Source organism: Halichoeres trimaculatus, unplaced genomic scaffold (assembly GCF_033239565.1).
Source record: "Halichoeres trimaculatus isolate MK-OKI-2021-1 unplaced genomic scaffold, fHalTri1.1 fHalTri1_scaffold_15, whole genome shotgun sequence".
Taxonomy (NCBI): domain Eukaryota; kingdom Metazoa; phylum Chordata; class Actinopteri; order Labriformes; family Labridae; genus Halichoeres; species Halichoeres trimaculatus.
Genome location: NW_027437193.1, coordinates 9253099 through 9469589, shown reverse-complemented (window position 1 = coordinate 9469589; position 216491 = coordinate 9253099). Strand labels below are relative to the sequence as shown.

The 216491-nt window shown below is 40.4% G+C and overlaps 4 protein-coding genes across 5 annotated transcripts; all 4 read right to left on the bottom strand.

Annotated features, from left to right (window-relative positions):
• Positions 1-3392: 3392 nt before the first annotated feature.
• Positions 3393-69071, bottom strand: atp1a2a (ATPase Na+/K+ transporting subunit alpha 2a). The gene is made up of 25 exons (XM_074687763.1): positions 68888-69071; positions 66986-67194; positions 63723-63797; positions 61042-61101; positions 60047-60250; positions 56189-56302; positions 55580-55714; positions 53248-53365; positions 49325-49593; positions 45902-46100; positions 44803-44912; positions 39358-39492; positions 34059-34138; positions 31953-32062; positions 27962-28137; positions 22455-22591; positions 19766-19916; positions 18847-19015; positions 16472-16626; positions 14199-14322; positions 9770-9915; positions 9548-9678; positions 9352-9453; positions 9024-9115; positions 3393-3743 (listed from the first exon to the last, which is right to left on the bottom strand). Exons 2-25 carry the CDS (start codon positions 66995-66997, stop codon positions 3715-3717), a joined length of 3033 nt encoding a protein of 1010 aa, XP_074543864.1. The 5' UTR covers positions 66998-67194; positions 68888-69071; the 3' UTR covers positions 3393-3714.
• A 4800-nt stretch (positions 69072-73871) lies between these two features.
• On the bottom strand, positions 73872-96382 carry mpz (myelin protein zero). 2 transcript variants are annotated; one of them, XM_074687915.1, is made up of 7 exons: positions 96164-96382; positions 94528-94694; positions 89034-89247; positions 88131-88260; positions 84928-84970; positions 77399-77428; positions 73872-76378 (listed from the first exon to the last, which is right to left on the bottom strand). In XM_074687915.1, exons 1-7 carry the CDS (start codon positions 96207-96209, stop codon positions 76367-76369), a joined length of 642 nt encoding a protein of 213 aa, XP_074544016.1. In that variant the 5' UTR covers positions 96210-96382; the 3' UTR covers positions 73872-76366. The 2 variants fall into 2 exon arrangements, with proteins under 2 accessions (XP_074544016.1, XP_074544017.1); XM_074687916.1 differs by lacking the exon at positions 77399-77428 and having other exon boundaries at positions 96164-96381.
• A 13139-nt stretch (positions 96383-109521) lies between these two features.
• lig1 (ligase I, DNA, ATP-dependent) lies at positions 109522-192934 on the bottom strand. The gene is made up of 27 exons (XM_074689357.1): positions 192772-192934; positions 192141-192203; positions 191086-191260; positions 188043-188208; positions 186507-186638; positions 176803-177195; positions 176543-176651; positions 172649-172735; positions 169967-170023; positions 169163-169221; positions 166547-166660; positions 166193-166359; positions 165739-165815; positions 165444-165535; positions 161389-161488; positions 161061-161146; positions 160030-160145; positions 153627-153722; positions 144076-144186; positions 140237-140308; positions 136008-136152; positions 135411-135493; positions 132869-133021; positions 124119-124172; positions 116892-117035; positions 113391-113483; positions 109522-109695 (listed from the first exon to the last, which is right to left on the bottom strand). Exons 1-27 carry the CDS (start codon positions 192786-192788, stop codon positions 109621-109623), a joined length of 3036 nt encoding a protein of 1011 aa, XP_074545458.1. The 5' UTR covers positions 192789-192934; the 3' UTR covers positions 109522-109620.
• A 1184-nt stretch (positions 192935-194118) lies between these two features.
• Positions 194119-209267, bottom strand: LOC141804725 (transcriptional regulator ERG). Its single transcript, XM_074689332.1, has 6 exons — positions 209190-209267; positions 207901-207958; positions 201259-201490; positions 199327-199459; positions 198327-198417; positions 194119-194575 (listed from the first exon to the last, which is right to left on the bottom strand). Exons 2-6 carry the CDS (start codon positions 207956-207958, stop codon positions 194271-194273), a joined length of 819 nt encoding a protein of 272 aa, XP_074545433.1. The 5' UTR covers positions 209190-209267; the 3' UTR covers positions 194119-194270.
• Between the last annotated feature and the right edge of the window lie 7224 nt (positions 209268-216491).

The window sequence follows — 216491 nt, the reverse complement described above, 5'->3', positions numbered from 1 at the left end:
TTCTATCTGGTCTTTCCAAGTAATTTATTTTTTAATGTAGCCTGTGGAGCAGTGACTAATACATATGTAGACATTTTTAGCTTTAATATGAGGAAAAAGAAGTGACTGAAAGGTTTGAAATGTGAATGAATCATGAATAATCAGTGGTAAAAATGTCTGGTTTCTTCAATATTCTATTGCTGTGGTGTCCACTCATAAAGATGCAGAAGTTCTCCACCCATGGTCGTGCGCTTTTGTTAATGAGCATTTTACAGAAGACCCATTCCTTGTACATGTGTACAGCCTATTTGTTGAACATGTGCGTGAGACAGTTCTCAAACTTTTTTACACCATGAATTCCTTTCAGGTTGGACATTTTTCTAAGGAACCCCTCATTATCGTAACGATTAGCATAACATTAACCCTCTTCAATAATGTATTTTCCAACAATAGAATACATCTACATGTATACTTTCCACATAATTTATTCTGTAAACTTTGAGAAAATGTTTACACCAGGGCAGTGGTGTGCACAGAGGGGGAGCAGAGGAGGTGACCACCCCTCTCGTGGCCCAACTGTTTAAAACACGCGCTAAAGTGCCCTCTTTGGAGTCAAAACATGTATTGAAGTGCCCTCTTGGGAGCAAAAACACACGCTAAAGTGACCTCTCTGGAGCCAAAAGTGGAGTCAAAGTGCCTCCTGGTTGACAAAACACACTTAGCTGCCTTTTGGGTGGTTAAGATATCATCAACTGCTCTCTTGGGTGACACAAATGTACGTTGTGTGTGGGTTTTTGTATTTCTTCTTTTCACTCCTCCTGTTTAAAAGGTCTATGCGGGCCACTGTATTAAAATGTTTTTTGGTTTGAGGTTTTCTTTTTTTTCTTGTGTAGAGAACTATGAACTGATAGACCTGTCACAGTCATGTGAAAATTAATCTCATGGCACATAACTTAATTGCGTGAGAGTCTTCAAAAAAAAGCTAAGTTCAATGGTTTTTCAATGATAAAATAAACTTTTGGATTTTTTTTTTCATTTTCTGCGGACCCCCAAGCTATGGTTCGTGGAACCCTGGGGTCCAAGAACCCCACTTTGAGAAACACTGGTTTGAGCAACATGTCCTTCAGGTTGGTGCCACACTGTGCATCTGCAGCAGTTGAAAAAGTTTGGTGCACGGCAGAGAGTACACAATTAGCTCATAAAGAAAAAAGCACTCATTGTTTTGGTTGCAGACCTCTTCACGAAGCTGTGACTAAGTAGTGCTCCTTTTGGTGACTTTGTCCATTAATTGTGTTTTTAGCACTCGATCCAGTCATATACACATGCAGGTTAGGATTTGTCTGTTTGAAACTTAGTGTTAAATTTTAAATTGTGTATTACCAACAGGAAAATATATATAAGTGAAACTATTCCAAGATCAGTCTTTTAGTCCTCACAGTGCCTTTAAGTACCAACAACTGGTTTATGTTGCTTCCCTTTCCTCACAAACTGGGTCATAACAGGCCAAAAGAATGAGATCTCAGATACAAAAGGCTGTAATGAGTTTCTCCCAAAGGGTAGCATTAGAGGCTGGGTGAGGAGCTCAGACATCCAGACGGTGCGTGGAGTAGAGCCGCTACTCCTCTGCATCTAAAGGAGACAGTTCAGGGAGTTTGGGCATCTGCTGCCTCCTGGTAGGTGTGTGATACATATCATCCAAGATAAGAATTTAATTGTAGCTCTAACAATGTGTAAAATAACAATATAACAAAAAAAACAATCAAAACATGCCTCCAGGGTCTACGCACAGACTACTTTGCATGTGAGAACATATCCAATGTTCACATTAGAACCCTCTATGCTTGAGTAATGGAAAAAAAAAACATTAACAGCCTGGTTCAAAAAATGATTTGATCTGAATTGCTCATTTCTCCTTCAAAAGATTGAGCAGGGGGGGGTTGTAACTCATATGTGCTGAAGACATAAAGGTTTCAAGATTTCCATAACTGGGGGCAAGGCTGACTGACATGACACACCAAGAGAAGGTTCAAGGCCAACTTCAACTCTGCCTCTTTGTCTCTTGTTTAGTCGATCAACAGTTTGGTTGAGGCTTTATCAAGGTTGAGAGTCCTTGGTTCACACATTACCACAAGCTCAGCTAAGCTAACAAGCCTCCTGTTTTATTGGATTTAAGTAACGTTTATTTGTATAGCACTTTTTACTGAGAAAGCTCACAAAGTGCTTTACAGAAATTAAAATAAAAATTAAAACAACAGGCAAAATAATGTGCAACAAACCAGAAAAACACATGCAAGCATATTTTCATAAAGTGAACATTTGCATCAAGTTGGTCAAACAGGGTCAAAGGACGCCTGCTTGAACATGTAGGTTTCAAGTTGCTTTTAAAAATCAGCGATAGATGTAGTTGCCCTCAGTGTCTGGGGGAGAGCGTTCATAGTCTTGGCGCAGCTGACTCAAAAAGATACTTAGGTGCCTGACCCTGTAGGGCTCTGTAAGTTAAAACAAGCACTTTAAACTGGATCCTGTTTACCTGCAGCCAGTGAAGGGATGTCAGGACCGGGTGATATGACAGTGTTTAGATGTTTCAGTTAGAAGCCTAGCAGCGGTATTCTGAACAAGTTGCAGCCGATTTAAGAGGTTTTGGTGAGACACAGAAAAAGTGAGTCCCAATAACCCCGCTGTGATGACACAAAGGCATGAATAATCACTTCTAGTTCTGAATGAGCTACAGTAGAAATCAGTTTTGAGATGTTCCTGAGATGGAAAAAGCGAGAAGGGGTCAAGGCCAGGATGTGTTTATCGAAGTGCATGTCCCGGTCAAAGATAACTCCAAAAACTTATCAGGCTAGAGCAAATGTTTGGTTTCAGTGACCATGAAATAAACAAGCAAAGACCAACTAAACCATGGCACAGATTATGAGGTAAGGCTTGAGAAGTCTGCAGTTGACTAACCCTAACCCTAACCCCCTTACCAGCTAAGGAAATGGCCAACCAAAAACACGCTTAGCTAGCTTTAGCAGGGTCAATATCACACGCCCCTAATTCCTTGACGCCTTCTTTCAGAGTTTTTCAGGGCACATGTGGCTTGGAGGAGACCCTGGGGTAGACCTAGATCTTTCTAGAGAGATTATATTCTCCATCTGACCTGGGAGGGCCTCGATATTCCCCAGAAAGAACTGGGAAATGTCATCTAGGACAGGGAAGTCTGGGTTGTTTTGCTCAGCTTGCTGCCTGACTGCAGATAAAATGGGTGTATGGATGGATGGGTGGATGAAGTTGCAACACAGACCCTTCAGTTTTAGGCCCAAAGAGCCATCAACAATAGAGAATTATAGTGAAATGATGCTGATGTGGCCACAAAATCAATTAAATAGCAGTCAAGGATATTTTGGAAGACATTTTATTTGGTACATTTCACATTTGGCATTAATTTACAGCCAAACAGGCCGGGTTACATCACTCAGGTAACAGTTTACATAAGGCACATGGGAGTACAATACCACTGTTCTGCTGGAAATGTTTTCAGAAGAAAACAAAAAGGAAAAACTCAAAGCACAATCAAAAGCCTATTTTCAGCAGTACTTTTATGATAATCAGATTTGTGAACTGATCCATGCAATATTACAACTGACAGACACGCACACACAGTTTCACCCTCGCAGGCACACGCAGAAACATGCACACATCCACACACACAACCACAGACCCACAATTCAAACTGACATTTTCTGAATGTTAATAATATGTCTCCTGCTCCACCCAACCTGGAAGAGAAGAGGAGAGAAAGAGGCAGAAAGAGGGGAAAGTGTCAGAAAATGAAATGACAGGCGAGCAGATTTCATAAAATCCTTTTGTTTCAGTCTATTTGTATTCATCTCATTGCTTTTGTCTTTGTACATTTCCAAACGAATCCTCCTAATAACTCTAAGACTTTGATCAGCCACCCGTGTCACACAGATTAACAGAAATGATTAACTGTCATGATAAATTGTATTTGTCTCGCCGTGTCTTGCCCCTCTCAGCTGAAACGTTATGGCAGCGAGCAGATTCTGAGCTATTGTAGTGTATCCAAATCATGCGTTAGATCTCTGGGGTGTATCTCCAGACTCTTCATCAGCCCTGGTTTCATTTCCTTTCTCATCATTCGCTACTATTTCTCTTGTTATTGGACAGGTACAATCTATTTCCTGGAGCAAATGTTACACATGTTTTCTGATCTGTCAGAGGCTATAAAGATTGATGGGAGCATGTTAGACATTTCAGGTGTTGTAGATCTCATCTTCAAGATGAGAGAGGAATCATTAGATGCTTTTTTTTTACAAGAATCTATTAGAGGTGAGCTATGTTTACATGACAGGTCCGATTAATTATTCTCACTGCTCATGACTGGCTCACATGAAATAAAAAGTTACTGCTTTTGTGGACAGAAAGAAAAGATTTTTTTGTCTGAGACTTCAAAGAAATATGGGCAACAGTTAAAATGACTAAATAATTAATGAAACACAGATTCCAAAGAAACAAATGTAAGAAAAAAGGAGACTGACATCTCCTTCACAGCGAGGGGCATGCAGAAACGGTCCTGTTTCTTATTTTAACTCTCTATAAGAACACCATGTACAATCACTCAGTGACAGCAGTGTTTATTAACACTTCTTCTGTTATTCTGGATCTTTAAACTGGCAGGAATGTCAAAATGGTTTAACTATGATTAAACATGTGACGCATGTACCTGTATGTCTCAATCAGATCATTGTCTGAGTGTCCATGTGAACAGTGGAGTTGGCATTTATAATTAGAATGATCATAATCAGGATGGAGAAAAATGTAGATATGTAGATAAAACTGATGTATCAAGAAAAGGAGAGTTTTCCTCATCAGCTAAACAAATTCTACTTCAAATACAAAGACCCAAACCTCCTGATCTCAAAACAGTCAAGGTAAATTCAATTAAAATTTTACAATTATGCTTTGGTTTGAAAGTGGTTTGTAATGGTTTTTTTAAATATATTTTTGAAGTGACTCAATACCTGTTTTACTGATTAACACAGGATGGAACTGACTTGATCTCCAACTTGTTTGACCTATGAAACTATGATCAACCAACAAAGGTTAAGCCACTCAGACCCAAACTCTTCACAACATTAAAGGTCCCATATTATGTAAAAATCACTTTATTAAGTCTTTTAGTGAAATTTGTGGGTCTTTGGCTTTCCTCCTAGCCCACAAAATGTGATATTTAATGACAAAACCTGTACTTAGTAGTGCTTGTGAATGTAAAATCCTGACCTAAAACAAGCTGTTTGAATTTTGCGGATTTGCCGACGTCAGTGATTCCCCTTTTTTGACCAATCAGGAGCAAGTCTGACCTGATTGGTCCACCGGAGCAGATACCCCCGAACCCCCTCCCTGCCAAAGTTGAAGAGCCATCACTGCTTTGTTTTTGGCTGTAAACAGCCAAATAGTTCCATGCACAAGCTTCCCATCTCCGAAGAAGACAAGACTAAGTGATTAGAGTTCATTTATCGAGGAAATGTGCCAGCTACACTCAGTAAAACTGTGCATGTGTGTGCTAGTCACTTCACGGCCGACTGCTTTTCCAACTCTGGACAGTACAACAGAGAGCTAGTGAATAGACTGGTCCTGAATCCAGGTGCATTACCAACCATCCGCCAACAAACCTCGGACCCTGGAAATGTGAGTATTTTAAATACTGTGTGCTGTGGAGCAGATGTAAGAGCTTTTCCTCAGTGATCTCTGTGTTAGCTTCAGGATGCTAACTTTAGCAGCAGTTAGCCTGTTTTAGCCTGTAATGTTGTGTTACACGAGCTTCGCTGTTTTCTAAACATTGTGCACTCAGAGCTCAAGGCACCGCTCTCAGTGATGTGGAAGAGCTGGGCGGTATCAGCCGTGGCTCATTTACATATGAAGGTCACTAAATCAGACCGTTCTGAACAGAGGGGCTATGAGAGCCTGGAAACAATGCTGCTGTGCTTGATTTATTGGCTTTTTGGACCAAAACATGTTACTACCATTTCATGAAGACATCAATGATCCATATTAGACTGCAGAAAATGAGCATAATATGGGACCTTAAAGCCAGAACTTCAATTCCAGGTTCATTTTTCAGAATTAAACTCTTCTCTGATCCTGCCTGAACATGTTTGTAGTATCCGTCACAGAAAAATCTCACCCCAGTCATTTTTACATAGCTAATGCACCGCTCATTCATGAACTGTGCTGGGAAAATGTAAACAAAGGCTTCGCCTGTCTGTGTGTGGTTAACTGCTTCAATGGAATAACACCCAGTGGCAGCTGTGACAGGCTAATGGTCGGCTGTGCTTTTTAAGGTCATACGGCGCCATCATTTGCAAATTTATAGGATCTTATGACCGACAAAAAAACGTCAGAGTGTGTTTTACAAGAGCTGAATAAATGGAACACAATGTCTGAAAAGCAGTCAAAGTGGTGTGCTCTAAAGAAGCTCATTCGTCTCACTGAAATAATTTTATTCTGCTTCGTATATGAAGGATGGGTTGTTTTATGTCACATGACTGGTTACAACAGGGAGATTTATACACAATCTGAGATTTTGGGAAACATTTTTTTTCTTAAATATAAGATACATCCACAAAGGACTCCGGTTGACATCTAGCCCAGTTGCAGCTCTCTTGGCCCAAAAAATCACATCAGACTAGCTTCCACTGGTGATGCGTGTTTGTCACCATTTTATGCTCCATTTATCAAAGAGAATTACCAAGCAAACCGCCAGACAGCAGGACATTTACATGATATTAGTCAGAAATCAAACCTGGAAGACAAGCAGTAATCAGTCAAGTGTTGCAAAAGGCTGCAGCTTTGAACACATGAGAATTGTTCAGCATTAAGTGGATTGTTGGATGCCTGAGAGTTTGCAGCTGCACTGCAATAGATGAGGCTTTCAGCTCTTTCATGGTTAAAGCAAGAGTTAGTCATGACGTTCAGATTTGCAAAGTAAGGAGTCTCAGCTTTATTAGGAGTTAACAGCATGCACAAAAATTGTTGATGTGTAAGATATGAAATGTGCATTATTAATCATTTTAGGTCCTGTTAGAACATGATTTTTTCTTTTAGCTTTTAAATTAAGAAAAACATAATAATAGAAAGAGAAAGTCACAAATGTCCCCTATGGTGTAATGTCATAACATATAATGCTGTGCTGTATCATACCCATGATTTCCTGTCATATCTTGCTTTTTTGTGACGTTATACCACAACAGACTGTATGGTAATGTAAAGTATTGTATTGCATAAGATATCAAATTCTATCATATGAGACCCTTTGATATCAGATGCTACGATGTATCCCGCATCTTATCATACTGTGGATTGTATTATATCCTGTGTTATTATATAGTGTGTATCATATCATTTCATATTGTAACGTATTGTGTCTTATTCTATCCTACAGTGCCCTATCGAATTGTAATGTATCTTATCATGTTTTGTCTTATTCTTGTTTCAAATCACATTGTATCATACCATAACATATTGTATCATATCATAATGTGACGTATCTTGTTATGTTGTATCATATCATTTTGTGCCAAATCTTATAATTTTATATTGTGTTGTATCTTGTCACGCTGTACAAGTTCATATCATATATTGTATCATATCGTATCATATCATATTATGTCAAATCATATCATATCATATCATATCATATCATATCATATCATATCATATCATATCATATCATATCATATCATATCATATCAAATTGCCTCATATTGTATAGTATCATGTCACACATCATAATGTGTTGTATCTTATCATATTGTGTCATATCATATCGTGTTATATCATGTCATATCGTGTCATGCTGTACAAGATCATAACATATTGTGTTGTATCATATTGTTTCATGTGTCAGACTATCATTTCATATTGTGTCATACCAAATAGTGTTGGATCATATCATGTCATATTCTACTGTATGTCTTATCACATTGTACTGCACTGTATTTCAAATAATACATTATGTATTATCCTACTATAACAAGTCACAACTTAACAAACCCTATCATATCACATGATATCATTCTGTATCATATCATATTGTTACTTCCGGTCACTCTACATAAAGCACTGTATTTTACTATATCCTGCTGTACCATACTGTATTGTATCGTACTGTATTAGATAATATAATATTGTACGACATAATAAATAAATATAACATAATATAATGTAGCACCGTTTGGTGTCAAATTGATTCATATTATATTGTATCTTGTTGTATCTTATCATATTGTATGATTCCCGATTTTACCACACTGTATTAGTATGCTGTATAAGCATATATATGTATGCTATATGTATAAGCAAGTATAAGGATTGATAGAGTATTTCTGATTCTGATATCCAGTGTTCCTATTTTCATGTATTGTATTGTACCATATTATGTCATTTAGTATCATAGCTCATTATAACGTACCAGGCTGCAATCATTCATACTGTACTGTTTTTTTGGGTTATATGTTGTTCCATATAGTATTATATTACCCAGAACCATTATATTCTGTGTCATATAATATTGTATTGTATCATGCTGTGCTGTGTAATTGTGTACCCTAAGGTCACACATGACACTTAAACCCAGTTACTTAAAGATCTGAATTGTATTTTGATCCTTTTGTATCTTTTTGTATCTTTATTTTTATTTTTTGTGAACTGACAGTGAGCATGACTTTTCTTTCATGTCTCTGTCAAACGGCAGCAGAGATCCTTGAGGTCACATCAGGAGAGCTGAGCTGTGACAACAGAGTGATCAGTGTGTCCTCACCAGAGTGGACAGTCAATTTTTTTCAATTTTTTTCTAACCAGGACAGAAACAAGGCTGAGAGAGGAGCAGGGGGTGGTAGAAAAGGTCTGGTACATGAGGTTCCAGAGATAGGCATGTCAATCACTAAACCATCACTTGGCATTTTTTTTTCTTTCAGCTTATTAACAAGACAAAGAGGGTTGAAACCTTTTAATCTGAGCTTCTCTTAATAACTGCTTACCTCCAGGGCTCCTCCTCAGAATGAATTTACGGACCTCATCATAAATGAAGATGAGAAGACTGTATGGGAAGGCACAGAACCACCACAGGGTCCTGAGAGAAAGAGAGGAAGAGGAGAAGAGAGGTGGGGATGGATAGAGTAGCAGTGTGAGTCACAGGCAAATTGTTAAATTCATTGCAGCCATTTTTGAATATTAAGGATAACAGGGTGGTGTTTAAGAAGATCACAGACTTCATTTAAAGTCGAGAGTGACAGGCTAATGGCAGCCTATTAGGTCCTTAAGAGGTTATTTTACGGTTCAGTGGAGATATGCATATGCAGAGCTTACTTCAGGGGGTACATGCGCAAAGCGACGTCCATTCCAGGGCAGTAGGAGAGGAAGGCAGCCAAAGCTGTCTCAACAAACAAGCCAAAAATCAGGATCCTGTTCCTGTGGGTCGGAAAATAAAAAATAAGAAGTTTAGACAATTTAGATTCAAACTAAAATGAAAAAGATACACACGGCAGCCTGCTTAACATCTTACTTCATGCCCTGCTGAAAGAGGGAGTTCCTCCTGGTCTTGCAGATGATGAGATCGGCCCACTGCACAACCACAATGCTGACAAAGAAGGAGGTGTGGCAGGTGAACTCGATGATCTTCCTCTGCTCGTAGGTCTGCAAGGTTGAGACACAAACATCATGCATTGTTGCAGGAGTATTCAGAGAGTGTGTGGGTATCATTTTTTTAAATGTCTTCGCTTCTTACCCACTGCTGCCCATAGCTATCCTCCAGGTCGTTGAGATCACGGTCGTCCCAGTTGATACGGATGCCCACCAAGAAGCCGGGGAGGAAGCCGTTCTCGGCCAAGATCACAAAATAAGTGAAGAAACCACCAAGAGCCTGAATCATGCCTGGAGAAGAAGAATAGAAGTGATAGAAAACAAAACATTTTTTCAGCAGTGATGAGGAGTGAATGAAAATCACAAAAACAAAACAACATGAAGCTCCTCTGTGTTTAATCTATTGTTCTGATTTAAAGTTATTAAACTGATCGAGCAGCTAAACCCTGAAATGCTCCTGAAGTCTTAGCCATTAGGGTGTGAATGGAATTACAACTTACTGATAGAAATTTTGCATATTATCCTCTGTCATTACTGAGTAAATGTGTGTAAAAACACTTTAAGTGGTCTTAGTCTGGAAAAGTGCAATATAAATGCAGTCTGTTTACGATTTCAAGTGCATATTCATTTATTCTCCACATAAATGTTTAACTGTCTGCTTGTTCATAGAAAACTACTCTTATGTGCAATTTTATCTGACCTGCCACACAATAACTAAAAGGATTTTAATCACCACATTTAAAGAGCACCATTCGTACACTTTCAAACACACACTGTACTTTCCAGGAAACTATTATCAGGAAATCATACACCTGCAGAACACTGTGACCCCTTTTTTGTTTGTTTTGAAGACACTCATGTCAGGTAAGCTATTTTCAAATAACTTCAGGGACTTGAATATGAATTATCAGAAACATAAAGCGAATACATCTTCAGTAATGGATGTGTGTTTACAAGTCTGTTGTGCAAACTGTGTACCACTGTTAGATTTTACACAGTGTAGCAGCAGGGACAATGTTTTGACAGAACAAGTAGAAAAATAACAGGAATTATAGATAATGGGTGTCTTTGCACAAGAGCTCTTCTGACAAGCAGCAGCAGTTATAACACTGATGCTCCAATATTTTTCTATCACTGATTTTTAGGAATTACACCAAAACAAGACAAATAGATAAAGCGTTTTGGGGCATTTTTGTCACTTAATTAAAAAAAAGAAAGAACACAGGTGATTATATCTTCTCCTGTCTGCCCTCTGTAATGTTGTTGCTGTTTTCCAAGTAAATGGCTCCAGACAGCTGAGGACGGCAATAACAGCCTGTAGTGAGTTTTAATTCCATGTTGCAGAATTTGTTTTGTCAGGGTGGGCGGAACGTTCTCGGCATGATGGACATCTTATTTGTGAGCTTTAGTCTTTGCATTTGGCAAACCTCCACGAGCACTGAACCAGGATTTGAGAGGATTCTTATTAATCTGCTAATCTACAGCAAATTAAAAACCTGCACCTGGTGATTCTGAAGGGTGTTAACCCTCTAAACTCAGCGAAATAGTCCTCATCATTCTCTATTTCTGCTCTTTCTGAAGCTATCTCTTGGTGCCTTTTGGAATCAATAAAATGAAAAACATTATCAGGCATTTTTCATCCTTTTATTTTGTCTTCATTTTTTCTTTCAAATAAGTACAAAAACTATTGATCCAAAACAACTCTGACTTGAGGAAATTAAAGAAAAATATATCTTTTTTGAGTGTAAATTGATTTCATCTCTCTATAACAGAAATAAGCCTGAGCATTGATATGTTTGCTTGTTGTAAGGTAACTTCCTGTTGCATCTTCAGATGCTTGATGATCTCATTCTCTGCACAGCCTTATTATTATTCAAGTTTTGCAAGTTCAGGCTAAGATTGTAAAATATTTGGGCCCCTATCTTGCCCATATGAAATGCATGGTCTGAAGTGCATGGCATACAGCCATTAATGGCGTATTTGATCACACTTAGAGAGGAGTATCTGCTCTATAACTGCTACATATTTTATGTAGTAGAAAGCCCTAAAACTGTCTGTAATAGGGCTGGGCGATTAATCAAAAAATAATCAAAACCAACAATTAGAGTTTCTAATCAACATAAAACTGCCGTGTTGATTATTTAGATTATTCCCTCCTTGTTATTCTCTCTCTAAGTTTGATTTCTTTTATTCACAAAACATTTCTGTTCTAGCTGATGTGTGTTTTCAATTCCATTGCTACAATAAATAATCCTTAATTGTTCATGTGTGAATGTTCATTTCAGTGACTTGTTCCAAAATTACAGAATAAACTGAGTTGAGAGTGGGATAATTGTGGATAAACCTAAACCGAGGTAGAAAGTTTCACTAATCGTAATCTTAATCTTCGCCATAATCGCCCAGCCCTAGTCTTTAAACTGATCGATATGGTCTGTTCTGAAAATAGACTGGACTTGCTGAGAAGACTTGCTGAAAGAGGTCATCATGTAAGGATCTTCTCACTGGTTCATGATAGGTTGGAGAGGCGGGACTCAAACACTAAGGTATGCACACAGCTTTGGCCCAACAGGCCTCCAGAGGGCTGGCCAATCAGAGGGAAGGGGGCTTGTGGACTGGGGAGTCTTAAAGAGACAGTAACTGAAATGAAGAGTTTCAGGAAGGATTTTCTAAAAAGCCAGTGTGACAGAGAGAATAATCCTGGTATCTCCTTAAAAGCAGCTCAAACAGTCAAACTGAAGACTTTTTAAAGAACAAATTTTAAGACTGTAAATGCTATAAGCATAGGCGATGGTTGTGGGATCCTGCTTATTGCAGTCCAAACAGACATCATCCAGCCAAAGCTCAATAAATTTGCACTTACTAATAGTCTCAGATTGGCTAGCTTGCATGCAACTAATTTGTTTCACAGGGATTAAAGCCAAAAACGACAAAGTTGCATTTCTAAAGTCAGAAAACAACAGAGGTGTTTTCTATTTTAGGGCAGACAGATATGAGCTTATCTCAATTTTAACAAGTTTGACCTATGGTGAATTAAGTTTCATTGCTATAAAAAGTAACAGAAACAACAGGTGTTTGATATAAACATCTGAATAATATGATGACTGCTCAATGACTGTCTGATAAAACTTTAATGGTAAACTCTGTCATGTCACAGATTGTTATTCTCTGGTATTTCTTTATATGGTCGGGTAAATGAATTGCACACCAGAACCCAAAGTATAAGTCCGGACATGACAGGGACTGCGAGCTGATGCCCGCCACCAGAATAAAAGCCCCGAACGCAGAGCGGAGTTCAGGAAGCAGATAAAAGTTATACTGCCGCCTACATTAAAAAAAATACACAAAATCGACCAGTCCTGCCCTGAAAAAAAAACTTAAGACCTCTGAGTAATGGATTCAAGATATTTTTAGGCCTTAATTAAAATAAAAACATGAATTTAAGACTTTTTAAGACTTTTCAAGGATGCGTGGACACCATGTTAAATATCAGAAAAATATCATGAAATTAAGATTTAAGGCTTTAATTAAGACTTTAGAACAGGTAGTCTGTTGGTCTTAGGTGTGTACTCTTCATTGTGTACTCAAAGTAGCAGCACACCACCTTAATGCCTGACCACACCTCATGTCAAGATCAACACACTCATGGATGCAAATATAGGCACAATTCATTTGCAATTTACACAAAGCAGGCTCTGGGTGTGGAAATCAGAAGGCAGCTGCTGGAAAATAATGATGACACCTGCACACACTAGCTTTTTTGGTGTATGATAGAGTCCTTGATCTAAGATCTGTTGAAATAGTATCATGTGAAAAAAATCATCATCTCTTAAAGCAGAAAAAATTGTTTCCATCCTTTGTTTTATTATTGATACTGTTATTTTCACCATCTTCTCCACTGCTTGCTGTTGGAAAAATCATTCTCCTGTGTGAATAATTTCTTGTCACTCTAAATCAGACCATCGACTGAATCTTCTTAGCAGACGCTTCAGAACTTGGAGCTAATGAGGCAGAACAGTGCTCTGTAAATGTGACATGACGTGACCTGTAAAAGTTTTGACCCGCTGTTTCTCATGTTGGAAGAATTATAGAAATCGATGTGAGCTGTTCTGAGTGTGTTCAGCTTTAAACTGTGTGTCATCCGATGGAGCCCTGTCACATTCTGACCTATTTAACAGCTTATAAAATTGGGCCAGCCTTTGATTTTCACTATTCCCCAACCATATAAAACCAGAGATAAAAAGCATGCATTCAAGTGAGGTTCCAACAAGTGAACATGACCAAGATTAAGTAGGAAATAGTTGCACCCTCCGCTCTCAATTTGCTGTAAATGTCACGACAATTAGACGAAAATTCAAGGTCTCACTCCTGACTTTCTACTCACCTCTGGATCTATTTTTCTTACCTGACCATACCTAAACATTTGCTAAGGCAGCAGGAAATGTCAGATCTTCTGATAAATGTCAATACTTCATGTTTTCATGCCTGGGATATTTATTACAGCTATAACTTCCCTCCTAGAGGCCTGTCATGGAGAGCAGAGGTAAAAAGTGGTTATGAGCCACCAGAGGACAAACCTATCTGTCCGTAGGCCATGCTGATGAGGCGTTCATTGACCAGCTTGTCTGTTTTCGGGTTCCTCGGCTGGCGCTTCATGATGTCGCTCTCAGCTGTCTCGTAAGCCAGTGAGATGGCAGGAACCTGAGGGTGAATGGGAAGAAAGTACAGGATCAGCTCTCTTTGTGCACCCTCTGTAATAATAAATGTGCAGGAATTTGTCTTAGTGGCAATGGAACAAAGACGTGGTGACAGTGCCAGACACGGGTTACTGCAGACATATCACTATTAATGTCATTCAGCATTCAATCACTGCTTGGAAGGAGAAAGGAGAGGAAAAAAGGGCGAGGAGAGTGAGAAAAGGAGCAGTGACAGTGACAGAGGGAGAGGAGGAAGGCTGATTTCAAGACGCTCATAAAATAGGAGGGTAGAGAGGTCCCTGTAATAAAGATCTTATATTGGCTGGTTTTACCAGGTAAGCAACTGAGCAATATGTGTGACTTAGGGCGGGATTTCCACATGACTTAGGTGGGATTTAAGATGGAGACTCTGCACTGTGTGAGTCTGAACACAAGCTTTGTGGTGTACAAATCCAGCGTGTTTGTGGTGTTATTTCCCTCCGACCCCCAGCAGGGGAGAGAAGAAGAGGACATGCCTTCGCCTGGAATTGTTTTTTTTACACCTCTCAATGTGAGATTGTGCGCAATATCCAAATTCCAGTCTTGAGACAGTCTTAAGTGTGCCACATCTCGCTTTGATAAACATATTCTGCAGCCATCCTTTTTCCACATGGCACGCTTGCTAAAAATAATCTCAGCAGACTCCAAGTGCTGCTTGTCACGGCTAAGTCTCAGCAGAGCCCTGGAGCCTGTTGCCTCAAGTTGAACTAAGCTGTTAACAAGCTGTTAACAACCTCCCCAGCACGACATGGGAAATTTTGTGGTTTTTTACTTGTGTAGTGTACTATAAACACTTTCAGGTAGTTTTTTGAATGTTTTAATTTCTTCATTTCAGGGTGCTTCCCTTCAAAGCAGGTATCCAGCTGTTCGCTCCACCAGCGGTTACTGAAGACGTGCAGACATGTCACTTTTGAAGGGAAGGTTTTTATATGCAAAGCAGGTGCAAAAATTAGAAGCTTTTCAACTTCAATCACCTCGACTTTAAAGAGATATCCAGCCAATAAAGAGAGCACTATCCCTCTGATCTCAGACGGCAGAGGAAATATTTGTCAACATGAACAAATCTGTCCTGCTGCTGGAAAACCAAAAAAGTTCACTTTTGATGTCACCTCAGTAGAATAAACTCCTCTTCTCTGCTTTAATTTAACCCATGAAGAGTTTGAATGCTTCCTGGCAGTTGTATATGAGTCCATATACCTCATTAATTGTAAAACTGAGCTTTTGGCTAGTTGGGATGTCTGAGAGCCTGATTCAGCTGCACACTGGTGGCACGGTGCAGGAAAAAATTAAAGTTCAAATAATGAGCACAAGTCCTTTTGAATATATTTATCTCATGCTTCCTTTCTTTTGCAATGATGGATTACGCCCCTCAGGCAAGCAGCGTGCCAGCAACTCTTTTTGTTGCTGCTGGAAATACAATGGTGAGACTGGCATCTGGAAATGGCAGAGCTGTGAAATGTAAATCTGTGTGTGAGCGTCACCCCGGTCTTTGTTCTGCTTGAACAAATGGTCGTCGGCACTCAGCCAAAAGTGAATTTCTCCTACTGACAGAAAGAACAAATTAAACCAAACGTTTTTGTTTCGTTTTACCTCCAGGCTTTCATATTTGACACCGGCATCAAAGCTACTTTCCTTATTGTCACCTCTGGCTTGCCTGTAGCTATGCAACAATTAGCATCCGCTTCATCGAGGAGAATCATAAAAAAAAGATGCTTAAAATCATCTCTGAGCGATGAGAGAGCTTTGAAGCATATGCTGATAAATCTCAAACTTTGGTTGACATCACCTGTTGTGAAACTCCCATGGATTGAATTTGTGGAGAAAAAGGGAGAAAGATGTCTTTAAAAGTTTCATTCTTCAAACACAAACACTGCAAACCAACATCCAAAAGGGCCGGGGAGCAAACTGATGTCTTTAACGATTAATTCATCACACACTTAAAATCCACTGCCGGCTCGGCATCAGTCGATGCATCTATGAAGCTGTCGTTTCTCAGGGATGCAGTCAAAGTATTGGTTGAGATAATAAAGGAAAACCATTGTTAGCATGTCCATCAAAGGGACTGCTGGAGTGAACTCATCGAGTTAAGCGTCATTCCCCCCTGCTTTCCTCACCATGTCAGTGCCCAGGTCGATGCAGAGGATGGTGACGGTTCCAAGGGGCAGAGGAACGCTCGCAATAATGAAGAGGAGGAAGGGCGAGATCTCTGGGATGTTGCTGGTGAGTGTGTATGCGATGGATTTCTTCAGGTTATCAAAGATGAGACGACCTATAGTGATAAGAAAGATGAGGAAAATAAAGTGCAGCTTCAGTTTACATTACTCCACCACACACTGAATGAGATCCTGCTTACATAACAGCACAGCAAAGCTTGAATTTTGTCTCTTTCTGATGTTAAAGCCTTTCTTATGTTGGAGGGACTTTTCCAGACTTGCTGAAATGAAAAATGATGACTCTCACTGCTTTGTCAGCATATCCACATTACTAATGGCTTTTCCCAGACTGTATTAGAAGCCCTACTTTAGATTAAATTCTTCCCTCTTGTGGAAAACCTCAAGCCTGTTCTCGAGTTTGTTAAAGTAATTTTCAAATCAGGCCGTTCAAGATAACTGACAATTTACAAGTCAGAGTGAAAGAAGCTGCATGTTAGTAATCCTGGTGTTACAAATCATGTACTATAAATACACAACATGCTGCTCAATGTGACATCATACTCACAGTGTGAATAGTACACAGGCTCTGATTCAGATAAGGAAAATAATCCTCTAAAATAAAGTCAGATTCTCACTTGTTGTTTGTCTGCAGAGCAGCTTAGCTCCTCACCTTGATCCCCTATAGAGTCCAGTGGTTGGTTGTAGTGTAAAGCTAGATATCATGTGTGAATAGTGTGAGCAACAACTCACCAGCCACTTTATTAGGTCCACCTTGCTAGTACTAGGTTGGACCCCCTTTTGCCTTCAGAACTGCCTGAACCCTTATTGGCATGGATTCAACAAGATACTGGAAACATTCCTCAGAGAGTTTGGTTCATATTGACATGATAGCATCACACAGTTGCTGCAGATTTGTCGGCTGAACATCCATGATGAGAATCTCCCGTTCCACCACATCCCAAAGGTGCTCTATTGGATTGAGATCTGGGGACTGTGGAGGACATTTGAGTACAGGAAACTCATTGTCATGTTGAAGAAAGCAGTCTGAGATGATTCCAGCTTTATGACATGGAGCATTATCCTGCTGGAAGTAGCAATCAGAAGATGGGTACACTGTGCTCATAAAGGGATGGACATGGTCAGCAACAATACTCAGGTAGGCTGTGGACTTTAAACCATGCTCAGTTGGTACTAAGGGGCTCAAAGTGTGCCAAGAAAATATCCCCCACGCCATCACACCACCAGCAGCAGCCTGAACCGTTGAAACAAGGCAGGATGGATCCATGCTTTCATGTTGTTGACGCCAAATTCTGACCCTACCATCTGAATGTGGAGCAGAAATCCAGACTCATCAGACCAGGCAACGTTGTTCCAATCTTCTATTGTCCAGTTTTGGTGTTGCTGTGTGAATTGTAGCCTCAGTTTCCTGTTCTTAGCTGGCAGGAGGGTCACCGGGTGTGGTCTTCTGCTGCTGTAGCCCATCTGCCTCAAGGTTGGACGTGTTGTGTGTTCAGAGATGCTCTTCTGCAGACCTCAGTTGTGATTATTTAAGTTACAGTTACCTTTTTATCAGCTCCAACCAGTCTGTCCATTCTCCTCTGACCTCTGGCATCAACAGAACTGCTGCTCACTGGATATTTTCTCTTTTTGGGACCATTCTCTGTAAACCCTAGAGATGGTTGTGGGTGAAAATCCCAGTAGATCAGCAGTTTCTGAATTACTCAGACCAGCCCGTCTGGCACCAACAACCATGCCACGTTCAAAGTCCCTTAAATCTCTTTTCTTCCCCATTGTGATGCTCGGTTTGAACTGCAGCAGATCGTTTTGACCATGTCAACCATTGCTGCCATGTGATTGGCTGATTAGAAATTTGTGTTATTGAGCAGATGGACAGGTGTGCCTAATACAGTGGCCAGTGAGTGTAGGTGTGTAAAACGCGTGCATACATGTTTGTGTGCTCATGTGGTGGATTTGACTCACACAAAGTGAGGTATGTGAGAGGAGGGCTTTGTTTGACAAATTCTGGCATTTATTTTGACTTTTTGAGAAACATCCTCTTCTTTTAATACGCTGATGTCCTGATTTAAGTGACTCCTTAAGAATCAAGTCTGAAGCTGTGTTTATTACTGTGTGAAATCAACCAGAATAAAGCTCATATCACATTTTTAAACTCAGCTCATTTGGAGGTAATCTTGTGTCTCTAGTGGTCCATGACAGAAAGCTTGCAGATGGTGTTTGAAATCTGAATGTTGTTGTTTTTTCAGTTTCACGGCAATGACCTCTCTGTCTATCTTTTATTCTTCCACTCTTTTTTTCCGCCCCCTCCCCACACTCACCCTCCTCTACCCCGGTGACGATGGAAGCAAAGTTGTCGTCCAACAGGATCATGTCAGCCGCCTGCTTGGACACATCAGAGCCTGCGATCCCCATAGCAACGCCAATGTCGGCCTTCTTCAGGGCTGGAGAGTCATTCACGCCGTCACCCGTCACAGCCACGATCGCTCCCTGCACCCGCGAGGAAGCAGCGAACAAAAAGTGTCAAAAAAGAGAAAGATAAGTACCATGATTTAAGCTTTTCTCCCCTCGTCTGCCTCCTCTCCCCCTCCCCCTTCTGTCTTAATAATGTCTTTTCAAAGCAGCTCTGGGGAGATTAAATGAAAAATGGAATTGAGTTGCAATCATTCAGTCACACGGAGAAAGAGTGAGGGAGTTGGGGTGAATTGTAGCATGACCTCAATATACGGGGATGTGTGCAAGTGAGTGCACACATTTATTTTCAACACTTTGCACAAAACAGCTGAGTGTGTTTTTTAAAGCATCAGAATATAGTTTAATATATAAGTTTGCTATAGCCTTAAAATATAAACTCCTCGGATACACACTTGTGTTCAGCAAATACTCATAAAAGGACCTGCATCGCACACACGTGCAAACATACACACACGTGCACACAAACCCTGCATTCATCTTTTCAACCACCTGCACTTACAATTGGCTCAAACACACACAGATGCAAACACACGCACACACAGTTACACACACAGTAAACAACATTCAGCCTTAAAATGGCAGAGACACACACATGCACACACACCTGTATTCAACTAAACCTCCACACTTAGACATAAACAGACCCATTCAGGCATCCATCCAGACTTTATCACAAACACACACACAAGACTTCAACACATTGGTATTCAGTTGTATTCTTTCAAAAAGACCCCAACACACACACACAGTGTCCGAGCCATTGACCTGTCTCTGGCAGCCCTCCACTATGATGAGCTTCTGCTGCGGAGAGGTGCGAGCGAACACTATCTCAGTGTGGTTCCTCAGCAGGTCGTCCAGGTACTCGGAGCTCATGTCCTTTAGGTCCGAGCCGTGCACCACGCAAGCTTTGGCGTCTCTGGGAAACACACACAAATGTACACACACATTCATGCACAAACACAGTCAGGAGTCTGTGATACCGGGGGGCACTTATGCAAAAGGGAGTGTTGACATTTTCCGTCTTTCTCCCCAAGTTTGTCTTTCAGTTTCCTCTCCACACACAAACAGGTGCACGCACCTCATTGGCAGGAAACATTCACTCCTTCATGCGTTCTGTCTTTTAGGAGCCGTTTGACATTTGGAAAAATATGCTTATTCACTTCTTTCGCAGAGAAGATCAATAGACTCTCAGGTCCGTCTGTTATAAATGAAACTGGTGCCTGCCATCGGATAGTTTAGCTTAGCATAGAGATTAAAGGAAGGGGAAACAGCTTGTCTGGCTTTGTCAAGAAGAATCAAGATCCAAAGATTCTAACGCTGAGTAATTTATGTGCTGTTTAAGGTTTAATCTGGGGGGAAAAAGGATAGTATGGGATGTTCTTAATTTGTGCTCTAAGACGAATGGGAGACTTGTGCAGCAGGTTGAGAATCGTATTATTCAATGTAAACAAATACATTATGTATGGCTTACAGTCCCTTGGATTAAAAGATGCATGCATTTTACCTCTTCCTATGTGGATAAAATCAGAGTTAAAGGTAGAGTCTGCAGGAATTTTCTTTTCTTGTTAGTAATCAAAACATTCAAGTAGGGCTCGTTCTCCTTGGCTCAGTGCCAGGGGCAGCGCACACCCACAGCCTCAGACAGTGACTACTTACACACCATGGACTTGTGGATGTCATAAAGCTTGTCTCAAAGTGAGGTTGACACAAAAACTGCTCCCCTGGTGGCTGGCTGTAGTATGGGTCAAAAAATCCCACTTGCCAGTCATTCCAGATGGACTGTGGTCAAACTTAAAAAAATCAACACACCTCGTAGAAATGTTTCTCACGTCCGATTGTTGTGGTGATTTGAAGATATAATTTGGCTGCCTTGTATTCAAGTCCTCCTTTTTTCTGGAAAGTTTTGTTTTTATTAGCAGTTGACAGCTGCCGTTATTGTGTATTTTTGGGGGGGATTGTAAAATATGTCAGGCGGTAGAGTCAAGAAGTGATTAGACTCTTAAAAGAAAAAACAAATTATCATTTTTGTCACCTGGCTTCCACTTGGATTCTCCAATAGTCCCTCCCTTTACTGCGCAGACCCTGGCTGCACAATTGCTACCAATGTCTGCGCCTGTGACGGGGGTATTTTGGCTTCAAAACTGTACAATGGTAAATGGCAAAGCCACGCTGTCCACTCTATATACAGTCTTTGTGTGGGAGAGACTTGAGGTTCATGCATCTGGCTTGTCGTGTTAGCACAAGCTAATCACGGCCAACTAATGTCGCTCGTTGTCCCATGCTACTCTCCAAGTGCCCAAAAGCGTGTAAAAGTCAAGCCAAGCTCCACCCTCGTTTAGGAAAAAGCTTTAGCTGTTTGGTGTTTCATTTCACTTTGGTTGTGTCTTTCTTCTTCTGTGCTACGTCCACTATCATAGCTGCTCTAATTAGCTTCTTCTAGGTAGAGGAGGCGGTTGAGGATGACACAGACACTGACACACATGCATATAGGCCTGTAGGAGACGATTCAGCTGGGCATTTTATTGCTTTAGAAAATCCTGCAGACCCTACCTTTAATTATCCTCAACACATTTGAGTTAACTTGGCACAAAGACTGAGTAAAGTTGCATTCTGTAGATTATTTTGAGTACAATGGAAAGTCTGTTTATTTCCCCTTTGAATGGTGCCACATTTGTAAGAAGCCTTCAGCAAATGAGCAGCAAAGGTGAGTTTGTGGGATGTGTATAGGAAAAATTTGCAGAAACTTCTCTGCCAATGCCAAACAGCTTACTGGTACAACTACACAATATTCTTCCCAATACAAATTTTATTCTAGACACTTCAAACAAGCTGGTTGGCAGCTGTTGTAACCCCCAGATAAATCCTGGCTGCCCTCTGTCTCCTGTTTTCAGTCTTAACACTAATCTAAGCTGACAAGCAAAGTAAGGGTGTGATCACACACAGTGTAGTCACGCCAGTTGCAAACCTGAGGAAATCGTTCCTCTGTCTTAAGGATTAATGTTTTGATTCCACAGCTGACCTGATGATACAGAGCCGGCCTTTCCTTCGAGGAAACTCAAGGTTACAGACACGTAACATTAAATTTCATCACACATTCCTCACTAATACAACTTTTTTCCTATAACATTTGCTCTTAAGTGACCTGAGAACAATCAGCGTGGCAGAGCATGACTCCAGTAAGCACAGTTTGTGGCTTAGTGATCAAATATCATAAAGACTCTTCCTCAAACTTTAGTCTCCTATATGATTATCTTGCTCAGACACGTATTGTGTCTCTGTATGCAGTGAGCATATTCAGTGTATGCTTGTCTTCTCCTTTCAAATTTATTCTTCCCAGATCTAATAAAAACTCTTGCAAAAGACATCTGGCCCTCCTGAAACTTCAATCACGGCTCCAGATTTGCATCACACACATCCGTATTTTCATTAGAGTGGAATAATTTTTGGAACACACCTGGGGTTAACTTGACTCAGAGGGACGTTGAGTCTCTCAGCAATGTCCTCCACCGTCTCGTTGCCCTCGGAGATGATGCCCACACCTTTAGCAATGGCTTTAGCTGTGATTGGGTGGTCTCCGGTCACCATGATCACCTGACCACACAAAGAAAGACTCATAAATGAACTCATTAACATTAAACTTGACTGTGTTAGAACTGTGTGTCATATGTCATAGACACAAAATGGGCTTGTTGGATCTGCAAAGAATGCTGTAATTAGAGGTCGAGGGTTCAAATCTGGCAGTGGACTCAAACATAATGTGCCAAGAGACTCATAACTCGACCAGTCTCTATTAGAATCAGAAAGACAATTTTGTTCCTGATGAGAAAGTGAAGATCACAGACTACTCACTGCCAATCATCAACCCCCCCTGAAGGATGACATTTTCATGTGACTGGTTTAAAGGAGAAGATTTTTCACCTCACTTCTTCTCAGAGTTAAGTGCTTTGTTATTGTGCACTAAAATGTTTGCAAATCACAAAATAAGTCAGTATTTTCCACACTTTGAGCTTGTTACTCAAAAATAACAGTAGCAAAAACCAAGGACTCCCATGATTAAACGCTAGCTACAGCTGCATGCAAGATCTTATGAGTAGGTTAATCCAACAATATTAACTTAATTAATTTTTGCTTTTTTTTCCAAACAAATGGAAGAAAGAAGTTTGACAGTTGTGGCCAAAAGTTTTGAAAATGGCACAAATTTGTGTTTTTCCCAGAGTTTTTCTGCCTCAGTTTTTATGTTGGTAATTTGTAAAAACTTGAGATTGTGAAAAGTGATCAGATGAATTGCAATTAACTGCAAAGCCATTCCCCACCATAAATAATGACCTTTGTAAAAAACAAAATTTGTGCCAAATTTGATCTTAAAACTTTTGGCTGCGACTGCAGATGCTGGAGAATTAAACCTGAGTGAACTGGTCTCTCTGAGTGTTTGTGAAGGTAGAACTGAGGTGTTCGAGGAAGATGCATCATTTTCTGGAAGCTTTGACAGATGATTATCTTTTGAGTAGGGCTGTCAAAATTGACGCAATAATAACTTGATACCTCTCATTTTTCTAAAAGCCACTAATTTATTCAATGCGCAATTCACCTTCTGTGTTCTGTGTCTGACCCTCGGCCCTCCCCCGTAGGTTGGGAAATCAGGAAGCCATACAGCACTGATACAACATTGTGGTTGATAAGTAGAAATGGGTGAAGACGGTGTTTTGAATGGGCAATCCAGCTCCAAAGCACTGCCAGATGGAACACTGGCCATCCAGACCGTGGCGTGCTCAAGCACGATTGCCCCTGCAGCGCCATTCCCCCACTGGAGAGTACAGCCAGCGGTCACACTACTCAAATATGGACCATTAACAGGTATCACACACAGGCATGGATAGCCTACGTTGATCTCATCAAAGTCAACACAATGGGACACAGAGAGCACTGCTACAACTTAAAGGATAAGTTCGGTTTATACAGCTTTTACATTGTTTATAGAATGAAGTAGAACAAAATACTCACCCAGAAGGCTTTCCTGATCCAAGCAGTGCTTCGGGAGATATTTAGATCCAAAATTGTGCAGCGGACGTCCGTATAATGGGATCCATCGGGGCATAGACAGCGCCGCTCCTAAAACTGCATTAATCGTCCAAAAACTCATGTTTTTTACCAATATTGACGAAGACTTTGTTCACGTTTGCCCCTCAAAGAAAGGAGTCAGCTCTCCAGAAAGTACTGCTCATGCGCGGAGGGGCAAACCTGAACAAAGTCTTTGTCAGTTCAGAGGTCATTACAGCCACACAGCGCTGTCTGGAGTGACACAGACTGCAGCAGAGGACTAACCCGGAGCGGACCATGATGGAATATTGGCGAAAAACATGAGCTTTTGGACGATTAATGCAGTTTTAGGAACGGCGCTGCCTATGCCCCGATGGATCCCATTATACGGACGCCCGCTGCACGATTTTGGATCTAAATATCTCCCCAAGCACTGGATCAGGAAAGCCTTCTGGGTGAGTATTTCGTTCTACTTCATTCTATAAACAATGTAAAAGCTGTATAAACCGAACTTATCCTTTAAGAGACTTTTTGGCTCATGTTACGTCGTTTTCCTCAGACACAGCCCTTTAACACCACGCTACAGCTCAAAATGATTGTCGAGAGGTGCGCTTGCTGTGATCATACATCATGGATCATACGCGCTGTCCGCGTGCTTGTGCTCGTGCATGAAGTGAACCACTGAAGCCCACTTCTTCAAAACATGCTGAAGCAGAGAAGTGAATCATTCTTAAGCACGATGGACACACTTGTGGTCACAAACAAGCTGGGCTTTAGGGTTGAAGCGTGCTAAAGCACAATACGGTTTGCCAGTGTGACCATGTCTTCAGATACCACTTGCTGGCCAAGCATGCAGGGGCTGCAGAGAGACACATTGTGCAAGATAATTTTTTTAAGTGTGAAGTGTCCAGGGAATAATCTTTTTTTTTTTTTCCCACCAAAAGTTCTTGTTGGACAATGCATCTGCTGTTGTGCTGCATGAGCTCTATCAGTTTCTGTTGAGCTACCTAAAAAAAGGCTGTTTAGTTTAAAAACTTGAAAATCATCCCCTTAAGGTACATTTTGGAAAAATGTGCAATCAATTTGAGATTAATTGCGAGTGAACTGTTAACAATCATTTGATTAATTAATTGACAGCCCTACTTTGAGACAAGAACAGGAGCAGAATTCTAGTAATCTTCATGTTCAGCTTGTAGCAGTGGGTGGATATACAATAAAAGCAGACGTGATGTCTGTGTATGTCTGTGTGTGTTTATGTGTTTCACACCAGCTTTAAACCCGACATGCTTCATTTAGCTGATCTGCTGTGTTTCCTGTGCTGCAGCAAATTAACCTGCTGTAACTGAGACTGTCCTTAATCTGTTGTAATCCCCTTAGGGGTCAAAGAAAAGGAGAAAATGTGTGACTTGTTCTATATTTGCATGGTTTAATGTATACATTACCAACAATTGTTCCATCTACTTTTACATTCATAGATAAAATACGCAAACATTATTACTGTTTTTGTTTTAACTCTATCCGCTCTAGTTATTAATCGGATGTTCATGAATACATTTTTTCAATGTAGCATGTTAGTCTTTCTGGAAGTTCTGTTATGACGCAAAGCTTGAAGAGAAATATGGCTTTCAGGTGGGGTTTAGTTAACAAGAGTAAGTAAGATTCATGCACAGATTCAAAGGAAAATGTAAGTGATGAGGAATTTTGACCTGAATGACATTGATTTTTCATGTTCCATGTAAGTGTAGATAAAACTGTACTTGAATATTGTACCAAACAGCTTTCAAGTGCACTCTCGAAATCCCCAACGTCATCAGTAACAACAGGAGAATGTGTACCTATAGGGAAAGAGTTCTGAATGTAGTTCAGTGTAAAGCACACGAAGACCTCTAGACGAAGGTTATAGATTGCACAGAAACATCAGAAGTACATCCATAAAAATATGGATTAAAGCAACAGACCATGGGCTCTGGTTTCATCCTGGGCTCAGCAACGAGAAAATATAAAAGATTTGCATCAGTGTTTTTATGTAAGGAAAAAATTGTAGAATTTTAGCTCAAGAAGACAAAGTACATTTTGAGCAAGTGGCAAACTAGGGGGTGGAAAACTGAAGTTGATCCAGCAATGCAAAAAAAATGAACACCTTTGATCACATTGATTGCACTGACTGAGGCTATGAGTTATACATGGTTAGGGGCGCGGCTTATTTAACTACTTTTATTGTATTCGAGTTCAGGCCTTGGACTTAAGCCAACCCTAGTCATGGTTTCAGGACTTGTGACTCGTGTTGAACTCATGGAATGAGGATTTGAACTGAGGATAGCTGTCCTGACACTATTTTTCAGTCCTGTGTTAATTTAATTAATCACAAAAATACATCAATATCATCTGCATAGAGTTGATTAAAAACAAACATTTGAACCAGGGGTGCACTGATCACAATTTCCTGGCTGATCACTGATCACCGATCTTTAAAAAGCCTGACCTGACAATTTGGGCCGATACTGATTTTTACTTTTTACTTTTTATGACTGACAGCATATACCTTCAATGTTCCAATTTTATCTTATTGGAAACTATTGAACAATACCTGTGAAACAATAAACCTTTATGTTTGAACTTAAACGACCAATAAAGTGTCCTGAGTTTTAGGTCTCAGAGCAAAAGGAAACAATGGCTGGCTGTCAGACCTTCCCGGAGGTATATATGTTCAGTTTCATATGTAAGGATGGGCTGATCACTGATGCCCCAAAATTTAGGAAATCTAATCCTAACCATCTGAAATCCAACTCCTGTATGTTTTTTTTAAATACATTTTATAATAATAGAAGTCATATTTATGTTCCTCATCTGCTCTCGGTGCCACACTCTCTACATATCTTGGCTTTTGATAAGCTTCCTTTAAAGATAGTCAAACACAATATAAATGTTACGCATTGATCGTTAGTGGTAATGAAAATGTTGCACATAACACACGTAGATTTACCACAAGCTAAATGGAACAAAGAATTCTGGATCAGTCTGATGTTTGTTAAGAGAAGTTGAAGCAGATTTCTGATTTTAAACTGCAAATTTACTCTCATCCTATCAGACATCCCATCAGTATGGCAGCCTCCTCAGCATTAACTCCTCAACCATTTTATTCACTTAAACCGCAATAAAATCTCTCCTCACTGCTCACTCCTTTTTGTTCCTAAGCCAATTACACTTTGTCTTTCAAAAATTCAATATCAAAGGAAGTGTGATAACTACTGTACCTGAAACTAAATGTGCAGAAATCTCATTTCCACATTAGCAATACTTTCCCCCCAAACGAGAACGATTCATTCCGCTCCTTATCCATTTCAATCTCGGCAGGAAGTTGTTTAACTTTCCTGCAGCTAGACTTATTACTTTTCTTGCAAAACATCTGCTTCATGTCTGTTTGTAGCTCATTATCACATGATGAAAATTCATAATAAATGTCCTAAATCTGCATTTATCAAATTAATTTTTACTCGGTTACTAAGGGAATGTGCAGAATCTGTTTCCGGCAAGTGTCAATGCTTTTCATGTCACCTTTGATTATTGTTTTTTTCTGTTCTTATAAATTTTTACACTTCTAAAAGCATGTTTTCCAATTATGGATGATTTCATAGCCTCTGACTAAATACTAGAATTGTTTGTAATGCATCCTTTACTTTGAAAGGTTTTTTTCAATGTTTACATAGAGAACACAATCAGGAGATCCTTTTAGGCAACAGAAATTAATTCATCCATTAGTCATTTATCCAATTATCACCTATCAGGCTCTTAAATCACTCATTATTTGGGCTTTGAAAAGATATCTGACATGCAAATCCCACCGTGAAAAAGCCTGACACATGAAGCCCTCGGAAAAAGCTTTTCATGAACTACAATGAAGGTTGAATCTGTGGAACCAATTACCTTGATACCAGCAGAGCGGCATTTACCCACTGCATCAGGCACAGCAGCACGCGGCGGATCAATCATGGAGATGAGACCCAGGAAGCAGAGCTGCTCTGTGGGGAAGTTTGTGTCATCGGCGTCGAAGGTGAATCCTCTGGGGAACTGCGATGGAGACAGATTTAAGTGGCAGAAGCCTGTAAAAGAAGAGGGATCAGTGAGGTTATTGTTCATAAGAGACGGAAATGTAGTGTCTCAGAGTGCGCTGACATTTTTCATGACTTGATGTCAACTGACAATTTATCTGATGCTTCAAAGGTAGACCAGTTCTTCATGAATTCCAGTCTGAAACTTGAGTTATCATAGAAATAAAAATGAAAAGTTAAATGGCAGAGTGTAACTTTTACTATTGTTCAAAGTAAAAAGAGACAAAGAGATAACATCAAGAGAGGTCTGAAGGCTCTCAAATACAGTCATTACCAAAATAAGGTAGGAGTGGTACGCAGGAGTCTTGGTGAAAGCCAAAAAAAACTGAATCGCAAGTAGCTTGACTAAACACAAAGTAAGGGTTATTAAATTAAATCTGTCAGCGACAAATTTCCCTTTTTGTTGCGCTTATCACACTTCAATGATATCAGTTTCTTCTTATTAAATTATTTAAACACTGCTGAAAAGAAATCTTGTGTTATGCATAGGGTTAAAGGAATATTTCAGGTTTTTGAAGTGGGGTTGTATGATTTACAAGCTTCTATTAACTGCTCTGGGAACAAAGGATTCGAGTCAGCTCAGCAACTGCAATGAGAAACATCACACCAACTTGGCTCAAGTCTACTGCAGACTTTTTCAGTCCCTTCTTCAACCATCAGAAAGCCTGTTCCACTTGTGGTGCACTGCAGGCTTCAGAGACACAAGAATACAACCAATCTAAATAATGAGTGATGCTAACAATACCTTCATGAGCTGCGGTTTACAGAGACCTCATGCACCCAAGGAAAAAGACAAAGAAACATGCATGCAATTTGGAGAGCAGGAAAAATCTCATATCCACATATGGCTCAATAACTAGAGCAGGGGTCTGCAACCTTTACCAAAGGAGCCATTGTGCCCCATCTCACCTGGATTAAAATCACCCTAGAGCCACAAACTCACTTTACCTTCACAGTAAGACAATACTGGGTATAAAAATTGATACATAGTTGAAATATATTGGATAATTATCCAAAAAAGAATTATTTCAAATCATAAAATTGTAAAACTACCAAAAAACAAACAAACAAACAAACAAAAAAACTTAAATTTGGTGACTTGTATTGATAATGTTGCTCAACTCATCGTTTTTTTGTTGTTTGCTAGTGTTTGCCACTTACCAATCATTAATATTAAGCTAGCACTTTGGCAGTCAAATGAATCTGTCCACATGGAATTAAAATCTGTATTTTCCTCCAGATTTGTCTTTTTGTTGATTTAGTTATCGTACCAGTGGTGGAAAACTTGAAGTTAGCTAAGAAGAAGAAGAGCGATGTCAGGCTTTATTGCAAGATGTGATGCATATTTCGTTCAACGAAATGTTGGTGATTTTATTTAGTGGCAGTGTAAGAAAAGAGAAAATTCTTTATTTTAATTTTTTAAGCTACAGGGAGCTACTGCAAAGGAGTCAAAGAGCTGTATGAGACTTCAGAGCTGAAGGTTGCAGACCCTGAACTAGGGATGGTAATTGATAAGAGTTTGTCAATACCAATGCCCTTCTTGATTCTGCTTATCGATCTGAATCTTTTTCGATTCCCTTATCAATTCCTGTTGTGAATTTTCTTGGTACAAAAAGTAGCTTTACAGGTTTTCTGTGTCAACAACATTTAATTGAGTTTATACTGTGAGTGAATAAAATCTAATTGGTCCCTGAGTCTAGATATTTATGGGCATGATTAAACAGAAACAGGTAAAAATTGCACACAATGTGATGTTAATGTACTGTGTTGTAATACATTAATAATTCAAGTAGGCCATCTAGTGTCTCAAAGTGGTTATAGCAATGGTTTAAGTTGTTAGGAAGCTGTTCATAGTTATGAAGTCAGCCATGAGCCTTTCAATTTCCTGTTAGCTTTTGATATTTTAAATTCTCAGTATTTTTTACAAAGAGTTGATGTGATATGTTTCTGTGATGAAAGTTGAAATTATATTCTGAAGCCGAAGTTATACTGATGTATGCTAACGTCTAGCATATTAATGCAGTTTCCTATATAGGTTAGCATCAAGCTTGCGCTATTTTAAAACTTCAAGCTGAAGATCCTGAATGGATAAGGGAATTGATAAGGGAATCTTTAAGCACAAAGGCTAACGATATCGATGGATTGAAACATTTTATCGATTCTCAACAGGAACTGGTTTTCGCTTCCCATCCCTACCCTGAACTAGAATCTCTCCAACATTCAGGAGTTGAATAGCGAAACCAGAGAAGCTGAAGTCAAGTGCTTCTTCAAAGCAGGTTAGATCACTATTTGTTGGCACAATTCAACAGATTAAAACAAAGAAACTCTACTGACATTGTTATGTCTGTTGGATAATCTTAGGCTTCACTTAATGCCAAACTGTTAAGAGTCACAGTATATCAGTGTCAGGCACATCTTAGATCCGGATAACTGAGCAGTGCACTGCAGGCAGATGAGCATGTCTAATATGCGCTTGCAAGTAGAGGAAAATCAAACAGGCTTTCTGATGGTAAAGTAAAGTGCATAAAAAGTTCTCAGTAGACTCAGGCTGAGATGAGTGCTTGGGTCAGAATCTATAAAAATGATTTGAATTGAGAAGAACCTATCAGTATCAAATCATGAGGATTATTTGTTTGGCTACAAGTTGCAACTTTTATTGTAAGTGTGATTACATATACCATTGCTGGTATTACCAAAGGTGTTAGAGGTCTCAGAAGTAGTTTTGTATCATTTCTGTCTTTATTGTTATTCACTTGTCATTACAGGTGTCATCACTGCTGTTGTTGCTGCTGTTTTCACTAGTGTCACTATGATTTTTTCACTGTTAATGTTATTCATGTAAGCAATGTGACACGGTGGTGGCATTAAAGCCACAGAACCTCTGTTTTAAAACAATTCACTGAACTGCATTGTTTACTACCTGCAATGATCTTTGCCTTACAGAATGCACTCAAATCATTTTTTAATATAAGGCATAAATTTTTGTCACTGCAGGTCTGGAAAACAAGTTTCATTCTCTACTTTTATTAATGTATGATCCACAGCTCTTGAAATATGTAAGTCTTGAATCCCTGTGGAGCCAAGCAAAACAAAATGCTTCTGAGGAAATGCCAGGCTCAGCCTAAAAGCAGAGAAACCTCTCTTTGTCACGAAACACCCGACACACCATCCTCATCACCCAAGGCATAAGTGAGGTTTAATAATTTACATGATTTCCGGAGCTTCACTCCAGAAAAGAAAATGGCACTACTCCAGGTTTTGCTACTAAAAAAGTGACACACACTCTAACAAAATGATGATAGCACATAATTATTACCTATGGCACTTTCTAAAAGATGCCAGGTAACTTTTTTCCCCCTGGTTGTCAAAATGATGACATTTACAAAGTGTGAATGCTAAACACTTCAGAGATATTGAAAGTTGAACTTCAGCTAATGATTTCCTTTTTACCCAAAAAACGGTCTTTCAATGGCACGGAAAAGTCATTTCCTGCACAAATATCCTGAAACTTTGGAGCAGATTCTGACCTTAAACATAATTTTTATCGGCTCATAACGTGTACATTATGTACAAGCTTTTCACTGCAGAAAACCCATACTGAAAACATTTTGTGTTGAAATTTTAATTTAGCTTCGGGTGCAGTGCAATTCTGGTTAAAACTGCAGTGCCAGAACCTGCAATAAGTGCAGTTTTATGGGGACATTTGGCTCAACAAGCCTGTTTAGAGAGGAGATAATAAAGGTGAGGGCTGTGTTGAACTGCTCCTCTTTTTCAAACAGGCTGTTTTAAGCTGGCATCAAACATACCCAGCACTCTCTCCCCCAGTCCTCCCAGCTCCATGTAGGCATTTTGGAAAGCATCCCTCCAGTTTTCATCAAGTGGCTGCTCCTGGCCGTGCATCATGATGGTACTGCACCTGTAAAGCGTTAATTAGATTGAAAAAATCAATTAGTGAAATTGGCTTAAAGCTCCCTGTGAGGAGTTTTAAGCTGATAATGAAACAGACTGAAATCCACACCAGTGTGGCTTCATGATCTCCAGATTAAAGCAAGAACAACAGGGACGACGCGGACAGCTTGAATACACAATTATCTTGAAAACCTTGAACTGCTGCTAGCGGGTAGGTGTCAGACGAGATGGTCACACAAACTGCTTGTGTGTTGGTTTTCCAAAGAAAGCAGGATGATAGTGTTGGCTAAAATGGGATGGGCAATGATTTTTGAATAATCAAAGAGCCATTATCATAAAAAAATGGAATAGTTTATGTGACGATTCCTCTGTCCTGTCTGCGGCTGATCATAGTTTCATGCAGGATGCCGGAGTTGGCACGTGTTAATTTCACAAAAAGCAGGTCGAGCGGGACAGGAAGTTGGGCACGGAAACCATCTAAAATGCACAGTGACTTTTAAAATAAAACAAACATTGTCCAAACCAGATCGTATTTAACTTGTACATGGAAACAAACTGAAATAATTAACAGAGCCACTAGAAGTAAATTGGCTGGTGGATTGATAGCCAAAACAAGAAGGAGGAGACGTTCAAATATGGATTAGGAAGTGAGGGAACTCCTACAGAAAAAACGATCTTGATTATCTTTGATTAATTTCCAAATAGTTATGAGTGAATATCGAAAAACTCTTTTGCTTGAAATGCACATACCTAGCTAAAACAGTTATTCTACATTAACGGGAAAATGTCATTGAGGAAATAAAAAAGAAGTATAGCTTTGGCCAAAGGAGGGCAACAAAATTGACTTAAACCAGAAGAACCTTACAGGAGCTTAAAGCCCTTTGCACACCAGAAGCGTATTTTGTGTGCGAATATTTCGCACGTTGTCAATTTTTTTCCCGAACCTACTGCTTTTCAAAGCAAGCTTTCCCACCAGCAATTTTCTTTCCCTGAGCGAATTTTTTCCGGACTAAGGCTGGTTTTACCAAAGTTTAACTTGCGACGAATACACATCCAACCAATCAAAACACTCATTGTGGACAAGTCACTTACCAACACATTCAACATTGATTGTGTTCGTGTTCCAGAACCTAGTTCTTTATGACAAAAGACATAAAAACTACTAAGACCATGATTACAAAGATATCGTCTGGAGGAGAATAGCTGCGGAGATTAAATATGACGCCCAAATTTTGTGCTATATCGTGCCGATTATTCGTGTCACCGTTGTTGTACAAAGACCTTTAAGTGGAGCTAAAACAAGGTGATCAAACTATGAAGTCCAGTAAAAAAAGCACCTCCTTTCAGAAGAACAACTTTTATACCACACATTTCATTAGTTTATTATCAATGTATGCTTTAATGATGCTCATAAACTTGCCTTTAAGTCTGTTTATCATCATCTTGGACCCCTGTGAACGGTGAAAACAAACCCCTCCTCTGCCCATCACTCTCAAACTCAAGCCCATTAGTTCTCCAAACAGCTACAGCCTTGTAGTTTTCTGCAAACATTGCTCCAACAGGAGTTAGCTGTGACTTCTTTGGGAATCATTTCCACGGGCAGATTAGTTAATCATATTTGGAGCTCCTGTGAGTAATAAAAGGCAGCGGGAGGGCGAATATGGGGTTGACTGAAATAAACGACAGCGTGTGTTTGTGTCATAGAGATGAAAGAGTGCGTCAAGAGTGCAACACTTGGCTCATTGATATCTAAAATAGTTCAGATACACAGAGAAGAGCTGAGTCAAGGATCCATTCAAGCATGTCAGAGCCATGATATGAGATTTGGTACTAATGAAATGAACAAATGTAATATCACCAGCTCCTAACGAGGTGCAGTTTGTTTTAGTTCTTTTTCTTATTGGATCCCAGTGAGAAAATGAATAGTTAAATGAAAAACAAGAAAACATGTTGTGCAGCCTTACTTGTGAGACACATAATCGATCCATTATTGATTCACCAACCTGTCCAAGATTCTCTCTGGTGCTCCCTTCATGACCAGAATATGACCAGAGGGATTGTCCTCTACTTCGTGGATGGAGAGCTTGAGAAAGAAAAGGGCAGAAAAGAAAGAAGGTGAAGATATAGCACAGAGGGATTGATTCTTTAAGAAGAGTTTCTGTTTCTAGTTTCTGTTAGCAAGAGAAAGCAAATCCTGCTTAGTATCACTCAACGATGAATTTCCAGTCAAAGCCAGCAATCATTTCTTGGGCGTAAACCGTGTCATTTTTTAAACACCATGGAAAAATCTTGACACTAACATGACTGAGAGCACCATCTAAGTCATATGTATTACTCATGCTGAAGGAGCATTCATTCATGCTCACAGGTATTCCTGTGGTGTTACATCTCAGCAACACCCCCTCCCCCACACAAAGCCACACACACATATATGAGTGCACACATGCCACCCAGGTAATTTGTATCTGAGTCACAGCATATCTAATCTCAGAAACCAGAACAAAATTGCTTTTTTTCCCCTCCCTCTCAACACAGACATTCCTATTTTAAGTCGGGGAACAGGTGCTACAAAACACATGCAGGAACTCCTTTGTTTGCTTCGACATAACTGCTGGCTTATTCATTCGCCGCTTCAGTTGTCCAGACAGAGTGGGACTGACTGGGTGTGGAAATCAGAAACACTCCTTTCAGCATTAATTGCTGGAGTGCCCTTGAAGAAGGTGTTACACCTCGATGTGTTCACTCCGTCATGGTTTCATAATAAATTTTCATTTTCTGCTGTGTAGCTGTTGACTTCTATAGCATGTAACAAAGCTTAACACAAGACGTTGCAGAAAAGCCTTTAGTGAACTACAGTGTACTGTGGGATCAACTGTAATCTGTTGGATTATACATGCTTTGTTGATGTCTTGGTGTTTATGATTTCCTTTCTAAAGGTATAAAAATGAGGTTGACGGTTATGGCCATATTTTCTCCAAAAACTAAAAAAAAAAAAAAAATCTGGAGCTTTAACTTTCCATTAAGTTGAAATACACACTTTAGAAATCTTGGACAGTGGCATGTGTTGCATGACTTTGTCTTTGAACATCACTGTAAATATTTGGCAGCAATGGGGAGAATTCTGTTTAAATCTGAACTGAGATAAAATTTAAGCCGCTCAAAAGTTCTGGACTCTTTAACATCTATTTATCATAAAATATGTTGCATGATATGCAAAATATTTAAGTTAGTTTTAGCTTGTATTTGTGGATGCAACAACTAAGTCTGGTCACTGGAAACAGTTTTGGAAGCAAGCCCATGTGGTGACTTCCACTTCAGAGCTATGCCTGTTATTAATGGATCTGTATTGACTCTGTTAAAGAAATAAAAAGGCTTGACTCTGGACTTAAAAGAACTCTCAGTGTTTACTGAAACTTTCATGTTAACCGCTCTCAACATCAACAGCATCTCCTGTGTCCAACCTCCTCGCCATGTTACAGAAATGCACCCTGGGCAATGAAGTCCTAACTTAAAGGTTGTGCAGTTTCTAACACTCTCTATCCATTAGAGTTACAATAAATGCATTAGTGCCTCAGGACCCAAAGATCATGGCCATCCAGTTTAAAGTTTTGGCCTTAATCATTTTTCATAAGGATTTATTGAGATACCCTAAATCTTTTGATAAAATTATGTACTTTAGTTTATTAAACCCACTGAATTCTTTGTAATATGTGCTCAAATACATAAGATTATTCTCAAACTGTTGACTAAACTGTTTACTCACACAGTCTCTTACAGAGGGCTAATCCTTTTCCTAGCTCTCCTTGTCTCTCATTCATGCCCAGTAACATAACTAACCTGTTTCAAATTAACATTTTCAGTGGGGTGACATGCCTCCAAATATTTCTATTTTTTAGCATTAGGCCACATTTTCACGGTTTTGTTGCCCTTTGACTAACTTTTTGACCAAATTTTTGAGCATTTAAGACCGGCATAACTTTTCCCATAAATTAAAAATTAAAAAAAGAGCTCAAATAACTTGCAAACCATCAAATCTCTCACACAGCCTCCTAACTTTTTTGGACTCAGTGGCTCCCCTGCATAAGTCAGTGCCTCAGTTTGGCCACCCCAGTCTAGAAAGTCTGAGTGAGCCTCTGATCCCTGTTTATCACAGAGAAATCTAATGCTTTGACTTTCTTATTCATGCCTTCTTTAAAGTATTTAAAGCCACTTCATCAAACATTAGCTGCTCTTTCCTAACTCCACCCAAGCTTTTCAGCACTATCCATGTCTCATCATGGTGCAGCGTGAAGTCCAGAAAAAAAGGTTTCACTATTACTGTATATCTCCACTTCTGCTATAAACTTCACCAACAAAGAGATTTTTGTCTCTCAGCAGAGCATCGTTCGAGCGGTGAAATGAACAGTTTTTAGATTGTGCGTCCCCGCTATCATAAATAACACACATTGTCACACCGCAACTGCTTCCTGACAGTGTTGTGTTTGTGTCCTGTTGGGCAGAATCCAAGTCGAATGTGTGCAGCAGCATGAATGTAAAGCAGGCGCTGTTGTTGAAGAGCGTGCATGTTCAAACTGCCTCCTCTGGATGAAAAGGTTAAAAATGAATATGCATGATTCATGCACAGCATGTAGAAAGAACAAAAAAAGAAATACTGTCCAAGTCCTGGAAATGCTTTCTTAAAGGCAACAGAAAAAAAGTTTAAAGAGTAAAAACTGAACTTCGAGAGAAACTTTGAAAAAGGCATCACAGGTACCACTTTTTCTGGGAGAAAAACAATAAAAAGAAAAATAATAATACCTATAATAATACCTCACAGGCTTAATGCTGGTCCATCCAACATATGTGGTGGACTTTATGTGCAGATACTTTCTCCTCTGCATTGATTCCCTTTTTGCCTCATTGATTTCACAATTTTCTAGACATCTTTTTGGAATTAACTTAGGGGAGGAGGGGTATCCCCAAAGACAGTTTGTAAAGTAGGTCTCAGAAAAGCTTTTCTACTGAGAATCAGTAAAAAGCAACTGGAAACAGCTTTGGACACAGTTGATTTCTTTATTCTTCTAAAAGTTTCTTTGAAGCCAAAAGTTCAACCTAATCATCCCGATCAAGCTTCAGTGTCCTGGGGCCAAAATAAAAAGAAACTAGCATTTCCTTTAACCCCATTTCCAGCTCTGCGTCTCTGATGCTGAGGGAAATGACTCAGTATGTAGATGTTTAAAGGGCTGTTATAAGAATAGTTTGAATGCTTGGATGGGAATGCTCTTGAAAAAAGGACTCCACTGATTAACTAATGTCTCTTTCACAGTGTAAGCAGATTGAAAGAAGCCTCTTTGGGCCACTCTGCTTAACTGGACAGCCTGGTAGTTGTTGATATTTTCTTTAGCTTCTATATTTGTATGCAGAAGTGGGGTCGGTTTTTGCAGCACTTAAAAGTAGAGTTGCTCGTCTTTCTGTCCAAACGTTGGTGGTTTGATCCCTAGTGTGCTGCAGTTAATGGGCAAGACACTGGATGTAAAACTGCACTTGGTGGCAGCGTGTAAATGCCTGTGAAAAGTATTAGTTCACAATGATGGTCACTTTTCCTCTGCCTCTGCCACTAGAGTGTGAATGTGTGAGTGACGGGTTGAACAGAACATGTAGCATAAAAACAGTGATTGGAAAAGTGCTTTAACAGCACAGTCATTGCACTCTCAAGTGGGAACTGAAAAAGCTTTTAAAATGAGAGGTAAGATGTCTCAAAGAACTTCAGTTAGTTGCCTTTCTGTGATGAACTTTGAATTGTTGGCTTCGAACCAAATGCACTTTGTGTGGGTTTCAGTGTTATTATGTTCCCAAAAGAGGCCCAGCAGGCAGAATGATGCGATACTTTGCTGAATTTACACAAAATTCAGCACCCACTTGATCATGCAAAGCTGTGGGTGTGTTAATTTGTATTATAAAATGCAACTGTGATGAAAAAATATAAACCAAAGTTTGGTTTTTCAAACACCTTTCTTCTTTTTCTCTCTGTCTTTCATGACTGAGACTGCATGAGCCAGTAGGAGGCACAACAACAAGGCCTAGTCTCTGAACCTCCAACTAAGTTTGATGACAAAAATTAGGGAAGAATTAATAAAAATGGGTAAAAATATATCACATTTTAGCTAAAGATATCTAGTCCAATGTAACAAATAAAAATATTGGTATAATGGATGGATGGATGGATGGATGGATGGATGGATGGATGGATGGATGGATGGATGGATGGATGGATGGATGAGAGGATTCAAAGGATAGATAGATAAATTGATTGATGGTTGGATAAAACAATGGAAGGGTATGAGACTGATGGTTGTAAAGATAGATAGATAGATAGATAGATAGATAGATAGATAGATAGATAGATAGATAGATAGATAGATAGATAGATAGATAGATAGATAGATAGATAGATAGATAGATAGATAGATAGATGGGTGATGGATTGATATGAGTTTGAAGGATGGATGGAGGGATGAAAGGATGGATGAATGGATGGAAGAAACAATGGATGGATATTTCATTGATTGTTATAAGGATGGATAGATGGATGGGAGGCAGTATGGATGCATTCATTGATGGTTGGATGAAACATTTGATGGATATGAGAAGGATGGATGGATGGATGGATGGATGGATGGATGGATGGATGGATGGATGGATGGATGGATGGATGGATGGATGGATGGATGGATGGATAAGAGGATTCAGAGAATCGATGGATAAATCGATTAATGGTTGGACAAAACAATGGAAGGGTATGAGATTGATGGTTGTAAGGACAGATTTATAGAAAGATTGATGGATGGATGTATGAATGGATGGATGGGTGGTTGACCTTAAGATTTTGGGTCCTATCATACATCTACCCCAAGCTTTTTTGGCAGTGCCTTTAATTCAAGCAGATACATGCCAAAGCCCCATGCATAAGAAAATATCTGCATTTTTTGTGAATCTGCTTCACGTCAGACTTGCATGAGCCAAAACTTTAGCCCCAAGACAGACATTAAGCCCTCCACCAGGCATGCTCTCTTGGATGAGACGTCTCTCAAATACAGGCAGAAGCAGACACACACTCACACACAGCTAAGGTTTTCTCTTTACAGCCCTAAAACACAAGACCCCCCACAGTCAACTGCAGTCACAGGTATCCATAAAGACAGAGGAGTTGTTGAAAACATTGTGGAGAATACACAGTGACTTTGAAATAATCCAGGACTGGGATGCTAATAGGTGTTTCAGTGTGATTTGCATCAACAGAAATGATACAACCTTGAACCCTACCTGGTACTTGTTGGTGGAGTTGAAGGGGATCTCAACCACTTTGGGGTTCCTGGCTCTGATCTCACGAACACTCCCGCAGCACAGCTCGATACACTTCAACAAAGCTGACTCTGATGCATCCCCTGCTGTCTCCCTCTGGGGGAACACATACACAGATTCACATTAGCTCAGTTGCTCCATATATTTTATATATAAATCAAGAAATGAGTGTTGTGTGTCCCAGTGCTTGTGTTTATCACACGGCTGTACAAAGCTGCCCCTGAGAGGACTGTCTTTATATCTACTACATCAATAACAGAGGTAACTGATCATCACAAGCGCTTGAAGTCTGGCCACAACAATGTTTTTAAAGCAATGCAACAACTTAATGTAAAAGTAATGGCATGGTTTTCTCTTTAGGTTTGGATGATGAAGAATTGGTTTAAAAAGCTTTTTTTCTTCTTGAAAAATGCTGCCTGTTTGAATGCTTGCAATCTTTTTTCAACTGTTTTTCAATGCAATAATGAAATAAAACACCCCGTGCTCAAAGAGTTTGAACAGTTTTAGAATTAATTTATTGGAGAAACGCCTTTTCCATTGATGCTCAATGGCAAACTAGTTGCTTAAGCTGTGCCTGAAATGAATGCTTGCATATCAAAGCTTACAGGTATCATAATTTGTCATTTCCAGATTCTTGTGCAGAGTGTTTTTTAATAAAGATGAGGCAACAAAACAGATATTTTTAGATTGCTTTGCAAAAGAATAAAAACATGTTAAGCTTACTCCTGGTATGTTTTCATTGCGCATATATTTTAACCTACATATTTCAATGTTCACAAAAGCTTCATAACTCTGAGCATATGTTGAGTACCAGAACACAGGGACATCTTCACACTGATCTACAGAAAACACAGATGGTATGGAGGCTTATGTATAAGGCTGAAGATTGTATTATCTTATGTTCAGATGCACAATGCTTGATTTTTGTGTATGTGGTTCTTGTGGCTCTCTCTGTCTGCTTCAGCCTGTGTCAGAGCTACTTGTTTGGTGCTTGAATCATTCAGGAGAAAATTCTCCTCTAATAACCTGTAAAATCTTCCCTTGATAAGAATCCCAGAATAATCACAGCGATTTCTTTCAGTCCTGGAGCCAATTTATTAAACCCGTGCTGAACTGATTGACCTGGCGCCAAATATACCAACGGGGGCCGAACCAAGACAAGAGATTTCTCTTTGTTCCTGTTTATTCATTCATGAACAGCCGCAAAACAAGGACAAGCGCTCCGCAAGATTTGTCCTTGTTTGTGCCTTTTTCATGAATGAGTAAATAGACCAAGGAAATTCCATTTCTCTGTTTTTCCGGGTGCAGATGGGGACTTGTTGGTGTATTGGTTGTGGAGCGAAGGCCTTGACTGTTGTGTTTGAGTGCTGTCAGGAGATAGGGCTGTTACTTATAGGCAGGGAGGAAGCCCTGGCAGCTGGAGGGGCGGAAAGGCAGAGGCCGCTCTCACCAGAGTCAAGGAGCCGTAATCCCTGTCGCTGAGCGCGGCACAGAGAATTTTCTCCAGGTCAGTGTAGCACAGGTTGGGGGCTGGCGGTTTGTAGAACACTGGAATATTATTGACTTACAGGCCCAGCAGTGTGTGTTTGTGGAGCAGTGTGGGGGAGTTATATCCAGGGGTGCATTGGATTATCCTCAACGTGCGTGTGTTTATGTGTGAGAGGGAGGCTAAGCGTGTAAGCCAGTATGAGTGTCAAGAGGTATTGACAAATTATTTTTGTGGGTTGGTTTTTTCCCTGTAGGTGCCACGTGGGTGATGCTCGGCGGGCCACAGAAACAAAAACAAGTATGTTTACTCAACAGGTGCTTGAACTTCAGCGTACCTGAGTTATGACACATTTTATACTGTAGTTTTACTTTGTATGGCATTTGACAGCTACAGTTTTTAGCAGCAGGAAAAACATTAGATCATGACAGAAAGTGTAAACTCACTTTTCAAACTGTATCAGTCAGAAAACAAGGCACTTTTTGTTTCCCCTGAACTTCTTAGCTTGCCACAGAGTTTACATATGGTCGAAACCTGAAACAATTAGCCCGATGATCAATAAAGTGCAAGTTATTTACTTTTTTTTTGTGTATAGTAATTTCACTCTGAAAGTTTTTAAAAACACATTGAGCAGAATTTCTTCTCATTAGGAGATGCTTTTGCCTGAATCTTTTAAAGTATGTTTCATATTAATGAAATCTGTACTGAAAGTTTTCCGACCACAGCACTGTGAAATGTAATACTCTGGGAATATCTGATCACTGGAGCAGGACCATTTCGATAACATCAGAATATGAGATTTGGAACACCACCCATGTCACATTTATGGTGACAAGTCAGTATTTTCATGCTTCAATCATTGATAGTGATAATATGCATACATTTGATAATACTCTAGTCAAACATTTGTAAAGTGTCTTGAAATAACATTTGTTATGATTTGGCGCTATATAAATAAAAGATTGAAACATGTCTCATGATATAGCATGGGGGCATGTCAGGAATGTTTATAAAATCTGGACATAAAACTTTTTTACATGTGTCCTAATGTAAAACATATTAAAAAAACTTAATGACTGCTGTTAATATTGTCCAGATTCAATGCGTTTGTTATCATTTCTATCAAATAATATTGTTCTCTTCATAAAAAATGTTGATTTTTTTTCTTCAAAAATTAAAATTCATAAATTTAATCCTGAAAAAAAGCATTTTCTGTGTCTGAGGGGTTGAATATAATATTGGATATATACAATATTAGAAACAAATAAAACCTACACAGTGTTTTTCGTACTATAGCGTAATATGAGACTCAAGAGGATTTTATCCATAGAAGTAAAGGAGCTACACAACTTCCATATCTTATCTGCTTCCTGCCACATACTCAAGGTAAATATTGCATTTCCAATGACAGAAAAACTGATTACAAAAACTATTTGAGACACAGATCTCAGAATAAGATGTTTCATCATCAGTTTATGAGGCAAGATATATAATTAGACATCGAACAGCCCTGTGGCATTTGAAGATGTTGAAATAAGCTCTTCCTGCATCAAAATGTTATTAAATTACAATATATACCTCAAGTTATGATTTTTTTTATTCTTAGCGTTTCCATATTTTTCTGTTTTTCTGAGAAAAATCCATAAAACCAGGTCTGATTCATACATGTAAGTGATTCATCCCTGAGTCACTTTTATAAAGATAGCAGATCGTTTTTTCTCTAGCCATAATAAACAAATCGTGATGGCACAAAGTCAAAACTTAACTCATTAACTATTCATCCCTTACAGTGATTAACAGTAAGATTTACAGATGAACGCTGTTATAGACTGTTCATGCATGACCCTTACTTTACACGTCATAAATTTACTAATACATTGCAGTGCTCATTTGAATGTTGTGAGTAGCCTCTGCTAATGAGACCCAGTCTCATGTTAACACGCCTGTACACTCTCTCTCTGCTCTGATGCTCATACATTTTGTGTTTCTGTGCTGATTTATTGAACTTGTTTATTTAGCCATTAGGCCTTGTTACGGATTAGATGTGCTGAAGCAAAGTACATTCATACTGTGAGTTGTATATTAAAAGGCGCTGTGAGGATTATCTTTTTGGCACCTTTGACCTTTGACTTGACTGTTGCGTTGACTCAGTTTCCCATGAGCACTATCATCCACTATTGTAAGGATGTGACTCTTAACAAGAAGTGCATTTGTTTTTTGAAGTTTTTCGATCTTCTTTTTGACACTACTTTTCTTTGATCAAGACTACTTTTCCCAGCATGCAAGGCGATAAGGTAATGCGTTTATTAATAATTACATAGAGCTATGTTTAAAACGTGACAATGCCTCAGAGCGTGTCTTCTCAGACAGCTGGGCCACATTTGCTCTGAAGGAGGTGGCAGCTGAAACCCTCAGTATGGCTTGAAGATGGAAACCTGTTCTTTCATTTGCCTCCTTTCTTGCTCCCTGGAATACTTTTTTTTTTTGCGCTGACAGCTCGTTGTGTCCACTCATCTCCTTGGTACTTTGCCTACTGCTCCATGTTTAGTCAAATAACGTCATGTGAGGTGATATTTCCTAAGAATGGCAACTTTCTTTTTGCATATGAGACAGGTGTAATTCTCCCACTTCACCTGAAACCCTCTGTGCTCCACATCAGGCTGTCTTTGGTCTTTAAATAGGACATCTTGTTTGAACAACGTATGAGGATGTAGGCAGCGTGCCAAATATTAACCTCGACTGTATGAAACAGTTTCGCAGTGTGCGCTGTGAGTTTGAGACCCCTGCTTTAAGCAGATGCAAGTGTTCACAGATCGTGAAGCCAAAATACTCAGAGCTCCCCCTTCTGGCTGCAGCAAAGGCTTCAAATCCTGTTTAAACTATCTGATTTTTCGGTGGTTAAATTATTAGATGTGTATTGTTTAGTGCAAAGCGTGTGATGTCAGTCCCACGGCTCCACCAGCCAGATGGCTTCCACACATGCCTTGGCTCACCAGAGTTATATGTCAGCACCTGTCAAAGCAGTAATCACATCTTAAAATAGGAGGGTGTGGTGTCTGTGTAATGTAAAGTCAGTACTTGGAGTACATTAGACTAAAAATATGTCTGTGCTTTCACTTCAGCAAAATGTTGTTTCTATGTAATATAACTTATACAGTGTTAGTAATTACTTCCTCCACCACTTCATGAGTTATGGAGTCATTACAGTTAGCTTCATTTTAAAGTATTTCTATATTTTTCTCATTAATTGAAACATAATTCACTTAAAGTGCAAATCTGCAGCAGGTATACTCTGAAAGGAAAAAGCTGGCATTGTTCTCATCATTTCACAGTTTTATTACAATAAGACTAAACCCGACAGAGATTAAAAAACCTGCTCAGCTTGTTGCATTGAAAGGTTATATCACCCAGGTGGTGAGGTATAACTCCTCAGTGTTTAAATTAGAATAAGGTTGCAGCGAAATTAGTTTTCGTTGGACTGTGACTTCAAAGACAATGCTAATTAGAAGGATAATGCGATGGTCTTTAGTAGAATTAAGTATTATCCACCTCTTAATAATGATGGGAGTAATTTCTCATTGAAACGAAGCCTTACTTATTAATACAGGCTGAATTCTTCCTCCACCTCTGCCTCTTTTCTGAGTGACAGCTGGACTGACACTGCCCAGATGCTGTTAACTTCACCCTACTGGCAAAGCATGTAGGCAGAATCATGTCTTATGAATAATGTGCATGCATTATTTGATCCTAATGTAAAGCGGCCTGCTTGTAACGTCCTTGAATTAAACTAAACCTGTTATACCCCACCGCCTGAGAGGGTCCGGATAATTCATGAGGCTGAAGCACCAGTGCATCCCGTGTTGTGGTGAAGACTTGTGTGTGTGAGTGAACGTGTCTGCATGTGTGATGGAGGATTTTACCATCAGGATGGGGAAGTTCTCCTGTCCGGCTTTGAAATCAGCTCTGTTGCACAGACCGGCAACCCGAGACAGAGCAGACCAAGTAGCAGAGCTCTTGTCAAAACCCGAACCTTGGAGAATAGCAGAGGGAGCTGTGTTAGACTGTTTTTATTTTAAAGTAGGCCTCATGCAGTATTTATGTCTCTGACTTCACTCCCCATTCACAGAGTAGCTCTGAATATTGTTGCTAAACAACAGGGGTCAGTCAAGGTGAGCAATCACTGTCTTTCTATCACCAAAGTGATTTTTCAGCTTTCAGTCTGAAAAAAAATCACCTAAAACAAGTCTGTTAAGAAATCTCCTGCGTCAAAATGTCTTCTTTCCTACTCCTGATCATCCTGAAAATGACCCTCACTCCTCTGCAGCCGCCTGCATTCATTTTTTATTATTTTCCCAGACTCTCCAGAGAAGCCTCTGTCCCTGTTATTGTGAAAACAGAATATGGAAGCGCCAAGCAACACTGAGTACACAGCAGTAAACTGTGGTTGCAGTTGTTGAACCTGACAAAGCGAGGTGCAAAAAGCTGAAAAACCTGCTAAAGCTGCAAAAAATAGTCTGTATGCCTAAGAAATGAACACACTGTGCTTCCTCAAGCACTTGCACTGTTTCAGCAGCACAGCCCTTTTCAGCACTATTGGCTATTCATTGTATGACTGCACAATCGTCTGACTCAACTCTCATTGGTATGCATACAACACCTGTTATTTTGCCTTCCAAACCTTTCTATTACTGCTAACAGCTTCTTTGAAATTTGGCTCCATTTGTGGAGGTTTGGAATGACACATGGATCCGATTGGTTCTGCTGCAGCTCTGGAGGAACTTTGGGAAAAGACATGTTTGTAGCTGAGGGTTGTTCCGCCCTCACATGCCGCTGCTCAATTAATCCGAGCGCTAGTGCGAACAGCAATGTCAGTTGGCGGCGTGAACATTGGACAGATGAATTTCAGCAGGTGGTCACACTCCCACTTCTGCGTTCCCACACTCTCCCTATCTCTCCTTCCTATCTCTTTATCTTTTTTCTTCCTCCTTCCCTCTCTTTTCATCTCTTTCTCTCTCTCACCAGTCTGGTCTTCGGTGGTGTCAGCCTCGTGGATCTGGTTGTCGAACCACATGTGGGCTACGGTCATGCGGTTCTGGGTCAGCGTGCCCGTCTTGTCAGAGCAGATGGTGGAGGTGGAGCCGAGAGTCTCTACGGCCTCCAGGTTCTTCACCAGGCAGTTCTTCTTGGCCATTCGCTTGGCAGTGAGAGTCAGACACACCTGGGAGAACGGTGGGAGGTGGAGGGGGAATAGAGGAAGGAGTGAAGAAAAAGAGGAGAGGATAAGAGAGGGAGGCGAGGATGAATGATTGTTAGTCAATGTGGAGTGGGAGCATGTGTACGCACCGGTGCGTTCAAGTGTTTGTGCATGTGAAGCCATGCATGGTCCAGATGCCTTAAGCATTTGTGAGAGTGTTGTTGTTGTGTGTGCTTGTGAGAGCGTATTTTGGTTGGCTGGTTAACAGCAGGTGCACCACCACATAAAAACATGATGAAGAAACACATTCCGTATGTTAAAGAAGACACATCGCCGCACATTATCTCACATTGACCAGATTTCTCACATAACATCAGCCGCAGCACAAACATTCCCACACACTACTTGTGGTGTGCTGAAATCCAAAGCAGCTGAAGAAAGCCGCCAGTGGAAGTCAATTTATTTTTAGGGACCAGTGAAATGTCGACTGATGGCATTTCAAATGCCAACTGGCATCCTCCTCGGCTCACACTTTGTTTATTGTTGCAGAAAAAGTTAGATTCACTTCCACTTCAACAGCGAGCAATAAATCACCTGCTTAGCCGTGCTCCGTAGCATCATTAGCACTAAAGCTAAAACAGTCAGTGAAGGTAAATTAGAGTTAGGAAAAGCACAGGTGTAACTAATAACATTGACAATGGCTCTGTTCCATTTAGGTGTGCCAGTAAGCCATGACAGCGAGCCAGCAGGCACTTTATCAGGGACTCAACCACTGGATGCTAAAAGCTGCACTAATCAATACTTTTAATGTTAACAAAGGATGAAATTACCGCTTATAATGAGAAAACAGCTGCTCGAAAGAGAAATCTTCAAGAATAAAAACCAATGTCTGTGTATCCACAAAGTTTTGAAGAGATTGTAAGCCTCTTGTAGCTCATTATGTTGGTTTGCAGGCTCTTACAGTCTGCTTAGCACCAAAGCTGAAAAAACATGCTAACAGCTCCTACACAGCAGCAAACAGCAGAAAAACAAAGTTACTGAGTGTTTAGTGAGGAGACTGGAGAATCTGCAGTACAAAGCACGAGATATTACTAATAAAGAATCTGTGGAGATCAAAGAAGGTAAAGGAGACTACCTACTGGGTGTGTCAGTGTGAGATCTGATTGGGAGCTTGTCAAGGCCAATTATTTGTCTAAACAATCCTCAGATGTTTTTTTGACTATCTTACTCCTCCTGACCACTGCAGAGCCTCCCTGTGACTCGGGACTGTAAATGTCAAACATGTTTGATCTTCAATAATCCAGATCTGACTGACTGCAATAAAATACCTGCAAAAGCTTGAGAGAGGAGAAGAGCGGGAAGCATCACCAAATGATGTTCCGTACTTCTACAATTTACGAACATGGCAGTGAAGAAAACATAATTATACATCAAGCCAAGGCAATATCAAAAAAGAAGACCAGGTTGTGAAATCATTCACTTCTTTTGTTGTGGTCTTTTATATTCTGAATTCATGTGTGTTTTGGTGAAACCTTGTGTCTGTGCCAGCAGGGGTGAGAATCAATAAGATTTTGTCAATACCAATGCCCTTATCCATTCTGCTTATCGATCTGATTCTTTATAAATTCCCTTATCAATTCTTGTGGTGAATTTTCTTGGTACAAAAAGTAGCTTTACAGATTTTCTGCATCAACAACATTTAATTGAGTTTATACTGTAAGTAAATAAAATGTAATTGGTCCCAGAGTCTGGATATTTCTGAGCATAATTTTACAGAAACAGGTAAAAATTGCACACAATGTGACGTTGATGTACTGTGGTTGTAATATAATAATAATTCAAGTAGGCCATCTAGTGTCTCAAAGTGGTTATAGCAATAGTTTAAGTTGTTTGGAAGCTTTCCGTAGTTATGAAGTCAGCCTTGAGCCTTTCATTAGCCTGTTAGCTTTTGACATTTGAAATTCTCTGCATTTTTTACAAAGAGTTGATGTGAAATGTGTCTGTGATAAAAGTTGAAATTCTATTCTGAAGCTGAAGTTATTCTGATGTATGCTAACTGCCAGCATTTCAAAGCAGTTTCCCATATACGTTAGCATCAAGCTTGCGCTATTTTGTTATTTTGGTAAATAAGGTGATTTATACCATTTGGAATGTACTGAATATGAATCTCCTGAGAGAGAGTAATGTACATTTCTTTTTGAAGTCAATTCTTCAGTAAAACTTAGAGCTTAAAATCCTGAATCAGAGTTTTCTAGGGAAACATCATCTAACTGCTAAGCTAAGATAGATGCAGCAGACAAGTCGACGTAAGGCTAGGTGGCTCTGAAAATTGTTAAGCACAAAGGCTAAGGATATCAATGGTTTGAAACATTTCTTCTCGATTCTCAACAGGAACCGGTTTTCGATTCCGATCTCTATGTGCCAGTGGTTCCTAAAGTTGGAAACTCTGATAGGGGGCGCATTTTCTTTTATTTTTGCAAAATATAAAAAAATACAGAGGTTTTTTAAAAAATGAAAAAATACATATGCAAACAGAAAGTATCTTATCTGTTTTCCACTTTTTTTCTGTTGCTTCAAGCTCCCTGAGGTGGCTGAACCAGGATAACAATGGTATCAGTGGTGGCTGGTTAATTTGGGAGCAACAAGTGCATAAAAATAGTCTGATTTTGACTTTTGTGATCAGTCCTGTTTGTAAATTCCCATAGCAGGGGGGTTGCCGGTGACTGGCACAGCTGTTTCGGGATTTTAATCTGTAAAAGTCATCCAGTGGTCTTGTGTTTAGCCTTGCCAGGTGGTGGAAAAATAGATGACATATTTTAGCTCTCATCGGCCGGCAAATCTCCACACTGTTGTTAAAATCATGTTAAGTGCATCTACTTCCAGGTGCTGAAAATTACGAGTTGAAATTACAATTTAAAGAATTAAATGTCAGTTTTTAACTACTTTTCATTTCTTTTCCTGCAGAGCAGTAAAGTTTAAGGCCTTTTTCATATTACTGTTTATCTCAGAAGAGTAATACAAGCTGTCTGATAATCAGGCAGCTTACTTGTTGATATTTAAAGTGTAAATTTTTGTCTTTGTGCAGAGGAGTTAAAAGTAGGTGGGCTTGGGCATGAAATTAAATCAAAAAGTGTAAAAATCTGTTCCTCTAAAGGGATCCACTTCTCCCCTGTTCAAATCAATAAGTACTTAAAAGATCTGCCTCTGACTCCAAACCTAAAACAAAAACATGCTCACACAGCACTCACAGTGACAGTAGCCAGCAGTCCCTCTGGCACATTCGCCACGATGATGCCAATGAGGAAGATGACAGCTTCCAGCCAGGTGTAGCCCAGGATGAGTGATAGGATGAAGAAGCTCACGCCCAGGAAGACGGCCACGCCCGTGATGATGTGGATGAAATGTTCGATTTCGATGTTGATGGGTGTTCGGCGGACTTCCAGCTCTGAAGCCAGCGTGGCGATGCGGCCCATCACAGTTCGGTCACCGGTGGCGATGACGATGCCGTGGGCTGTGCCTGAGGTGGAGAGAGGAGCAGACAATGACTCTCTTTAATAACCACACTGTGCATTTTTGACCCCTAAGTTTTTCCACAGTGGTTTGTCAAGAAGATTTAAACCTTCTCTAAACGTGTTTGTCTCGATGTGAAGTTTACACAAAGAGACAAATGACTGTTAACAGGCTGTAAGACACTGCTAGAGCTGAGTGCTGTATTTAGTAAACAGGAGGGTGGGTTGATGGGGTGGTGACGGCTGGACGAAGAGTGGTGATGGATGGAGGTGAATTACAGGTGTTTGGGAGTGATTGATGGTTGGGTGGACTGAACAGATGCCTGAGTGGAAGACTGAGGAAGGAAGAAGGGAATCTCAATCGGTTCAATTACAAATAATGTCATCCCCAGACCCTAATATCTCAGGGTCTATTCAATATTTGTAGGAGAATCTACACTAAAAGAGACATTTTGTCTGAGGGGAAAATGTTGCTGCTGAATATTTAAAAAGTAATATTTCATTTTACTGAGAGCACAACAAACACAATTTAATTTACCTCCACTGTATCTGGATGGAATACATAATCTCAGGGACAGATATTTAGACGTATAAAACTACAAGCTTTGCCTGAATTAAATTAATATCTTCCAAGGATACCTGCCTTTTTGTTACTATTTCTCATAAATACTCTGAACCCACACAAGAAGTAGGAAAGGAATGGGAGAGCAAGTTAAGGACAAATCATATGCAGTACATATGAAGTTACAGTGGGCAGATCCCACCCACTGAGTGGCAGAAAGCACTTAGCATCAAAAACACAGTTAAGCAGTTTCAGCGTTCACCCAGAAAGGACTTCTAAAGAGAACTGGAAAGTGTAGTATAAAGTCAGATCAAAGGAAAAATCATGTCTGTTAATATTGACGCCAGACTTTTCACTGTCATAAAGATGATGCCTTTAAATCTGGGAACATCAGCAAGCTGTCTGAGCAAAGCCAATCTGATTAGGTTCAACTTATGTTCAGTTTTTCAGATATAAATATCCTAAGAAGTGCCATAAATCCAGTAAACATGACATGAGAATAGTCTCTGAGAAGTTTAGATCCTGAGCTAAAATAATCTGTAAAGAGAAGCATTTGAAAATCTGTTTTCACCATAATAAAGACACAGAATGATGCTCTGCATTTACTGCACATATCACATCACAGAGCCTCTGTACTAGTTAAAGTTTCCAGTCAATACGTAATAATTTGATTTTTTTTTTTCAATCATGAGTGCTCCTGGTTATCAATACTGTACTGAACTAATGTACTAATGTACTAATGAAATGTCTGTATTTTTGATGAATTGATAAGAAATAACCAATCTGAGAAAATATATTCAGTAAAACACTGTGAGAGCTTAACTTTTCCAAATTTAACATATTTTACTAGTAAGATTCCTGTATCTGGAGATGCTTCAGGTATGAAGAACTGTGGGACTGACATTTGCTTGTCCTGATGTTGCAGTATTATTGCTCTCTAGCCGCATGCTGTTGCATGTCCGACAGGCGACCATGTAGCACAGAAAGCACTCAGCGACAGACTTTTCCATGTCCTTTGAAACCCTTTCACCCACACTCACGTCTGTGTTTCTGCATCCTTTGCTTTTTAATGGGGCCAGGGGGTGGAGTACCAGATGCAGCCACAGCCACAGACTGTTTACTTCTGATTTCCTGCGACTTTCTCTCACCCAGTAAACGATGAGCACGATTGAAACCAACCAATCAAGTGCCGTTTCTAGTGGGCGGACGCGAACGCATATTAAATTCAGGCAGAGTGGTGCTGCGTTCAAGGCAGACTAGAAATACGGGAATCAGGTATCAGGTGAACTACAGCGGTAAAGCTGTTAGCTACCTTAGCTTTAAACAATGGCTCCCACTCTTTAAATGGTGAGTTTGAACTTCTTCCTTACAGATGGATGTTCACAAAAACAGCTTTGTTCCTGCTGCTATTACTGAGCTGATCAAATTGTTGTAATATTTTTGCATACTTATTTATTGATATCATTTGTTAAGTTTAATTACTGCTTTAATCTTTGTTTTAATTCTGTGGTTTCATATAATCTATTAGACCTTTTTTAATCGTGCATTTCGTTTCAAAATATTCTCTAAATTAACCCTTACACACTGTTTGGTTCAAATTTGACCCATTTTGATGTTTTAAAGCAGTAACAGTACCCTTAAAGTTTTTCTTTGGATGACTTTTCCATAAGTGACCCAAAATATTCAATTTTAAACTTTGTTCAGGTGCTACAACTTTTTGTACACCTGTGCTGTTTCAGGTCAAATTAAGATAGATTGTAGATCCACTGGTGTTGATCAAGCCATGTTTGTGTGCATTTTTTAAAGCATTTATGTTTTTGTGTCTTGTGTAAAAACAGGACATGATACTGTGCAATAATAATAGATAATAGATATTTTTCTCTGCTTGCTGCTCTGTAAAACATTTTTAAAGGATTAATCACACATTTATTAAAGTGACATAGGATTTTCATAACTTCTAAATAGTTTTTAACATTCAGCATGGACACTTATGATGAGGGGTTTCTTGGTCCAGGTCAAAAATAACCTAACTTTACCTAAGGGTAAAAATAAAGTAACCTAACTTAACTTAAGTCTTTACATTTCAGCAGATCATCTGTTCAGTAGAAGCAGTTTTTAAGGACATTGGATCATCCAGCACAGTTAATTAGAGGCTTGTTTTATAGCAAAATATAAAACAGAAACATTAGCAAGAAAGTAAGAAAAGTGATTTAATAACGCCTCTACCTGGCCAATTATTACAATATGTCTGTGTATTTTTCATGAAGTGAAAATTTTAGACCTAATCTCAGTGCCTGCATGTGTTGCTGAAGTCTTGTGAGTCATTGTTTGAATATTAAGAGTTTCACTCTGTGTGGATGTAAAATTAAAAAGGGTCAAAATTCCAGCAGCACTAGTAGAAAAGGGAACAAATTTGTTTTAAACCAATTAAAATAAGGATTCTCTCTTTTCTACAAGTGTTGCTGGAGTTTTGACACTTTTTAATGTCTTTTTTCCTCTTTGTGCACCTTAGAAGTAGATTGTGCTGGAATCCTCTGTTTCTGTTGATGCAAAATTATAAGGAAACAAAAGTTTATACAATCATAAAATTAAAATATTAATTATCTTTGTTGAAAAAATGCCCACTGAGTCACTTGTTTGCAAACGGAGACATTTAAGTGCTGGATCCTCAATATACAGACAAAATTATGTGACTAATTCTTCCCAAATGAATAAACTGTTGTACTTTGGTGACACATTTTGATTTATATTTTACCTTCTGCAAAAATTAGTGACGGAAATTAATTAAACTGCAGAACCTCGCAAGAATTGAAATGCTTGCTTCATCCCCAATGGATGGCTCAAAGCAGCTGTAATAATATCTCAAATTCCCATCAGTTGAATTTTAAAATGAAGTACTTGTTCATAATCGTATTGCATCTAAATTTAACAAGTAAACACTTTACTGCAGGATGCAGAGATGGCTTTTCTGGTAAATCCTGCACCTAAATCCACTCAAGGCTGGGTGGTAAAGTCAAACTACGTTGATCTCCAGATGGCTCTACAAAAAAGACATTTAGAAGCGATAAGACACAATCTTGTCCAGATGTGGCCTACCGACCCTCGACACAGTTGGTGGAAAAGAAGCAGATGTTCCGGGTCTCGAGAGGATTGTCGTGTGTGAACTCTGGGGAGCGGGTCTGGGGCTCAGATTCTCCTGTCAGAGAGGAGTTGTCCACCTTCACAGGGACATAGAGAGAAGAGGAGAAAGCAGTGTTACAGCAGGAGTCTGGGGGATAGACACAGAAGAGGCAGGCGGGTTTGAAATGAAAGAAACAGCTTTTATCAGCAACAGGAGCGAAGATGTAACTCCTGTTCTGTCAGAACTGTCTTCAGGTCTGAGTTATCTTTCCAATGTTTCTCTACAGATGAAGAAATCCATAACAAGTGAATACCACGGTCTTATTGCAGTGGTTTAAATTCCAGTTGGACTGGCTGAAAAAAATGCTGTTTGAGCTAAAAGGCTGACATTTTAGAGAAATGTTCACCCTGCAGCTACAGAAAGTTTACAGAAAGAAATAACAGATTGACATCAGACCTAAATATCGACATCTCACCTCTTTCTTTCAGGCTTCAATATCCTCACAAACACTGCATGAACTGACATCAAGGTTTTACAGATAACTGTGTGGATTAAGCCAAGCATGATTAGTGAGGCCTGTTATTTACTTGTGCTAGAATTTTAAGATTTAACTCAGTAAGTTCCCTTCAGTCCAAGGCAAAAGTCAATAGATTTTCATGATTTCCAGAGGATATCGGGTCTGTTAGGCCTGGGACGATGGTTAATAAACCGAACAGTAAATGAAATGAACTCAACAATTTTGCCGGCCTCAATATATTGCCATGTGTATGCATGTGTTTCTCCTCCAAACAGGCTGGATGTCAAGAGGGTTCACTCTGTGCATCATTTTCAGCACCTGGAGGCATTTGTTCAGTAGCAGAATGAATAGAGTTAACCATCTCATCAGTCATACAAAATCTTTGTCGTGGACTCGCAGGTCAACATTGTAGAAATTAGGAGGAAAAAAGATGATTGTAAAGTGAAACGCCACAGCCCCATTGTAGAAACATTTCAGCTTCAAACTGAATGAGAGAAATGAATTGATGCCAGACAGGCTGGTCTGAGTATTTCAGAAACTGCTGATCTACTGGGATTTTCAAACACAACCATCTCTAGGGTTTACAGAGAATGTCCCAAAAAAGAGAAAATATCCAGTGAGCAGCAGTTCTGTTGGCCAAAATACCTTTTTGCTGCCAGAGGTCAGAGGTGAATGGACAGACTGGTTGGAGCTGATAGAAAGGCAACAGTAACTCAAATAACCACTGGTTACAACCGAGGTCTGCAGAAGAGCATCTCTGAACACACAACACATCCAACCTTGAGTCAGATGGGCTACAGCAGCAGAAGACCACACCCGGTGACCCTCCTGCCGGTGACCCTCCTGCCAGCTAAGAACAGGAAACTGAGGCTACAATTCACACAGCAACACCAAAACTGGACAATAGAAGATTGGAAAAACGTTGCCTGGTCTGATTAGCCTGGATTTCTGCTGCGACATTCGGATGGTAGGGTCAGAATTTGGCGTCAACAACATGAAAGCATGGATCCATCCTGCCTTGTTTCAACGGTTCAGGCTGCTGCTGGTGGTGTGATGGCGTGGGGGATATTTTCTTGGCACACTTTGGCCCCTCAGTACCAACTGAGCATGGTTTAAAGTCCACAGCCTACCAGGAGTATTGTTGCTGACCATGTCCATCCCTTTATGAACAGTGTACCCATCTTCTGATGGCTACTTCCAGTAGGATAACGCTCCATGTCATAAAGCTGGAATCATCTCAGACTGCTTTCTTCAACATGACAATGAGTTTACTATACTCAAATGGCCTCCACAGTCCCCAGATCTCAATCCAATAGAGCACCTTTGGTATGTGGTGGAACGGGAGATTCTCATCATGGATGTTCAGCCGACAAATCTGGAGCAACTGCGTGATGCTGTCATGTCAATATGGACCAAACTCTCTGAGGAATGTTTCCAGTACCTTGTTGAATCTATGCCATGAAGGATTAGGGCAGTTCTGAAGGCAAAAGGGGGTCCAACCCAGTACAAACAAGGTGTACCAAAGAAAGTGGCTGGTGAGTGTATATTATCATTCCATTAGTGGTTAATTTGGTCTCAAAATAAAATTGTCAATAATATCATGTATTATCAATAATTATGGGACAGTATATCATCCAGCAAAATTTGTTATCAGCCCAGTCCTAGGGGTCTGTATTTTTTATGAAGAAGATTGACTGGTGAATCTTCTTCGCCAATCCTCTAGAAAAGAAGTAAAGAGATGGTTGAGTAGAGTTACTGTAGACTCTCCAGGGCGAGCCCTGCCTCCCTCCCTACCTTGCATCCGCTGGAGGAGATCACTCGAAGGTCAGCTGGGACGCGGTCTCCCCCTTTGATCTCCACCAGATCTCCCTGCACCACAAGCTCAGCATTGATCTGCATCTTCTCCCCCTCCCGGATCACCATGGCTTGCTGGCATGGAGAAAAAAGGATGGAAGAGATGAGTCGGGAGAGGGAGACGGAGGAAGAAGAAGAGAGGGAGTTTGGGGAACAGAGAGAGGATTTAGTCGGAGGAAAAAGGGGAAGAGATAAAAAAAATAAAAGTGGGAGCCAGCGGGTGTGGAGGTATGGGAAAGGAAGCGATAGGGAGAGAAAAAAAGGGAAGCAGAGAGAATGAAAAGACAGGTATGGATAAAAGAGACAAGGAGGGAGTGAAAACAGCCTAAATAGATTAAAGAATTAGGAAATCGAAGCGCTAGAGGTGGATAACACGAGAGGAGTTTTTATGCAAACACACACAATCCGAAGTTGGCTCAAACATTTATTCTCTCTTTGTGCAAGCTTATTAGGTTTCCACTCAAGTGGGAGTGTAAGCCCTACTTGAGGGACGGCTTATTGATTCCAAAAGCTCTGAGACTACACCAAACACAGAACGCATCTACTTACCTGTGGCACCATTTTCTTGAAGGAGTCCATGATTCGGGAGCTTTTGGCCTCTTGGAAATAGGAGAAACAGCCGGTGATGATCACCACAGCTGCCAGCACCACGCCCAAATACAACTGAGAGAGGAGAAAACCGCAGGGGGGGACTCAGTGTCATTACAGACTTATCTTGGTTCATGTTCAGTGTGTTTAAGTAAAGGGAAAACAGATTTACAGACCTCTTAATGGGCTTAAAACAGCGAAAGCGTAAAAGCAGAGGGCAGAAGAGGAGTTGAGAGCGAGAAAACCTCAAGAAGCTCTCAGTCTTAGAGGAGGATTTAAAAGGAGAGGCCGTCATCGAGCTGAAGTTTTGTATACTATTCCTGTCATCTTGGATGGTTCGTTCAAAGTGAACATCTGTCTCCCAAACCCAGAAAACCAAGAACTGACACTCTGATCTGTGAGGCCACCAAGACACACTCTCTGAACCGGTGCCAGCCTTTGCAGACGCGGGGAACATTTATTCTGATGTATTTTATATCTGAATATTTTCACAAGTGAAAAAGCGGTTACGTGTTGCACTCCCACTGATGCAAACAAGACAGCCAGGCACTTTGGATGAAAGCATCTGCCAGCTGGTGTGCTGCATGTCCTGTTCTCCTGGAAAACTAAATTCCTAAAGCCTGAAAAGTTTTTTGGAAGATGCCGCTTTCATTTGACAGCAACAACAGAATGTTTTGCTCTTTTCCGCTCGGATGCCTTTTTTTTTTTCTTACGGTAGCATTGCAAAATCCTCTGAACCAGGAAACACAATGTATCCTCAGAAAGTCACTTGTCAGTGTTAGAAACAGTTTGCAGCCCCTAGTTTTTGTCAATACACGGTTTTGTGGATTTAAGCTAAGCACTTTTGGCTCTTCGGGCTTTGGGAAACATTTGTTCTTGCTCTCTTGCTGTGAAGGATTGTGTGAGGAAGGAGAGGACACATTTCAACCTGTACATTAGAAAAAAAAAAAAGATCTTTCTTTGTTTAAAAACATCTGAAAATTTGGACACAAGCACAGCAACACATTTAGAAGCCTAGGGTCTAAATGTAGAGTGACAATGTGATCTTTCAGCTGGATAATCCCATAAAAATAATTAAAAATAAGTTATAAATCAGCAACAGCAACATGTAAAGTTCTGTTAAGGTGGATTTTCATCTTACACACCCACATGTGCATTATTCAAAACCTCAAAGTAGTGAAGCTGCAGGCAGTCGCAGCTTTGAAGAGGCTCATTGGAGCATCCAGCTGTACGCTCAGCACTGAATGCAGAGATTAAACAGTTGAGAGATTAAAGTTATCATGTGTGTGCATGTGCGTGTGTCTATCGGCTGTATGTAACTGTATATTATGCAAGGCTTTAGCGCTGTCTGGGGTTTTGGTGCAGGCTGAATGATGATTGCATAACAGCTCACAGCCATAAAGTGTGGTATGGATGGCTGCTCGGCTCCAGTTGATCAGCGGTTGGTCCGAGTATTTATCCGTGCTAATGCCAGGAACCATGCCAGGGTCAGCGGGTTGTTCTGACGTCACTCCAGCAGAGGGGGAGGGGATCTGAGTCAGTATGAGCGTCTTATTTTACACTTCAGACTCAGGTTTTTGAACAATGATTTTGTCATTTGTGTCTTTTCTATCATAACACCCTCCCTCCTCTTTCTGGCCATCCTTGATCTGTTCTGGTTAACGTCTGCTCTGAGCTGGGTCACGTGATCAGTCGTGCTGCCAGTTTGGCTGTGCCTCTCGAAAAGCAGATTTAGATGTCAAAAGGCTGTGATGGTCAAGACGAGGTCATACACAAGGGTAAAAATAGATTCAAGTGAAGGTTTTGTGAGAGTGTGTGTGTGTGTGGTGGGGGGAGGATTAATCAGGGATTTGGTTTGAATCTAGAGCGATACAGTATGTGGACAGTAAGCAGGTCTTTTAGAGCCTGATTTTATAGGTCTATACAACCATCTTGTTTTTCTGTCAAATTGTGAAACATATAAAAATGAGTCATAATCGATATGAGTCATCAGAGAGTTTGTGCCATCTTTTAAAAAAAACTGTTTCCTTACTGCTGAGGCTGCATCAGTAACCCCCTTACAAAGGAAAGGATTTTTTACAGTAAGTGATGGATGAAAAGATCTCTCTGATGCGACATCATGTGGAGGTTTAAGGCCCTAAGTCCATAAAAAAATACCAAAAACTCCAAAACTGGGCTTTAGTTTGGCTTAGCTGTTCAGGTTGTGCTCCACATTAACAGGTGGCCTGAATTCAAACCCATCCTGCAGCTGCTTTCCTGCATGTCACTCCCCACTCTCGCCCTGTTTCCTGTCCTCTCTGACAAAGGGATAAAAAGCCTCAAAAATAACTTTAAAAAAAAGAAACAACAAACCCTTCTGAATTATTGTCAGACACAGGGAGAAATCTTTTTCAGGTATTTTTATAGACTGTTCCCACAGACTGAAGAGTTTGGAAACTGCACTGACCCCTTACATTGTCAAGAAATGAACTAGATCTACAAACCAAAGGAGCCCACGGGTTTTGATACGGACTGAACCCACTCAGTTTGGTGTCGTTAATAACATGGAGCACAACTGGTTATTTAAAAAATGAAGTTATTTCCAAATTCAAAGACATTACCTTCAAATCCAAAAGTACAATGCTACAGCATTTATCTTAACTTTAAAATATCTGGCTCTTTTTGTTATTTAATTTATTTACTCATCATATTAAGTCTGTTTTATTTTTTCATATGTTGTCTTGTTTTTTTTCCCATGTTTTGCTTTTAGATTTTTGTCCTTGTTTATTTCATGAATTAAAGTTCTGTTTTCTTTTACCATTTTTTCCTTCACTCAATAGTTTTCAAGGGCTTATCATTTTCCTCTCCTATCCTTCACCTCATAACTGTTTAAAGTTTCATGATTTAATTTTCTTTTCTGGATTGTTCTTTCAGTTTCTTATTATGTTACATATTACTTTAAGTTTTTTTCATTTCCTATCCTGAAGTTTCACTTTTCTTTCACTCTTTCTTTTACCCTTTTATTCTTTTCATTTTCTTTATTCAGATCTTAAGATTACAGTTTACTTTTGTTTTATTGACTCTGATAATTATGACTCTAACTGATCAACTGTTCTTTTTTTTTCATTAAATCCTTTTCCACAACGCACTGCTTTTCAGTTTAAAAACCAAAGCTTGATGTACATTTACCTTTTAAAATACAGTTCTGTTACAGTTAAGAAATCTACAAACATTAAATCCCTAAAGGTACCATATTTAGGTACCTAAATGCATCCTTGTGACTGTGAGGGAGTGAAAGAGTAGGTGATTTTCCATACTGGACATGAACACAGCATTGCAAGGCTATATGCTGAAGAATCAATCTTGTTAAATTGAAAAATATATATATTTGATTATGAAACAAATTGATATTTTTTACCACATAAACGCAAAAAAGTACATGAAATTGGTACCATGGAGTACCAGCACAGATTGCCAGGTACCAATTTCATTCAAACGTGAAAGGTACCCATCCCTACCCTGTGTATGATCATAACTCAATCAAACCTTAGAAGAAGCTGAATTCTGCTTCCTGACGATGTATGGTTGAAGTCTGTTTATTTTCTTTTGCTATCATGAATCTATTTGTATGACTCTCCAGCTTTAAAATGCAGATAACTACACATGGACATATGCAGGTGGAATTCTGTGTCTGTGCATTGATTTGTTCTTGTGTGTGTTCGATTTGTATCCACTGCACCTGAAGCTGCCTTTGCATACCTGCATCTGTCCCTGTGCGTGATTAATATGTGTGGTGTGTGCTCGAACACACACGTGCATGTTTTACAAGCAGTTTCTCACATTGTCATTGGGCGCCTCGTCCTCTGTGGCCACCTGGATGCTGTAGGCCAGGAAGCAGAGGATGGCACCGATCCAGAGCAGAATGGAGAAGCCGCCGAACAGCTGACGGCAGAACTTGACCCACTCAGGAGTGGTGGGGGGAGGCGTGAGGGCGTTTGGACCGTCGCGGGCCAGAACCTCTGCAGCTCTAGCTATGGTCAGTCCCTGAGGAAGAGACATTTTTAGGTAAGATGAAATCTTTATAAAGTGTGCGTCGAATCTTATCCTAACCCAACGGCCTCGTTTTCTACAGGGCTTAAAAAGCAGTTTTTACTGCACAGCTGCAGAACATCAAGTATACTCGCCTGGCCTATTTAACTCTACAAGTAAAATAAACTCTCCGTGCCTGTCCTCAGCTAAGAGTTCTGCTGTAATCCTGTTGGAATCAAAAGTATACAACATTTTTATCCTGATTTCACGTGTGATAGTTTCAAGGTCTTGAAGCACTTCAAATGATGTGACTGAAAAAACACACAAATTAACTCTCCATCTGACACATTTTAACATCCAAAACACCTGTGGTATTTTGAGAGCATTTGAGCTCATATTTTTTAAACCTCCAATCTCAAAAAGATCAAATCACTTTCACTACAGCTGCAATGTCAAACTTCAGGTAAGCAGAAAATGTGCCTACAGCTTAGAGACTTTGGTGGAGTGTTTGTATCTGCCTGTTTATGGGATTGTACAAGTTGTTGCATCAAAGTCTATATGTTTGTGTGTGAGTGTGTGTGGTCTGTGCGCGTGTGTGTATGAGGGATTAAAGCATGAATGCAGCTCAAGGTGAGCCAGGGAAGCTGCAGTGGATCTAACTCCTCTAAAGTAATGCCTGCTCTCAGTTCTGATGCTGCTTTCTCGTTCAGGCAAACAGAGATTACATCTTAATTTAAGATATCACAGACGTTCTTTGTTGTTGTGTGTTTGTGTGCAGGCCGGATTGTGTGTTTGTGTGTTGTTACCCGTGTAAGGTCCACTCCGTAGCGTTTCCCCAGATCGTCAAGAGCGATTTTGTGGTCATCCTGCAGAGATAAGAAAAGTTTCCTCTTTTATATTTGTGCCTCAGTGGAATAGAAACAGGATCAGAGATGTTTAATTGGCCCGTTTAATCATTTCAAAGGGGTTTTGTCTTGGAAACATCATGAAGTAGAATCTACATTTTTACAGTACTTCATTAAAAATGCTACCATGTGAATTGAAGCGGTAAGGCTGCAGCTGTAAAGAGGTTTTAATAACTGACCGGGCTGATTGTAAAACAGAGCGTGAGAGTGTAACTACGCTGCAGAGCAACCCTTCATCTCTTAGAGAAACTACTTTCTTTCCGTGGCTCTGTCATGAATCCACAGGCTTTATTTATGATTCATTTGTTGTGACAGATAAAAGAGGTCAAAGAGTGATGCCAACTTGGCCTTCATCTCAAAGCTGTGCTGAGCAAACACTCTCCAGGAGTCAGACTGTGACCCACTGAAAGATGGAGTTTGGCTGCACAGAGACAGAAAAGCTCTTAATGTTTATGTTTCAGGGTTAGTTTGGATGTTCGGTGGCATCTTCATATATTTACTTTACAGACTGGAAACTCTTGCAGGCAAAAACAGTTTTTTTTACTCACTTGCTGTCCTGTGGAGTTAGTTTCCTAAATTAGAAAGTGAATTTTATAGAACGAGCAGATTCAAAACTGCTGTAAGGAGCGGAGCAGAAATGGTTGGGATGAACCACCAGCAGATACAGCGTTGTTTTTCTTTCCCATTAAAAAGTTGATCGTCTTATTTTCTTCTCTCTTGAGCTATAAGAGTAGATTCCTATTCATAATAATTTGTAACATACAGTCTTATAAACCCTAGGATTAAAGGTCACCTTACATGTTTGGGGTTTTAATTTGACAACCATCCTTGACAATTCCTGAGAAAGAGTAAATCACATCATACTAGACTGAACCTACCATATGTCATATTTACATGCATTTTTTGCTGCTGACTTTGCTTGGCACAATGGAAATCATCATCTCAGGGATAGTTTCATATTTTTTTAAGCTCTGTCAGAAACCCCCCCAAAAAACAGACGCCATCTCATAACCTGGTGTGACTGTCACTTATATTCTGGGTTCTGCGGTATTTAATCAATCAATCAATTATTCCCTTGCAGGAGAGCATTTTGAAACGTTTTCAGAGTTTGGCACTGGAGCAACAGGAACGTCAGCTGTCGGCAGGCTGTCAGTCACACAGTTTGATGAGTTAGTTCTTCTTAAAACGGAAAGAAATCCGTCCAAGTCTTCTCCAAGTGCCTCGAAACTACTGCTAGAAAATGTGAAAGGAAGTGATTTGGTCTCCATCAAGAACAAGCCTCAGCCTAACGTAACATTTTACTAATTAAGCTTTCTTTAAAAAACTCAAAATAGGCAAAATAGCCAATTCATCAAACCTCAGCTTAGTCTGATGATCAAAGTATCACAATTTGTAGCATTAGCAGGCCTTATACTCAAGTTAGCTCCAATAAATATGGACTGACCTGTTAAAATCTAAGGGAAACAGCTAATTAAGAGGTTAATAAAAGTGCAAAGCACTGGATCCTTTTGCTGACACCCTATAACATGTTAAACCCTGCAAAACAGCTGCAGGATGACTGGGTTTGGCCATCAAAGGTACTCAGAAGGCCTTCAGGGTACGGTCTTAATTAGTACTGTCATGCATGAGTGTAAACCAACCAATGCATGTTGCATAACTTTCTAACCCAGTGATGTAAATGATATAATTAGAGTTCATTATGCAACATAAAAGGAGAGGTCATCCCCTTCTGAGAAGTAAACATGGTTCAGGAATCTAACCCTGCTCTCATGAGTAAAAGTCCTGTTAGTTTGATCCACCCACCACGCCAAACCTCCACCTCAGCACTCTGTGCACCACTTCCCCTGACTCTAACATCGTATCAGAACAACAAGCCTGAGAATGGCCAGAGGAAAAGAAGCTGTTACATCTGCTCCTCCACATTTTGACATGTTGAGCCTCCACGTTTGACAGCACGAGTCTGAAAACAGCTCATGCTTGTGGTTTGCCTCAAGAGTTTCTGGGTCAAAATGTAGGATATCACTTACTGAAGAAGTACATGAAGCAGATGGTGAGACTTATATACAAACACTTAATCACAAAACTAGTCCTGTAGTGCTGACAGCATCAAGGGAATTCTCCCCTTTAATCAGTCACAGGCCAACTTGATAAGTGACAAGCGCGGCTTTATCAGAGATGCTGCGTGCAGCCAAACTTACCCCAGTTTTCTCGGGCACCGCTTGGCTGCGTCTTGACAGCACCTCAAAGAGCTACAGCTCCGCTCAAGACAAAAACTCTGCAGTACACTGCTGGTGGCCCACAAATTATTCAGTATCTCTCTGAGCACAAAGAGGAGCAGCCAGAGGGTGGAGGAGGAGATAGGAGAGGACGGGCTGGCTTACCGCTCATCTACAGCCGACTACACTAAGCAGGTTGGATTGCCATTTTTGTTTACAGGCCACTGTTTTCATTTATAGCCTTGTTAAATAACCTGGCGTCTACGGCATTACGCTATTTGGGGATCTCTTGGGAGCAGCAGCGATGGAATCAATCACAGAGTGGAGTGAGTGTGGGTTGCAGCTCTGACAGCTTGTTTTTCTTACCAAGGCCACTTCCTTCTTCAGCTCATCCAAATCCCTGTCCTTCTTCTTCCTCTTCCCTCCATTCTCAGCACCACACTGCAGGGGAGGAGACAGGTTAGCATTATAAGTGGAAAATAAAGAAGCACAAATACTTTAAAGTATGAGGAGTACTAAGTATGAGGAGTACTGATGTGGTTACAGAAAAAAATGTTGCCTACCAAAACAAATCACAAATACTTCTAATACATATTCAGGAAAAGGTGGGTGTATAGGTAAGACATACCACTTGGATATGAGCGGCAAAAATCAGCTGAGATAAAGTATCTTGACTTTATCTTCCTGAAAACTCAATGTTTTTTCTCCCTTGCATCGCCCCTGTGAGGATCCTTAGGTTTGTGTTAAATTTGGGCAAAAGGATCCAAACCTCACCCTGCATGTCAGTGTGCAATTGAACTTAAAGGAACATGGCACCTACTCATGTTTCCCCATCCTTTCTTGTGATGTTCTGACTCTCAGATGAACACCACTTTGGGGAAAACTGTCTAAATACAATAATGACATCATAACATTTAAAAACCTCCTGTAAGTTTAGTTTTCTGACAGAAAATCTGATCCTCCTGCCTCTTAACAGTCACATGTGTCACTTTTCATGACTATTTCATGTTTAAAGATAATCAAAAAAGATGTTTTGTCACAGTGCTGACTAAATCTTCTTGCCTGACACCTTCCAGACGGCAGCATTTACATATATTAAAAAATAATCTGTCCTTTTTCTAATTTTTCCCCCCATTTTCAGATCACATCAAGGCATGAGTTTAAATCTAAGTCTGTTTCATAACTACCTAGAACAATTCCTCTCAGGAATAGAAACTTTTTAAGCTCCCTGAATTTGGAACGGGCTGGTTTTTACTGCCTGATGAATGGTTATTTTCATTTTCCATCACTGTGCAACACCTTCACAACATATGGCAAGTCTCATTCAAAATGAATGAGACTAAATTATGGTGTTGAAGCCTGTACATTACAGATATACAACTGGGAACAAATGCTCACATGTACAATCCTTTCTTTGAGCTAATGTTTGTTTTGAAGTTTCTCAAAGGAGGGTACCAGGTGCACATATATCTTCATCTCTTCCTGCTGCTGTTATCTTCTTACACTCCATGTATAGTAGGGCTGGGACAATGTGTTTTTCTCCCAATTTGATTATTATTATTATTATTTTTTTACGATTTTTGGGTTGCTGATTCAATTTAAATTGCGATTCTTCAATATTTCTCATTTTTGCGTTTTATGAGTTTACTTTTTCAACCCCTGATCATGTGAAAAAGTTGAATGATGATGATGTCCATTAAGCCATATTTTCCCCCTAAAAATGAACATCACATGTAAGTCAGTTTTTAGGATCTATGCAGGGGATCTGACATCTTAACTTTTTACAATCCAAAAAATATATATATTTTACTTGAGTGGGTGGTATGATACGGTGGCTGATAGGTGTCAGCTGATTTGCAAAAGCAACATGAATGTAAAAGTCACAACACAAGTTAAGAGGACAGTTATCCTAAAGGACACAGAAAAGTTGTAAAAGTAAATAAATGATTGTTTTATTTATTTTTTTACCTTCAGCTATGATCAATACAGCTTTAATGCTAACATTATATATTTTATAAAGCTAAATTAGCTAAATAAAAAATATAAGTATTATGAAGGATATTACAAGGTGACCCCTACAAAGCTTTATTTATCATAGATGAAGTTAAAAAAGATAATCATTTACTCACTTTGGCAAATTTTCTGTGTTCGTAGGGATAAATAACCTTTTTAACTTCTGTTGTGGCTGTACTTTTGTTGTGTTGTGGCTTTTGCATTCATGTTTTTTGCTCTTGCATTTGTGTTGTGGCTTTTGCAAATCGTCTGACACCCATTGTAATATGAGCTTTTTTAAAGGTATGCATTGCAGTTGTGTTAATTTTTAATAATATATTTAACTATAATAATTTGCCTTAGCTCTTATATGCAGGTCGCTGCTGTTCGATTAAAGTTGGAGCAAATGGTAGAATCAACGTCAGATTTCTCTTACACTGGTTTAATAGATGGCTCTCAGTCATGACAGCATTGTTTTTCTTTTACCAACAAAATGCAGAGATGGTCCAATTACAGGTACAAGGATTTGGTTTCAAAGCCCCAGAGAAAAATGAGGGGTCAAGTTAGTTCAGCACCAAAGCAGCTGATAGTAATGTCCTCTGGTCAGATTTGTTTCAACTATAAGAACATTTTAGAATCTGTATTTCACTGTTTTTAAAAAAGATGAAGTTGAGTGAGTACTTTTACTTTTAGCAGTGATTTTACTTATGAAAGTATCTGTACCAGCAGTCTGTTGATGAATTCTTGTATTTTTATTTCACCAGGCCCAGAAGCTTCTACCCAAACCCTCCTCGGAAAGTACGAGGCAAGAAGTCACATGTCCCACATTGTGCCGAGACATTTACATTCATAGCCATGTATTACAACATCAGTGTGAGCACAATGGACTTTGTGTACACTGGTTCATTTCAATCTCCTGGCACTATTGGCAAACCTTTCACTGAATATGGAGGAGAAAATATTTCCCCCTCATAGCGCGAGTTCCTCATTTGTGCGAGCGAGAGAGAGTGTGTGTGTCATGAACAGTTGGAAGAATGGTGCATCATGGAAATCATCTGCTGCTGTCAGTCTCCTCTTAGCAGCACGTGTGCATGTCAGCGAGTGTGGGATACGAGTGAGAGAATGAGAGGGAGAGCGTGAGCGAGTGACACAGTGAAAAAAGTAATCAAAAAAAGCCAAAGAGGGAGCGCAGAGCCGGTGGAGGGCCTGAAATGTGTCTGGCATAGCAATTTCTTTCCCACTGTGTGTGAGGAAGATTACCAGCCTGTCCTCCCATAAAGCTAAATGGAATGGGCCTGATGGAGAGAATAAAAACTAAATTACGTAATTACGCAAGTAAACAGCAAGCCAGGAACAAAACTTATTGAGGGGAAAAGCTATCATCCCGAGATGTTTCTGTCTCTAGAAAAAAGAAGCAGCATTGTGATGCTAAGAGAAATCAAGCCCTGAAGGCAGTGATTTTCCATGATGCATGTCTGGCCCATATGCTGTTACTGTACATGTGTCAGGCAGATATGTAGAGTTACAAACATGTCCGATCATTTAAAACATGAAACAAGGGCTTGATTTGAGGAAAGAAAAAGGACATGTGAGAAAATTCTGTCATGTTTTAATTCATAAAAAAACAGAGTACTCACCCCTTTCCCCATGTTGGACGTCCAGACGTCGTCAGGTTATAATGTGAAGGACAGCAACTCGGGGCCCTGCCACAGCTGAGACCTCCCGCCCCCACGTGAGGAAGACACTAGTGGCTGTTTTTGGGCCTGACCCCCCCACCACACCAAACATCCAGTTCCCTCTCCTCCTGCTCCCTCCTGGCATGGTAACCTGAGCCATACATCCCCCTCTCCACCAACACACACACACCCACAGACACAGAGGGTTTTTTTAAATGTGTGTTTACCTGCACCTGCTCAAAACATCCCCACCCCCTTCCACAACACACACACACACACACACACACACACACACACACACACACACACACACACAGACACACACACACACACACACACACACATACATAGCTCCATGTAGAACAACAGGCCATCAATCACAGCTGTCAACAACACAAATGAAACCTTGCTCTCGACATAACGTGGTATTTTAAACAACAATGTGATAATGAGAGGCTGATATTGGCTGGAAATGAGGGATATTCAGCTGTTTGGATTCAGAGCACAGATTCAATCCCCGGGTCTGTTCTGCAAATTAATCCGCTGATAAACTGTTTCATTATTTGATAATTGATCCTAAAAGAAGAAGTGTTATTTTAGTGCTTTGCTCTGAAGCCTGAATCTGAAGATGCTGTTTGCACAATGCTGCAGTGAGCGTTAAGCCCAGCATATTTTCTCCATAAGGCAGGTCACCACCACTGCACCCACACAGCAGATGCAACCCATGCTCCTGTGTCATATACCACCAAATGTTTTCTCACTTGTTGCCAGTTTGGATCCCTGCTGCACTGCTTCCAGGCCTGCATGAGCTGTAGACTTTGATGTATGTTAAGTGCTCACTCTCAAGCTTTCTTTCAATTTCACTCCCACTAAATGGCTTTTCAAGGGCATGCTAGCTTGTTTGTTTGTCCTCCTTTGCGCAAAAAGTTAAGCATTTGTGTTCAGATTAAAAAAAAGGAAAGGAAACTGGATGAAGTTGCTTATCAAATTGATGATCAATTTTGCCAAATACCACACTTGTAGAAGAAGTCTTAAAAAGATGAAACACCTCCATGGGTTTAAAAGAAGGCATTCACAAGCTATTATTCATGTAAAGTTAGTATTCATATCTAAAACAACAGAACGACATGATGTCGTTTTTAAAACAAGTTATGCAATAACTGCATTAGAAAAAATGTAAAATGCATCAGCTACATCACTTTAATTTGAAAGTCAAAAACACATTTGGACTGAGCAGAAGCCAAAAGAAGTAGATACTCTAATAAATAAAATGAATAAGCTCAGCTGGCATGTTGCCCTTTGACTGATTCATAATAATGCTTTTGTTTAACTATATTTGAGCTACAATAATATATAGTGTTAGAAGAGCAGCAGACTGTACACAAGTGGAGAACATGGTTCATTTTGTGAAGTTGAACCCAACAGCTCAGGACAAACAGTGACTGCTGACCATTATCAGTCTGCCCTTCTCCATGACACACTGAGTTTCTTGTGCAATCAATCCTGATCCTTATAAAAGTGTAGAGCTGATGTCCTGCAAGACTAAGCCGCCAGTAATTTATGAAACTAATATTAAAGTTTAACTTTACAAGATGCTGCACATTTCTTATTTCAGAGCAGGTAGCTGCAGGCTGCTCTTCTGACCACCTGTCCTTTCCTCATAAATTCACAACTTTATCTTCCCAATATAACATCTTCAACTTCAATATTTATGTCTTCATTTTCCAAAAAAAATGTGCAACGTTTCCCCCACAGATTTATTACAAACTCTATCTAGAGAGAGCATATTTACCGCCATAATTTCTTCATTATTCAACTGTCATTAAATTACAGAGTGGTGTGCATAAAACGTTATCTTCTGACCTGATGTTTGAAGCAGACCTTTCAAGCTCCAGTGTTGGTATTTCTGTGTAAATTAGATCCCGTTTTGATTGGTGGTCCAGGTTTGAGAAATTTATTGTACTTTCTTCCATGTTTGGCTTTCATTAGAGGCAAAACGTTAGAAACAAAGGAGAGTAACTGCGCGCTTGGTTTTGCTAGCTACAGCTATACGTAGATCTACGTACGTACGTACTACTTACGCTGAGAGCGATGTGCTCACGTGCGAGCCCTTCAGTGAGGCAGAGTATTTTCTGTTTCACCTCTTTTTTTGTAATCTGCGGTTTTATCCGATTTGCAGAACCGAATATGTGACGCACATATATTGAATACATTAGCCTGACCTCGGAAAACCAGAGTGTATACTAAAAGTGTTTAAAGACGTTATACTAAAGACGTGAAGAGAGACAGAAACCAGCACGTACCAGGTGTGTTTTCACGTTGCGTCATCAACTCGGAAGCGGCCATGACAACGGAATTGAACCACAGGTAAAGATGTATAAAATGGTTACTTGTTACTGCGTTTTTTTTTAACTACACTGATAATTTGGACTGAGAAAACATCTTTTTGACTATGTAACCTGAAAACATTCATCTGCACGCTAATGCTGAGCATTTCCCTTGTCTATAACCAAAGTGCCTTAAAGGGACAGTTCAGTTTTTTTGAAGTGGGGTTGTATGAGCTCTATGTGACCACTAAAGACATAAGATACAGTAGAGAGTTGTCTCCTCTCCCTCAGTAAGACACAGACTGTAATCGCTGGTGACGAGGAAATAGGCGCTAACAGGGAAATACCGTACCAGATTCAAAGGCTATTTTCTCCGCCTACAAGAACTAAAATCAAAAAGTAATACCACAGTTTAAGAGTACGCTACATAAAATAATTTTTAAGTGCATTAAGTCTTCAGAAATATAAACATTTATCAGGACCTGCTGCCCCCAGCAGCCCTTCAGCATCTCCGTGTTTGCAGCCTACATTTTTCGGAGGATACGATACTTGATCAAACTTACAAAAGGCTACAACCGGCGCCCGAAGCATAGCTTGTTTACATTCCCTACAGCTGAAAGGAGGAGGGGGGACGGAGCGCACTAGCGCTGCGTGGAAGGATACATGACCAGTTAGTTAGGTCCTGATAAATGTTTATATTTCCGAAGACTTGATGCACTTAAAAATTATTTTGTTTAGCTTACTATTAAACTGTGGTATTACTTTTTGATTTTAGTTCTTGTGGGCAGAGAAAATAGCCTTTGAATCCAGTACAGTATTTCCCTGTTAGCGCCTATTTACTCGTCACCAGCGATTACAGTCTGTGTCTTACTGAGGGAGAGGAGACAACTTTCTACTGTATCTAATGTCCTTAGTGGTCACATAGAGCTCATACAACCCACTTCAAAAAAACTGAACCGTCCCTTTAATGGATAATGATGAGAAAGTGTTTTTTTTTCAATGGGCTGCCAACATACCAAATATAATCAGCACTCATACCTCAGTTCATACCTTCCCGTTAAAAAGTCACTCAGTGCATTCCAGGCACACATGCTGACATTGATGCGACTGCGGCTAAGTGTTTAGCATCCTTCCTGTCTTATGCATTCAAAGGCTTAACAGCTCCTGCTTCTAGGGTTTTCTGAAATGTCACCAATGACATGTTTATTCAAATGAAACCACTTGTTATGTGTCTAAGAAGTGAAGAGTTGCTAAAAAGACCATGTCAGTGCAACTCAGAACATTTTGGGAAGAAATGTGGTGTCATTATTGATTGCCTGAACATGTTGCCATAAATTGATGCTAACTCATCTCTCTCATCTATTAGCTGTAGTTCATCACTATTTCTCTCGTTGTCTTGCTAGCCAAGTCCCCTCCATAAGTTTTAGTGTGCTCTATGTGTTTTTCAACATTTGTTCACGGATGAGACATTTTAAAATCATATTCGACCATGTACTTATATATCTCTGTCCATTCAATGTTTTTGTTAATCTACCTCCAATATGGCTGCACATTAAGCTAACTACCCAAATCGTATTGTACTGCAAACTCTCTTTTACAAGCCTCAAATCAGTTTGTGAAAGTTTGCACCATCCAAAGTGCTTCCTGCCGCACTTTGTGTCTTCTCCATGTACTTGTATAGGAAATACACAAAATCAGCAGTTTTGACTAGGAAGTAATGACACTATTGGAATCAAAAAAGAAAATCAATTCAAAGCACATACCAGAGAACTAGAGTTGAAAATATTTTTATTCAATCGTTGTTGTTTTTTACTTTTCCTGAAGTGGGTGTTTTACATTAGTGTGTACAACCAGTGTCTCCAGCGGGATGGGGGTCAGCAGGGGTTAGAGACCTTGTTGATCAGCCTGATGGGAAGAAACTGTTTCTGTGGGGTGAGATGGACTGCAGCCTTCTACCAGAGGGGAGTGTTTGAAAGAGGTTGTGTCCAAGCTTAGAGGGGTCAACTACAATCTTCCCTGCTCGCCTCAGGGTCCTGGGGGTGTACTACAGGTCCAGGAGGGGTGGCAGGCTGCAGCCAATCACCTTCTCCGCCAAGCGAATGATACGCTGCAGCCTACCCTCGTCCTCATGGATGGACTTGTAATAAAGGTGTGGAAGTGCACCATCATAGACTTTAGCTGGTTGAGCTTCCTCACTGCTGCTGAATGCACTTCCCCAGGGCTTCATCTTTCCTAAAGTCCACCACCATCTTCACTGTCTTTACAGCATCCAGCTCTACGCTGTTTTGACTGCATCAGGTCACCAGATGGTCAGTTTCCCACCTGTAGACGGACTCACCGCTCCCCGGAGATGAGTCCAATGAGAGTGGTGTAATCTGGTGACAGACTAATGACTGGAGGTGCAGCTGTTTGTGTAGTCAGGGAAAAGAGCAGAAGAGGAAGGACACAGCCTTAGGGCAAACTGGTAAGCTAAAGTTTACCCCATTTAGCTTAACTTCCATGCTAATGCTAGCATTGCAGTATCTTTTAGCTTGCTTAGGATGGACATTTTGTTGGTTTGATTGCAAATCAAACCAAAAAAATTATCTTTAATCCGTCATTGCTAATCACAGCTATACAACAAACCCTTGGCATAGTAGTTTTTTCCTGTAGCCCTTAAAGGGGACATATCATGCTTGTTTCTCCTTTTCACTATGCCAGACTAGGATGCCTGTAAAGCATTTCTGCCCTCAGTACAAGTCATTTAGTTCCTTCATTGCCCCACAATAGTGTTCTCAATATCCTCATTTTAGGCTATTCTGAAGATCTCGTTGAAACGCTCCGTTTGGAGAATGACCGCCAGTAACCTCGCAACGTCACAGCCCTTTGTGCTCTGATTGGTCAGTTCTATCAGAGGAGCGGAGGGGGTAGAGCCAGGGGGCGGTTTTTGCAGCATAGCAGTATTTACAAAATCACCATATTGGATGAGGCAGACCGAGCGAGTTTGCTGTTTGCCAAAACTTCACCGCAAGGCATTGATAGCACTAATAAAATGGCAAAGTGTGGGATACGTCCTTTTGTATTGGACCCCGAGTCAGACCCGGACGGTTCTGCAGCTCAGGAGGAAAAAAATCCACCTCGACACAGATCATCTTAGGACGCTTCAGTGTGGTGAGTCAAACCAAAATCCTCATGTCGTCACGACGGTCGAAATCCCGCGGCCAACTGGCAATGACCTATTTTCAGAGGCATCAAATCTTGTTCTGGGATATAAAAAAAAATACAATATCTCATTTTTTGAAAATTCAGGGGGTGTAAGGTCTTGTTTTCAAATTTATTATATTATATGTAAGTATTAAATCAGGGATCAGCATGATATGTCCCCTTTAAAGGACAGACAGCTGATGATTGTCTAAAAACCCAGAGAGTAACACAGAGGTGTGCCTTTATGTTACCGTATCACATCGTTTTTCTGAGAACAAAAACTTTACAACATGAGAGTTTGAAAAAAATCCATTTATCAAGTTATTCATATCTTCCATGACAGAATATTGTAAAAAAAATAAAAATAAAAAAATCAATATTACTCCTTTCTGTTTTTGTTCTTTAAAAGCAGTGCACCAAAATTCCTCCAAACACAGGTGCCTTTTTAAGCTATTCTCACAACACAACCTTGTATCTTCTCACCTAGTTCTTGACAAAAAAAACAAATAGCCTCACCTGTGCTAACTAAGATTTTTTATTACCTCTTTATGAGCTGCTTTCATCTTTCAGTCCACATAATGCACCTTAAAAAGCTTGGTGTAAAATCCATTCAGAGTTTCTGGTTTAATTAGTTCAGAATAGTAGCAACAAAACAGAAACTCAGGCAGACTGTAATTCATGCCTTTAACCAGGTATCCAGGTGCTGTAGCTGAGGTCAGTGTGGGCATCAGTTAAAGACTGAGATTGTATTGTGTGTAACTGTCCGAATATGAAGCAGAGCATTTCTGAAAAGGTTACGTACGTATGCTCACTGAGCTCAGCCTGCAAGCTGAGTCAGAAAAATTAAGCCTCTCTGAAAATCACACATCATTTTGTCCCTCAGTGAAATGTAAAAAGGTTGAAAATGGTTCCAGAGCATTTATTTTCAGTTCATTATCTTTACTTCTAGGTAGCTGGGTAACAAAAGGGCCTGTTCAGGTGAAGCAATTTCAGTCCTCACCTGCTGACATCCAACTGAAGTATGAAGCTTAATTCCAGGACTAAATTCATTTTGATTGAAAAGTAAAGATCACCTGGTGGTCATTGTTCAGAATGTAAAAACCTTCAGATGAGGTCCTTCAGAATGTTCTTGTTGTGAATGCAATTGCCTTCACATAACCAAAAAAGAGTTATGCTTTCATGCCAGCCGTCAGTGTTCAAATACTTCAAACAGGCATCTCATGTGAGACCGGCTTTCTTCTTTTGAAAAGTTAATAAAAGTTTATCACTGCAGAGGAAAACTGTGACAAATTCGCACAATACATGACACGTGGTAGTGAAAGAAAGACGACTGCAGACATTGTCAGCTGGGTTTACTTTACTGTCTTCTGTTGACAACAGCTGCGCTTGGGGCTTTTTATTCATGATCTCTTTACAACATATTATACAGAGTCATCAAAAGTTGTTAGTGCTCTAGATTTATCACAAGCATTAAAAGAAATGTAAAAAAAACAGTAAGAAGCTCCAGTCATTTGAAATAAATGAAGATTATTGAGCGACTATGACTAAGACAATTCATAATACATATAAAACACATTTTAAAAGACATTTTAGTGCTGTTTGTCTCATGTCAGGTGTCTGTGTGGCTTTGCAGGAAAACAAGAAAACATTCAAACTGATCCATCTGACTGGATAGTTAAACAGCGTCTAGTGAAAAAGATCTCCAGTTATAAACGTGGATTTTTAGCACCTCCATTCCTGTTATGAATTTTAAAGGAACATTCAAGTCTACACTTTCCACCCTGCATATCAAGCACGCAGATCACAATCCATCTTTGGCTCAGGGTTGGAGAAGGAGCACCTCTAAAAGAAAGCTCAGGGGGAAGAGCCGGCTCTATCTGTCGTGATACATATGGATTTTTGGCTTGGCTTAACACGTCAGATAGATCTCTTCCACCAAAGCTTTCTCCCTCGGCTAGCGCCTTCCCCCCACTTTTTGACTCCCCAGCCACGTTGCGCTTAATCTGAAGCTAACCCAACCTTTATTCACCCCTCATCTTCTCTCTAATACCACACAACAGCCTCGATTTACCTTCATCTGGGAACTAACAACAGCCACACAGTACCTTCCATAACACACAAGGTCAGAAGTACAATGACATGTTCCACTGAATGCCATTACATTTCCCACCTGCCTTAAAAAACATGTTCTCCATTTGTTTCCTCGTGTAAAACGTCTCAGAAAACATTATTTGCTTTACTTAGGGTGACACAGTTTTTGCTTTATATCAAATTTTTAACACTCTTGACTTAACACACATATACATAAAACACACGTCGTATTTGCAACCGGAAGAGAGCTAGCTGGATTATGAGTTTCCGTTTGGCGTCTCCAGTAAGAACTAAAGGCGGATTTCTGCCCATGTGTTTGCCTTCCTTTGCCAGAAGGGGGCAGAGGAGAGCATTTTCGGCATTTGAACCAGCAGAAACAAGACAGTAAAGGGGTCAGGGGATGGAGGGACGAGGGCGGGCCGACATGGGACGTGCCTTCTGGGAGGAGGTGGAAGTTTGAAGGGCAAGTGAGAGGGCGTTCATTGATCACTGAGCAATATGGAGGAAGGGGAGGCAGAAGTCCGTCACCGAGTTTGAAAAATTGAAGAGGGAGAAGAAGGACAAGGAAGGACTGGAGAGAGGAAAGAGGAGCAGAGCATTGAGCTGTAGGCCTGGCAGTCAGATAAGGAGAGGCTTAAAGAGTGGAGTGGATTGTGTAGAGGCCTTTTCTGTGGGGGAATAATGCAGTGCAGAGTCACCAGAAGACAGGAAGAGGAAGAGATAAAAGGAGGCAAAGACGTAAGGACAGAGATAATGAAAGAGGGCGTTTGGAAGGAGGAGATGAATCCAGAGATGAGAGAGTGAATACAAGAGGAGGGAGGAGAGCAGAGGAGGCAAGGAGAGTGAAAGAGTGAGGAAGATGTAGAGAGAGATATATCCCGTTACCAGCACGTGCTAAAATAATTAGCCTTGGGTTGGCGAAGAGAAACGTGCGGGCGGATTAGCTGGACCTAAAATAACTCCTCGAGCACAGAAGCTGCACCTCTTCCTGGTAAGCCCTTTTGTCAGACTCCTGAGCGTGTCCGCCCGCCCTCTGGGGCCGTGACGTCATTCCAGGTTGTCAGTCGCCGGCCGTGGAGTCAACAGCGGACAGCCTCATGCGCTCACAGCAGGCAACTCTTTCCCTCTCCCCCTCCCTCTCTGACGGCTGAAAAATGTGCAGCTGTTACAGTAAGCCCGTACACTCTTATAGGGCCAGAAATAGCCCCCTTTAGCCAGGGCAGGGGCACGGCGACAACCTCCATTAGCTCAAATGTGAGAGGATTGAATCACCCCAAGCTCCAGGGCTTGAACCTCTATCTATGCAGGGCTGAGAGCAGGAATCATATTTCCCTCCCTACTATCACTCTCCTCTGCTTCTCTGTCTCTCTTTTTCTCTATCTGAAGTCCAGAGTGCGCTCGCAGCTCCGCTCAGTGTGTGTGATTGAGTCGTAAACATTAAAGCGGGAGATTCAGGGGACTCTAAACACAGAGGGATGGTCTTTCCAGGTTCCTCTTAAGGATGTTATGTGCATAGTTAAGGCCTTAAAACAGTTTTACAGGCTGCCCAATGAGTGCATATAGGGTCTCAGATGAGATGTTGTAAAAATTATTTGACGCCAACGCCACTGATATAGTAGGGCTATTCTTACAGCCAGTGCTGTCTTGAAAGAGTAGAGATAATAGGAAATAATGGGGGTAGCATCAGGCTGGGCAGAAAAGGAGGGAGCAGACTAGAGGAGTGGAGGCAGTCATGGAGAAGTCAGACCTTTATCTATAGGAAAGAGAAAAGAAAGAGAAAAGAGGGAGGGGAATTGAGAGAAGAAGAGAAACAGGATAGAGCAGTTAGCATATAAATCACTTCTGTAATTTGAATTATCAAGAAAAGCAGGAAAAATCACAGTGAAAGAGGAAGAAACGGGATAGGAGAGGACAGAGAATGGAGATCAGCGTGAGGGGAGAAAGTTAGAGTTTGACACGGCGCCTCCATAAAAAAAAAAGGCAAATTGGTTTGTCCCCGCAGCTTGGGATTGGTGATGCGTATCGGACGCACTTGGCGAGAGCTTTCTTGGTGGATAGGATCACAATGAAAGGAACCAGAAAGGCAAAACCCGGGGAGCGGCTTTTTAGATTCTGTTATCAAACCCTCACCGTCTTAGGGTCTCGCTTCAAATGGCATATCTTATGACCTGACAAAAGTAGTCGGGGTGCGGGTGCTGTAAGAGATTATCACGGCATCTTAGATCTGGGCTCATATAGCTGCGTGTACAGTCCTCAGCCTGTGACAAGAGCTGATATGACTTGACTCATTTATTCAGGGACTCAGGTCACTGTCGTGGTGGGTGTAAAGTAGGCTTGTGATTTGAGAGTCCTGCTGTCTCCACAGTGGACTTCCCACTCTCTTATCCTTGACCGTTCCCTCCCCCTTTAGCCGCCCCTGCTTCCTTCAGGTGTATTATTTAAAGGTGAGCTGGTTGGCGAGGCGGGAGAGGAGGCCAAGAGACTTTGACCTCCCTATCCCTCCCTCACCTACAGATCCCTCCTCCCCCTCTTTGCGGGTCAGCTCCAGCTCGATGGTCATCAGCACCCTGCCCGAGCCTTCCTCCCCTCCTCCCCCCACCTTCTCTGTCTTTCTGACTACGGTTTGCTGCTTCTGCTCGTGCTTCTGCTTCGCCACCGCCTGGCGCACGGGCTGGAGCAGCCGGCTGGCGAGCCCGCCCCAGCCCTTCCCCGTATCCTATTTCTTATCCTTGCGTGACTCCTGCTTCTTCTTTTCCGAGGCGGCCGCCTTCACCTTGGAGGGGTCGGCGGGAGGCGCGGGGCCCTGTGGGGGAGGAGGGAGAGGGGGTCGGGGGGAGAACAGGGGAGGAGAGTCACTTCAGGAGGAAAGGAGTGTGAGGGAGACAGAGAAAGAGAGTGTGAGGGGGACAGGGCTGGGAAGGGTGAGATGGGAGCGTTAAAGATGAGAGGATGAGAGGATGAGAGGTGGGGTTAGCAGGACAAGTGGAGCTATGTGAAGAGGAGAGAAACCACCTTTAGGAGGAGAGGAGGTGAGAGGGAGACATACAGAGAGACAGGGGTGAGGAGGTAGAGACAGTCCTTTTAGGGGAGGGGGTAGCAAGTCAGAGGGGGCGGAGTCCAGAGCTGTAAGGGGGTGACAAAACAGGTAACCATGCGTTAGGATGGGACACAGTGGCAGGCAGGCTCCATACACCTGTGACAAAAGATCAAGAACACACACACACACTCACACACACACACACACACACTCAATGAATCATTCCAGTTTTAGGTTCTTATTAACTCGACGCTTTTTGGTACACGGCGCTGACATTTAACAACTTTATGTTTTAGAGGAAAAGTCGCTGTTTTTTTCTCTCTGTCACATTTTTCAGTCTCCAGTGAGTATTAATTGAGCAATTAGTGGATAAAAATCTGAGCATAAGTAACTTTTAAAAGACATCTAAACTTTTCTTTGACTTTTGTTTGAACATCAGTCAAACAGTCGAGGGGTGCACAACAATAGAATAAAGCCTTTAAAGGCTCTTTGAAACACTGGTTTTATGTAGCTGAAAGAGAAAAAATGACACTGAGCATGAAATCTGAAAACTCATCAGAGTTATTCAAATCTAACCTTTTTCACATTCACACAGATTATTGTTTTTCTACATTATCATCTTATTCAAATTTTGATTCTTCTTTTTCCTATAGTCTATTCTTTATGTTTAGGTTTTTGCACAAACGTTTAATGCATTAATCAAAAAACAGATGATTTCAGGGTCAATGCACATTTTCTAAGCCCAAATCAAGACTTTTAAGCCAAGTGATGTCATAAATGTAGAAATAAAGACCAACAAGTTGTAAAATACTTTGAATGTTTTGCCAGTTATCATATTTGCCCCTGCAGACTCATTCTGTCTTTTACTCTTTGACACCAAATATTAGTAATTTTGCATTTTCTCATCTTCATTTCCTTCTATATCAATTTCATTTTGTAGATTTTTTTGGAATAAGCTTCTCTTTATGCTGCACTTTCCCCATGAACAAGCCAACCTGCTTAAAGTGATACTCCGGGATGGAACAAGTTGGGTCCTATCACAACTAGAGCATTATTTAGCGGTGTTTTTGTGTGAAAGTAACGCGCTGAAAATTCTCTAAATAAAGCGCGAATGCAGACCGATATCAGATTTTTTCAGTGGGAGTCCGTTTATTTGTGTTTTTAGTCAAGTAAAAAATGGCCCCGTCTGAGTGCAGAGGAAACAGGCAGAGGAGCAGGGAGGGAGTGTTTGGTGTGTGCGCTCTGGGCTTCTGCTGCACAAAAACACTGCTGTAGGGGTAATTTCTGCCCTAAACCTTGTGATAGGACCCAACTTGTTCCATCCCAGAGTATCACTTTAAATCTGTCAAAAAAAACAAACATTAATGCTAACTATACAATGTAGATGTATTAAAAACTGTCTAACCGAAGATGTAAGACCTCTCTTAAATTAATTTGAAACTTTTTGGAACTTTTAAATTTTCAAAAATTAAACTTAAGACTTTCAAAAACTTTTCAGATGCATCCTGGAGGGTGATTTTGAAGCAAAGAAACTCCACTACATTTTGTCCAGGCTCTTGTCTCTTCCTCTAAGCAATCTCTTTGTTCATTTTAACTTCAGAGCTACGCTTAAAGGAGGATCAGGAGTTAAACTGTGATTGTTTAAAGGCTCTCTGCACTTTACAGCACAATATCCCATCTCATTTATGAAGGGCCAGTACCTGGAAATTGAATAGTGCTGGACAAATTATATCATAGGGCTATTAAATGATTATCGGAAGCATGAATAAATTGATGTAGATTTTACCGTAGCTGTGGTCAGAGATAGAGCTGCGCGGCTCTGTCTCTCTGATATTTTTACATGAAAAGCCCAGATCAGCTTTAAATATTCAACTGTAACTTACATAATTCACCCATTCACTCCCACTCATTCTGCATATTGTCTGTGCAGTGTCTAAAAAAACATCTCTGAGGTGAAATCTATAAAAGGAAGAGGAGGGAGGAAGGAAAGAGGAAGTAAAGAGAGGCTTCACTTAAGCACAACAAGTCTATGAGGAAGAAGTGGACGGAGTGGAGATAAGGTCAAGGTAACACTTAACTTTACAAAGCTGGTGCATTAACCTATGAGTTCACCTCCTGAGAAGTGGCACAAGTGCAGGATAATGCTCTGATGGAGCTTAATGAAACCTCACTCATACAAGAGGTAATGCTTTCCACAGTACTGTGTACTCTTTGTACTCCTCCACCAGCTGACCTAAAGGCATATTCGCTGGTTTTAAGAGTTTCTAAGGAGAGGCAGAGGAAGTATTTCAGTCTTCAGCTTGAATTTCTTTTCAATATCAGGTTAGTAGACAGTGGAAAGCACACTGGAGGCTGCTGAAGCTCCGTCTAATAATACCCCACTGATTGCATTAGAAAATTTATCATCTTTAATTATGCGCTGTGCAGAAGCAGCACGCTCTCTGATAAGACAGCAATCGAGGCAGCTACCATCAGGCTCGATGGGGCAGCTGCACATCCCATCCGGTGTCATTACCTTCGATCATACTTACACTCCCTCATACATCATCGTATTGTTTACCATTATGCATCCCACGGTACGGCTCTGTTTGGGGTTCAATGTATTGCAAGGCTCCCACGCTAATGACAGACCTGCCTCGTAAACACAGAGGAGCCCACTGAGGCTGAGCGCAGAATCCCCCTCCTTGTTACAGGGGCTGCACACACTTCAAAGGAGATGTGGGTACAGTGGCCAGACAGGAGGGACCGGCGGGGAGGTAGATAGGTAGTTAAGTGGCTGCGTCCCCTGCTGCATGCTAAAAAGAGACGGTGACAGGTGAGGAGGGAGATTGAGAAGTGGATGAAGGGTGAGAGGTAGTGATTTTCTGTCCAGAACCGAAGCTGATCAGAACCCAGAAGACCTGAGGAGGGAGAGGAGAGAAACTGGAGAGAGGAGAGGAAGTTAAGGGAGGATCGACAGAGCGAAAGAGAGGAGGGGAGGATTACCGACAGATAGATGCCTCTGATGGTCAGCGAGGAAGTCAAAGAGGTGGGGAAGGAGAAGAGGAAGGAGGACGCGAATGGAGGGGGGGAGACAGGGGACCGGATAAAAGGAATGTGAATGAGCGAAGGAGGGAGGGAATGAGTGAGGGAAGGGAAGGAGGGGGAAGGAGAGAAGAATGGGTGGGTTGTGCGTTTGCGTGTGTGTGCGTGTGAGGCTGAGATCGATACCAAGTGCACTCAATTATCATTCCAGTACAGTATGTGTGTTCACTGCTGTGAGCTTGTGTGGCTGCAGGGTAAACTCCTCTCCCACAACTCCACCTAATGGGGACTAGCACACACCACAGGGTTCTTTTGTCTCCCCGTCTCCCCCTCTCCCTGCTCACTCCCTCACCCACAGCTTTTCTTTTTCACAGAGATTTGTAGTGCTAGGCCAGCAAACGGAAAGTAACGAAGATGGTGTGGCTGATACAGGATTGTGATGTGTCAGCAGAGCCTTCTAATAAGGGCTATTTGATCAAACAACCACTTATGAGCGCACTGTAAAATCCCTAGAGTCCTCTGTGTGCGGCGTAGCTTCAAGGGAGGGATCAGCTCAGAGGGAGGACATAAATAAAAATAAAAAATAAGGGATTTTGAGCTTGGATGGAGTGTCTGTTTTCGTTGTGTACTTCCCCTTCATTCTCCAGCCAAGATTTGCTGGAGAGTAACTGTAAATGACAACATTGTCAAATATTTCACTGTCCTTTTGGAGGCAAGTTATTTATTCATATATGCACTGTCACCCGCCGCAGGCACTTGAGAGCAACTGACTGCAGCTCAAGAGTAACCTGACAATCACACGACAGTAGAAAGCAAAGAAGAAGACAGAGAGAGGAAGAGGGGGGCTCCGAGGCTCCGGGGAGAAGAGAGCCAACGTGTTTGTTTGAGGCTCGGCCTTCGCTGGTGTCACCCTCTGGGTTTGAGATGATGATGTGTCGGTTCATGATGAGTGTGGCTCTTTTTAATGAAACAGGGAAATCAATTTTAGCTGTTTTTTTTTTTCAATTTAATATAAACACAAGCCTTCGTAAAATGTTAATCCTATAAAACAGTGACTTAAAATGAGGCAGAAACATCTTGTTTTGAAATGGAATATCATTCCAAGCCAAGCATGATGAGCTTTTTAGATTTCTTTATGTGATCATTTTTTACATAATCATCAATAATTGGTAGGGTTTCTCAGTTTCCCATGAGCACCATCACCCACTGTTGTAAGGATGCAACTCAACAAGAGATCGGCTCTTCTTTTGAACATTACTTTTTCTTTGTTAACACAACTTTTCGCAGGATGCAAAGTGGTGAGGTGATGTAATTTGTTGTTATGTAGAGCGGTTGTTTGAAGCGTGACAAGCAAAATTTGCAAACTAAATTTGTGCCGTAGTTTTGTGTAAAAACAGCGACACTTTAACCTGTGTTTTAACCTGGGCTCCAACATTCTCCTGTTTGGCCCCTGTCTTTTTCCTGGTCCACCATTACTACAAATTAAATATGTTTTCCTTCTCACTGCTGAACTTTGCCACCTGGTGCGGTATCCTCAAATATGTGTTTTCCTTGGAAAATCTGACCCAACCACAGATACTGAGCAATAGCATTTAGAAATGACCCATATTGCTGCGGATAATCTAACTTTAAATCATGGATTATGACCAGGAAAATACATTTAAGTGAGAGTTTTTCACTGATAAGGTCCACAGCTCCTAGAAGTTAAGATATGATTTGATACAATAGACTGTAAAAAATGGACGTCATCTTGCTCGGCTCAAAGTGAGGTTGCCACAACAACTGCTCCCCCTGGTGGCTGGCTGCAGTATAAGTCAAAAAATCTGTCTTGCCAGCCATTCCAGATGGGCTTTGGTCAAACTTTAAAGAATTAATACACCTCATAGAAATGTTTCTTACGTCTGATTGTTGTGGTGATTTGAAGATATCATTTGGCTGCCTTGTATTCAAGTCCTCTTTTTTCTGAAAAGTTTAATTTTCATTAGTTATAAGAGGTTAAAATCAAGGTTTTACGTTACTTTTGACAGCTGCCGTTCTCATGTATTTTTTTTCGATTGTAAAATATATCAGGAGGTAAAGTCAAGAAGTGATCAGACGCTCCAGATAAAAAAATATGTAATTTTTGTCACCCAGCTGCACTCAGATTCTCCCAGAATCTCTCACAGTCTCTACTGCGCAGACTCTGGCTCCAAACTGCTTCAATGGCTGCGCCCGTGACAGAGGAATTTTGGCTTCAGAACCGTACAATGGTAAATGGCGGAGCCACGCTGTCCACTCTATATCTATAGTCTATGTTTGATAGGGAGTACATAAAAATTATTAAATTATTCTAGATTCTTGAAAAAAATAAGGTACTTATAAATTTGATCAAATAAAACTCATAGGCACTGTCTGTGTGGATAACTTTACATCCATACATAGAGTTTTATGTAACTGAAAAGGTTTTTTTTTTCTTCTAACGTCATCATTTTGCCACAGCAAGGGGGAACAGAACTCTCACGCTCATTAGGTTTTTATTTACCACGCCATAAACTGTTTGAATTGCACTGATTACAAGTGGCACTTGAAAACACTTGAAAGGCATGCCACTCACTGTTCTTCTGTGGTGTTTGATGTGACACATGACACATTCTCACCTCCTACTGGTCTGGTGTGACGTTGTGTTGCAGCGGAGAAAAAATGCTTTTAAAATCAGCATACAAGTGGACAGCGCCTTAGAAATGTTCTTTTCAAGTTTTCAAACCAAACAGTGTGAAACTTTGTTGCACTATAATTCACAAGGCAGTAAATTCTGCTTTATATTAAATGACTAAAGTGATAAATGTGAGGAATCATAAATTTAAGTCACACACACACTCTGCTTGTTCGGCTTCATTATAAAAAGGAGAAGTGGGGATTTAATGAGGAGCTCTTTGGGGGCTAGCTGTTTTTGCAAAGCTGAACCAAATTGTCTGACTCACTTAAAAGACCCAGAATTCCCCTCACCAGTGTGAGCCACAGGGGGAGGATGCCGCACTCCTTACTGCTGGCAGAAGCCTGCAGCCACCGCCGCCGCCGCCGCTGCCTCGTCTTAACATTAGCTTCTACCTGCGGCTAAATGACTCCCTGTCACAATGGCACCTTTGATCTCCTACCTCTGATAACTTCAGAGTCTCTCTCATTTCAAAGCTGATTTTTGATTTGGGAACACGCCTTGAACTTAAGTCCCTCGCCCCCCCTCTGTTATCAGCATGCAGGGTGTACAGTCGATTACAATGCACCCCCCGCAACCATCCAGCCCCCGCATCACCACAGAGTAATCAAACAGAACTTGCCCTGGTGCCTTGTATTCACTAAAGAATACAAGCCACCAAAATGTCTGATTAATCCACCACTTTAGGCTATCGCACTCCCAAGAGGAATAGAGAGAAAAAGAAAATACCCCAGATCCTCGGCGTGCAGCAGTGTAAAACCACTGATAACAGCCTAGATCATAATAGGCCCAGTGATTTTCATTTGACTCCCAGTGAGAGAAATCAGCAGCTCTTGTCCATCTCCCCACTGCGAGCAAATCACAGCCTCCATTCAATACCGAAATGGCATTAGGGCCATGACACGGCCTGGGCCATTTCACAGCCGCTGGTTTGATTTTTGCCCTGTGGCTGTTTACTCGCACCGTGCTGTTTGGCCCCCCTCAGGGAGCTGAAGGAGGAGTGAGGGCCACAGGAGAGAAGGAAGGAGGGGGAGAGGAAGAACAGAGAGGGCTTTAAAGCACCTCAAATGCTGAGAATCTTAACAGCTTGAACACTGTTATTAGCGTTCGGCGGGCAGAGCTTGAATGACATGTTATTTTGTTGTTGATACGTAGCTTTGAGGAGGAGCTGGGTGAGTGTGTGGACATATTTGAGCTGCCTGGTCTGGCATTGGGGGAATGCGATTATGAAACTGTGCCGTTCTGCACTGTCATGTCTGATGTGTGCTATTGTGCAGCTGTACTGCATCAGAATAGATGAATATTCCTTCTGACAACACGTTTCCTTCCTGAGCCTTACAAATATCCCCACACTGAATGCTATTGTAATCTCTTCAAAAAGACGTCATTTTGCTATTTAGCGCCTGAACATGACAGGAAGTGAAGCTGTTGCATTTGGTGTTTGTGACTGGAGGTGTACATGTCATGGAGGGTGTGAGAAAAAGAGGCAGAGGAGGGTGAGGAAGAGGAGGAGCTGGAGGGGGTGAAGGAAGGAAAGGAGGTAACTTGCCTGTCTCTGCTGTGATCCCTCTTTCTTTTTCTTGCCATGTTTGCTGGAGGGGACAAAAGAAAGACAATGTCAGGATGTCGAATCTATCTCTCCCTCCAGTGGTCACAGGGCAGCATTGCCTGGCAGCCATCATGAAGAGAACATCAAGCTAATCTAGTGGCCCTGTCTCAAACACAGCCCCCAGGTGCAGGATGTGTTATGATCTCATAAGACTGGATAGGTATGAGCAAGATGACTGATGCATTATCTTCATGATCGAGAGGATTATCCGCTCTGAGACATCGATGGTATTTAAAGATGGACAACACATCTCTACCTCTTCCTGTTGCACAAAGCTAGATCCAAACTCCTCCTGCAACAGGGGGTTGCATCATTATTTGGATTCATAGTCTGCAAAGCAGGGTAAGGCTGGTGGAGCTGATATATTGATGTATTACCTCATCTGCTAACCAAACACACTCTTAACTTAGCTATAAAACAGCACTCATCCCTTAGGTGGGTGCAGTCTTCAGCAGAACTGATTCTTAAATCAGTTTGAAGCAGATGCTCACAGTTATACAAAGTGAAATGACTGTTGTGTTAGTGTTCATCATGTCTCCTTGTGCTGTTCCTTTTAACTACTAATCTGGTTTGGAACTCTGCAAGAGCAACATGTGATGACAGAGCTGGCATAAAACCCTGTTTTATATAACTCACTACGAGTAGATGTGTGTTAAATTTAAATGTTAAGAAAGGTATTTCATATAGTTTAGCTAAAGCTTCATAATCGCTTGTGGAAATGCTGCCCCCAACTGGACACAATCTGACACAAATCTTTGTGATCAATGTTTTTCATTGTAAGTGTTTCATCAATACTTTTAGCATACTTTTCCACTGTTGGCATGCTAACTTCATTGTTTTAGATTCTAAAATTTACAAACTTGAAAACGAAATGCTGTCTCAACCTCATTTTTTTGTGGACTTAGCAAAGAGGCGGAGTCAGGTGGACCTTAAGCTTACTCGATAATAAGCCCCATTTCCACCAAGCAGTCCAGTTTAGATCAGTACTGTTTGGTTTGAGTTGGCTAGGTTAAGCCTGGTCCTGTTTGTGTTTACACAGCCAACCGTGCCCCCTAGTGGTAGGTGGTGTGTAATCTGGATGCCGATAGCTGCATCAGTTAAATAACAGCATGATGCCATAGAGGCGTGACACAGTGTACCCCACTAATAAATCCAACAAAGAAGAAAAACCTGACACAGTACACAAAAAGCATATACGGTAGAAATCCAGCAATTTGTTTTGTTTGTGATTGGCATGTGGCTCTTTGTTACAAAGCGCAGTCAAGCTTTGTTTCAGAGAAGACTGTGCGCAGAGGAGAAATACAGCTGCTGTCGCACGCTAAGTGACGATTCTTTCGACCACTCAACAGACTGCAGTGTTGTTGGCTCCACCTTCCAGGATCAGATTGGTTTAGTTTTTCACTTCTACAGGAGGGTCCCAAAAAGTGGAACGGCTTGTCTCAGTTATTTGGAGATCTATTCCAAGATTATTCAGTGGCAATGCTGTAAAATGCGTGTCCCGCTGAGACGAACGGAACTGAACTGCTTGGTGGAAACAGGGCTTTAGTTACATTGTGCCAGCTTGTCAGTCAGGTCAGCCACGCCTCTATCGATGCAAAATTCATAACCTTATTACTTATTTTTTTAAATAGTTATATTAAAAGTCACTTTCCTTGCAGTGTGTGTGGATAAAGGAAAAAGGTGCTCAGGCCTAACTGGGTTTTTCTGTACACAATGATTTTGGGGCTTTTTCAATCAGTGTCCATTTCGACATCAGCTTTGTTTATGTAGTATATTTTAAACAGTCAGTGGCCCACCAAAGTGCTTTAGAGTAAAAATAGGTAGAAATAATAAAAGCATAAAAAGCTTTATAAACAATAAAAACATATTATATATAAAAACATAAAACAGCAATATAGATAAACATAACATATACCCAATAAAAGTGACGATACTACGCCAAAGGCAAAGTGAACCAGTGCATCTTAAGTAGTGTTTTAAAAGTGGAGAGGCTATTCGCAGTCCCCACAGTCAGAGGTAATACGTTCCATCTTAAAAAGGATCGAGGAACGTCTAAGACCACCTGATTAGCCGACCACAGGGCTCTGGAGGGCTGATGTAACTTAACAAGGTCAGACAGATATTCCGGGGCCAGCCCATTTAGAGACTTAAAAACAAATAGAAGAATCTTAAAATCGATCCTGTACCTAACTGGAAGTCAGTGAAGCGAAGAAAGCACCCGAGTAATGTGCTCCCGTTTCTTTGTCCCAGTTAGGAGACGAGCTGCTGCATTTTGAACGAGCTGCAGACGGTTGAGCTCTGACTGGTCAGTGCAGACATACAGGGAGTTGCAGTAATCTAAGCAAGACAAAATTAAAGTATGGAGAACTTTTTCCAAGGTCTTTCTGGATTAGGTATGATTTAACTTTGGCTGGATGTGGATGTGACTTCAGAATCTGTAAGAATTTTTAACACTTTTCTATCAGCTTTATTTCTTACGGCCAGAAGTTGCTGCTTGATGTTCACAAGTGCATCACTGATGAAAGTGCCAAAAAAAATGGTAGCGTGGAGATGCTGAATACTGAAGAGAGCTCTTCACTTTTGTCAATGTTATTGCAATAAAAACAGATGAATCTTCTTATCTTTTAAGTTTCAAAGTCCTCTTTTACTGTCGACGAGAGCTTCCAAAAAAACTGCCAAACTCAATTTCTTTATAACATTTGGGTTTAAATCAGCAGATTAAGAACTAATCAACAAATAGATGCCTATTTTAGATTACATTTATGTATCGCTAACAGCTAAAATGCAACATTTCTGACTTTTAAAGCACTTAAGCGTAATGGGGAGTTTTGGCTTCACTTTTGGAGATCCATGATGTTGTCCATCTTTTTATACAGTCCATGCTCAGAGGCCTTTATCTCAACATTTTTGCGGTACAGCTTTTGGATTAGATTCAAATGAGATATCATCACCCGTCCCTTTCCAGCTGAATTAGGCTACTCCAAATCTAAATCTCCCGCACCTGACTAATCAAACCGTGACACTGCAGCTATGCCAGCTTGGCCACGCAGGTGTCAGTGCCAGGGATGGGCTCTGGCTTCAGCTCCAGTCCCTGGCACAGACCGGACTGGCAGAGCGCCGCAGGCCACAGGCCGGTCACTGACCTGACACTGAGGCTGAAGACGCGGCGCGCCACCAGGAACCTCATCAGGTAGTAGATGACCACAATGAGCACCAGCAGGCCCAGCACCACCCCGATGATGGCTCCTGTGATCACACCAGCCTGGATGGGCACTGTGAGCGCAGGAGAGGAGACGGAAAAAAGGAAGGGAGGGTTAGAGAGCAGAGGAGAGAACGTGAGGATAAATAGGAGGGTGAGAAGAAAGAGACAGCGACAGGTTGGAAGGAACCGTAAACATGAGCCAAAAAAAGGGTGAGATGATTTAATAAGAAGGAAATGGAAGGTAAAGGTAAGCAACAACAAAGCGAGGAGATGAAGGAATGTGAGATGAAAGAAGGGAAAGAGCAAAGGTAAAATAAAGGTTGAATGAAAGAAGAAGAGTGCAGTAGAGGAGAGGAGGATAAGGTAGAATAAAGGTAAGAGCAGGGACAGAGACATGGAGGGACAGAGAGGAGGAGGGGGCGAGGCGATGGAAAAGGGGAAAGAGGAGAGAAATGGGATGAGAAGGCAAGGAGAAGGGGGTAAAAAAAACGAGTGGGAGGCAGCGATAGCAATCTCAAATAGAGAAAGAGATAAAATTGTAATTGATTTCATTTAACAGGAGGTGTGGGGAATTCTAAACGAGGCAGTGCGACGCAGCCCGAACGCAGCACTCGCTGTATTCTGATGTGCAGAGCAAATTGAGATTAATTTCAGAGTTTGGGATGATTATAACAACAATTGAAAACAGTTGGCTTCTGATGACAAAAATCTACTAAAATGTGCCATATGGGCTTAGTGGAGAGCAAACGAGCACTCACAGATGTAAGACAACACAGGCATTAGACTCTGAATTTGATTTTCCTGACGAACCCCCACAGGACTCACAGTACGCCTTCTGTCTCACCCTTCTCAAAGACCAGCAGGCGCACGCTGGAGGGCCGGCCCACGATGTCAGGGGGGTTCTTTGCGTCGCAGGTGAAAGTGCCGTTGTCGCTGAATTCCAGGTTCTTAATCAGGATGGAGCCATCACGGCGACCAGGGTTCCCCACAAACTCCACCCTGTCCCTGAACGGACCCTTGTTGTCAACGTAGGCGGCACCGCCTGTGTAGTGGAAGATCTGAAACAGACGGGGAAAATATTTGATCATCTTTTAATTTTATTACAGTTCTGTGCTAATAACAATCAGTTTACGTCATCCTAAAAAAAAACTTGCATGTAGGCCATTAATATGAAAACAACTCAAACTGTTATTGTGGACTGTTCTCAGCAGAGGAAAATACAATCAGCTTAAAATAAATGAAACACCTTTCAGATCAATATCAAACATAAACAGATTGATTTAGTGAGTAAACACCACTGTAATCACTGAGATTATGTAAAACAAGAGTTATTACTACAATTAGAGCAAGAAAGACCCTCCTCAGTTGAAATTCTTTCATATAGAATAGAATAGAATAGAATAGAATAGAATAGAATAGAATAGAATAGAATAGGTGATGACAATAGATTAGAACAGCCAGAGGAAAGAAAAAAATGGAATAGCATAGAACAAGAAAGAATAGAATAGAACAGATGAGAATTCAGTGCCTTGGAGCAACACAGAAGAGAACAGACCTGAGCAGACAAGAATAGACAAGAATAGACAAGAATAGAATAGAATAGAATAGAATAGGAACAAATGTGAAAGAAACAAGTTTAATTTAATACATTGAGCAGAATTGGTTATGGTAGAATAGAATAGAATCAATTAGAATATGATAGAGTAGAAAAAACCCCCAAAACAAATTAAGTCAAATAGAATGAACAGCACCGATTATGATAAAATGATGTAGAATAGAATAGAAACTTTAAAGAAAATTAGAATAGAATGAACAGGATTGGTTATTATTAGTTAATAGATATTATAGATTGAATGGAATTGATTATTATAGAATAGAATAAAACAGAATAGGTCAGGTATTAATCACCCATACCATATGCTACAGATCGTTACAGGTACATTGGAATAAGGGTGTATTGTTTCATAAGCTCCCTCTGTGAAATATAAATCCTCAAAACACAAATATAAAAGACTGAAAACTGAAAAAACATCCCTCTTAAAAAAAACCTCTTACAATAGAGAGTAAATCTGTGAACAAGTAAATTACATTTTATATATTTAGACTTTCATGAGAATAATTGCAAATAGAAATGTCTCAGCAGTCACTACACCTCATTTTTCTGAACCATCTGCAGTTGTTATTCTTGAACACTGTTATGACACTTTGAGGAGTTTACTGTCTCCTCAGAGGGCAGCAAGTTCAGTCTATAATCATATTAAGTGTAATTTTATAATAACATCCTCGTGTCTGGATTTGTCCATGTTCATGTAACAACATCAAGTGACAGAAACTCTTATGTATTTCTCTGCATTTCTTTGAAAACATGGAGCTGGTTTATTCCAGTTATGCACCCTGTTACGAGTTTAAGGTCTGGCAGGACCTCAGGTCAGACTGGACCAGCTTAGACCAGACCCTGATGAAAAGACAGAACCTTTAATTGGTTGAACAGCCAGATGTTTCAGCCATGTCTGGTAATGAAGACGGTTTGAGCTTTGGGTGAATTCCACTGGCGTGATAATCAGAGTATTCCCAGAAATGTGAAATGTTATTATAGAGTCACTGGATTAAGTTTTATGGAGTGGTTGTTTGAGTATCCAAACAGTGCGAAAGTAAGATGAGCTTCGCTGCAGACTCTACAGATTTTTTTGTCCTCATGAATAAAGACTTTTCTTCACTCTGCCTCTGAGAGCTCTTTAGAGCGCATCAAATCTTTCTGCACAAGTGGTGTCAACCATTACGACATGAATTTACTCAAGAGTTATCACTGCACTTTAGTTTTCTTTTTGTGGTTCTTTTATAGTGCAATTTTATATTTGAGATACTCTTCAGCATATGAACAGTTACTCTCTGTGAGTGTGTGTGTATGTGTGTGTGTAATCACTGGTGGAGTTGGTTGAATGTGGAGTTTTTCTGTGTTTTTATTCTCTTTGTGCTATTTTGGTCTTGAGTTACTTTGTGGTTAATGTTTGTGACTGTGGAAGCTGTTTTTAATTATTGTAGTTCTTCTTCTATGTTTACGGTTGAAACATAAAACTTTCAATACTGAGTTTTAATTTTTTGCGTTTTTATGGAGGCTTATCTGTTGTTGCAGCTCATTGTAGATTTAGTTACGCTTCTGCTTCTAGATGTATTCAACTGCATGATGACGGACCATTAGTTATCAAAGTAAAACAACTTTTTGAAAACATACCATAAAACAATTAAAGCTGACGAAAAAGAAAGCAATTTCCTGGTTGAATAGCTCATGTTTTTAACCTTTCGTGGCCCAAGTTTTGGTACTTAGTGGGAGTAGGAGCTAATATGAAGCTGATTCGGCTAACCTGTTAGCAAACTGGCCCTTTCGTAAACACAGTCGCCTGTTTTTGAGTAAAAGCTACTTTATGACACTAAAATGACACCTGAAATGGGAGCTCAGAGGCAGAGAGTGCTTAACAGCTAAGGATGATGGCCTCACTACTAAAAAAAACTGAGCTCAACAGTGTTAAATTCGGTTTTTATTTACCTACTTATTTCTTTCTTAGGGACAGATATAAGATCGATTACAAACTGAGATCAGGCACCTCATGCAAGTATCACAATGTTTAAAGTAAATTGATTTAACCACAAATGTCAGACGACTTCTTAGATGTATAATAAAACAAATATTGACTCAAGCAGCACCAAAAGAAAAAATAGCCAATTCTGTATTTTTTCTGATATAAAACCATATTTCTGGTTTTAAAGTGCCAAAAAGTCTGGTTTTCAAGCGATTTTTAAATTCTGGACTATCAGCACTAAGACTGGTGGATTTTGTTTACCAGTCAGTACCAGCCTTAATAGCATGAGGGTCATTTGGTCCAGTTTTATTCCTTAGATGATCCTATTTCTAAGGATGGGACTGCGTCCATTGTTAGTGAGTAATTTAAAGCTGTTCTCTCAAACTCCACAAGACCAGTGTCAAATTGAGTCAATAATTAGTGAAACAAATGAATTGAAAGATTAAGGCCCGTGAGAAATCTATGACTCGTAAGCAGCCTATTGCACGATGTGAACACGTTGGGAATCAAATGAGACATTCTGAACGGACAAATGTAGCATGACAACACATATGGAGACTTGTGAAACTATAAATCAGCGCCGGCGGGGAGAGGAATGAGTGACAGAAGATAAGTGGAAAAAAAGGAGAGAAGAAATCTAGTTTCAAAGTGAGGGCACTGCGGGAGAGGGATGAAAGCGAAGGAGGTGAGGGGAGGAGGTAATGAGAGACGAGGGGAGGGACAAAGACGGTAGGTCTGGGGAGGAGGAGATTAAGGGAGGTGGACAGAGGGAGGCGCAGTCAGGACGGAGAGATAGAGAGATTAGAGAGATGGCAGGACGATAAGGCTGGGGAGAGTGAAATTAAAGAGCAGGTGAGGCAGAAAGAGGAGGAGGGGGGAGACTTACAGGGGAGAAAGTTTGATTCTCTTTTAAAGCTTATACATAAATGCATCACCCCGAATAAATCTACTGTTTGAGACATTTCAGATTATCACGCAGTGCTGCTTCCATCAGATTAAACCAGGACTGTATTTGTTTTTGACTGCAAGCCTCATGTTTGGTAAGAGGGCTTCAGAATGACTACGAAACCATGAATTTCTGCAGGAGAAGCACAATTTCTCACTCGTCCTCATATTAAAGCTGCATGCTGCAAAGTTCCCAAATAACCCTGAGCCGCTCGGATAAAGTTTTTTCCACTGCATCTTTAAAGTGTTTTTGTCAACAAGTGCAAGCCATGTGACATCAGCACGCCGCCCCCTCCTCTGGAATAAACCGTGTCCCTCTCTGTGCCTGGTAGGGGCAGCGAGGGTGTAAACAAAAACCTCTTTTGACTGAAGAGGTAGCCTTTGTTGTCAAGGCTGCTTGTCTGTTGTGCGAAAAGCCTTTTTGTGTGTCTCCTTAAATATTAATTTTGAAGGTTTTTTTGAATTCAGAAAAAGGTTAACTTCTCAGAGGGAGTAAATATCATGAGTGTTTTATTCAGGAAGATAAGGACAAAAACGGGACAGGGCTCTGCTCTGGTTTGCCTCCCGTTAATGACTTATGCTAAATACGTAGCCTTTCAGGGACAAAAGGCTAAACACTATCTCCACAGACTCATCGCTGACTTTGTGTGTGCGTCCTTTGGAGGTGGAGTGGGTACTGTAGGGTGGGTTATCAGACTTTTTTTGTTCTGAGGTTGGCTGAGGGGATGTGAGGAAAGCAAAACAAAGGAGAGCAGACACCAAAAATGAAAAAAGATAAATTTTAAAAGAAACATTTTTCTGGAATATTGAAAGAATTGCCTCTTAATCTAAATGATATGGTTAAAGTATGATGTGCATTTGATGCAGGATATGCAGCTTTAAGAGCCATACAATGAGAGAAGTAAACAGCCTTGGACATTTAGAATAGAGCAGGGGTGGCCAACCAGTCAGAGACCAAGAGCCACAAAAATGACCGTGGTACTACAGAGAGCCATGTCACACTCAAGATCTAACAAACACACTTTCTCTCACACATAAAGGAAATGACATAAAATGAAAATCAATATTTTTCCAATTTTCAAAGAGAGGTTTATTGTGTTTGTGTTTAAATTCTTACTAGAAAAGAGAAACTGAAACTTAAGTATCAATCCCAACTGATTCCAACGTTGACATCCACATATGTATTGTTTAGATTGATCGGCACACCACAACTTATAACTATATATATACATATTTTATGAATGGATCAAAGAGCCACACAGCGAAAAGCAAAAAGCTGCCTGCGGCTTGCGAGCCACAGGTTGGCCACCCCTGGAATAGAGGGCCATAATAAATTCATTTGCCTTAAGAATAGACATGTCCACTCTGGGGCTAATATGTTGAAGTTTTTCTGTCACAAATTGCAATAAAAAAAGCTTATGGGCTCCTCATGTAGTGTCATTTTATGTCTTTCCACTCCTGGACCTTCCTCCACAACTTAAGTTTGATTCAGAGTCTGCAGGTTTGAGTTTATCCAAGTTATCACATGCCTTCTTTGAGTATTTTACAAAACTCTGCAGTGGTTAGATTCTAGCCTCAGACCAAGAGATGAAGTCAACTTAAGGTTTGCTCAATGACAATCTCATCAAGCGCAGCTCAGATGTGAATTATCGGATCAATTAAGTGATTGTAACCAAAAACTCTGTGGTAATGTGACGCCATAATGTCTTTGCAAGACAGTAACATGATTAGACAATAGTACACCTGTATCGTGTTACACTGATCAGTGCATACAGTAGCCTATAGTGAGTGTGAGAGTGTGATTTTGTGAATTACAGAGATGCTGTCCCGGGAGCCATCGGGTCTGTAAGTCCAGGAGAAGGTGACGTCTTCAGAAGTCCAGCGCCAGGAGAAGAAGGAACAGGACAGCCGGATGTCGGAGCCCACCAGGGCGTGGCGCTCCCAACCAGTGTAGATCACTATGGCCTGGGATTGCTCAGGTGCTGGGGCACACAGAGCACAAATAAGCTAAAACACCACCAGAAATGTACAAAATATCCCTTCAACCATTCCTTTCTTACACAAACTGACTGCTGCAGGAAGTGAACGCTGCAAAAACACATAAGTATGCCTGACATCCATCCATACAGTAGATCCTCCTCCATGCTGCCAGTGTAAATACAATGTAATGACAGGCTTTTTTCCCTTAAGTCCCCATATGCCTGAACATCTTTCAGTTCTTACTGTAATCACAAAGCACACAAAGCATTGCTCACAAAATGTTAATTACTTTTCTCCTTGAAATCACTAAAACAAATCCCAAATACTTAAATATGCACCAAGACACACACCGTTAAACTAGACATTTAGCCGTGTCAGATCCTCCATCGATTCAGACATGCACTCAGTAAATATTTGGATTATCACAGGAATATTAGTGCTAGTCTCTTGAAGTCAAAGGGTAACATCATTTTCTTCATTAATATAGATTATGTTGGCTTAATCACAGGCACTGTTTATGCTTGAATAATATTTAATGATGGATGTTAATTTGGTTTGGTTGCAGAATCAATATTTTACCTTCCTGGAAAATGCACCCAGCATTTCAAACAACCAGCAGAGTCAGGGAGAGCAGCACATTCCTGCCACTTTAACATCTATGAAAAGCAGATTTCTTTCTGGACTGTTCAGCTCAATTAAAGCACCTTATGTGTAGTTTTGTTCTCACATCCTTAATCACACCAATGCCTCCAAGTTTTTCAAAGGCTTCTGCTTTTAACACTTAGAGAGTAAAGTTCACAGCCCTCACTGCAAGTGTCCTTGAGCAGGCACCTTCGGAGCAGACAGCCACCTCCAAACTGTCAATGAAAATCACGCATTTGACATTTTTTAATTAAAAGTCTGACAAAACTGCAAATAGCTGACAGGCTGGGAGCAGAAAAAAAGCTGTCTGACTGAGAGCGAAATGTCTGCCAACCTTTTGGTGTAACAGTCATAATATTAGAGCTCTTTAACTTTGCAAGCTTAGAGACAGCTGGTTCATAAAAGAAGAGCCAATCCTCTTATGAGGCATGGGCCATTTGCCACAATACACCTAAGGATGTCCTCTACAGGTGTTTCAATGGCTTTTTTCTGCTACAACACAAAGAATGTTAATTAAAATACATGTTTTGTGTTAATCCAGTGTACAGAGAGAGATTTCATTTCAGAGGAGGATCAATTAATGTACTGCTCAGCCTGTTGACCCTTCTTATTATCAAGTCCATCAGTATTCAGGTAAGCGCTTAAGAAGAGAGGGAAAAAAGCCTTCTTCATCACATCATCATTTAACCTTTAACCCCACATCAGTGGAGAGATAATTTCTATCACTATCAATAGCTGGAATTCACTGTGGGCTTTCTTTGAGACCTCATCAAACTAAAACTCAGTAAAAGTTAAAAGAAGATCCATTCTCCCTTTTTTTCTCTTTTACCTATTCCCAGGAGTACAACCGACGCCAGCGCCAAAAACGTCAGCATGGTTTCTGGCTTCTCCGGAGCTCCCAAAAGACCTGATGAGGAGTCAGCTGAGGAAGAGTCCCGCTCTGCAGGGAGCGCGGAGTTAAAAAGGAGGTCAAAGAAAGGGAAGAAGAAGAAAGAGAGTGCAGGATGCCAGGACACAGGGCTTCAAAACGGGACAACAACAGAAAACCCACTGTCCCCTGGTTTATACCCAACCCCACCCCTCGTACAGGCCCGGCCCGGCCCATTACTCCTCTCCAAACTCCCCCCATCACCACCACCACCACCCCCACCCGCTCCTGTCAATTCTCTCCATTTCTGCTCTCATTGAAACAAATTACACACATTATCATTTGGAGTGGAAGGAGGAAAAAAACGCAGACTGGAGGCACCTGTGCCGTACAGTAGCTGCTGAATTAATTGGGTAAACAATCGGCAACTTGGGGCGAATTTGCAAACTCTGTGCAGCATTACAACACGATGAATGTGATGTGGTGGATTGCACCCTCACTGAGATGAGAGGGAGAGATAATCAACACTTGGCATGTCAGACACAAGCGAGGGTGTGTGACAGGGAATCATGACCATCTGCAGAGGCTCAGCATGTGATCACTGCTCATATGTAAAACCACATGAGGACGGCTGCATGTTTACAGTGGAGGAAGAGGAGGAGGAGGGGACCAAGGGGATCCTGAATTGGGGTCAATCCAGTGCTCTCTCCTCCATCCCCATCCCTCACCTCTCTTTTTCTCTCCTCTATATGCACTTTCACCCAGCCGCTGTGAACAAAGCCTCAACTCTTTGCTCCCTGTCCTCCTTCTCTCTAGATTCCTGTCGTTTGCTGACGTCTAGCACTCGGAGACAATGGGGCGAGAGGGGGACAGGGCCTGACTGGAGTCTGTCAATGGCGCTTTCTTCCTCTTCGGCCTCTCCCTCTGCTTTTTCTTCGTCTTCTCCGCCCACCCAGACAAAGCTGTGTATTCAAAGTGGGGCGCCCACTCCGAGCTTTTCCAGTACCACAGACAGCAAGAGAGTAGGGACAGACCTGCTATATATAGATGAGTTGATATGAGGACAAGATGCACAGACATGAGAGAAAGACAGCGGTAGACATGCAGAGAAGTTGAAACTAGAGCCAGCTGTGTGAATGAGCAGAATATTTTCTGCAGAAGCCTCGTTTCTGGAGGCCTCATTCCATCACTTTGTCACATGTCATAAATATGCATTCACTTAGCCGCTGGCATCCGAACGGTGAAAACATGCACAAATTATTGGTCTGCGGTTCTCCTCTGGCTTCTGCAAACACACAAGCCTGAATCACTTATCCTGCAAACCACATCGGTCATGATTTGGCTCCTCCCACCAAAGTTGGGTCTGTCTTTCTGATTAGAGAGAAAAGTACGGAGCACTGACTGTAAAGTTGCTCAGACAAAAAATAACAACATTTCTCCACATTTAGTAGCAATACATCACTTTTTATGCAAATACAGAGAAATATCTATGAAATACATTTTTTAAATGTTGTATGTAAATGCTACATGTTTTATCTTAATATTCAGTGTCATATATAAATGTAAATAATTAGCTAAGACTTAATATTTATGGAAGAGTTCTAAATATTAAGAAGAGATTTCTAATAACTAGCTCAGATTTCTAAATATTTAGTCAATAATTCTAAATCTTGAGGTACAATTTCTAAATCTATAGCAAATATGCAAATTCACACTCCTGTCCACCGGAAGCACCAATAATAAAGTTGAGGAAGCGATCCAGCCAAGCGTGATTTTGAGAATGCCAAACAGGCTAAATCAGCTGTTAGAAAAGAAACGTACCAAGTGCTTTGATGGTATTTGTGAAGATCCTGTAGCTGAGATCGAAGAAGTAGAGCTTGACATTCTCAAAATTTTGCTTAACTGGATCGCTTCTTCAAACTTTTATTTTGGTGCTTCAGGCAGACAGGAGTGTAAATCTGCATATTAGCCAAATATTAAGAAATCGTACCTAAAGATTCAGAAATCTTGACTTTGTATTTAGAAATCTTTGCCAAAGATTTATAAAATCTTGACTACCTAGACTGCAAAAAATGGAAATCTTATCAATTGTTTTTGTCTTATTTTCAGTAGAAAATGTCTTTATTTTAGACTTAAAACAAGACAAATTCACCTGACTAGTCAGAAAAATGTCTTGTTCCAAGTTGTTTGAAGACCAAAATGAGGTCTGAATTGCTTGAAACAAGTTAAAAATAAAACCTGCAAATGGTTCAAGAGAAAAGTTACTTGCATTGAGACATTATTCTGGATTTTAAGCAAATTTTCTAGTAAATTTTTCTTGTTCCATTGGCAGTTCAAGCAATTCAAGCCTCATTTAAGTCTTAACACAACTTAAAACAAGACATTTTTCTGGACTAGTGAGGTGAATTTGGCTTGTTTCAAGTCTAAAAAGACATTTTCTGCTGAAAAATAAGACAAGAACACTTGATAAGATTTCCATTTTACTGTGTAGAAAAGCACTCAGAGAGAGCAGACCTCCGCCAAGCATATCATGATAGTTGCACATAATGCTTTAGTCCTACTTTAATGTTATGCTCCCTTTCAGCAGACTGTCTGCTACAATTTGGTGTTAGTTAAAGGTTTGTACGATAATTTGTTACCTGACAGTGTTGAAAATGATGATGACCCAGTTCATATTTCATACTCCAGATCTTAGTATCCAGAATATTGCCAGGATCTGGATCATACTTTTACATCTGTCAGAAATTACGGTGACTTTGTCTTGTATTGTTTTGCAAAGCATCTGACCATTTATTGTGGAGTTATATACATATATGGTGAAAACATCCCTATCTCACAATGATAAAGAATCCTTTAAAAAAATCCTGGATCCAAACGGTGATCTGGATCACCTCCAAAATGTAATCACTTCCTTCTTATCCCATTTTGAACATTTCCTGAAAATTTCATTAAGATCCGTACATTAGTTTTTGAGTTATGTTGTTCACAGACCATCGAACGCACACCCCCCCCAAACAAAACCTTCTTGGTGGAGGTAAATATTTAGATATCAAAGCTAAATATTCAGAAATCTGAGAGAAATGTTTAGTCTTTGCTAAATATTAAGACATCTTAACTAAATATTTAAGATAAGAGGTCAACTAAATGTTTGGAAATGTAGTTTAATTAAATTACATAAATATTTCTCTTAATCTGCATAAAAAGTGATGTTTAGAGCTCAATGTGGAGAAACATTATTTGCAGTGTGTGCAATGTTACAATCAGCGGCTCAAATAAGAGAAAAAAAAAAAGAGGAGGCACTCTTCAAGGATGTCCACTTTACCCACTTTGGGTGTTTCATTAAGCTGAGTTAGCCTGCCTTTCTCGCTTTTGGCTGGGACAGCAGGAAACCATTCCCCGATAGTTGCCTCTTGCTTACATTTGAGACCACAACATAAATTCTTGCCACTTGTGATAAATCACAACCACTCATTCATCTTAACACCCCAAATACCCCCACTGACGGATCAGCTGAACAAAAATGGACCATCTGCCAACTTGTTGGCGCCATCAACTGTCTAAGCTTTGGCTTGAACGTCTAAATCGCGACATCCTTAACAATTATGGCAGATCCTGCCTGCGGGCCCCGAGAGAAACAGGGAGATTCTTTATGAGCCTGGCAGGTGCAGAACGTGGCAGGCACCCAAACTCGTCAGTGCAGAGTGACGGTGGCAGTGGCGGCGGCTGAGCTTGGCAGGCAGAAACTGTATCACATATAGAGTGATGAGTGAAACACCCCCCTCCCGTCGCAGTCCTTCAGCTGGCAGTTGTATAGCACACTAATGTAGGAGAGGGAGAGCTTATCTGCAGCTGAATTATCCAGAGGAGAGGTGGTGGAGAGAGGAGAACACGGGAAACAGACAGGGAAAACTCGAGCCGTAGAGCCATTTAGAGAATTCTACTGAATTATACAGAGGTTGTCAGCTGCACTCAAGCTGTATCGAGGTGGACAAGGCTTCATATCAATTGGTGTTATTAGAGATGAGTGAATACGTAAAGAACCTCGGGCTTCAGCTACTGTGTGAATGAAACCATCTCAACTGTCGGCCCACATAACTCATCAAGCTTGTTTTCACGGCTGGAGACAGTGGCATTTGGTGAGGGCATGTTCTCACACACCCATGGAAATTTATAGAGCATTTTTCTTGTGATACTGTCATTTTCTTTGACGTATAATTATTTCCAAAAAATAAAAACATAGCAGGCACAGATTCTAAACACCAGGGATAATCAGAGTCTGGGAAAGTATCCCGGGTTGTGGAGATGTTAGGAGCTCTTGTCAGCTTCATCCATGTCTAATTTTTCTGCAATGTCAAGTGTGTTTGTCACAGCTCTGAGTGCAGCCCCTGATCGCAAGCCAGGCTGGCAGATGTGCGGAAGGGGAATGTCTTCTTCGAAATGTAGAGGGCTTCTGTGAACTCAAAGCATCTCAGAGATGAGACTGCTCGAGGGTTTACTTGCCCGTCAAGACGGGAAAGTACGAAGACAGACAGAAGGGCGACACACCACAGAGGGTGGTTCAAGCGAAGGTCATAAGACTAATGACTTTGAACAATGAAGCGATGGAGTGCACTGCTGTCATAGTCCCTTAAGCACAAGCCTCACAGTGTGGGTCGAAGTAAGCACCGACACGAGAGGAACAACAACAACCAGCGCCGTCATAAACCAATCATAAATTGGTCTTGTAAGCAACTACATCGGCTCAGAGTTTTGCTGCAGGGGTTGGATAATCAAGCGGAGCATTTACATAACCAAATAAGGCAAATGAGGCATGGCGAGCAATTGGCCAGAAAACTGTCAAAGTTGAGGCTAGAAGGCAGGATTAGATGTAAATACAGCTGTGTTATGCCATCGAGGTTTTCTAAGAAATCACAGGTTTAAAGCCTGTCGACTCTGACAGAAAACTGACACCAAAATATAACTGAGAAGGGTCTGAATACATTTACCATTCAAAGCAGCTGTGTAGGGATCCCAGAGCAGTAGGACGGGCTTCCAAGACCAGTATACACCTCTTCAGTGGGCAGATTGTGGGTCCGTGGATTGTTTGGTCTACATGTCATAAATGGATTCATATTCTCTTGGTAAGGTCCAAACCATCCACGGATATTAAGAAACAGCGTTTAGAAATAACCAATTTTGGCTGCTGGTATTCTTGTTTTAAATGGTGGATTATGAGAAATAGGTATAACAAGGAGACTATTTCAGGATGGCTCAACAAGTCCTCACAAGGCCTTAAACATCCAAACTTTGGACTTCAGCTTTGGGTCCATAAACTCACGTTTAATACCTCTTTTAACAAACTGTACACACAGTCTTTTAAGCACAAAGCTCAATATTGTCACCCTATTAAAATGATGGCCTAAGTCATTTTTTGACTAAATGAATTTTTGGCTTAAATCATCTCTTGATAACGCTGGCCATCTCTAGTAAAATCACGTAAAGCTTTAGCTAAAAGGATCACGCTCTTTAACCCCCCGAAAGGAAAGTGGCCTATGTGAAGAGAGTGACACAAGCCGCGTTTCAACCAAGCAGACCGGTTCGGTTCGTCTCGGTACGGTGCACATTTTGTGGCGTTTCCACTGACTTATCCCGGAACAGATCCCCAAATAATCGAGATGAGCCGTCCCACTTTTTGGGGCCCTTCCGTATGGGTGCCAGACTGAACTGATCCGCTCTCGGAAGGTGGGGCAACACACTGCAGACCGTTGATTAGGCAAGAATAGTCACTTACCGTGCGACAGCGGCTGCATTTCTCCTGTCGGCATACGGTCTTCTCTGAAACAAAGCTTGATTGCACTTTGTATCAAAGAGCTACATGCCAATCACAGGGAGAACAAATTGCTGCGTGTCTTCCATCTATGCTTTGTGTTTACTGTGTCGCTTTTTCTTCTTCGTTGGATTTAATAGCGGGGTAAGCTGCTACGGCGTCACGCAATTGTTTAACAGCTGTGGCTTTCGGCATCCGGCTTACACGCCACCTACCACGAGAGGGCACAGTTTTGCTGTGGAAACGCAAACGGGATCAGGCTCAACTGTACTAGACCGTCCCAAACCGTACTGAGCCGACCCGGACTGCTTGGTGGAAACACGGCTTAAAGCAGTGCTATTTAATTAGCGGCCTGCAGGCCACATGCGGCCCGAAAGCAACCCTTGAGTGGCCCGAAAACATCTTCTACTAACACTGACAAGTTCTTACAAAAATTCCTACACTATTACAAGTATTGACAGCAATACCTATTGTTACCTAGCAACTGACCCACAATGCACTGTGTCATTGAGCAGGTGCATTTGAAAAGTTAACATTAGCAGTCCTACACAGGTGAAAATGTCATTTCTCTTTCTACCCCAAAACAAAAAATCAGCAAAGAAAATTATCAGAATACTTGTGCATGGACTGGAAAGTATTTATTTATTTATTTATTTTACAACCAAATCCAAAAACCAAACTAGTGTGTTTGCTCCGCATTGCTGAAAGATAATAATGCCCAAAGACACCACACTGGAAAACATCGGACAAACTTTCCCGTCTTATGACCAGAGCTGTACTACAACAAAGCAGACTTGCATAGCTCAGGAGAGGGCCACAGCAGCTTAACTTTGCTAAAAATCCACAGTCTGAAAATCCGGCCTGACCAAATTTTTAATTGAATAGCCCTGGTCTAAAGTATAAAAAAAAAAAAAAAACATCCTCCTGTTTGCTGACTATAATCTGACTGCCAGACTTCACCAGCAGAGCTCTAAACATAGACACTCCAAAGCTGGTGCAGATTTTTAACTGGCTCTTCCTGGTGAAAGATTGGACCTAAACACAGGCGCAGAAGTTCAGTGAAAAAATAATCTAGCCAACAATTTTCTAATTTTACCACTCAAAACTGACAACATGATAAAATCAATTAGATTTTCCTGTTATTGCTCTCCATAAAAAGTGACCTACAGCTGATCTGAAGCATCTCTCCATGTTCTCACCACACTTTTCCTCAGAGCTCATCAACATGCAAAACCAGGAAAGATTGCCAAACTCATGGAACGAGACCCCCTAAGAAGCAGTTGAACAAAGGGTCAGACAGGTAAAACCAGTGTTTGCGTCATGTTGTCTGCCAACTGTCAGTACTGGTTATTTTTAGCTCTCACTCTGTTCCTTCCTTATCTTATCAAAGCGCTTATTAAAACCACCAAACCCAGAACAAGTAGTTAATGAGACATGATAGAGGAAGAGCTCCAGAGATGACAGTGGTGGTCCAAACAGAAATATCCTGATAATGCGTAAATTGGCTGCCATGGCTCTCTGAGGGTCGATCCTGTTCCTTACCCTGAGACTAGTTTATTTCAAACTCAGACCTCCTGCAGATATATTTTTCTGCAATACCTACATGTATTTTAAAATGTCTCCAAAAGTAATTTTATCCTAACAGTCTTGGTGCATTTTCCGCTCTCTAGCAAATCTTTGTAAACATGTTTGCAGTTATCAGCTCTCGATCGAAGCAACCACAACACAAAACTCAAGGTCTCATTTCCTTGAGCCTAACAAAAGATGAACCAGTCAAACAAAGCAGTTTCATTGGTGAGCGAAGATTATTTTCAAGGCAGAGACAAGTGAAGTCCCTCTAGTGGAAGGGCGCTCTGAAGGGCATTTATAAATGCTCTGTTTTCTCATTAAACTTGGAGGACTTGTTGGCACTGTCGCGCTCAACTTGCATGGGTTAAACGGAGCTGATGAAGTGCCCTGATGAGTCACACAGCGCGCACAATCCTGCACTGTCTCTCATGTCGAGGAGCTAATACCCTGTTAGAGAGGAGACTAGAGGACGAGGGAAATCATATAAAGGGCCCAAAAATGAGGGGGCCTGACATCATCAAATCCGAAAGGTTACTGGCCAACGCTTGGCGCTCCTGCTCAAGAAAAACACTATTGATATTCCGTGGGTTCGTCCGGGGACAATGGCAGGGCCTGTCCCTCCCTCTTTCCCTCATAGCCTGGCATGGCAGAGATGTCACAGAGAGCACCAAACAAATGGATGGAAGGATAGAAAGGGATGGAGGGATCGGGAGGAGGTGGAGGAGAACAAACGCATTGTTCTCGGGGTGGAGAAAGGGGTATTGTGAACAAGACAGATAGCTTATGTGGGAGAGGAGGGTGGGGGAAGAGAGAGGGCCACAAAGGACAGCGAAAGGTGAAACCTGGCATTTTTCATAGATGCTGCTTTTTATGCAGTTGGGGGTAATTCATAACCCTGCTTTAGGGGACACTTCGTAAAAGTTTAAAGAGGAACGCAGAAGGCGCAGAGGAGCCATCTTCAGCTCTCCTTTCATCTGTCACAACAGCACAGATCAGTTCTGAGGCGTTTTTTTGAAATCACGCTCCACGCCCTGAAGCCCCCAGCTGCTGCTTAACGTGTAGCAAAGCTCAGTTCAACAGAGGCTGTGAGCAGGTAGGTTTGCATCTGCATCTTCCCCTGCGGGACCCAGTCTGAACAGGTGAGTTGATGTGAACTAACAGCCCAGCTGTTTGAACACAGGCTAAGACCTCAGTGGAGACGGAGGCCGCTGTGCTGCGATGCCCCGCAGGCGTGCGATATGCACCAGCTGCCCCCCTCTGTAAACATCAGTGACACACACACATTCCCAAACACTTAAACAGGCAGAGATGATAAAAATAACTTTATTCACACATTCACAATAGAGGACACAAGTACATCAACGTCACAGCATGCAGATGCCTGTGCTCACCACAAAGATTCAGGCACATTCAGGCTTTTCCTCCAGCCTCACAATCACACATACAAATAAAGCAGACAAAGCCTGCCGCAGTCAACCTTCAGAGTAATTCACAACAAAGGCTGGGATCATACAGCACATACACACAATATGGAATTGAATTCATTACATATTTGCATTTTCAATATTTCATGCTCTGCTGCCTGTTTGATTTCCATTAGGGCCTTTTCCATCCCTCACACTCGCTGTTTCAAGCCAACTTCTAAAGCAACAGTACAGCTGACAACTGCCATTTGAAATTCAGATTTCAGTTACACCAGCGAGTCCCTTGTTTCTGTTCAAAAAAACGTGATGAGATGTAGCGATGATATTCAAGATGAGCGTCAGATGTAGCCATAGCGTGCAGGAGAGGAGGCAATTTAAAGAGCAAAAAATGGATTTCCAACAAAAACATTAACATCTTCACATGAGGGGATGGAAGTGAATGAAAAGTGATGAAAAAAATAAGTGTTTTGTGCGTATGAACAACAGAGGCAGATGGAAAGGGCATTTTCGGGGCAATTTCCATGATTATTCTACACAATGGCACCCTTCTCAAACTCCCCTTCGCCAGACACAGGGCTCAGCCCACACACACAAATTACAGGCAAATCACCAGCCGGGCAGTGTGCATACTTGCATTCCGAGACAGCAAAACAAATAGTAATCTCAAAAGCTCTCCGGTATAGAATAAATAAAATCATGCATGTGAAAAAAGTGACAATCATACAGCACATGCAGCACGAGGCAACACAGAAGCAGCCGAATCTGACATACAAATATCCTGCACGCCAGCCAGCTCTGGAACATTGCACACGTGATACATGGCTCCTCACAGCGCCAAGAATGCCGGCCTACCAACGCCTATGAATTATTTCCCCGCATCTCATTGTGTTCAGCAACACTTCCTGCTGCGGCACCGGAGCAATGCATCACTGATTAGCTAGTTCACATCCATTCAGAGTCTGCAGCCTTGTTAGTGACTGGAAGTCTGCGCTCAGGCACTTTATTGCTTTGAACTCGATGCAGTGAGTTGTTCAGCCTGCATGCAGAGTGATGATGCTAACATATTTAAGCCTAATTGTGTCGGAATAATTGGGCAGCAGATTTTTTTTCCCACTGACAAACAAATATCAGCATCCTTTCTCATCTAAACCTGGCATTTAGTGGAAAAGTCACTCGGTCTCTCAGTGGTTAATAAGAATGAGATGTCACATGGATGCAAAAACATGGTTAAGAAAAGTGATTGTTGGGTTGGTTTAACCCATTGTTATTTTTTTGTTATTTGCATTAGCTCCCGTCAAAAAAGAGAAATCTAAATCTGTGGTTCTTCACTGATGGGATTATTGGGTGTCAATAAATATGGATACCACCAAACAGAGTAGAAAAGAATATAAAATACTTTATTTATCCCCGAGGGGGAATTCAGGAGTCGCAGCAGCAATCAAGAAAAACAAAAGTAAGTGTATAGAAAGTGCAGAAAGGTCCATAGGAAAATAGATGATGACAGCTTGTCCATCATTCTCCAGTTCAGCCAGCCTCCACCTCCACAGGGTCCAGAACTGAGCTTCTTCAGCAGTCTGTTCAGTCTCTGTCTCCTGGATCCTGTCTGCTCACAGCAGGTGAAGTTCTTCCAATGTGGCGTTGGTGTCTGGTGTTAGCTCTGTTAGCCATGTCTGTGAATAGCATGATGCTACTCTGCCCTCTGATATTCCCTCTATTCCTGGGTAAGCACTTGTCCATCTTATTGGAGATAGATCTTGTGTGCCCATGATGACGGATAGAAGGACAGGTTGATGTCGTCACTTCTTAGCTCCCACCTGAGAACCAGCACGTCGTCCTCACCTCCTTCTCCTCACGTTGTGGGGGAACATCAGGCCTTGTGCCAGTCAGCATTGACATGCTACAGGCTGCTAACAGCTGATTTCACATGTAAACAATGCAGCCATGGTTACAAGGTTACATGTAGGATCTCCAGACAAACACAGGAGCAAAAAATTGTAAAAATATCACTGAGGACAAAACCATGACCAACAAATGAACCATACAAAGTAATGATTTACTCCAAATGCAAAGATGACGAAAAAAAGAGGAAAAGATTACAAGAAACAGACAAGGAAGAAAGAGCTGCCACAATAGGGTGGTGCCTAGCCAAATAAAACCAAAATACGAGAGTTGGATGCTGACACATCACACTAATGGAGCCAAAGCAAGAGATCTGCCTGGTGATTTGATGTCATGGCCCTTTTTGCACTTGAGAATTTAACTTGCCAATGACACAACCCTCCGTGAAGAGATCCCTTGGGTCCATACAGTAGACAGCAGAACAGGTTCTCGTGTTAATATGCAGCAGACACCACTATGTACAGTCTTCTGACTATATTTCACATCCCTTCTCTATGCTGCTAATGGAACAAAAACCCTACAGAGCTTAACACCTGCTCACAATTTGTAATGATACGTGCGAACCAGAGAAATAGAAAGTATATTTGTGAGAGATCTCTTTGATGTCTATTCTCATTCTCTAGTTGGAATAACTAGAGAGGGCAGGCCTTATGACCTGCACTTAAGCCAAGTGGCAACCTCTGGGCCTGGGTAAATGATGCAGATGCGCAAAAAACAGCAGTTTGTCGAGTGTTCACAGCAGGTTGGTTCTGGAAGTCCCACAATCCCTGGACAAATTGATTTAAAAAAGCTGATCTTTACAGCAGAAATTAACATTTTTAGAGCCTGGTAGGAAAAAAGAGGATAGAGTAACTAATTTCTCTAATAGCAATGATTTTTTTAAGGATATTAAGATTAAAAAGTTTGTTTAATCAGTCACAACTAACCTCATTGGCAGATGGGCAACCTGTAGCTGTTAGTGAGGAGGCTTCAAGCCCACCTCTTTTCCTCACACTACCTCAACAGGAGCTATATTGAGTTCAGTATTCACAGTATGGCTACTTCCAACTATAGGCTTCAAAACTCAAGTATCAGAAACAGATGGGTGACATCACAGAGATTAGGTTTCTTTATTAAACAGTCTTTGAATGCAGCCAGACACTAGGGAGAGCTCTAAAAGTTCTTGCTTCAGTCTGGATGGCTTTTTGCTCTGTCGATGTTTTGGATTATCTATGCCCGCCATCCAGTGGAGGGTTGAAAATTTGTACCTCAAAAAAGTATTAACCATGCTTTCATTTTGAAGGAGTGTGCTGTGGTCTTGCTGTAGAAGGGTAGTTAATACAGAGTCAGAATATGTAACGGAGATGTGCTGATATGTTGGTTGTCACTTCTACATTATTTATATTTAGTCTCATGGCAGTGTAATTCCAAATTTTAACCACAGCTATTAGAGTTGTTAAAACACAACAATAAACTTCCCTTCTTTAAAACGGGGACCTTCAGATGCTCACATAATCCAAGCTAAGACGCTAATATTTGCTTATTAACACAAAATTGATACACACAGTGAAGATGCCTTTAGCCTTGGTACATTAAAAATCTCAATTTTGACCAGATAGTAGAGCTGGAGGGACGGCTAACACAACAGAGTGGAAATTATCATCCTCCAGGCAAAATAAAGGTCTGTACCAAATGTCATTGCGATGGATCCAATAGTTGATGAAATAATTTGGTTTGGACTGGAAGCAGGCAGCACTAACACATGACAGAACAGCTTATGAACAACATTAATATGCTGGAAGTTAAACTTTATCTGCAGCTGTTTGCATTTTTTTAATGAAGCTTCATTGTCCTTGCGTGATGTTTACGTCTATGCAAAGCAAATATCTCATGAATTCATGGCCTCTGTGTCAACATCAGCTAAGTATTTCCTGCACATTCACCTTACACTGCATTTAATGTGACTCAGAGTTGCTTACTGCTCACACAAAAGGACAGCACAAACACTAAGTGGTTCCATCTCCATCACAAGCACACTAACATCCTCTCACACGGCATCACTGCGCAGTAAACTCTCAAAATCCTCTTTGCTTCGCCGTGTAATAACTGCCCGTCCTTGGCTCTCAATCTGACCCTCCCCTTCCTCCCCCTCTTTCTCCTCCTCACGTCTCCAACAGGCTCTGATTGATTCATGCTGGACAGTTAGTGGATTTCCACCATCTAATGCAAGCTGTGAGTGCTTCTCTTTTGTCCTGCTGTTTGAGCAACTGTCAGCTCCCGCGTCTTCTTCTGCTTCTAATAACGTTTCAGACACCCGGCAATCTCCTTGGCTTGTCCTCTTATTACTGCACACGCTCAATGCACTTTCCTGACGGTTTTTCAGTTACTCGAGCAGAAATCAGGCCAACTGACAGTATTGGTATGCCACCCATAGGTTTCGTGTTTTGCAGGGCGGTTTTGCGCTGTGAATTTTTGATAGGGATCTATTACCAGCGGGAAAGCTGTAACTGCTGGGTCAATTTAGGCTTTTGGAATTCAGGCGCACTGTATGCAGGGAGAAACTCACTGACTCTTGGCTCTGAAAGGAGAAGCTGAGCTCCAATAAATCAATAACACAAATGAGAAAATGCTTAAAACTGGCAAGAACTTTTATTTTTATTCAAAATTACAACAAAGAAAGTTATTTACAATTGCTTGAAATCCATCATTAATCATTATTCTCTTCTCATGACTCCTGGTACTCAGTAGTAGTCCTCCAGGTCAGCTTTCTCCCCCTGGTTCTGGATCTGCTGCTGCTTCTTATACAGATCAGCAATCTGCAGAGAGAAGGAGAGATGGAGAGATTGAGAGGAAGGAATATTGAAGGTAAGAGAGGAAGGGAAGGACAGAGGGGGAAGGGTTTGCATGTGAGAGGAGCAGGAGGGAGGCAGATCATAGAGTCAGGTCAGTTACATGCAGAGGAAAGCTAAAAATAACAGTTTGATTATTCATAACTCGGCTTTGAAGTTGGTGACTCCCAGCTGCTGACTGGGAGACAGAGGTTGTGTTCACTTGAGCTCATCAGCGAGGGGGAGGGAGGCGGGACAGTGAATAATGTGAGAGCAGCAGGCCCACCCAGAAACAGCAGCATCAGTAGCTGTGCGGCAGGGTGGCACAGCGAGGAGGAAAAACAGGGAAAAATCACTTTATTTCTTCTACGCAGCGCTGAGGCGAAGCTTTGATCCTCAGCTTGAGACTGACCACTTCCTACCTGCTCAGCGTCCGTGTTTACTTACTTCCTCCTGATTTAAATGCGGTCGGATTTCATTTAAATCTGCTGCTAAATCGCAGGATGTGGAGCCGTGTGTTGTTATTACGACGGCGTGTGAATCAGAACAGATAGTAACTGTCAGACGTATCATTTAAATGCAGCTGATGTTCTAACTCGACTCCCACCTGAGCACAAATATTCTCCTCTGTTAACAGATGGCTGTTAATTCCAGCCGGTGGAAACTCACATTATAAACATGAATCAGACCTTATAAAAGCTTCACCTGCTGGTAAAAATGTAGACTTTTTTCACCTCGGTGTTTTCGACCTCATCAAATCTCTATGTGAGAACGTTCTCTGAGAGCTGTTACACAACAATGAGCAATGCTTGCGTGATACCTGGCTCGGATTCGACTGTCAGTCAGCGTTTGTAAAGCCTAGAAATCTCTTGATGCTGGAGAGCTTGTCTTTAAATTTTTCAGTATGGAAACAAACTTGTAAGATGTAGCGGACTGTTGTAGAACAAATTGGTATAGAGTGAGCTCTTTAAATATTAAAGCGTGACATTAGCCGTTTTTTTGTCTGGTCTGTTGTGCTCCTGTCGGACTGATTTTATATCAAAAGATCATCTTGAGGAATATTGAACCAATCCTTACACAAGCAGAAGAAAGCGCTGCTTCATATTTCTAAGCTAATGGTAGTTTAAGGCTCTTAGTGCTTTCAGCATAAAGCACCATAAATTCATCAGAATATTTGAAGCACATTCAAACATCCTCAAAGTGTTTATTTATCAAAAACATTGTATCCAAACTGTGAAAGCATGATTCACAGTTTCACATTTGATGAAAGCCGACAAGATGGTGTCAAGTTCAGCCAACGCAACAACTCCATATTCGTAGGTTTGAGAATGAATGACTGTTTTTCTCTGACATTACTGACAGCTATGCTTCTTTAACTTTGGATCGCTCACTGGACGTGTTTGTTACAGATGTAGCAACAAATAACTTTCCAGCAATGTTCACTAAGTAGAGCAAAGGAACACAGCCTAGCACAAACATGATCCACGGACAGAAAAATAATCATTACAGTGTAAAATGATGTCTCTCTAGTCTTCTGACCTTCAAAGGAAAAGATGTGTTTGAACACACTTTTCTGCCAGTATGATTAAATGAAAAGATGTTCAACGGGCAAAAAATCACCTCTGAGCAACTTTTTGGTGCATGTTGATTTGGCGCCCCTTGTGGACAAAGCCAGATGTTCAAGCTCTGCTGATCTATACCTGCACATATGTAGGGGTTAGGGTGACAAAGGCTGTTTTCCAAACCGCCTACTGCTTTTGCATGTAGTATGTAGTATGACTGTTCTGCTGGGTCTGTTTTGTAGTCTACTACTCTGGTTTCCAGTCTCGGAAGACAGAGCTACAGTTGATGTTTTTTTTTTTTTCCTTTAATATAAATATACAAAACAAGCAATGGGCAGATCTCAGTATTTAGTTATTTTGTTAATCATATCATAGTAGAATCATCATTCATGATTTCTTATCTTACACCAAAAGTTATACTGTTTACTGAAAATAGATCTAGATTTTTATTTTTACAGCTGATGGAAAAAACACTTCCATATAATCAATTTATGGTTAAAAAGGGGTAATTAGTCTTTTATATGAATTTTAATTTAATGAATTTGTAGAAGTAAACACCTCACTTACAACCAGAAGTGACAAGATTTACGGGTGCTTCTTTCTCATCACTTCACTTCTATCTCATCGACCATAAAAAGTTAGTGTTGTTCTATTGTAGTTATAGTGCCAACTCATTCCACTAGATGGCGGTAATTCACCAAAACCTGCCACCTGCATGGACAAACAGCGTCAGCGCCGTGCATTGTGGGAAACAGTATGCCAGATAGACTTCTGACCTCTCAGATCCAACTCTCTGGAACACTGTCCCTCCAAACATGTGTTGCAACTCTGACAGACATGTACCATTTAAACATCAACTCCATTTACAATTTCAAAAAAGCCTCAAACACTTATCTTCAAATTCACAGTTATTTGTATTGTACTTAATGTCAAGCGCCATTCAGAACTGGGAAAAGTTTTTTTTATTTTTACTTTTTTATTTTAACCCCTTACTGCCTGAATTAATGAAAAATTGTAAGAATAGATTGTTTCTGTGTCTTTTTGCAATCTTACAGATGTTAAAGTGTTAATTTGAGTACAGTTCACACAATAATTATAACTAAATTATATCATATTATACATATAGACATTATATTGTGACAAAGTGGATCTGATACAATCTCTGGTATGTGTAGAATATAAATCAATTGGTAATAATGAGATACAAAGGCTGAGCAATCCAGTTCAGATAAATAGCAACACGCTTCATTTCACTGTTGGTAATAAATCCATTGTTACAATGTTTGAAATAGTAATTAACTAGATTACCCGTTACTGGAAAAAGTAACAGTGTTAGTAAAGCTGTTATTCCCATATATAACCGCTATTCCCAACACTGATATCATGAGAAAACATAATAATTAATTAATAATTCATAATGGTGACCTAATATTCCAAAAATTGCAAAACACTATTTAATAACTTTTTCCAACTGCATTATTGGTCTGTATTTTATCTCATAACTGTTTTCTGTTTTCAAAAATAATTAAATCTTCCCTTGTTAACTTTGTCTCATCTGATCTTATTTTTCCGTTTTTCTTTTGATCTCTTCATTGCAACTTTTTAATCTTTTGATTTTTAACAGTGCCTCATATTTCTGTCTTTATTTGCTTTAATCTTTTCATCCCTCAAGGCTTGGTTAGTTTTTCTCTTCTGCTACACCTGTGCTGCACTTCTCTACAGTACACTATAATCACCTGTTTGCTTCCCCGCCGTATATTACACCCAGAGTCCACCACTGACTTGGAGACGTGCTGCTTTCCCTGAATGCTCTGCAGCTCTGTTCGTCTTACAGTGGGAGGCCACTACATAAACCAACGACAGTATAAAAACAGATCGTCCTTGCAGTGCCGTTCACCCTTGAAATTTTACAGGACAGCTCTTAGGAAGTGATGCACCATCTCTGCGGAGCACCTCAGGTTACACCACGAAAATAAAAAACATATGATTGGATTTTTATTGGGTCAGAGTCGTCATAATATTAAAAAAGGTGAACAGAGCGACCTTTTTTGACCTGCTGGGTCTAATACACTCCACACACATGGTGTTTAGTGTTGGAAATGTGTGTGTGTACTGATTTACCTGAGCTCCACTTGTAGCATCCTCAGGCTTCTTGTCATCTCTGATACGGAGGAAGCGAGGGAATCTCAGAGAAATGCCCTTCACAGGATCCACCTGAGACAGGAAGAAGAAATTACAGTTAGTTTTCAATCACTAATACATGTATTTGCTTTTGTTGGTAACTTTTCAAAAACTCAACCTGTTAGTTCCAGATTGGAAACCTCAAATACTGAGTGGTTTAGGGGAAAAAACTCTTTTTTTTACAGAAACAAGGGCTGTTTGAAAGTGAAGAAGTGTTGGATTTCCAGGCGAGATCTTAGAGGGATTATATGGATTTAGACATTTGGCTCGCCTGGAGAAATTCAGAAATATAAAACACATTTTATTAGAATTCTGAATGTGTCAAAAGCAATAGCTCACCACAGAACAATAATCAAACTAAATCAGTGAGAGTTATGAGTTTTCAGAAGGAACTGGCAGCGACTGAGCTTACACCAGTCTCATGATAAATAAGTAACAGGCGAAAGTTAGTCGAGTGCAGCGACAGACACTCACTTTACATTCAGTAAGAGGAACTTCTAGTGGATTCAATCCATATCAATAAGTTTTCTGACCTCATTTGGGAGTTAAATATTCTACTAAGGCATCAAATGCAATAAAATAATAAACATAATAAAGGCAGAAGTTTTTGATATGATACATTTAAGGGGATGAGGATGAAATACTGCATGATCATTTTTGAAGATGAGCTCTCAGTGTATCATCAACACTTTTTTATGTGCTTGAGACTTAAATGCAAGTTACTGACCAGTACAACAGATGGACTCTGAATATGTTAGACTGTCACCAACTGGTTTCTGAATCTTAACTCTCAGATGATGCTAGAAATGGCAAAAAAGAGTTGAGACCAGGCTGTGAACATGTGTTTGTGGTTTCAGTGTGTTATTTTAAATGGGTAGATATACAGTCTGTGGTTTCCTGTGCTTCCACTGTCAGCCTCAACTGCAGTCTACAGCAGTTTTTAGCACCTCCGTGTCAGCTTCATTACTAAAGACCAGAGCTTGCTAATTTCCCTTTTTAAAACTATAGTCCTGAAAGAAAAATATGTACAAGACCACTTAGACCAGCGGCTCCCAAAGTGTGGGTCAGGACTCCTGGGAGATCACAAAGTACTGACAGGTTTGCTGTAAAATGCCTTACACTTTTAGTCCGTTACTGCAAAACTATGACCAAAAATACAGGTTTAATTCAGTTATTTTTATTCATATTGATGCCTTTATTAGAGAGGATAGCAAAGCGGATAGAGCAGGAGACCGTGTAAGAGTGAAGAGTGACATATGGGAAAGGAGCCACAGGCCTGCTCAAGGGTTAACCTCATGGGACCAACCTGGACCACTAGGCTTTACTGGTGCCCCATAGAAGTTAAATCATATATAAAACAATGCAAACAGAAAACATTTAGGCCATGTCCACATGTAGCCTGGTATTTTCAAAAAAGAATACCCCCCCTTGGTCATTTTAAAAAAATACTATTGTCCACACGCAGCGGGCAAAGCTGTGGATAAGTTTGGCTTGAGGCGTGCCAGACCCATATTTGTCTATGTTTTCCAGATGTGAAACCGTGCCAGCCAATCAGAATGAGCCCCTGTTATTCAGCTGTGACGTTCGAGGACTGAAAACCCCATTACCGGCGTCCACACAAAATCATGAAACCAGAGTTTTCCAAATTCTTCACTTTGCCTGGAGTTTTCAGAAAGCATTGTTTTTAGGGACGTTAAGCTGCGGTTTCATGTGGACGACAGGTCTAAACGTATTAAATATACGCAGTTTTCTAAATACCTAATTCCTAAGCGTGGACATGGGCTTACTCTGTTTTCTACATTTCAACTTTGCCACAAGACCCCTAACGTGACTGAGATAAGATAACATGGTACCAGTGTCCCCAAAATCAATTTAGGAAACAGCAAAATGTGCATATAGGTTGTCTAATTTTCTACAAATCACTGAAATTAAGTATCCTAGAACTTTATTTTGTCCTTTTTTGTCTGATTTTGGTTTGGCTTACTGGCGTATTCCCACAGCAGATAGCCACAAGTCTCTGGCAGCTCTTCTTCAGGGGTTGCTGGGAGGGTAGTTTGGGAATCCCTGGATTATACTGAAAATAACTGAAATCTTATCAAGTGCTTTTGTCTTATTTTGAGTAGAAAATGCCTTTTTTGTAGGGGTGCACTGATCACAATTTTCTGGCAGATCACCTATCTTCAAAAAGCCTGACCTGCCGATACCAATACTACAATTTGGGCCAGTACTGATTTTTATTTTCTATTTTTTTATAACTGACAGCATATACCTTCAATGTTCCAATCATGTTTTATTGAAAATCATTGAACAATATCTGTGAAACAATGAAATCTTAATGTTTTAACTTAAACAACCAATGAAGTGTCCTGAGTTTTAGGTCTCAGAGCAAAAAGCAACAATGGCTGGCTGTCAGACCTTCCTGGAGGTAAATAAGATCAGTTTCATATGTAAGGATGGGCCGATCACCAATCCCCACCATGCACCAATCCATCGGCCATGTCTACTTTTTTGACCTAATCTGAGCCACATTCACCTGAACAATCTGGAAAAACGTCTTGTTTCAAGTCATTCAAGGACAAAAATGAGGTCTGAATTGCTTTAATTAAAAAAATCTGCCAATGGAACAAGAGAAAAGTTACTTGTAGCAGTTTTTGGCAGATTGTTTTTACTTCTCGCAAGAATTCCAGACCTTATCTTAAAATAACTTAAAAAAAAAATGACATTTTCGGGACCGACCGGATGAATGTGGCTCATATCGAGTATGACAAGCAGAAAACACTTGATAAGATTTCAGTTTTTTGCAGTTTAGACCAATGTGTGCAGTGTGTGCAACATTACATTGGTGTTTACATTAAGAGGGAAAAATGAGTTTTCGATCAAACCTTCAACCCTACACTGACAATCCTTTAAAAAAATGGCTCTAGCTTCATGATTTAGCCTCAAAATCACTCGTCAAAACAGACGAACAGTTCAACTAATCCTCTTCACAAGCTTACAGCTTTTCATCCTGCTATCATAAAAACAAATCTTTTAAAACAGTTGTAAAATGTTTAATCCACTGAGAATGAAATGCAACAACTTTCACCTTCAAATGAGATTACTTTAACATAAAATGGGGAATGTGCAGGACTCATTTTTTTACCTTAAAAATGCTCTCAGATGGATAAAACCGCTTCATCTCAGTTCCATTTTTTACAACTAAAGTTATAATGAGACCTGAAGACTCTTAATGTTATATGCACAGAGGGACAGAGTCCAGCGTGCAGGAAAACTACGGCTAATAAACGGGTATCTGTTCCATTAAATCCAGCATCTTTTACAACACTTTTAATAACTCAATTAAGAAGCTCTAATTGTGACTTTCATTGTGGGCAACAGACCATTACAGTCAGGGTTTATCAGAGGAAACACATTGAAGGGGAAATAACATGAAGAACTCACCAATCCCATGGCAGCTTTGTAGACAGGTGACAGCGACAGGTCGGCGCACTTCACCTCCCAAACCTGCACGGCGTCCAGCCACACATCGGGCTCTGCTGATTGGTCGACACGGTAGTAGGCGCGTGGTTTGGGAAGAATGTGCTCCTGGAAAACAAAATGGGAAGAAAAAGAAAGTGTTTTTACCAAACCGGCAAAAAATAAGGGGAAAAAGTTTGAGTTTTTCATTACACAAAGAGAAAAGAAGTAAACAGAAACACAATCTGTAGATGCACAGAGACGCTGTACAAAACAGGTCAGTGCATTCACAGGAAGCTGATAAAAGAGACAGTGACGGAGTGGCTTTGGTTGCCCTGCCGCTGCCTCTCTAACGCTTCCCGAGAGACCGCACAGACTCTGTATCCTCTCATATTCAAATGATACCTGCCTGCCTGAGGAGCAACATGAAGGGCTGCCTTCCAAAGTGCATTATCATACACATACATTTAAGATTTCAATCAGAAATAGCTGCACACACACAATTTGTTGGCTAATACTCTCCTCTTTGGGATATAAAAACTCCCACAAACTGCTGCTGCTCTGTGAGCAAAACTGAGAAAACTGTCAGCTCGTAAAATGTTTAATATCGCTGTTTTGACTTTGACACGAGCAATCATTCTCTCAGCGTAGGTGTGATACTTTTTATAAAATTACACCCATCTTGTTTTGGGAGTAAAACAATCTATTACAGTGAATGGGACTTGAAAACGGCTCAAAGTGCCGCAGTGTCCACAGATCTGGGTCAGAGCTAAGTAATGCTGGGAGAGGAAGGCTCCAGCAGTAGTGGTGCTGGTTTTCTCAAACATTATTTATACTGTAGGCATTCAAGTGACACTCTCACACAGAGTGAATTACAATGAGAGGGAGCTGGTAGGCGTGTAGAGCTGCTGATAGACACCAGATAGTGACACACTTAAACACTTCAGGTCAGGCATCAGGCAGATGTAAAGCCCAACTCTTCGTCTGTGTGCTGGTTAAATACAACGGCACCTCCCAGACTGTAATAAAGTGTTGGAGTGATCTCACTTATATGCAAATATTTGTGTCATTTACAGCAATTAGAGCGTCCTTCTTCAGGGCATAGGAAAAGAGACTTATTTAAAGAGGGTAATTATAATCAAGTGCAGGTGCTGTTGCTGGAGGAAGCAGTTTTTGCAGACTATGCAGCACTAACAGTGAGTTACATAAGTTGAAGTTCTTGTTTAGAGGAAAACTGGAGTTTTCTTAGTGCCAAAAGCAAAACCTTAAAGCAAAGTATCAGCCTGCGGTAACAGGCTAAGTGAGGTCGATGAAGATGCAATGATTATCTTCAATTCTTCTTGGCATAGATTCAACAAGGTGCTGGAAACCTTCATCAGAGATTTTGAGCCGTATTGACATGATAGCATCACAGAGCTGCTGCTGTCGTGTCACCTGAACATTTATGATGAGAATCTCCCGTTCCACCACATCCCAAAGGAGCTCTACTGGATTGAGATTATAGAGTGTATAAAACATGGACGTAGTCTTGCCGGCGTCACCCGTCTGTTTCTAAAACTGAAAATGAAGCACATCGGCTATAGCGGCCATATTGGTAGAGGCAAGGGCTTTGCCTACAGCCATAGGGCGCCTGTCGGTCACGTGACCCTCAGTTGTGCCTCTTATTGGGGGAGCTCGCAATCTAAGTATCCTCTGAACGGCCGAGTTAGAAAAATATTCATCCCCCGCACAGTGGGTGCCGGTAGTAAAATTAGCGACTCAGACGGGAGACATTTTTTGATCCAGGCTGTTAATAGGTTAATTCCTGCTTTGAAAATGGCTTTTTTTGGCTTGGTGTGTATGTGAGTTCCACTACTTCTGAAGCCAGCCTCAAGCGAACACTCGAGAAACAGCAGAATTTAGCACTTCAGCATTGTCTCATATTCCCAGACCGGAGGTTGCCGCTTGATTGAGATCTGGAGACTGTGGAGGTCAATGGAGTTCAGTGAACTTATGCTGCTGATTTGATTTAAATTGCAATTAATTCCTGTTTATAATTTTTAGTTTGCTTTTTTAACACCAGACTATGTGAAAAAGCTAAATCATAATGATAGTGTCTACAGACTATTGGGGATGGGTACCTTTTCATATGTGAAACGACACAGTACCAATGCCTGGTACCTGGCAATTGGTATCTGTTCTCAACGGTACCAATTTTTGGTACTTTCATGTGGTAGTAAATATTATTTTGTATAATAAAAAAAACTCTCAAAGTTTTTCCATCTAACATATTTATTCTTCAGAATATAAACTTGTAATGCTGTGTTCATGTCCAGCATGGAAAAACTGCCTACTCTTCCAATCTCTAACAGTTATAGGGATGCGTTTAGGTACCGAAACATGGTACCATTTGATTTTACATGAATCAGTGCTTGTTACAACAAATGGAATTTGGTTTTCTACCCATTAAAGTCCGTAATTCGGTACCCATCCCTACAGAAGATATCAGGAGCCATATTTTCCCATAAAATTCACGTCACATGAGTCAGAGAGAAACACTTCACCCTCTGCTGGAAAAAAGTGGTAACTTTTTTCCAATCCAGGTTTTTAAACAAACACTGATATAAAAAATTTTAATTTGAAAAATAAAAAAAAATGGATTAATCGACAAAGAATGATAATTTTGTTATTACCAAACAAAATATCCTTATTTATTGTGTAATTATTTTTTCTCCCACCCCTAATGGACATGGTCAGCAACAATACTCAGGTAGGCTGTGGACTTTAAACCATGCTCAGTTGGTACTAAGGGGCCCAAAGTGAGCCAAGAAAATATCCCCCACACCATTACACCACCAGCAGCGGCCTGAACTACTGGCACAAGGCAGGATGGATCCATGCTTTCATACTGCTTTCATCAAACCCAGAGCCTACTATCTCCACGTGTAGCAGACTCATTAGACCAGACAACATCAGACAACGTCTCCTATGGTCCGGTTTTGGTGACCATGTGCAAATTGTAGCCTTAGTTTCCTGTTCTTAGCTGACAGGAGTGGTCTTCTGCTTCTTCAAGGTTGGACATGTTGTGTGTTCAGAGATGCTCTTCTGCAGACTTTGGTCATAACGAGTGGTTATGTGAGTTACGGTTGTCTTTCTATCATCTTCAACCACTCTGTCCATTCTACTCTGACTTCTAGCATCAACAAAGCATTTCGTCCTAGAGAACTGCCACTCACTGGATATTTTCTATTTTTCAGACCATTCTTTTTAAACCCCAGAGATGGTTGGGTGTGAAAATCCCAGTAGATGAACTTCAGCAGATCGTCTTAACACAGATCTTTAAACATTGAGTTGCTGCTGGGTGATTGGCTGATTACATATCTGTATTAACAAGCCGCTGAACAGGTGTGCCTAATCACTTAATAGGAAGTTAATCTTGTCATATGGGTCATCAGGAGCAGGTTTTCAGTATTGACTCATTAACTTCAACATCCTGCATTACTGTAGAGATCCGATGAAACAAACTGCATTTGATCCTTTGAGCCCGGATAAATGTCTACTGTAGGTTTTTGCTTGAAGCCATTTAAATGACTCGCTCCTCTATTTATGAGAAGAAAAACATGGAAAATGTCACATAATTTCCCAGAGCACAGGTGATGCCTGTAGGTGGCTTGTTTCATCCAGCTGACGCAGGAAGAATCCAAAGGTACCCACACGAATATCACAGAGCGGTGAAAAATCAGCACTTATTTACATCTGAGGGGCTCGTGTCTGTTTCACTTTGGAGCTTTCAGCTGAAATGTTCAAATTAAGCTCACCTTTAAGAATGCTCCCACAGAGGGCTATACAGGGGTTTTGAAAAAGGAGCACTGGTGCGTCACCTGAAAGTAGCCAAAATCCTGAGTTCCGTATCAGAAAACACATTAGAGGAGGAAAAACAAAAGGGATCAGTGTGTCCCTCGCTACAGCACACAGGCCCTGGCCACCCAGTGGAGTGAGAAAAGAGCCAATCGTGTCCTTGTCTGGAGTCCCATCGGCTTGCAGCACGGCAGCCAGAGCAACACAGCCACACCAGAGGCTCGCCTTAATTCACCATCCATCACTTTCAGATGGAGGGCTTCATTACAGAGCACTACAGTAGCGGCTGCAGTGGTCTTAGGGAACAAAAAACGGTTAGACCGCCTTCTCAATCACTGTGATTCTGCACAGGGCAGCAGTTTGTACCACTCGGCCCAAACTATAACCTTTACAACATCTCTTAAGGTTACCCAAGTCTGAAATAAATCTCAGGCCGCTGCAGCTCTCCAAAGTTAACACACTTTCACAATTAGTCCCTTTCATAAACAGATCACTGCGTCAGGGAGTCTCTCTGCTCTTACTTCTGTAAAAGCTGAGCTATATTTGGCTTCTAATGGTCAAATTGAGTCTCTCGCAACAGTTATCGTTTTTCAGGGAGCAGTTGTCAATTTCTTCAAACACTGCCGCTGCGCTGCTGCTCTGGAACAAACCTCTTCAAATGTAAATTGAAAAAGAAATTCATTCATTACCCGACGGTGCACTGTTACGCTGGATGCAGAATTTCAGTGGAGAAAAAGAACTAGTTTATGATCTCTGCCCAAAAACTTTCCCTGATGGGACTGAACTCAAACACTTGCAAACAAATACAAGTGTTTTAAAGCCAAATTATTGACGTTTCTGTCATTTCTCAGAGGTGATATGAGGCATGTTTGGAGGAGTTGACACAGCGATGACAAGCCTGGGGGAAATAAAAAGGCACATTTCCTTTAATACATGAGCTCATTTCTATGACTTCTCTCATTTTGGCAACTAAAAAGGTACCTGGAGGCGTTTATTACAAAACCACTGCAGTGTTGGAGTCACATGTTGAGAGAACATTTGCACACTGGTTGTCAATTATTGGTGCTAAAGTCCCCACTTTAACCTGAACAGACAGAATGAAGCAGGCATTTACCATGAGAGTGATGGAGGAATAAATGAGCCACCTTTCTGGAGATGTTCATTTTTGCCCATTTCCCCTGAAACATGGCTGATAAATAACAAGGTACCTGTTAGGGTTTAATATTTTTCCCAAAAACTAGAGGGATCAGATGCCAGGAAATTACAATTAATTTCCCAGGGATCCTGGGAATCCTGGTAAATTGCATATTTTGTGTTTCGTTTTTTTTGCAGCTAAGCCAATAAGTCTATGTGTTCCTTAATCCAAGGATGACGCTTTTTGTATGTTATAATTAGCATTACTAAGGTGCACGAACACGGTTTTTGTCCATCAACATAGGCTATGAATGATGAAGTAGAGCTCCATGTGTGTCCGGACTTGGGACTCACATCTTCTGCAACGCTAATTATGAAAAATCAAACAGATCGTCTGTGACCGATCTACTGAAAAGCTTCACGCAGCAAAAAGAAACCCTAATAAAGCCAATATTTGACATTAGTGCATTCTTCTTTGACTGTTGAGATTCAGGCTGCAAATGTGAATAATAAACTATTATAACTAGTAGTTAACAAAATATTCTTTTTCAGAGCAGGGCTTGCATGTTTCTTATGCTTTAACCTAGAGGTTAAATTAAACAAAAGACAATTGCACACAATTGTGCATCGCGCTGCAACAGAAAAATACATCCTAAAATATTAGTTTCATAAAAACTGTTAAAGGGGCTGTAACGAGCTTGAAAGTGATCTTGAAAAAGTCTCCCTTCTGGATATATGCCTGATTGTAATCCACACTTTAAAATGAGATTATCAGCGCCAATATTGCTGGTTACAGGTTATTTTAAATTGCTACTTCATAGCTTCATGAATTGAATTACAGCACGTCTATGTCTCTAGGACAACACCACGCCGGCTGATAAAGTTTAGTATTGAGAAGAGATGAAACAGAGATCTGTTTCTCTTTGCTAAAAACAATTTCTGTGATTAATTTTGTAGTGATGGTGGACACAGGAGCCTAATTGTCGGACAGAAAAAGGACAGAAGAGCAGAAGAAAGCTAAACAGGAGACAGATACAGCCCGAGCTAATTAGCCGTTAGCTAGCTGTATCACGCCATAACACCAGAGCTAAACTGTTTGTGATAACGTTCATTCCAACCCACATGCAGCAGTTATTCTGCAGTGGACTGTTCAAACTTGAGAGTCTATCAATAACATGAAGAGTGAGGTTACGTTAGCTCTGCTTGGTAGATGACTGGCAGGACATAGCTAACCAGGATTTACTAACCCTACACATTACGGACATGTCTTAGAGCACCGGACTGCCAGCTGCGCTAAATATAAACAGTGTTTACTTGTTGTCATGTTAGCCTACAGATATGTCAGAGCACCAGGCTGCCAATGTTGCTAACATATAGCTGGCTGCTACAACATCTCCTTGATGTCAGGTTTCAAACCATAGCACTATGTAACTGTACTGATAAATACCTTACCATGGCGTGTTATATCCAGTAAAAAGTTGTCTTGAACAAAGATAATTTGTTTCGATGCGATCTCCATTAAATTCCAAAAGAGTAAACACACGCCTCATTAGAAGTAAATTACAACAGCGTGCGGAGGCTCCGGGCCAGAAGGTAGCGAGGGAGTGTAATTAAAACAGATCCCCCTTATAGCATCTTTAAAGTAAACTATTAAATAACAAGTATTAGAGCTCTATTATATAAACTAACAAAATCTGCTACTGTGATCTGTTACAAAAGTCAATTCTGTGGCTTTTGAGATTTCAGCTGTGAACAAAAACAATTAATGATTGGAATTTGTATTTTATAAAATATGTCTTTATTGGAGCGGGCATATATTTTTCTTTTTGCAAAAACATAGCCAAAAATACAGCCTAAGTCGATTCTATGGTTGTTTAGATTATGAAATGTATCATTTAGAGTTAACACAAGATGCCTGCTGCGTAAGCGAGTCTGTGTATTACCGTAACTACAGTGAAGCACCGCAGCCTGCATTAACATATCTGTAACACTATAAGAGAGGCGCGATTTTTTCCCCCTGTTTCCCGACATTACCCTTCCTGAGAATCAAGAAACAGATTTTATAAGATTTCCCGGGAATCCTGTCTCCTGGGAGTAAACCCTGGTACCTGTATCCTTATCTGTTTTAAAAAAACTCAGGTTTGTTTAAAAAAAATGAGGGCAGCAACGTGGGAAGACAAGTGTTGAGTTGTGAATCTTAACCAAGTTAGAAAGTGCAACAGTCACAACATGCCACTTTACCTTTAAGAACTTGTAATGCTGCTCCAGATCTTCATCCTTGAAGCCTGTCCCGATCTGGAAGAGACGAGAAGAGATAAGAAAGACACAGACACACACGCCCTCAGATGTACGCACACACACATATTCCCTGGTGGTGAGACAGCAGACATTTGGCAGCTGCTGAACACAGAACAGCAAGTAAATCCTCTTCTATACGACGAGCGGCTTGTCTGCGTGCTCTGCCTGAAGCGTCATGTCACCTCTCAAAAGACCTAAGCCCGCTGAGACGCCAGGATCACCTGGCGGGCTGACATGCACAAAAAGGGAAAGGGGAAGAAGGCTGGTATATCATGCAAATATAGTGTTTTTCAGCTCTCAGATATATTCCAAAGGTGGATTCAGGAGGTGTCCACCAGAAGCTTTATGTTTCTAAAGCTGCGTGACACCGCACAGAGGGTTTAGAGGTGTTTCATTCAACTGTGGCACCTTTATGGATTCAGTTTTATCTGTCAGGCCAGGCTAAGTCTCCCACCAAGACACCTGAGGGGCATTTGACACAAGTAAGACCTTATATGAAACACAGAGCGCAGGTCTGCAGGCACCTTTTCTTTGTGTGGGGAACTGCAAAGACCTGTTTTTGTTTAATCAGACTCTCAGCAGCTCGATTCAAGCAAAGCAGGAGGGAATGTAAGTCAGCTCACACTACCAAGTGGAAAGAAGAGAAAACAATGCATATGTAAGGCTTTGTCAACCAATCGCTGAATAGATTCAACCGACTATCGAACAGTATTTCATTTTTAAAAGCCCATCTCAGTTGCTGGTGTTCTCATTTGTCTTTTTTGTTGCTCACACAGAGGCTTAACTGTTAATTTCCATCTGTTTCATAAGCAGCTAAAATCTTTTCACAGGAGCTCTAACGACGGCAGGCTAATAAGCCCTGTGTTTTTAGCCTCCTGTAAGCTCTATAACATTTGAAACAAAAAGCATTTCAATAAAGTGTAATAAAGGCTTGACTGGCTTAGAGAATATTGTTTTTATAATGAAGATTAATTGAGGTCACTGGCCCAGAATGAGGGAATCAATGGCATGAGAATAAAAGTAGTAAAAACTATCATTAAGAGGGGGGGAAAGGTATTAGAATCAGCTTTCAATTTAATTTCTAAATCGATGCATCCGTTGTGTAAAAGTTGAGACACTAAAGCTGCTGCAGATCAGATCCATAAGATTCACAAAGAAAAAAAACTATGCATGAACTCTTACTAATTTCAATGCAAAGGCCACCATGCACAGAGTTTTGTACATATGGTCTTTCTCATACAGAACATTTTAGCCTGAGTCACATGACTAACCTCACGATGCACAAGAAACCCCAGCCTTATGCTTGGTTTTAATTTTAGTAGCTTTAGCTTGGGTCATATTTTAGCTGGGATTTAAGCAAAAAAAAAAAATCTGACTGAAATATTTTTCAAGGCTCTTCATATACCTCCCCAACAATAGGCTGCACCAGACTTTAAGATTGGCTCCTTTTCTTGCAATTGTTTCCCTAAGCTTTCAAGTAAAAAGGTTAAATGCTGCATTAGCACTTCAGTTTCTCTAATACAGCATTTAAGTTGTACAAAAACTTAAACCTACACTATTTAAATATTCAAGACCATTAGCATTGTAAAGGTTTAAAGTGATTTTGAGCAGTTTGTTTATTGTTGTTGTCTGCTTTTAATTCAAATGTTTTAATCTATTCAACAAAACTGAAATGCCGCCTGTGCATCCGTCAGTGCATGAGTTTCTTGCTACTGTTGGAGCAAAGCTGCAACTGCATCTCAGGACACAAGCCGCACCAAAGGACAGCTGGGGGTGGTGCTGGTAGAAGTCTAACAAGTTACTTGAGATCCTTCCCTGGGGGCAGTGGTGAACCTGCAGAGGTGAACCCGCCCTCCTCTTTTTTCTGATTGGCTAATAGCAAGGCTCTGGCTGGCTTTGTTGGTTTACAACAGCGTTGTAATTTTATTGTATAGTCAAAACTGAATTACATTTTATATGTGCAATTTTTTTTCCTTTCCTCTTCTTCCAACTGACAGAAATCCATCTAGAGACAGAGAATTTTAATCTCTGCATTTTAGTTACATTTTGGATCCACTCTGTTGCAGTCCAATTGAGTAGCAGGTCCGGCAGGTCACAGGTAATACACAGGCCTCCTATTCTTGCTGGACAACGGAGTGGTGACGTATAAATTCAGTGTAGGGAAGATCGAGCAGGACAGGAAGTCATGCACAGAAACTACCAAAAACCGCCTGGTGACTTACAAAATAAAACAAACTGTAAAAAAAAACAGTTCGTTTTTAGCTTGACTACAAAAAACAAACAGACATAATGAGCAGAGTCAGACCAGGAGTCAACATGATTGAGTTTTTACAGCCAAGCATGAATGAAGAGAGGCTTATCATCGGTAGGGATGGGCACCTTTCACGTTTGAAACGATAGGGCACCGATGTCCGGTACCTGGCAATTGGTATAGGTACTCAGGGGTACCAACTGTCATTAATTTTTTGTGTTTGTGGTAAAAAATATCAATTTGTTCAATAATAACATTTCTTTTCTCGTTTAATATTTTGATGTTATACTTTTCGCCTGGACTCTACTCCCAATACAAAGCTGCTGTGCTGTCTCTTCTGATCCATAGAGTAAGGAAATGTCACTCAGATAAAAGTAGAGGTAAGAATGATCCTTACTCCAAGTCAGGTACAAAAATTAAACTCTTTTTTGTGGCCAGTATCAATTTGTTTTTAATCTCTGACTTCAAATTAACTGAATTTTGACAGATTCGACAGTTTGAGAAATTTGATAGATTTTCAATGTATGATGGTCTACCTAGAAAATTTTCATCTTGTTTTTAACATCAGTGAATTATTTTAGCATGTCACTGTCTTCATCACAGAAAAAAGGATCCTTGACAAAGATTTATAGTCATAATTTTTGTCGATGAAATCAACAATGCTTCTCTGAAACTGATTTGGTCTCATACCTTTAGAGAGAATAGCTACTGCTTCAGCCAAAAGATTGTGTAAAATGCCTCCTTATGTAAGAGCATTGCCATTTAATGCAATGTTGAAATAGCTTCTCACTTCTTCACATTGTCAAATAACGATGCTTTGGCTGGAACATCAGTAGATTTTGCATCAGTGTCCAAGAGACGGACATCATTCAATAGAGACATTCAAGAAATAGAGACAAGGTCGTTAACCTGCAGCATTTCTCTTCCCTTTTAACTCTTGGTTGTATTAACAAAGACGGCATGCTCCAGGCTTCATTCTCCTTTTGAAAAGTTTGTTTTCTATGCTTCTTGGTTTTTCTTCTCTGAAACAAGCACTCACAAAAGTATGCAGTTGGAAATCACTTCTGCTCCCCAACCTACAGACATTCATGAAGCCAAGACTTGTGTTTATAAAACGTAGCATCATGCCAAGTTTAGCAGCATTTTAAAAACATGGCAAAGGGCGTAAACAAGGTGCTCGTGTTTGGCTCAGTGAGAGAGATTTACTGTGGCGCTTTATCTCCTTTCACAGCCAAAGTGCTTTATGTCAAACTGTGCCAGTGACGACGACAACACATCCAGTGAATTAGCAGTTAGAGACCATGCAACTTTTATGACTCACTGTGAAGAATCCAAACAAAGTGAACACAACAGGTAACAATTAAAGTAATGTTGAGAGTCCAAAGAACAAGCTGCTGCTGTGGCTCTAACCTAATTGTCCTTCTGGTTTCATTTAGTGTCCCTCTTATTCTCTGAGGGGAGTCTATGTGAGCTGTGTCTGAGAGGGCTTCACAGCAGCAGTGCGGCTCCTGGATGTGCCGAGGACACGAGGACTCATGTTTGGCTCAAGGACATCTCAGGCGGACGTATAGTTTTAGATTACATATGGGAAATGGAAATGTGGGTTAAAGTCTTCTTTCAGCTGCAGTGGAGCCTCTCAAACTGATGCTGTCTGAAGTGTAACATGTCAAGGACAACAAGATTATTTTCTATGGATTTCTTTTTTTTCAAACTGACATTGAAGAGCACAAGGAAAAATGGAGCACACAAGAACAACTACATCCATTGTAGTCATTAAACACGCCTTGAACACAAAATAAAGTACGATGAAAAGACGTCATCAGTAAGCACATCAAAGAGAGACGACCAGAATAAATGTGACAAGTTAAATTCTCGCAACACTTTCAAGTATTTACAGAACAGGCAAAGTGAATAAATAATCCTGATGAACCCACATTGTGACAGCTTTATGTCTGTCTGTACAAAAGAGGAAAATGTAGGAAACATTTCTGTCGACCATTTTATCTTAAAGTGAACTGATTCTGTCTCCATTTTCCAGACTGCAGGCCTCCAAAGATTAGTGCAGTCGCCTTGCATAGAGTCAGCACTGCACAAACACAACTTTGGGAAAGCACAAGTTGTAACTGCCAAGTTATCCACAGAGCTCAGATCAGATAGAAGAACCAGCCAGGGGACATCATAAATTAAAGTTTTGAGTCTCCATCTTAAAGTGGCCAAGATCTGAACTGAGAGTGTGAGTTTCAGGAGGAATAAAATGTGGCTGTTCAGTTTCAACAGGTCAAAATAGCCTTAAAGAGGGGGTGCCATACTTTCTTTCCATCTTAAACATGGGTATTAATAATAAATGTGCAGATTTTCAAACCGCTAGATATTCATGTAGAAGAAATTAGGGATGTACTAATCAGTATTGGTATCTCTTAGTCTACAGGGTATAAAATCTTACAATTGAATAGACATTTCTATAAGGAGCATTGTTTAGCCAACACTTAAGTCCTACTTTAATGTTATACTCCCTTTCAGCAGACTGTCTGCTACAATTTGGTGTTAGTTGCATGTTTGTAAGATAATTTGTTACCTGACAGTGTTGAAAATGGTGATAACCCAATACATATTTCATATTCTGGATCTTGGTATCCAGAATATTACCAGGATCTGGATCGTACTTTTACATCTGTCAGAAATTGTGGTGACCTTGTCTTGTATTGTTTTGCAAAGCAATCCGACTATTTATAGTGGAGTTATATACACATATGGTGAAAACGACCCTATCTCACACTGATAAAGAATCCTTAAAAAAAAAAATCCTGGATCCAGATGGTGACCCGGATCACCTCCAAAATTTAATCACTTCTTCTTTATCCCATTTGAACATTTCCTGGAAATTTCATTAAGATCCGTTTGTAAATCTTTGAGTTATATTGTTCAGAGACAAACAAACTCTCCCAAAAACATAACCTCCTTGGCGAAATTAACAAATATCAACCTCAGTTACTCAATATGTACTAATTTTTTGTCTTTTACATAAAATGTTACCAGTCTTTTCCCAAAGTAAGGCATGCAGGTTACTATTTAAAACTGGTATCAGATCAGTATTGGTTGATACCCAAAGCTCAGGTATCAGTGGCGACTGCTGGTCAGTCAAGGAGGGGAAGCTCATTTTTTTCCGGCCTACATCATAAATTTGTTTATTTAGTTAAACGTAAATTCTACCCTCCATTTCTTTTCAAGACAATGATCTGTGACCCTGTCGTACCAACCAGGTGTTTTTTCCAGGGATTTTACCAGTGTTCTATCAATGGCCAGCAGAGCTAGACTGCTTAAACGGCCTTGGTCCATTGTGTTGTGGGCATAAGACTTGAGCCGCTTTAAACAGGAGGAGCTCCTCTCTACAGGAGACGCTCCGGTGAAGGTTTACTTCAAGATCGCCGACTGGCTCATTTCACTATCAATCAAAAGGGATTCATCCAATCATCATGTAGAAGTCCAGCATCCAGGCCAGCCCACTGCCTCATAGAGCCCCAGAGACGCTGAGCGTCTGATGGGCGGGACAAAGCCCAGCGTTTATCCAATAACCGTACAGTTTCCACGGTGTAACAACCCACTCTACGCTTCCCCGCTGAAGTCAGATGACGCTCAGCGTCCGACTGTGTTAAAGCGCTGAGACGCTGCGGGGATGAATGAGAAGGAGGTGGAGCCAGTTACCTGTGATAGGTAGCTGATAGCTGATTCAGAACAAAAGATGAAGGAATTCTAGCTCATATTTTATCAATAAAATGTACACACAGCAGTACATATCAACACTTTTTTGGGGGACATTTTAGGGGAAGCTGAGCTTCCCTTGCAGTCTTACTGTGCACTCACACCAGAGGCGGTCTGAGCGTCGGTGGCGTCCAGCCTCCATTCATTTTCTATGATCGCTGGCGTCGAGGGGCGTTCGAGGCGGCGGTGATCACTCGCGTTGCGAGCGTCGCGTTGCGAGCGACGAGCTGAAGTTGGGAGAAAGTCAACTTTATGCAAATTAGCAGCAGCGCGAACGAGGCGTCAGCCAATAACAGGCTGATCTGTATTCCCGGGTGGAAGATTTTGAGGGGGAGAACGAGGATAAACAATGGAGGACAAACTTATTATTGCTGTGTCCGGCTTCCCGGAGCTGTATGATGTGTCTCTGTTTATCTACAGGGACATTAAAAAAAAAAAGAATGATTCTTCATATGCAGAGAGAGACATGGTGGATCCCGCTCTCCTGCAGACTGATGTATATGTGTGTGATGTGATTGACAGACCTGTGAGGAACAATGTGTTCACCCCTGATTTTGTATGTTGTTTGTAGTTGATGATTGTAGGAAGAGGTAGAAAAGCCTGTGGGACACCTACAGAAAGGTAAAAAAGGGGTAAAGAGAGGTCTAGGAGCGGGTCTGAACGTTGTCATCCAGAGCACAGCTGATCCTCCCAGGGTGACACATCTGCACCGCAGCTTGTAAGCCCCGCCCCTTCGGCAGCTCGCAACGCTTCCCCTGCCTGCATGCTTTTGTGTGTTCCAAACTGTCAAGCAGCGCGATGACAGCGGCCAGAGCGTCGACAAGCGAATTTGACGCTTCTGGTGTGAGTGTACGGTTAGAGCATTCCCCACCGGCAGGTATTGGTATTGGGACCAGAAAAGTTGGATCGATGCATCCCTGGTAGACATCTCTCAATCTGTCTGTAAACTGATCAAAATGGTTAATTCTTAAACCAGAACAAGAGTTTGACGATTTCACTGGTTCAGGACATGTTGAACAGTGGGCCTCAATCACCAAATTCTGCCTATAGCTCTGCCCCAGAGAGACAGGGTTTGTTGAGCAGAAAAAGAGGCTGAAATTAGTGCTTTTCATTGCTTAAGTGGACATTAACCCGCAAGATGAACTTAAGGTACTAGTTAGTTGGTTAGCAATAATTTGAATTTCTGTTCAAAGGGAAAGTTGTTGCTTAACAAAATTCCCAAGAAATACTAATTGCATCCTAATAAATTGAAAGCAAATTTGTTTGCAAAACAGGACATGAAGTAACCCTGGTGTGCTGCTGTAATAAGGGGAAAAACAACATCACAAACATTTACATGAGGTTATTTCCTCTTTGATGCTTGAACTGGATTACTTTCACCCTGAAGAGAAACATGAAAAGGATCTCAAATCCAGCATCATGAATCATATTACAGGCTCAGAGTTTTATATAAAAATCTACAACTACGCAGATTTTCAACATTGTACAAGGCAAGTAGTCCCATACGTGGTGCTTTTTGAATGCAGCCATACTTTTTTACTTATCCAGAATAGACATCTCAAGAGCAAAAACCTCAACCTCTGAGATGTTTTTTTTTTTTAACAGAAAGCATAAGACAACAAGGAAACCAGAAACACTGCCTGGAAAAGTTAACATGATGATTTAACATTTGCTTTAACCTCCATCTGCTTCCAGAGGAGCTGCTCAGTGGCCAACAGCAGAACGCTGCAGTTGTACCAGAGAGCTCCCAGGTGTGAATTTGTGTAAGTACATAAAAGTGTAGCGGGTGGAGGTGGTGAAAATGTGAGCTAGACGCTCGCTAAATCCCTTTTCCATGGATAAAGACATAAAAGTTACTGACGGAAAAAAATGGAGATGGAAGGTTTCTGCACGAAGGAATTTCTGCTCTGTTGTGAAGTCTTACTCATCTCAGACACACACATGAGTACACACAAGTGGTCACGCATTCTTCTATACATGCTTACCGCGTATCCTCAGATGTACCCAGTCACGCCTCCACACACGTTTGTAGACACAAAGATTTTCTTCCGTCTCATGTTTAGAGTTCGTGTGTGTGGTTGCTCCACGTTTGTGTGTGTGTGTGTGTGTATGTGTGCATTTTTGAACTGTCAGTCTCCTCAAATCTATCACCCAAAACACACTCGCACACATAAAAACAACCTGCAGCAAACACGCTAGAAAGAGACGTGAACAGAAAACACTCGACGCCATAAACTGAAGCTTCTTAGTGTGAATGCTTAAATGTTTCTGGAGAGGAGAGAAACAAACAAGCGAGGTTTACCTTCCACACGTTACGTGTGCTGACTGCCAGAGGGTGAACTAAATTATAGAGTTAAACATTTTGAACTCAGGATTCAACTGCTGCCAAAAAACGTCGATTTACATGCCTGGGCTATGAAATATTAAACCTGTGTGGGTGGAGATGTTTATTTTGGGTCTTTTGGTCAAGCATGATTTAAAAGTCTGTGTCCAGGACAATCAGGCTGATTATAAGAGAGAATTATGCAAATTTAATAATCAAAGAAAGTCTCAAAACTCAGACATTATTAAACTTGAAAACCGTGTTTGTCTTCGGGAGGAATAAATATGTTCTTTCTCATCCCTCTCAGACGGTTTTCATTAAAAGTTGATCAAAAACTCTGTCAGAGGGAAACAAACACACCTTGCAAACAGACTGGAACTCCTCGTTCTCCTCGTCGTAGCAGGCCAGCAGGAAGCCCCCGTATGTGCCCGTCCTCTTTCCTTTCCCCAGGTAGGCGCCAATCACACACAGGTCCACTGTGTCGCCCACCCCTTCCAGGTAATCCTTCTTCAGCTGAGGGGAGGACGGCAGAAACACATACTTCTTCAGGTTTTCATTAGAAGAAGCTGGAACAGCTTATCAAGGCACACTAAAGCACAATCAAAATTTGATTATATTCCACTACTGAAGCGGATAGAGAATAGATTTTAATATTAACAAAACCGGCTTAGTATGACTGTAAAATGTAACCAATTTTGTCTGCATAAATGAAATGCCAGAGGGCACAATAGTATATTGCTCATTAACAACTGAACTGTCAGAACCGCTGTTAAGCCACTGACTGGAAATGCTGACAAGCTAATCCTAGAAATGTTTGTGTCTTCCAGAAAAACTGGATCTGTGTCTGTTTGAATCATTAAACTGAGTGAAGAGCTAAGCTGTTTGGCAAATGTCCCTGACTAGAGATCTGCTCCTTACCCATATGATTCAGTGTGTCGGCTCTGTTCAGCTGTTTGTCAGGCTGAGCTATTGCTAAAATGCTAGTTTGTTCTTTCATTTGATAATGAATTATTTAAAAATGGTACGAAAATAAAAGCCTTAAAATGTTAACTCACAAGAAATAAAAGTTGTTTACAAACTTAGGGGGCATAAAACATTGAGTATGTAGTGTTACTAGTATTTGCTGAGTAGAGAGTGTCACAGAAGTGGATTTTCACTCCTGTCCTGTCCCACTCCTGGTAAAATGACTCCCATTCCCATTCAGAATGACTTCCCCATCTGTACCGCTCCCATTTTTTTTGTTTTTAGGCAATGAATTGAATTTGATTTGTTTTTACTGTTGGCTTTTGGGAAGTGTAGTTCTTTTCACCTGTGTTAAAGCGCAGGCTTGGAAATAAACTACAAAATGGCAGCACATGTCACATATTATATTTATCATCCTGATCGGTTCCCAATCTCGTCTGCTCCTGTTAACATTTTATCCAATCGCAGTCAAAACTACACGTCAATCAAGCTATGCTCAGTCTGCTCTCAGTCTGACTAAGCTGTTTACATGCAACCTAATAGTCTGATCTTTTTTTAGTTTCTTTTATACGGGGTTCACGGTTAACTTAGGCCGCGTTTCCCCCAAGCAGTACGGTTCGGCTCAGTACGATCCAGTACGGTTTGGCTTGGTTTGGTACAGTTAAGCCTGATCCTGTTTGCGTTTTCACAGCAAACTGTGCCCTCTTGTGGAAGGAGGCGTGTAACTCGGATGCCAAAAGCCGCAGCAGTAAACAATAGTGTTACGCCGTAGCAGCGCGACACAGTTTACCCCGCTAATAAATCCAACGAAGAAGAAAAATGCAACACAGTAAACAAAGAGCATAGATGGAAGACATGCAGCATTTCGTCCTCTCTGTGATTGGCATGTTGCTCTCTGTTACAAAGTGCAATCAAGTTTTGGAGAAATGCAGCCACTGTCGCACGGTAAGTGACGATTCTTTCAACCAATCAACAGTCTGCAGTGTGTTGCTCCGCCTTCTGAGAGCAGATAGGTTCAGTCTGGCACCCATACGAAAGGGTCCCAAAAAGTGGGACGGCTCATCTCGGTTATTTGGGTATTTGTCCCGGGATAAGTCAGTGGAAACGCCACAAAATGTACGCTGTACCAAGACGAGCCGAACCGGTCTGCTTGGTAGAAACGCGGCTTTACTGTTCCATTTTCCTCCACTGCTGTAAAATTATCAAAAAATAAGGTACGATTTGATTTAAAACCATGTAATCGTAAAATGTTTGATCTGTTTTCTACATTTCTGAATTAAAGGTGACTAAGCAATGATAACGACAGTATGATTGGCAGAAGACTGATTTAATAAACATAGCAAAATGTGAACATAGGTAGTCCAATTTGTCCTGAAAAGTTCAGGATCCACTGATGAAGATGGCATAACACACCCACCACCACACTTCAGTTTTAGGACAGCATTACTGTGAGAAACACTCGTCTATCCTCTTTTGTTAGTCTTCTGTTGTACCTCTAAGACGTTAATTTATCAGAGTTTTGTTTGTCGGCCAAGCATTTAATATCTGCAGCCTCATGCTGAGAAGCTGAGCTAACATTAGCAGCAGCTCATCAGAAATCCCCGGGAAGCCGACTGAAGAGCTTTGGAGTAACAACTGATTTTAAGGTGAAATGGCTTAAATCAGACTCCTGTGATTAAAGCTGCTAAAAACAATGTTTGTTTTGGGAGTGGGAGACCTCTTCAGATAATGCGGCTCTTGGTAGAAACCCTGTGATTGATGAGCACTGAAGGGTCGTTTTGAGCTGCTGAAATGTGCGCCCATGCTGCTGTTCCTGCGGTGCTCTGTGTAGCGTGATGCTAAAAACAAACACGCAGAGATGATGGTGACAAAAAGCTCGCACAGCTTAGGGTGCAGCTCTGTGTGAGGAGTGTTTGAGTTATAACGGTGTCACACGCACCTTGAGCCAGTTATGAGAGCGCTTTGCAATTTCATAGGTGGCGTCCTTCTCCAGCGTCTTCACCATTAGGCCCTCACAGGAGTCTACACACACATACACACACATTAGTGAGATGACAGAGGAAATGAGTAAGCAGACTATCTTTACATACATGCACAAAGAGGGACAGTACACGAGGACAGGTAAACAACTCACACATACACAAGACACACATCTGGTAACACCCCTATGACCTTTTTTAATATTACACACAAGAAAAACTCAATTACACAACTCACAGGTTCTGTCTTCTCTGCACACACACACAGTAATACAACTAAGCTCTGAGAAAGAAACAGCAGGCACAGACACACAACTCCTGCACACACCGCTCACACAATTTACACATGAAGGCAGCAGGCAAGGCCACAAATTAAATCAAACTTGCACGAAACACACCCACACACAGAGAGGGTTCAAGACACACAGGGACAGCAGGAAGGAAAACAAGTACACAGTTAGTGCGCACACAAAAAAGTTCAAGACAGAAAGAAAGGCAGCAGGAGGTAAACAAGAGAAGTATGTCTTTGTCTCACACAAAAACACACACACACACACCTCGCACGGACTGCTCCAAGAACTCTGCGATGGTCTCTGTGTTGTCGGAGTCGATGTATTTGGCGAACACGAACTCTCCCTCCACCTCAGAGAAGCTTTCTCTCAGCAGAGCCCGACGCTGACACAATGGCTGTCGCACCAAGGACTACACACACGCACACACACACGCGCACACACATAAACATGCAGAGAAACAGACATATCATCACAAATCGCACAACTTGTGTGTCATTACAACCATTTCCTCTTTGTGGCTGGGAGCCTTGCAATGACAAGGATGAAGTGCCATCTCAAATAGCTGCCCACACACACACACAAACCCAAAGTAAACTCACTGAGACTCAGTCACGACGGCTTTGAACACACATACAAACACCCACACACATAAGTACAGTCTCATACCAGCAGAAAACACACAATCTTAGCTCCTCTGTGTTCAACCACCTACCTTCTCTAGCTTCCAGGGAATTCAGACTTTGTGCATTGAAGTAAATTGATGAAATGACCACAAAATGTTCAACATGAAACAGACCCAAAAAGTCTTTAGGGATATTGTAAGTGCACACTCTTGCTCTTGTCATCATGTAGCAGCACTAATGCAGCCTCTGCATATTGCAGCAGAAGAAAAGGCATAAAAACTTTATAGTTAAGTTTAGCTTTAAACACAATGATGGGTTCATTTAGGGGAAAGGGAGCTTGCTGATGCAGAATCTAACAGGACTGTGGCCAAGACTGGAGATGAGGTGAAGTTTCAAACCCTGTAGTAACATTAGCATGTTTTATTAGAGGTGTCCCAGTCCGATATTGGTATCGGATATTGGTCCGATACCAGCAAAAAAACAAGTATCGGTATCATATCGGAATGCACCTAAAATCTCCGATACCAGCAGTTTCTGTTTCCCATTGGTTCATAATAAATGGGTCAGTTTTTCCTCATACCTACTGTTGCTGACTACTGTTCTTTGTTTGAATAATATCACTTAATCAAGCCTTTTCTAACACGACAGACATACAACAAAATAGGTAATAAAAGTATGCATGTTTAATGCTGATATCATGTTGGATTAATATCGGTATCGGCCAATACTCAATACTGCAGTATTGGTATCAAAAGTGAAAATGTAATATCGGGACATCCCTAAGTTTTATTCAAGAAAAACAAGATTTATAATAAAAATAGATGCAGTTACATGAAGTTTCAAGGTAGAGCTGCTCTACACAGCATCATTCATTCATACATTCATTTATTCATCTTTCAACTCTGTTTTGGTCATTGCTTCCGTGAAAGTAAACTGTGTGTTTAAATACACCATTAGGTTTACGGGCAAATCAAAGAAGAAGCTGCTGTATAAAATTTTGCAAATTCTTTAAAAATTAAAAATATATATATATATATTTTTTTTAAATTTTGCAAATGTTTGCAATATATTTTTGTCAAAACATTTCAATATATTTTAAAAATAAAAAAATAAGACTTACTTACAGTTACAATTTTATAAATTAAAAAAAAAATCATTTAGTTAATTATTCTCTATTTTTCAACTATGTATAGAATTTATACACTTAGACTTATTGTCTTTATTGCGAAGATGAAGTAGTTTTTGTGGCTTCAGAATGATTTTAATCCAAGTGAGCTGAGGCAAAATGGCTCCTCCTCCTCCCATTGAAAATATGTTGAACTGAGTTAAACCTGATTGGGTCATCTTAACAGATTAAAATAATTTTTCAGAGTCTTATGATCTCTGTGCTCCAACAACATAAAAATAAAACAAAACAACGTTTAACTTTTCCTTTTTGGGGGGGATGGAACGTTTAAGGGTTACAATTTATAGAGTCATTGAACTCTTGGTGGAAGAACTGTCTGAAAAATCATCTGTATTTGATGTCAAGTTTTGAAGCCTATCGTCGATAGTTGCTAGGTTGGAAATGCTAAACTCAACCTCACGCTCCGACTGGGTAAACTCAAATACAATACTTCCTGAACTACTGAGTTAAAGGTAAACTCTTAAATGAGTTATTTAGACTGAATTCATTCTTTGTATCAGGCTGTTAACATTTTTATTTCTGCTGTAAAGATCAGCGCTTTTTGGCTGTCTGTGGTTTCTGGTACTTCCAGAATCTGCCTCACACAGACATCCAATGAAAAGCATTTTTAGCATTTCTGTATTGGCTTCATTCTTTGCAGTCAGAGGTTACTGCTTGGTAAAAGCTCAAGAAGCCCCTGCAAAACTCCTGATAATACTAAAATGCAAACTTTGATAGCAAAATGTCATGACCCTCTGTCATGTCTTCATTTTGTATAGTATATGTTTGTTGTTAGTTGTGTCTCTCCCCTGTGTGTGTGTGTGTGTGTGTGTGTGTGTGTGTGTGTGTGTGTGTGTGTGTGTGTGTGTGTGTGTGTGTGTGAGTGCGAGTGAGCTGCACAGGTGGAGATGGAGGATGGGCTCTACAGACGTTTTTGATTGGTGCTCGGCTGGAGGACGGGATTTGGGGGACGGCTTCGATTGGAGGGACCAGGCATCTCCATCTTTAAAAAGCCGGTGGAAGCCCCGCCCTCTCTCTCTCTGACTTGCCTCTCCCAAACAAAGAGCTGTGGGCCGCCTGAACGTGTCCTTATGAAGCCGTAGAGCCGATATTACTTGTGTGTAGCCAAAAAGGCAAATTTGCACGGAGAAGCCCGTTTTCTTTTTTTTGACTCTTTTCTCCTGTTTTTCGTGGATTTAGTTAGGTAAGAGACTTGTCATTTGTTTTTCATTGTTTCTTTTCCACAGGTAAGGTTAGATTCATAAGATCGCTTTGTTTGTTGTTTTGGGCTGTGCTCTCGGTCAGACAATAAAACTCTTGTCCTGATTTGAAAACAGTTTTCTTTGGCCTTTGTTGGGATTGGGCAAGCAGAGAGGGCTCTGCATGTTGTGTCCTGGGCACCCCTAGGCCGGGGACGTAACAAAAATCAAACATGTTTACAGCCTGGTTTGGAAATGTTTAGGGAATTTTGGCCACCTTTAGTCTATTTCTTTATTCCTACACACAGTCTGCAAGAGGAACATGTGAAAACTCATCTGTTTCACTTGTTTTGAGGATAGGAGCCGTGCAGAATGTTGGGTATGTTGGTTTTACAGACTGTGGTGAGATTGAAAGTGAAGTGGAGTCAGCATTTCCAAAATGGTGACTGTCATCTTTGGGCTTTTGCTTTAAAATGCCTTTCCGGGTGACATCACTATGATTGTGTTAGATTTTTATACAGCTCTATTAAGAGTTTCTATGTTCCTTGGCACATCCTGACCCTGAAGTGGTGACAGAGCTTCAACTGTTCCACTTCCAGTGCAAATGTACCCTTTTTTATTTGATTAACTTGATGTAAGAAGAAACTTCACTTTTACTGTTTGCTTTAAAAAACAAACTTGTGAGTCCAAGTATGGAGTCTCATCTTGTCTTCTGGGTCTTTAAACCCAGAAAATTCCCAAACATTGAACCAAGAACATGACCTTGGTTGCCTGGTGTTAGTCTTTAGGGGAAACACGACAAACCCTCCACGGGCTGGGAACAGAGATATCACTGCGACTGCAGAGCACAGGGAATTGGACGGTTGGAGTTTATAGCCAAGAGGAATAATTAAAAATAAAGACACTGAATAAAAGAAACCGCCAAAAAGAAGACACAAAATAAAAGTGTACAGAGACAAATTAATTCCTAGCATTTACATAAATGCTATATTAGGTGAGAAGAAGCAAGAAAATGGCACAACTTAAAGAGCCACTGTTGTTCTTCTAATTCTGTTGTTTTGTTTACATCCACCTGGGAAAACTTGCATATCATTGGCTGATAGAAACATTCACTCATTTGCATTTTCTCTGGCTGACTTTTAGCAAATTAGCTTAAAAAATGCTGTATTATTTGAATGGAGTCACACACCCTCAATCTTCCAAACACATGCCGTCTAAAAAAAGGCCCCGACTCTTTCTCTTCACTACCCACCGACTCAGACACACACACACACACACTCAGACACACTCCGCTGGAATTACAATGAGCATTACAATCATTATCTAGTTACGGCCTCCAGTAGCACCATCATTGGCATTCAGGGACGTTTCCTGCATCTCAGAGGTGCAGCAAGCACGCTCACAAACAATAAACCCGTACACACACACATGCCAATTTTAAATGACAACAGGAGCACTGAGAGATCCTTGGGTAATTTTTTCCTCATCATCAGCAAAGAGCCTTACCTCGCCGTTGAGGTAGAGGAGGTCAAAGGCATACACACACACTTGGACTTTGATCTCTGATGCATCCACGTCCTGCAGGGAAACATCAACACACACATAAAAACACACACGCACATTTTGATATTTTTCCCTTGACAAAAATATGCAAATACAAGCATCTTATTCACAAATCGCTACATTCAACCTTGGGACTTGTTACAAAGAGCTCTTTGATTTCTCTCCAGTTCATCTTGTTGCTTTTAATCACGCAGTCTTCCAGCCTCACCTCCACTTTCTTTACAACATCACACCTCGTTTCTGTCCTCAAGCTTCTCTTCCTGTAACACACTTCCTGCTCCTCAACTCACTCCAATCACATCTTCCTCCTTTGCCGCTTTCAGTTTTTATTTTACAACTCATCTAGCTGTCAACTCATCAGAGGAGGTAAGATAATGAGCTTTTCTTTTGACGCTGTTTAACGATTGGCAGCAGGAATTAGGAAAAAATATCCGGCCCAGTGTTTCATGTGTTTGGTAGCTGTGGCATGCTACAAAGAACAAGTTATTAAACATTTTTGACAGGATCCAATTGTCAGAACTGCTGTTATCATTCTGAAAGCATTTAATAAAATCCAGATTGAGTATCACCTCCTCATCTAAACTGAGGTTTAACGCTGAACTTTTGCAACAAGCTTAAGGCTAAAACAACTCACAGATGTTTTATTAATCATCTTTTGTGTGCTGAAAAGGCAGAAAACTTCACTTTGCATTGCTGCATAATTTCCCTCTCAACCTGTGCTGCACCTGAAAATTAACACGTGACAGAGTTCATGGAGCTGAGCCAATCCTTTTGATCACAGGTAATGGTTGAAGATATTCTGCTTTTCTTGCACTTTTCAAACACTTAAACTATAAGTAACAACATAATAACCATATGAAGTATAATATTAGGTGCTGGGAATGGAAACTGCAGGTTGTTTTAGGATAAAATACAGTATCCTGTATAAAGCCGAGGATGTGCAACAGTGGCTCAGTCAGTCATCATCTCTGCAATTGCAAGCCTGATGTATCCTTGAGCAAGACACTGGACCCCTGTATTACTCCTTTTGTGTTCAGAGGTGTGAGGCTGTGTATGAATTAAATAAGTTAACACTGATGATCTCTTATTGTCACAACCTCTCTGCAATCAGTGTGTGAATCACAGAAAAAAATAAATAAAAACGGACGTTATCTTGCTCAGCTCAAAGTAAGGTTGCCACAAAAACTGCTCCCCCTGGTGGCTGGCTGCAGTATAGGTCAAACACTCTGTCGCCCCAGTCATTGCAGATGGGCTGTGGTCAAACTTCAGAAACCTTGTAAAACGTTTCTCACATCTCTATGCTGTGGCGATTTGAAGATATTATTGTACTATGTTGTACTCAAGGCCTCCGTTTTCTGTTTTTTATTTTTATTTTTTAATTCGATATTAAAAGTTTTTTTTTTTTTGCCACTTTTAACGATGACTGACAGCTGCCATTCTTGTGCACCTATTTAGGGGATTGTAAGCTACGTCTAGAAGTAGAGCCAAGAAGGGGTGAGACATTCAAAAGAATATTATTATTATGTTATGTCATTGTTATCACCTGGCTCCACTTACATTCTCTCAGAGTCCCTCTACCTTTGAGCATGGCTGCAGGATGGCTGTATCTATATATATATATATATATATATATATATATATATATATATATATATATATATATATATATATATATATATATATATATATATACATATTTTTTTTTTTTTTTAGTGTGAAAGTGGTGTTGATGGGTGGATAAAACTAACAATGTTATTTCGGTAAGTGAAATTGCAGATCTTTTTTTTTTTGGACTGTGGCTGATGAGTACATATCTGACCAATCAAAACGCGCCTTGTTGACACATCACATATCAAAACATTCAACATGGCAGACCGCTTGGTTGTGTTTGTGTCCCAGCACCCTGTTCTTTACGGCAAAAGACATAAAAACCACAAAGACAACGATTATAAAGACGTTCGGAGAAGGATAGCTGCAGAGTTTGAACATAATGCCCCCAAATTTTTCACAATTTTGTGTCGTTAATTTGCTATTGGTGCACAAAAGCCTTAACAGTGTAAAACACTTCTCAAGACTAAAAAGGTGCTACACAAGTTGATTTACCAAGTTGAGAAAAATAATATCAAAGTTTGAAACTATCCTATAATGATGCATGAAGAGATCTGATTTACTGAGTAATCTGTTTAAAGTATTTTATCATCTTTTTACGAATACGAATAACATCACGTTGAAGACTTATTGTATTATTATCTCACAGATTAAGATAACAATAAAAAGTCTTTACCATATTTCTATGTGCCCCAACTTTTAACTTTTAAGGCCCTTGTACCAACACCCATACGTGGACTTTGGTATTTACAGATGCAAGAGCTCAAATGTCAAATTTTAGCCGAATCACAGCTGTTCAAGACAAAGATCCTTGGGTCGCCAGAGAAGTCACTTTGGTGAATTTTCTGGCACTGAACTGAAAAAGTTGCCTGTGTTGTGTATAAACTTGAGAGAATGCTTTGAAGGCATGAACATTTTTGTTTATTAAATAATTTCACCCTGAAAGAAAACTTCCTGTTGGCCCCCTAGTTCCACTGATGCTTGAATGTAGCAGGCTGATGTCAACTTTGTCCCTTAAGTTTGGTAACAGTTCTTCCAGTTGCATCATTTTATTTACTGATGTAACAACTGATCTCTTATGAAAAAGACTTTGTGAGGAAATTGTCAACAGCTGTACTGTTTTTTAATAATTTGAGAGTTTTTGTGAAATGTTTTATCAGAGATTTAAGTTGAGTATTGGCTATATTTTTATTACTTCTTTCACTTTCTTAGTCAACAGATAAGTCATAATTAAGTGATGATATTGTAAAATTGAATTTCCTTGAAGGGGATTAAGAAAGTAATTATTCTCTTTAGTCTAATTAAACTATATCTGAATGTTTGAAGAGCCGGTTGAACCCAGCGTTAATGTTCTTCTTTGAGGACGCAGGAGTGAATGTGATCAGAAACACAAAGAGAAATGCCTCTCCAGTCTGCAAACCTGAAGGATTTCTCTCCTGATTTATCCTTCTTCTCCTCCGCACTCCCTCATTACTTCCCCCTCCACCCATTAATGATGTTTAATTAGTCCGTATCGGGTTCCATCTCCTCATCTGAAATATTTCATTTCAGCTCTGACGCTCATGGAGGAAAAAAACAGGGAAGATGTGGCGACAAAATGCCTGGAGGGCCATACAATCAGTTTGTGCAGCAAACCGTCATTACAAATAATCATAAATTCATAGTGGCAGAAGCAGAATCTTGCAAAAAATCATCAGGATAATCATTTTCAGCCATTTTCATCATCATGTTCTCGATATTTGAACCCTCGTTTCTCCTTTTCTAATTTACGAAGACGTCGACATGCATACAAAAAGAAAAGTCAAAGGGACAAATTTTATTCTGATGTGCCTGGCGATGTGGAAAGAGGTCGTTATTTTGATCAAAACTGAAAAAACACCTCGCTGACATTTGCAGTCTCACAGCCGCTCTTCTCCTCTCTCCTCGATCCATTTGACTCCTCTGTCTCCGACTTATCAATCTCCCCTTCCTGTCTGTGTGATACTTCGCCGTCCATCTCCCTCCATCTGCTGGATCATTTCACTCGATTATACACCTCTCCTGCTTTTCATCTCTGTCTAGTTCACTCCCTCTTTAACCTTTTCGCTTCTTCATCAACTCCTTTCTACCTTTCCGAGACTCAGAGCTGTTCATCCATCCTCCTCCCTCTTAAATTCAGTCGTCTGAGTTCCTACCTTTCTCTTACGCGTAGTGAGGACCTGGAAGGGCTGGATCTGCTTCTTTTCACGATCCCAGGCCACTGCCTCAGAGTCCAGGACGCAGGACACCACAGAGTCCTTCTTCACCTTTTGAGAAACAGTGAAAAAGACAGAGGAGGAGAATTATGAAGACATGAAGATGTTTTATTGAGTGAGGAGGCTTTTCTGGGATTAAAAACACCAGACTGCAAAATCTGCTCTCAGACAAATTTATGAAAGTTTCATTTTGAGAATAGCAAACTTGGAGATTTAACCTCAGCGTAAGACTCAGTTTGGAGCTTTTAAAAAGGCGCAGATGCAGGCAATCAAATTGGAGACGTGCACCGGCTGTTTCCAGACCTGCAGATGCCCTCCATTTGTTACAAAAGGTTTTGGGAGTCAACACATTAACATTTCTTCCCTCCACACAACTCGTATTACTCCCTTCTGTGCAGACATCTCTGCTGCTGCTGCGTCTTCTCCTCAAACCAGTGACCAAAGTGTTAAACACGCCCCCACGTTTGGTCCGATGCCTACGCTGTGCCAAAAGCCAACCGCCTCACAAGAGACGACTTCTCTCAGTTTTTGTTTGTTCTGTATTTGCATTAACTAAAAGGCTTTGGCAGCTGATAAATAGAAGAGAAGAGACACTGATCGGGTTTAGGCCGGGGATAAAACATCTATGGGCAGATTATATTGACGATGGCTGCTGCTTTTCAAGATCAGAGAGAGCGTCTGCTAATTATCTGAGTCACCAAAGCCTCTGCGTGCAGCCTGGGGATGTTAATCTCTTGCGTCTTGGTCGATTTGGGGCCACCAAGATGCTTTAAATTCACAACTTGGACCTGAATGAGAGCAGATCAGCGTGCAATATCTAAAAGGTGATCAGAGGAGGAAAATCAACACATTAGAGGAATCAGAATGGACGCACCAAACAAACAGTTAAACTAATAAAGGTCATTACACTAAGTTACACATTAGTTAACAATTAATTTATTTGTATTAATATTAATGTGTTAATATTTTAATACTAATTCATAATTAGAAGCACTGAGGACCTGTGGTAGCTTTGGGAAAATTAGTTTTCCCTCATCATTATGCAAAATAATGCAGCAAGGTGCTGGAAAATCTAATCAGACCATCTCCTTTGTGCAGGGACCTTGTGTTGGTGTGAAGTTTCACTCCGGCTTTGTTCGTTTATTGTGTTCATGACAACATAATATCAGGGAAAACGATGCAAATTCAAGACATTTCTTTCAAAAACAACCGACGTGTTAATCTTCAGCAATCAATTTCCTCCTTGAAAGCTTGGTTGAAATGACAGGGGCTACTTTAATAGCACAATCACGGTCAATTCAGCATCATAAATTAAGTATCATGCATAAAATCAACACAATAAAAACTGTTTCAAGCTCTAATTGAGTACAATTAAATGCTATGATTTAATAAGGGGGTGTTTCCTCCTCCTGACGTGCAAATGATGCATCAAGTTTGCACTGATAATTGTTTTTCCAACACATAACCCAAGCGTTAAAGATGATGGTGTTCAAGACAGGTGAGAGACGGCAAAGGGGAGAAAATAACAAGAAATACAGATTTAGAAGCGAGAAGAGAAGAGTGAAAGAAAAAGGTTAAGAAAAGGAAGATGTGTCAAGACTAAGTGTGAAAGACAAATGGTGAAAGAGGAGTCAGGGATACACAAAAACTGGAAGTGAAAAGAGAAACATGAGAAGACAGCAGTAGGGGTGGGCAGTAAACCGGTTTCATCCATAGACTGTAAAAAAAATGATGTCCTCTTGCTTGGCTCGAAGTGAGGTCGCCACAAAAACTGCTCCCCCTGGGGGCTGGCTGCAGGATTGGTCAAAAAATCTGGCTCCCCAGTCATTCCAGATGGGCTGTGGTCAAACCTTAAAAAATTAATATTCCTTGTAGAAATGTTACTCCAATTGTGAGACGCAAACTGAAATCTGTAGTTCGCGGATGATAAGCCGCTACATTTTCCACACTCTTTGAACCCTGCAGCTCAAACTGTGCTGCAGCTAATGATGGATTTTTACAGTCAAACTATTTCTGTTATCAATAAAATATAAAGTTTTGCTGGGCTTTGATGGAGTTGAGGTATAAATAGCCAGCCTGCTCTTATGGACAGTGCGTCCGGACGGAGTGGCTGCTGTCATGTCAGCAGGTGTTTCTGCTGATGGGAAAGGGGAAACAAGTGTGTTGCTAGTATGCTGTAAATTTGTTTTTACTCCTCTTTTTGTCCAATAAACATGTAGCTACAAAATGCCTTTGAAAGACCCTTGTTCTGAGGATGAAGCCTGAGCGTTGTCCAGCCCAACATTATGTTGTTCTGTCGGGACAGGTTGTTGTTCTTAGTCTTTGTGAGTGATGCTGATAAATATCTAAGAACAGCATTAAATGATCAAGGAATCCTACCTTGGATTGATAAAGCTGCAGACCGAGCAACTGCCTCAAAAGTTCACAAAAAATCGATTCACAAAAAATCTAAATGTTTTGGTACCTAGTGACTGTGAGGGAGTGGAAGAGTAGGATTTTCCATGCTGGACATGAACACAGCATTTCAAGGTTATATATTGAAGAATAAATACGTTAAATAAAACACACATTTTATTATTGAACGAATTGATATTTTTTTACCACAAAAACACAAAAAGGTGTAGAAAGTCGGTACCATTCAGTACCTGAACAGATTGTCAGGTACCAGGCATCGGTACCTTATCGTTTCAAATGTGTAAGGTACCCATCCCTATCTGTCAGTATCTCTGTGTTTGTCTTTTATTATCCGAAAAAACACGATAGCAGCTGAAAAATCACATAGGTGAAACGTCATGTCTCATGTCACAGCCGTCTACATTACAGCAGTGGGATTTGATGGAATAAAAGCTCAGAAATCTTTAGTGCTTTAATAGACAACTCACAGGCTTCAGAAAACATACTGAACATAAATTTAGGAAAAATCACGGGACAACAATGTAGTAATGTTAATTTTAACAAATCAATGGCATTCAAAATGTTATCAATTAATTGCTCACCCTTTTTACATAAAATGCAAAAAGTCATTTTTTGTCAGTAAATATTCTCCATTCGTCAAACCTAGTTTTCTCAGTATGGTGCACTTTAAGGGGCCGTTTACACGACAACGGTTTTAGAGTGAAACGCAAAAGTTTTGTTGCGTTTCAGCCTTGTGTTCAGCCGACCTGAAACGCAAATTGTTGAAAACGGCCTCCAGAGTGGCATTTTTCTAAAAGGATGCCGACAACGTTGCCGTGTAAACAGTAAGTCGGCGTTTTCAGTGGAAACGCTGACGTCACACTCTGCTTCGCACAAGTGCATACAACAAGACAAAAGTACCGATGTTAGGATCGTCACAAACTGCCGTGTTGTGCTTGTGCTGCTCAATCTGCTGACTGTCTTTCAACAAAATGTGCATCTGTTGCTCCACTTTTGCACTTAGTATTCTCCAATACACCAGATAATCGGCTTAACTCTGCTTCGGTGGAGATCTCCCAAAAGCGGGTTCTGAACAAGACAGTTATAGCACCGACTACAGGCCTGGCAAGCTTACTACAGCGTTTTTAGGCCCCGTTTACACGGAGACTCCCGCAACGATTCTTCCTTTGCGTTTTCAAAAGCCACCCGCGTTTACATGAGGACGGCGTGAAAACGATCCGAGTTCATACGACTCCAGGAGGACAAGTCTCCTCTTCTGTTCTTTCTTTTTCTGCCGTTTTGTTGTGTGAGACGGTCGGCAATCCAACCATAACGCGCATTACCGCCAACTACTGGCTCAACTGGAAATGTGGCTGAGCGCGGAGCCTTCACCTAAAACTGCGAGTGCGCATGCGGTGACGTCAGCGTTTCACCCTGAGACGCTCCGCTCTGTGTTTACACGAAGCTGGATGGAGGAGCGGATTCAGATCTTTCCACTCTGGGGAGCGTTTTCAAAAGTTTGCGTTTTCACTGAAAACGCAACGTGGTCTCGTCTAAACGGAAGGCCAAAACGCAACGAAATGTTTGCGGAATCGACCGTTTTCGGCGTCGTGTAAACGGGGCCTTAGTCTCTCTGTGTTTCTGTGAAAACGCAGATCATTTTCACTGTGTTTTAGCATTTTAAGATGAAACGTTGTTGTGTAATTGGGGCCTAGGCTTGAAATGGGATAAGCTACTCTTCCAAAGCACATTGTGGGCAAAGGCCCTTTTCTAACACAGAAGTAGACATTTTCCACCTGCTAGGTAGGATGTGTACACTTATAAAACGCAACAGAATCAGAATTATGTTTTGAAAAGACTTCACTTATTTCATGTCAGAAAACCGCGATTTAATACCGTTATCGCAACATGAAGGAAAAATACTGTGATATGAATTTTAGGTCGTATCGCCCACCCCTGACAGCAGCCAAGAGAGCGGACAGGCAATGAGGAAAAAAAAAGAGAATTTTTAAGGAGTGAGGAGGGAACCAGAGGAGTGGTGAGAAGGGGGATGGTGTAAAAGAGACTGGGAGAAGGTAAAAATCACAGACAAGCTGAATCAAAGTGCCGAGAAAAGATAAGAGGAGGAGCGAGACACAAGAAGGAACAAGACAAGGGTGAGAAGAGAGGTGAGGAGGAGAGCGGCAAGTAGTGAGGGACCGAACAGGTATCATCAAGAAGTAATGAAGAGGAAAAAAAGAGGAGATGATTAGCGAAAGACGTGAGGAAGCGACAAGTGGGCAGAGAGGGCAGGAAGGTGAGACCGAGAGACAAAGAGACATGTCGCTTTTTAAGCCCTGAAAGAGGAAGAAGAGATAATCTGTGTGAGAGGAACAGACGAGGGCAGAAGTTACGAAGAACGCAGAGATATAACAAGAGACAGGAAGAAAGGAGGGGCAGACAGAGCTGGAAAGTAAACTTTCTGCTTTGCTGAAATGACCGAATGCTAAGGAGGCCGGGACGAGAGGGATTCTCACACTGAGCCATTCAAGCCCGACTCGGCGAGAGTTATTGGTTTTCCACAAAACAGCACGAAGGTAAAAGGAGCGTTTTACTCTAATTCATTGGAGGTGTGCTGGTTTAAAGAAACTGCAGAGTGAGCATCTCTACAATCTCTCCGTGGCCGTCTCTTCTGTTACAAATCCTCCCTGAACTTTACTTACAGTATCCAGAGCCAGATGCTCAGCACTCTGAATTCTCACAGCTCCAGTTCGACCAGAACGTTTCTGGCAACAGTTTTTACCCACAAGCTTCAAGCGTACGGCGAAAGCTTTTGTGTTGAAAGTCGAGATGAATGGCAACAAATGTTCAAAAAGTATGTCCAGACAGGATGGCAGGGAGGTGAAAGAGGACTGTGAAAACACTTAAAACATGTGACACTGATGCAAGAAACAACCTCATGTCCTGTCAACAAAATGTGACAAAACAGTGAGGATTCATACGATATGATAAAATCTGAGGAGTGTGATCACACCGTTGATTTAATGATATGAAGTGTGACAAATAAAGCATTGTCAAAGAGTGCATCTGTTAGCTGTAACTCACTTCCTGCTGTTCTACCTGTGTTTGAATCACGTCCGTCCTGCCGAACACAAAATGAATCCATTTTTGTTTCCACCAATAAATTGACACCCTGAAATCTGAGAGACAGCTTGCTTTGGCTTTTTCTGACTGCATTAAAACAGTGTGAAGCAAAGCAGCCACGTCTCTCTGCTTGCAGAACACACACTGATTGAGACGGCATGTCTTGTTTACGTTAAACCATTTTTGTTATTCAGTACAATGAATTCAGATCTTTGAGATGTGTTTACGTTGAGTTTTCAGACTGCAGTAAGCTTTTTATTTTATTTGTTTACTTTACAGGAACAGTCTACAGCTATTCAGCTGAACTTCCATCAGGGCAGTTAGACATAACCACGATACAACAACATCAGGCACCTTCACAGTGACATTAACCACACTATATTCCAATATTATAAAAGCTTAAAGCACCACTCTATAAAAACAGCCACACAGTAGTGCGTAATCGCTTCACGGCACCTAAAATTGTGATTTATTGTGCAGCCTGCAGAGCGGACTGAGTGGTGAGCAGCCTGTCACTGCAGATGTCTGCCATGCCTGAGTTGTAACTTATAGCTGCAGATTAGTGATTATACTCAGGCATAAAAATTACAGCTTTAATTAAAGGGCAGTTTTTTAAGCTGTATTTCAGGAAACTTCAGCTGTATTAGACAGGACAGCAGAGGAGAGACAGTAGGTGTGGAGAGAGGTGAGCAGCAGGGGGTCAAATAGTCTCTGTGCATGGGCTGTACTCTTTAACCAAACTGGCAGCCAGAGTTAAATTTGGCAGCTATTCCAGATTTCGTCTTTTGACCAAAACATCCATTATTCTTAGTCAAATTTTAGTTTTTTTTCCTCCTTTATATCAATCATATTTTTCATATCTTCATTATTTTGCTAAAGATGCTTTGAGGAGAATGTGTTTTAATTGCACTCCCTCGTTACTTTGTAGCCTGGAGTCTCCACACACGGTCGTAAATTACTTTTAGTGAGGTGTGTGTTTGTTTTGGAATTAAATGGAGATCCTATCAAAACAAACGTTATTTGTTCAAGACAACTTTTTACTGGATAAGGTAAAGTGTTTATCAGTACAGTAACTTAGCGCTATGGTTTGAAACGTGACATCAAGCAAACATTGTAGAAGCCGGCTATATGTAGCACTATCAGCAGCCTAGTGCTGCGTCGTATCTGTAGGCTAATGTGACAACAAGTAAACACTGTCAGTTTGTAAACAGTTTAGTAGCTGTCTATATTTAGCACAGCTGGCAGCTCAGTGCTCTAAGACATGTCTGTAATGTGTAACGTTAGTAAATCCTGGTTAGCTATGTCCTGCCAGTCATCTACCAATCAGAGCTAACGTAACCTCACTCTTCATTTTATTGATAGACTCTCAAGTTTGAACAGACCACTGCAGAATAACTGCTGATTGGGTTGGAATGAACATTAGCACAAACAGTTTAGCCCCTGTATTAGCTTTTAGCCTGGGATGTATCACTCTCTCGTTTAGCTTTCTTCTGCTCTTCTGTCCTTTTTCTGTCTGACAGTTAGGCTCCTGTGTCCACCATCACCACAAAATTAGTCACAGAAATCATTTTTAGCTCTAAACGATATCAGCCAGCAAAGTGTTGTCATAGAGACTTAGACACACAATTTAAAATAACCTGTAACCAGCAATTCTGGCGCAAAAAATCTCATTATTAAGTGTGGATTTTGATCGGGCATATATCTGCTGTTGTTGGCACTTTAGATTAGATGTTTTTTCTATACATGGTTGATTTCTTTGCTAGACCAAAAACATACCAAACAACAACCTGGAAACCTACATAACTCATCCATATCCCTCTGCTTAAAACTCTCACTCTGAGTTATTTGGCCTCATTTGATCAAAGTCTTCCTTCACTGACCTTATTTTTTTCTACCTGCACAGCAAACAAAGCTTACTCATTGTCAAAAATACTTCATCCCCAGCTTCACAAAAAGAAAAGCCTTTAGCTGGGCATCCTCTGTGTATGTGTTTTTTTTTTTTATAAGTCTAAGGACCTCTTGGAGGAGACAATAGATGAAAAATATGTGAAACATGGGACGAGATGAATAAAGATGGGACATGGCCTGCAACAAAGATCCCATCTGAAGGTCGGTACTGACATTTGAAAGCTTATATTTAGGTGCTAGGCAACGGGCAACATCCAGATTAAAAAAACAAAGCACATGCAAGAAGTGCTAAAAGTTGACAAGAATTGAGTGTCTGCTTGAGTCTGGCTGCCCAAAGACTGGAAACCACATACACACAAAGCCCAAAAAATCGTAACTTAAAAAAAAAAAAACATATTTACAGCCTGGTTAAATAAATGGCTTGGGTATAAATCGCAAATTTCACCATCAGCACACTTAACTGTTTCCACCAAGTGGTTCAGTTCTGTTCGTTCAGTTCAGTCGGCTGGTCAGCTAACCTTCACCGCAGCATGTGGCTTCTATTCCAGCTCAAATAATTGCAGGTGATGAAAGTTATAATACAAAAAAAAAGTTTCCTTGACAGTTTAGGAATTTATGGACTGCACAAAAAAGCTGTGTTTGTGATGCTCCAGTCAGCAGAAAATCTAAAACGACAGTGACTGCAAAAGGGAGAATATGAAAAATAAACAGAGACAAAGCTAAAGACATGGTCGATGGGCATTAATCCAAAGATATCAGAGTGGAAAGCTGTCTCTGCAGCAGCTTGTGTTTTGTTTTTGGGTGGCATAATGTCATCAAACCAGCCTGCTCACCTTCGTCCTCAAAAACAGAAAGCAACTTAATTTCAAACTTCTCTAAAGTCTCATCTGCAATAATTCACGCGGTTGCTCAGACTGATACCAGGCATCATTTTCTAGAGGTTTATTAAAAGTATCATCCAAAGTATTCACAGACTGATGGAAATCATCCAATGTGTTTGTGCAGGAATGATGTCCAATTTCAGTGAAGTTGGAGGGTTAAATAATTGGATTTAAAAAGCTGCCTTTGTTTGCCAATAATCTCCTGCCCTCACAGTTTGAGCTCAGGAAACTTAAGTGCTCTGGTAAACGATAAGCTTTATTTTTACTTTGTGGAGGAGGTTGATATGAGCTGTAGCCATCAGTCAAAATCCACCTGAGCAATCGAGACACAAGTCATTGTCTGATAATCAGTGAAGTGCCGACTTCTCCTTGACTGTTTGAGAAACACTCAGCTCTCTTTTTGAGGAAGGATACTGACTGAATAATGTGCCTAATTCCTTTAGTGAAGAAGTACAGACTTGTTAGTAAAACTCCCTGACTCTTCTAATTTATCTGATTCACAACCTGCCCTGATTAGCGAGCACCAGATGGGAGTTTCTTCTATTATTGGCTTTTCAATAACGCCTGTGTACTCGACTCAAAGTGAGAGTGAACCAGATTGGAGGGAGCATAGACTTCATTGCGGTTCCTTACTTAAGCTGAAAAACACACTCAGCAGGCGCAGAGGTAGTGAGCGTGCTCAGATAACCCCAGGGCAACTGCCAAAGCTTCAGGTAGCGCTGATCGCTTTCTCTCTCCCCATGCAAGCACAAATCTCACTAATTTGGAGAGCCAACCCACAGCTGCTGTTCCAATTTGACTGACCGGTGTTTTTAACATCACTTAGACGGATAAAGTTTCTTGACAAGCTGGTTAGGAGTGTCAGTTTTTTAAAAGAAAACCTTTCAAAATGCAGAAAAGAAATGTAGAGCTCTTGAGAAGGAAAGACGGAGGGCAAGAAAAGGAACCAAAACACTTTGAAGATGGGCATCAAATGGAGACAGAAAAGGTAGAAAGGAGGCGTTTGGAAACCACACAGATGAGAGACAGGTTTAGAGAAGGAGGCAAAATGAAAGCGAGTGAGTGAGATAAATGTGTGTAGTTGTTATCCGTATCTGTGTAAAAGCCCTCATTTGGCAATCACAGCTCACACCGACTCTCTCCCAGGAGCCGAGCCGCGGCGCTCTGTGTGTTCAAGAGTTTTACCTTGGGAATGCGAGCGATGATATCTGGGTATTTGCTGGTGTTGTCTTCCTGGTTGCGGCTGAATATTCGAACCTCGCCATTCTCTAGGATGTGGATCTGTGGGGAAAAGGAAAACAAACACAACAACACTAAATAAAATATCACACATAGAGGCTAACGCTGGAGTGAAAGCTTAGATGTGGTGATTCTGAGTGATGGATGTGTGATTATTGCATGGGGCTTAGAGAAAAGAGCAGCAAACTATCAAAGAGACAAATCTAATTAAATTCACAGCAATACACAACGACATCAGACCAAAAGGTTTGGGGCTGGTCAGATGAAGGAGTGGCAGGTTACCAGACGGGCCCCAACCATTCAAAGCTTGCCTCCTTTCATGTGTAGCAGGAGGTATACACGGGTGACTGGTAAGGGGTGGAGAACAGTTTTCTGAATCGATCTGAAGCTTTAACAATTTTATGGTCACTTGATTGTAGGTTATCAGATTATTAGGGTTCAAACCATCAATCAAGCTGCCAAGAGTTTGATAGGAATGGGCTTTCAGAGTAGAATCGCTATTTGAAAGTGACTGGCAACTATCTGAGCTGATGACTAAGTTGTTCTACCCTCCTGCTGGGTGCCTTGCTCTTGTTTTAGACTTATATGCTAATTTTAGCTGGCAAAGTTTACACTTGGCCACAATTTTGTTTATTTTTTCAAAAGAGTCCTGTGAGGATCTCATTTGAAAAAGTCTGAGGCAGTTTCCTTCAGTTCTGAATCTCACAGCACCAAAACCATTTTACCTACACCTCGAGCTCATTTCATTTAAGAAAACAGCATTCAGACAGGATATGCCCACAGTGAGAGGGTTGTCTTGTACTGCAACCAAGGGTCTAAGAATCAGAGACAATGCAGACGTGCTAAAAACTGAGAAGATCCCCAAGAACCAGAAGTCACATACACACAAAGCCAAAATAATTATGACAATAATAATGTTTTCAAAGCAGAAATTAACCTATTTACAGCCTTCTTTAAAAAACGACTCCTGTCTGAGTCGCTATATCACTATCCGCACACTGTACAGAGGGTGCATTTTTTTCTAATTCAGTAGTTCAGAGGAAATTAAGATCCCAAGACTGCCCAATCAGTGGCAAAGCTTTGGTCACATGACTGATGGGTGCCCTAGAGCTGTACTTGAAGCCCTTGCCACTTCCAACATGGCCACGACCGCTAGGGATGGGTACCTTTCACATTTGGTACCGGTACCCAACAGTACCAATTTTCGGTACTTTTTTGTGTTGATGCGGTAAAAAATATCAATTTATTTAATAATAATTTTTTTTTTTTTTTTTAACAGACTAAATAGACTACTCTTCCACTCACTCACAGTCACAAGGTTGCATTTTGGTACCTTAAAATGGTACCTTTTGATTTTATGTGAATTGGTACCTGGAATTGGTACCAGAATTTGACCGGTACCTTTAAAAGTACCTAATTCAGTACCCATCCCTCGCAACTACGGATTTGCTTCAAAATCAGTTTCAGGAATAGATGGGTGATGTCAGGGAAACTACATCCATTAATTTTACAGTCTATGACTAATACCAGGAAAGAGAAAATAATTTGAAAAAAGGTTGTTTTTTTTTTTCTCAAGATGAGAAGAATAAACTCATTTGGGATGGGAAAAACTTAATGGCATGCGTGAGGGGGGCGCTAAAGTGCCAAAACAAATACTTAAGTACTCTCCTGATTGGCAAAACATGCCCTCTTGGGATGCAAAAATGCAAAAGTGCCATCAGCAACATGCAGAACTTGGGTTATTGCCCCAGCCTGTCAAAAGTCTGCCCCAGAAATACTTGACTATCATGGCAAACTATTGACAGATTTATCGAATAGTCCCTTCACCGTGCAGACATAAGATGACAGACCTCCATCTGATGACTGGGATTTGTGACTGGACGTGACTGTATCCTAGTTGAAAGAGTTAGCACTTAGCCTCATTTTATGGTTATTTTTTGTAGAAGTTCCTCCCAGAACTCTGACACTAAAGTCTGCTTTTCTCCAGTTATCAATCTCACAGTGCCACACCTGTTTTACCAGCAACTGGCACTTGTGATAGTGAAAGGCTTACAGATGCTCTGTAACTATTCTCTGCTAGTTATGTCACATCACAACCAGGGGCTGTATTAAATAAAACACATTTTTAGATGAGATAAATGATAATCAAATATTCAAACATTACAACTCATCACAAGAACTAATCTTTTTTTAATGAACTGTCAGTTATTTCAATGTTACTCAAAACTTTCTTGATCAATTAAATATTTGATCCACAACATTTTGCAGTGGTAAAGAGGTAGAGACGGGGTTTGATCCCAGGTCCAGCTGTCCACATGCAAAAGTGTCCTTGGGCAAGATACTGAACCCCAAACTGAGCCTGGAGGCTGTGCCAGGGGTGTGTGAATGGGATTAGTCAATACTGATGGGAGCTTTGCAGAGCAGCCTCTGCCATCAGTCATCAGTGATGAATGTGGTGTTAATTATGACCAGAGGAAGCACTGTAGAGATACAGATCAGTGCATTAAACCCTTTTTTTTCAACTGCACTTACAGCCATTCAAGAAAACGTGGGTGTTTGAGGCTTAGTGGACTTTAGATCAGGTGGGTTAGTCATATGCAGTGAATCCACAACATGAAACATCCACAGTGACAACCTTTTTTTATGGAGGTCTCCATCTGTAATTTTTTAAACCTGCTTAGATCTTCTGTTGTTTTAATGTGCCTTATTAAGTTAGCATAAACGTGGAGCATGTAAAAATATTTCTCCGGTAAGTGTCGGGTGTCCTTTTTTTGTACATTTTTGAAAGAGTCAGATTTTTGCTCTGACCTTTTTCCATTTGCTATATTTGAAGGCCAGTGGTAAAAGGAGGCTCTGACAGCGTTTTAGGAGTGAATTTAAGAGGCTAATCTTACTTTTCAATGAGGAGATTGAATCAGGGAGAGAGAGACTTCTTCAAATCCATCAGAAGGGCAGAATCTTCAAAGATGATGAGATGAATAATGGCAGCATGCATTAGGGAACATTTTTCTATCCTTCAACAGGCTCAGCAGGTGTTAAGTGGTAATGTTAAGAAGCGGATGTTGCAACTGGCTTTGACATCACTTTCATGGGTTAATGTCTGTGGTGCACTTGAGTAAAGTGCAGACTTTGCTCATTCTCTAGAAATGTGCCGCACAAAGCACAAAGGTCACAACGGGAGCAAGAGACTTCTGAATCAAAGTCATCAGTAAGTAAAGTTGTCACAGTACCAGACTTAAACATGGATATGTTACTGATAAAAGTGTATGATGGCTATTGAGAATCCATCAACAGTTGTTTCAATGGAGCTGCTCTTTCATTTTTCTTTAAAGTGCAGATTTAGAAAAATCATAAAATTAAGACTAGCTTTAGAAATACCAATAAAAAAAACCCTTTTCTGCTTCACTACTTTATCATTAGCAATACAACCTTTAAACCCTTTAATGTAAATCAAGACAGCTAGTATGCAAACGTTTTAGCTACTTAGCCAAGTATGCTAACCAATTTACTATTCTAAGTTTTTAAATCAAGACAAAAAAGCAAGGTCAACTGTAAACTCTAGAACACAATTTAAAACTTGTAGATTAGGTAATTTTATGCAAGGATTGAATTTTTTGAAAATGTTCATTTACAAAAAAATCTAAATGGATTTATATGTATCAGGGGTGCACCAATCACAGTTTTCTGGACGATCACCGATCTGTAAAAAACCTGACCTGCAGATATCGATTTGGGCCGATAGTATTTTTTTTTTTTTTTTATATATAAGTGATAGCATATAGCTTCAATGTTCAAAACTTATTTTATTGAAAATCATTGAACAATACCTGTGAAACAATAAAATCTTTAAATGTTTTAACCTAAACAACCAAAAAAGTGTCCTGAGTTTTAGGTCTCAGAGCAAAAAGCAACAATGGCTGCTTGTCAGACTTTCCCGGTATATAAGATCAGTTTCATATGTAAAGCTGATCCCTGATCACCGATCCCCCAAAATTAAGGAAATCGGCACGGATCGATCAGTACATGTCTGATATATATACCTTCATGGTAAACGGCAGCTTATGGCAGGAGCTCAGTCCATAAGGACTTGACTCTGGAAGGGTCTGCGAGGGTCACTGGTCGAAGTCCGTGCATGGACCAAATTTGGGAATTGGGCTGATAGCTGGAGAGGTGTTAGCATAGTTTCCTGAGCACTGTTGAGGTTCCCTTGAGCAAGGCATCATATCCCCAACTGCCTAGTATTGTACGCCACTTTAGACCAGGGGTGGCCAACCTGTGGCTCGTGAGCTGCATGTGGCTCTTTGCCTTTCCGTGTGTGGCTCTTTGATCCATTCATAAGAAAATATATGTATAGTTATGAGTAGTGGTGTGCCGATAAATCTAAACTATATATATGGATGCCAACGTTGGGATTGATACTTAAGTTTCAGTTTCTCTTCTCTAGTACGAATTTAGATACACAAACACAATAAACCTCTATTTGAAAATTGGAAATGTATTGATTTTCATCTTATGTCATTTCCTTTATGTGTGAGAGGAAGTGTGTTTGTAAAACCCCGTTTGTGACGTGGCTCTTTACATTACCACGGTCATTTTTGTGGCTCTTGGTTTCTGACTGGTTGGCCACCCTTGCTTTAGACAAAAGCTTAAGTGCATTGAAAACTGTTAACATCTCAGTTATAGGTGGAGACATTTATCATAGAAGGCAGCCAGCACAGGATAGGACGGTCTTACTTGATGTACGAGTGTCCCACTGTCCCGCTTCTGATTTGATATTTTGTTTCTCTTGGACAAAGACATAAAACCATGGGGTTTTCACCTGACAAAATAAATGAATAATAAACTACTGACCTGTAAGTAATAGAAATGTTTTTTTTAATGGATATTAGTGGACATGAACCACATGGACAAGCTTATACTCTTCAGACAGCTTTTTATCTCTTGTGAGGGATCTGTCACTACGATAATTGTAATGTTACCTTCATGTCATACAGCCTGCAGGTGCTCCAGTGTGACAAGACTTGAGGGTGTCAACAAAAGCCTGTACTTTATACCACTTTAGGTAAACTATCATCGCTTTCAGATATGACCCTGATCATAATTAAGCCTTTTTAGATGGTAGCGCCTGATGTTTGGGGAACCTTGTGATAAAATCAGGAGAATGTTTCCATAATTTCACAACACAAGTTTTTCCAACACATTTGGCTTGACTGGAAATTGGTCAACTGCTTCCATGACGCATGTGAACTCTGTTGCAGATGTTAAACTGGATGTGTGCTGTGCTACATTTACATTTCCTGCACACAAACTAAGTTACCGTGCCACTGCCTGGCTGTGAAGTGACATGACAGGATGTGATAATTAAAGTCATTTTTTGTGCATATTTAACATTTGGCAGAGGATAACACATATTATGTAGTGTACTCCTGTTCTACACTGATGAATAAGGGTTGGTTTTGTGAATAAACTCACAAAATAGAAAGAAAACACACAATAACTCACCTGACTGACTGGATGAGGCACAAAATCCAACAGACAGAAAGGCAGTTATTTTGATTCATCGTTTGCCGCACATGCAGATACACACTCTTGTCTATTCACAAAATCCAACACACACACACACACACACACACACACTTACAACCATACAATGAGGCTGTTTAACTGAATAGTGTATCAAGAGTCCCCCTGCTGGCTGCTGGAGGTAATGTCCACTGCAGTGACACCAGAGAGAAACAGAAAGGGAGGGAAAGGAGGACGTCATGGGTTTCTCTCTCGTCTCTTTCTCTCCACGCTCATCTCACTTCTTCTCAATTCAACTCAGTTCAAAGGCACTTTATTGGCATGACTGTCCAAAATTAACAATGCAGCTGGAGGGGGTTACATTACTGTCTCTCTCTTGCTATGTCTCTTTATTTCTCTCTCTCACACACACACAAATTTCCATAGCCCCTCTGCTGTCTCCTGTTGTGTCTTCAAGTTCCTCTCCTTCTCTCTTTTATGTTTCTCGCCTCTCTTTCCTCACCTCCCTCTTCCACACCCCCCCCCCTCTGTTCTTCACTCTGGTCCACAATGGCAGAAGCGGCTTTTTCTGCTTACAGGCCCAAGGCAGAAGCAGCAGCAGCACTGTTTATCTTAAAAGAATAGGCACAGGCGTACACAATGTATACTAAAACGACCATGCATGTGGGCACGCAGCGGGAGTCACAAGATGGCAATACCTCATGCTGAAAGAACACAGCCGAAAGGTATATGCAGACGAAACTGAGCTGGCATATGTCAGGTGCCAAACGCAAGAAAAACGAACAGTTGCACCTGGTCAGTCACACATATACACACACATACACACCTGTGCACGCTCTCCGTCATATTTGTATTCGCAGGTGAACGCTGCTTCATCAAACTTCTTCATCACCTCGCCGACACCTTTAGTGGGGTGAGCCAACATGGGTCTGAGCGGCACACCTGGGAAAGGGGAAAAATAGAAAATTTAAGGAAATTATCACTGCATCAACGTCAAGCAGCTTTAACAAGCATTTAACAGGTGAGGCTAATTCTGAGTTAGCTCAGGAGAAGTTTTCCTCATTCGCATCTTTTTTTTTTTTTAAGGAAGAGGAAAAAGAAGAGGGGCGGAGCTGCCGCTAACAGGCCTTGGGTTATCAGAATGAGGCAACTCTTGGATCAGCGTGAGAGAGGAAAAAACACCCAGTAGCTGCAAAATTAGTTTCAATGACACATTCCCACATGACACATAGGCACAACACCCACAACTGTTTTCTGTGACAAAACCACAGAGAGAATTAGTTTGTTTGTACTCTCATTTGGCCATAATATGAAAGTCCTCTGACTAACAATCCCCTTGGGCTTCGCTGCTAAGTTAAGCTTAAAAAGAAGCAGAGGAGTGTTATAATGAAATATACCAAACAAATTGCTTTAATTGCAGCTTACAGAGCATGGAGCCAGACATGGGAGGACAGACACTCTCTGTCCAAACTGGCTGCTGCTTTCCAAAAAACAGAGCAGCTCCTTTTACATTTAGGAACAGAACATCCCTCGCTGCGAACAAAAACAATTGTTTAGCTGCCAAAATAGCTGCTAGATTTGTCTAACTGACCAACAAGGGCCAATTTACTTTCCCGATTTAGTCGCGTTCAGATGGTGGCTGGTATTAATTTCCTACCTTGGTGCCAAGGCCTTATCACAAATAGCTCAACAACGGTGTAATTGGGAGCTAATCCTTAGTTTAGCGGTATCTTTTATCTTCTGTGATAAATGACTCAACTAAAATAACTGACTCACCTCCACTGAACGGATCAATAAACACACAACCGTCCGTGTTTGGGAACTTAAAGCCTCTCTGCTCCGTGATTGGCTGCTTACCTGGAGTGAGCTTGCAGTGATTGGGTAGCTCGTCTATGCCCTCTTTCAGGAGAACGGGGATAAGGACGTCGTAATTGGGCATCTCGCTGGACCAGGGAGAGCGGGGAGATGAGGCGGTGTGTTTGGGAAGAAAAACAACAAAAAGAATCGATACGGTCCAAAATGAAAGTGAGAACAATGAGTGAGTGAGAATGAGGGACAGGGCTTAAGGGGGATGAAGTATTGTAGGGGTGTCGAGGAGAGACAGCAAAGTGCTTCAAAAGGATGTGTGTGTGTGTGCATGTGTGTGTGTGTGTGTGAGAAGTGAGGAGGGGTAGGATTCAGTTACCAGTAAGTCTGTTTGAGAATGAGACTCTTCTCTTCGATCCAGGCCCGCCTGCTCTCGGCGCTCATCCCCTTCCCAGCGTCAATCACAGCGGGTGGAAAAGCTGTAAGTAATAAAAAGTGCATTTCAAACAGGTCTGTGTGAGCGTTTGAACATTTGTATGACACAACAGTTGGTGGATGTGAGTTCAGGGGCTTCAAAAGAGAGGAAACATACACAGCTCACTGCAGCACTAATACCTGTAAACACACACAGTCGGTGTTTTCTTCAACGCTGCAAAAACTTAAATATTCCCTTTAAATCCCACTGCGGTTTAGAAAATTTACCCTACGACTAAATCAAGTGTTTTGTTCTAAGTTGAACATTAATAATTTCCAACTTCATTCCTAAAATATCACCGAATACTAATTCACCAACTTGAATAATTCATCGCAGTGACCGACCTCAGCTCTAGAAAGAATTTGCTCTGAGTTGACCCGCCTGATTAAATAATGGTTAAATAAATAAATAAAAATGTGAAGAAAAACATTACCATACCTGGCCACAGATTAATGCAGATTTCCCCACAGAGCCACAGCTCTAATTGAGACTTATCAAAGCATACCTCCAAGTCATGAGTAAGTCACGAATACTAATAAAGTCAGGGAGGGATTTCTTTAATTAGGTGTAGGCTGTGTTAGTGACAGCAGGTCTGATAAGTGCTGAAAGCAGCTGGCGAGAGACATACTGTTAAAACTTGCCTTACAAAGTTACTAACTCAAGAGGAGGTGTTGATTCCTTCATGTTTTTATTTATCAGGTTGTTTAGGTGATAAGTGAATTTAAGTTAAAGTATGTGAATGATGTGTTACTGAATCAGTATCTTTGAGTGAACAAGAGGTCTGAAAATGTGCAGTAATAAGAAACTTTTCAGATGAAAGAAAATTTCTGCTTTGTTTTAACAAGCGTTCTAAAAAAAAACACCTCATTTTTACCTCGGCTAACACCCTACCTTTCTCACCCTCAAGTGTGACCTCCTGCTGGAGTTTTCATTTAAATTTTGAAATTATAACACATTTAATTTCCATCACATGACACAGCGGGCTGCAAGTTTTCAAACTTAAAGTTAACTGAGGATATCAGTTCTGACTTTTTTCAGAAAACAGACAAATGTCGGTCAATGTCTGCACTAAAGGCAGATAGAATCAATCTTGAACAAAGTATGGCAGCTGTTGGGAAATGTTAGCATCACCCGACAGCACGTCAGGTCTAAAACAGTTACTGGCTCATGTTAGATATGGATCCTGTGATGATGTGACGAGGAGAATAATACGCCAGTTCTTTCATCCCTTCTGCCATCAGACTGCTAAATGCTGACAGAAGTTCTTAAAGTAATTCTTGTTCTTTCATGTTTTACTTCTAAGAAAAGAAAAGACCTTGGACATGGGTCGAGGTTTGGAAAACTAATAAACAGCAAACCAAAAAACAGTCCAAGAAAAAGGGTGCTCTTGTGTTTTCTGGAACGTAACAACGGAAGTATAATTTCTACAGAGAAACACTGGTTCTGACAAAAATGAAAAACAAAGAACAAGTCCAAAAACCAAAGAAGGGATGGGGGAAATAAGACAAGTGACAAACACAAAGAAAACTATTGCAACAGAACTCAAACTTCAGTCTTCCATCCAACTGAAAACAAAGAAGTTGATGGTGATGGTGTTGATGTTCTGGTACAGCTGCTGATTGACATGGAAATCTAAGACATAGATTGGGATTCCTTTCCAAAGAAAAACCTTCATATTTAATTTAGTCCATACTGGACCTGTTAACAAATCTGAATGTTCTGAAATCTATATCATAACCCAATATGTTTTCTATTTCATGGATTAATAAGAAATCCATCTGAAAAATGTGATTGGCTGAGATAAGCATGTAAATTAGATTTTAATGTGCATGAAATAATGTACACAGCAACAAGGTATCCTGAATGTATATGAGACATCAGCCGACCTGCACTCTAATTATCAGCCTCTGTCATTTAAACACTGATATAAGTCGACCATTCGAAGAGACAGCTCACAGTGGGCACAGAAATATATTCACAGGGACAGAACAAAGACGTCATACTATATGATAGAAATATGCTACAATAATACCCCCAAATGGCAAAAGTAAGACAGTTAGTTTTTGGGTGATATGTGTTTGTTGTAACAATGCTTCTTGGTGATAGAGCTCATGCTAGGGATGCACTGATCCAACAATACAGATACCGATATCTGGGCTCTGGTTATGGACCGATACAATACCAATCCGATACTAGTGTCTAATAATACCTACATGCCCTACTGTGTGATAAGACTGGTAATGCTTTAATGAGTAAACTGAGTCACTAAAGTTTATATTTATTTTAACTTTAAATGTTTTTACTTTAAATGATTACCAGCAGTTTGGTAAAAACCATGCATCAGATTGTGCAGAAATTAATTTTCAATTGTAATATTTTTTACTGGTAATTCGGCAAAAAAAAACAAAAACATGCATCAGAGGTAACATTCCAAATCAGGTATCCAAGAGTACCAGAAAAAAAGAAAAGGGGGAAAGCTGGTTGCCTGGATCTGCACCAGCAACCCTGATCCAGCTTTGAGGGGCACTGATACACCGATACCGGTATCAGTGCATCCCTAGCTCATACCCTTAAAAAGTCTGTTTATTTCTCTTTTAAATGGTGCCACATTTTTAAAGTGATACTCCGGGATGGAACAAGTTGGGTCCTATCACAAGGTTTAGGGCAGAAATTACCCCTACAGCAGTGATTTTGTGCAGCAGAAGTTCATGGCGCTCACACCAAACACCCCCTCCCTGCTCGTCAGACGGTTTCCTCTGCACTCAGACGGGGCCATATTTTACTTGACCCAAAACATAAATTAAAGGACTCCCACGGAAAAAATCTGATATCGGTCTGCATTTACACTTTGTTTAGAGAATTTTCAGCGTGTTACTTTCACACAAAAACACCGCTAAATAAGGCTCTAGTTCTCATCGTGTCTTAAAACGGCGCTACCTCCGCTGCAGAGCCACAGCTCGCTACGGGGCGCTCACCGCTTAGTGTATCAGTGCGCGGCGTGCCAGATATAAACAAACGCAGGAAGTCTGCCAGGATGAATTATGCAATAACAACGTAAAGATGAGTGATTATGAGAGCGAGGACGACCTGCCGTTCCCTTTGATAAAGTGTGAATGCAGACCGATATCAGACTTTTTCAGTGGGAGTCCGTTTATTTGTGTTTTTGGTCAGATAAAATATGGCCCCGTCTGAGTGCAGAGGAAACCGGCAGAGGAGCAGGGAGGGGGTGTTTGGTGCGTGCGCCCTGGGCTTCTGCTGCACAAAAACACTGCTGTAGGGGTAATTTCTGCCCTAAACCTGTGATAGGACCCAACTTGTTCCATCCCGGACTATCACTTTAAGGAAAAATGCATTTGTGGGATGAGCAGCAGAGCTGAGTTTGTGGGTTGAAAAATTTTCCAAATCTTCTCTTCCAAAGCCGAACAGCTTCTTCTGCCGTTAAATCTTGTTTTAAAGTCCCTGGTCAGCACCTGTGAGCATTGTCCCTGTTACAGTGGTCAGTAGGTGTCTGCTCCAAGAACCAGCACGCCAAGTTTGACTAAACTGGATAGGGCAACTTCAAGTTGGCGTTAGCCTTTAAGGAAAGTAGCCTGCCCTAAACAGATTTGGAGTAAGGGTTTACAGTACAAAATTTCCATTGGCATTTTAAATTGCAATTATGTCTTGTTTCTCCAGACTTCTATCATCCAGTTCGCCTACAGCAGAATAAGCTGTTCAGCATTGGCAAAGAAGATTTGGCAAATTTTTCACTGGCAAAACCCACAAACTCATCTCTGCTTCTCATCCCACTAATGCATGTTCTTTACAAATGTGGCTCCATTTAAAAGGGAAATGAAGAGGCGTTCGAACGGTATAAGATTTACCAAGAAGCATTGTTACAAAACAGAAATAATCTACCAAACACAAGTTTCCTTACTGCCCCTGGCAAATAACAGCAAACTTTCTTCTAAAAGTGTTACCTTGTCCAGGTGGGGTCAGGCACACAGCCAGGCTCAGTGCTGAAAGGACGCTCTGCTCAGCCAGTCCAATTCTCAGCTTTCCAGCCAGAGACCTGTCAATCAAAACCAGAGACCATAAGCTTCTGTTTGCACTGGCTGTCCACAAAAGCTACAAGCATGAGCAAAAAGACAAGGGGCTAAAAATGAACTGCAGTATTTGTGAGTCTATAAACATGCAGCAGGCATGTGTGTGTCTGTATGTGTGTGTACACAGCCCCGCCTGTCCCTGCATGTGTGTGAGGGAGTGTTATTTTACCTGACGATGTAGCGGGCCTCAGAAAAGCGGCACGCCACAAAGAGGCCTTTGATGATGTCGATTTTCTTATTCATGGCCTGAGGCAGGCGGGAGGAAATTGAGATTCACAGAAGACGAGCGAGAGGAGACAGAATGCAAAAAGACTGAGGTCACCAGCGAGTACAAACTCCGTGTTCAAACCAGAGAGTGAAAAAAATAAAAAGTGAAATAACAGGCGCCAGCAACAGCGGGGATGAATACAGAACTAATTGCTTAAGAGATTCCAGCCAGGTGAGGACTTTATTCACAGGCTGAAAAATCTGCTTCTGAATTAGACAAACAAATAACTCTCCCATTCCACACACAATCACGTTAATGCTTCTTCTCTGCCCTCTGTACTGGGGGGCAAATAGAGTGAAAACAATATTTTCACAGGGCTGCTTTCCCCTAATGAAAACGTTATTCTCTGGCTCACCGAGTTCCCACTCATGCTGGCAATTTCCTTCAATTTCCTGAACACGCCCCCTGCTGTCAGACTGGCCGGTTGGAACATCATGCGCTGGTTGCTACGGGAACTCTCGGCCACAAGGCCTAAATCTCCTTTCTCCTGCGCCTCCGCCTTGATTTTGTCCAATTGTCGCCCTGGAAACAAGAGCGAGACCGTAAATGGCAACCGCATCGATGGCTGATGAGCTAAGAAGGCTGGAATTAGCAGTTAGGCAGGGAATGCACAGGCAAGTGTTTGGATGCAACAGAATGGTTATGTTTGTGTTCATTAACATGTGTGTTTGTTTGTGTGAGTGTATGTGAGTGTGTGTGAGCCTATTACCAGTCGCTTGAGCAACAGCTTTCATCAGCACCGTCTCTCCAACACCGAGCTCCATCCCCAGGTGGGCAGGACCCAGCTGGTTCAGACACAGGTACACACAGCACAGCAGGTCATCTGGAAAAATAACACACACACATCAGAAATCAGTCTGCAAAACACACAAGGAAACACTAATCCCTACACACACATACACACAAATGTCCAGGCCAAAGAAGAGAGGCATGCATACACAAATACAAACAACACACACACTCACAGAGGAGATGAACAAACCAGCATATGGAAAGACTCACACTCAGTTTAACACACAGAGACGCACTTTTTACTGTCAATTACTTTCGCATGCTCGAAAGGAAATAGAAAATAACACACACACACACAAACACACACACACAATAAATAAAAAAACACAGAGGCACTTAAGATAAGAACATGGCAAGCCAACAGACACACAACATACTGACAAACTGAATAAAATACATGCAAAGACACACACATGGACTTAATGGTCTAGAGATACGCACGCTGGAACAGACATGTTGTCACGCACGTTTCATAACACAAAACATTTAAGCATGCAGACCAGAAAGAAGAACTGAGCCCTAAAGAGACACAAACATTAAAATAGAGTGTGTGTGTGTGTGTGTGTGTGTGTGGCAGCATCCTGGGGCTGCTCGCTGAATTTGATATGTTGACACAAGATACTGAACTAACAACAAACACAGCAGACAACAAACCAATCACTCACACACAAACAAAGATGTATGGAAAGTCTGAAGGTCTGAATGGCATGGAAAGAAGCACGCTGTGCACACAAACAGACACAGAGACACACTTCAGATCAAGGACGCACAGATCTGATCCTGGTATCAGTGGGAACTCCAAAAAATAGAACCAGATCTCGCTGACATGGACTGATCTATACAACTCAGTTCTATGCTCTTCTGTATTGACAACAATACAGAAGTGTGCGCATGTTTTCTACGTCACCAACACCAGTAGGTATTAAAGATGGGTATTTCAAGAGAAACAGCTATTCCCTATTCGGAGATTGTTACTCCACCCACATTATACTTTGACAAAGATGGAGATGGCTGCTCTGCATGTAGATCATCAAACCAACTTCTTCAGGTGGCGAAGCCTACAACTAATTATTGATCTGTGGACAGCGCCTCACTTTCCACTGCATGCCTTGCAGTTACACGGCTGTGAAGTTGTTGACGACTTGTGATATGCTAGCCTAACCTTGCAGAGTTTGCACTGTACTTCTTTTCATTAATTCTTTCAAAGGAGTCCCCACACTTTCCAATCCATATTTTAACATCTCCTCATTCTTGTTTTGGCTGTAAATCCTCCAAACTGTTGACTTCTGGTCTGGCTCTGATCAGGCAGACGCACTGTTCTTTGGCTTTTAACCCAGCTTGAGACTCTGCTAATGTTTTAGTGTTTTATGGTTTGTTTTAGTTTCTATAAAATTGTTTCATTGTTTTCAATTATTTTTAGAACAGTGTAACAACTACTTTACAATGTGCCCCTTTGTTTTTTTGATTTGTTTTATTTACTTATTTATTCCTGCACTACTTTTATGTACAGCACTCTGTTTCAGCTGTGGTTGTTTTAAAGTGCTTAATAAATAAAGTTGAGTTGAGTTGGGTTAAGAATATGTCAGTTTGTTGCAGTTGTCAAGTTAAATACGATCTGGTTTGGGCACGGTTTGTTTTATTCTGAAAGTCATTGGGCATTTAAGATGGTTTCCGTGCACAACTTCCTGTCCCACTTAATCGGCTTTTTGTGAAATTGACGCGTAACATCTCCAGCATCCTGAATAAAACTGCAATCTGCCACAACCAGGACTTTTTTGATGTTAATGACTATTTTTGAAAATCATTGTTCATCCTTGGTAGGTATGAGCATTACTGACATCAGTTTGCAAAAAGTGCAAGTTTAATTCCCCACTCATCCAAATCTGAGGTTTGCAGTTAAACGGTGATTCTGGTTCGTGTTAAAAATTTACTCAGCACACTAACACATTCATAATCCCATTAGTTTCATTTCAGTTTACAAAGTTAGAAAAATTAGAAGTCAACCAAATCATAATTCTCAGTCTTATCCTCATATAAACAGGAAGTAAACAAATACTAGTATCAGTTCAGATCAGTATAGGTATTGACCAGTATCGTATCAGCTCATTGGAATGAGGTCTTTAAAAGTTGGATGAGCAGATTTCTAAGAAAACACAGGAAATGGGGTTAAACAGGGATGAACACACACAAATTTCATTAAAGACACAAACAGCAAAGGATATAAAGACAGTCTTATCTTAACACACAGGAATACACTCCAGACAAAAACATTGTCATACACAAAAATACCAGCCAAGAAAAGGCTAAACACACACACACACAGAGTCATATAATTACAGACACACACATCACTGGAACCCCTTGGGAACATGCTTACACACACACAACCAGCCACACATCAATGAACTGACTCATCCTCCCACTTTTATGTGCAACCTGGCTTCATCATCATCTCCTTGATAGAGTGGCTGGCAGCCAGCTGCCTGTGTAGCTACATCAGCATGCATTATAGGAGAGATAAAATAGCATTTACCTGGAGAGAGCAGCAGCACGGAGCGAAACAGGTTCGACAGCGTCTCGATGTTTCTCAGCCTGGGAAATGACAATGGGATTGCTTTGAGACAAGGAGGAAGAGTTAAACGCATTTTAAAGCCATCCTGTAAATACTGGGAGGCTGGAAATGAGATTTGTCTGGAGGTTTTAATCGGAAATGGAAGCAGGTCAGGCAGGCGAACTGTTCCTTTATGAAAAGATGTATATTAGCTGCAAGTGGATGGAGGAAATACAAGTCACAAACAGGATGTTTGCCATTCAATTGCCTCAACAGGAAAGAGAAGTTTGTGAAGATGCTTTTGATTTGTCTTTTCCTCAAGATGAAAGATCAGGATTCCTAAAACATGAATTATCTTCACCTAAAACTCTATCTCGTTATTTTTCGAGTCTTCTTTTGGGTGAAGAGGAGTAAAATTAATCATGAGCAAACTTTCCAAGAAAGTTGCAGTGAATCAAAGCATAAAACAAAGTCCAAGTGTGAAGGAAAAAAACGTGTTAAAATCAGGAGGATTCCTAGAAAGTGACCTAATTGTAGAATTTCTTCATGTTCCCTGCCCTCCCCAGAAAATTAATCCAATTTCCTCACTTTCCCTGGCTGGAACAGGCGTCTCTAATTATGCTCCAGAAATTCCCAGCAGGGCACTTGAATGGTAATTTTGTAAAAAAGGGCTTTGAAATGTTATTTTTTTTTCTTTCGAACTGAGCAGGGATCACTTTTTCTCACATGGTTTCGTATTAATCCGGGGTTAAATAAACATCTTTCCCCACCATATGGAGCACTTACCTGCCAGAGTCCTCCTCAATCTTCTCGAAGGTGCGCGCCACCGCCAAGTATGGTACTCTGGAGGGTGATGAGCATGTAGTTAGCAGGCGAAGCATCCACGCTGGCACATTTTACATTCACAGTGCTGAGCTGAGCTGACTCAGCTGTTCAGAGCTGCTAGCAATTAGCGCAACAGAAGAAAGAGCTTTGATTCTGGGTAATCAAAACCTGCATGAAAGCCACTGTAGGAGGGACAAAGGTCAGAGCCGCCTTGGTGGGATAACTGTGTCATTAAAACGATGTTTGATATGCAAAAAAAAAAATCTATTATGCTCCACACAGAGGTGGAAATACACTGGGTTTTATTTTTTCAAAGCTGAAGCCTCAAAAAGAAAATTCCCGTAGAGCTTGGTGCTGGAAAACCGTGTGAGTGAAATACATTTCAAGAGCTTTGACAGTCTTAACTCCCAGTTTTTATTTATTTCAACCTCTGTTTGCAGGAGCTGATGTGTTCCCACTGATTTCTTTTTGTTTAAAACCCAAACAGAGTGACTTTCTCATGAGCGACACGTCCCTTCAGCAGCAGTGAGCTCCCACTCGTCTGGTGCTCAAATATTAAAAACACAGAAAACACGACAGCGCTCTGGAGTCGACCCGAGTGTAAGCAGCATGCCTGGCACCGTGACCTTGATGTAAAATTCCATAATTTTTCCATGACTTTCCATCACTGAGTCAGAGCACTTCTCTGGACTGAAAAATTAAACTCCAGCAAGTTTCAGTCCTGCTGTTTGACTCCGGACGGTCGCTTAGAGAAAACCAGGCCGGCTGGTTTGGAGAAGGAGAAACAAACACCAAACTAAAGTCGTCATCAGTACAAGATGATACAACTTTATTTCTGCTGTTAATTGCAATACTGACAAAGATTTCTGAGTCTAATTCTTCTAAACAGGATACAAAAGTCAAATATTTATGCTGATCATTAATTCATTATGTTAAGCTTTTATTTTTAATAACTCCTAAAATTCAATTTCCCTGGCTTAAGAGGAAATTAAGAGAAAAAGAGAATTAAAAAAAATAAGAGAATAAAGATTTTTTTTTTAAAATAAAAACAAGTGTTTAACTACTTAAAAAATTGATGATTTATTTGTAGTTCCAGTGAAGAATGAAGAGGTTTTAATTTTTATTTTCCACATCTAACAGTGTTAATGGCTGACATTTTAGGGATCTGAATTTTAACAAAATATGATTCTCAAGTTATTGCAAACTCTTCCTGTTCTGAACCTTCTATATATACTTATCGTAGTTTTATGTTATGCGAGAATAGCCACAACGTTTGACCCCACTTTAGTTTTTTCCGTATGTGTCCTCACAGACTGTTTTACAACTGACAAAGTTTTCTCTGGTTTCAAATCTCACATCTAAACATCCATTTTGGGACCCAGCACCAATGTTTTCTCCTTCTTTTTCAATGAACTGGCAGTAAGCAAATAGTATTTACTTCTACAGCCACAGAATGGTTGACTATAGGGATGGGTACCTTTTGCATTTGAAACAATTTGGTACTGATACCCGGTACCTGGCAATCGGTACCGCCATTCAACAGTACTTTTTTGTTTTTATGTGGAAAAAAATATCAATTTGTTCAATAATAAAATATACACTTTTGTTTAATTTAACATTATTTTTCAATGCTGTGTTCATGTGCACCATGGAAAATTGCCTGCTCTTCCACTTCCTCACTGTCACAAGGATGCATTTAGGTACCTAAATATGGTATCGTTTGATTTTACGTGAATCAGTACCCGGTACTTTTGACAGAATTCGGTTGGTACCTATAAAAGTACCTAATTTGGCACCCATCTCTAGTTGAATAGAAAAAAAAATCATTTTCAGATGAGTCTGTATACAATTGCACAATCATTTTGGTTTATAAAGTTCGAAAAGTCAGAAGCTTCCCAAACAGAATTCTCAGTCTGATCCTCATGTCAAGGAATAGATAATGCTTAATTAATACTGGTATCAGATCAGCAACAGTATCACAAAATACCAAACCCCAGGTGCTGGCATCAAGACTTTAAAAGTCGGATCATTATTTCATAAATAAACAACTATTGAGATATTTTAAAGTCACAGCTCATCTCTAAAACAACCGAACTTTAAAATAAATCAGGATGAGATTTCACCTTGTTGAGAAAAACACGACTTAAAACAACAAAAACAGAGGCCATGTTTCCACATAGCCGGGTATCTGGGAAACCACATATATTTTTACAAGTTTAGGCCTGTCGTACACATGAAACCACGGTTTTACGTCACTTACAACATTTTCTAAAATCTCCAGCCAAAGTGAAGATTTTGGAAACTCCGGTTTCATGGTTTTATGTGGACGCTGGGAAACAGAGTTTTTGGTTCTTAAACATCACAGCTGAATGACGGGGGCTCATTGTGATTGTCTGGCATGGATTTTACGTCTGAAAATCATCACCAAAGAAGGGTTTGGCATACTTCAAGTCGCACTAATTAGCAGATTTGCCCAGTGCTTGTGGACACAAGTGTTTTACAAAAGAATGAGGGGGGTATCCCAGTTACATGTGTAAAAGGCCAAAAAGCAAGGACAACCACCTCTGCTCCAGAACCAATCACAAGTCTTTAATAAACCCCTAACAGCTACTTTTAAGTCTTACATGTAACTCAAGTACTTACTTTTGGCCCTGCTTCCAGCACGCGTGGTCCACAGGATGGTAGTTCGACCTGGATGGGTTGAAGTCTGTTGGTCCTGAGGCTGACTCACTAAAACAAAAGAGCAAATTATGAGACGCATGTAACGATGAGGACAGCTGTTAGAGTCTGATCCCTTTGTGGAGATATGAGTCACACACAAAATTATCATAAAAATGAGAAAATTTGAAAGTTCAAAGATGTACAGGCCGAAGATCAACACCATTAAAGCTCATTTTGGAAAACAGACCCAACTAAAAATTAAACATAAAATATTTTTCTCATTCACAATGTCAAATAATTATTAATCCTTTGAAAAGAAAACTCATTAGGCCAGATAGAGAGTTGTGTCTTTTGCTGTAGAACAAGCCAGACGTGTCAATTTTTCCACTAAGTGCAGAAAAACTTGACAAAAACAAACTCTCTCTGATAAAAGCAGAGGTAGTGTAGCTGTGAACTCTCTTTTGTGTGCAATGCCAATCATTCCTACACCGTGGCACACAAAGCAGTGATAAAAAATAAATAGTTAGTGAGATGAAAAATGCATTTGTTCTCTCGTAGAGATAAAAATAGTTTGTGGCTGGAATAGTTAACGTGACCTCAAAATGACAACGCAGTAAAATGCTGCTGCTCCTGTTGTTTGACATAAAGTGTGCATGCATTAAAAGAACAGCTTTCAAGACGACAGACTCAGACTGTGTGAATACTGATGGCTTTGAGCAGTACAGAGTAAACACCTCAGCCGAAAATCCTTCACTTGAATCTCCTGATTTAGAGCTGCTTTAACTCCTTCTTTCTCCCCGTCTATCATCCATAAACACAAACACCCACATAGAGCAGCTGGTGACTGGACAGTTCAAGTCACAGCTGATGTACAGACACTGTTACAGATAATAAATAAAGTGAAAATCTATTTCTCAGCTTTACACTTTGATAGATAAATCTGTCCTTGCACAGTAATGTATGTTTCTTCAGTGCTCAATTAGAGGATTAATCAGGGCAAATGTCAGCTGGATGGGCTGTTGTTTAAAACTCAACTTGAGACAAAGATGCCTGACCTCATTTATTTTGATTTAATTATGACTGTAGTGAAACTTCACTGCTGAGGGCAAAGTTAAAGTCCCAGCAGAGAGTTTCAATGTGATATAAATAAATCTGAACTGAAAAATGAATCTGCAGCTCCACTGTATGGAGTAAGAGGGAGTTCATGTGAGTCAATTTTTTAGCCTGTGACCCACAAAAGTAAAGACCAGGAACCCTCTGCTTTGGGAATACACTAACGAGCTATAGGCTTGATCAAAATCTTAAGACCAGTTGAAAAACTGCTAGAATTTACCTTTTGGACATTTAGATCTTAATTAGGTTTTAAGCAGAGCTACAACGAAAACAAACTTGAAAACAACAAGTTAATTGAAAAAGGCGGTTTATCAGCTGATCAAAACTTTAAGACCACAGGCTATTAAAGCCAAAATCTGCTCAAAATTTTCATTTTCTGTCAGGCATTCACACAGTCATGCCCTCCTGATGGCTAAAGCTGAGAAGCTGTCTCTTCTTGAACGTGGAACTTGATAAACAGCCTATTTCAATTTACTTGTTGTTTTCAATAAATTACTTTTTCAAAGTGCTTTTTGTCACACTCCCCCTTCTTGCTTTTGCATAATGTAGCTCTACTTAACACCTCATTAAGGTCCAAATGTGCAAAATGCATATTCTAGCAATTTTTCAACTGGACTTAAGATTTTGATCAGGTCTGTAATCCAAAAAAGGGCTTGAGACACTTAATTTAGCAGAAGAGTCGAAATTCAGACTACTTTTGTGCACATATTGCTGTTTCTTAAATCAACCAATCATAACGTAAAAAACAGATTAGCAGTTTCTGTTTGCATAGTTTGCATAGATTCATACCAAATCTTTTTATATATTTTTTTAATATAATGGATAAAATATGCAACTGTCAATAGGATTTGACTTTGAAAGGCATCTAATGATCCTCACTCGAGAAACCACAGATGTAAGTAGAGGTGGGGAATATATATCAAATATACTTGATTTATCGCAGTTGTTGCACGTGAGATATATGAAATGACTTGACATTAAAATGTACCAGGAAGGCAGTATCAGGGATGCACAATATATCGGTATCAACATCAGTGTCGGCCAATGTAGGCCGATATTTACTCATTAGCTGCCAGCCATTTTCAGAGCATCTTGAACGATCTTTCAAGACCCAAATAATATTTTTTGCATTGACGATGTTAACACCAAATCTACCTAAGAAGTGCGGACAAGAAAAGCAAGTCTGAAAATGAAGGGAGCTATTGAAAAATTCAGTTTGCATGATTTTCAGTATGATTACAATTTGATTATCTCAGATTTTTTTTACCAAAACTGATATCGGTAAATATCAGTTATCAGCCATAATAGCAATATTACTATCAGATATCAGTATCGGCCAAAATTTTCGTATCGGTGCATCCCTAGTTGGTATGTCATTCTCTTTCGAGTTTCACTTCCTTCAATTTTTGCTGGTGCTTCCGTCACAGCAAGCAGCACACTCACCCGCCCACCCAGAAAACTCTCCTGTAGATGCATGTTTTTTGCATCAGGAAAGGAGGGAAAAAAATCTGTTTGCACATCTTGTCAGTCGCGGGGTTAGGGATTGTAAATGCAAATTTTAAAAATCAAACTGAAGGGTCTGCTTGAATCATTTACTGTCATTTTAAGCATCAAAGGGTTGATCTTGAAGTTTATATAGTGGTTAAGAGGAAGATATATATTGTATTTTGGGATACAGCTCAAAAGTATCGAGATACTGGTTTTAAGCCAAATCGTGCAGCCCTAGCTTTTAGTATAACTGTCTCTCTTGCTTCCACCGGCTGTACTGGAGCTGTCAATACGTGAGCTATTCATTTGTAGGGTTGGATTTCAGTGTGACATCTCCACACAGGCGGGCTGAATAGTGAGAGAATATCAACACTAAATAGCATATTCAAGTCATCTGTTGTTATTGATTGAGTTCAGTGGGTAAACTGAGAAACTTCAAAAACTCAAACTGACTCTGATTTGTTATTGGAGAAATGATACCTTCAGGATTTTCTGAGGAATAGAGCAAACAGTAAATATTCTGATTTGAGAGCTAACTTTAGAGATTTTTCTTGTTTTTCTCTTACCAAAAAAAAAACAAAAACAAAGAACGAACACTTGTTGACTATAAAAACTGTGATTAATTCTAGAGTTTACAACTAAATTACTGGTTGAAGAAGCTCTAGTAAAGACAAACTGGATCGACAACCTTCATTGTGGTATTCACAAAAATGTACTTACCTGTTAAAGTTAAAGCTATTTTCAACTGTTAATTAATTCTGACTGTTAAAGAGTGAGTCTTTTTTTCATCATGTTGTTTAATATGTAAATCAAGTTTGATGTTATTTGTATGTTTTCGTCAGAGCATATAAGTATGTAAACACAAGATGAGGAGAACTGACAAAAACGTACAGATGCTAAAAATCTGTTGAATAAAATCACAAATGTTTTTTTTCGACAAGACTTTGACTTTTTGATCCCGTCTAAGATCCACTCTTTCAGTCCCTCTGTGGCCACTCTTATCTCTTTTGGTTTGTCTTTGGATGAATCACCATCAGTTTATAAAACAACTTTTAAAAGCAGCTCCACTCTGCCTCCAAAGAGTCCAATTAGTTTCCTGTCTTTGCCAAAAGCTGGAGTGTACTTTACCACAGGAGTCAAAGGTCAACACCGACTGAAGTGGAGACGAGTTCAGAGCGGGTTACAGATAAATAAACAAAAAAGGAAGAAGAGAAAACAAACATATTCGAGGTGTGTGTGTCTGACTCTGTATCTTCTTCTTGTACTTCGTCTCACCTTTTAGTCTCTTTGCTCTCCTCTGCTGAAGTCTTCCTCTCTGCACTCGTCTTTTTCTCCCCTTCATCCTTCTCTGGTTTCTCGGTCTTTGTTGCAGCTTTTCTTGGAGCTGTGGGAAAAAATGTAAAGAACAGGAGGTGATGGGGAGCATAGTTTGGACCAGAGCAATATTTTGCTGTCTTTTGGAGCTGATAAAAGCATGGCACATTTATGGACACATTCTTTTATGCAAGCACAGAGCTATGCAAATTCCTGCTCACCAAAGAAACTGCTGATGGGGGCTTTCTTGGGTGTCTCCTTATCTTTCTGCTCTTTCGCCTCTTTCTGTTTTTTCTCAGTTTGACTTTTCGGGCTCTCTTCTCCTTCTCGCGTGTCCTTTTCAACTACCTCCTTCTTGGCATCGCTGGGCCCGCTCTCATCATCCGTCTTCTCCTTTGCCTCGTTTTTCTTCACCGCCCCCCCGGCTTTCTTTGCTTCCTCATCAGAGCTGCGTCTCTCGGCCCGCTCCTCCTCCTTGGCCTTCTCTTCTTCCTCTTTTTTCTTCTTCTTCTTCCCCACCTCCTCATCTGGGCTGTTAGCCTCTGTCACCACCGATTCAACTTCTTCTTCCTTTGCTCCCTCCTCCATGGGTTCATCGGCGTTCCCTGCGCAGGCTGAGACAGAAAGGGAGAGGAGTCATTGAAGAGATAAATGCCAGCAGGTTTAGTGAGGGCGACCCAGTTTTTTGTGTGCCCCTTGTGTGAGGGTAGTTTTGAACACAACAGCCTTCTTCAATAAATGCCGCGGGTTATATTTTTTAAGTCTCCTTTTCACCCGAGAGAGTCAGGTAAGAGAGAAATGACTATTGACAAACGTGTAGCAGCGAGTCCCTGCAGAGCGAGCCGAGGTCATGATACAGGCTGAGAGAGAAGCTAGACATGAAAGTTTAATTTTCTCATCCAGAAGTTCAAATGACCGCAGGACTGGACTGCTACTTTTAGCGGTCACTTTTGGCGCTCTGACACACAGGTTTAAAAGAGGGAGGCCATTCCTCTGCTTGCTGTGATATTGTAGATACACATGCTGCCTGGAAAAACACATCTGAGGCTCATACTGTGGAGGAACTCTGAGTCTTCTGCCTGCTTTTATGTACGTGTCACTGATCATTATTAGCAAAGCTGCATAATTAATCAAATAAAATAAAACAAAGAGGAAATGAGCATTTGCAGAAGACAAATATAGACATTACATTACAGCGTAAAGAAGCAAAGCCTTCTCACTGAGCTAACGTCACCTGTTGAATTGAGATCTAAGTATGATAATCTGCTTCTTTGACTTATTCTGTATTCAGGAAAACATGTTAAATCACAGGGAATGTGTCAAACAGAGAGAACATCAGAAGTAAAAAAAAGATGAGTTCACAAACTAACAAGCACTTTTTCCACTTTTGTCTTTTTTTAAATTACACCTCACGTTGTAATGCGTGAACAGTGCGAGCAGCCTGTTCATTGCTCCTGTTCAATCTTCCTTCCTACATGTATTACCTCCACCAAGGAGGTTGTGTTTTTGGGAGTTTGTCTGTGAAAAAAGTAACGAACGGATCTTGAAGAAATTCTCAGGAAATGTTCAAAACGGGATAAGGAAGAAGTAATTAAATTTTGGAGGTGATTCGGATCACCGTATGGATCCAGGATTCTTTTAAAGGATTCTTTATCATTGTGAGATAGGGCCATTTTCACCATATATGAGTATATAACTCAAGGATAAATGGTCGAACTGCTTTGTAAAACAATACAAGGCAAGGTCACCATAATTTCTGACAGATGTAAAAGTACGATCCAGACCCTGACAATATGTACTGGGTCATCACCATTTTCAACATTGTCAGATAACAAATTATCGTACAAACCTGCAACTAACACCAAATTGTAGCAGACAGTCTGCTGAAAGTGAGTATAACATCAAAGTAGGACTAAAGTGTTACATGACAATCACAATATGCTTGGTGGATGTCTGCGCTCTCTGAGTGCTTTTCTAGTTTACTTAATTTTTACAAAACGTGTCAGATATTTGTCTGAGATTTTTTGGGGATGTTTTTCACTCTGAGCATGTGTTTGGAGAGAGCTGTAGACTGTTTTTCACTGTCAGAGCCATCACTCCGTTTCTGTTGTTGATGCAGTTGCGCAACAGGCCTGCTATGTTTACACCTTGGTTAAGCTGGTAGCATTGAAGCCGACCAGTTCACCGACCAAACCGCTAGAGACTCCTGCAATAAAACAAAGAATGAAATGACAAGATCTGGTGCAAGACAACAGAGGCTGTCTGAGAGGAGAAATAAACCGTGTCTTCCCTCTGTCACCATGGGCAATGTGAGATTGCTGGTAAATAAGACGGATGAGCTCACAGGACCAGCCAGGAGTCAGAAAAAGTGTGGAGAATGCAGTATGGTGTTCCTCAAGGAGATCAAGATTGTCCCAACCACACCTCCACCATTAATAGCTCGATTTCTACAGCCAACCGTGGCCCCTTGTGGTAGGCCGCGTGTAAGCCGGATGCTGACAGCCGCATCAGTTTAACAATAACGTGACACCAAAGCAGCCCGACACAGTGTACCCAGCAAATAAATCCAACAAAGAAGAAAAACGTGACACAGTCAAAGAGCAACTCTAGGAAACATCCAACAACTTGCCGCAGCAACATCTTGCCATTAGCCGTCTTTGTGATTGGCATGTGGCTTTATTTATACAAAGTGCAATCAAGTTTTGTTTCAGAGAAGTCTGTGTGCCGCAAGGAGAAATACAGCTACTGTTGCACAGCGAGTGACGAGTCTTTTGACCAATCAACAAACTGCAGTGTTGTAGCTCCACCTCCGAGGTTGGTCTGGCACGCTACTGGGAGGGTCCCAGAAAGTGGGACAGCTTGTCTTGATTATTTGGACTTCTGCCATCTTGTCCGCGTGTCTCCGTATGGGAGGTTAGAAATTTTCGAGTGTGCTAGTGAAAAAAAGTTATTGCAGGCCCTCCTGGCAGCTAGCAAAAAGTCCATCACTAGAAAATGGCTCAATCCTCTACCACCTACAAGAGATGAGTGGTTCGAAATAATCATAGAAAGCTTTCCCTGAAGGCATTTAACTTTTTTGTAATCTTGTTGTTGTTTTTAACCTTGTTTTACTGTCGCACTTTGAGATCACTTTGATGAAAAGTGCTCTACAAAAAAATTTATTATTATTATTATTACTATTAAAATGGAGAAGTTGACCTACAATCTAAGGATTCAGAAAGATAAATTTTATCTCATCTGAAATAAGTGGATTGATTTTGATACCCCATTTAGAGCAGACTTTGTCTGACCCTACTATCAGTTATTCTCCCCCAACCTCCCAAGTGAGAGACAATGTAAATGTAAACTCCCTTTGTTCATTTGTACATAGTTATTCATTTATATGAGTGATGTAACATATGTGGATATTATATGGAGATTTACACACATTTAAAATGTAAACAGCAACAAGGAGAATATGTCTAACGGTATATTTTTGAAGGAGACACACAAAATTCTGCATATGTGTAAATACAAAAGGCTGGAAAAGGACTTTGTATAAGAAATGCTTAATTGTTTATCAATAAAAATGTATTTTCCAACAAAAAAAAAAAGAATTATTAAAAAAAAGAGTGTGCGTGGCATGGAAATTTTCCACGTGAAAAGGACTCTGTAGGTGCCAAAATGATGTCATTCATCCGCACGAAGCCGCGCAGACCCTGCAGACCCTGCAGATGCATCAAGCATAAATCAGCCTTAATGCCTCTCTGAAAGTCCTGGATAACTGGAAACGGTTCCGAGAACCTGACAACTATGTGAAACGTTCCCAGCACAGCCATGAACTGACTACTGACAGAGCATCAGAGATTGTAATTTATGTTTCAATTGTTGCTTTCAAGATTAAGATTAAGATTAAGATACACTTATTCATTCCCCAGGGTAAATCCTGTTTGTTGATATTTGATATTCTTTCTTAATTCTTACAAATAACCAGTAACTCAGTATTTAAAAATGCTATAGCATAGATGCTCTTGTCATTCAGGCCAGGTTAACAGAGGAAGCAAAGTGCTGTTGGTGGATGCTGTATTTACACAGGTGTCTTCTAAGCGACGGCACATCTCAAACACTGTGAATGAAGACTGACAGCACATCTTCAACAAACTCTGCAGGAGATGAGCAGCCAAAATACTCCCATGACAGCCGCTGACATCTCGGGCATTCAGAGCCAGACTCCTCTGCCCTGGCTGGCAGGAGTGAGGTTATGACATGCCACTCTCCTCATGAACCAAAACTCGCATTCAAATCAGACAAAACGGCACACGTCCCTCATTCCGGCACATTCTGGGAGAGCCAATTTCTGTTTTGGTTTAAAAATAGAAACTATTATGGAAAATTCAGTGTGTGCTCTGGTACTTCCTTTGCCGTGCTCAACCTGTACACACAGCGCTGCTGGAGCTGCATTTGTCAACAGAGCTGTGTCAATCACAGTGCAACATCTCCATTTTCTTGCAGTAAGCGGCCAGTAAAGTAAAAGTGAAACTTTATCTTGATAGAAAATGTTGAATGTTAGAATTTTCTTTTCACTCTTGAATAAAAGGAAAGTTTTGGCACTGGTGTATGACTTTACACTGATTCTTTGCTATAAACACTGATTGTTCAGGACTTCGGGTCTTTAATTTTGAGAATCCTATCTCTTATAGTGTCATCGCTACAGTGCATCTCTTTGGCTTACAAACCATTATTTTCTGACGTAAACACATCAGTCGTGTCAGTTCATGTTAAAGCGAACACCAGAGATTATCTCAACACCTGTCACAAACTCCCCCGGGCCCATGGAGACCTAAAACAACCTTATTTCACAAATTTTATCTGACAGACTGAATAAATCTTGTACATTAGAAAATGATTTAATCTTTTTTCTGTGGTCTGATCACAAAGACATCCCTGACCACACACTGGATTCTATTTGTCTGTGTTTTATTTGATTGTAGCTGCGACTTTATCAGTATTGATTGTAGTTGATGAATGTCACCTGCATGTATTTCCATTAAGGATACTCAAAATCCATCAACGAGGATGTTATGATGGCTTTGGACTAGCTCTGGTGTGTGCTGTCACTGCATTCAAACTGACAGTCTTACTTACCTGTTGAGTGCACAACTTTCTGCTGTCAGTATCGTCTTTTATATATATATATATTTCACCCAAAATGAGGCCATAAACTTTTGACTGTCAACAGTTATTAGAGGTGCGTAAAAAATATTGATACAGCAATATATAGTGATACTCTGACCATCAATACAGTATCAATACTTCAACTCTCAATAACAGTATTTTTGTACAAATAAGAATTTCTTATTTTTTGTAGCCAAGTTGGAAGTAAAATACAACTTCCACATTTCCACTGCAGTATATGGCACTGAAGAGCTACTACCCTGTATGTTGCCAGTAGATTGTATACTTAATATCATCTCAAAGTATATTTAAAATTTGGAATTTCTAAACTTGATAATGTGGGTTTTTGTTGTACTGAGCAAATCAGCATGCCGCAGACAATGTTTTACTTGGTCCTTTTAATTTTGAGTAATATTTTATACATACATGGCACACTGCACCAGGTCCAGTCATCCTCCATAACCCACATCATCTTCCCTGGTCAGCACATTCCTCTGTCATCAACTGGCTTTAAAGTAACATATCCACAAAACCTCCTTTCACTTCCTAAGAAACATTGCAAAACTCTGTCCTTTACTCAGTCTTTCAGACGCTGAAAGACTGAGTACAAAACGGCTACAAAAACTCCAATCAATATATCCAAAACAGCAACGCTAGGATCCTAATGAGGGTGCTGAAGTATGATCACATAACACCCATCTTTCACTCCCTCCACTGGCTTCCGGTCTCATTCAGGATTCAATACAAAATCTCCCATCTACCTCATCATTGCACCTATGGAAACGCGCCCCCATACCTAAGCGGCCGTTTACACGACAAAGGTTTTAGGGTGAAACGCAAACTTTTGAAAACAGCCTCCAGAGTGGGATTTTTCTTTGAAACGTTGACGACACCGTTGCTGTGTAAACAGTAAGCCAGGGTTTTCTGTGGAAATGCTGACGTCACACTCCACCTCACCGCGTGTGCATATAACAGGACAACAGTACCATTGTTACCATCGTCGCGAACTACTGTGCTGTGCTTGTGCTGCTCAATCTGCTGACTGTCTTTCAACAAAATGTGCATCTGTTGCTCCACTTCTACACTTAGTATGCCTCAATACATCAGATGATCTGCTCAACTCTACTTCGGTGGCGATCTCCCAAAAGTGGCTTCTGGACAAGACAGTTACAGCACCACCTACAGGACTGGCATGATTACTAAAGCTTTTTTAGTCCATCATCATTTCCGTGTAAACGCAGATTATTTTCACGTTTCACGCGTTTTAGCGTTTTCAGATGAAACCTTGTCGTGTAAACGGGGCCTAAAAGAAGTCCTCACACCACAAACCTAATCACGCCTCCGCTCGGGTAACAACTACCTCCATCTGCCTCCCAGGACGAAACTATGTACGATGGGTGATCGGGCCTTTAGCTCAGCCACTCCTCACTTGAGGAATACCAACAACAGACTCTTTCAAGAAGGGCCTAAAAACTTTTCTTTTTAAAAAAGCTTTCTCTGAAAGCATTAAACCTGTTTGTAATCTTGTTTTGTTTTTTAACCTTGCTTTACTGTCGCACTTTGCGATCATTTTGATGAAAAGTGCTTTACAAATAAAATACAGATAAAATGTATTACTATTATCATTTATAATTATATATCATCTCTATTTTTTCTTAGTTAACTGCATAGAATATCACAATACTGTAATATTGTAAAACATTGCAATACTATTGTATCATGATCCACATATCATGATGCATATCATATCCAGAGGCTCTTGCCAATACTCACCCCTAGCAGTCATCATAGGAAATTTTCTTCTAACTTCATATTATATAATAATTAGTATTGCTCAGTCAGTGAGACTTTTGATGAATTTTTGACCAATAGTTGAGCAGAGACTCCGATTAAGAGCTGTGCAGGAGACTTCATTCATAAAATAACTGTTCTGGGCAAAACTTCAAATAAAAGCCATAAAAGCTTCCGGGAGGTGACACCACACTGTACATTATGCCCATAACATTAATATAATTTTAAGCCACTACAGCGCTAAATTTATATTTTTCTGTCAACTTGGCTGAGATCAGCCAACAGCTTGCAGAAAAAACTGGAAGAGTGATCCATACTCCAGGTTTTGGCAGTGTGAGACGGACGTGAAGCTCGCTGCTCACACTGGCAATCTGAACAGTCTGATCTGTTTACATAAATGAAAGTCAAGCTGTTCTGCTGCAGTCACACAGCCAATCTGCATCCAGTCAGACGCTGGCCACAGAGGTACTTGTCATGTTCAGGGACAAAATCAAAAATATTCTTTGATAGAGAAAATAAGGCAGGGGGAGAGAGTTGTTGACTGAAACAGAGGACTCAGCTGAAGTTTGAAGGGTGTATGACTTCAATCACTAGTTTCAGTATTGAGTAAATTTTGGCTGTAAATTACAACCAGGCTGTAATAGAGTACAGTAAAATTCAATGTGGAAAAAGTTGGGACTTTTACTTTGAAGGGGATTACTTCACACATGTCAGTGCTTCAAAAGGTGTCTGTATACATACACAGTAATCCCATGGGAGTAAATACAGTCTTAGTTAAAGCTCCTGTGCTATCAAATCAAAGTGGATGTTAAACTGTTTCATTTTCCCCTCCTGGCTTTGTTTTGTTTGTGTTTTTATTGTGAAGTGAAAGAAAGCATTTACGTTAAAGACTGTGTGTGTTTCTTCTTCTGCACCTGCAGGTTAGTTTACCTGCTGCTCGACTGAAGAGCTGACTGACAGTCCAGAGAAGTCTGAGTGTTTACCACACGGTAGCGTCAACAGGAGATGGACATAAAGACTGATTTAAGATAACATGCTTTCTTTCATGATTGTTTGTTTATCACGTTTCATGATGATTTTGTTGCCATACAGAACATATTCTTTTCATATTGTGCAGACCAGATACAGACAGGAAGTATACTAGTTTATGAGTGACTGGAACTCTTTAAGGCAGGGGTGTCAAAACTTTTTTCAAAGAGGGCCCTCCTGGATTTTGTGAAAAAAAAAAACAACTGATATGTTTATTGACTGTGATTGTAACAATGACATGTTTGCTGCATTTGATCTTTCTTGATAAAAACAACAGTCCTTAGGTGGTGCAGGCAACATACTTGTACCGTCATTACAGACTTATAAATTAAAACCTCACTTGTTTCTTAATTGTCTCTTAATACAGGGGATGTATGATATTATCGGCACCTTATCAACCGATATTGGCTTGAAAATAAAACCTTGGTTATCAGCCAACACACAAAATCCCGCCAACATAATAAACCAATAAAACAACAAGCTGAAGCTGTGTGTATTTTCTGCACTTTTTGTGGTTTTGTTTGAACAGTTTAGATTGAGTAGAACCACATTTGGTCCCTGTTTTAAGTTAAACTTAAACTTTTTTACCAAAGTAAACCATTTTATTCAATTTGAGTTTAACTGCTGTAAATTGGCACTTCTCATATGTTCCCTATAAACAGAGGTTATGTTTACTAACTGTCAATTGTGAAATTGGACAAATTTGCCCTGATTGTTGTTGTGGTTATGATTTTTTTTCCAGAAAGAGCATCATCCAGCTTTAAAGTATGATTTATCTTTTCAAAAAAATGTTGTGTGTAAGAAGTTGTCATAGATATATATATATATATTTTTCTAATTTTGCACAAGAAATGTTTATTACGTAACAAATGTGATAAGAGTATGTACTATAATACAATGTGCTACTTCCAAAACAGAGGAGAGTTGATCTCTGAAATTCTGTGCACAGAAAAAATAACGGTATCCGCTAAATGAGTTGTTAAAAATTGGCATGTCAGATATTGGCAAAAAATAATTTAGCATGGTGCATCCCTACTTGATACCAGATGATATATGGTCAGTTTTCTGCAGTGTTAGCTGCAGTGTAAACATCAGCAAACTCTGCTTTTTCAAAAGGAAATTCTTTTCCAATAGGAGGCGGTATGAGGGAAATATGTCAGAATTTTCTTATGGCAAGATCAGGATCTTGATTTTATCAGGATTTTTTTCATACTCAGTCTGTTTTGACCTGCAAATGACATTTTTAGCACCAAATATTTCTTACCCTCGATCTAAACATTTTTTCTTTAGGGATGGCTACCTTTTGAAACAATAGGGTAATTAGTACCGGTACTCAACGGTACCTATTTCCGGTACTTTTTTGTGTTTATGTGGTATAACATGTCAATTTGTTTTGTAATAAAGTTTATATATTTTTTCAATTTAACATATTCATTCTTCAATTTATAACCTTGCAATGCTGTGTTCATGTCCAGTATGGAAATTCACCTACTCTTCCACTCCCTCACAGTCACAAGAATGTGTTTAGGTACGTAAACATGGTACCTGTACTTTTTACAGAATTTGAATTTGAACAAAAGTACCTGATTCGGTACCCATCCCTATTTTTCTTACACTTATTTTTATCTTTTTCTGCTTTTTTACAAAACTGTAATTTAGTCAGAATCACCTCATTGTAAGATAAAAGCTGGGGGCCATATGAAACTGGATCTCAGGTCATGATTGGCCCCTTGGCTTGGCTTTGGATATGGATATGTATGGTTTAAGAGATGATGTGCATGTCTACCCAAAAAAAAAACATCTCATGGTTTCTTTCATGTGTTAAGTGTTTGAGCAACTCCCCAACTTATAAAATCCTTGAAAGTCTGTGGTTTATCTCTCTGTCATGTGCCTCCCTCACTGTGTTTCTGTGCACTGCAGTATCAGACTCAAAGCAGAGGTGAAAGCATACCTGCGCTGCCGCCACCGCTGTCCACACGGGGACGTTTGTTTTGCTGACCCTGCTCCTCCTTGACCTCAGACTCGGCCTTCTGACTCTCACTCCGGCTCTCATCAAGCTTCCTCTTGGGGAACATCTTCCTTGCTGCACACGTCAGGGACAGGCATTGCATAAAAAGAAAGACGGGGAGGAAAAAAAAAAGAAGAAGAAGGAGAAGGAGTGAGAAGCATCCCAACTGAAATCACAGCATGATCAAACAGAAAGAGAAAAGGGAGATGAAAACAGGGCGGCTCTTTCTGCAGATGTAGGGCAATGAGAAGAAGAGAATCTTAGCTACGTATTTCTGCTAATGAAAACACTAATTCCATCCTGAAAGATATTATGCAGCACAGCAGCTCAGGGTTCCAGTGTAATTTCCTCTGTAATTTTATGCAGCAGTGGTGCTTGAGGGTAATTTTAGTTTTGGTTCCACATCCGCCTCTGTTCTGCTGCTTGTTATATTCCAGCACAGGTAGCTCTGCTGGTGTTTTCCTTCTAGTTATTATAATGAAAGCATTAACCCAGCGTCATTAAGATTGCAATTTCTGCTGGAATTAGAGCCTTTCTTTAATGTTCTGTTTTCTCCAGTGGTGACGATGGCGGGGGCTCTTATTGTGGCAGACGACCGCAGTCATCAAACACAAAGAGAATGAGATGATGAAAGAACGAGCTGCAGAAGTAGGATGAAGTAAACGACGCAAGGAAACAAGGAGGTGTTGTGATTGCTTACATTGTCGGGTTTATATTTCAGGTACAACATGGAAATACATCGAGGACAAAACACTTCTTAAATCACTCTGCTATTATGTTTCATTCAAAGCAGTTAACACATGCTTCTCGTTTAAAGGCGCCGATGATGACTGAAAAAAAACCTCGCTTTCACGCTCGTTCTGTACGTGTGCAAGCTGTCAGGTACAGACTGCAGCATTAAAACAATCATCACTACGTATGTTTGTGCTTTTATTTTGTAAAGTAAGTTACCAAAGCCTGCAAATGCAATGTGAAGCACAGACAATCAGCTGCTGTAATACGACGACTTGCTCCGCTGGTTCCATTAAGTCAGCAGAAACTACACATCGCAAGACAATGCAGGAATAATAAGATTATTACTATTATGTAAATACATGCAGGAAAATAATGATGTAAGCTTGTACAGTGTCTGCAGAAGAGGAGAAAGTGACAAGACAATCGAGTCCACTGGTGGTTGACGCCCTTCCCGGGAGTCAAGAGATAAATGAAACAGGAGTACATAACTGTTCCTCACGAGCAGACTCCTCATGCGTTCAGTTTGTGATGAATGTTGTGATTTTTTGCTCTCATTGTGAAATAATGAGTATTTGAATCCATTAGGCTCCTGCTAACAAGTAATCAAGTATTAAATAGCTCCAGGCAGAAAAACGATCAATCCTCAGCTGGTGTCAAAGTTCAAAACTGGAGCAAGTTTGGAGGAAAAGTTTAAAATCACTAATTAATAACAGCAGTGGTGTAATGAGAACCTGTTGGGCTCACCTGTTTTGCGTTTCACGAACCCAGAAGGTGAGGTGGAGTTTGGGGTGCTTGGGGTTCCAGGTGAAGCTGACGTGGCAGGAGTGGCAGGAGTGGAAGGAGTCACAGGGGTTGCTGGGGCGGGTGGAGGAGACAGGGGGGTGGGGACTGCCTTAAACACATCGTCCTTCTGAAACAACAACAGAATTGGAGCATGTTAGGACTGCGTTACTATTCAAACCATATGTGTAGGCCTGTCACAATAACAAATTTTGCTAGATGATAATTTTCCTAAATATTATTGCCGATAAACGATATTATTGTCAATATTATTTTGATTTTTTTTTTTCAATTTTTTCATTGATGTAATTATGAAAGTGAGTACACCATATCAATGCAAGAAACTTTAATTTCCTAAGAGTATTTAACTGTAATTAGGTCAGGCGTAAAACGGCGCTACCTCCGCTGCAGAGCCACAGCTGGCAACGAGGCGCTCGCCGCTTAGTGTATCAGCCAGATATAAACACAGGTAGTCTGCCAGGACGAAGAGACACGATGTGAATTACAGCCTCATTTAGCGGTGTTTTTGTGTGAAAGTAACGCGCTGAAAATTCTCTAAATAAAGCGTGAATGCAGACCGATATCAGATTTTTTCGGTTGGAGTCCGTTTATTTGTGTTTTTAGTCAAGTAAAATATGGCCCCGTCTGAGTGCAGAGGAAACCAGCAGAGGAGCAGGGAGGGGGTGTTTGGTGCGAGCGCTCTGGGCTTCTGCTGCACAAAATCACTGCTGTAGGGGTAATTTCTGCCCTAAACCTTGTGATAGGACCCAACTTGTTCCATCCCAGAGTATCACTTTAATGCTCAATTCTGGTTTTGTCTTTGGTTTTTCAAACTACATTTTTATATGTGGCCAGTCTGTGGAGTCCGATGTGAAAAGCTCACATTCCTGAAGTGACTTGCATGTTAAACATTAATGCTGTCGGGCACAAAACGGTGTTTACGTAAACGAGCATGGTTGCAGCCAGCAGCCTCATTTAGGGTCTTAGGTTAAAAACAGGGCCTGAGTTTTTGTCTGTGGTGCAGATCTTTATTTTCTTCTTCTTCTTCTTCGGGGTTTGTTGGCGGTTGGCAAACAAACTTATCGGTGCATAACCGCCACCAAGTGAAGTGTGGAAAAAGAGGTTGGGTGCGGCGCAGAACTGTGCCATGTGTCCCTCCAGAATAACTTTAAAGTCGCAATAAATGCGGCCCTGGCTGTTCAAACCACGGTTCCCTTCAAGATAATGTGATATGTATGCGATTCAGTATCACATTTGAAAGTGTCCTGAATCTGACTGGAAATGTGAACAGCACAGTTCACACTGTCAGAAATAAAGCAGTATGGGTCACATTTAGGTGAAAAAAATCAGATTTAGGTCTTTTATAAGTGCAGTGTAAACACAGCTAAAGGCAGATCCTAAATGGTTTTTTTTAAGTCCTTTTGGGGTTTTAGAAGAAGACACATGATATGTAGCATCTGTTGTGATCAGAAATCAGAGGAGAGAGTGAAGGCACCAAGAATTCACTATCTATGCTGCAGACAGACGAAAAAAAAGCAAAATCAGTTTTACTCAGTATTGTTCAGCCTTAGTGTTGGAATTCATTGAGAGTGTTGCAGCATAAAAAAGGGAAATTACACCAGATCAGAATTTTGATTCCTTTCCTTTTTCAGTCAACTTCTGAATTCTTTCATCCACAGCTGACATTAGAAAAAGCAGGGCTGGCTGTGCAGCTCTGGAGCTCTGTGGACTGCTATCACCCAAGCCCAATTTCTGCAGAAATAAAGGAGTTTTTTTAGTCTATAGAAGTCTAACAATGACCTGTCAACACCAAGAGCTGAGAGCAAAATACAGAGAACTAGGAAACCTCCACAAAATCTATGAGGTAGAGTATTGGTGCTTTTCAGAAAGTGCTGGAAAACAGTACTGCAAACCCTGACTGACACACACCTCCATCAGTGAGGAAACAAGTTTGTTGTGCAATGAAGCGCATCGTTCAAAAAGGGCCGAGAGGAGAAGGAGGGGAAAAAAAACACAGAGAGCTCTACAGCCGGCAGACCGGCAACCACCTTTAAAAGTCAGGTTAGGAGCTTGCACCGCACATGAAACGTGTCGATATGATGTGATCTCTACTCAGGTATGAAATCAAGTCAGAAGTGAAGCTCTTTCCAACACGATCAAGAGCTGGAGTTACCCCTTGGTGGTTATTCACAAATCTTGGAGGTTGAATTCACTTCTTAGATCCAGTCTATTGGAAAAGACAAGGTGCATGAAACAGTCGCTAGAGCTTTGACCTCTGTATATTATCGATGAGCAGCAAAGCCGAGCAAGAAAAACATCAAGCAGTGTGCTGGAACTGTTAAAACTGGCAGAAAATTCTTTCTCACACATCAAGGCCGAACTTGGAAACCATAAAAAGCTTATTAACAGATTAAAGCGATCATTAACGTCTGCTCTGTATTTATGTTTCAGAAGCTGCTCTGTGGCCAGCAGTAACAGACTGCACACCAGTGCATAATCATTGAAAATATTTAATAACAGTCATCATTTCAAAGTGATGTTGGGTATTCTGCATCAGCAACAATCCCTCTCCTCCGTGAAGAAATAATGAATCATTTCTGACACGTTACATCGAATAAACAGCGGTTAATAGAGGTGTTTGTCAAGCGACAGGTGGTCAAGTGACAGCTGAAGCCAATAATCAGGTCCTCTCATTATGTGGCTTATTGACATATACATTCAACATGCTGAATCACTGTACAATTACCGTGCCTTTGTGCTACACTGTTTTCCAACCCGGCGATAAACAACAGGCAGCAATACAAATACAGGAGCTTTAACTGCCTTTTAAAATCCAGTCAACACTGGAGTGAAAGGGATTCAAAATGTTTGATTGGCTGCCCGCCGTCACTTTCTTTTCTCAGAACAAGAGTGATCGTTTTAACTGATTTGCTGCAATCATAAAATCAGACATTCATCAGGAGCACTGTGTGTGAAGTCTTCATGAGTCTACTCAAACGTCTCCTACCTTTTCCGTTTTACCAGCAGCATCTTTCTCTCCCTTTGCAGGGACTTGTTCTTTAACCACCGGCACATCGTCGTCATCGCTGTCCAGGATCTGACGGCTGCGTTTGGCAACCTTCTTGATGGGTGAATCGGCTTCCTGGACGCCGTTCTGCACCTTAAGCGGGCTTTTGACAGTTCTGGAGACGAGCACAGACACATAGAAGAGACACTTCATGAATCAAATAAATAGAAATGAGCTTCATTCACAAAATAATGCAACAAGGATCAGAATTATGTGTTAAAGATGATTTAAAAAGCATAAAAAGGTCATGAAATCAAGGCAGGAGAAATAAAAGAGAGGTCAATGCACATATGAAGATATCATAACTAAAAAAGATGAGTGGGTTTTTAAATACGCTTTAAAGATGTTACAGTCTGGAGATAATGAATAGTCATCAAAGCAGCTCACAGATGAGGAAGTTATCTGCTCTTTTGATTATCATAAAACTGGTCACAGAGAAGCTTTGCAGAGCAGCACAGATCTGTGATTCAGGACGGTACAAAGATAATTCCCCAAACTGAAGCTGTCAGAGAAGTTTGTTTGAAATTCAGCTAAAGCACTGATAGGGCTGCCTTTTGTCCAACTGTGCCCATTCTGAGGGATTTCAGTTTGGACTTTCAGGTCTTTAGGTCTTCTCTCTGTCAGTGTTTCCACATATATTCCAACAAATCCTCCAATTAAATATATATAAAAAGATAAAAACAAATGATAATTTCTTTAAGCTTATGTTTCATAAGCTGAATCAAGAAAGACACCAAAAATAGCTTACAGCCACTGATGCTCAACTGCAGCTTTGTCTGTTTGATTTTGTGATTTTGCATATAATAGATTAACACTTTCTTGCACAGGTTATAGTGCACAATAAAGCTGTAAGTCACTTTTTAATTTACAAAAGCATGCTTTTCCTGAACTAACAGCTAAAAAAATCTGCATACTTGTTTATATTTTCAAGGTGCTTTTTGGTCATCTACCAGTAAATGTTTGCATAAACATTAACAAAGAAAATAAAGTCTCACTTTTTCACAGATTCATCTGCATTTTTCTTCTGGATCTCCTTGCCTTTGGGCTGAAAGAAGGATCTGATGCAGGAAAGAAAACAGGAGAAGACAGAGAGGTAAGCATGCAAATACACACATCATTTCTAACTTGTAGAGGCTATACAGACGACTTTAATTGACCTCTTGGTTCTTTCTTCTGGCTATACGTGTAGCTCGTAGGCTAACTGGAATATGTGCAGAGATCAGTTCAGATTTCCCCCTTTTTGAAGCTAAATGTCATGTTGTTATCATCTCACATCGCCAAAACCTCTTCATGCTTTACAACGTGTGCTGTCTGATGACTAATGCTTAGTTTTAAAGCTACGATCATGTCATACTCTGGTAAAGTTTGCGTGCTAGGGTAAAAGTTGCAGACCCTCACCTAAATGTATGTTTACCTCATACATGCTAATGCTAACTTACAGGTCGTGCAGTTTACACTTACTTCAACTGGATAGGGAACGTTTCAGGGTGATATAAACACTTAAATATCCTTTAACACACATGTACTGAATCAGCTAAGCTAGCAAGCACTAGACATGTCCAGACGTCACCAAGCTAACGCTACTTCCACTAGCAAACAGAGAGAAGTTGTGCGATGTGTACTTACGCGATGCTCCGCTGCATTTTGTCTTTTACTTATTCCTTCACCAGACACTAAATTAAGACAAACAGTTCAATAAATGCACGGCTACAACATTCAGACACAGAGGCAGAGAGCAACTCCCGCGCTGCAGAATGACAATATTGGAATATTGGGCGCGAAAATGACATTTCAAGTGAGATTCTACAATAAGAAGATGAGTCACTCCGCGGAGAAAAGGTGATACGCTTTTCTCTCCTCGCACTCTACGGTTGTTTATTTGGTTGTTGGTTTCGTTTTTTCGTGATTAAGTATTTTCGCATGAAAGGAGGAATAATATTTCTCATTCTAAAGATGATAAATCCTATTTTTCCTGATACCTTTACCCGTAATCTCGACGGAAGTCATGATTGTAGGCTGGTGACTTTGCAAAGCCAAAACAGGACATGCCATACTGCTTTTGCCATCGCTGATAAAGTAAGTTTTACCCTATTTCTGGGTTGATTTTTTACTTAAGTAACTTTTTTTATGAGACACTAAACCACTAGAGAACATCTGTGGGACTCATTATGGACAAACTGGGAAAACACACACAGCTAGTTAAGGCTTTTATTAAACAAGGTGGGCCGTAACGGTTGGTATCTGAATTCGTGACCATGTCTGAACAGATAAAGTGAAAAAGAGTCTTCTACCCCTTATGTACTGTTCTAAACTTAACACAACTCTTGATAGTTTTTTTCAATATCAGGAACAAATGCTACATAAAATCATTTTACTTTCAATTTAAAAAAAAAAAATCTTTAAAAATAGATTCATCGCGTCAGAAACTAGGGGAAATAACGGTCAAGTTATTTTTTTTCCCCCGAGTCCCCAATTTAAGTTTAAGGAAACACCATGTTTTCATACACCTGATTTGGAATCATGGTACCCGGAAAATAGGGACGGAGTGACACCTCTTGCTCTTTACATATCTCGGCTCTGACTCTCCCGGGAAAATCTGTGCAGTGAAACATTTCGCGGGATATCAAAGCTACTACTGCCCCCTGCTGTATGGGGGTGGTAACTGCAGGCAGCAGTTGTTGGTCCTGATGCTGTTAAGAAGACATGAAGGCTGCCGTCATGAAAATTTCACAGTGTCTGCTGAAATGCAACATTTATTCAGCAGCTCTTATTATCTTCATGAAGCCTGGAGAAGGGGGGGTGAATGCAAGACAAACAGCTGAATAATGTAAGCTGAGCGTTCTGCTTTATTAACTCAAACACAAGTGCCGTGTTGTTAATTGTTTACAAGTGCAATTCCCCGACTGTGGCATGAAGTGCTGACAGACGAAAAAGCTACTTCCTGAACATCTCTATTCAGCAGAAAGCAAACAAACAACCAAACATCATGGTCCAACTCAATAAATACAAAGTCAGTGGATTACACAACGGACTATTGAATAATTAGCCAAAAATTACATAAAAAGACAAAACAGTGCCTTTTGGAGGGGGAGAGTTGTCCATCTGTCGAAGCTTGTCTCTTTTCTTTACTCCCTCTCCCCTGTCTGTGTGTCGCTCCCCCCTCTCCTCCCCTCTCTCTCAGTCTCTGTCTGCTTCACTCCAACAAACAGGCCTCGACGGATGTGGTTCAGATGATCCCAGCCCGTGGGGCTCTTGAGGTGGAGGGCTGAGGTCAGAGGTGGCAGACCCGACTCCCTCAGCTCCTCCAGGTTGAGTCCCAGACGAGAAGGAGAAGGAACAAAGGGGAAGTGGCTGTGGACAGCATGTGGCATCGGGAGGTACTTTGGGAGGCAGCAGGGGAGCAGGAAGGGATGAGGCACAGGGAGGACAGCTGAGAGAGAAAGGGGGAGAAACAGAGAGAGATCAGCCAGGTGTTCAAGAGTTTTATAATCTCAGTGGTGGAGGAAGGAATAATTTACATAATTCATTAAAAGCAGCTGAAAGTGCTAAAACTAGACTGTAAAAATATTTTCTTATAAGTTAACTGTGTGTGACTTTTCCAGGAATTAAGTATGATACATCCTTTCGTCCAAGTAAGATTTCACTGATACAAAATAAAGGTTGAATAGTTTGCAGATTATAGGTCCAAAGACTTTCAAAAACTCTGCCATCTGTGACCACAGTTTGCCTCTGCCTTGATAAATGTAAGAAGAAAATGAAACTTAAGCATGATTCAGAACTTCTTAAGACCTGAGCCCATCTGAGATACAGAGGTGAAGAGGAGATCTGTTCTGAGGTCTGATCATAGACTGTATAATACATGGATGTAGTCTCAGCAATGCCACCCATCTGTTCCTGAACAGGGTAATGAAGCCAATCATTGGCAGGTGCCATATTGGAAATGCTGACTCTGGAAGCATGCTTTGAGCCTCCTCACTAACACCTACAGGGTGCAAGACCTGTCAGTCAAGTGAGCTACACCTCTGATTGGACAAACTCAAGATTTTCACATCTTCTGAACCGTTGAGTAAGAGAAAAGAGAATCCCCTGTACAGTCAGTGCCAAAAGTGAAATTAGCAATTCAGACCCAAGTTGTTTCTTTTTACAATTTTTTATGCTTCATAAGTCTGTCATTTTGGCTTGGTGTGTATGTGGTTTCTTTTTTTTTTTAAGCTAGCATCAAGCAGACCATAAACAAACTGCAACTACAAGCACTTCCACATAGGCTTTGTTGTTGTAAACTGGATGTTGTCCCTTAGTCTGACTAAACAAACTTAAACATTCTTTTTGGAAATCATGGACACTATTTATTTAGCTGCTAAGAGACACGAGGCAATTGTAAATATTAGTTTACAATATTTCAGTATACACGTTTGAGGAAACTCATGGCGTTAATAACACCCTGGATACTGAGATTGTTCCAGAGTCTGATACTTATAAGGACGAGATTCACATCTTTGTTGTGATAGGCTTTCCACCCTTAAAACTATGACTCTTTGATCAACGTGCTGAACCAACGTTACTGTATTTCCAAGGAATTAAAAAGGAGGAGGTGCTTTAGGGACTATTTAGTTTTAGACCCCTTGGCCTGTTTGATGATCATGTTTTGCCCATGTGTTTAAGACTCAAGAACATTCAATAATATATACAGGTTTTGGAACAACAAATGCAGCATGGCTTTGTAGTAGAAGGGTCCAAGGGCTAATCTCACCTCCCTGCAGTCAGTCGACTCATCAGAAAACTGGGGCAACATTTCCCATTCAAACTCCAGACGCTGGTCTCCTTGGTTCCAAAGTGTCATGTGTTAAACGATGAGTCGTCTCATTTTGATTTTTCCTAACATCTGAATGTACTACTAATCAGAAATCTTGGCTGTGGAAACATAAATAAAGGCTGATTTCGTCATGTGCAGATGATCACTTTGGCTGAGCATTGAAAAACGATGACATAGACATACTCATGGGCCACGTTTATGTTCTATCAGTGTTTTAATGGCTGTTTGTTTCTGTAGCTCATAAAAAGACATCATATATCCACTTCTGTTTTATAACTAAGAGAAAGCTCTCACTGTGTAGGAGCACTATGTCTTTTAAATGATCTCAGAGGAGTAAAAAGCACCACTCCTCAATGAGTAAAGTGGTGACATAAAGAAAATATTCAGTTAAAAGTATATTATCAAGCTTTGGTACAGGTTTGAGTTAATGTTCTTTGTTGTTTTTTACCACAAGTCCCGCGTGGATTCATTTTGAAACTGTTACTATATACTTTCAAGGTTCACTTGATGTTTTTTCCAGCGGTTTAATCCACAGAAACTAACTGCAGAGAGGGACTGTGCAAGCTCTGAAAAAGGCAAGTGAGACAAATCCCAGGTAAGATTTTCTTGTTATAAGAAACCTACTTTTGTTTCTTGTAGCTGCTCCTTTTTTTTTCTATTGAAGCTCAATTATTGTTCCCATCAATAACTCAATACAGTCTGCAGTGTTACAGTTTGCAAAGCGTGCAGCAGAATAGATATGATAGATATCAGCATTGAATCCCAGAATCCCAGATTAGATCATTTTTAAAACCAGCAGAATTTGTCTTCAAGGTTACGGACGCGCTGGGTTTCTCATTTTATAAAACTCACACCATGTTCCTGCTTGAAATATAAAAACAACTCATGCAAAGAGAAACAAGAAGAAAATCTGTTTCTTTGTAGCTTGAACCAGAATAAACTTCAGGACTTGAGAAAACAAGCTTTTGAGTGAGTTCAGTGCAGTGATGATACACTGAGAGTGAAAATGCATATTAGGAGGATGGGATGCAAGATGAAACACACTCTGGTGGTACTGAAGTGTTCTTTGTTTTTGTTTTGTTTTGTGTGTTTTTTTTTCCATAAAACCTCAATTAGCATCCTAATGAATATGTATTAATGTATCTACTTTGTAATCATTATAATGTGTTGCAATAAAGGTCCCATATTATGCTCTTTTTCTGCAGTTTAATATGGATCATTAATATCTTCATGAAACGGAAGTAACATGTTTTGGTCCAAAAAAACAATAAATCAAGCACAGCAGCATTGTTTCCAGGCTCTCATAGCCCCTCTGTTCAGAACGCTCTGATTTAGTGGGCGTGACCTTCATATGTAAATGAGCCACCGCTGATACCGTCCCGCTCTTCGGCGTCACTGAGAGCGGCGCCATGAGCTCCGAGTGCACAATATTTAGAAAACAGGGAAGCTTGTTTACTTTAGGGGAGGGGAGTGGGTGGGGAGGAGGTTCGGGGGTATCTGCTCCGGCGGACCAATCAGGTCAGACTTGCTCCTGATTGGTCAAAAAAGGGAATCGCTGACGTCGGCAAATCCCCAAAATCCAAACCGCTCGTTTTAGGTCAGGATTTTACTACTAGTACAGGTTTTGTTATTAAATATCACATTTTGTGGGTTGGGAGGAAAGCCAAAGACCCACAAATTTCACTAAAAGAATTTATAAAGTGATTTTTGCATAATATGGGACCTTTAAGTCTATGGTCTATACCTGTAACTAAAACACTTATTGCCTCCTGCAGCTTTTTACAGTCATTAGAAAAACATTTTTTATCCATCTGCAATGAAAAGTAGTCCCAAACAAACATACATATTCCAACAGGATAACAAAACAAAAGAAGTTTACCTTATGTCTGCATGTGTGCAAATGATGTAAATACATCAATATATTCATCAGTTGGGTGTCTGTTTGTGTATGGTTATTTACCTTACACTGTTGGCTTTGTGAATTTCTACACTCCGCATTTTCTTTCTATTTTTCTGTAAGGCAGACTGCACACTATTCGAAAATACAATTTACCTTTATAAATATTTGATTTAGGACTTCTATCAGGTGATCTTGAGCCTCAGAGCTACACAGGTTGAGCTGACAAATAAGCTTGACATATCTCTTATACAAGATTTGCCAACAACAACAAAACATGCATGTAAAAAGTGGAGGATTTCCTCACATTTTAGACCCCAAAATCAACAATTGTGGTCTCTTCGTCCCTCAGACCATCAAACAGAGCCAGAACAGTTACAAACAACCCAGAATGAATGTTTTTAGGTAGTAACAGGAACACTATTAGACTTTTTTCGGACCTTGCAGAGTCGCTTATTGGAGTGTCCTTACCTCTGTCCATCACTGAGCCTGCTCCTCCACACAGAGGAAGACCACTTTCAGGAGGGAGGAGAGGAAAAGGAAGAGGACTGCTCTGTATCAGCTGGAGGGTGGATGAATGCAGAGTGAGATGGGAGGATTGTTGAAATGGATGCATGAATGTGTGCAATACAATGCAGTCTGAGGTTTCATGCACAAAAAATATGAGGAGCACCAGGTTGTTTTGTATCTTTGACTCCTTGAAATAAGCAGATTCAAGTTGATGGTTTTAGAGGAGGCAGAAAAGAAAGAAAGCTTTTGGATTGTTGAAAAATTAATTAACCTAGCAGCAAAAAGGTGTTCTTAATATTTTGTACACCACTAGCCCCATTTAAAATTGAAATTTACTGAGAAAAAAAAAAGAATTAATCACATCACATAATACTAACAGCTTTATTCCAAACTGGGATTCCAATTTCCTGAAACTAACAGAAAATCATTTAATGGACTCCACTTATAAAGCACTTTCCTACTTTAACACACAAAGCTTTGCTTCTAGAAAATTAATCATGAAGTCAAACAAAGTGCTGTGCTTTAGAGGAGGTGAAGGGTAACCTAAGCCCAGGGTTTGGCTGTGAATGTAATACAACCATGGTACTGAATCCTCTCTTTATTAGGAGATCAGTCAGAAAGTCAATTTCATATTAAATGATAAAGTTCTGGTCATGATTTATATTCAATTCAGACAGTTTTAGGATAAATTATAAATTTGCAGTAATTGTTTTAATAAAATGTGTCTATCTTAAAAAACTGGAGACAGCTGGAGGATTCATTTTGGGATAAAGCTCTTAAAGGATGATACTGTATTTTTGAAAACTGATCAGAATTGCTGCTTGTACGGGAAGAAATTTGGCATTGAAAATCAAAGATGTATAGAGGAATGTTTATTAAAATTGTGTTATATGAAAAGTAATAATACCGTATAGTCCTTTAAGCTGTGATTTGTGATGTGTGATGAAAACATAAAGATGACCTGATGGCTGGATGGTGGAGGTGGAGGTGAAGGATGTCCCGGATAGTTGATCAGGATGAGTTTGCTGAAGTTGAACTTGTAGGTGAATCTTTTTCCTTTAGTCTTGTGCAGGATGCGTTTGTTGTAGTAGTATCTGGAAATAAAACGTTTCTGTGTCAGACTTAACTCTAACTGTCTCTGTTTTGGATGTGTGTGTTATACCAGGCTATATGTGGATATACTCCTTCAGGGCAGGCTGCAGGAACACATGAATTTAGATTCCCAAATGAGAAGTGTCTGGAGGCATTGGGGTTTTACATTTTAATTGAAAACGTTTATGGCGAGTGGTCCGTTTTATTTACAGCAGCAGCGGCAGCAGCCTTGGGGAGAAGCTGTACAGGGAGGGAGAATTGTCCATATTCATAGAGCAGCATAATTCCTCTGATGTAATGCTCAGGATGGGAAGCTAAATGCTGCATAATGTTGTATTCCAGCTTTGAAAATCCTATAAACAGACAGATTTCAGGGTAAACAGCAAGCTACCATAGACATTAACATTAGCATTTTACTAAACCCTAGCTAACATGATAATGTTACATGATAAACACTGTGCAACTTCCCACTTTAGGTTTATGTGAGTTGTTGGTTTACACCAGCTTGTGACTATTTATCAAAAAAGTAAATGAAATTTTACAAAATATGATGTTTAAGTTGCAACTTCCCTGATGATGTGGACATTAGCTTACCTGCATTCACCCCTGTTGTGATTTAGCTGTCAGTAGATAAAAATGTGTCACAAAACAAACATTTCTTTGAACTTACTAGAAAAGGAATATGAGCAACCATTGACCTTTAGCCAGCTAACATCACAAGGTAGTAATAATTGTCTGTTTTGTTTAGTAACGCTATACAAGAGTGAAGCTAGCAATTAGCAGGCTAAATGGTAATGTTTGTGTTTTTTTCTTTTCTTACTGGCTTGTGACCATTTCTAGTCAACGCAAGTTAAAAAAATGAGACAGAAAAGCTTCAAATTTCAAGCTATTGTTAATGTTGGCTTACCAGCAGATGTTAGCAAGAAAATAGTTTCATGCCATCAATTCAAGTTGTTAATTAGCTGTCAGTAAATAAAAACTATGAATGAAAACAACTCATTGTGAGCTTATAAAGACAGCATTATTAACCATTTACTTTAAGCTAGCTATCGTCATAAGGTAGTAATTTTCTGCTCTGGCTTGTAACACTATACAAGAATGAAGTTAGCAAATAACGGGCTAAATGCTAATGTTTGCTGTTGTTATGTCATTCTAAGTTGTAGATTAGTCAAATATCCTGGTTTCTGTTATCAAAAAAAAAACAGATGATTGCAATTAGTCAAATCCTTGAGGTTTATGGCTTAAAAACCTGAAATTAAACCTTAGAGCAATATTTTAGTAGTTACTGAACTGCCCACATAGAGCACAACATCAGACTAAGCTAGCAGATAAATTACTAATAACATTGGCTAACAGCTATAAGCTAAAGTCAGTAATAGCCACTCTGATTTCCAGAAGTTGACCTAATGCTAACATTACAGTTGAATAGTTTAATGATATAAAATATGGCACTTTAATGCTAGCTAGGGAGCTAATCAAATGAGGAAAAGCAGCTCTCTTGGGAAGCTAAAGAGTTGTTGGATGTTGTTTTATCTTGCAGTATGACTGAGACTCCAACATTCCAACATTTTTGTATATTCATTATCCTTTAATTTTCTTGATTCGTCTAGAAGTATAGAAATTGTAGCCATTTTTCTGGTTTTGAACAATTGCATTTGAGTTTCCCCCTGGCTGTGACATTTGTGGAAAATGGCAGCCATGTTATTATGATGAATAACAAACATGCACTGTTAAAGCCCTGCATCCTTCGTCATTCCCATGCATGTGTCAGGACAAATATGAAAAATGGACTTTGCATCACCTGAGTGCCCTGCTGAGTTTATCGTAGTTCATGTGTGGTTTTCCCTTCCTCTCCCCCCACAGCCTGGCGAGCCTCTCAGGGTCCCTGATGACAAACTCGCCCCACTCTCCTCCCCAGCCGATGGCCCCGACCTCGCCTCGCCCCAGCAGCTCCAACAAGAAGTGCCAAAGCTGCACCTGCCTGGAGCCTGGCGACCAGGCTGGTTTGTAGGCCCAATCAGGGAAAAGCAAAGCTGTGGAGGCACAAGACAATTTTGAAAGTTTCAAGTAAGCCACTTAGGAATAATGACTGAAGTGGTGTGGTATTGATGAGAGTGGGACTGAGAAAAAAAACGTGATTACTGATTTAATCAAAAGAGAGATGAGGAGAACGCCTTGTACCTGGGAGAGTAAATTTATAAAAGACTGGACTGTAGAACGAACAAAAACATTGAAAGCCTCAACAAGAAAGCTAATTTCAGGGGTCCTTCAGTATCTGCTGAACCAGGCTGAGGAGGTCTGTAGAGTTTGAGGGGGGTACAATCCAGCTCGAGGTTGTTTTGGAGCACTAAGTTGAAGGAACAAACTAATCCGTAGAGCCAGTGGCGTTGAGATGGAGCTTTTCAATGTTATATGAAGAACTCATAAAAGTAAGATTCACCACACAGTGCCACAGGGAGTCATTCCTGCTTGTGGCCTTTAAACTTTTCAACTCCTTCCTCCGAGTGTCAGACACGGTGAGTCAATAGACCTTGGACTTATCTCACCCCTGTAAGCTGCTATAACCTCATAATTGATTTATAATGGATATTTTCTGCTCCTCAGCCAAGCCGCAACAACAGAGTTTTGTATGAATGTTAATGTTTCAAAAGAGTTTAGGATACTTAAATGCAAACAGAATAAATAATTGATTATTTGCTTGTCTCATTCGATGAAATTTTAATTGAAAACAAAACAAGCGCATCAAATCTCACACACATTCTTGTTGGTAGTACCCACAACAATGTCAGAGTGCTTCTCACTGCACTCAGTGTTTCCAGGTCATAAAGTTTCCACAGCTTTTTCACTTCTCTAAGTTGAAATCCAATCACAAAGTGGCAGTGAAGTAACATTGGTGTGTGAAGCGCTGCTCTTCAGGCTATATTTAAAAGAGTGACCGCAGATAGAAAAGACAGTTAATGTTAAAGGTGTTTCTTTTTACTGGATGCTGAAAATGCTAAACTGCATTTTTTTTTTTTTAACAGGAGGTAGGCGCTGCCAGGTCACAGAAATGATGTCAATGGACACAGGTCCTTATTTTGAATGAGATGCTGCAAAATTTGAGTGACTTTGACACAGTTTTCTAACTTTAACAAAGACAAAGTTTTGTATTTCATTACCATTATAGACTGTAAAAAATATGAACGCCATCTTGCTCAGCTTAAAGTGAGGTTGCCACAAAAACTGCTCCCCCTGGTGGCTGGCTGCAGTATAGGTCAAGATATCCATCTCCCCAGTCATTCCAGATGGGCTGTGGTCAAACCTTAAAAATCAATACACCTGGTTTCTCACACCTGTTGTTGTGGTGATTTGAAGATTACATTTGGCTGCCTTGTATTCAAGTCCTCTTTTTTCTGAAAAGTTCAGTTTTCATTAGTTATACAAGGTTAAAAAACGAGGCTTTGCGTAACATTTAACGACGTCTGACAGCTGTCGTTCTTGTGTACTTTTTTGGAGGATTGTAAAATATATTGTGAGGGAGAGCCAAGAAGAGATTAGACACTCAAAAGAAAAAAATAATAATAATTTTTGTCATCTGGCCTCACTCAGATTCTCTCTGAGTCCCTCATAGCCTTTGCTGCACAGACTCTGGCTGCACAAAGGCAGCCAATGGTGGCGCCTGTGACGGGGGTATTTTGGCTTCAAAACCACGTTGATCTGTATTTTGTTGATTTATTCCATTACTTTTTGCCCGATATAACCTTTAAGTCTTATTCTTAGTGATCCTTGTTTTGTGTGTTTCCTGTTTCATTTTGCAGTTTTTGGTCCCTGTGTGTCCAGTTTAGTTTAATCTCCTGTCCTGGACTAGTGTTTCCCTCTTGTTTGCCCCCTGTTTGTGCTCCAGTGTCCTTTTGTGTTTTTTTTTTCCAAGTAGATTTAAAAAGTATTTTAAGTAGTATTATTTGCAAATGGGCCCTGTTTTCCATTTGTTAAATCACAAATGTGACATATTTTCTCAGTCATGGGCTTAAGCTTTTTTAAACATTCCATGATACCGTGTATGAACACTGTTTAAAGTTTTTCTTGTTTAAAAGTAAATTGTTTTGAAGTAAAGGTTCACTTTACCCCATGTGACTTATAATTCAACACTGTAAAGCCTGACCCACCACAAAAATTGCCATAATTTTTTTTTTTGAACTGAGATTTTTATTAACCCTTTTTTTTTTTAAAATCCACAAAAAATAAATAAATACAACTGTAGCATATTTTTGTGATATCTTTTTGTTGTCACATTTGCTAATAGTTTTGTCAACTATTTTTGTAAAACTTTTGGTATCACATATAATCTTCAATGCAGAAAATACCTATTTAAAATGAATGGGATTTCTGATTATTAGTTTCTTACTGAAACTTCTTAAAAGCTAGCAATTATTTTCCTGAAAAGAAAAATGAGTTGAGGATTTCATGAGAGCAGCTGTTTTGAAAAAGGCTACAACAAAACTACAACTGCAGCTGCCTGTAGTTTATGATAATCCTCAAAATAGGAAAAAAATACAACTTTAACAGGGTTTTAAGGAAACTATTTATCATGTTGATAAGATAGAGGTTTTTGGAGCTCATGTATCAAGTATGAAAGGTTCGGCAGTATAGAGTGAATACGTCATCTGACTGATTATTGTTATTGTGAAACAGGAGAAAATTTCACATGACCTAAGTTTAGCTGTAGAGTTCTGATTCTGGCTGTTTTTTTGTAGTAAGCTTTAATCATAGCATTTTTCTTAGCTTTGGTTTGACACTTTGAGTGTTTTTTTCTTTCTTGCCATCTAGTTAAGAAACTTGGTACCATACTCATCTGCTCACAGCAAATGTGATGCAACTGAGAAAAAGAGATGTGCTGTATTCAGAGAGCTTTGGCCCTTACTCTATTTGTTGTGACAGAGCTGTGCTAACAATTTGCTTCTGTTTCCATTCTCTGTGTCAAACTAACAAGCTGCTCTCTGCAGCTTCACAGCTTCAAAATAGACTTGAGAATATTTATCTCTTTTTCTGTGTCTGGTAACTAAGGAGCAGGGTTTTTGTGATGTTTTAAGAAACTTTGGGAAAGTATTATCTGTTTTATTTGCCACAGATCAGCACATATTGTAAGTGCACTGATTTTACATTGTTTTGCATCTCGGATGAAATAATGTGTAAAATTTTGACTTTCACCAGATTTTAGTGAGTCATTATCTCACTGCCATGATTTGGTGTTTTTAGTTTGTGTAAGAAATTAAAAATAATAATTATTGTGTGTTTTCTGAAGATGTAACAAAACATTATTTGCTGCAACTTAGTAAAAGCTCTATGTGCAGCTGATCTTATCATTTTTTACTCAGTTTTAGTCATTTTGTCAATTCAAGCTTTAGTTTGAGCTCCAAGTAGACTTTTGTACAGAGAGCCTTGTTGTATTGTTCAGGGACTGTTTGTCCATTTGTTCACAATGTGTTGATTAGTTTGTATAACAATGTGTCACAAAAAGCTATTATTGGATGTTGATAGAATGAAAAATGTGGAAACGAAACATTTCATCTCACTAAATTAGCAATTAGCATGTTATTTGAAGCAGAGGAGCTGGTGAATAGAAGAGTTGTGCCGGGCCAGAGAGGACATGAGTATGTGTAATTACTTCTTTCATTATCTGATCGTGTGATCATGAAGCTTTGCTTCTCGTGCAAGCTCCCACTAATCACTCCTTCATTATGAGAAAACAGTTTAGGCTCATTATGTTGGGTTAAAAACATGGTGATTTCTCACACAGGCTGAAGTTTCTCTCAGCACAGCAGATATCTTTGGATTCTTCATTTCCACATGACATTTAGAAAAGATTATGGAGTGTGTGCAGCTTATATCCTGATTATTTGATTTATGACACCAAACAGACCTGGAATCCGACAGATTGAAGTTGTGATTGTTCATTATGCTAAGGTTTACCTCTATGTGAGGTAATTATCTGATTGATGACAAAACAGGAAACCTTTAATCTACACAGAATATAATCATGAAACAAAAAACTCCAATAAAGGGATCAGATAAAGTTGACAAATGTATTTCCATCCAGTGTGGCACAGAATGGCTGAACACTCGCTCATTTTAAGAAGCTGATCTTGTCTTTGGTTAATAACTGAAGTCAGCACAGAATTGCAATCTATTTGGTGGCCAACAGGGGGCCAGTCTGCTGGTTACAAAAAAAGTAAACTCAATTAACTGGTCTATGAGATCATGGCCCTAACTATAAGTTCCTTTGATAAATCAGCCAGCAATTTTGTTATGCGCTTTTGGTCCCAATCACTGGTTCATGATTGTACCCAACAGCCTAATGTATTGTTTCAAACATGATCCATTCTAAAGACCAGTAGAAGACAAATCTGCGTAATATTTGAGCATGGCTGACTTTTTATTGAAAAGTTGCTTCACTGATGACCTAGGTGCTTTATCAACATCTGGTTCAACAAGAGTAATACTATAATTGTAGTTTAAAACCTAGCCAAAATTATCATCCCTTGTGATATCAAAAAGATGAGCTATATGAATGTCTGCAAACGCTATTCTCTTGTGTCCCTGCTGCTCCCATCTGCGGTCCAGACTTTTTGTGTCTTGGGTGGCCCACCAAGGGAACTAACTCATGCAGCAGGGACATATAGTAAGGCCCCATTTACATGACAATGTGTAATCCAAAAATGCAAAATAAAGTGAAAACAAATCTGCGTTTACATGGAAACGCTGAGGGACTAAAAATGCTGTAGTATGCATGCTAGGCCTGTAGTAGGTGCTAAAACGGTAGAGACACACCCCCACGGGACCACTACCCGCTCCTCCACAGAGCGGAAGAAGTCTAGCCAGCTGCTAAGACAGACAAAGAAGGGAAGAGAAGAGACTTTATACAATGGATGCAAAACATCCACACACGTAGTCACCCTTTCTGTCTCAACTTATAATATCTACTACAAATGAGTACCACACAGATGTTTCTCCAATATATAATTTTTCAACTTCAAAGAAAGCAGCACAACAGACTGACAATATGAATATAAATATAAAAATCTGAAGGATCTTGAAGGACTCAAAAAAATAACATTTTTCCAAAGCCACAGTGAAAGAAAGCAAAATATTTGCAGACTCCTGTCCATCATTGGTACAATGACTGTCAACATCATGGTACCAGACTGTTGCCAAGAAATGTCATTTGACAGTCAGGACTTTGCTTGTTATCTTATGTTTAAATTATATTTTGGGGGGAATTTTCACCTTTTATTAATTGTATAACAAAAAAAGGGCTGAAGAGGGACAAGAAATATGTGTAGTAGAGAGCAGGGGAAGACATGCAGTAAGGGGCGTGGCCAAGAGTCAAACCAGAGGCATGTGCCTTAAAAGCTAGGCCAAGTGCACCCCTGTGCTAGTAATTCTTAATGGACTGAGTCCTCTCCTGTTCATCTGTCATATTCATTAACTGGACAGACCAACAGAAGACTGTGACACATAAGCCATGAGCAGCCTGTCACAACCATAGACTGTATATAGAGTGGACATTGAGCAATTGTGCAGCCAGAGTCTGCTCAGTTGAGACGACGGGGGATTCTGGGAGAATCTGAGTGGAGCTGGGGGACAAAAATATGTATATTTTTTTCTTTCGAGAATCTAATCTCTTCTTGACTCTACCTCCCGACATATTTTACAATCCCCCAAAAAATACACAAGAACAGCAGCTGTCAATCATCATTAAACGTTACATAAAGCCTTGTTTTTAACCTCGTATAACTCATGAAAACGGAACTTTTCAGAACAAAGAAGACTTGAATTCAAGACAGCCAAATATCTTCAAATCACCTCAACAATCGGACGTGAGAAACATTTCTACGAGGCGTATTAATTTTTAAAGTTTGACCACGGCCCATCTGGAATGGCTGGAAAGCCAGATTTTTTAACCTATACTGCAGCCAGTCACCAGGGGGAGCAGTTTTTGTGGAGACCTCACTTCAAGCCGAGCAAGCGGACGTCCATTTTTTTCACAGTCTATGGTCACAACACTCTCCAAATAGTTGCTTTCACCATAAATCCCATCTCTGAAAAGGCAAATAGCCAATCAGAGTTTTACATTTTGGGTTAGCCAATCAGAAGAGCCTGTGGTACCTCTAGTCGTCCTTGCCTCTCATCCCAATATGGTCACATCTAGCCCTCAAAAACCAAGATGGAAACTGACATCCTGGCAAAAGTCCGTCTGATGGGTCAATATTTGTTTGCAGCGTTTGTCACGGACGGCAGGCGTCCTTGTTTCTCATGACTCCATCTGTCTCCATCCCACTGTTGTGCTCTTGGCTGATACACAGCACAGAATATAAATTAACCCTAAAATAAAAAAATGAAACATTTCTCAAACCACTCAGGGGAGACACAAACAAACACTGTCAAAAAACATCACCACACTTACTTCTGCTCCAGTACGGCGATGAAAGGTGTCCCACTGAGGAGCTGCAGTTGCACTGCATCTGCAAACACAACACAGAATAAAACACAGATGAAACCACTCAATGGCTTCATCACTAAGAGCGTCGTCCGAAAGTTGTCTGAAAGTAAGTTTAATGAGTCATCATGTGGTGTAAAATTAGGTATCACAGAGCACAGATTACAGCAGCTTCTTCTTAAAGTCCTCACACATTTTAATTTATCGACAAATTTAAGAGCAAACACGGACTCCAGATCTCCAGGCTGTAGCTACTTCAAGTCAATATCAGAATAATTGTAAGTAAATATGAGATGCATCGATCTCTTTTAGTTCATAATGTGCTTGAAATTGCGTCTTCTCATTCAATAGCTGTTTTATAATTATATTTAAGCCAATGCAGCAACATAAATGTGTGCAAGCATCATCTTCCCTGCAGACACTGTTTAGTATTTTTTATATTTTCTTATAAACAAACATCCTCCACCCACAGGCAAGATGACCTTCCCAGGCGATTCAGAGCCACAGAGACGCCCACCATCTTCCCTGGAAGGCTGAAAACTCATCTCTCCAAGAAGTGCTTCACATAACCCTTTTCCTCCACTGAATGATGTCTCTCTTCCTTTAAGCCCTCTTCCACGAGCTGTAATATCCTCTTATCTTGGAGCAACAAGAAAACGATGTCTCCCCTCAGCTCTTATTTTATTTCTTTCCCCTGCGCAGCTCTACGATCACGCATGATCACTGCAGGGTCACAGGGACATTGTCAGGAAAATAACGGTGCTGGGAAAAGAACAGTTTAATTTTCAGGCCATATTCAGACAAAAACAAAGTTCCTAGATGAGCTACTTTTAAAGGACAGGAACATATTAAGAGATGTAAAAGCACAAGACATACCAAGAGTGATAAACAAAATGAGTAAAAATGTCACATTCCTCGATGAGGTAGAGCAAATTTCATCTTTGTCATTATAACCCTCTATTTGTATTGCCTGTTAAAGTAATAAACTACAATTCAAAGCTGGTTTTACTCAATAAAAGTGTCACTTGAATGCATAAATATCAATCCAGCTTTGAGCAGGGATACACTGATCACTACAATCAAAGATAATAAGTAAAAATTATCATGCCTGTCAAGCATTTAAGGTCTTCAAAAAGCATTTTTTAATATTAGAAGTAATTTAACCAATCAAGATTTCTGGCTGATCATCATCTCCCTGACGAAGAACGAGCTAATTAAAGAGCCCTGTGTAATAATAATTCAGTTGGTCCGGTTACCTCGATTGGAGCAGGAGTGAAGGAGGCTTCGTTAGATGAATGACAATGATCGGTTTGTCTGCCGGCCCACTTAAAGAGTCTGAGAGGACTGAAGGATGGATGGATGGGCCGAATCTTAAACCCTCTATCTGATCTCACCCCCCAACCACACACACTTCCACCTCCCCCTCTCTGTCCTACAACCTCCCTCCCTCTCTCTCCCCCATCCCTCAATCAGGGACACAAGGCCAAAACTGTACTGCTCTCTAGATGCCCTTTTGGGTGAGGGAAACGATAACGGGCAGATTTCTTTTAAAGCTTTTAATACTTTAAAAAATTTTCATACTGTCAGGCCAACATGTATGCTACATTCAAATCCAGCACAAATTGTGTATTATACCCTAACTTTCCACATTGTATTACATAAAATTTTCTTGCGTTTATTTTTTTTATACAATATCATATCCTACAAATTCGTATCATATTTCACAGCAAAGCACTGTGCTGTAACATACTGTTCTGTATCCTTGCCTGATGTGCCAAATCCTGTCTGCTGTATCACACTGTTGTCTTGATATATTGTATTTCTACAAAGAATAGAACTTTATTGTCATTGTAACAAGTACAACGAAATTGAAGTCACAGCAGCAATCAAGAAAACAAAAGTAAGAAAGTGTATAGAAAGTGCAAAAATGTCCATATGAAAATAGATGATGACAGCTTGTCCATCATTGTCCAGTTCAGCCAGCCTCCACCTCCACAGGGTCCAGGACTGAGCTTCTTCAGCAGTCTGTTCAGTCTCTGTCTCCTGGATCCTGTCTGCTCACAGCAGGTGAAGCTCTTCTAATGTGGCATTGGTGTCTGCTGTTAGCTCCGTTAGCAATGTCTGTGAATGGCATGATGCAACTCTGCCCTCCGGTATTCCCTCTGTTGCTGGGTTAGCACAGCTAGCTCCTCGTATTGGAGACAGATCTCACGTTCCCAATAACTATGGATGGAAGGACAGGTCGATGTCGTCACTTCTTGGCTCACACCTGAGAACCAGAAGGTCGTCTTCACCTCCTTCTCCTCACCTTGTGGGAAGACATCAGGCCTTACACCAGTTAGCATTGACATGCTACAGACTGCTAACAGCTGAGTTCACATGTAAACAATGTGGCCATGGTTGCAATGAGGGATCTCCAGACAAACACGGAGAAAAAGTTGTAAAAATATCACTGAAGCCACAAAAATTGGTGTCCATGACCAACAAATGAGCCACACAAAGTAATGATCCACTCCAAATACAAAGATTACGAAAAAGAGACAAAAAAAATTACAAGAAACGGACAAAGAAGAAAAATCTGCTGCAAGAAGCAGCCATAGCCAACAAGGTGGCGCCTAGCAACTGTATAGCAACTGTATTATATCCAGTAAAAATTTGTCTTGAACAAAGAAAAGTTGACTTGATCTGATCTTCATTTAATTCCAAACAAAACACACACCTTGGCAGTCCAGTTAAAATAGATTCTTCTCTTTGCGTCTTTATATCTAAGAAGGTCTATGTTATGAAAAAGGAGTGATTATAACATAATAAATAGTTATTTTTGCCAAACAAATAAGCAAACTACCAATGGATTCAACTTTAGTGGATTTATCAAGTAATTCGATTGAGCCAAATGTTTTTAAAGCCATAAATTCAAGCTTTGTTTCGTAGTGACAAGCTTCTTACTGTAAAATAAATAAGCCAGGTTTCAAAACTGCAGTTCAGACAAAACATGAACTTCAACAAAAACACCTTTGACTCTGTGGCATTTTAATCCAAAGTTTGGGAATAAACATGAAACCCAGACCGTTTAATCCAGCCCCTACTTTGAATTTGTAAACAGAGCCGACTCCAGGTCAAATGCTGCTGTTGGGCAGAGTAAGAAAGGTCAGCTGTAAAATAGGTTTATATTACCACCGTTACAAGTGGGAGTGTAAAGGGTCAGGCGTGGACAGAGGACGAGGAAAAGGGAAAAAATAAAGTGGGAGGAAATAGGTGGAGGTGCCTCTAATACGCGGTGGATTACAGTGAGCCGAGAGGAAGATATGATTGAGTGGAGAGAAGGTGACTGTAGGTTTTGCTCCTCGCTGAATCAAATAGGAGATGAACTCAACACCAGAGCCACATTTTGCTCCTCTACTGCTGCTTTTACTCGACAGGAGTCACCTTGACCGGGGTCAACAGGCTCAGTACTCTGCCTCACAGGCTCAGAGGGCTGAGAGAAGTGGAGGTGACATATTTTACTCAAGCTGTCCTAGAAGTGGTCACACAAGTACATGAATCTCAAGTACCTGACTGCCTACAGTGAAAGTGAGGATGGATGTCTGCTGTTTCAAATATTTACAGAATTTTATTAAACTAAAAATGATAAGGGAATCATATAACTAAAAATGTCTTTAGAAATATTCAGACAGGACATGCAAAACAGCAGAGGCAACTTCTACTGAGTTCAGTTAGGATCACAAATAATAGGTGCTTTGGAGTTAAAAGTGACCATACCAACTGACGACCTTCAGCCAACATGTCAGTGGTTGTTTGATGGTAAATGTTGAAGCAGGAAAAAAATTCTTTAGAATGCAACCTTAATTATTTTTATGTAAAAATAAACCCATCAAAACTTTCTTTAATGAAAAAGTGAAGTGTTTTTGGGAGATGCACTCAGCTTAGAGTCCCCAGTTAACAGGGTCACACTTTACACTGAAACACCAGTGGTACACGTACACGCTTGGTTGACCAGGTTTGAACACAAAAAAGTATTATTAATTGCTGTAATTGACATCATGGAGTTGAGGTGCAGCAAGAAAGAAAGAATATAACAAACTCTAAGATGCAGAAAGTCATTGAACTGTCCATAACTTTTTGTGTCCTCATCAAATTAGCAGAAAGCTAAATGTGTGTTTTGGTTTGTTCAAGTCTTGAGACTACTCCAGCCACATAACATATCTTGGCTGCACTTTTGGTGCATCATTTTGGCTTCACTTCTCATGGGTAAGTGATAGAGATGCACCGTCCATCATGAAAATCAGTCAGTGGATTCTTCATGCTAATAATTATACTACTTCTTTAAATATTCACCAACAATTAACTCAAGGAAGCAAATTAGTCTTATCTCATCAGTAAGAGTTATCTCAGAAGTTTCTCAGATGTTATCTATGTTAAGGTCAGGTGATTAAAGAAAACCATACCTGATAGTTAAATGTCCTTAGTTAGTATGAATGACACCCTGTCTAAATCGGAGAGCAGGTGTAAAATTTTAAAACATTGCATCAATGAAAGCAGACAGTGATCAGATCAGTCTGGACTACTTAACCTAAACACAGAGCTGAGCTGCTGTGTTTGTAGCTGGATTAGCTCTGATTTAGCTTCCACTGCAGCAGAGAAGGAGGCAGACACAAGCTTCCAGCACCAATCCATTTAAGCTTATAGCAGACTGCATCCTTATGCATTCCTCCTAGAGCACACAGACTGACACACACACACACACACACACTTATCGTCCCTGAGATGCGATAGCTGACACCGGAGGCTTTTAATTCCAGTGTAAATACAAATACTCTCCCAGACAGCTATCAATTATGCATGCTGCTAATTGAGTTGAACGTTGTGCTTTTAGCAGCCTCTGAGACCCTGGGTCACATGCAGACAGCACTCAAACTAAACACACACACACATACATGGACAGACTCCAACATATGTTTGAATTTACAGACTTGTGAGGACTTTTTTTGATATCACATACATCAGCCCCTGACTTAAGCCTTGAAGGGTTGTAACATTGATTTTCTCATAACGCTCAATTACTGCTGAAGATTTTGCAAAGTAAAATGTTTTGTTTCCATGTTGTGGGTGGGTCAAGGTTTCTAATCATTACTATGATGTAAAAAATGTTTGACATAGTTATTTAACTTTCTGTAAAATGCAAGAAAATTGAGTTGTTTGATTTTTTTTTTCTCAAACTTGTCCTGTCCAGCTTCACGACAACAGAATTATGGTCTGGCTGCTGTATTGATGATGATTCTCTTTATTAGTGTTTGGAATGTATATATTTTTTCCTATATGTTGCCAATTTGAAGGTTACTGCTTTACCGGAACAAGGTGATATCAGAAAAGAGACAGTGGTGAAGGGAAAGAGTGTAGGGGAGAGAAGAGAGAAACAACAAAACAACAGAAACACATTGTTTGATATTTACAACAATACACTTTATAGCATAATTTAGCTAAGTGGTACATTTTTTTAGTAAAAGAGAGACTTTATAGTCTTTTGAGGTTTCACAAATGTTGAGTTTTTTAAAGAAATTTTAAGAAAAGGAAATTGAAACAGCACCATAAAAGATGACAGGCAGGCCAGCATCGTCATGTGCGACAGTAAAGTTAGCCTATTAGCATGGAGGACATTCAGTTTGCACTGTTTTTAATCTTGTGTTACAGCACTGAAATGGACTTCCTAAATCAACTTTTGAGAGAGGCTCTCATAGCAATGCTGTTCCCAAGTCCCTGAAACTTTCAACTGAAAGCAAGAAGATGGATTGTAAAAGCCATTCCAGAGATTGGTGGGTGCCTAAGTTTAAAGAGCGACTCTTTCACCTGGAAACTTTTAGCATCCAATGCAAACATCTTTAGATTATCATAACATTTTAATCTGATGGATATGTAAATTTTTAATCATTATCTGGTCTACCACAAACATGATCAGCTGAGATTCATAAATTGACATGTTTACCTTTAAAACTGTGACAACAGGATCTTGAAGAGACACATTTCCACCACCAGTCTCAAAGAAGAGGAGAGGGAGAGTACTACCCCCAAAATAAGGGCTTTGTTAGGGGTGACAATAACTACTCAGGTGCTAAATTTATACCCTGCTGTCAAATGAGCAGGATTCCTCAAAGGGTACCTGGTTCCTGGGGAAAGTTCTTGTGGTGTAAAAGGACTTAAAGCAACCCTTAAACCAGGCGTAAATATGCCATAAGACCAAAGTTCACACCTACTAACGTGAAGAGCTCATAAAAATGTCTTCTCATTTTACAACTATCAATTAACCTCCACAACATTGTTCTGAAATGGTAAGGAAAAGGTGGCATCAGGAGCTTTTTTGGAGTCCAGAGAAACATGAGTCAAGTATTGACAAAAACTGCATTTTTGTGCTTGAGGCATTTTATGGATCTCTGGTCCACTTTGGGTTCAAAATAGGACTTAGAAAACTAGCTTTCAACCATATCCCTCAGTCTTTCTCAGCAGGTGTTCACTTAGCTTTTTACGGCAAGCTTTGCAGCTGAAGTCCATGTGGTACTGCTGAAACTTTCAGAATCTGGACCCTAAAACTGTCCAGAGAGGCAGTGAAAACCAGCTGGATAAAATGTTCTCACTTCCCAAAAAACGCTCAGATTGGTCCTTTCAAAGACACGAGAGGACAAACACGATAAAAGGAGAAAGCTGTGGATGCTTATGGATTTACTCAGTATACCTCTTTGGACACACACATACTCACACACATACACACTACAAAGGCAGAGTGAGCATAAAAGCTGACAGTTTGGAAATTGAGCCTTCGGACTGATGGAGACGCCCAGGCAGTATCCAGAACCATACGACAGAGAAAGAAGGGTTTAAACAAACGGTCTGAATATTGAGGCGGGCTGCCTTGTCAGGGGAATATTACTGTAAAGATGTAATATAAACACTGAATTGTGAGGAAAAGAAAAGCCTCTCCTCTGCCTTATTTACTCTGCAGTGTTTCTGTGGCAGATATTAACCCAGTCTGTCACCAACGGAAGCTGGTGGAGGGGAAAAAACAAATATAATGAAGGACTTCTGCTTGGGTGGAATAAAACTTCACGTTCCCAGAGGGGCAATTTAGGTAGCATCAGCGCACAAAAACAGGCCCGACACAGGAATTTGCTCTCCACAGAGATTGTCATCCTCTTCTCCTTCAGAGAGCAGCATTATCTCCTCTGTGACGAAGCGAGTGTGTGTTTGTGTGCGGATAGAGGATGATGAGGAGGGAGGAAGATGAGGAGGGAGGGGAGGGGGGTTAAGTCTGGATTTGATCCCTACTAAAAGAGACTGTTTGTTTTACAGCTGACGACCCAGGAGTTTAATCTGGTGCTTAGCCGCCCGCTCAGTCTCCCCTCTCCTTCGTCTCCCTGCATCCTCCCTCTTTCCCCCTTCATCCCTCTCTTTCTCACTCAATCGTATCATCCTCTCGCAGCAAGTTAACCCCCACTCTTCATCATCATCTTCCTCTCTTCATCACCCTCCATACCTTGTCATCTCCTTATTCCTCTCCTCCTTTGCAGTGCCAGGAGCTCTTCTTCAAGATTTACATTTAACTGGATCCATCAGGTTGTGTGTTATGTGTAAAATTAAGCAGCTGTTGCATCATACTGTAGAGAGTGTGTGTGTGTGCAGTAGTTTATGTGTGTGTGTGTAGGCGGAAGGATGGTTTGAGGCCCTGGAAAATATCCATGTTAAGTGTGTGTGTGTGTGTCACGGCCTCTAAAATATACGTGTGTGAGTGTGTGTGAGACAGGAGGACAATAGTGAGAGTGGATGTTAAACAGGATGATGGTGTTGCAGCAGATGAGGGTCATGCTCCGGGTCTTAAGGGTCAAATCCTGTTAGAAGTAAGAGGGATCAGGGCTTTGGCGAGGCGCTGCCTTTTTTACTGTTGCAATATTCACTGATACTGTGCAACAGGAGCTCTGAGAGGGTGTGTGAGAAGCATCCAGACCGTTCAAGCGTGTGTGTGGGGAATAGTTTTATAATGCTAAGTTCAATATGAGTGAGCTCAGTTTGGATATATAACCAATCAAATGTATCTCAGAAAAGACGGAGCAGGTCAAGACAGAACGATTTGTCTTAACATATGAAATTATGTGTAGTCTTAAAGAGGGGGTAGTCTGCTTTTTCATATTGTACAAAAAAGTCTCAAAATGTCACGTAAAAGTGTGTTTGAGTAATTCTAGTAGGCTGTTCTGAATGTCATCTTCAAGAAGTCACATTGGAATTAAAAGTGACAAGCAGTCCATTGTCACTCAATTTGTGACATCACAGATTGAGTGTCAATCTTAAGTGTGACACTTACCTCTGCTCTGATTTTGGTCCCATATTTTTTTTCCATGCCATGGGAAGAACAAAAACACTTGAGGAAACAAATCTTGACACTGGCTCATATGCAGTTCCACCACAGAAACCATTGTGTTTAGCTAATAGCACAATTACCAAGGTCAAAGAAATTAAAATAAAATGGTGATTTTAATATATAATTATTTATCATTTAGTTATTATGAATAATTTAT

Bases quoted from the DNA above. Each gene is read 5' to 3' on its own strand.
- atp1a2a (XM_074687763.1), bottom strand. The intron at 61,102-63,722 runs GTAAGAAAAACA...TTATCTCTGCAG, and splicing joins TGAAGAAGGAAGTGGCCTTG to GATGACCACAAAATCGCTCT. The intron at 53,366-55,579 runs GTAGGGAGGGAG...GTCCCTGTGAAG, and splicing joins TCTCCTCCAGCGGATGCAAG to GTGGACAACTCCTCTCTGAC.
- mpz (XM_074687915.1), bottom strand. From the start codon at position 96,209: ATGCTGACGTTTTTGGCGCTGGCGTCGGTTGTACTCCTGGGAATAG. The intron at 89,248-94,527 runs GTAATTCACAAA...CGTCTGTTTCAG, and splicing joins GCTCCCGGGACAGCATCTCT to ATCTTCCACTACACAGGCGG. The intron at 88,261-89,033 runs GTGAGACAGAAG...CTGCGCTCACAG, and splicing joins CCTGCTGGTCTTTGAGAAGG to TGCCCATCCAGGCTGGTGTG.
- lig1 (XM_074689357.1), bottom strand. The intron at 188,209-191,085 runs GTAGGAGACGTT...TTGTTGTTTCAG, and splicing joins CTGCTGGTAAAACGGAAAAG to AAGGACGATGTGTTTAAGGC. The intron at 160,146-161,060 runs GTAAGCAGCCAA...CCCCTTTCCCAG, and splicing joins TCACTGCAAGCTCACTCCAG to GTGTGCCGCTCAGACCCATG.
- LOC141804725 (XM_074689332.1), bottom strand. From the start codon at position 207,958: ATGCAGTGCAACTGCAGCTCCTCAGTGGGACACCTTTCATCGCCGTAC. The intron at 201,491-207,900 runs GTAAGTGTGGTG...GTGCCTCCACAG, and splicing joins ATCGCCGTACTGGAGCAGAA to CTTTGCTTTTCCCTGATTGG. The intron at 199,460-201,258 runs GTGATGCAAAGT...TTTTATTTCCAG, and splicing joins AAACTCAGCAGGGCACTCAG to ATACTACTACAACAAACGCA.